At 51.5% G+C, this 275,812-nt stretch overlaps 13 protein-coding genes, 4 long non-coding RNA genes and 2 other non-coding genes across 32 annotated transcripts; 8 read left to right on the forward strand and 11 right to left on the reverse strand.

Moving 5' to 3' along the window:
* Nucleotides 1–11,487: 11,487 nt before the first annotated feature.
* On the reverse strand, nucleotides 11,488–21,438 carry Slc25a10 (solute carrier family 25 member 10). 3 transcript variants are annotated; one of them, XM_076935330.1, is made up of 12 exons: nucleotides 19,061–19,228; nucleotides 17,761–17,974; nucleotides 16,476–16,595; nucleotides 15,985–16,099; nucleotides 15,853–15,901; nucleotides 15,543–15,584; nucleotides 14,549–14,592; nucleotides 14,298–14,368; nucleotides 13,889–13,981; nucleotides 13,545–13,622; nucleotides 12,758–12,814; nucleotides 11,488–12,658 (listed from the first exon to the last, which is right to left on the reverse strand). In XM_076935330.1, exons 3-12 carry the CDS (start codon nucleotides 16,557–16,559, stop codon nucleotides 12,557–12,559), a joined length of 735 nt encoding a protein of 244 aa, XP_076791445.1. In that variant the 5' UTR covers nucleotides 16,560–16,595; nucleotides 17,761–17,974; nucleotides 19,061–19,228; the 3' UTR covers nucleotides 11,488–12,556. The 3 variants fall into 3 exon arrangements, with proteins under 3 accessions (XP_076791445.1, XP_076791446.1, XP_034363168.1); XM_076935331.1 differs by lacking the exons at nucleotides 17,761–17,974; nucleotides 19,061–19,228 and adding an exon at nucleotides 21,415–21,438; XM_034507277.2 differs by lacking the exon at nucleotides 17,761–17,974 and having other exon boundaries at nucleotides 19,061–19,279.
* A 1,056-nt stretch (nucleotides 21,439–22,494) lies between these two features.
* Mrpl12 (mitochondrial ribosomal protein L12) lies at nucleotides 22,495–26,255 on the reverse strand. The gene is made up of 5 exons (XM_034507867.2): nucleotides 26,092–26,255; nucleotides 25,420–25,606; nucleotides 25,109–25,195; nucleotides 22,967–23,104; nucleotides 22,495–22,873 (listed from the first exon to the last, which is right to left on the reverse strand). Exons 1-5 carry the CDS (start codon nucleotides 26,157–26,159, stop codon nucleotides 22,757–22,759), a joined length of 597 nt encoding a protein of 198 aa, XP_034363758.2. The 5' UTR covers nucleotides 26,160–26,255; the 3' UTR covers nucleotides 22,495–22,756.
* A 662-nt stretch (nucleotides 26,256–26,917) lies between these two features.
* On the reverse strand, nucleotides 26,918–44,270 carry Hgs (hepatocyte growth factor-regulated tyrosine kinase substrate). 3 transcript variants are annotated; one of them, XM_034505856.2, is made up of 22 exons: nucleotides 44,120–44,270; nucleotides 42,765–42,849; nucleotides 42,241–42,316; nucleotides 41,805–41,897; nucleotides 40,267–40,390; nucleotides 39,250–39,302; nucleotides 37,866–37,934; nucleotides 37,069–37,193; nucleotides 33,028–33,106; nucleotides 32,850–32,948; nucleotides 32,630–32,725; nucleotides 31,874–31,912; nucleotides 31,647–31,790; nucleotides 31,498–31,557; nucleotides 30,921–31,131; nucleotides 30,462–30,634; nucleotides 30,247–30,387; nucleotides 29,994–30,168; nucleotides 28,212–28,345; nucleotides 28,000–28,119; nucleotides 27,794–27,880; nucleotides 26,918–27,494 (listed from the first exon to the last, which is right to left on the reverse strand). In XM_034505856.2, the coding sequence occupies exons 1-22, from the start codon at nucleotides 44,154–44,156 to the stop codon at nucleotides 27,390–27,392; spliced, it is 2,325 nt and encodes a 774-aa protein (XP_034361747.1). In that variant the 5' UTR covers nucleotides 44,157–44,270; the 3' UTR covers nucleotides 26,918–27,389. The 3 variants fall into 3 exon arrangements, with proteins under 3 accessions (XP_034361747.1, XP_034361749.1, XP_034361748.1); XM_034505858.2 differs by having other exon boundaries at nucleotides 30,060–30,168; nucleotides 44,120–44,263; XM_034505857.2 differs by having other exon boundaries at nucleotides 27,247–27,494; nucleotides 30,921–31,128; nucleotides 44,120–44,263.
* A 98-nt stretch (nucleotides 44,271–44,368) lies between these two features.
* Arl16 (ARF like GTPase 16) lies at nucleotides 44,369–46,894 on the forward strand. The gene is made up of 5 exons (XM_034506414.2): nucleotides 44,369–44,522; nucleotides 44,645–44,703; nucleotides 45,123–45,236; nucleotides 45,893–46,008; nucleotides 46,173–46,894. The coding sequence occupies exons 1-5, from the start codon at nucleotides 44,462–44,464 to the stop codon at nucleotides 46,342–46,344; spliced, it is 522 nt and encodes a 173-aa protein (XP_034362305.1). The 5' UTR covers nucleotides 44,369–44,461; the 3' UTR covers nucleotides 46,345–46,894.
* Nucleotides 46,895–48,464: 1,570 nt separating this feature from the next.
* On the reverse strand, nucleotides 48,465–54,124 carry Ccdc137 (coiled-coil domain containing 137). Its single transcript, XM_034507321.2, has 6 exons — nucleotides 53,914–54,124; nucleotides 53,417–53,550; nucleotides 52,044–52,266; nucleotides 50,496–50,578; nucleotides 49,704–49,783; nucleotides 48,465–49,577 (listed from the first exon to the last, which is right to left on the reverse strand). Exons 1-6 carry the CDS (start codon nucleotides 54,108–54,110, stop codon nucleotides 49,362–49,364), a joined length of 933 nt encoding a protein of 310 aa, XP_034363212.1. The 5' UTR covers nucleotides 54,111–54,124; the 3' UTR covers nucleotides 48,465–49,361.
* A 5-nt stretch (nucleotides 54,125–54,129) lies between these two features.
* Nucleotides 54,130–55,553, forward strand: Oxld1 (oxidoreductase like domain containing 1). 4 transcript variants are annotated; one of them, XM_034507325.2, is made up of 2 exons: nucleotides 54,130–54,407; nucleotides 54,962–55,553. In XM_034507325.2, exons 1-2 carry the CDS (start codon nucleotides 54,168–54,170, stop codon nucleotides 55,382–55,384), a joined length of 663 nt encoding a protein of 220 aa, XP_034363216.1. In that variant the 5' UTR covers nucleotides 54,130–54,167; the 3' UTR covers nucleotides 55,385–55,553. The 4 variants fall into 4 exon arrangements, with proteins under 4 accessions (XP_034363216.1, XP_034363213.1, XP_034363217.1 ...); XM_034507322.2 differs by having other exon boundaries at nucleotides 54,131–54,407; nucleotides 54,848–55,553; XM_034507326.2 differs by having other exon boundaries at nucleotides 54,131–54,344.
* Nucleotides 55,554–58,106: 2,553 nt separating this feature from the next.
* Pde6g (phosphodiesterase 6G) lies at nucleotides 58,107–62,660 on the forward strand. The gene is made up of 4 exons (XM_034506842.2): nucleotides 58,107–58,259; nucleotides 60,561–60,782; nucleotides 61,794–61,834; nucleotides 62,262–62,660. The coding sequence occupies exons 2-4, from the start codon at nucleotides 60,637–60,639 to the stop codon at nucleotides 62,336–62,338; spliced, it is 264 nt and encodes an 87-aa protein (XP_034362733.1). The 5' UTR covers nucleotides 58,107–58,259; nucleotides 60,561–60,636; the 3' UTR covers nucleotides 62,339–62,660.
* A 533-nt stretch (nucleotides 62,661–63,193) lies between these two features.
* On the reverse strand, nucleotides 63,194–68,323 carry Tspan10 (tetraspanin 10). 2 transcript variants are annotated; one of them, XM_034506841.2, is made up of 3 exons: nucleotides 68,170–68,323; nucleotides 65,859–66,490; nucleotides 63,194–64,426 (listed from the first exon to the last, which is right to left on the reverse strand). In XM_034506841.2, exons 1-3 carry the CDS (start codon nucleotides 68,206–68,208, stop codon nucleotides 64,099–64,101), a joined length of 999 nt encoding a protein of 332 aa, XP_034362732.1. In that variant the 5' UTR covers nucleotides 68,209–68,323; the 3' UTR covers nucleotides 63,194–64,098. The 2 variants fall into 2 exon arrangements, with proteins under 2 accessions (XP_034362732.1, XP_076791447.1); XM_076935332.1 differs by having other exon boundaries at nucleotides 65,859–66,493.
* A 4,076-nt stretch (nucleotides 68,324–72,399) lies between these two features.
* Nucleotides 72,400–126,648, forward strand: Nploc4 (NPL4 homolog, ubiquitin recognition factor). Its single transcript, XM_034507047.2, has 17 exons — nucleotides 72,400–72,610; nucleotides 76,675–76,755; nucleotides 79,821–79,933; nucleotides 88,510–88,686; nucleotides 90,947–90,995; nucleotides 91,791–91,885; nucleotides 93,872–93,995; nucleotides 96,277–96,456; nucleotides 98,503–98,589; nucleotides 100,473–100,544; nucleotides 101,269–101,395; nucleotides 105,343–105,503; nucleotides 118,289–118,360; nucleotides 121,738–121,833; nucleotides 122,439–122,555; nucleotides 123,577–123,679; nucleotides 124,356–126,648. Exons 1-17 carry the CDS (start codon nucleotides 72,596–72,598, stop codon nucleotides 124,511–124,513), a joined length of 1,827 nt encoding a protein of 608 aa, XP_034362938.1. The 5' UTR covers nucleotides 72,400–72,595; the 3' UTR covers nucleotides 124,514–126,648.
* Nucleotides 75,381–75,508, reverse strand: LOC117712162 (small nucleolar RNA SNORA51). The gene has a single exon (XR_004607230.1). It is a non-coding gene; the product is annotated as a small nucleolar RNA SNORA51 (small nucleolar RNA).
* Nucleotides 126,649–128,150: 1,502 nt separating the features above from the next.
* On the forward strand, nucleotides 128,151–137,886 carry Faap100 (FA core complex associated protein 100). Of its 2 annotated transcripts, XM_034504777.2 has the most exons (10): nucleotides 128,151–128,370; nucleotides 128,458–128,576; nucleotides 129,277–130,235; nucleotides 131,250–131,406; nucleotides 132,150–132,919; nucleotides 133,621–133,757; nucleotides 134,694–134,810; nucleotides 136,678–136,764; nucleotides 137,044–137,178; nucleotides 137,380–137,886. In XM_034504777.2, exons 1-9 carry the CDS (start codon nucleotides 128,206–128,208, stop codon nucleotides 137,173–137,175), a joined length of 2,643 nt encoding a protein of 880 aa, XP_034360668.1. In that variant the 5' UTR covers nucleotides 128,151–128,205; the 3' UTR covers nucleotides 137,176–137,178; nucleotides 137,380–137,886. The 2 variants fall into 2 exon arrangements, with proteins under 2 accessions (XP_034360668.1, XP_076791448.1); XM_076935333.1 differs by lacking the exon at nucleotides 128,458–128,576 and having other exon boundaries at nucleotides 128,229–128,370.
* Nucleotides 137,887–139,294: 1,408 nt separating this feature from the next.
* Nucleotides 139,295–146,148, reverse strand: Fscn2 (fascin actin-bundling protein 2, retinal). Its single transcript, XM_034504780.2, has 5 exons — nucleotides 145,060–146,148; nucleotides 140,551–140,707; nucleotides 140,043–140,164; nucleotides 139,683–139,850; nucleotides 139,295–139,561 (listed from the first exon to the last, which is right to left on the reverse strand). Exons 1-5 carry the CDS (start codon nucleotides 145,883–145,885, stop codon nucleotides 139,356–139,358), a joined length of 1,479 nt encoding a protein of 492 aa, XP_034360671.1. The 5' UTR covers nucleotides 145,886–146,148; the 3' UTR covers nucleotides 139,295–139,355.
* Nucleotides 146,149–158,270: 12,122 nt separating this feature from the next.
* On the forward strand, nucleotides 158,271–161,144 carry Actg1 (actin gamma 1). The gene is made up of 6 exons (XM_034506136.3): nucleotides 158,271–158,417; nucleotides 158,737–158,865; nucleotides 158,957–159,196; nucleotides 159,483–159,921; nucleotides 160,015–160,196; nucleotides 160,300–161,144. The coding sequence occupies exons 2-6, from the start codon at nucleotides 158,743–158,745 to the stop codon at nucleotides 160,441–160,443; spliced, it is 1,128 nt and encodes a 375-aa protein (XP_034362027.1). The 5' UTR covers nucleotides 158,271–158,417; nucleotides 158,737–158,742; the 3' UTR covers nucleotides 160,444–161,144.
* A 1,928-nt stretch (nucleotides 161,145–163,072) lies between these two features.
* On the reverse strand, nucleotides 163,073–170,253 carry LOC143442579 (uncharacterized). The gene is made up of 3 exons (XR_013110836.1): nucleotides 169,126–170,253; nucleotides 165,112–165,298; nucleotides 163,073–163,911 (listed from the first exon to the last, which is right to left on the reverse strand). It is a non-coding gene; the product is annotated as an uncharacterized LOC143442579 (long non-coding RNA).
* Nucleotides 170,254–170,348: 95 nt separating this feature from the next.
* Nucleotides 170,349–172,317, reverse strand: LOC143442580 (uncharacterized). 2 transcript variants are annotated; one of them, XR_013110837.1, is made up of 3 exons: nucleotides 172,239–172,317; nucleotides 171,298–171,911; nucleotides 170,349–171,192 (listed from the first exon to the last, which is right to left on the reverse strand). It is a non-coding gene; the product is annotated as an uncharacterized LOC143442580 (long non-coding RNA). The 2 variants fall into 2 exon arrangements; XR_013110838.1 differs by lacking the exon at nucleotides 172,239–172,317 and having other exon boundaries at nucleotides 171,298–171,483; nucleotides 171,684–172,209.
* A 15,930-nt stretch (nucleotides 172,318–188,247) lies between these two features.
* LOC117712124 (U6 spliceosomal RNA) lies at nucleotides 188,248–188,350 on the reverse strand. The gene has a single exon (XR_004607199.1). It is a non-coding gene; the product is annotated as a U6 spliceosomal RNA (small nuclear RNA).
* A 9,202-nt stretch (nucleotides 188,351–197,552) lies between these two features.
* On the reverse strand, nucleotides 197,553–251,508 carry Bahcc1 (BAH domain and coiled-coil containing 1). 3 transcript variants are annotated; one of them, XM_076935335.1, is made up of 27 exons: nucleotides 251,328–251,508; nucleotides 230,080–230,259; nucleotides 220,723–220,845; nucleotides 216,292–218,037; nucleotides 215,974–216,082; nucleotides 215,486–215,676; nucleotides 215,202–215,360; nucleotides 214,667–214,926; nucleotides 214,168–214,498; nucleotides 212,370–213,185; nucleotides 210,317–210,516; nucleotides 210,059–210,195; nucleotides 209,375–209,503; nucleotides 207,338–207,452; nucleotides 206,149–206,437; nucleotides 205,302–205,484; nucleotides 204,920–205,221; nucleotides 204,650–204,757; nucleotides 204,422–204,569; nucleotides 204,215–204,329; nucleotides 204,040–204,115; nucleotides 203,803–203,911; nucleotides 203,125–203,241; nucleotides 202,783–202,959; nucleotides 201,463–202,628; nucleotides 200,252–200,488; nucleotides 197,553–200,123 (listed from the first exon to the last, which is right to left on the reverse strand). In XM_076935335.1, exons 1-27 carry the CDS (start codon nucleotides 251,506–251,508, stop codon nucleotides 199,917–199,919), a joined length of 7,911 nt encoding a protein of 2,636 aa, XP_076791450.1. In that variant the 3' UTR covers nucleotides 197,553–199,916. The 3 variants fall into 3 exon arrangements, with proteins under 3 accessions (XP_076791450.1, XP_076791451.1, XP_076791449.1); XM_076935336.1 differs by having other exon boundaries at nucleotides 210,071–210,195; nucleotides 210,317–210,519; XM_076935334.1 differs by having other exon boundaries at nucleotides 210,317–210,519.
* Nucleotides 242,719–246,627, forward strand: LOC143442497 (uncharacterized). Its single transcript, XR_013110733.1, has 4 exons — nucleotides 242,719–242,857; nucleotides 243,465–243,679; nucleotides 243,912–244,048; nucleotides 244,922–246,627. It is a non-coding gene; the product is annotated as an uncharacterized LOC143442497 (long non-coding RNA).
* A 5,474-nt stretch (nucleotides 251,509–256,982) lies between the features above and the next one.
* Nucleotides 256,983–258,853, forward strand: LOC143442581 (uncharacterized). 2 transcript variants are annotated; one of them, XR_013110840.1, is made up of 2 exons: nucleotides 256,983–257,125; nucleotides 257,496–258,853. It is a non-coding gene; the product is annotated as an uncharacterized LOC143442581 (long non-coding RNA). The 2 variants fall into 2 exon arrangements; XR_013110839.1 differs by having other exon boundaries at nucleotides 256,995–257,125; nucleotides 257,322–258,853.
* Nucleotides 258,854–275,812: the final 16,959 nt, after the last annotated feature.

Below are 275,812 nucleotides of genomic sequence, written 5' to 3' on the forward strand. Positions count from 1 at the left end.
GGAAGAAGGAAAACAGGCTGAGCAAACTGTGGAGTAATCGGATAAACGCAGAGCTCCGGGCCTCAGCTTCGGTTCCTGCCTTCACTTTCTTTCCTGACTCTCCGCACGCACCGTGGCCTGAGGGTTTTCAGCTGAAATCCCTCCCCATGTTGTTGCTTCAGGTTGTGGTGTTTATGCTCCAGATATCATCAGACTGACACGAACCGGCACCAGATGCCCCAGCAGCCCCCCTTTCCCGATCCCCAGCCCCAACCAGACTCTCATGTAGCCCAGGTTTCCAATTCATTACCGAGTATTAAATTCCTAATCCCTTTGCCTTGGCCTCCGGTTTAAGGATCACCGACAAGACGCACACCGAGCTCCAGGCCACAACAGACAGCAGGAGAAATCCCCTCTGCCCTAATCCTCTGCTAGGGTGTCAAGGAAGTGGCTGTTTTCCTGTTTCCCTCCCTGACTTCTCTACAGGGACATAACCGAAGATACAACCACTCTTTCCTTCCCGAGTTCCCCTCCCCCTGCCGCACCCCCCCCCCCTGTTCTTTTTCTGCCTACAGAGCATGATGATTAATTTGGCAAATCCTTGCCTGCAGATAGAATCTAAACGGAACCAATTAAGAGCTGCAAGTTGTCTGGATTTGACCTTTGACACCCTCAAGTGACAGAGCAAAGGGCAGTTTGGGCTGCTTCGATTCACAGCTCCTCACCTGGGAGGGGCGAAGGTAGCAGAGACGAAGAGGAGAAAAGCGAAGGACCTGAAGCTACTTGGTGCAAGTCTGAGTCAGCAGCCGCTGGAAAGCATAGGAAGGGCAGAGCCAGAGTTACCTGTCAGCTCAAGAGTGCGAGCTGAGCCGTAGAGGCATTCCTAGAGACCACAGAGGAAACAAACCGGAACGGAAGCAACCAGGGAACCAAGACCCTGTGAAGACCAAAAGCCCCAGAAAAGTCCTTTCTGCTGTGGAAGTCCTTTATGTTAGTATTCTGTCTAAACTCCACCTCCACAGTTACCTGGCAACAGCCAGGTAGGCCTGGTCCACTATAAAAGGGGCTGCTTGCCCCCTCCTCTCTCTCTTACTCTCTCTTAATCTCTTACCCTCTTGCCTCTAGCTTCTCTGTCCCCTCCCCCCTTCTCTTCCTCTCTCTCCACTCGGTCTTGGCCGGCCTCTTCTTCCTCTTCTCTCTTCTTCCATCTTCTTCCCCCCACTTTGCCCTATCTCCTGAATAAACCTCCCATCCTTGGAACAGTGTGGTCTGGAGGGGTCTGTTTGCTGGGGTTGGAGGTCTGAGCTAACAACTAACACTTTACCTCAGGCAGAAAACACATCTCCATCTGTCTAAGGACAATGAAGAGACTACCCTCATAGATCAAAGGGGAACCTGAGGACTGGAGAGATCGCTCAGTGGTTAAGGCTGCTCTTCCAAAGGGTCTGGGTTCAGTTCCCAGCATCCACACGGCAGCCCACACCAGCTATTGTAGAGTGAAAAATTATAAAGGCCATTTTATGAAATATGTGTAAATTTTTCGCCTTAGACCTTGGGTAGAAAAGCACCTGCCAGCAGGTTTGGGCCCATCTAATTAGTTGGGGGGGGGGGGAGGGGGGAGTTACAAGACAAAGGTCTGTTAAGAACATCCCAGAAACTGGCTGGCCAAGGGAGGAACTACACCCTGCCCCCATGGTACTGCCTACTAGTGTTCAAAAAAAGTAAAACAACCAATCCTGTGCGCCCGCGCGAAAGTTCGCTTTTTCCCCACCCCGCCCATATATAAGCGCTAGACCCCTGAGCCACGAGGTCAGTCCCTCTATCCCCTATGTGAGATATGGGGATATGGGCTGGCCCAGAGCTCTGATATAATAAACCACCTCATGTGCTTTACAGCAAGACGGTCTCTCGTGTGTCCTTTGGGTGCGTGCTATCCTGTGACTCTAGTGGACCTCCTTTCTGGGGAGTCCCGGACCTTTCACTATAACTCCTGTTTCAGAGGCTTTGACCCTTCTGGTCTCTACCAGCACCAAGTGTACACATAGTAGACAGATACATGCAGGTGAAACACCTGTGCATATATAAAATAAATAGATTTAAGATACAAACAAAAGGAGGAGGCCAGACAAAGAGGTACATTGTAGCTTGACTTTGGCTACTTTGTTGGTTCTTCTTTCTTCTACCTTCTCTACTCTTTCTTTTTTCTTTTCTTTTTTTGTTTGTTTGTTTCAAGACAGGGTTTCTCTGTGTAGTCCTGGCTGTCCTGGAACTCACTCTGTAGACTAGGCTGGCCTCGAACTCAGAAATCCGCCTGCCTCTGCCTCCCAAGTGCTGGGATTAAAGGCGTGCGCCACCATTGCCCAGCAGCCCTAGCATTTATATACCCTCTTAAAAGTCCCCAGAATTCAAAACATCACACAATTACAGAAACTATCTGCAGCCGACAAAATCACTCCCCTGCTACAGCATGAGGCAAATCATAATCAACTGCTGTGAAGCAGCCCTGTGTCCCACACCTAGGATTAGAACAAAAACACATGCTTCTATTTCTGTGTTTTTTAAAGAAACCAAAATACCAAAATTATCACTTACGACATTTAAGCTTCGATCTTTTCAACCTACTTTTAATAAGTATTCTTAAACGCTTTGATCCCCCTTCTATCCCACTGTCCAGAGGTAGGGGAGAAAAGGTGGTAAATAGGATAAGGCGGTGTGGACCTGTTTAGAAGTAGTTCCTTGGGGTGATTCCGATCTCTGTTTGTCAAGATATAGCAGTCCAGTTCAACAACATCAAGATAATAAACACGAATCCGCAGCGGTAGCAGGATCTACCAGAAACCGCCAGTCCTCCGCTGCTGAATCGGACAAGTTAGTGGAAGCTACAGGACCAGTCCAGATGCCAGGAGAAGTTCTCTGCTGTGCCTCTCAATGAAAGGAAGCTTAGCAAAGACAAAGATAAAAGACCTACAAAGCCTTGCAAAGCTAGCTATGCAAGCACACCATCACTGTCCACTGAGTCCTTTTTATACCCTGTCCAAATATCACATGTCTTCCCATGGGTCTTGCCTCAGCAAAACACCACATGAGTCTGTTGGTCTTAGCCAATACCACCTGAGTCTGTACCACCTGACATTTCCAGAAACTTCTACTTCATCAGCACATGGGCTTTCATCCCAGTACTTGGGAGGCAGAGGGAGGTAGATTCTGTAAGTTCAAGGCCAGCCTGGTCTATGTTGTGTGTTCCAGGTCAGTAAGGAATACATAGGAGAGACCCACAGAGGTCCAAAAGAAACTCAGGATGAATGGCTGTCTGTGGTGACTATTACCAGAGCACATGTTCGCTCTGTTACAGTGCCCATGCTCATATCCTGGCCCTTCTCAGCTCCTTTCACCCCACCCCCTACTCTAAATTTCTTCAGCTCATGGGCTTCCCTCCCCAGCTCCTCCTTCCCTTTTTATGAGGTATCATTACCCTACTATTTATTAGTCACTTTCTGGGCTCCTCTCTCTTGGTCTGCTTTGGTGTCTCTCTCTCTCTTTCTCCATCTCTCTCAGTCTCCCTCTGTCTGTCTCTCTCTCTGTCTCTCTCTCTCTCTAACTCTCTCAGTCTTCCTCTGTCTCTTTCTCAGTCTGTCTCAATCTGTCTCTGTCTCTCTCAGTCTCTGTCTCTGTCTCTCTCTCTCTCTCTCTCTCTCTCTCTCACTCTCTCTCTCTCTCTCTCTGGCTGCTGGCTAAGGTCCATCTACTCTTTCTCTCCCTTCACTAGACTCAACCAAATGCCTCTGGCTGTATTGTCCTTCAGATAAACAATAAAAGCATTCCAACCTCAGCCACGCCTTGGAATGGTCAAGCAGTTTATATTTATACAAAAAAAAAAAAAAAAAAAAAAAAAAGGAGGGGGAACTGGCTTTTTGTTTGTTGTGTTGTGAAACGGGTTCTCTTGTCAAATCATGTCTTTGAAAAGAATTACAACCCCATAGCAACACAAGTGAAAGAATTCTTCAGCACATGTCCAGCCCTCTCATGATCCTTGCTGGCAGGGACACGGGAGAGGGCTGGGGCTGGCACAGGCAGGCTCCAAAGCCACAGGCTTCAAGGAGAGAGTATCTGGAACCAAGAAAGAAATGGGCAGATGGGAGCATTCTCGGTGGAGGCTGGTGGGGTGATTTGCAAAATAGTACCCAAGTCACTTCTGTATCAGGCTCTCATGCCTTCATGGGCCCCAGACCTAAGCACAACTGACTCCATGATGGAGGTACCAATCAGGCTGTAAAACTCAGCACTTAGGCAGCACCTCCTGCTAAACCAAACCAAAAACCTAATCCATCAAAGGCCATAGCTCTGGGAAAGTCTCTCAATATTGTAACTTTGCTCTTTTTGGCTTCTGTAGTTCCAATTCTGGCTAACTGTTCTTCCTAACTGAATTACGTCGACTTAAACTCATGTTGGTTCCTCTGATAGGTATGCCACAACAATTCTTAGGAGGCCATGAAGACTGTTTTTAATCTGCAAAACCTCTTAAGGCCTTAAAGTGGCTCTACTAATGCAGAATCCAGACCAGCCTCTCCCAGGCAGAGACAGTTGGTGGCATGCCAGGATCTACTTGTGGAGAACACAGACATGCTAGCACCATGACTGTGGAAAAGAGAAAAGGACTAATGGCCCAGGAAGTATCCTAGGAGGGTGTGGTGTGAGCTAATTAGGAAGAGAAAAAAGGCAGGCCTGGATCCTCTGTGCTGTAGGAGTTGTCTCTGTGCTGTAGGGATCACATCTGAGCAGTAGGGGGTCACCTCTGTGCTGTAGGGGTCACCTCTGAGCTGTAGAGGTCACCTCTGAGCTGTAGGGATCATCTCTGTGCTGTGGGGGTCATCTCTGAGCTGTAGGGGTCACCTCTGAGCTGTAGGGGTCGCCTCTGTGCTGTAGGGGTCGGGTCACCTCTGAGCTGTAGGGGTCACCTCTGTGCTATAGGGGTCACCTCTGTGCTGTAGGGGTCACCTTCTCTAAAGATCTGGCAGAGTCCACTATGGAGTCAGTTCTGCTCCTGATCTTTCCTTTTATCCAGTTAAGAGAGGCCGAGGTATGAAGTGGGCCAGGGAGGCTGCAGGAAGAGCAAAGGAAACCCACAGGCTCACCTCTTAACTGTTCTTTATATCTTGGGATCAGTTTCTCTTGTGTAATATTCTTTTCTGAAGACCACAGCTTTCTTCTACCTCGTTTGTTTTTCATTTCTTCTGTCAAATTCCAGTGTGGTGAAGGAAATTCTTAAAAACTGACATGGTGGCGGTTGCCTTGGAGAAAGTGAACAGAGACGCCCCACTCCAAGGAAACTGTTCTGTGACTCTGCTATGGGTTGACTGCTAAGATCTGAATGTGGTCTGAGAGGAAGAAGATAGAGTGAGCTGCTGGTCTCAGTAAAAGTGTTTCTGGGCAGTGGCAAAATGTACAGAGCTGTGCGGGACGTGGTGGGGAATGCCTTTAATTCCAGAGCTGGGTGAATGTCTGTGAGCTTTACAGAAGGAGTTCCAGGACAGCCAGGGCTACACAGAGAAACCCTGTCTCAAAAAAACAAAATAAATAAATAAATAAATAAATAAATAAATAAATAAGGGGCCGGAGAGAGAGCTCAATAGTTACAATCAAGGGCTGTTCTTGGGTAGGACCTAAATTCAATTCCCAATACCCAGCATTAGGCAGCTTACGACTACCTGTAACTCCAGCTCCAGGCCATCGGCTGCCTCTGAGGGCACCTGCACTTATGTGCACACAGTCGCACACACACACCTTAAAAATAAAATAATAATAACATTAAAGCCTCGACTGTGGAGGAGATGGCTCAGCAGTTGTTAAAATTCCTTCTTGGGGAAACAACATGCATGAACAATGTCTACTCAACAACAACCAGGGCGACTCTGCCAAAGTTCGGTCTGAGGAACCGGTGAGTTTATTGGGCGGTTTGTAGTGCATAGGTGAAGGGTTACTTGTGAGGGTACGATGGGTGCTCCTCCCTCTCAACCGGCCACTCAGCAGGAAGGAAGGATTCCTCACAGCTGCACCATGAAGCCCTGCTCCCTGAGGCCTCAGGTTACAACATGAGTTGTAGTCATGGCAACAACAGATGTTGGGAGTTGGTTACCCAGATGAGGGTCTCATGACCCTCCCTGACCCTCTTTGGGTATAAACGGTCAGTAAGTCCGGCGGGATCTTTTTGTATAGTGGGGGTACAGCTGAATTCCCCAAGATTGTAGTTGTTTGGCTTGGAGGACAGTCACTCATGGGAGTTAGTCGTACACACCACTCTTGCAACAGACTCCTGTCTTGCTTCTGCAGGAACTACGCATGTGTGCACACACAAAGACATACACATAAATAAAAACAATTAAAATTTGTATTGGATTTTTGAGACAGGGTTTATCCATGTAGCCCTAGATATCCTGGAACTCAACTGTAGACAGACCAGGCTGGCCTTGAACTCTGAGATCTGCCTGCCTCTGCCTCCTGAGTGCTGGGATTAAAGGCATTGTATATCACCATACATGGTGAAAAATGAATTTAAAAATTAAAAACACTTTATGTTATATTTTTGGGTGGTTTGCTGGTATGTTTGTCTATGTACCACATTCAGTACCCAAGGGGGACAGAGAGGGTGCTGGCCCTCGAGAACAGGAGTTACAAACCATTTGGAGCTGTCATGTGGGTGCTGAGAATGGAACTTGAGTCCTCTGCAAAAGCAGCAAATGCTCTTACCCACCGAGCCATCTCTCCCATCCCAGACAAACACAGCTGGGCGGTGGTGAGCCCTTAATCCCACCACTCGGAAAGAGACATGTGAATTTCTGAGTTTGAGGCCAGTCACCACCCCCAAACAAACAACCAAACAAAACCAACCAAATATCATCAACCAAACCCCACCCCACACTGAAACCTTACTGATAACACTGTTCAGAGTGTTGGTGCATGCCTGTAATCCCAGTTCATGGGAGGCTAAGGCAGGAGGATTTAGAGTTCAAGGTTCCTATGGGCTACATAGAGATACTGTGCTGGTTAATATTATGTCAGCTCGACACAGGCTAGAGTCGTCTGAAAGGAGGAAACCCCAATTGAGAAAATGCCTCTATAAGACTGGGTTGTAGGGCATTTCTTAATTAGTTGGTTGATGTGGGAATGCCCAGCCCATTGTGGGTGGAGCCATCCCTGGGCTCATAGTCTTGGGTTCTATAAGAAAGCAGACTGGGCAAATCATATGAAGCAGGCCTGTAAGTAGCACCCTCCATGGTCTCTGCACCAGCTCATCTCCAGACTCCTGCCCCTTTTGAGTTCCTGTCCTGACTTGGGTGATGAACAGTATTGGGGAGTGTAAATCAAATACACTCTTTCTTCCCCAAGTTGCTATTGGTCGTGGCGTTTCATCAGAGCAACAGTAATCGTAACTAAGACAGATACCTTGTTTCAAATGTTTCAATTAAAACAAAACCATAGAAGAAAAGGAATAAAACTGGCGTTGGGAGCCTGAAGTCTCAGAGTTTGGGAGGTTGAAATCAAAGGATTGACAGACTTTTGGGGCTAATCTGGGCTACATAGAGAATACCAGGCCATCCTGGGCTACATAGAGAATACCAGGCCATCCTGGGCTACATACATAGCCAACCTGATTTTAATTCTAGGAAAAGGAGACCTTCAGAAGCTGAGGACCCCGATGACTCCACACTCTCCCACAACTAGCTAAGGCAGTTCCCGTGACACCCTAGGACCTTACCCCTCTGTGCCGACCATTGTTCACCTATAATCCCACATAAGCCTGGCTCAAAGGATGGGGGTGGGTTAGATGTTCTCAGAAATGGGTTCTTACTCACCAGATGCCCATTACATGAAGAGCTGTGGTTGGTGTGTTGCCTGCATGTATGTGTGAAGGTGTCATGTCCCCTAAAACTGGAGTTAAAGGCAGTTATGAGCTGCCATGTGGGTACTGGGAATTGAACTTGGGTCCACTGGAACAGCCAGTGCTCTAGACTGCTGAGCCATCTCTCCAGCCCAGAGACCAAAAAAGAGAGAGGAGAGAGGAGAGGAGGAGAGGAGGGGAGGAGGGGAGGAGGGGAGAGAGGGGAGAGAGGGGAGAGGGGAGAGGGGAGAGGGGAGAGGGGAGAGGGGAGAGGGGAGAGGGGAGAGGGGAGAGGGGAGAGGGGAGAGGGGAGAGGGGAGAGGGGAGAGGGGAGAGGGGAGAGAGGGGAGAGAGGGGAGAGGGGAGAGGGGAGAGAGGGGAGAGAGGGGAGAGGGGAGAGGGGAGAGAGGGGAGAGAGGGGAGAGGGGAGAGGGGAGAGAGGGGAGAGGGGAGGGAGAGAGAGAGAGAGAGAGAGAGAGAGAGAGAGAGAGAGAGAGAGAGAGAGACTGGATAGATGGCTCTGCAGTTAAGAATGGTTACTACTCTTGCAGAAGATCAAAGTTGGCTTTGTCCCAGCACCCAAGTCTGATGGCTCACAACTCCCTAACTCCAGCTCCAGGGGGCTCAGATGCCGCCTCCTGGACCGTAAGGGCAACTACACTCATGTATACCCACACCAACTACAACAGACACACATATACATAACATTTTTCATTTTTAAAAAATCTTTTTTTTTTTAATTTATTCATTTATTTTTACTGCACATGCGTTGGTGTTTTGCCTGCATGTATGTCTGAGTGTGAGGGTGTCGAATCTTGGAGTTACAGACAGTTGTGAGCTGCCATGTGGTTGCTGGGATTTGAACTCAGGACCTCTGGAAGAGCAGTCAGTGCTCTTAACCGCTGAGCCATCTCTCCAGCCCCCTTAAAAAATCTTAAAGCTAGGTGGTCTTGGCACACACTCGGGGCAGAGGCAGGTGGATCTCAGTGAGTTTAAAGCCAACCTGGTCTGCAGAGCAACTTCCAGGATAGCCAGGGAATGACACACAGAGAAATCCTGTCTCAAAATAAATTAATTAAAATAAATAAAACGAATAAATAATATAAATAAAATAATCTTAAAACAAAAGTGGGCTGGAGTATAGCTTAGTGGTAGACTTGGGCTTATCATGCATAAGGCTATGGGTTCTACCCTCAGCACCAGAAAAGAGAGTGAGCAAGCCAGAAACACACAAGCCAGAGCAAATAAGCGAGGGACACGGAAAGGGACAGACACTGCTCTATGACCTGACCCAAGAAGCCATGATCACAGCAGCAGCAACTACTGAAAGTGACCAGAGTCAGTCACGAATTTCAGCTTCCTTAACTGTTGTTTCCACTTCTAACTCCAGACCAATCAAGCAAGAGTGAGTGGATCACTGGCACACAGGGGGCTGCTGCTTGCTTGGTCAGAATGGGACCTTTTGTTCTTCCTATGACCATCTCTACCAAAGGCAATGCATAGCAAGGCAATTTCTCCGATGCATGTGTGCGCCACCCGTGTTCTGGTAGTGAACACTGTGTGTGTGTGTGTGTGTGTGTGTGTGTGTGTGTGTACCTAAGGAAACCACAAGGTAGGTACCAGATCTGGAACTAGAGGCACAGGCATTGTGAGTACTTGGGTACACACACTGACATGAGTCCTCTCAACCAATGAGCCGTCTCTCCAGCTCGCTCTCTGACATCTGGCCTGTGGGACTGTGATCTCGGCTAGTTGACCAGTGTGTATGGTGTGAGGTAAGCACAGAACACGTGGGCAATGCTCACAGAAGCATGCATTGAAAAGATAATTGTGTATGTGTGTACACGAGGGTACACAGGGTACACTTACCCATGGTGCATGTTTAGAGGCCAGAGGTCAATGTCAGGATCTTCCTTTCTCCAGCTTGAGACAATGTCTCTCATTAGACCTTCCTGGATTTTGCCAATTTGACTGGATTGGCTGCTGGCCAGAGAGCCTACCCTTGTCTTTCCCCCAGCATCCACCCGGGGATCCAAACTCAGTTCTTGTTCACACAGCAAGCACACACACACACACACACACACACACGATTTTTTTTTCTTTGTACACATGTCCTGGCGTCTCTGCTGGCAGTAAAACGTCACTTTTCACCTTTTGGTGAACTATAAAGTCATCCTTTAGAAAAAAAAAAGACCTAAGGTTGACAGAAAAGTGCTGACAACTCAGGCTTGGAGCTGTGCCCAGGTCCAAGTGGAAACTGGCTCTTAGCCTTGGGGCGTACACCCCAACAATTGGAGTGAAAGCTAACCCACTGCTCTCTTCTCCCTGTGAAGAGTGAGGGCCCCTCTCTGCCCACCCTCTGACCCACCCTAATTGTTCCCCCTCCCCTCAGTAGCTCTCCATGCAGGGGGCAGGAAGCTTTTCTAGCTGCCCTCCCCTGTGGTAGGGAAACCAGGATGCCTACCTTAGCTTATGCACCTTGCCCTGCAGGGCCTGTTGCCAGGCCTAACCCCACCAAACCAGACTGGGTACTTTCTCACCTCCAGTGAGACCTTGCTGGGCAAGGCTGACTGTGTAGCTGGCTGGAAGTAAGGTGTAATATCAGCTTCCCCAGTAGTTTGGTGCTCTGGGCTCCAAACCAAAACTGCTCTCTGAAGAGCTTGGCCACCCAGTGGTTTGTTTCATGGAAGTTGGCTGGGGTCTGGAGAGATAGCTCTTCTGGGGGGGCCACAGGGTGGACTTCTAACCTAGAATGGCCTGCCTACCTGTCTCCCACTGCATTACTCCAGCCAGAATGCTCACCCAAGATGCAGTAGTGTGTGCATATCTGGCTTTGTGGCCAACAGGTGGGACACCAGTCTAATTTCCTCCACTAGCTTTAGGGTTAGACCTTATGGCTCCAGCCCACAGGGCTCCTTGAGGCCCTCATTCAGTACCCAAGGCTGGCCTTGGATACATGGCGATCTGCTTCTCAAGTGCAGGGATTCAAAGATGAGCCACCACACAGAGAACAAACTTTTTTTGAGATGTTTGTGTGCAAGGCTATTCCACTGAAGTTCCACACAACATTGGTTAGCCTAGACCTTGCTATCTAGACTAGGAACTAGGCCACACTTGTCCTTAGTACACTTTCTACACGTAACAAATTACACTCTAGTTTGGGCAGACTCAGTGTCTTCAGGGATGTTCATGAAACTGCTTATGACATGAAAGGGCTGTGGCTCCTGAAATACACTGGGTTTCTTCTGACCCAAGCATCAGTTCATTCAGAGCCGCAGTCCTGGCACCCCTGGCTGACATCCTGTTTGTTCACATACTTGAATACTCCTAGGCCTCGCCTGAGCCAGTCCAACCATCACAGCCTGAGATCTCAGTCTGTCTGCATTCACCACAGACCCCCAGGACATCCTTAGTTCTTCCATGCTTGCCTGCCACCTGGCCAGTGACCGACTGCCTGGGACTGGCTCTAGAGACTTGCTACTGTTGGTATTTCCCTTCCCTCCTGCCTGTAGATGTCTAAGTCAATTCTTCTCGTAGGCTCTATCCTGTAAGGTGGTCCTGATTTACTGGATGCAAAGGTGACAGCATTGTCCTTGGTGGTGAGCAACCTCAAAAAACTGTCAGTCCCCGAGTGGGTGAGGAGTGTGCGGGGAAGACAGAAAAGTCTTCCAGGCCACTTGGTTTATTAGATCCTGAAGAGAGATGCCAGCAGTGCCCCCTGGGTCCACGGCCATCTCCTGGGTGAGGACCTGGTGTTGAGGGGCCTTCGGGAGGCAGATGGACACAGGCCTAACCTCATGCTGATACACACACAACCCCATTTGAGGAAAATCAGGCTGCTTTGAAGCCTGAGGGGTGGTGAGGGGTGAGCCCTGCCACACAAGAAGACACATTCTGGGAGGGCACAGACAATGAACCCATCCTAGCCCCAGCTCTGCCAGCACGACCCTCCCTGGCCCTGGGGAAGCCAGGCAAGGGAAGACACAGGTGTGTGAGGGGCACAGCCAGTTCCTGACGATGGCAGTAGCTGCCGAGCAGGAGGGTTCAGCAAAACTGACCATTAACGCAGCCAAGGCTGCATACAGGAGGTGCACATGGGAACACAGGCGCTTTCTCTGGACTTCACTGTCATGACATTTGCTGGTGATATGTGCTGCCCGCCTGTTCCCTCTCCTGAAGGCACTACCTTCCAGAACACAGCATGGTGGTCCCTCTTGTGACCAAAGTGCGTGCGTGTGTGCTCTAGTCATTTGGTAAGCAGAAGCTGCCATAGGCTGTACCCTGCCACACTCACTACCCAAGTTCTGGGTAAAAGCTGCCCGGTGTACAGAGGGCCAGCGGGAGCAGGAAGTGTACTCAGCTTCGCCGGGCTTTGCCAGGCAGGGCAGGGTAGCAGCCAGGGAGGTGGGGACAGTGACACCAGGCGGGCCAGACCTCTTCTGAGTGAATCATCCATTGGGTGGGAAGACAGGGCAACCCAATGGGGAGAGTCTGGGAGCAAGTAGGGCAGAGGTGCCACTTCAGTGGGGCCAAGGCAGGGTCAGAAGGCATAGCCAGCAGCCCGAGGGTGGGAAGAACAGGAACCTGCTGGGGATCAGCATGGGCCCAGGCCAAGAAGGAGGGGAGCCCACGCCCTTCCCGCTCTTCCTAGGAGCTCAGCTCGGCGGGTGACTGAGCATGGCCCACGTGTCCCTGGCGAGGTCAGGTTGGCACTTTGATGCCAAAGTGTTTCCGTAGCTGCTCCAGGAACATGAATGTGAGCACAGTGTGAGGGACGAGACGGATGCCCGCAGGGAAGAGACCCTGGGTGGAGACATCAGCAGGAGAGACGAGACGTCAGGTCCAGGGAGACCCAGCCCAGTCGCTCTCCCACTGCCCACCATCCCCACCGCCCCAGCACACCTTGAAAAAGGCCTGCGGTCCGAGTTTTGCTGTCTCCATGGCACAGTGGAAAACGCCCTGTAAGAAACAGTAGAGGGGCCGGGCTGTGGTGGCTCACGCCTTTAATCCCAGCACTTGGGAGGCAGAGGCAGGCGGATTTCTGAGTTCGAGGCCAGCCTGGTCTACAGAGTTAGTTCCAGGACAGCCAGGGCTATACAGAGAAACCCTGTCAAAAAAAAAAAAAAAAAAAAAAAAAAAAAAAAAAAAAAAAGAAAAAAAAGAAAGAAGAAAGAAAGAAAGAAAGAAAGGAAGAAAGAGTAGAGGGTGCAGCAGGCTTCTCACTCAAAGGCACAGAGGAACCCTCCAGGCACAGGAGGGCATGGCCGCTCTAAGTGTTCCCAGGAACATGGTTGGAGCCCAAACTGAATGCTGCTCAGACTGTGATATTAGGGACAGAAGAGCACAGGCCACAGCGGCCAAGGCGATGGACTGCTGAGATAGCCAACCAGACTGGCTCTCAAGACACTGGCCAGACTCTACTGCCTGTGCGAACGGCTTCCTCTGTAAAGCAAAACCAAGGCCAAGGCCTTGGAAAAGTACAGCCCCACCCCCAGGCAAGTGCTACCCAGAGTTGAGCAACTGGAAAAGGGCAGGGGACAACTGCCTCTCTGGGCTCCCATGCCCCAGTGGGAAGCTTACCTGTCTCCAGGATGAGAGCAGACAGTGAGGAGGGCCCCCCCCCCCCCCAAGCATGGCTATAGATGGCGGGAACCCCACCCAGCCCTGGAGCCCTGGGCCCCATCTTCACCTGATACTCGCCCTTGGAGTTCATCAAGCGAGTCTTCAGGACATCCAGCGGCTGGCACAGAAATGTGGCACATCCACCCTGGGGAGGTAATCTGTCAATGGGCCTCCGGGCACTCTCAGGCCCTCAGTGCGTACCCACCCACCGCTACCTTAAAAGAGCCCTTCTCTCCACTCCTGAGGGTCCCAGGGCTGTGACAGAGGTGACACAGGAATTATCTTGGCCTGGACTAACTTGTGAACTTGATTTTCAGATGTGGCAGTAGGGAGGCTGCATCAGGCTCACCCCACATGCTCCTTGAATCGTGCCCCACCCCACCCACACCCCACCCCATGCGGGGCACTTACTGCGATGAAACTGGAGACAAAGTGGGTGAAAATGTTGTCACGCAGGTACCCGGTGCTGAGGACCAGCTGTTTGGCCTGGTCATAGCAGGACAGCTGTACATAGGAGTGAGAACAGTCATGGCCAAAGAAACCCCCCAAACCAGGGAGAGTAGACAGGGGCCACATGACAATATCTGACAGTGAGTAAGCACCTGCTGTCACCTGGATCACCACACCTGGACATGCAGGTGAGGATTTGCCTCAAAGTCAGACACAGGCTGCCGCTGAACCACCTGTGCCCACCCTCTCCCAGGACAGCACGAATCTCCCCAAGGCTCCCAGTGCTCACTGCTATGCTGCAGTCCCTGGGGACAGAGGATAGAGGTCATAGACGTTTGTCCATAAGCCCCATTTTGCACAGGACCCCTACCTGGCCCACAGTGACGAGGGCCCCACGGCTGGATGCCATGGTTGCTCCAGAGAAGAGCTTCTTCAGGCCTTCTGCAGGAGAAAGTGACAGGTGACATCAGTCTAGACCTCAGGCCACCCCAACATTGCGCTTGACTGCCCACCCTGTCTGTTTCCATGGGCTGCTTTTCCACCCCAAGCCTACCCACTCATATATGTACCCAAATTCATACATTTTTACAATCAGGTAAAATCCACCCCCCACCCCCTTACCTTCACGGGCTACACGGTACAGACCATCCAGGGCATGAGAGTAGCTGTTGGTGACAAAAGACGGACCGATGAGGTTCAGCACATCCCTCGGTTCCGCAGGGTGTGTCTTAGACCCCAGGAAAAGCCACATCCCCACTGTGGGTCACACAACTCTTGCAACAGCATTGTACTCAATGGGGAACTCTTACCTCATGGTAAGAGTTCAAGGCCAGCCTGTGCTATACAGAATGAGACCCTATCCCAAAATTAGAAACTAGAAAGTGAGGAAAGAAAGAAAAAAAAGAAAGAAAGAGAGAGAGACAAACTAGAAACTGGACCAGCCTAGTTTTGTGGAGGATAAACCAGGAGGATCGTAGTTCAAAGACAGCCTAAGCAAATGGGGAGAAAACACTAGAAACAGCCTGGATCCCCACAGGTGAAGGAAAAAGTGAGATAGTTCAGACTGTGAGAAGAAGGAAGGGACATTAGACACTGCCAGGAACGGCGTGGAGCTGCTGCAGAAGGCGCTCATCTTGAAGCCCCATGTTGTGCCTGGGGCTACCCTGGAGTGGAAAAGGAGGGCCTTCCTACCTCAGGTCTCCTGGCTGTGAGCCCTTCTCCCATGGGCCCTACCTCATGGGCTTTGAGGCTTGGGTGCCCCTGCACTCATAGATACCTAACTAGGGCTATCCTCAGCTACAAAGAAGCCCATCCTTGCAGGATAGTCCTGGTGTCAGCAGGTTCCTGCAGGCAGGTATGGGGACTGCCTCTTGTTTAGTGAGACTCTTCCCACAGGAAAGAACATAGAGGCCTTAGGGGACCAGGTGACAGCCCTTAGTGACCCCAGGGTGACTGTACATGGTAAAGTCACCAGTTTCCTGTTCCATATGACCCATGAGCACCCATGAGCAATTCGGGGAGTCCTGGTTATGTGACAGCAGGACTGTGCGGGGGTCCTCCCTGTCTTGGCCCCTCACCTCTATCCCCCACCTGGCCCAAGCCCACCCCTACTCACTTGCGTCGCTGGTTCAGGGGCAGCTTCATGTCATTTTGCATCCTGAAACAGTAGGACAGGCAGGAATGGGCAGTCTGCTGGGTGTACGTTAGCTTCCAGACCCCAGGTCAACTCACTGTCTGCGGCCAACAGTGCTGGACTGTCTACCCAAGTTCAGGGAAGGATCATGGGAGTTGGCTAAACCCAGGCTTAGAGTTTGGCTTGCCCCAGGCTGAGTGTACTGCGGAGTCTGGGAGTAATTTGGGCTAAGGCTTGGCTGCCTGGGAATGGGAAAGCCCTCGACCTTGTGGGATGAGAGGCTCATACAAACCTGACATTGACCAAATCTGCAGGGGTCCCCACAAAGCCTCCGGTTAAGCCTGTAGTGATATAAATGTCAGGGCCTGGTGGTCCCGTGTCCTGGGCCTCCGCCCGGCCCTTGCCCTGACTACCCAGTGCTCACCACTGATGCCGCCCAGCAAGACCTTGTTGTAGAAGGGGAGCGGCCCCTGGTTGTCCTTGGTCATGTAGTCCCGCGTGGTCTCGTAGATAGCAAACCGAGTCAAGGAGTACGTCATCTGGGGAGGGGCCTGGCTCAGAGGACTGGTCACTACACCCAGTGTCCGTCCTAAAGCCACTGAGCTTGCAAACAGTCAAGCCAATTCACAGACCCAGAGGAGTTGTTCCCAGTTGTTCTCAGCCTCAGTTTTCCCTTCTGAGACTGGAAGGCAGGCAGGCCCCTGCCGCACACCCACCCCATGTCTCATCTGTGATAAATCTGAAGGAGGAAGAGAAAGCAGCTGAAGCTCCCTAAGGCCCCTTCACAGGACTGAGCCCCAGAACCAGCACCTGAGAGGCTGGTTCTGAGACCTAGGAAGCTGATGTCAACACGAGAGAAAGAAAGAACTTCTCATCTCAGGAATCCTGTCAGAGAATCTAGCCGTGTGCACGCACCTGCCTGCACAGTGAGGCACTCAGGCCGTTGTAGAGCGCCAGGAAGCCGTCGGTTCGCACCACCTGCAGGGCCATTCCAGTCATACGCAGCTTCACCTCCTGTTGGGTCTGTAGATGCACCTGTGCATACACAGGGAGGGTGTGTCACTTCCATGCAGAGCAGAGCTCTGACCTAGCCACAAGTCGGAAGAAACAAGGTTGCAGTTGAGTCGGCTGCCTGGGCCTCCATTCAAGCTCTGCTGAGGTAACTACCAGGATCAATTATTTCCAGGTCTGTACCCTGTGGACTCGGTGCTGTCAGCATCCCTACCTAGGGGGAGGAAACCAAGGCAGGGCAGTAGAAGGGCCTAAGGCTGGTGGGGTGTGCCTAGTCCCGGGCCTGTGACTGTTCCCTCTTATGCAGTAGTGACAATTATGGCCCTCAAGGCCTTGCTTCACTCTCTCTCCTGTCCTGGTGGCCTGAGGTCAGGCACAGGGTCTTTGGCCCTGACTATTCTTGTATCAGCCCTGGTACTGATTCCAAAGAAGCCTGTCCACAGGCAAATGTGGCCCCACAAGCATGCTCACACTCATGCGAAAAAGCGACAGAGAAAGAGCTAAGATGGTGAGGACAGAGGGGGCCTGGTGCTGAGCCATAGGGGTGTCATCTTCCCGTAGTATGCAGATCAAGAGGGACAGAGGGTCAAGGCCCATCCAAGGGACAGTGGCTGTGAGGGTTAACAGATTCTGTGGATATGAGGACCAAGCAAAGTGGACATAGCAAGCAAATTCAAAACGTGTTTTCAAAGCTGACAAAGTAGCTCAGGCACGTGATCCTAATACTCAGGTGACTGAGGCAGGAGGATCATGAATTTGAGGTCAGCCTGAGGTATAATAAGATCCCGTCTTATTAAAACAAAATCCATACAGGATTTCAAATGGTCTCTGTGAGCAGTCTTCACTGGGATACCCTGACCACTGCTCTCCTGAGGCTGAAAGCTGCCCACTGTTGGCTGGCCCGGGTTCAACAGTTGGCAGGCATCCACGGCAACCTTTCTTGTTCCTCCGGGCAGCAGAACATCCGAGTGGGGGTGGGGCGAAATCCAGAGGGAACTTGGACAATGAACAACCACCTGGGACTCTTATGTCATAGTCTGTCAACACTCAAAGGACTGTCTGGGAGTGAGGGGGGTCTCCTGGGCCCATACCTGGGTTAGCCATCTAGCCTGACCCCCATGACGGAAGGAAAACACCATCAGGAAGCCCCCCCAGAACAATCAGTACCCTCCTCTTCCTGTCATAATACCTGTCAGAGGCAGTGTCCAGGGCCTGGGCCTGTGTATGGTACTCCCAGGAAAAATGAGGTTCCAGTCCTCACGCGTACCCAATGGCAGCATTCTTAGTAACTAGAAAAGCTATCTGGGAGTGATGGTGCAAGCCTGAAACTCCTGCACGTGGAAGGTAGAGGCAGGCGTCCAAAGCCAGCCATAGATGCATAACAAGTTCAAGGTAAACCTGGGCTACAAACATAAAAAAGAAAAGCTATTGCCTTTCTTAGGAAATTCAGTCCCCAAAAGGAGACAGAGACCAGCCCAGAAGCTTCGAATAGTAGAAATTGCCTGGGACTGGATCAACAGCTCACACCTCAAGGACCAAACCAACATGGGGGACAAGGGAGGTGGCAGCCAGTGTGAACGCTCGGTCCACAGGCTGAAGTAGAAGCCAGAGTCCCTTGGGCAGAGTGGGTGAGTTCTTTGTTCTTTGTGGTAAGACAGAATCAGGAAAAAATACCCCAGGAACAGAGAGTTGTCTCAGTTTGCCCTATAAACCATTTATTTTTAAAGAAAAAAACACAACCCCCCCCCCCCCCCACAAAACCACGTGTCTCATTTGTTTCTCTCGGCGAGACGGCCATTCTTACAGGGCAGAACCCTATGAATGCAGGGTCTCCTAGCTCACTTAGGACGGTGCTGATCCCAATATAGCAATCAAACAAGCGGCAGCAGAAGACCGAGGTCACACCACCTAACCTAACCCACAGCCTTCGTTTCCATCCCCCAAGCCCTCACAGTAGGTGGTGCTAAGCACCCAGCAGTGGGAGTGCTCTGGTGTGCAGCGACCAGGCTGGTCTTTGGGTCTCAACGCCTGTACACACGAACAACTTTAACCAGAGTTGTCGAATGTCTGTGGCCAAGGAATGGCTCAGAGTGGCAGAGTTCACCTAAGTACTATAGCGCACAGCTGAAGCTGGACAGCCATCTGTTAAGACGGGAGGCAGGGGGAAGGGGGGACTAGCAGGTAAGTTGAGGAGCAGAATGTCCCCTCTGAGGCTTAGCTGTTTGTCACCTGCGGACGCCAGCTGCAAAGGGTCCCCGGGGATTTTCCACCGCTGCCTACGGGGAAGTAAGCGTAGTGGCGCCCGCAGGCCCAAGGCCAGCAGCGCGGAGCGGGGCAGCCGGGTCTCAGGCCGGCGTGGGCGTCGCCGGCAGTAATTACCGGGTGCGCAGTCAAGCGGCGGCCGCAGTAGACGCCAGGAAGGCTCCAGGCCGGGGATGGTCCCCAGCGCCCAGGGCTCACGCGCGCTCGGCCTTGAAACTCAGCCTCACCTTGAGCAGGTCTAGCGGGTGCGTGCAGCAGGCGGCTCCGCAGGAAGCCAGCCCCCCAAAGTACCAGCGAGACACCCGTGCCTCGGCCATGGCCAGAGCAGTAGCGACCTGGTCCGACCCCGGTCAGCACCACAACTCCGGTTCCAGCCGCCGGACGCCCGGTTCAAAGTGCTACCGAGCGCCCGCGCCCGGTGCAGCCAATGCGCCCGCGCGGCCCCAGGGGCGGGGCCTATAGGCTCCGCCTGCCGCCGGACTCCGGCCTTAGGAGGCTCCACCTCTGGTCTTAAAGCGGCCGCAGCGAGGAGCAGAGATGGGAGGTCCACTGGACCGGGAAACCGCTGGAGCTAGCCCATGGCTACCCCTACTCTCTAGATTATGGCTTTGGTCTCAGTTCCGCAGGCACTCTGCCATTCTCAACTCAAAAGGAGGCTGGTTTCCTACCAGCACCCTCTAGCCCTAGCCTGAACTTGCGCCCTGGTGCTGACTTCGTGTGTTACCCAGGCGAAGGACACGTGCTGTAGCAGTGGACCTCTGTCCCCATCCCCCTCGAGGGCCCATCCCCCGCCCAGATGTAGAGGGGGATGGAAACCTTCTTGAGGCCAGTCTGCAAATTAAATAGAAATGAGGGACAAAAGGCTCTCAGTAAAGGGTAGCAGCGCTCCTCCCCCATGCCTACACCCAGCGAGTCCCTGCCAAGCCTTGCCCAGCTCAAGCCTTGCTGTGGACACAGCCGTAGGCAGCCACCATGGAGAGGGTTCTGGGCTGTGAATGTTTCAGTTACTGGCTCAGGCTCCTAGAAGGCAGCTCCAACCTGCCTGGTCTCAGAAGCCTATGTCTACCTCCTGACAATGGGCAAAGAACCCATTTGTGCTCCTAGTCCGAGGGTGCACCTGCTAGGCAAGGTGAATTCAGAGTCCCAAAGCTGCATTAAGTCTGGCCACATGGATGAAAATGCACCTGGCGAACAGCTCCAGGCCCCGGCTGACCCTGCTCAACATCCAGTGCCAACTTTGTAGCAGTGAGGGAGGTACAGCATGATGCCGTTCATCTAGAGCGCTAGATGGCCTCCCATACTGAGATGCTCACTGTCATAGTTCCAGACTTGCGCGATGCAAAATCTGGCACCTCACTTGCGGCTGCTCTGTGCTGTCTTGGCGTTTCTCCCCACTCCCAAAGCGCCCTACACTGGGAGAAGCCTGTAAGAGGGGGTGAGGGACACTTCCCACACTGGATCCATTCCTTTCCTACAGCAGGTACAGGCAACCTGTGTACCTCAGCTCTAGGCAGGTCTCCAGGTGCCGTATCTGATGACTTAGCTGAGCCCCTGTGGGGCGGGAAAATGAATAGTTGACTCCTCAGCTGGTGGGAGACCAGGATCACCATTTGGCCCATATAGACCAGCCCTACCCAGAAACTGAGACCTCTGAGACATAGGCAACCAGGCACAGCAGAGGTCATAAGCTAGAGGAGGCCTGGTTGGTCTCCAACAAGAGATATTGCTTTTGTGTATAAAACACTGGAGGCACCTTCAAAGCTACATGGAAGAACCATGAGCTTCAGGACCAAGGGTGAGGGTAGAGAAATGGGCCTAACCTTCACACAGCACGGGAACAAAGCTATGCCAAGTTCTGTCTAGTCTCATTTGGTCCAAATGCAACAGCAGTCTAGTCACGTCACTAGAATGGAGGTGACCAGGCTACAGATGCAGACAGACGTAGTTTACCCTTCTGTGAGAGAGCTGGAAACCATTCCTGGCCACAGGAACTCATGGGGAAAAGCTTACAAGGTACAGAGCAAGGACAAGCCCCAACTGGGAAATGGAGGCCAGGGCGAAGGATTTGTTTTATCTTTGAGACAGGATCTAACACGCATGTCGCTCTCAGATTGGCCTCACTGTCGGGAAGGCAAACACATACACGCAGGATTCTAGGGCCCACATGTAATCTGTAACGAGCACAGAAAGGCTGGGATGGCCAATAACATCCAGGGGCTTGAGTTTTTCTTGCTTTGAAGTGCCTACTCAGACGTACACACACCAGGCAAGAGTTTTACTATCAATCAAAACAACCACATACTAGGGTCTGTAGCTGCCTTCAGATCTCTAAGTGCACGGTCCAGAATCACAGGAGTGAGGTAAGGTTAACTTAACAGCCAAAGAGGTCAGGGTCCCGTCCCCCCCACCCCCCACCCCCCCCAACCCCCCGTACATCGTCCTCAAGCTCAGAAAACATGGGCCTGGTATCACCTTAGCATTGATTAGACTCTTGTCCGGGCCGAGATGGCACTTAGAGCAGACGTGAACTTTTCAGGCCACCCACCTGCCCCAGGTGGTAGCAGGATCTGGCAAGTCATACCTAGGCCTCCTGGTAGCCACCTTTGTGGAGACAGCCCTGAAGTGCTGCTGGGCAATCATTAACCAGAACAGGGTGGCCACTAGCAATCCCCAAGGCCGAGTCCAGCAGTTCAGTCAGGGAAGCTGGAGTTTCCTAGTTATGTAGTACGGAGTGGACTGGGACATAGCTGGGCGGGGCTGCCAAGCGCAAGGCAGTCCTCACAAGGCAACACTGCCCTCTTCTGGTCTCTTACAGGAACTGCAAGTACTCAGTACCAATGCCAGAGGGTACCTTCTGTTGTTGGGCTTGGTTAAAGACCAGCTGAAGATTGTTGTTCTCCTAGGCTCTGCTCAGGGTTCTAGGAACAAAACTACCAGTCCGTACTCCACCTTGGGGTGACCCAGTGCAGGCTAGGTCAGGGTCTTTCAAGACCTGCATGCACAAGCCTCTTCTGCTTTCACCTTGCCCCAGCCCTGAGTCCGCCAGAACTCCCATCTTTAAGTGTGCTTATCCCCTTCGTGGACAACCATCCTGCCTTGGGTATCAGAGTTACTAGTTTGGTCCCTACTCACCCAGCTGGGGCTATGCTGGACCCAAGACGGTCTTGGTAGGTTGGGCCACACTTTGTTACTTTTAAAACTCCAAGTATATGTTGAGCAGTGTTGACACACAGGAGGCAGAAGCAGGCAGATCTGAGTTCAAATCAGCCTGGTCTACAAGGCAAGTTCCAGGACAGCCAGAGCTACATACAGAAACCCTGTCTTAAACAAAGGAACACAACCTCTAAGTATCTGGATGGAAATTCCCTATTCAAACCTCAAGATACAACCCCTGCCCAAACCCAGCTCCATACTGTGCTGTGTCTGGGTAGACACAACCTATTATGGGGTGACAGAGGAGAGCCCCTCCTCTGAATGGGACACTATACATGGCTGCATACCCCAAGAAAGCCCAACAGGGAGGCACAGCGGCGGCAAAGAGCCTGGGCAAGGCTCAGGACATACAGATGGCTCCAGGTGGTCCTTTACACTACCAGCCTGGGCACACACAGCACTCACCGAACACACCCAGCCCGGGCACACACAGCACTCACCGAACACACCCAGCCTGAACAGTGTATTTTCTCAGTAGCCACCAGAGGGTGTATTCACTTGGTAATTTCCCAAGGCAATCTCTTGAGAGTTCTGCAAAGGTTGTCACCGCCCCACCCCATCACAGTAGGTCCATCCTGTCCCTCTCTCAGGAGACCTGGGTCACTAGCGTCAGTAGCTGTTGCTCCTAACGCACCGCCAGGGAGTGAAGCGGGGTGAGCAGGCTTTGCCCGGATCCCAGGGACTCTAGTCCATAAGTCCTCATAACTGTTTCACTCCAGAACCACAGTGCCACCCACTGCCTCCAAGGCTGCTTTGATCTTCTCTGCCTCAGCTTTGGCGACATTAGCTTTGATTTCCTGGGGCAGGGACTCCACCAGCTTCTTGGCCTAAAAGAGACAACAGTCTGTCACAAACATATCCAAGCAAGAAAAGCCACCATTAGCAGCATGCAGGGGAAGGCTCTGAGGAAGGGGTCCCACCTGGACAAGATTTATACCCTGCACATAGTTCTTGATCTCCTTGATCAGCTTCACTTTGTCCACAGGCTTTGCTTCTGTCAGGCGGACAGTGAAGTGTGTTCGTTCTTTCTGTTTGGGGATGTCTTCTTCCTCAGCCGCCTTAGGGTACGGAGACAAAGATAAGGTGAGGAAAGAAGGGTTGAGGCTGCCCCACCAGGACCTGCAGTTGAGATCCAAACAGCCTGAGCTTTACCCTGCACAGAGCCACACCAGGAAGATCATTCTCAGGGGCACGCTCTGGAACAAAACACTCTCTGTGCCTCCTTTTACTACCTTCCTACCCCACCCCTGTGCACTTTAAGAATTTTTGAGACAGAGCTACTCTGTAGCCCTGGATATCCTCAAACTTGTCTGTACACCAGGCTGGCCTCGAACTCAGAAACCCACCTGCCTTTGCCTCCCAAGTGCTGGGACTAAAGGCGTGTGCCACCACTGCCTGGCTATATTTTACAGCTCTTAAAAACTGTAATTTACGGGGCTGGGTAGATGGATGTTCATGAAGGTCTGTCTTAGTCTGAGGACCTGAGGTAGATCCCTGAAGCCCATGAAGAAGAAATGAGGCACAGCAGCTTGTGCCTGTAACCAGCACTGACAAGCAGACAAGAGGATCCCAAGGGCCTACTGGCTACCCAGCCTAGACTGATCAACAAGTTCCAGGCCAAAGACCATGTCAAAAAATAAGGTAAGTGGTGCACACACACAAGCATCGACAGGTTAACGAGCAATAGGGACTTGTGAGGTAGCGATAACGAAGACTTTGCAGATAATAAATGATTATGGAAAAACCAGGACTATTTCAGTCTTCCACCAACCAAGCCTTGTAGCGACAACAATCATAACAACAACAATCTTTTGAGGGTAATAACAACAATAATAGGCAACCTTTTTTTGGGGGGGTGGTGTACAGGGCTGAGACAGGTTTCTTTGCATAGCAACCCTAGCCAACCTTTGACTCACTCTACAGACCAGGCTGGCCTCAAACAGATTCACCTGCCTCTGGAGTGCTGGGATTTGAAGGCATACACTACCAGGCTTGGCTATAGTGACAACTATTTTAAGCCTTATTCTTAAAAGATGACTCAGAGTGGGACAGGTATTCCTTAGTTGATAGATAGAGACCTTGTGGCCCCAGCTTTGAGCCCCGGAGACACAACTGGATTGGGCCTGCATCCTGACACTGTATGACTTTTTCAAAGGCACTCCAGCTTAGGCAACGAACCCTACCCTTGCTTCAAAAGTTCAGTATGGGCTACAAAACAGTTCTAAGAGTATACACTGTTTGCTCAGAGGAACCTGAGTTCAACTCCCAGCACTCATGTCAGGCTGGTAACAATAGCCTTCAACTGCAGGTCGAGGGACCCGATACGCTCTTCTGACCCTGGCGCACACACAAACAGCCCGTCTCTAAGCAGCACTTATTTGACATAGGGTTTCACTGCATTATCCCGGAAGGCCCAGAATCCAGAGACACACCTGCCTCCACCACCCAGTGCTGAAATTAAAAACATATGCTACCTTGCCCCGCCCCTCCCATATTTTAAATATTGCTTGGAAACCTGTCAGCTAGAGCTCTTTGAGAAATGCCTTGCTTTCTCTTCCTCAACGCCTTCAAGTTTCATTCAACACTCACCTTGTGGAGAGGCCTTCCTCGAAATTCCAAGCCTCTACCCAATTTAAACTGCTTCCCTGTTCCCTGCCAATTAACTCGGCGCCTTGCATGGGAGGCAGGCACTCTCCCACATCTCTGTGCCCTCCCTACCTTTAATAGTACTTATGACACTGTGCTGTTTCATGTAACCCTTCCTCTCTTCAGATCACTGTGTTTCGCACCAGTGTGGCTCAGAGCGTGGAAGGAGAGAACTCCTCGAAGTTGTCCTTTGACCCCCTACTCATGTACGCCCATGCACATACACACACAATAATAAACAAGGATTTTGAATGCCTTTGGCAGAAAAGTTCCCAGAGTTGTTACAGGGGAGCCCACAGCGGAGACACACTAATTACAGCTGCAGACTCAAGCAGGAAGAAGAGAAATACATAAGATGTTGAGGCCGGCAGTTAACCGGGCACAGAGAATTCGGTCTTCCTGTGGCCTAGGCTCACCTCAGGGGCTGGGGCTGCAGCAGGGACGGCACCAGGCACCATGCCACCCATTGGCATAAGGCCAACATTCTGGATCTTCAATGTTTTCTATAGGAAAGAGGAGAGACATCAGTGGCTGCTTGTGACACTAAATGTACTTACTAATGGAGGTACAAGCCTGTTTGGCTCTACCACCTAGGAAAACACATTTGATGATTTACCAAACTCCCAAAACACACCAGAAGAGACAGGGATCTCTGACCCTTGTTTGGTAAAAGTACAAATAGAAGGCAGGATCCTTGGTCCTGGTCTGTGCCAATCTCTTCCAATACCTTCAGGAGTTCGTTGAGGTCTGAGATCTCCAGGAGCGTAAGACTAGCAATGTCTTGGACCAGCTGCTGGATCTTGGGGGGATATTCCTTGGGGGCATTATCCAGGGGTGCACCGGCGAGTGCTTCACTCCTTCGGTGGCTGCTGCTTCTCAACTGCCGCGCTGCACAGACACCGGGCATCTGTAGCCTATCCCATGCAAACAACCGTTAGACCCGAGAAAAAAGGGAGACGCGGGAGACTCGAGGGCACAAGATCCATGTGCTTAGTCCGCCACCACTGGGGCCAGAATCCACAAGCTGGGGGTAAGAGATCTGAAAAAGCTTCCCTACATTTCCCAAAGGGCCTCAGGATCCCACGATTATGTCTGCAATCCTGCCCATAACGGCAGGCTTCTGGTTGAATGAAATACACCAGCCCGGCGGGTACAGACTGTTGCACCAAGCATTCTAAAGCACCGAGCTCGGGCTATGCTGCGGTCCACAGCGATGGGTCTGAGAGGCGGGAAGCTGGGGACGAAAGGTACCTGCACCCAAGGTCGCCCAGGCCGAGCCGCCCTCTCCACGCCCCGCAGGCTGGGCCGCGGAAGGTGGCGATGCGCCCGTCACTCCTTCCCTCCGAACCTGCTTCCTGCCCGCCGCCCCGGCAACGGCGCTCTACACCCACCGCTATACCTGACAAGCGCTGCTCCCCCGAGTCGAAGCCGCGGCCCCCACAGGCGGCTAGCCGCCGCCGGCAGCATAGCTCCGCAAGCGGGAAGGTCACACGCGGCTCTAAGCGGAAGCGACGCTCTATCCGGGAGGAGGCGAGCTGTCCGGGCCGCTCTAGCCACCAGACTTGGAGCCCGGGGCGGCCTGGGTTGGCGCCTGGTATGACGCACTAGGCGGTGCGACGCACAGGCGCAGTCCCGGCCCGGAGACAGTACAGGGTTGGCGCTTTCTCCACCTACCCTGAGCGGCGTGCCTTTGTCTCGCCAAGGGAAGCAGTGGGCGCCTCGTACCTACGGAACTCGCTGCGCAGCCCCTTGAATTCAGCTCAGTGGTCCAAGAAATTAGCAACCTGAGGAGTCCAGTACTCTTAAGCCTAAGAGAAGGGCCTGACCCATTGTTCTAGAAAGAACGGCCCTTTGAGTGTATACTAAGGCGGGCGCTTAGCCAGGAGGGAAAGGGCAAAATTTGAATGTCCTCACCCGAAGTCAGGTTGAACTGTATTTTCCAGGGTGACTTATTGAGAGCTAAAACTTTCAGCAATGGTTTAGACCCATTACGGCACTAATGGGTAATCCTGAGTGCAGTTGGGCTGCAAAAAAAGCCTGCGTTTGCACCCTTTCACAACTGCCTGGTGATACATCCTGCACCAGAAGAGTCAATGCAGAGGCCCCACCAGGACGGAGACTGTTAAAAATCCAAAGCTTCTCAACAAGTACCCAGTAAACTCCACAACAGATGTAGACTATTAAAGTACTGGTCCAACACAGCCTGCTGCCAGAACAAACAATCATGAGAGTTTTGAAATACATTTTATTTTCACTGTTCTGCACTGGAGAGATGACATCCAAGGAGCGGGGAGACAGAGATGCCTGAAGCTTCTACCCTTGCTGTGTAGGAGCCACATGGTTCTTCTGGGTACCAAGGCCATGCCTGGACACCAGGAAGTTAGTTCACATCGTGCTCTCTCGGCCAGTCTAAGCATCCTTGCCCCAACACAGCTGGCACTCTCCAGAGAAGGTCCTACTTGCCCTCCAGAATCCCAGTCCCCAGGGAAGTCGGACTGCATCAGGACCAAGGCAGGGAACCAGTGACAGGAGCCAGACCACTGAGGACAGGGAAGAGGGTGAAGGGTGAAGGCCCAACCCTTGCTCACAGAAGGGACACTACAGGGCAGTAATAGGGGAGGAAACGGCTAGTTAGACATCTAAGTGGTTTCTGGTGAACTGTAGTGTTACTCTGGATGGTGAGCGCCAGACTCAGGGTCAGTCGAAGGAGATGAGCTGGGCCTCACTGCCCTGGGCTGGTGGCCCCTGTGTAGGTGGTGGCTGCGCCACAGGTTGCTGGGGAGGGCCAGTGCTGGGTGGCATCTGGAGAGAAAAAGCAGATAGGCTCATCACTGCTCATCACCCCCTTCACAAACACAAACTTTTGCTTGGAACAAGCTTCCCCTTAGCACAGAGTAGAAATTAAGTTGTTACCAACAATGCAATGACACTTGTGAGCTCTTGTAAACCTGTTTCCTATGCAATGTGCATGCATGTATACACACATGCATTGAATGGCACGTCATCCTTCTGTCTGCTAAGAAAGCCCCTAGGTGTAAACTTAGTGCAGGGGATCAGAGGATGCCAACTGTCCAAGGGCAAGTGGCCAGGAGATGGCTCACCTGCTGGTACACCGGCTGCTGCCCTGTCATGTAGGGTTGCTGGGCTGGCAGAGATGCATCCTGGCCTGGAAGGGTGGTCATGAGATTCTGTGGGAAGTAAGATGGAGCCCAACACTGAGTAATCTGTGGCTGGAGAGAACCAGACCCTCCTGGTGGGACCTGTCTGTGGTAGCCCTCCATGCACAGTGAAGACTAGGTCTCTTTACCTGCATGTTGTATGGCTGATAGCCCATGGACATTGGCTGGCTCCCCATGTAGCCTATGTTGCTGGTCTGTGGAGCCTGGGAGATGGCTGGGAGGCTCTGTGGGGCCTGAGAAGCCACATTCTATGAAAGGAAGGGGGTGAGGTGAGGAAGCAGACGAGCAACAGGCAAGGGCTGGGTGCAGATGCAAGGGGACACTTTACCCACCCACGTACCTGGTAGCCTGGGGTTGGAGTGGGCTGGTAAGAGGAGTAGGCAGGGCTGGCGGTGGGCCCGGCCTGGGCCTGAGGGGCAGCCTGGGCCCCGGGGGCAGCTGTCGGGTACATGTAGGCGCTGACCATGCTGGGATCTGTAGCAACAAAATGACAAGAGTAGAAGAGAACACCCTCTCTTGGGTTTCTCCTTTTGATGTAACTTTCGAAACCAAGTATATGTTTCACATCTTCATAAAAGAAAAGTAAAGCCATGTGTGTGGGGAGTTGGGTCCTATGGGAGAAAAAAAGCAGAAAAAAGGAACCACATTCTTTTTTGTTTTCATAGTGCTGGGGGTTGAGCCAGGGTCTTGGACATGCTGGGAAAGTACGCTACCTGAGCTACAACCGCATTCTTCAAACTGTTTTAAAACAAGTGGTAGTCAGACTAAAGGGAAGGCGTTAGGGAGATTTGATACTAGTAATTTCTCAAGCCCGTAGTTCACACCTGAGAAAACAGAAGGAAGGCAAACATTCCTGTCCTACAGTAGCCCAGGCTAACACGTCAGAATAGACAATGTGTAACAGAAATGAAGCAATGCACCTGGGATAATGAAGGCCACCAAGCTGTCACAACAAGAAACACTGGAGGGAACCTCGTTTGCAAATCACACATACACACACCACAAGGTCCTCAGTAACCTACAAACTGTAAACACACCCTAAGAACCCAAGCCTTAACTGTCTGTTCGGTCTTAAATTGGAGTCCTCCTGCCTTTAATTCCAGCATACAAGGCAGAAGCGGGTGGATCTCTATGAGTTTCTGGTTAGCCAGGGCTACATAGTGAGACTGTCTCAGGAAATGAACAAAACGATCTTTAAACAACAAACTCAGGCACTGGAGAAACAGCTCAGTAGTCAACAGCACTTCTTGCTTGTTGTTGTAGCGGACGCAGATTTGATTCTCAGAACTCATATGGTGGTAAACAATCATCTGAAACTCCAGTTTCCAGGTATCCAAAGCCTCTTCTGGCCTCTGTGGGCGAGGCCCAGCACACCCGTGGTGCACAGATACACACAGGCAAAACATAAAATAAGACTGCTGGGACACTGTGGCACAGGTCTTTAGTCCCAGCCCCGAGGAGACAGAGGCAGCCGAATCTCTGAGTTTGAGGACAGGCTAGACTACAGAGCGAGTTCCAGAACAGCTAGAGCTACACAGAGAAACTCTGTCTCAAAAAACTAAAATCAATTAACAGTAAAAAGACTGTTTCTCTCTGAACAAAATGTTTCCCAGCCCACCGCTCTGATGACAGTACAGAGGGGTGGGCCGCGCCAAGACGCACACTCTCAAGGTGCTTTGTGCCTTCCCGACTAAAGATGCAGTGTGTGGCCTAAGTAAGTAGAACCACCAGACAAATCAAACTGAAGACAATCTGCCAACTTTAGGGCAATGGTCATGAGGTGTTCAGGCCTGTCCTATGGGCCAGGCCGGCTGACAGTCTTAAGGGAATTTTCTCAAGCACAGACGTCTTTACTGGGGCTGTGTATGGTAATGACCTGCTGTGATGCAGTGGCTCCTGTCTGTGACCACATCCTGACTTTTGGAAATGCATTATGGGTAAAGGGAGTTTACCTGCCCCTCACCCTAGAAGAGAGTAAGAAATGTGTGTGTATATACATGAGTTTCCATATGGATAGGAAAAAAAATTCTAGAAAAAAACAATTCTAGAAAAATAGTCACTTAGAAAATGTGTTAAGTTCTTTATGTTATTCTCACTATCTTCTGTAAACTGGCAAGGTTACCTGCCGTGGTGCCAGGAATGCTGGGGTAGGGGCCAGTGGCTGGGGCTGGCTGACTCATGTACACACCATGCATTGGAGAACCCTCGACTGAGCCTGCTGGGCTGAAGGTGCCAGGAAAGCTGGTTGGGCCGGAGGGCTGGTAGAGCACACCCCCAGCTGTGGGCATAGCCTGGAGCTGGAGACAAAAAAGAGCCAACAGTCAGAGGGGGTGTCTTTGGCCTATGACGGGCAAGGTCGGGTGGGCAGCACCTGCCTGGGCATAAGGCAAGGGAAAGGCAGGCATCTGGGCACGCATCTGGACCGTCTGCTTCTGTTGCTCCAGGCGCATCTGCCGTTCCTTCTCCTGTTCCTGCAGGCGCTGGATAGCTAGCTGTCTCTGCACCTCCAGGTACTCCTGAAGTGAATGAGAGGCAGTGGTCAGGCCAGCCTGGGCCGCCCCCTACCCACATGCTGGATCAGGTGCCATACCTGCTTCTTCTGTCTCATGATCTCCAGTTTCTGTGCCAGCTGGATCTGACGCTGGCGCTCAGCCTCCTCAGCTGCCCGGCGCAGCTTCTCCCTGTGCTCTTCACGCAGGGCACTCAGAGCCCCTCGGGCATCACGTATCTGTGCCAGCTTGTCCTGAAGCCCCTCGTAGTACACTGTGTGGAGAATAGGACAGCTCAGACCCCTCGCAGGCTGAGGGCCTAGGTGATGTGGGCCTCTGTTCTCTTTGGGCAGAGCTGCTGGCCCTGGGACTGGGGACAGAAAGGAGCAGAGCAGGCCCCACCAATGGGACCACCTCCCATGGGCACTCTGTGGAGAAATTAAGAGGCTCAATGGAGTATGGGCAAGGAGCCCTGGGTGTCCCAGGGCCCTGGGGATCATTAGCTGAACCATTACATGGAGCTCAGAGTGACCCTCGGAGGGAGGGCACAGGGCACCTACACCTGCGCTCGTCCAGCTGGTTGAGCAGCTCGAGCAGCTGAGGGTGCATGCTGTTGATGGACTGGAAGAGTGACAGCACAGCTGAGTCGTTGGTGATGCTGCGGCCCCGCATGTGGTTGCTCTTCATGCGGTTGACAAAAGTGCTGACGGCATTCTGCAGAGCCTTGAGGAACTGCTCGTGGCTCTCCTCCGACTCCCCATTCTGGTACTGCTGTGGACACAGAGTGGGTAGCTGAGCACCACGGCAGGGCGAATGCTACGCCTGTCAAGCTTAGGAAGCATTCTCGCAAAGGTTCCGGGCTGGTAGACGGGCGCTGCCCCGTGTCCAGAGCCTGACATGGACACAGGACCCAGTCATTCATGTGTGACACATGACATGCCTGATCTGCACACAAAGCACAGAGCAAGGCTCTCATCCACCCACGACTGGGTATGACTGGCAGACACGTCAGCAGCTGAGGGACAAGGAGGGTCTCCTCTGAGCCGCTGTACAACACTGGGGTCCACAGAGCAGTTGGAGCCTGGAGACTCCTTTCTCTGACACAGCCTCACAACCAGGATAGAAGGCACAGCTTACCTCACTAAAGGGGCCACTGCAGGGAGTTATGGGCTGAGAGTCTGTCTCAGGAAGAGGAGCCTGGAAGAGATTGGAGGATCAGAGGGTCTCTAATTAATTAATACTTTGCCCAAGGGACTGACAGTCAAGAGTGCAGAGGAACCTCTTACCTCTGCCATGCTGTTGGGGGCTGTATGTCCTTCGCCAGGCTGGGCAGCTGGCTCTGTTAGGGGCACAGGTGCAGATGGTGTGGGGCTCTTCCGAGCTTCTTCCTGTTTCTTCTCCCAGTAGTTCCGGTTGAGGTATCTTGCAAGCTGAGAAGCAGTAAAGGAGGGGATGAGGCAGCCCTGGTGTGAGCCAGGGAGCAGAGAGAATAGTCGCTGAGACTGCTGCTTACCTCAGGGTCCATGTCCTCAGCCAGAGGTGCTGATGAGTTCTGGGGAGACAAGCATGGAGTCTGAGCAGCCACACGGTGAAGTGATGTGATCCCGAGCAATCTTTCAGATAGGGACCCAGTGGCACCAAGTGTCAGCAGATCTCAGGGCTGGCCCATGTTCTAACCACCTGTCTTGGCACCTGCCAGTCCTTTCCGTCACAAGCCCTTTGTGGCAGGCATCCACTTTCTTTTGGCAATAAAATCTTAAGAACCTCGGTTATGAGACTATCATGTACTACCAAAATCTAACTTTGTTAAGGCACAGGGCAGCACTGGCCAGGTTAACCTGGCTCCTTAGGATGGTGCCAATACTGCACCAACTCTGTGCTGAGCTCTAATGAAGCCCTAGTGTGAGCCCTGCGCAAGATCTAGAAAGGAGGGAAGTTTCCTCCACCAGCAGGCCCAGGGCTGTTTCTAGCTCCAGGTCCCCTCTGTGGCTGGCTACTCTAGCGAGCTCTGAAGAGCCTCCAGATGAAATTCTAACTCCGCTACATCTTTACTTCCTAGCTACAGAAATAAGAATGAAGCAGACACCCAGACAGAACAACAGGTCTGTCTTGTACTTAAAATGTACAAGGAAGTGTGGAAGGGACTCATCTCCCTGGCAGGGGGATGCCATGTTAGGCATCCTCAGTACACCACCACAAAGTCCTGAACCAACAGGACACTTTTGGTGATCCCTGGAAATGAGAAGCCAGCTTGGCTGAAAGGGCTCACCACAGGCGAGGAATACAGGCTACCAGCTGGGGGTGCAGATGAAGCCAAGGGCGTGGGTTCTGCCTTTGGATGCGCTGTGTATGTTGACTTCTGTCTCTGAGGCAGAACAAGGAACAGAGTTACAGGTGCATGTGGCACAGGCTAAGGAGCTGAGCCTCCACAAACCTCTGCAGCCTAGAGTCCTCCATCAGTAGGAAAGTCACATGGCCTCATGGCTTACCATCCTCTCTTTCTCCTCAGCCTCTGACTGTGACAGAGCCAGCGCCAGCTGCAGCTCCTCTTCTTCCTGCAGGGCTGTCTCATCCCGCTTCGGGGGCAGCTGAGGACAGACAGGGGAGAGTGAGAAGGGCCCCAGGGAAGAGGTGAAAAGGTTCTAGGGACAAGAAGGGAACTTGTACCTGAGACTGCTGTGACAGGGGGCTGGTCAGGTACTCTGGGGGCAGCTCAGTGGTAGAGGCAGCCTTCCCTTCTGCCTTCCTGCAGACAGAATGAGACACTGTAAGCAGCTATGCACTGACACCACCCTCCAGGGGTTTGCTCACACCATCTCCACAGACTGACAATGAAGGACCAACGACATGTGGCTCCACACCCACCCTCCAGAGAATAGCAGAAGGGACCCTGGCGCCTCAGCCAGCTGCAGAACGTGAGTGGGTCACTTGGTCTAACTGAGTCCCTCTCCTGGCTGGGCTGAGCAAGGGGCTTTCTATAGCACCTATGAATTGCCTACTGCGCCTACCATGACCAGCATGACCCTCAGAAGGTGCCAGAAAGGGCAGCGTCTTAGGGTTTTCCTGCTGTGAATAGACACCATGACTGAGCCAACTTTTATAAGGACAACATTTTTTTTTTGAATTTATTTATTTATTTTGTGTAAGTACACTGTAGCTGTCTTCAGACACCCATATGAAGGCATCAGATCTCATTATGGATGGTTGTGAGCCACCATGTGGTTGCTGGGATTTGAACTCATGACCTCTGGAAGAGCAGTCAGTGCTCTTAACCACTGAGCCATCTCGCCAGCCCCATAAGGACAACATTTAATTGGGGCTGGCTTACAGGTTCAGAGGTTCAGTCCATTATCATCAAGTATGGCAGTATCCAGGCAGGCATGGCAGGCAGAGCTGAGAGTTCTACACCGTCATCTGAAGGCTGCTAGCAGAATACTGACTTCCAGGCAGCTAGGATGAGGGTCAGAAAGCCCACACCCACAGTGACACACCTACTCCAACCAGGCTATACTTCCTAAGAGTGCCACTCCCTGGGCCAAGCACAGTCAATCCATCACATTCCACTCCCTGGCCCCACGGGTATGTTCAAACACTGAGTCTACAGGGACCATACCTAGCCACAGCATAATAAAAAGTGCATTTAGTCCAACTTCCAAAGCCCCCATAGTCTATAGCAGTATCAACAATGTTAAAAGTCCAAAGTTCAAAGTCTCTTCTGAGATTCATCCAATCTCCAAACTCTGCATCTCCATGTCTGATGTCAAAGCTGTCTGTCTTCAGAGCTCCAGCTCCTTTTTCATCTTTGTTGACTCCCAACTAACTTCTTTCTCCTGGGCTGGTTCCACTCCCTGTTAGCAGCTTTCCTCAGCAGACAGCCCACAGCTTTGGCATCTCTTACATCTTGGGGTCTCCAAGGCAGCTTCAATGTTACAGTTCCTTATTCCAATGTCTGGGATCCACACATGAGCTTCTGGGCTCCTCCAAAGGGCTGGCATCACTTCTCCAGTCTGCCCTGTGTAGCACTCTAAGCTCAGGTTGATTCACTCCACCACTGCTGCTGTTCTCGGGGGTCACCCCCATGGTACTGACATCTCTAATACACTGGGGTCTTCCACTGCAACTAGGCTTTACCAATAGCCTCTCATAGGCTCTCTTCATGGTGCCAAGCCTCAACTCCTTTGCATGACCCCTTCAGTCCTGGCTGTCAACTACAACTGAGGCTGCACCTTCACCAACGGCCTTCCATGGCCTCTCACAGTGCCAAGCCTCGGCTGTTCTTCATGACCCTTTCATGCCTTCAAAACCAGTACCACCTAGGTGACTCTTACACATTACCAAGTACGGCTCCAGCACGAGGTACAACTTTGGCTATCTCTGGAATATAGCTTCTTTGTGTTCTTAGAAAACACTTCCCAGAAAATTTTACCTCAGAGATGCCAGTCTCTGGTCTCCTCTTAATCATCTCTAATTTCTTAGCTCCAACAAACCAGCATCAATTGCCCCAGTAGTCTCCTTCTCCTCTTGAGGAGAAACCCAGAGCCACATGGCTGAAGCTCCCAACTTCTGCTGCTTGCTGGGACTGGAACGTGGCCCCTGTTCTATTGCATCATCACCAGCTGCCTCTTTTCCAACTCCTTCACTGCCTAAGCTTGGCTGTCCAGGATCCTGCTCTGGAGATTGACTTTAAACTCAGAGATCTGTCTGTCTCCTGTATTACAGGAAATAAAGGCATGTACCACCACGCCTGAATTTAAGCTTTTCTTCACCTAGAACCTGCTCTGTCTCAGGCTGGCCTTGAACTCAGAGATCTGTTTGGCTTTGCCTCCTGGGATTAAAGGTGCGCACCACCATGCCCGGATCTAACCTTAGCTGGGAAGGATCTTGCCCCAAAGTCACTTCCCCCTTGATTCAGTTTAATATTCCTGAACACAGGATTCAGCTCCATTTCACTTCCTGGTGCCCCTTTAATACTTGAACCATATATTTTATATTTTTCCTTTCTCATCTTGCTACACTTGTTTAAAATGTTCTTCATGAGACTTAACCAGAGAACAAAATCTATGATAGGCATTTCTAAGACTTCCTTTGTCAATGCAATTAATCTGAGTCTTTTCACCTTAGCCTCAGGCAGACTCTTCAGACAAGGGCAAAAGCAGCCACATTCTTCACCAAAATCCACAAAACCAGGCCCTAGGCCACACATTGAAATTCTCCACTGAGACGCTTGATCTAGGTCCTCTCATTCAAATCACTCTCAGTAACCAAGTCTTCCATATCCCTACCAGGATGGCTCATTAAGCCCCATCTGAAGCATTCCACTGCTTTCCAAATCCAAAGTCCCCAAATCCACATTCTTCCAAACAAAAGCATGGTCAGGTCTGTCAGCAATACCCCAGGCCTTGGTACCAACTTCTGTCTTAGTTAGGGTTTTACTGCTGTGAACAGACACCATGACCAAGGCAACTCTTATAAAGGACAACATTTAGTTGGGGCTGGCTCACAGGATCAGAGGTTCAGTCCATTATCATCAAGATGGGAGCGTGGCAGCATCCAGGCAGGCAGGATGCAGGAGGAGCTGAGAGTTCTACATCTTCATCTGAAGGCTGCTAGCAGAATACTGGCTTCCAGGCAGCTAGGATGAGGGTCTCAAAGCCCACACCCACAGTGACACACCTACTCCAACAAGGCCACACCTCCTAATGATGTCACTTCATGGGCCAAGCATATACAAACCATCACATGCAATAAGGCCCAGTTTGATATATATAGATCAGAGATTTCTCCACAAAGTAGGGCTAAGGGCCATATATATAAAGCATAATCCGGATTTCAATGTACACATGCTCTTTTTTAAAGGAAAAATCCATGCTTTAACCACAGCACTGATGGTCATACCCAACTGTCCTCCCCACCTCAAATTCAGACTAGAGCACAAACTCGTATGGACACATGTGGACACAGGAACACAAACCAAAGTTGAAAACTCCAAGAGAACAGCTTGCAGACATGCTCTCATGCACATGAGTAAACACACATCTTGGCACTACACTTGCTTTTTGGAGATAAGGTTTCTCTGTGTAGCCCTGACTGTCCTGGACTCGCTCTGTAGACCAGGCTGGCCTTGAACTCAGAGATCCACCTGCCTCTGCCTCGGCCTCTGCAGTGCTGGGATTAAAGGTGTGTGCCCCTATACTAAGCTTGTAATTTCATTCCCAATCCAAACTACAGAATGTGTGGGCCAGGTCTAAAGTTCCAGAATTTGAAAGGCTAAGTCAGGAGATTCAAGTCCAAGCAAGAGCCTATTTAAACAAAACAATTCAAAGCCGGTGACTGGCCCAGGGAGTCTGAGCTACTGTGCAACCACATCACCCTGCCCTCCCTGTCCTAGAGTGTGAGGCTACATCACCCTGCCCGCCCTGTCCTAAAGTGTGGAGCCATGTAACCCTGCCCACCCTGTCTACCCTTTCCTAGAGCATGGGGCCACAGCACCCTGCCCACCTTGTCCTAGAGTGTGAGGCCACATCACCCTGCACTCCCTGTCCTAGAGTATGGGGCCACAGCACCCTGGCCACCCGGTCCCAGTGTTTGGGGTGCTGGAGTCGCCTGTATGGCTGCATTGGTTTGCCCCCCAGCCCTCCTGACAGTGCTTTGGAAGCCTCTGAGGCCTGTAGCTGTGAAGCATCAGAGTGCCATGGAGTGCACACTCACTTGTTCAGCTGCTCGTAGCAGGGCTCACACACACGCACTTCCTTCTCAATGCCGAACTTGGGGATGGTGGAGTACTTAGAGGAACACTTGCCACAGAAGATCTGCCCACATGCTCGGCAGTGATGCTGTGAGACAGAGCAGGACAGGTCCAGTGACATCGGTTATGACTACCCTGCCCGCCCACCAGCCAGAGCAGCCATGGCTAGTGCTAAGAACAAGAGCAGGGATGGGGACAAGGACAAATAGAACAGAGAGATGGGGGACTTGCAGGAAACTCAGTTTCAGCCACCATTTGGAGGAAAGGAATTAAAAATAAACAACAGAAAACAGGTGCTGATTCTGAAAAAGCAAGGGCTCCTGGATATGCAGAGGACCCTAGTGTTGTTGCTTAGACCCTGCAGGCCCCACATTCACAAATGTCAGGCGGGAAATGAGATGGGGCTATAGGGGCCGGTGGCCAAACAAGCTGAGCACCTTAGAAATAAGTTTTTACCCAATCCTAAAGAAAGCCTATCCTAAAGAAAGCCTAGAGTGACCCTGACTCAGCCTAAGCTTAGGATGTTCAGATCCCCAAGGTGAAGCTGGGCCCTGCTCATCAGGTAAACTTCAGATGAGGACACTGACCATCATAGAGGCCAAACACCCAGCTCCCGCCCCAAGCACTACATAGTTCTGAGCTGGATTTGCTTCCCAAACTATTAGGTTAGAGCAGTGACAGGATCACACAAAAAAAGCACTGCTTTTTGTGAAGATGGTAGGGGCATGGAACCGAAACCCAAGTCTCTGAGGATACTCACCTTGCGGGTCACCACCCCAAACTGTACTCTGCACCGATGGCATTCCTCAGCATCCACCCAGTCAGGGGCCTGGGGACAACAGTCATGATCACGTTTCCTTCCCAAGTACTCATAAACAGAACTTACCCCATGTCCCAAATAGGAAAGGTTCCCAGAGATGGTCCCAATGTGACTAGAGTACCTGGACCAAGACCATCAAATTATGTGGCCTAAACCACATGGCCCAGGGTTAAACTGCTCCAAAGAGAAACTTCCTCCAGACAGACTTCTGGTCAAAGGTAGAACCCTGATTCTCACCAATTTTGTGGATGCAGAATTTTGAGACAGGGTTTAGCACCTCACGGTGTAGACTAGGCTGGCTTCAAGGCCACAGAGATCCACCTGCCTCTGCCTCTGCCTCTGAGATCCCGGGACTAAAGGTGTATGCCATTGCAACTAGCCTAGTTTTAGGGCTTTGTGAAGAACTTCACTCTAGGTGTGGTGGTGCATGCCTTTAATCCCAGTACTCAGAGGCAGAGGCAGGGGGATCTCTGTGAGCATGGTCTATAGAGCAAGTTCCAGGATAGCCAGGGCTACACAGAGAAATCTTGTATCAAGGAAACAAATAAAAAAATCGACCAACCAACCAACAAACCGAACCCCAAAACAAATAAACAAACTGCTCCCTCCTTTCTTTTTGGGGGGAGGAGGGGTGGGTTTTTTCTTTTCTTTCTTTTTTTTTTTTTTTCAAGACAAGGTTTTTCTGTGTAGTCCTGGCTGTCTAGGACAAAACTTATAGATCAGGCTAGTCTAGAACACACGAGAGATCTGCCTGTCTCTGATTGTGGAGGGCTAGAATTAAAGGCAAAGGCCACCACACGGCTTTTAACAAACAAAAACAAACAGAACAGTGCTAGAGATAAAACTCAGAGCCGTGTACATGCCAGCAGGGGTTCTACCCCCAATCATACTTGTTTTAGTCATGTGAACCAAGTGGCACAGGCACCCACAGGCACCCACAGGCACCATAAGCACTTTTTCATCTTGACCTCAGGTTATCCGCAGCTTTTTTTTTAACTGCTTTTTTTTCGGTTTTTGTTTGTTTGTTTGTTTTACTGTGTGCTTGACAGGCAAGAGCTTTACAATGAGCTAAATCCCCAGGCTTGACTTTCTTTTGAGTCAGGGTCTCAATACGAACTTAGCACAGGAGTTCGTGGCACTCCTCTTCTGGAATGCTGAGATTAAAGGCATGAACCACCCTTCCAAACCCCAAACAAGAAAGAGTCCCAGACCCTCCCTCCCCCTCCCTAAAGCTCCTAAGCCAGTCAGCACCGGCTGACCCAGGTCCTCCCTCCCCCTCCCTAAAGCTCCTAAGCCAGTCAGCACTGGCTGACCCAGGACTCACTCTTTCAGCAGCGAACATGGCATCACTTTCCTTAAATTCAGGAAAGACATGTCCTGGGAAGAGAAGGGAGTTGTGACTACTGGGTGCCTTGCTAGTCACCACTTCTGACCCCTGACCTCTGCCTCATCAGACAGAACTGGCAGGATTCGGAAAGGATACCCAGAGTTCTGAGACCCAAGCCCAACCAGGTGTCACCGGAGCATCCTAATCCATGACCCCTCTCTTTAAACCCACCAGCTCTCTGGGCTGCTACATGTCAAGAAATATAGACAGTGGCAATAAAAGACCGTCTGCCTCCCTGGCCCGGCCTAAAACCTGCCAGTGACGCCGGAGGAACACCGCCAGTGCGTCGTCGCACACAACACCAGCACTCTGGCCTTGCTCTCCTCTGGTGTGAGGCACTCTTCTAGACTTACAGCAGGTCCAGCGTACTCAGACCCCAGGGTCTGAACTGAAGTAAATGTGCCAAGGCAGAGCTGGAAAGACAGCTCAGTGGGTAAGCATTGGCTGTTCCTTCCAACCAACCCATTGGATTCCCAGCACACAAACGGTGGTTCATAACTGTCTGTAATTCTAGTCCCAGAGATCCAACACTCTCCTGACCTTCCAGGGCACCAGGCATGCACATGGTCCAGGAACATGCACCACTGGCAAAGCGTCCACACACATTAAAACAAATGAAATCAAAAAGGTGTCAAGGCCCTGGGGCTGTTCCTTGTGTTCAGAACTCCTAGAATCCACCGTACTGACTTGCGAGGTCTTCCCTGACAGCTCGTCCTGCACTGGCCCCAGGAAGCATAACACTCTGAATGCAAGACCTTGGCAGAGCCTGACCTCCCTCCACGGAGCCCTCCGAGGTTTAGGGAAGACCACCACCTCACTCCCACTGTCAATCACTCAGGGAGGAGCGGTCTGCCCTCCCTGCCTGTATAACTGAGATTATCTAGTGTAGCTGTGGGAAGACAAACCTGTGGCTCCCAGTGACCATGTTCTCAGCCTGGGGCTGTTCTAACTTACCTTCTACCTTCATGATCTGGTATGTGTCCTGGACCACCTTGTACTTGGGTTCATTCCGGAAGGCATGTGCCCAGGCCTGGATCAGGTATAAGATCTTGTTCCGAACATTAACTTCCACTTGCCTCTGTGGAGCAGGAAGAAAAGTGGGGAGGGCTGAGGAGGTGTCTGAGATCGCAGAGGGAAGAGCAGTCTAGCAGACCAATTGCCCCGAGCAGAGACAACTAGTGCAAAGGCAGGGGGGAGTTCCTAGGGTTGTCAGGCACCAATTAATCCCCGGAGTGACCCTCCTGGGTGTCTGTGCTTGCTCAGGCTCACAATTTTTAATCCTGGAAAAAAAAACAAAAAAACAGGGGACTCCCAGAGGCAACATTGCTTCATGTTCCTGATCTACAACCATGCCTCCTTCCATCTGTCCAGGCCAGGGATCCTGGCCAGTAACACAGTTCTCTGGGGTCCACAACTAAACTCTACAAAAGGCACTAGGAAGACAAGACTAGCATTGCCTTGGGTCTGAAGATACAGATACTACAGATCTCCCTCTACCATCATCTGAGGGGGCAGGGAGATATCCTCTTCAGATGTTTCTCCACAGTGGGCTCAGGCCCTGTGAGCTACAGTCCAGCTTCATGCTTGGCACTCTCTGAGGGAGGCTGTGGCACATTACGTTGGGATGATATAGGATGAAGTAGCTTCAAGGAGGGATACAGGGGCCTTTACACTGGGATTTGTGTTTCCCTCTAAGAATTCCCTCCAGTAGAGGAGCAAACCAGCCTGGTGCACTTGTAGCACAGTGAAACACAGTGTGCCAAAACAAGAACAGGGAGGGCTCCTAACACTTTGCTTTTTCCAGCTAGGATCTTGCAACAAACTGGCCCTGATCTAAATCCGAGCTCACAGCTCAGTGCTTGAGACAGGTTCTGGGCAGCATGAGTTGGGGCTTCCTGTGAGACCAAACCCTGATGCTGGGTTCCATGAATGGGGAACGGCATGGCTTTGTCCAATCCAGCTGTATCACCATCCATATCACAATCCTTTAAGTGGTCCTGGGGACAATCCCACATGGGTCCAGAGAGCATTCCCTCTTCTGCTGAAGGGTGTGAATTCCACTCTCCCTTGGGCAACTCCTTGCTCAATCATTTTGCCCTCTTGACTCTGTCACAGATAGACCTCAACTTGGACCTCCTCTGCTCAGGTCTCTCCCATCCCTGAATGTGCTGCTCTGAACGTCTTCCCCAAGCTCGTGGTCACACATTCGCTCCACGGTCATCTATGCCCACAGGCATGTAACCTACTGCCCTTAAAAGCTCAGCTGCATGCCCCAGTCCCAGAAGAAGTGTCTTTCTCATCCTGCAGAAATAGCATGTGAGCCTGGAGGCGTCTCTGCCTGGGTCTACGCTAGACTCACAGTAAATGACCATCACTCCTACCCTCACCTCCTCTAACTCCACTGCGCCACCTGCTGGAGTTGGCCACAAACACTTAGAAGAGTCGGCACTATACCCGAATCTACCTTCGCTCATGACTCCCGGGACACCTACCTTCAGCAGCTCCTTCAGCTCTTCCATGGTCTGTTTGTTGGCCACTTCATCATGGACTGTCTGGCCACAGTTCTTTACCACAGACTCCATCACCTGAAAACACCATGGAAAAGAAAGGCCTAGCTCCTGATCAGGGCAGGGCCCCTCCTGCTGGAAGACAGACCTCTGAGTCCACCCAACTTGTTAGAAACCCCAAGCAGCAGCTCAAAGAGAGGTTACAGGCCCTGATAACACCCCATCCCTCAGGGGTGTGTGGACTGTAGCTAGAAGGGCATCGTTTGTGCTTCCCCCTGTTCCCATGAGTGGTCAGGCTCAGTGGCTGCGCTCACAACTGTACTTAGTGCTAGAGGATCCGCTGGTTGCTATGTGGAGGCCTGACACTGGAAGGGTAAGGATCCTTGAGTCTGAAGAGAGAACAGCAGCACAGGGCCGTTACCTCCAGAGCGTACAAAGCCACGTGTGGGTTCTTATCATTGACCTTCTTCTTGATGGAGTTCACAGCATATTTTGCTCTGAAAGGGGGGGGAAAAGGGAGAGGGTACTAGTAACAGCAGAAAGAGACTGGAAACGTCTCAGTTAGGTGAGGAAAGCCCTCCACCATAATTCTTTATGTATAAGATAGGGGTTTTCATAGCCCAGGCTGGACTCAAATGAAAGACCTTGAACTTCCTATCCCTCTGACTTCACTTCCCAAGGACTGGCATTACAAGCAGTCATCAGACCTGGGTTATACTGTGTAGGGCATGAAACCCAAGGCTTAATACATGCTAGGCAAATAATCTACCAACTGAAGTATATGCCAGCCACCATTTTGGCCCTTCAGACCTTCAAGGAAATATCAGTAAGACTAACTATCTCCAAACTGTACAGCTTTAATTGTCCCAAGATATCAAAACAGCCAGGATAAACAACTCATGTTACCAATTCAATCTTAAAAGAGAGGTGGCCCTCCTCACTTACTGTGTGTCCCCCTGACGGATCAGGTCGCAGATCTGTAGAATGGACTCCCAGTCTGTCTCCAATAGAAGCTGGCTGGTGGCTTTGTCTAAAGGAAAGAGATGCCATTCAAAGGGTCCATTGTGCTATGTTTCCGAGGTGGCTCCAAAAAGTCAACAATTCCCCTCATTTTAAACCGTCAATCCTCTTGAAGTACACTGACAACCACGGAAATGGCATCCTCCCATGCACAAAGCAAACAATGTAGAAATTATGTTTGTTCCTTTTCAGCTGTCACGTCAAGCTCTGAATTCACTCAATCCCCACAGAATTTCATGAGATGGGCACTAATTGCATCTCCTTTAAAGATAAATTAGAGGGTAATGAATGACCTATGTCACAGTTTGCTGGGCACTTTGAAAGGACACACACTGCTGTGTCTCAACAGGGTCACCTGACCCTTCAGAGTCCCATCATTTACAAGTTTTGTCCTTCACATTATCTCTTAGCTGGGGTAATGTACTGGGTCCCTTAGCAAGCTCTAGGGAGACGAGTGACAGCTTCTCCATGTCAAGCAGAGGGAGCAAAACTAAACCCCAGCCAACACCTCTTCACACTCCGATCACCTCCCTCTTTAAAAAGTGAGCTAAACCAAGACACACCACCTTCACTACTGATTCAACAAGTTACTGGATTCATACCTGGAATGCCAAACCTCCCAGAATATGAGCGTAAAGAAAATGTCTCACCATCTAAGATCCCCTTTGAAAACCTCAGTTCAGAAAGAAGCAGATGAGCAACCTATGATGGAGCCTGCTCCTGGACACAACACTTCTATTCAGAGAATGGTACGTGCAAGCCCAGCTCATTTTTCCCTCCTAAAATTTACACTGTCCAGGAAGCTCAGACAGGATCAACAAGCACCCTCAACAATCAGGGAAAAAAAAATGTCTTCCCAAACCGCCAGGCACTACCAGAGTTCAAGAAGCTGACTGGGGTTCTAGGAAGCGTTCCCCAAGGAGCTCAAAAGGTTTAAAGAAGGCTCCACCCTTCCAACAGGTATTGGGGTCTGAGACCCGCATGAAGCTAAGATCTGAGTCATGCACTTCATGACTCAGGACTTCGGCCCAATCGGTTCAGGACCGTCGGACCCAGAGGAAGAGAGGTCCGTCGCGGACTCCCAAAGAGCATTCCTCACTGGAACCCCAGGACTCAGTGCACAGCCTGGGCGGCCACACCCGAGGCCCGGGAACCGTGCAGTGCTCCCCGGAGGCCGATGGCCGGACTAGGTGGCCGGCCCGCTCTCCTGAGACCTACGGAGGCAGCATCTGGCAGATGCGCGAGAGAGCTGACTTAGAGCTGGCGGGCGGACGCGTTACCTAGGAGACGCTCGAAGGTGCCGCTGCCTCGCCCCATGGCGACCCCACTCCGGACCAACGCCGCAGGCGCTCCCTCTTTCGGAGCTGACGCGCCCCCCAACTTCCGCTTCCGCCTTTCTTTTTTCTGCTCGCGCACGCGCAACGTCTCCGCACCGCCCAGAGTCCTGCTCCAAGGGGGAGCCTTGCGCTTGCACACTGACTCTGAGCGCCTATTGGACCGCTCAGCCCATTGAGACTAACCAATAAACAGCCAGGACGGGAGATCTATCCAATGAAAACTAAGCGGAGGCGGGCCTCGCGGAGTGTTAGCTCGGAGGATAAAGCGTGTGGACCAGCGAAGGGATGTGTCTCCTGCTAGGGGCTGCTGGAGTCGGAAAGACCCTGCTGGTGAAACGCCTGCAGAATATCCTTCCGCGCCGAGTGGGCAGGAGGGGGCTCCCAGGCTGGGCGGGGAGGGGACACACCGGGGTTGCTCATCACGGGAGCTCCGCCCTCTGCCACGCTCAGTCCCTTGACTGCCCATACAGCTGAGCTCCGGAGATGGCAAAGGCGACCTGGGAGACCCTCCACCGACGCGGCCCACGGTAGGTGTCCGCTTCTCTTAGGTCTGACCAACATGGGTTACCTTTGAGGCTTGCAAAGCGCCTCAGGCCTCTCCTAATGAAAGCCGCGGTGCCTGTGGTCAGTGGGCTGGGTACTGCCTTCGGCAGAGGAACTCCCGCCACTGGACTTCTGAGTGCAGGGTACCCGAAGCCCACCTTCCCGAGGGCACCTTTCTCTCCCATCCGAAGAGACTCATTCCGTTGTCACTCTCAGGGCCCATCTCTACGGTTGACGTTGGCCTGAAGTCCCAGAAAGCTGCTTTTCTGGGTAGCGAGAGCTCTGCTTGAGCAGTTGTCACTGGCTGTGTGGGGTCCCTCACATCGCGGAGCCGCCATCCAGAAGGTCACGACGGCACACCGCTTGCGCTGGTCTCTGAGCATTGTGGTTTTTCCCCCCATAGGTGGGCACCAACCTCACAGACATCGTGGCCCACAGGAAGATCACCATCCGAGAGCTCGGGGGATGCATGAGCCCCATCTGGTCCAGTTACTATGGAAACTGCCATTCGCTCTTGGTGGGTTAATACTTCAGGCTTCTTTTGGGGGCAGTTTTGTCTGTCTCCCTGAACCATCAAGTATCGGCCATGCTTTGTATGGGATAGAGTTTGGGGGGTCTTAAACTCCACGAGGCTTGTTGAAGGCACTGCTTGTTCTATCCCTTGATGCCTGAATATGGCCAACATTTTAACATCCCTCTGGTCGGTCCTACCCATAGAAGAGGCACCAAATTATGGGATGTAGAACTGACGGCCACAAGTAGACTTCATTGTACTTAAAGATACCAGTAACACCCAGTCGTCCTCGTACAACTCCTCCTTGGCTGTTTCCAAAACCTGTTGTTTAAAAACCACTCTGGGGCTGGACATGAAGCTTAGGAGAGTGCTTGCCCTAGCTGCTACACTTGAAGCCCTAGGTTCAAACTCCTGCATCCTAAATTTAAATCAATTTAAAAAGTTGTCCCTGAGGCCGGGCAGTGGTGGCACATGCCTTTAATCCCAGCACTTGGGAGGCAGAGGCCAGCCTGGTCTACAGAGTGAGTTGCAGGACAGCCAGGGCTACACAGAGAAACCCTGTCTTGAAAAAAAAAAGTTGTCCCCGTGCTCTTGTGGAAGGCCAAGGTGGAGCCCTGGTCGGAACCATCTTCTGTAGCACTTTTTCCATTCTTCCCTAGTTCATGATGGATGCCTCGAACCCCACCCAGCTCTCTGCGTCCTGCATGCAGCTCTTGGGTCTCCTTTCTGCAGAAGAACTTGCAAAAGCCTCGGTCCTCATTCTCTTCAATAAAATGTATGGGTCTAGGGGCTGGGGACGATAAAGGGCAAGGTATCCCAAGGGGTTGCTCTACCTGAGTATAGCCAAGACCATGGGGTCTGCAGCTGGGAGGTGCAGCAGGGGGGGTAGGGCAACTTTGTGGCGGGCACCAGTTTGACCAAGTGCTTCTTCACCTACAGTGACCTACCCTGTTACATGACCATGGAGGAAATAAAGTCATTGATCAGGCTTCCGGACATTGTTGCTTGTGCCAAGCAGAACATCACCACAGTGGAAATAAGTGCCAGGACCGGCACCGGCTTGGCAGCAGTGTTGCTCTGGCTCCAGAATCAACACAGGCACAGCAGTTGACTGTGAGACAGAGAAGGATGGCTGACCCAGCCAGGGCCAGGAGACAAATGCATGAGAGCCTGAGGTGTTTGGTAGGAACAGGCTACCCAGTGTATCCATGATAAGGGTCTGAGCAGCGACCGGTGAATAAGCACACACCAGTCTTCCCACTTCTGAACAGTGGACCCAAGACAGAGAGGCAGACTCCAGGTGTCCTCATGTCTGCCAAGGCTCCCACCAAGTAACTGCTGGACCTGCTGAAGGTTCTGGACTGCACGGAGCCCAGGTCATTTTTGCTGTAGTTTAGCCCTTCTGAGTTCCTGATAGCCTGACCATGTTGCCCAGAACAAAAATATAAAGTTAATGAAGTTAATAAGAATCGTGTCTTGGAGGGCTGGAGAGATGGCTCAGTGGTTAAGAGCACTGGCTGCTCTTCCAGAGGTCCTGAGTTCAATTCCCAGCAACCACATGGGGGCTCACAACCATCTGTAATGGGATCTGATGCCCTTTTCTGGTATGAGGGCTGAGGACAACTACAGTGTACTCACATACATAAAATAAATCTTTGGGGGAAAAAAAAATTGTCTTGAGTTGAAAAGATGGCTCAGCATTTGAAAGCAGTCCGCTCTTCCGGAGGCCCTGAGTTGAACTCCCAACAACCACATGGTGGCTCACTATACTGAGATCTGATGTGCTCTCCTGGCATGCAGGTGTATATGCAGAGAACTCATATACATAAAATAGATCTTTTAAAAAAAATTATTTCAAATGAGAAAAATTAGGCGGGATGTGGTGGCACACGCCTGTGGCTTGAGCTACTCAAGAGACAAGAGTAGAAGGACCATTTTTCACCTCAGGAGTTAAACTCTCAAAAAGATGGGGGCAGTGGTGTAACAACAGGCAGGTGTGGTAGAGCATTCCTCTAATTCCAGCACTTGGAAGGCAGAGGCAGGAGGATCTCTGAGATCTGGCTGACACAGTGAGACAGTCTCAAAACAAAATTCTGGGGGCAGGGGAATGTGTCTGTAACCTCATCAGAAACAAGAATGTTCTCACTGATGCATCTGTCCATATGAGCTTTTAATGTCCCACTAGTGGACAGGAAGGCACACAGGAGGTGCTAACTTTCTACTGGGTTAGCTTGACAAATGCATGAGTGTGGTAATCTTTACCCCAACTGGGCTCAAATCTGCTGAGAAAAACTTACTACCTGCACCCAGGTAGTAAGATCAAGGTGCCTGATTTTCAACCAGGAGAAAGCGGGGAGGGCCAGGGAAACCCTTTGTATCCTGCCCTTTACACCATGAAGACCTTTACACACATGAAGACATGCGTATGAACCCACGCGTGTATTCCTATCAGTGCCTATTCCATAATGAGGTAATGGTGGAGCTGCTCTGAGGGTTAGGAGTCCAAGATGGCAGCAGAGACCAGACCTGACCTTGCAGTGGGTGGGAACAAGAGCTGCCACATCTTCCATACCAGAAGTGAGGAGTGGGGAAGCCTAGACAGGTTCCACCTGGTCCAGGGTCAATCTGAGATGGCTTAAGCACAGCAGGAAAACATTCTTTTAGTTGGGGTTAGTTAATAAAGGTATTTTGAGAAAGAGAAGCACTCAGAAGACAATTCCCGAAAGCGTGGGTGTGGGCTTCTTTAGTAAACAGAAAGTGAGACGAGTCAAGCACATATGGGCTCTTAAAGGGGTAATTACCCAGAATCCTTCAATGCAGCTCGCAGTTGGCCAGTTGTGCTTTAGATGGATGGTTACATTGCTTCTCAAGAACTCAAAAGTGGGCCGGGCGGTGGTGGCGCACGCCTTTAATCCCAGCACTTGGGAGGCAGAGACAGGCGAATTTCTGAGTTCGAGGCCAGCCTGGTCTACAGAGTGAGTTCCAGGACAGCCAGGGCTATACAGAGAAACCCTGTCTTGAAAAACCAAAAAAAAAAAAACTCAAAAGTGACACCCTCTGGTAACAGTGGCTCCCAGGCCCCGACCCCAGTCCTGATGCACAGTGGGAAATAAGTGGCCACTCTACTCTCTTTTTGCTACTGTTAGGTGTGTATCTGCATATTCATCCTGTCACACAGACACGCACTGACTGGGGCTGTAAATAAGTGTGTCAGAGAGCAATGGCCCAGACTTAAAGAGCAAAACAAAAGCTTTAATAAACTTCACTCTGGAAAACGCACATTTGGAAGAGGGACTAAAAGCACTCCACTTGGGCTCCAGGACCAGCTTTGATGGAGGGAGGCTCCTAGGTATCCTGGAGGACTGTGGGCTTCCCCAGCAGCGTCCAAGCTGAGCTCTTTTGATGTCTAGGGAAGGTTTTGAGACACTCTCCTAACCTGTTCAGGCAGGCATCACATTTGCTTAAAGTCAAGACCAGCTTTGAACTCCCAATTCTTTTGCCACTACCCTTTTGGTATAAAAACTCTGCTGCGTCAACCACTGAAACCTGGTTTCCATGTGCATACCTCAAGGCACTCAGCCAATACCAACACCCCGCCTCTACCCAAACCAAACGTGGGCTGAGAGTTCTGGTCTCATGTACAGACCCCTGCAGGCAAATAAAGAAAAAAAAAGGTGCTGACTGCCAGGACCCCCTTCCCTTGGTATATCTGCTCTTTCACTGTCCCGCTAACCTGCTTTGCTGTCCCTACCTTCCAATGGTTGCAGTGAGGCCATGGAAGCTGTCTTAAAACAATAGGCTGACCTACACCAGCAGCTTCTTCAGTAATTAGCTGGATTAAGGGATTGAGTCCTTTCTACAGTGGTCCTGGCTTGTCCCAGCCGAGACTTGTTTCAGAATGAACTTAGGCCCAGGAAAGTACCAGCCTTTCCAGCTGTGTCTCAGGCAAGTGTTGGGGGAACTTGCCCTATAAGAGATGGGATACAGTGATGGTCACTCTTAAAAGGACAGTCTTCAGGGGAAGGAAAAGCACCCTTCCAAACTGAAAGCTTACTCTCAGGACCCTATCCAGGATCAGACATCTGCTGTCTCTCCCTTTCCAGGGGATTAGACCCCTGTGTCTCTGCATCATAGACAAGTCTGGAGCTGCCTCTGGGAAGAGCTGCCTGATGGCTGTGCAGGTGTCACTTCCTGTCGATGGAGCTTCTTCAGGGCTCTGTAAGCCTGCACAGCCCGTTCCCGCTCTTCCCCCAGGATCCGCTGGCGGGCCAGTGAGGTGGCTGGAGCCGGGGACCCACCACCAGGGCCCAACAGCATCCTCAGCATTAGTGATTTCTTGCCAGGCTGAGGAAGAGAGGGAAGGCTGTAGCACAAGCTCAGCTAGGAAAGAAGGGGTAAAGGGTTCTGGCTGCCCCAGCAAGGGAAGACCTTGCAGACCACCCCTCCCTGCATTCCCTGGTCCCCACATACCGCATCTTTGATTGTGCTCCTTCTAGGCTGTACTGTCAGCTCTGGGGGCTGCAGCACAACTTCTCCAAACGTCACAGTATCTGGAGAGACAGTGAAGAGAAGACCATGTCATTTCTGACTTGCCCACCTGTCAGGGGCAGCCCTGCTTATACACTGAAGGCCTAAAATAAGCCATAGGCAAAAATCAGGGATAGGCCTGACATACATGCCTGCTAACACAAAGTCTTGGGTCTCTGTGAAAAACACTGAAACAGATGGCTAGAAGCTATTGTAAACAGGCAGCTTTGATGGAAAGTTGCCAGCCTGAATAGTCATAGACCTTGTGGATAAGAAGCCTTGGTGGATAGTATCAACTTAGATAAGGACAAGTGAATCATAGGCGGAGTCATAGTAACCTGTCCCCTGAACCTCCATCCAGCCGATACCCTGTTCTGGAAGATATCTGTGCTCCCCCTGAACACCCATGCTCCTGCATCATCCCCTTCCCCACATCCTGCCTTTATGTGTGTGAAAAAGTTAAAAATTGCGATTTGATCAGACTACAGACAGATCACAATTCTTTGCGTTTGCCCGTTTCCCCCATCTTCTCTTTCAGGTGACCTCCCTGGACCCCTGTTTAATGTCCTGCTGGACGGGGTACCCACCCACCCTCCCTTTTGAAGGCTTCAGAACTCACTGGCCTATTAGTGGTGGTGAGCCTGAGAGTCCACAGGGGCCACCCAGAGGTGTAGTGGAAGCCCCGGCCCCGGCTGTGGGGACTACAGTTTCTGTGGTTGCTATGGGAAGAGCTACCTCTTAGCAGCTCCTGCTCCAATCTGTCCACTGCCCTTGCTTCCCTTTTCTTCTGGGCCTTTTCAAGTCGTCGTTTCTGGAACCTGGGGAAAAAGCACATGTTTTCCAGATTCCTAAGCTCGTGGTCCATTTTAGGGACAGCAGAGGTCAGCCTGTCTTCAAGGGTTCCAAAATGTGGGGCTGGGATACAAACTCATGTTCGGCATCCAACAGGCTCCCCAAGGGTCCCGAGTGAGTATTTCTCAGCCCCAAAGAATGAAAAGCCTAGATATTTTGGGTTATCAAAAGGAAGGCAAGGATGTAGCTAAGTGGCTTGTAGCAAGCCATGTGCCACGCACTACGCTGCTGGGACCCAGGGGCTATCTACCTGGGAAAATACACCTCATACCACGGATTACGTGTGAGACTGGGTCAGAGTGCACCACATGGGCGGCACACCACACCTCTTTTTGAGCTCTTGGAGAACACTGTAACTGGGCTGGGCTGCTCGTGTGAATATGGCATTAGAATGAACTAGAAGGCCATCTCATCACAGCTGAAAGAATAGGAAAGAGGCGTGTTTCCTGCACCGGTGAAGAGGAACAATAAATAGGTAACTATTTGTGGTCATCTTGTTTGTTTGTTTGTTTGTTTGAGACCTGTCTGGCCTGAACTCACAGCAGGACTCCATCCTCAGCCTTTCAATGAAATCCTGGACTGACTCTTCCTGTGAGTTGTGTATCCCCCTTCTCTTTCTCTCTCTATACATATAAATGTCTCTGTGTGTGTGTGTATACATATATGTATACATGTATACATGTACATATTTATGTACACACACATATACGTACATATACATATATACACATGTAGAATGCATGCATACACACACACATACACACACTTTTTTTCTTTTTGACAAAACTACCTCTCTCTATATGTGCACAAGCCAGGGGCAGCCTGAGCAGGAGGTGACTCAGCAGATAGGGGGAATCCAAATTCATGGTCCCCTATGGTGGGATTCGACTGGCTGGACACCATCCCCATGGACGATACACGAGAATATCTGAGCATCGTGAAAGTGACATTATCTCCTCTTTACAGTCAAAGACACCAGGCCAAGAAGGTACAGAACTTGGACAAACTCAAATCTCTATCAGACCAAGAGGAACACTAGCCACAAGCCCACTACAGTGCAGGTAGCAGGCTGCGTGACAGCCCCACATGGGTCATTCCCCGGAGGACATTATGCCCTGGCACCCAGCAAGTCCTACTGTAGCACACACACCAAGCTTATCCTTCTCCACTTTCCTACAGCAGTGCCTCCAAGGCAGACAACTGCCCCTTCCAGTCCAGTTCTTAGACCCTCCAGTGTTGTCTCCAGAGGAACAAACCTAACAAAACAGAAGCACGGTCTTTGTGGACTACCGACCGGGCTCCAGCTTCCCATGCTGAAAGGCTGTTCTGACCAGGGCCTCAGCTCCCGAGTCTCCCGAGTCATCAGACGGACGGACAAGGCTGACTGACAAAGAGAAGACAATCACCAGGGCCCACGGCCTTGCAACTCACGTTTTCTTCCGCTCAGACTTCTCCTTCTTGGGAGCTGCCTGCACCTCTGGCTGCCGAGTGGCCTGGTTCTTGCTAAGAAACAGTACATGCTGGGCCTCCTGTTCCATGCGCTGGACGTAGGCCACATCAGACTCTCCCTTCCGTTGCTTGAACTTGGGGACAGTGATGTCTGGCTCCTCTCCCTTTGCTTCCTTTTCCAATGTCTTCTTGAAAGCCACCTGGGCTGAGGAGAAAGGACACCCAGAGTAGGTGTAGAGGAAGCTAAGGATGAAGTAATAGGTGACGGGTAAGCAGCCCGTGATAGTTACTCTCCTACAGCCTCAAGAGGGGAGGACCAGGCTTATGACAAGCAGAGAGAGAGAGAGAGAGCTAAAATACTCAGTTGAGAGGAGCCCCAGATGTGATCTCATGACGTACTGTCAAAGATGTCCACTGCCACACAGGTGAACAAAGAACTCAGAGCAGTGCCAAGCACCGAGCCACACACCTGTAATTCCAGCACTCTGGAAATGGAGATAAACTGATTTTGGTGAGGCCAGCCAGGGCTACCTGGAAACACCCGATCAAAGGTAAAAAAAAAAAAAAAAAAAAAAAAAAAAAAAGCAAGCCCCAAAACACACCAGTGTGGCTAGAGAGAACATGTACCCCAAGGGCTGGAGAGATGGCTCCCCACGTGAGAACACTGACTGCTCTTCCAAAGGACCTGGGTTCAAATCCCAGTATCCACATGGCAACTCACAACTATCTGTAACTTCAAGATCTGACACCTTCACACAGACATGCATACAGGCAAAACACCAATGTACATAAAAATGGGGGTGGGGTGGGGGAGGGGAAATGTACTCCTGCCTGGGCAGTGGTGCCACACGCCTTTAATCCCAACACTTGGGAGGCAGAGGCAGGTGGATTTCTGAGTTCGAGGCCAGCCTGGTCTACAGAGTGAGTTCCAGGACAGCCAGGGCTACACAGAGAAACCCTGTCTCAGAAAAAAAAACAAAAAAACAAAAAAAAAAGTATTCCTTCAAGGACCTGAGTTTGGCTCCCCAGAAACCACACAGAGCAGAAAGGCCTGTAACTCCAGCTCCAATGCCCTCTCATGGCCTCCAGAAGCAATTGCATGTACCTCCCTCTACACCGGTCAGACTTGCAAATACATAATTGAAAACAAAACCTAGAAAGTCCAAGCACTTTTATATGAAGTACAAAAGCAGTGCTGTAAAATCAGCCCTGTGCTGTCCTTCTCATACCCTGCACTCCCAGTGCCTGGTCTTGGTGTATTCCCACTGCCTCAAACACCTTTAAGTATTTGGGCAACTGGATGGGTTCAGACAAAGCTATGATGGCACGCAGCACACAGCAAGGGCTGTACATACCCTCTTTTTTTCTCTTCTTGTTACTTAGCGTCTTTTTCATCTCCTGTCGGCTCCTCATAATCTCCCGGAGCCGGAAAGGGATTTCTTGCTCATCCTGGTTCTTAGGCTTGCAATTCACTTTCTTCTTTTCTTTGCTGGAGGAAAAAAAAAAAAAAAAAAAAAAAAACCCAGGAGGAGTGTCATCCTTTCCACGTATAACATAACCAGAAATCGAGTAGGCATTAAGCCTGTAAAGAAACGGTTCAGGGGCAGTGAACACGCGGTCCTCTCCTCACCCTCGACCCAGGCTGCCCTGAACTGGTTTTTCTCAGCATGCTGAGGCAAAAGGCGCTCTAGAGCCCAGGGAGGCTGGCAGCCCTGACCTCATACCCTGAACGTGGCTCTTGGGAAACTTGAAACACTCACCTCCGTTCATTCAACACACGGCTGCGCGTGGGCCTGCGCTGAGGTACGTAGAAAAGCTCCCAACTGGGTCCTCTCCCGGGGATGGCACCCACCTGCGCTGTCCCGGCCGTGAGGCCGAGCGCTGCTGTCCCTGCGACTGCTGCTGCTGCCGCCGCGCTTGCGGCTGTCTCGAGCCTCCAAGACCGGCCGATCGCGCGGTGGCCCGCGCTACCCCGGGCCTCGCCATTACTACCCCAGGAGCGTCCTGCACGGAACTATTTCCGCCCTCTTGCTGGCCGCCTGAGAGCATCACTTCCGCTTCCTGCGCTGCGTCCCAAGCTCATTGGCTCCGTCATCCGCACCAGCTATGGGCTCGCTGCTGCACTACCTGTCCCGGGGAGGCCGGCTGGGAGCTGCGCTCTGGTGCTGGACAAATGCCCGCGGCTTGAGCGGACCCCAGTGCCCCAGCTGGGTTGCACGAAGCCTTTCGTGCAGCCGAGGTATCCCCGGTCTGGGAGGCAGGCCAGCGCTTGGAGGAATCATGGTCAGCGTGCTCACTGAGAGTTTTCTTCTGGTCTGGGCCCCAGACGAGTTAGTTAGTGGGCAAGTAAACTGCAAGAGTAACAGTGACCAGGGTCATGAGTGAATAGCAGGGAAAGGGACCCGAGGGCCTTTGAGATGTGAGAGACGGAAAATGGGGTGACCCAATGTCCCTTAAGTGTCTCTTGTGAAGTGCTGGAAGAGGACACCGGGCTGAGGATGACATATGTAGTCAGCATGGTCAGAGAAGCGCTCAGCTATAGCTGGCTGGTGAGGATCAACCGGCTCGATAGACTTCCCCTTATCCTGTCCAGGATTTGTCGTCTGTCTGGTTGTCTGATGTGCAGTTGTTCCTTATGCAGATTTTGATAGCATAAGCCCAGTGCCTGGCACTGACCCGAGCGAGCCCTTCACAAGTTTCTTCTCATACCAACCAGTATGTCCACTTCACAGATAGCGAAACAGTATACAGAAATCAAATATAATAACCTGTCTATGGTTCTGCAGGAAGTGAGGCTGAGAAGGACGCTAAGCCGCCATCCCAGCGCTAGGAAGGCTGAACACTTCCCAGAGCTGGGAACAGCTTCCTGGAGAGCCATACGGATTATCCCATGTTCACAGGGAACGCACCACTTCTCCAGCTGGGGCTGCTGCCAGAGTCTTCCCCGAGGAAGACACAGTGTTCTTCACAGACATCACACTCCAGTGCAAGTCACTGGTAGCTGCAGAAAGTTGGGGACGGACCACAGGGAAGAAGGTTTCCACGTAGGTACAGAGGCTGACAGGGAGCCAAAGGCCGCCCTGCCCAGGGGGAGCCCCAGAGGGCCCCCATACACTCTGCCACCTGAGCTTGAGCCTCCTACAAACTGCTGTATGAGTGGCTGTCCTAACTGTGTATGGGTGGACTATGCAGAAGCTCTGCTGAGGCTCTACCAGGATGGTGGGGAGAAGGCCCTGGCCGTTCTGGAGGAGCATGTGACAGATGAGAACCTCAAGGCCTTCCTCAGGATGGAGATCCGGCTCCGAATGCAGAGTGGAGCCTGATCCAGTTTACCTGAGACTCCTTATCATGGGCAGATGGCTACCCTTAAGAAGCAGCAGGATCACCTTTGTTCCTGAGTCTGGAAGACTCCACAAGTCTGCCAGGAACAAGGATTATTGTGTAACAACTTCACCTCAGAATAAATGAACCCTCTGTGACAACCATGGAGAAGCTTTTGTGTTGTCTCTCTGCCTTTATTGTCTTGTCAGAGAAAGCATGCCTAAGCTGACTGTATCCCTGCTGAACAGCTGCAGCTTCCCTTATGGGTAAAGCCGAACCCATGTTCCTGAACATCCTGAGACAGGAGCCGTTCCAGCCCCCAGTGTACCTGGGTGTCCTGCTGACAGTAAACTCTGGTTCCAATCTGTGGTAAACGAGAACCAGCAAGGGCCTAGCCGCTCCCTGTCTCCTGCTGGGTCCTGGAGGGAGATGTTCTTTCTATCACATGGTGGTGAAGGCCATCCCTTAGAGTTCTGAGCACTGTTAGAATAACCAGGTGGCTGGAGCATCGAGCTCCAGGATGAGCGCTCAGGTACCGACAAGGACTTAAATGCGTTTGTACCCACCTATCCCATGTAAAGCGACTTCCTCCTAAGGTTGAGCTGATAAATAAGACCTTTTCTATGTTTGGTGTTTCACACGGATCTGTGAAACAAAATAGAGATCAGAAGGTAGAGGCACTTGTCTAGTGGCTGACCGAACACAGTTCAGGCTGGTATCTCCAGCAGATGTTACATGCCATCCAAAGTACTCAGCCAGGGCTGGCCCAGATAAACGATAGCGGTGACCACACCTATTAGGTCCAAGACCCTTGTGAAGCTACTTACTATAGATTAAACATTTCCTCCAAAAAGAGATTCAAAAGACTCAGTAAGTAAATAAAACTTGGGCTCAGGAAGCTCCTAAAACTTGCAAGATACACAGAGCCTTCCCTAAGGCAAGACAATCAATAAGCCATTGCTGGAAAGTGGATACTAAATTAGCTGAGCTGCCTGCAAGCTGTGTGGGAAACTCCAGACAGACGACCTTTGTGACCCATCCCCCCATGCCCCCGCCTACCTTCCCATAGTTTCTTTCTTTTTTGTTTGTTTGTTTTTTGAGACAGGGTTTCTCTGTGTAACCCTGGCTGTCCTGGAACTCACTCTGTAGACCAGGCTGGCCTCGAACTCAGAAATCCACCTGCCTCTGCCTCCCAAGTGCTGGGATTAAAGGCGTGCGCCACCACTGCCCGGCCATAGTTTCTGAGTAACAGCCTTAGCTTTGTAGACCAATCTGACCTTGAACTCAGAGATCAGCCTGCCTCTGTTCTGGGATTAAAGTACACCACCACCCTCCCTCACCCCCTCACAGGATTTCTCTGTGTAGCCTTGGCTGTCCGCTGTCCTGGAACTTGCTTTGTAGAGCAGGCTGGCCTCGAACTCAGAGATCCACCTGCCTCCCAAGTTCTGGGATCTAAAGGAGTGCACCACCGCACCCAGCTGAATCACCGCTCTTGATGGGGTTGACTTTCTGGTAAGACAGCTGCCTTTAACCATCCACGCTCCTATAATTCACTTCAGTAAGCTCATCAGGTTGCCAGGCATTACTTGGGCGGAACCATTTCTCTGGCATTCCTGCCCCAGAGTAGGTAGATGTTTGTTCACCTCTCTAGAAAATGTCAACACCAATGGATCCTACAAAAGCCAACATTTCCAACTTTGGATAATTTGTGGCAAAGGCCTGTAAGGTCATGCCATATGAGATGCGCCCAATGGAAAGGCACTGGCTAGCCCTTTGCAGTGAGCCTCCACCAATTTAACCCCCAGGTACTTAGCACCAAGCATCTGTGAAGTGCCCCACGGTGGGCGAGACACTCGCAGTATAACATGCCTCCTACACCACTTCAGTGTAGAAGACAAAGGTTAAGACAAGAATGGTGCCAAGCTGGCTGTGTTGGCACATGCCTGTAATTCCAGGACTTGGGAGGGAGAGGTGGACGAGGAGTTCAAGACCGTCCTTAGCTACTCGACGGTTTGAGGCCAGCCTGGGACTAAATAAGACCATGTCTTTAAAAGCCCAATTCTATCTAAGCTTTATACAAATGAGTTAGAAGAAAAGAAACTGATCTGAAATAGATGCCCTGTGCAGGGCAGTGGTGGCGCACGCCTTTAATCCCAGCACTTGGGAGGCAGAGGCAGGCGGATTTCTGAGTTCGAGGCCAGCCTGGTCTACAGGGTGAGTTCCAGGGCAGCCAGCGCTACACAGAGAAACCCTGTCTTGAAAAAACAAACAAACAAACAAAATGCCCTTGCCTAGTTTGAGGGGTGACCCTAAGATACTAGAGCAGAACTCTAGAGGACCCAGAGGAGGAAGCTAGAAGAACAGGCACAAGAAATGGACAACACAGAGAATCAAATGCTCAGGCCTTGGGGTTGAAATGCAAGAGGCAGGGCTGAAGGGTAAGGGAAAAATGGAAAGAGGCTGCTACACAGAACATGGAGGTCCACCGACAGGGATTCCTCAATGGATGGGACAAAGCGAGGGGTAAGAACAAGCCAGGGCCGTCTGGAAGATGGCCCAGTAGTTTCTGGAGGCCATGTACATGTGAAGCATAGCCCCACAACCAGTGAAAGTCGTATTTCACCTCCTTTTCTTGGCCACCTACTGGACCTGGGTGTCCTTCCTTCAGACCCTTGACTGCCTGACCCCCTTCGGCCTACCCCCAGCATCCCAGGCAGTGGCGGCTCCCTCAAGGCCCAGAAATCTGATTAGTGTATCGTTAAAAAAGAGAATCATAATCCGCTCAAAAGGAGAAGGATAAATTCCTAGGCCAGTGCTCTGCTGATCCAGCTCCAGACAACCGGCACCCGTGACTCCCTGAGATCTGTCCAGTGCTTGGTGAGTATGACCCATCCTGTTGCCCCTTCTGACAGCTAGGCATCAACCTAGTCCTGGTTCCTAGGCTGGTGCTGGCTTCGAGCACAGAGGCTGAACCTAGGAATGACAGAGGGGAGCCACTAGACTGCGGGGAGAGTGTGTCGCCTACAATAGACTTCTGCTTCCCTGTTGATTAGTCTCAGCCTTGATGGTCCAGCAAACCAGACTGCTCATTCACCCTGGGTTGGGGGAAGCTAACAGGCTTTTACCACCTCCGCTGAGCTCTTGAGTCTTTAAAAGCCTGATCTGTTCCCCTGTCCTTTAGCATAGACATCCTACCGATCACCTGCTCTGCTTTCCCACAATGCCAAATGGTAGTGCCTCTGTTACCAAGACCAGCAACCTGATCATATAATTAAATGGCACCAGCTTTAGGTTAGTCCTGGCTAGGCATCTCAGACATGGTTTCCACAGAAACAGCACTGATCATTGGAGCTCTGTCAGGGAACAGCTTTGGAGAAGTATTTTTCCACTAGGAAGTAAGGATAGGTGCTCCAGGGACTGAGCAGCCTGGTCTCCTATGCTCCGGAGTCCTGGTTTCTAGGCTGATGTTGGCTTCGGGCACAAAGGCTGAACCTAGGAATGACAGAAGGGAGCCACTAGACTGAGGAGGGTGTCGCCTACAACAGACTTCTGCTTCCCTGTTGATTAGTCTCAGCCTTGATGTTCCAGCAAACCACTGACAGTAGCTTAAGACTGAGGACAAAAAAGAGTAGTCCCTTGGGAAACCTAAGAGTCGGGGCAACATCTCCTGTCTGGGTCACCTGTATGGCCTCAGAACCTTCAGTAGCATGTGAGGTTTATGAAGCTTTCTAGAAACCCTGGGGGATTAGGAGTCTCCTTCAGGTACTAATAGGATTACAGAAAGCTATACTGTCCATGACCAAGGTCACTGGGGCTTAGAGCTCTTGGGGAAAGGTTCTGTGGAGGGGCTATCCTGTACAGTGTCTTCTAGGTTATGGCCTGATATGGGGCAGCAGAGGCCAGCTCAACCACACCAGCATCTGAGGTGATGCCCAACCCAGAATAAGCCCCCAATCCAGTGACCTAGTGAGCACTCTTGGCATCCTGTGCCCGGGAGAGTCCCAGTGTGACCACTCTCCTTGAGGCCCACTTTGGCTCAGCCATCTAAAATAGTGTCATGTAGATGAGAGGTCCCCAGCTCAGCTGTTCACAGACAAGGCCCTGCCCTAGAGCAGCTGTATGTTCCATTTTGTGCAGGTTATTTATCAGCACCAATCCAATCAAAAGAAACAGATAACAAGCCCCAAACAACAAGTTCATAAATATGAACAAATACACTTACAGGGGCATGTTAATAATGCCTTTAAAGATTTACTTTTATTTCATGTAAATGAGCACAGTGTTGCTCTCTTCAGACACACCAGAAGAGGGTGTCAGATCCTATTACAGATGGTTGTGAGCCACCGTATAGATGCTGGGAATTGAACTCAGGACTTTTGGAAGAGCAGTCAGTGCTCTTAACCACTGAGCTATCTCTCCAGCCCATAAATAACACCTTTAATCCAAGAACACCAGAGGCAGAGGCAGGCAGGTCTCTGAGTCTGAGACCAGCTGGTCTACAAAGAGAGTTCCAGGACAGCCAGGGCTACACAGAGAGACCCTGCCTCAAAATAGATAGGTGGATAGATAGATAGATAGATAGATAGATAATTTTCCAGTATATAACATGAAGAAATAAATCAGGACCTGGGAATACAGAACAACATGATGTAGAGGAGGCCTTCCTTTCCTGAGAAGGGACCAGGAACGAGTGAAAGCAGCCTGTGGCCAACCACCTGGAAGGGAAGGCAAGTGACTGTGAGGCTTGCCTGCAGGATCAGGAGGGAGTGTCCTTTGTACCAGTCCCAGGCATCCTCGGAAGGCTTCCCACAGAGTGACAAGGCTGGATCAGATTCCAGTGTGTGGTGGGTTGGGAAGCAGACAAGGGTGTTCAATGGCTACTTGCAAGGAGAGGTAGTAAAACGTCCAGGTATGGGACATGCGAAGGGGCCAAAAAGTGGGTTTGGTGTGGATTCAGAGTATGGGATGGGTACAAGGGTTGTGTGTGACTCCTAGCAACAGGAGGTGTCTGATGGTACCAGGCAGAAGGACAATGTTGGGAGCCCAAGTGGAGCGGGAATGTGGTTCTCTGGAGTGCAGTCAGCCATCTCGGGCGGCTCCTGGGTGTCAGCCCTCTCTGCTCCCAGGGTTGTTGGGTCAAGCAAGGGGGCTAACAGGGACTTATCTGGTCTACTCTAGCCTGCATGAGGAGTCCAACCCATCCTGACAGAGTCCAGAAGCTGAGGGTCACTGCAGTGTCTCTGTCAGCCTCACCATGAACCTGGAGCTACCTAAGAGTGAGATTCGGCCAGCCACACGGGTGATAGGAGGACCAGTCACCCCCAGGAAAGGACCACCTAAATTTAAGCAACGGCAGACAAGGCAGTTCAAGAGCAAGCCCCCCAAGAAAGGCGTGCAAGGGTAAGCAAACAACAGAAGGGAGTCTCTCACTGACGAAGCACTCTTCTTGGGCCTTAGCCTCTCACAGAAGGAACACTCCTCCTGGGCTGCACAGGAGGACAAGGTGGAGGCTGGGGCAGGGTTCTTAGCAGTGTGTCCTCATCCTTGAGACTGGGGCCTCAGGAGTCCTAGGGGAATGAAGGGCTATCATTGACTCCAGGTGCTGCAGCCAGGCAGGTCTGGGAAACAGACTGCCTGATCCTCTTCAGGGATATGTGTGCACACCCAGAACTCTCTCCTATGGACACAGACACCTACATATGAACACCCAGAAACTCTGTCTTAGCCAGCTGTCTGTTGCTATGACAAAATACTTTTGCAGAAAAGATTTCTTGTGCCCACTGTTTTGGAGATCAAAGGTTCCAGGAGGGGTGGTCTCAACTGTTTGGCATCTGGAAAAGACTGTATAGGTATATGGCAACCTGGAGGATGGCATCTTGGCAGGAGTGCTGGAAAAAGAGACAGATCATATGTAGAGGAGACTAGAAAGCAGAGAGGAACCGGTGTCTCCCTTACAACCACCATGTCTGTAGTTGTAACCTTGTTCTACAAGATTGGCATTGACCCACTGTAATGTTCCTCAGGACTCAGTCACTTTCTACTTGTTCCCCTCCTGAAGCTCCACCGCCTCCCAAGACTGTTGCCCTGGGGACTAATTTCCAGTGTGTGTGTCTTTCAGAAACAAACCATGGCCTGCACACTGAGACACACACAGCACCCTCACACCCACTAGCTTGTTTCAGGTCACACTCATTCCACTGCAGAGACACACAGCCCATACTCACCCAGGCAACTTCCTTCTCTGGTCCTCTGCTTGTAAATCTCAGGAAAGCACACTAGGCACATGGTGGTGGAGGAGAGTCCTCAGATCGTACCCAGTAGCAGATGTAGGGGAGGAGACCTTCAGCCTGGTTTCTAGGGTGGCTAGATCTAGACCTGGAGATAACATCCTTAACCACTCTGTCATTGCAGGTTTGGGGATGACATCCCTGGAATGGAGGGCCTGGGAACAGGTATGCTGTGTAGGATGCTGCTTCTGGACAGCCCTGTTAAGTGCCCTACATCCCTCAGAAATATTCCCGTTGGTCCCAGATTATTGCTTAGCCTGCCTCCCTTCTGGTCCCTTATTTCTCTCCCAACATCAGAGAAGGGTTTCCCCATGGGGCAGGTTCACAGGGCACAGGAGAAACATTTGCTTCTCCTTCCAACTTTGGCAAAGGGTCCCTTGAGCTCCCCATTTGGGCCTACAACATCCCTCTCTACTGGAGGCAAGACCCAGAACACAACGCTGGTGCTTCCTGCCTGGGAGGAAATTTGTAACCATAGTCTAGACCCTCAATCCCAGGCAGACATGCTTCTGTTTGGGGAATGAAATACAAGGCAGCAGGAAATGGGTGGCCCCAGGGTCACAGCGTCTCCCTAACCACACCTTTCCTGCAGATATCACGGTCATCTGCCCTTGGGAGGCCTTCAACCACCTAGAGCTGCACGAACTGGCCCAGTATGGCATCATTTAGTCAGAGCCCTGCTCTGAGAGCCCTGTGGAAGACACCTGCTGCTGAAGACCCATCCCACCTCACCACCCTGTATAAACCCTGTCCAGGACCCCTGCCCAAGCCTGAGCTGGAGTTAGCCAGGTTACCCTGGCCTCCTGGGACAACCTCTGGTCCTGACACCAGCTACTGAGAGCCTCCAGCCTCCCACAGGACACCCTGTTGACCTGAAGTCACTGGTCAGCAGAAAGAAGGGAGTGGGAACCAGCCCCACCTCCTGCCCTTCTTGTGTCTGTAATGTTCCTTGAACTGACTTCTGAGGGTAATAAAGTTCCTCTCTCTTGCAGCCCTTCCAGATGGGTGTCGTGGGGTGGGACACTGTCCCACATAAGCTACTAAGCTACTCCTCCCATTATACCAACCTTCCCAACATACTCTTGTCTCTTGCCCCTACTTCAAAATAAAATTAGCATGTCCTTGCTTATCTGAGGTGTGCTGACAGAGAGCTGTACCTTCAGGAGGGCTGGTTGCTCTATCAGCACTGTGAAGGAAGGACCAGGGCCGGTAGAGGTAAGAGAGACTGGCCAGGAAGAGAAATAGAAAAATCCCACTGATCCCATTCTCCCCAAAGGCCTGAGGTCCTGGACATATGAGCCTGGCCATGACCCTCACCTCTGGCCATAGTCAGTGAAGCACATTCTTCAAGAAGGGTGGGGAAAGACAAAAACTAGAAACTTAAACACGGACATCCAGTGAGTAGCCCTTGGTCTAGCCAGTCCATCCTGAGACTGACAGCTGTCTGCTGCTGTGCACCCCCATTAACCTGAGGACTCCACACACGGGGATGGTATACGGACAAACTCACCCCAAAGCACCCACAACATTTAGGGTAAATGTTTATTTTTTGGGCATGACCAGAACATGGCTTTTAGGAGGGCCCTCTGGGCCTGGTGGTACACACTTGTAATCTGAGCACTGGAGAGCTGGAGGAAGGAGACTGCTGAAGACAGATCATCCTGAGCTATGTAGGGGGTTGGAGGCTAGCCTGCAATACGTGAGGCTCTATCAAAAAAAAAAAAAAAAAGAATAGAAAAGAAAAAGACTCCACTTATGAGACAGCTGTAAACTGACCATGTTAACTACAGATAAAATCAAAGCTGGCCTGTCTGCTGCTGGCAGTCAGCCCTAGCTGGGAAATGAGGAATTGTCTCCCTTTTGATTTTGGAAAGAGAAAAGTCCCAGTCATTGTGAGATCTGTAGTTTACTATACGAATACAAATGGACACACCAATAAGCAAAGCCTTCCTCCTACCAAAACAGTTTTCTACAGGGTGTGCCCTGGGCATTACCCCACATCTTACCAAAGACCAGAAAGCAAGAGGAGACCCATGAGAAGCCAGTAGTGATGAAATGGAGACCCAGAGCCAGTCAGCGTGAGACAGATCAGGGAAGGTGGCTGAGATTGGAAGAGAGAGCCCCCAGCACTGGCTCCTCTACCATCTAGGGGGCACAGGGCAGGTAGGAGCAGACACAGACCACCAGGGTGGCCTTTGCAAAGACAGCCATGGGCTTAGCTGGGTCCTGAGAAATCAGAAGTGAGATTGTGAAATTGGAGCAGCACAGAGGCCACCTAAGTGAGTCTTGGGGACCGATAGAACAGGTGTAGCAAAGAAGCCAGGGCCAGGAGTGGAAGCCCTGTCACCTTTCCTGGAAGGTGGAGAGAACCTTGTAAATGCATTGCAGTCTTCTCAGCTCTGCTTGGTGGAGAGCGTAGCGCTAGCAGCTCACAAAGGGCCTGGTTCTATGTCTTCTGCTACCTTGTGGACAGCTAGGGCCCTTAGCAGGCAGGCAGCCAAGAGGAGTTCAGACCCTTGGATCATGACAACAGCAATAGCACAGCCACCTATGGGACCAATGTTCCCCCGAAGCCATTCTTGCAGCGCAGGCCAGCAGCCCTGCAGGTAAACTACTTGTCCAGCTGCATCCTGGTCCAGGTGCAATGCCCCCAATCCACACTGAGTGTTCACTACAGCTCCGTCTTCCTGGGGGTTGATGCAGCAGGAGGCAGGAAGGCTGCAGGCTTGCACCCCTGGAGAACTGCAGTTGAAGTAGCTGCAGGCACACAAGGTTTAGTCTTGGAGAGAAGGCCTGCCTTCAGGCTCCCTCCCTCACCCTCTTCCTCTCCCTCTCTCTCTCTCTTTCTCTCTCTCACGCACACACAGACACAGAGGCACATTCACACACAGACACACACACATGCACACACAGACATGTGCATATGAAGAAGCATATGTATACATGTACAAGCACACACTCGTGTGCATATGAGGCATGTGTATACACACACAAACACACAAACACACACACAAGAGCACCAGATTCTCATATCTTAGTGTTTACACTCCTCTATGCTTGCAGACCAGGGGTAAAGGTGGAATAGAGTGTCTGGCTTAGCAGGCAGTGACATGTTTAATGAGGTGACTGGAGGAGAGGAGGTGACAAGACCTCGTCCCATCCACACTGTGAGTTTGTTTGAGCAATGTCAGAGAGGAAGTAAACTAAGCTTCCACAGAAGTTTCCAGAAGGAGCTGCAGTTAAGAAGAGGTGTTCCTGGGCAACAGCCAAAGGCCCAGAGATCTGAGGAGCCCCTTAGTGGCTAAGGAGCCTCAGCTGCAGTTTCCACAGGTCTAGACCTCACTGGCCCTGACAACCATGAACAGAGCACACTCTGGGACCAGGCAGGTTCTCCCATTGACCTGAGGGTGCTCTGCAGGGTGCCAGGAGCATGGCCACACAATATGTTGTAGCTATGCAAGGAACAAAAAACCAGTCTTTAGAACCTCATCTTTCTCCATCCCTCGATATCAACTGGCTTCATAGAAGGACCATAATGTTTATCCTGGATGTCACAAGGAGGACAGGAGCTGCTCAGGGTGTCTGTGTATTGGAGGAATCAGACAAAACAGGGACCCTCAAGCAGAACATAAAGCATTGTGCCATGCCTAAATTGGAAGTTTAATTACACTCACATGAACACATACATATAGATTGATGACCTGAGCTACCCCTAAGGTATTTTTCTTGACACCGAAATGTTCTAAGATTGAAAAACAAATTTCTGGTGTCTACTGGCTTGGCTTCTTTATTAAGACACCTACCTGGAGGGACAGCACGGACAAGCTAAGTCTGGGTTCTAGAATTGGCCAAAATTTGGGCTTGTTTAGGCTCAAGACTCATGGCCTAGGCAAAGGCCAGTGTCCACACCTCATGAGTAAACACACACATTTGCATGTCTGTCTGTGTATATGTTAGTCTATGTGTGCCTCAGTGTGAGACTTCATTTTGTGTTTATATAAGAGGGATATATGAAAGTAGGTGAGGCTATTTGTATTACATGAGTACCCTTGTGTCCAGGCATGTGGAAGCGGGAGTGCCTGCATGTGGTTGTGTGTGCACACAAGAACACGCACATGCATATGCACGCATGCTCAAACGGTTGAGTGAGGCATCTAGACCACCCACATGGAGTCTGGGGGACACTCACAGGTTCTGTTGCCAGTCCTGGTAGGATACTGCCCCACAGCATTGCAGCCCCTGCTGGACTTGGTCGAGGAGGAAGTGCAGGTCTGGGTCATCCCAGTAGTGGGTGATGGCCTCATGAAGTATATACTTCAGGCTGTCCTGCAGTGGGTTCCAGAGGGTCACCACTAGAGTACCTGCCAGGGCTTCCAGTGCCAGACAAAAGAGGACAGCCCCACTGTAGCAGTGCAGTAGGCAGCTGTTCTCACAGAGAGCCCCCAGACATCCAGACAGGCTCACCACACTGACTACCAGGCCTCCTAGCACCAGCACCAGCATGGGGTCTGTGGGCAGAGGTCCACCCCAGCTGCTCCCCTGAGACCTTTTAACAGCCAGGCCCCAGAGCCCTGCCGCCAGGGCCAGTAGAGCTGGCAGGGAGAAGATGAAGTTAGACAGGAAAACCAGATACTTGACACAGTTGCTCCCTGTGGGAAGGGGGAGGGAGGAGGCCTGGTCTTCCCTCCAGGCCTTGTGCTTTGACACAGGACAGCATCTCCAGCCCCAGGCCCCCTTTTGATTCTCCCAGAGTGATGTACGTGGAACATTTGCAGTAGGTAGACAGTTCCTGGTGGGTGGCTGCTCTGGGCCAGCGGTGTCCTGCTGAAGGAAAGGAAACTTAGAGGCTGTATCGGTGAAACCTCAGTCTCTCACACTCTGTGACATTGAGAAAGGGGTGAGGCCTCATCAGAGAAGGGGCTCAGAGGATGGGGTGGGAGGAAGTAAAGACTTGGAGAATTGAATAGCTTGGGGCCTGGGGACTTGTGGCCTAAAAGAGTGATGAGGGTCCTAGTTCACTGCCTTCCAGGGTTGATGTGTGAGGCCACCCTCCATTAGGACAGTGTAATGACAGCTCCCCGCAAGGTCCCTGGTAAAGAAAGACTGGACAGGGCAGCAGTTAAAAGCTGTGCCCACTCCTGTTCTTCTATACCCTTGTGAAAGAGGGACCAGCATAGTCTAACCCAGACTTGATAGTCACGGGTCAGGATTGCTTGCTTGCTTTCTTTCTTTCTTTTTCTTTTTTTTTTTTTTCTTTTTTTTTTTTTTCTTTTTTTTTTTTTTTTTTTTTTTTTTTTTGGTTTTTCGAGACAGGATTTCTCTGTGTAGCCCTGGCTGTCCTGGAACTCACTCTGTAGACCAGGCTGGCCTCGAACTCAGAAATCCACCTGCCTCTGCCTCCCAAGTGCTGGGATTAAAGGCGTGCGCCACCACTGCCTGGCATGGGTCAGGATTTGTGTTCCTTCCACATGGCAGAATCATGGCAGGTGGGTCTGCTTCCCCTAGCTTGGAATGGTCTCTGTGTTGGAATCAGTCTGTAGTCCCCCCACCCCCCACACACACTCCAGCAGTGACTTTGTGCAGTCACAGGAGGGACTTTCCCACCCGAGCCATCAGTGCAGGCTGCCTGGGATAGAGAAGTGAATCCTGTGACTACCCTCTTGCATGAAACAAACCTTGATTTCTTTGCATCATCTCAAACCTACCAACTGAGCCTAGGCCAAGTGTGGACACTACGCTGGACCTAGTGCAGAGGATACAGGGAGACACTGTCTGGGTACTGCCTGCCTGGCTTCCTGGGCAGGGAGAGAGGCAGCCAATAGACTGGGGCAGGAATGTAGAGAAGGATTGTCCTCCAGCAGGCAGCTCAGCAGAGCAGGCAGACATGAGAGACCCTCTACAGGGAGATGGGGTAGCCCCACTCTCGACCTGGTTTTTTGAATGACAGTTTTGACTTGGGCGTGACTACAACCGGGTGTCTAGGCAAGGGTCCCATTTCATCCCAGTCCCCGCCAGGAAGAAGTTATCCCTTCCATCCGTGCTTGTCCAGCTGCGTGGATGGCTCTTTTACCCTGAATTTGGAGCAGAATGTGTGAAGGTTATTTGTCAGCCAGAGTCTGTCAGAGCAAAAGGACAGCCTGCCAGAGCCCACTAGCAGCATTAAGACTACCTAAGGTCACAGAGTCCACATTCACCCTCAAAGGACATTTGCCCTTATCTGTTCCTGAATCAATACTTCTTTCAGACTTACTGGGGGCACCTTAAAGGTTACCACCCAAGTGTACCCATGGGTAAAGAGAACTGTCTGATTAATGAAGCTTCCACCCTTATCTGAGAACATCACCCATTGGCACCTGCTTAATGACAAATCCTAGCACACAGCTAGACTGGGGGCAGGGCCAGGAGTCAGGTAGACTATAACCAGGTCCAGGAGCTTCCCAGAGGGCCTTAGAGCCAAGAGACATCTTCAACCTGAGCTAGGCCACAAAGTACTGGCTCACCTGAGACAGCAAGGGGCTGCTTTCTTCCCACCCCATCATCCACACAAATGGGGAAAGCCTCGGAGACCGGTAGCCAGTGTCTCTCTTGAACAGGTTACAGTCCTAGAGTAACGGCGTCCCTTGGCTTCTCTGTGAACTGTACAACCCAGGGCTGGAGAGCTGCAAGCTCCACCCACAGGACGATCACAGTGGGATCATGTGAGGAGTCACATTTTAGGGCTTATAGCAGGGGCCTGCTTCTACAGATGCATCTGGTCTTTCTAGCCTGTAATTCTCAGCCTTGGCTCTGGGAATATCCCTAATATCTACACAACCATGACTTTGGTGTGGTGGCCCCAATGCTGGACTCATGGCCATCACTGTTGACTCCCATTTTGGTCTTGGCCTGTAGGCTCAGCTGGTATTCTATCAGTACCCTCAAAGGATCAGTTCTGTGCAAACTGGTTCACAATAGCAGACCCAGGAGCCCCACAGGCAGCACAAAATCCAGTTTATCTTTGTAGTTCATCCAGAGCAAGAACAAATCAGTATTCACATTCCAGATGTCCCTTCTCTCCAAGCTTCTCAGAAGCAGGATTTTTTTTAATTTTAATTTTTATTTATTTTATGTATGTGAGCACACTGTCACTCTCTTCATGTATACCAGAAGAGGGCATCAAATCCCATTACAGATGGGATTGCTGGGATTACATGTGATTGTTGGGAATTGAACTCAGGACCTCTGGAAGATCAGTCAGTGCTCTTAACCACTGAGCCATCTCTCATCTGGTCACCATCCAGTCCTTGTATCTAAAAGACTTGAGCTATGCAACTTGTTATGGAGACAGAAAGCATGTCCCCAGAAAGCATGTCCCAAGGCTGTCAACCCTGGGCTCTACCACCCAACTCTGTCTCTCTGCTTCTGACTGGTTTGTATGTGTAAAGTAGATGTGTTTGTTAGTGTCATTGTAGGACAACATGACCTTGAGACAACAGGAAGCCCTTCTGTAGACATGTTTAAGGCAAGGTCCTGCTGTACATATCAAATGTCTCCCCACCCCAGTGTTGAGGATGAAATCTAGGACCTCACAGAGTTATAGCCCTCCTGTGCCTGTTATTTTTGCATAAAGGCTCTAGATTCTTTGTTTTGTTCTTTCTTTCTTTCTTTCTTTCTTTCTTTCTTTCTTTCTTCTTTCCTTCCTTCCTTCCTTTCTTTCTTCTTCTTCTTTTTTTTTTTTTTTTTGGTTTTTCGAGACAGGGTTTCTCTGTGTAGCCCTGGCTGTCCTGGAACTCACTCTGTAGATCAGGCTGGCCTCAAACTCAGTTCCTCCTGTCTCTGTCTCCCAAATGCTAAGATTAAAGGCATGCACCAATACCACTACCTGGCTAAAGTCACATTTTATTCAGTTCCTCTTGTATGAAATATTCAGACTGGGCATGTTAGCATATACCTGGGCCAGAGTGGAAAAAGCACCAAGGTCCTGATGGACTTGGCAGCTAGTGAAAGGGCAGCTCAGGTAAGATTTTGGAGGTCTCTTCACAGATGACTATGCTCTGTGGACAGGAAGTCAGCTAGGAACTCAAGGAAGAACCTGGAGGAAGGTCCTCGGCCTACTTTCTGCTTCATGCTCAGCTAGCTTTGTTACAGAGCTTGGGCCTACCTGCCTAGGACATGGTGCTACCAATAGTGGAGCCAGCCTTTCCATGTCAACCATCTGTCAGGACAGTCTGTCACAGTAAGACCACAGAAATCAATGTGATCAAGGCAGGTTCTTCACCGGAAGTTCCTTCTTCCCCGGCGTGTCTAGGTTGTATCAAACTGACAATAAAAACTGCATCACGTCAACCCTAACCATCTTTATTTTATTTTGAGACAGGGTTTCATTGTGTAGCTCTCGATGTCCTGGAACTTGATATGTAGACCAGGCTAGCCTTGAGCTCAGATCACCACCTATCTCTGCTTCCCAACTGCTGGGATTAAAAGTATATGCTATCATGCCCAGCCTAATCTTAAAGAAGATTCTCTCTCTCTCTCTGTCTTTCTCTCTCTCTCTCTCTCTCTCTCTCTCTCTCTCTCTCTCTCTCTCTCTGTGTGTGTGTGTGTGAGTGTGTGTGTGTGTGTGTGTGATGGTCAGAGGACAATGTCCAAGAATTTGTTTTTACTTCCACTTTGTGAGTGTAGGGGATTAACCTCAAGTCATCTGGTTTGGCATGCACTTTGATTCACTTGGTCCCTTGATCATCTTATTTATGTGTATGGGTCTTTAGTCTTCATGCTAGAAGGGGCTATTGGATCCCCTAAAACTGGAGTTACAGCAGGTTGTGAGCCACCATGGTGTCTTAGTTAGGGTTTTACTGCTGTGAACAGACACCATGACCAAGAACAACACTTAATTGAGGTTGGATTCAGAGGTTCAGTCCATTATCATCAAGGTGGGAACATGGCAGCATCCAGGCAGTCACGGTGCAGGAGGAGCTGAGAGTTCTACATCTTCACCTGAAGGCTACTAGCAGAATACATGCTTCCAGGCAGCTAGGATGAGGGTCTTAAAGCCCACACCCACAGTGACACACCCACTCCAACAGGGCCACACCTTCTAATAGTGCCACTCCCTGGGCCAAGCATATACAAACCATCACACGTCGTGGCGATGCTGGGAATGGAACCCAGGTCCTCTGGAAGAGCAGTTAATGCTCTCAAGTGTTGAGCCATCTCTCCAGCTCCTCATCGTCTTATTTTAAACATTCTCTATCACATGTGTCCTTGCTCTGGTTGTGTATTCATCATTAACATCCGCTGGATTTTACGTACTTGCAAGTTGGTCTCCCTATGGGGCAACTGGTCCCAGGCAGGAGCCCATGTCCTCCTCTACACCCACTGTAAGGGCCATGCCACACACTAAGTTAGCATGCAGTAAAATTTGTTGATGAAATGGATTCACCAAAATTAAATACCAGAGGCTACAGAACGTGATTATGTCAGTGTTATGAGCACTGACATTGACAGTTTAATGGAATTAAGAGAGGGCGCCAGGTGTGGTGGTGTTACACCTATAACCCCAATTACTCAGGAAGACTTCTGACTGGAAACCAGCTCGGGCTACCTGACACCAGGATGGAAATGGGCCTTGGATGTGCATGAGTCTGTAGAGAGCTGTCCTACCATGAAAGAAGCCTGGGTTTTACACCAGGAGCCACAAAACTGGGTGTGATGGCAGACTCCTGAAACCCCAGCATGTGAGACAGGAGGATCCAAGGCTCAAGGTCAGGGCTGGACCTGTATTTGGTGCTGTCCCAGAGGACTTGGTTTTGGTTCCCAGCACCCACATGGTGGGTCTCAATCATCTGAAATTCCAGTTCCAAAGGATCCACTTCCTCTTCTGATGTTCTCAGATACCAGGCATACAAAACACACACAGTCAAAACACTCATACATATATAAGATACATTAAAAACTTTAAGAAAAATTTATTTAGGTGGTGGCGGCACATAACTTTAATCCCATCACTTGGATGGCAGAGGTAGGCGCATCTCTGTAAGTTTGAGGCCAGCCTGGTTTACAGAGCTAGCTCCAGGACTGCCAGGACTATGTCCTTTTAACATATCATATTATATTTAATATTATGTAATATATTATATACAATATATAATGTATACAATAATATATATAAAACAATAAATGAATAAACAGTCTAAAATATAAACAGAGTTTAGTACACTCATAAATTGAACCAGGAGAGGGTGCCTGCCTTTCAATTCCAGCACTGAGACTGGTCCATCACTGTGAATTCCAAGCCAGCCTGGTCTACAGCCAAGGCTATATTTAGTGAGACCCTGTCTCAAAAAAAAAAAAAAAAAGCCAAAACAAAACAAAACAAAAAAATTCAGTAGCCACTTAAGAGATTTCCATAACGTCGTCTTCTGTTTCAAATCATATGCGCGAAGTTACAAAATTCAATGCAAAAGAAGTTCCAGCTCATTGCTGGAAAATTGTGAAGACGGTAAAGAACTTCCTTAACGGTTATATTTGAGCGAGATCTTGATGCTTGTCTCTTCTTGCAGCTTTTTCGTATTGTTCCAACTTTCTGGACCAAGCCTCTCCTGCGAGTCTTCTGAATTCAGGATCCTGGGTCCAGCCTAGGAATCCTGGCGAGACGCGCGCCTAGGAGGGGCGGGGCTGAGGTACGCGCGGCGCCACTTGCGCATGCGCGCGGCCGTTGGCGGGGCCGGAACCTTGTTTTTTAGCTTCTCTCTTCGCCTGGCGGAGTGCGTTGAGCGAAGCACCGGACGTCGGCGCTGGCGGAGCCGGGCGGCGAAGCTGGAGCGGCGGTGGCGGCGGCGGCGGGAGGCCGGGGCTGAGGCCGAGGCCGAGGCCGGGGCTGCGAGGCCCTTGGGGAGACAGGCGGCGGGAGCCCGGGGCCCGAGCCCGGAGACAGGAGCGGCCGCCATGGCCGAGAGCATCGTGAGTGCGGCGGCCGGGAGGGAGCGGGGCGCCGGGATGAGGCAGCAGATTTGCGGGCGTCCTGGGCGGGCCAGCGCTGGACGGCGCTCGGAGCCGGCGGTTTCTCCTCACTCGCCCTGGTTTTGAGGAGGTACCTGCCCTAGCCGAGCCCGGAGAGGCTGGCGGGAAGGAGGCCGAGCGTTCCGAGTGGAGCGGCCTTCTTCTTCCCTGCTGCCGCAGGTTGCTCTGAGGGACCTCGGCCTCCTCCCAGGCCCCGAAGCCGGTTACGTCCTTCTCTCCTCCCCCATCCCAGCAGTGCCTCGTCATGATTTCACTCCGGAAGAGTCGACCGGAGAAGGGCATCATTAGGGGAACCCCTCTCCCACGGAGGACGCGGCCGTGGGGGCAAACCGAAAACAGGCGGGACTGGCTCCTCTTTGACACAGTTACAACTTGACGACCACCTGTTTAAAAGGAGTGTAATAAAGAAGACTGATTTCACTTTAGCCTGACAGTAGAGATTGTCACCCCCGACCCCATGAAATATGTCAGTAAAACAAGAGGATAACCAGCCGTTTGTTAACCTGTGGGAGTTTCTCTCCAGAGGATACGTGGCGGGGGTTGGGAAATGATAGATATGAGTAGAAGACTGGTCTGACAGAATAATTATGACCGGCATTGAGGAATATTTGGGATTTCCGTGGAATCGGAATCATGTTGGTTGCCATATGCCTGGGACAGCCCTTCAATGGCTTCCTGCATTGGAGAACATCACTTGTCTCTGGATTCCATGAACTTCCAGGGAAGTATAGCTCTTGAGTTTTGTTTTGTTTTGTTTTGAGACAGTCTTACTATTTTATCCCAGCCCATCCTTGACCTTGACATCCTCCCACCTCACCTACCTCATTGCAGACAAGGGCTGCCATTACTGTCAAGTTAAGAGTTAAGGCTTTCCTTTGAGGGCAGCTTCTCTTTCCTTACAGCTCCATTTAGGGGTCTTCTGTTCTCTTTGTATTTCCTATCCTGGATGCAGACGATGGAGAGAAATCTCAGAAAGGCTGACTTTGTTTTAAAACTTGAATTTACCATCACAGATGACTTGCTTAGAAATAGGTGAGGTATCAGCAGGACGCTTTTTCAACTCTCTCCTTACTTTAATGATCTTTACTGAGCAGTTTGTTCAGGTATTCCAAACGCTGACTTGGGCATCAGTGGGTCTTAAATTGACTTTCTCAGGTTGAAAGTATGTTAACATACTTTCAGAAGTTGATTTTAGAAGTCTTACTTTTAAGGGTTATGTGTTTATTTTATGTGTATGGGTGTTTTACCTTCATATATGTGTACCACGCCTGGTTGTAAAGGAGGCCAGAGTAGGGTTTGGATCCTCAGGAACTGGTTGTGAGAGGCCGTGTGGGTGCTGGGAATTGAACCCAGTTGCCCTGGAAGAGCAACTTTACGGATAAGCCATCTCACTAGCCGCATTTTGAAAAAATTAAGTGTCTGTGGGTATGGGCATGAGTGCAGTTGTTGCTGGAAGCTAAAGGTGTTGGATACCCTGGGGCTGAAGTTACAGGCAGTGGTGAGTGGCCCAGCTGTGGATGCTCTGCCAGGAGCCATGAGTGAGTGCTCTTATCTGCTGAGACATCTCCCAAGTCCTTCCTATTTTGAATTCAAAGGGAGGTCTTCAAAGAACTTCATTATAACTTTTATAATGTTAAAGGCTCAACCATTCTTCCAAGACAATTTCTACTCTTTTAATTTTGATCTTGTTGTTGTTGTTTTGACTTTGTGACCAGACTCAGCCATGCTATCTGGGCTGTCTTTAAGCTCCAGTGTTCAAACTGTCCTCAGCTTCCCAGAAAAGAAAGAGGAGCGATGCTGCTGCTGCTGGTTTCCTTACATTTCCTTTTTTTTTTTCTTTTTCTTTTTTTTTTTTTTTTGTTTTTTTTTTGTTTTTTTTTTTTTGTTTTGTTTTTTTGAGACAGGGTTTCTCTGTGTAGCCCTGGCTGTCCTGGAACTCACTCTGTAGACCAGGCTGGCCTCGATCTCAGAAATCCACCTGTCTCTGCCTCCCAAGTGCTGGGATTAAAGGCGTGTGCCACCACTGCCCAGCTCCCACATTTCCTTTTTAATTTATTTATGTGTCTTGTTCTGTCTGCATGTACACTTGCATGGCAGAAGAGGGCATCAGATCCCATTACAGATGATTGTGAGCTACCGTGTGGTTGTTAGGAATTGAATTCAGGACCTCTGGAAGAGCCAACCACCTGAGAACCGAGAGGGAAGACACAAAATATCTCAAGAAACACTTCTATTGCAGTGCTTTCTTCAACAGTCACTAATAGGGCACTACACAGAAAATACTTCTACTGACACACTGAGGAATTGCATAATGGCTTACAGTCAACTAAATTTTGTCTACTTTCATTAAACTGTTTAAGAATAATGCAAGTTCTTGTAAAATACCATGACCGTGCCCCTCAGTTTTTAGTGACTTTCACTTGGCTTTGTCCAGTATGTTCAGCTCTAAAAACTCTGTTCTAGATAAAGGGCATAAGGTTGTGTACACATTTGCTTCTGAACCCCATCTCTCATTTTCTCACTGGTAAGTGAGCACTGATTTCTGGTTTACAGGGCATGCCCTTTCATGCTTCGTTACTAAAGCAGGGGCTGCCAACAGTGGCCAGCGTAATGAATGATATGTTCTCAGAAGGCCTGGATCAGTATAAACGTCAAGTCCTAGAAAGTGGGCTCATGTCTAGCATTCTTGGAGGCCAGCCAACATTTTTTTCCATGTCTCCCCATTCACAATACAGACCAGGCACAGTGGCCTAGGCTGAAGTGTACATAGGGCAGGTTTATTCTGCTCCTCTTTCTATACAGTCAGTGTAGGAACACAGCCTGTAAACACAGGAGGCCGCCAGCCAACATTTTTATCTTTGCTTGTCATAGAAGTACATTTTGTTAAAACCCAGCCCCCAAGAAAACCTCTTGTTAGATTTTACTATGTATCAAGGGCCTTTATTTTGTTTTATTTTAAAATTAATTTATCTTTTTTATGTGTCTATATGTGTACTTGTATGAATTTATATGCCCCACAAGCATGCAGGGTTCTGTGGAGCAGAAGTGGGCAGTGCATTCCTTGGAACTAGAATTACAGACAGTTGAGGGCTTCCCTGCACATGGTGGGAATTAAACCTGGTCTATTGCAAGAGCAGCAGTTGCTCTTAAGGACTGAGCCATCTCTCTGGCCCTTTTAAGACGATTTCATGTGATGTCTTCTTGTGATCTTGAAGGGCAGTACATGCATATGGTGCTCAGACATGCATGCAGGCAAACATACTTGTAAAATAGAGACCTTGTTGTTGGGTGGTGGTGGCACATGTTTTTAAAATCCCAACAGTTGGGAGGCAGAAGGAGGTGTATCTCTCTTTGAGCCTGGTCTACACAGTTCTAGGACAGTCTGTAACCTACAGAGAAACCCTGTTTCGAAAAACAAACAAACAAAAAAATCCAAAAACCTTATCTTGAGATTGTCTCATGTAGCCTGGGCTGTTTTCTTCTGATGTTCTCACTTCCTCCTCTAGAGTGCTTGGGATTACTTGTTCCCACCATATTTAGCCTTGAAGTTGTGTGTTGTACATGAAATTATAACGTGTTTGAATCAGAGTGGTGCTCTAGACCATCTTTCTTGTGTTGATGCACCTCACATCTTGTTTCCCTTTCAAGGAAAAGGGGAATTGGAGATTGAAGGGGGGAAATTGGGAGTGGGGAGGTGGCTTAGTGGGAAAGGGGGTTGTTGTGTAAGCACTGGGACCTGAGTTTGGATCTCAGCAACTGGAGAAAAGCTGGACACAGAGGTGCATGTCTGTGACCCTGGCACTGCAGAAGGTGCAGAGCAGTAGAGGAAGACACCCTACGTTGACTGACAGCATGTGGGCGTGTACAAGTGAGTGCACCTGTGCATGCACTACACACAACATACCACAGAAAGATGTGGAAGGGTGATGTCTAGCTTTAGTTGTGTAAGTTATAAAACCAATACTTTACTAAGTACAGTAACTGTCTTTCTTGATTTACCGTAGATAATCCGTGTCCAATCCCCTGATGGAGTGAAGAGGATCACAGCAACAAAGAGAGAAACAGCTGCAACATTTCTGAAAAAGGTACCTGTGACATTGATCTTCTGGGCCTTGTTCTCTCCAGGGTTCCTGTCTCTGCCTTTTCCTGTTTGCTTTTTGACTCTCGCCACCAGACTGTCACTTGTACAGCTTTTTTACTGTGGACTGGACAGCTGCTGGATCATTGTCGAGGGGCAGGGAGGTAGAGAAGGAAAGGAGACAGACAGGCAGAGTCTCACTGTGTAAGCTGGCCTTCTGCTCTAAGTAATTCTCCTGCTTCAGCTTCCTGAGTGTTACTGGGGTTACAAGTATGAACCGCCATGCTGAACTCTTGATCAGGTATTAATCACAATTAATATCTGCCAGACCACAGGTAGATGTTAAAGCACTTTGCAAGAGTTATTTTTGAGAAGGAAAATTTGTAGTCCAGTGTGGTGTTAACACCTGTGGTCTTGTCTTAGGAGGCTGAGGTGAGAAAGGTTTAAGGCCTGTATAGGCAGTGTAGTGATTGCAGACCAGCTGGGTCCATGGAATAAGACCCTTTCTCACCTCCCCAACACAGAGCAGGGATCATGTTTCAAACAACATTTAGAAAAAAAACTTCAGTTTATTTAAGGGGAATTGTTATAAAATTTTTTTTAAATGATCCATCCTATTTATTTGGTTTTGTTTGGTTTTGTTTTGAGATAGGGTGTCTGTATAGCCCTAGCTATCCTGGAACTCACTCTGTAGACCAGGCTTGCCTTAAACTCACAGAGATTTGCCTGCCTCTGCCTCTGAAGTGCTAAGATTAAAGGTGTGGGACACTACACTCAGCTCATTCTTTTTATTAACTTTGAGATAGTGTCTCACTACTTAGTACTGACGGGCCTAGAAACTTGCTTTGTAGGCCAGGCTGGCCTCACATGCTGGTCTTGAATTCAGAAAGGTCTGCCCACTGAAACCTAATTGGTTTATTTTTATTTTATGTATATGAGTATTTTGTTTGCATGTTTCTCTGTACATTACATACATGCAATGTCCATGATACCCAAAAGAGAGTGTTGGATTCTTCTGAGCTGGAGTTTCATGTGGTGTTGGTAACTGATTCCAGGTCTTCTGCAACAGGATGGGATGTTTTTAACGCTGACCTGTCTCTCCAGCCCTGCCCGCCCCCCATCTTTTGTTTTTAAATGATTTATTTTCAATGCACATGGACGTTTTGTTTGCACGTGTTGCCAGGTCTGTAGACATTCGCCTGCGTGGCTGTTTATTAACTAAAACAATGGGCAGTTCTGGCAATTTTGTCCTTCTTTAGGTTTGCAAATTAGGATGTGTGTACCACATACCTATGTCTGGTGCCTGTGGAGGCCAGAAGAGGGAGTCAGAAGAGGGGGTCAGAGCCCCTTGGAGCTGAGTCACAGGTGGCTGTGAACTGTCACATGAGTTTGCAGTTGAACCTTGGTCCTTTAGAAGGATCTTAGGCCTGTAGATGTTGTTTGAGCAGGATGGCCGCTGCTGAGTAGCCTTTTTTAATATATGGGTTTATACTCTGTAAGTAAATTAATATTGGCATGTGTTGTGAGATTGTTTATATTGAAAATAACTCGCCGGGCAGTGGTGGTGCAAGCCTTTAGTCCCAGCACTTGGGAGGCAGAGGCAGGCGGATTTCTGAGTTCCAGGCCAGCCTGGTCTACAGAGTGAGTTCCAGGACAGTCAGGGCTACACAGAGAAACCCTGTCTCGAAAAACCAAAAAAAAAAAAAAAAAAAGAAAAGAACTCACAGACCAGCAGGTAGGAGGATCAGGAGTTTAATTTAAGGCCAGCTTTAGCTGCATTCTGAGTTTGAAGCTAGCCAGAGCTATTTGAGACCTGTGTCAATATAGCCTCTACCCCTGCCACAAAAGAAGACAATGTTGACTTATGGAATCTTAGCGGTTGGTTCATTTTAAGGTCTCCCTGTTGGGTTTTTAGAGCCATGTAGAATGCTTAGTATCTGTTGAGTTCAGTGATTAATAGGTCTCATAGCACAGGTGATTGGATATTCTACCTTCCCTCCCTGCTTATCTGTTTTTTCTTCCTTTCTTCTCTTTTCTTTCTCCTTTTGATTGTTTTGTGTCAGGTCATCAGGGTTTCATGCATATAGTCCAGAACTTGCTGTGTAGCTGAGGCTAGCCTTGAACTCTATACTCCATTTTCATCTTCCCAGCGCTATAATCACAGGCATGAGCCACTGTGCCCAGCTGACATTTTCATTTTAGAAACATTTAAGGGGCTGGAGAGATGGTTCAGAGGTTAAGAACACTGGCTGGTTTTCCTTCCAGAGGTCCTGAGTTCAATCCCCAGCAACCACATGGTGGTTCACAACCATCTGTGATGGGATCTGATGCCCTTTTCTGGTGTGTGTGAAGACAGCAGTACACACACACACACACACACACACACACACACACACACACGAGAGTAAATAAATATTAAAAAAAAAAATAAAGCATTTAAAAGTTTCTTACACTTATTTATGTATTGGTGTGGATGGTGGCGACATTCCCGCCATGGTGCACATGTGGAAGTCAGAGGACAGCTTGCAAGAGTCAGTTCTCTTGTCTTACTATGGGTCCAGGATCAAATTTTTGTTTTTGTTTTTGTTTTTCGAGACAGGGTTTCTCTGTGTAGCCCTGGCTGTCCTGGAACTCACTCTGTAGCCCAGGCTGGCCTCGGATTCGGGTCTGCAGCAGGCACTAGGTGCTGAGGCAGGCACTAGGTGCTGAGGCTCTCTTCACGCTGCAGCTGACCTCTCCACTGGCAGCATCACTCTGCACTCCGTTTTCTTTCTGTGTGGGCAGGTTTAGGATTAGAATTGGGTTTTCGCTATTGTTTCAAAAGTAGCAATTAACTTACACAATGGCCTTGACTCTGGCTAGTTTCAGCTTTTTTTTACTGCGTATACAGGACCTTTGGCTTCCTGTGGACCACTTATTGAATTGGCATTGGTATGATCAATAGTTTTTCTCGAATGAAATGACAAGGGATGCATACTTTCTAATGTTCAAGTGTTCTTGCTGTGGTCTTGGCGGCGTGTGGCATGTGATGCTTGGATGTTTCATTACACTTCTGTTGTTTGGGGCTTATAGGTTGCAAAGGAGTTTGGCTTCCAAAACAACGGCTTCTCAGTTTACATCAATAGAAACAAGACTGGAGAGATAACAGCGTCGTCCAGCAAATCCCTCCATTTGCTAAAGATCAAGTAAGTGTCCAGCTGCCAGAAGACACGCAGCAGGAGGAGGAACTGCATGTAGTGCCCTGCCTGACGCTGCCTGATTTCCTCCTACCTCTGGATGCTCCTCTAGTTATGGACCTGACACTGCTCACATAGCGGACGGTGTTACCTGGCCACAGATGCCTGTTCACTGCTCACATAGGGGACTGTGTTGCCTGGCCACAGATGCTGTTCACTGCTCACATAGGGGACGGTGTTGCCTGGCCACAGATGTTGTTGAGCAGGTTTGACTGTGGGATTCTGGAATGGTGTAAAGAGAAGGCTGTGGTCTCGGGTCCATATCTGAAGTAGGGTCAATGTCTTGTCTGAAGGGGAGGACTGAGAGCACAGCTGTTTGCTAAAGAGATGCCATCTTGTCAGCCCTGCTTATTAAGAAGATAGGTGAGCTATGGTGGTCCATTCACTTGTGTGTGTCAGTGGGGCTTCAGCAAAGGCCTGTAACTTACTGCCTGTGGTTATGGTGTTCCTGTGACTCAGTCATGCAGCAGTTTGTGAGTGCAGGGGAGTTTATGCTGCCTTTCCTTCCCTGCCCATGAGCCTTGGGAAGTTTCTTTACCTCACTGGGCCTTGTCATCCTTGTAACAGTACCTTTCCACATGGATTTTGGGAGCCTGTCTATGCTAAGATACAGCGAGCATTAAAACAGTGGCTGTGGCTTTTTCGATACAATTTTTTTAAAATTTGTGTGTGTGTGCCCGAGTGCGTGTCATAGGTGGTGGTGGGCTGTCTGATGTAAGGTGCTGGCAATTAAATTCAGGTCCTCTAGACGAGTAGTAGGAGCTTCAACTTCTGAGCCATCTTTCCAGCCTGGTCTGTGGCTTTTGTAATGGGTGTTGGTGCAGGGGATTGCATTTAAGTCTCCACATAAGCTGGGCAGGTGTTCAGCTGCCAAGCTAAAGTCTAGTTTGCTTGTTTTTGAGACAGTGTTTTCCTGCCACTCAAATTAACCCTGAACTCACTGTTCTGCTCCCTTTCTCCTAAGTGTTGGGGTCACGGTGTGTTTAAAAACTGTTCTCATAAGTAGATAACGGAAAGAAATTAAATTTAACTGGGTATACTCAGAACTTACTGTTGAAGGCAGGATGATTGCAAATTTGAGGCCATCCTGGGCTACAGATCACGGCCTTGTCTTAGAGAAGAAAAGAGAAAGCAGGTACTAAGAGAACAGTTTTCAGATAAGCCATATGGACGGCTTTGCTGCTGTTGTAGTAATAGAGAACAGAAGGTATTTGGAACATCTCAAGGCCGCACTAGATGGCGTTTCTGTTGTTACTTTGAGACAGGGTCTCACTATGTGGTGATATCCTACTTGCCCTGGAACTCTCTGTATCGTCTAGGCTGGCCTGAAACTTTCACCCTGCCTCCCCCGTGCTGGGATTAGAAACCTGTGCTACTCTGATTGGGTTTAGATTGTTTTTTGTTGTTGTTGTTCAGAAAAATTTAACAGGTTTATTTATAATTGTTATAAAGTTGAACTGTTGAAATGTAGTCACTGAAACATTTTGCTTGCATTAATGTTTTACATCTTGCATTTATATTAAAAATTCACATACAAGTGAACATGGAGAAACTGCCAGTACCTGATTCTGTCCCTAGGTTTCCACTCGAAGTCATATACTTAGGTACCTTAGACCCCATGGAAAAAATATCTGACATTCAGAACTACTGATAACAGGAAGAAGAGGGAAAAAAATTTGTTTTTTGAGAATGAAATGTTTTCCCTCATAGTGGACTCTTCAGCACATTGTCCACGTATGTGGCAAGCTAGCTGGATATCTTTTGGCATACTTGTTACACTTTAGACATGGACAGCACACAGGTTAGTATCTTCAAAAAAGCCAACCAGATAGGCCTCACTTGCCTCCTGCAAAGCACCAATAGCTGCACTCTGGAAGCGCAGATCTGTCCAGAGCAATTTCTCGCATCAGAAGTTCAGTGGACTTCTGATAGCGCTTGATTTCGCCTGATTTCACGGAGTGCCACAGGACCAGTCCTGTAACTTGAGGTTTCTTCGCTCCTCCAGTAGAGGGCACACTCTTGCGAGCGGCTTTTGTAGCCAGTTGTTTCCTGGGTGCTTTATCACTGGTGGGTTTGCAGGGCAGCCTGCTTTGTACGAGCCATGGTATGGGCACCTCCTTACTTACCCGCCTTCTCCTTTGGCTGGAGCTCGGCAATCGAGAGTCGGCGCCGGTGTTAAAGAGCAGCGGCGGTGCGGTGAAGGCTGCGAACACCTAGATTGCATGTCTTAGTGATAGATGTACCTAGACATTAGTAATTTATTTCCTTACTTACTGTCTTCGAGGTTCAAGATACAAGTGCCATCAAGGTATGAAGTATTTCTCGTTGGTGTATAGAAAGCTGCTTTCTTCCTGTCCTCATATGGGCTCTGTGTGTAGAGAATACACCGTAATACCGTTGAAATTGAAAATAACTAAAACTTTGTATTTTTAAGAATGGTATTTCTTTTTTTGTTGAAACTCTGTAGATCTTACTCTTATGTCTTGTAGTTTCATTATTGTTGCTCAGTAATGAAATCTGTTTCTGTTACTCCTTTTTAGGGTGTGTGTGTTGTGCTTTTCCTGTTTCTTTTAGCTGCTTTTAAGATACGTTTGACTGACAGTGTGACTCGGTGGTAGAGTGCTTGTCTAGCATGTCTGATTCTGGTTTATTCTCAGCACCCCTTTATTCCAAGAATACATTGTCCCAGGGCTCTGTAGTTTTCTGTTGAATTTGCCTGGGTGTTTTGCTTGGTTAGTTTGTACTTGATGTATGCTCTATTAGTAGATTTTATTTATTTTTTTGTTATTGTTTTCTTTCTTTCTTTCTTTTTCTTTTTTTTTTTCTTTTCTTTTTTTTTTTTTTTTTTGGTTTTTTGAGACAGGGTTTCTCTGTGTAGCCCTGGCTGTCCTGGAACTCACTCTGTAGACCAGGCTGGCCTCGAACTCAGAAATCCGCCTGCCTCTGCCTCCCAAATGCTGGGACTAAAGGCGTGTGTCACCACCGCCCGGCTGTTGTTTTCTTTCTTTATTGGATATTTTATTTACATTTCAGATGCCATCCTCTTTCCCCATTTTCCCTCCCTAGAAAACCCCTATCCCATCCCCCTTCTCCATTTTAGTACATTTTATTTCAACAAACATTTTCACTTCTTTGTTTTTGAGACAGAATCTTCCTTTATAGCCTTTGCTAGCCTTGGACATAACACTAATCCTCCTGCCTCAGCCTTTCGAGATCTGGAACTAGAGATGTGAGGCACTAGACCCAGCTCATATTTTCACTTTAAAATATTTTTAGTTGAGCCAGTTATGGAGACATACTTCTTTTTTCCAGCCCTTGTGAGACAGGGGCAAGTGGATCTCTTGCGTTCAAGGCCAGCCTTGTCTACAAAGCATGTTCCAGGACAGCCAGGGCTGTACAGAGAGACCCTGTTTTGAACCTACACAAATATATATTTTTATGCATTTAGCTCTGTGGTAGAACATGTGCCTGGTATGTGTAAAGCCCTGGGTTTCATCCCCAGCAATATCACCACTAAGGAGAAATGTACATGCATATGATTCCTTTTCAAATTTGACCGGAAATTAGTAAAAAAAAAACCCTTAACATAGAACTAAAAGGAGACAGGAGAAATATTTTAGTTTGGATTTTCAGAACCCATGTATAAGCCAGGAACAGGTGCAAATAATAACAGCAACAACAACACTAGTAGCAGTAACAAATACTTCAAAAAAAATTAAAGTGGGCCCGGTTTAATGGTGTGTGCCTTTAGTCTTAGCACTCAGGATGCAGAGGCAGATAGATCAAGGCTAGTTTGGTCCCTATTGCAAGTGCCAGGCTAGCCTGATTACATAGTAAACCCTATCTTTAAAAAATAAAGAAATAGGGCTTGTATAATGGATGGCTCAGCAAGTAAAAGTGATGCCAGCAAGCCTGACAAACTGAGTTTAATCTCTGGGACACACATGTAGGAGAGAACTGACGCCCACAGACTAGCTTCTGACTCCAATCCTGTATTGTGCCATGCAGGTATGTGCACACACACAATAAAACAAGTAAATATGAACATTAAAATAATAAATGTGGTACATAAAATTTGTATACAGTTACTGGGGTTGGGGGTTCAGTTCAGTGGTAGATGGACATATCCCTAGCATGTGTGAGACCCTGAAAAAGTCGATTTATGTGGGTTGTGGGGTTTTGGTATGAGCATTCTGTGATGGTCACCCTTCTATTACTGTGACAAAATAAATACCTGAGAAAACAGGGAGGAAAGATTATTTTGGTTTAGTTTCAGTCCAAGTGACTTGGCTCCAGTGCCTCTGGAGTGGTAAAGCAAACACTACGGGAGCATGTCGTGGAGCAGAACTGCTGATCTTAGCAGATAAGGTTCAGATAGAGCCTAAGACTGAGTGTGGTCTCCTTACCATGCGGCAGTGCAGACTTTTACTCATATTGTTTGTTTCTGGTCTTTACTAATTGTAAGCTAGTTCTCATTGACCAGCCTCCACTCTTCCCAGAGTCTGGGAATACCCTGCAATTCTCAACTTCTATGCCATAAGCTTTGTTGTATGTATGTATGTATGTATGTATGTATGTATGTATGTATGTGGAGATGGTATCTCTACATAGTCCTGGCTGTCCTTCCTGTATACACCAGGCTGGTCTCAGATTCACAGAGATCCACCACCTGCCTTTGCCTCCCAAGTGCTGGAATTAAAGCTGTGCACCAACATACCTCGCCTATGAGGTAAACTTTTCAATTTTTGGAATATTTTAAACATAAATGAAAGTAAGCAGAGTGAGTCAAAGGATTCATAGTCTCTTCCTTCAGTCTGAGGGTGGATTGAATGATAGCCAGCCACCCTTATCTCACCTGAGCTAGCACCCTTCACTTCGGTTTTTATTAAATGAAACTTGTAGTGAATCCCATGATGACACTGTATGTCTTGAGGCATTGTTCTCTTGTGTGTTTTGACACACGATCTTGAGAGACTGAGGCAGGAGGATTGTGAGTTTGAGGCTCTCCCTTCCTCCTACCTTGTAGGTTGCATTCACAACTGCTTGTTTTGCTCTGGATTCCATGCTTTCCATGTTGACTATGGAGGCCTGATTGGTCAGCATAACTGCTGGCTGTTACACTCTTGCTTGGGTATAGGGTATCTGTTGTTGTTCTCACTTTTCTTTTTGATTGCTGTTTTTTTATTTGTTTGTTTTGGTTTTGGTTTTGGTTTTGGTTTTTTGGTTTTTTGAGACAAGGTTTCTCTGTGTAGCCCTGGCTGTCCTGGACTCACTCTGTAGACCAGGCTGGCCTCAAATTCAGAAATCCACCTGCCTCTGCCTCCCAAGTGCTGGGATTAAAGATTTTTTTTTGTTTTTGTTTGTTTGTTTGGTGGGTGTTTTTTTTTTTTGTTTTTTTTTGTTTTTTTTTTGTTGGGGTTTTTTTGTTTTTTGTTTTCTTTTGTTTGTTTGTTTGTTTTTTGTTTGTTTTTTGTTTGTTTTTTGTTTGTTTTTCGAGACAGGGTTTCTCTGTGTAGCCCTGGCTGTCCTGGAACTCACTCCGCAGATCAGGCTGACCTCGAACTCAGAAATCTACCTGCCTCTGCCTATATTGTCTTATTTGTTGAGTTGGAATTCAGTTGGTTCAGACTGTATGTTTCTGGATCACTTTGACTTTTAAATATCCTGTTTTTGTCCAGTACTGGTATCAGCTTGCAGTATTGTTATAAATGATGGGCAAGCGCTCTGCCACTGAGCTGTAGCCTCAGGTTTCTCCTCCTCGTTTTTAACTTTTATTTTGAGACAGTCTTTCTGTGTTGCCCAGGCTAGCTTTGGACTTGCCTTCTGTCTACTGAGTAGCTGTTTTCCAGACCTGAACCACTAGGCCTAACCAAAGCATTATTTGGTTCCCTTTCATAGGGGCTGTTGATGTCCAGCACTTCACAGTGCCAACTTGCTCTAGCTTTTTCCTGGAAGGTTTCTGTTCCATTCTCTGGAGTTTGTGTTTGTGTCTTGTAATTCCAGCATTTGAGTCGTAGGCTTCTCTCTCTCTCTCTCTCTCTCTCTCTCTCTCTCTCTCTCTCTCTCAGCAATTACTCTATCAACTCTTGTTTGTATAAATTTATTTCCCTTGTAATTTTTGGTTTTTACTGGGGCAAGTGTGGCTTCCAAGAGGATCTATTTGATCTTAGTGGTTTTAGTGGCATTTGCTTGTGTAAGCACAAGGGGGTGCTGTGGAGCTGCGTTCCTTTCAGGTTTTGGTCTCCAAGTTTCACTCCATATTCGTGTGCCTGAGTAGAGTCTTGGGAGGTGACTTTTCTCTGCAGGGTATCTGGTGGAAGCAGATTCAGTTTCTTCTTGGTTCCCATTCTGAGTTTCTGGATTCCCTCAGTTGTTCTGACTTCCTTGAGTCATCTAGGTTTTTTTGTTTTTCTAAAGACAGTCTCACATAAGCTGGTCGTGTATGTGATGTCTAGCTAAAGTTGACCTTGAATTTGTAATGGCTTGCTTTTACCTTCCCAAGTGCTGAGATAACTGGTGTGTTCCGTCAAGTCTGGCTAATCTTTTGGTTTATGTTGGAGTTTCAGTCTAATGTGGGCAGGGAACTCAAGGACTTGTCTGTTGCCTAGTGAACACTGTCGTCTCAGAGCCTCAAATTCCCGATCCTGACCTTGGTCAAGGGTCAGTGGCCGAGTCCTCTGCCATTCTTACTGATGTCACTGTGAGCTTTGGGAGGTCTGGGTGGATGCTTTTTGCCTTTAAAGCTCAGCAGTGTTTTACAGTGTATTTAAGATTGATCCAGTGTCTGAGCCAAGTATTTTATAGTTAGAGGGTGTTTAGGAACATTTAATCCAGTGCTAGAAGCAGAAGTTCTGGTTACAGTTTGGCAGCTTTATTACCTATGAATTATGGGTGATACGGAGGTGAGAGCAGCTCTTGAGAACTGCAGCCCTGCTCCTGGGAGGCTGCATGTCTGTCAGTACTTGTGTCAGTGCAGACGTTGTTCGTCTTTGGTTTGCTGTTCAGCGCTGGACCAGTTGTTCTCTCAGCTTCTTTCTTGTGTGTCCTGTTGACAGCAGCTGAACGTTTGCCAAATGATCTGTCACCTCTTGTCTTCAAAGGCTGGAGATGATTTAGTGCCATTAGACACCTCTGGTCAGGCATGACCCATAATGGTTCTGTGAATAGCTTCAGAGAAGAAATGTTCTTTAGCCACAAGTCCTGTCAAGTCGGAGCAGAGCAGAGCAAGTAGAATTGTGGCAGCTCTTTTGGAAAGCAGGCCTTCTGCAGTTTTGGGGCAGGAAGGCTTGCCTGGGAATTTGCCCTTTCAGTGTGAAAGAAAGTGTTGGCATCTGCTTGAGGTTATGTTCTGCACAGGGGCAGAAACCAGCAGAGTTGCCCCCATAGTGTGGTGACCCTTCATCCCTGGGGACCGTTGAGCCAGATGTGGTAGCACACATGTGTAGTCCTAATTCTCAGTGAGTAGAGGCAGAAGGGTTTTGAGTTTGAAGCAGCCCAGGCTGCATAGTGAGATGTGCAGCTTTGGGGTACTTTGTTGTTGTTGTTTTTGTTTGTTTATTTTAAATAAATCGGTGTTTTAGTTAGGGGTTTTATTGTTGGGATAAAACACCACTACCAAAAGCAGCGTGGGGAGGAGGAAAGGGCTGATTTGGCTTGTACATACTGGGTCACAGTGATGGAGGGAGAGTAGCACAGGAAGTGAAGTAGAAGCCATGGAGGAACAGCTCATTCTTCAGGGCTTGCTCAGCCTGCTTTCTTAAACACCCAGGACCACCTGACCACATCACTACCTACCGTGGGCTGGGCCCTTCCGTATCGATTGCTAATCAAGAGGCTGCCCATGGTTTGCCTGCAGGCATTGTACCCGGCACACTTTAGTTGTGCTTCTCTGCTGTGTTACTTTAGTGTGCCAAGCTGACAAGATACAAACCAAATCAAACCAAAAACCACCAACCAGGCCAGTCAGGATTATGCCTGGGAACTTGTTGATAGTGGCAGTTCTTTGAGATGAGAAGACCAAGATGGGAAATACCTTGTAAATCAGTGGTTTCATCATCTGTGTCTGGATGCTTGTGACTCAGGGTCACCTCATCCAGTCTAGGACTTGTGTATGAGCCACATGGATGGATGGAGAACTGAACATGGCCTGAGCATGTGTGGGTTAGACAGATTGCTATGGATGGAGAGGGGCCAAAGGCAGGGAAGGAGCCATATAGAGAAGGAACAGGCTGGCTGTCCTCAAGGCCCAGGTGAGCACAGGCTGTGTTAACACGCAGTCAGATGACTCTGTGTGTCTCATAGCTTTTAAACAGTGGTAAAACAAGTTGAATCTCAGAGGATGTGCGCTGATGTGTACAGCGCCAGGAAAGAAGCAATTCTGTGGTCTTAAAACCAGGAACTTCCCCATGTAGGCCTTTAAATGGTAGGTAGCATTTGTCCTTTGAAGCTGTCAGGGTCCACACCAAACTTTGTGGTTTGGATTTGGGGGCACACTATGGCATTGTGACACTTTGTCCTTTGAACAGGCATGGCGATTTGTTGTTCCTGTTTCCCTCAAGCCTTGCTGGACCCTCCTCTGAAATGGAAACATCGGCCTCAGTAGGGTTAAAGGCCTTTGGTGCTCCTCATGTGGTTGAAGACGAGATCGACCAGTACCTCAGCAAGCAGGACGGGAAGATTTACAGGAGCCGAGACCCACAGCTGTAAGTGCTCCTTAGACTCTGCCAGCAAAGCTTCTAATGGATCATTAAAGCAAATATTTAAAATAAAAGCTGGGTGTGGTATCGTTAGTAACTTTAGCCCTTTGGGGCAAAAGCAGGACTGTTGCAAGTTCAAGGTCAGCCTGGCTCATAAGACCCTGTTTCAAAAAAAAATTTAAACATGTTCCATGTTAGTAAGTGTTTGATAAAGATGAAAAATCTGAGTTTGGCCACCTATCATCTCACTATTTTACTGCATGTTATACAACTTTTTAGCAGATGAAACTTTAAAATAGATTCCACATAAAATGATTAGGAATATGAGACTATTGAGAAATTCAAAAGGTGTCTAGGGACAGGTGGGGGATATTTTGATGCCTCTTGAGATGCATGTCTCCTTGCATCAGCAGGGGTAGGAGTAAAAGAGACTGATAGTTGATTATTTACCAGAATAAGGGCTGGCTCTGACCTCTTAGGAGCAATAGAATATCCTGGACACTGGGTACCAGTGTGTACCCTCCCGTGAATCTGATTCCCAGATCTGCTCCTTGGATACTCACTTTGTACCAGGTTATGTAAAATGCTAGTGCTTGTGCATTCCTTTATTTTAGAATTTTTTGCAATGTTTTTTTAAAAAGAAACCAGTTAGGGAGTAGAGAGATGGCTCAGCAGTTGAGAGTGCTTGCTGTTCTTGCAGAGGATCCAGGTTTGATTCTCAGTATCTACATGGTGGTTTACACTTCTGCACCTCTGTACCAAGCACATAGGATGAAGGCATGCATAAAGGCAAACACCCATACACATAAAATAAAATTGAAAAGTAAAACAGAGAAACCAGTTAGAAACATCATGATTTACACTCAGATGTGAAATTATGTAGTGGAGGCTGTTTGTCTCTGCAGTAGGTCTTTTTTTTAAAAGTGTATCATTGTGTAAATGCAATAAGGTGCTGACACCAGGATACTGGTTCTAAATGCTGCATCAGCAACTTTTATGTCAGATGGAATAGCCAGCAATGCCGCTCAGCTGCAGGACTGGAACCTCTGAGACTCTTGGTGTTTCTTCCAAGGGACTGACTCACTATAATCTGGGCTTTCTTGGTCCCTTAGAGCCTGCTCGAATATATGTTAATTTTGCGATTCAGAGATAAGCCTGCCTCCAAGTGATGGAGGAAGCACAGTCTACCTCTTTTCTTTCTTTTCCTTTCTATTTTGTTTTGTTTTGTTTGAGACAGGGTTTCCTCTGTGTAGCCTGGCTACCCTATAACTTGCTCTGAAGACCAGGCTGGCCTCAAACTCAGAGATCTGAATGCCTTTGCCTCCCCAAGTGCTGGGATTAAAGGCCTGAGCCATCACTGCCCAGCTTTGCCTTGCCTTGCCTTTGCTTTCTTTTCTTTCTTCCTTTCTTCCCTTCCTCTCTCCCTCATTGTTTGCTTCTTCCTTCCTTCCTTCCTTCCTTCCTTCCTTCCTTTCTTTCTTTCTTTTTTTTCTCTCTCTTTCTTTCTTTCTTTCTTTCTTTCTTTCTTTCTTTCTTTCTTTCTTTCTTTCTACTTTGTGTATGTGATTACACTTGCTCCCTTCAGACACATCAGAAGAGGGCATCAGATCTCAATACAGATGGTTGTGGGCTACCCTTTGGTTGCTAGGAATTAAACTCAGGATGCTGGAAGATTAGTCAGTGTTCTTAACCTCTGAGCCATCTCTTCAGCCCCCCCGGCCCTTTCTTAACATTTTCATTTAGTGCAACTTTTTAATCATGTTATTTTTCATACTGGAGATTGAACACAACCTCATGTGTTGTTTATTTTTCAGCTGATGTCCTGTGAGGCAGTTAACATTGATGAAGCCATGGGCTTGATGTGTTGGTCAGGGTTTTCACTTTTCTTTTTCTTCATTATCCCTTACATCCACCCCGTTCCTCCTTTCCCCTCTACTCCTTTCTCTACCTCTTTTGACACAGGCTCTTCCTGTGGAGCCCTGTCAGCCAGTCTGAACTTGCTTGAGACTTTCTGCCTCTGCCTCCTGAGTGCTGGGATTACAGGGTTAGGTGATCCATTGTGTAGGTTTTTTCTGATACATACCAGAATAAATAACTGTTATAGTGGGAATATTTGTTTGTGTGCCATCAACAGCAATTCTTCATTTGTAGGGAAGCACTTAGCTGAAGTGTGATGTATATTTGAAATATCAAAAATATTGGGAAGTAGCAACAGAAAGTAACCCTTGTGTCCCTGTGCTTTTTTTCTACCCTGTGTATTCTCTAGATGCCGCCATGGTCCCTTGGGCAAGTGTGTGCACTGTGTCCCACTGGAGGTGAGTCTGTGCAGAGGAGGTTTTGGCTGGACAGTGTGGTTGGCTGCTGCTGAAAGAGCTGTCTAAGCATTTTCTTGTCCTAAACTTGGGTGTTTTGGCATTTTAAAGATTTTCTCTATTGTCTTGGGCCTTTTTATTCCCAGTAGTATAAATGGCACAAAGAATCTGAAACTTATTTATGGGAATGACCTTTTAGGGGGATTGGGAATGACTGAGGCATTTGTGTTGCTGTGATGAAGGAGTAGTGCATACAGCTGCCTTCCTAGATAATTTTTTTCTGACACATAGCTGGGCCTCTCGGTTCCTGCTTGTGATGTTTTTGATTTACTATGTCTGAATCTTAGGTCTCCTGTCGATCTTTCTCTCTCTCTGTCTCTGTATGTCTCTGTATCTGTCTCTGTGTCTCTCTGTCTATGTATCTATCTCTGTGCGTGCTTTCTGTGTGTGTGTGTGTGTGTGTGAAAGAAAGAGGATTGCCTCTGAGGTGCAAGCACTCTGTCACTAAGCTATATCATATCCTCTGGTGTGACTTTGCAAGGTCTTCTTAGAGCTTTTGTGTTTAACAGGAGTTCATTTTATCTCAAAAATGTGACTAGTACCAAAAAAAAAAAAAAAAAAAAAAAAAAAAAACCCAACCAAAAAAAAAAAAAACATAAAACATAACTGGTGAAGACCCAGCTTAGCCTCCCTGGTTGTCTCTGTGCCTCTGGTTGGATCTCCTGCACAGTGAGATTCAGAAGTCTCTGGTATCCTGGAAGACCTGTGACCATTCGTTTTCTGTGTATGGTTTGGCAGCCATTTGATGAGGACTATCTGAACCACTTGGAGCCTCCTGTGAAGCACATGTCCTTCCATGCCTACATCCGGAAGCTGACTGGAGGGGCTGACAAGTAAGTATCATCTGTGGTCTCAGCACACAAACTCTTTATGCATTTCTGCCGATTACAGTTTATAGTCACAGGGCATGGGAGTGGAAGAGTGAGGCAGTGCAGTGCAGAAAGCAGTAGAGAGGCAGGGAGAACCTGGCACTTGTCCTGCTGTCACCACAGTGCTCAGGGAGGGAGACAGAATATCCAGCTGTTGCAAAGACAGCTGCTCCATACGAATCTCAGCTCACCTGCTCCCCAGGGCCTCCCTGTTTGTCAGTTTTACTTTTACAACTGTAATGGGGCTGAAGCCACAACACTATGGGGGGTGCATTCTGGTACCACAGGGGCTCTAGTTAACAGACTTGGTCAGGCAAGGCAGTATAAACAGCCTCCTCTTTCCCTGAATACTGGTGGCAGCAGTGGCCAGAAAGGTGAACTAAGGCAGGTATTGTTTGATTTTCTTAAGACAACCCTCACTGATAAGAGGACCTGGCTCTGAGTTCAAGTCAGCAGTTTGTTTTGTTCTGTTTTTTTTTTTTTTTTTTGTTGTTGTTGTTGCTGTTGTTGTTGTTAAAATGATTGCATGGCCAGGCGGTGGTGCCTTTAATCCCAGCACTTGGGAGGTAGAGGCAGGTGGATTTCTGAGTTCAAGGCCAGCCTGGTCTACAGAGTGAGTTTCAGGACAGCCAGGACTATTCAGAGAAACCCTGTCTCGAAAAACCAAAACAAAGCAAAAAACAAGCAAACAAACAAAAAATGATTGCCTGGTTGTAGCTTTTCTCAGACAACCCTGCCTGCATTATTCATTTATTTGAGCTAGAATTGCTCTGCGTAGTCCAGGCTGTCTTAGAACTCAGTTAGTACACCAGACCTGGCTGAAACTCAGAGGTCTGCCTACCTCTGTTTCCTGATTCTGTCTCCTGAGAAGGAGTGGGCTACCACCACTGGCTAAGGCAAGGTGATTTTTTTTTTTTTTAAAGTCTTATTTATTTATTATGTATATAAGTACACTGTTCTGTCTTCAGACACACCAGAAGGGGGCATCAGATTCCATTACACATGGTTGTGAGCCACCATGTGGTTGCTGGGAATTGAACTCAGGACTTCTGGAAGAGCAGTCAGTGCTCTTAACCACTGAGCCATCTCTCCAGCCCAGCAAGGTGATCTTAACTCATCTCAAACTAGCCAGTCACAGTATGTATAAGTATTTTGAATCATTATTAACACCAAAACCATAACATTTTTATCTACAAAAAAAGTCACATGGTACAACTTAAATAACTACTTTTTTTTGGTCAATTATTTCTTAATAAAGCTCGGGGAAGGGCAAGAAAGAAAATGGAGGTTGGTGGAATGATTGCCTTAGATAAAGGTACTTACTGCTAAGCCTGATGAAGTAAATTCAATCCCTGGCCAAAAGCCACATGGTGGAAGGAAAGGAACAATTGTTGCAAGTTGACCTCTGACCTCTGCATGTGAACACACACACATATACACATGCACACTAAATTAATGAAACAACTATTATCAAGTAAGAAAGCAGAGTGGGCCATTCTGTGATTGAGAAAACTGATAGCACTTAACCAGAATTACTATAGGTCAGTGGTGTGCCTGGTACTCACTCATTGATAATCTGGGGTGCTGCTTTTACTTCAGTAGATAGAGTGACTATGTAACTGTTCTGTATCCTAATCAGACTTTTCCTAAGAATAAGCATGTTATACAAATGAGTAGATACTGGTTTAATAATGTCACTAGTCACTCACAAGCTGCACTTTCTCTTGGTGACACAAGTTAGATAATAGGTTTCCAGCAGTGTTCTTGAAATCCTTTTGGGTGTGGGGAGCTTTGAACTTCTACTAGAATGGCTATGGTGCATTGCCTTGTGCCCCCCTCCCCGAAACCCCCAAGCACTGTCCAGTGGATGTAAGCTGGCTCACATGCCCTCTAGTCTCCTGCCTGACTCCCTATTATTGTTATGTTTAACTTACTCTTGTTTTCCCTCAGGGGGAAGTTTGTTGCCCTGGAGAACATCAGCTGTAAGATTAAGTCAGGGTGTGAGGGACACCTCCCATGGCCAAATGGTATCTGCACCAAATGCCAGCCTAGTGCCATTACTCTGAACAGACAGGTAAGCAGCCTGTGTCCCTGAGATTTGTCTTCATGACTAACAACAAGTGGACATTTCCTTTGTGGCAGATTCTCTGGTCTGTCTGTCTGTCTTTCACTAGTTCAATTTTTATTTTTAGTTACTTTCTGGTTTTGTTTTTTGAGATAAGGTTTGTCTGTGTAACTTTGGGCTATCCTGAACATTGTTCTGGAGACTAGGCTGGCCTGGACCTCAAAGATCGGACTGTTTCTGCTTCCCACGTGTTGGGATCAAAGGCCAGCACACCCTGCTTTAGTTACATGTATACATGCTGTATGTCTGTGTGGGATGTGTGCCTGAATAGGGCAGGTGAGGGAGTCAGATTTCCTGCAGTTAGAGCTCCAAGGAGTTGGAGCCTCCTGATGTGGGTGCTGGGAACAGAACTTGGACCCTCTGGAAGGGCAGCAAGTGCTCCAACTGCCGAGCCATCTCTCTAGTTCCTCTGGTGGTTTTAGATCTTACCATCTGCCTTTCTGTGGCATTCCTAAGTGAAGAACAAGTTTCCAGTGCTTGCAGGTATGGGGCCTCGAGTTCAGGTTCCATTTGGTTGGCTTGTACAGAGGATTGATTTTCTTTAAAAAAATAATTGTAAATATTTATTTTTATTTTACATGTATAGGTATTTCACCTGCACATATGTATGTGTTATGTTATATGCAATTACAGGCGGTTACAGGCCAATGAGTGCTGTGAACCGAACCTCTGGTGCTCTAATAGAGAAACCACTGAGGCATCTCTTCAGACTCTTTCTTCTAAATGTATTTTAGTTATTTTGTTGTTTATTTTGAAACATGGGTTTTTCTAGGAGATTTTTAAATGCTCAGTGCTTGTGACTTTACCTTTAAAAACATATTACTTGGGAGGCAGAGGCAGGCAGATTTCTGAGTTCAAGGCCAATCTGGTCTACAGAGTGAGTTCCAGGACAGCCAGGGCTACACAGAAAAACCCTGTCTCAAAAAAACAAAAACAAACAAACAAACAAACAAAAAAGAACATATTACATGGAAGGTGGTAACAGAGGTTCCCAGCGTGTCAGAGATGTCTCAGATTCTGAAGAGCCTGGCTGAGGTGCACTGGCTCCTGCTTGTCACTGTGGCTAATGAACTGTGTTCTTCTCCTGGCTCTGTCAGGCATAGAGTCTTAGAATCTTTTTTTAAAATAATTTATTAATTTTTATTTTATGTGCACTGGTGTTTTACCTGCATTTGTGTCTATATGAGGGGTACAGATCTTGGAGTTACAGTCATGAGCTGCCATGTGGGTGCTGGGAATTGAACCCTCGGCCCTCCACAAGAACAGTCAGTGTTCTTGAGAGCTTGTTTGGAGGTTCTAGCAGGGGAGCACAACTTCTCGTATACCCTTGACCGAAGACCGGTCCTTCTCTATTCAGGGAAGGTCGTCCTCTTCGACCGAGTGTGCAGCTTTGGGAGGGACACACATGGAGCGGTGAGGGAGGAAGGGGACACCCGCCTAGCCTGCCAGATCAGCCGAATCAACCCTGGCAATCAATGGGGTGACAGATGTCACAGCCAGATCGCCCTCACATCCAACAGTCAGTGTTCTTATCTGCTGAGCCATCTTTCCAGCTCCAAGTCTTTGGAATTGTAATCTTTTTTAATTACTTCATTCTTACTGGATAGCTACTTTCCAGTTTGTAAACCTCCATTTTAGGTAAAACCAGTGAGATTAATTCCAGTTTATTGATTGGTGAAATTCTCCTTTTTCTGTCCCCCTGATCACTAAAGAACAGAGCAGTTTGCCTGCTCTCCCTCCCTCCCTCCCTCCCTCCCTCCCCTGTTTAGAGGCAGTCTCTAACAGTTTCAAACTCAAGGCAATCTCCTTTCTGCATCAGCCTCCTGAGTGCTGGGATTGGAGATGTATGGTCGCCATGTCTGGCCAGAGTAGGTTCTTAAGTTTGAGCTATTGTTTGCTTCAGGGGCTTAAACTCCAGTGCACATGCTAGGCGAGTCAGTGCTCTGCCGCTGGCAACATGTGGGAATTAAACCTAAGCTTGTGTGCCTGAGAACTAGGGCTGGGTCCAAGCTGAAATAAAAACAAGCGAGGCTGGGGGTATGGCTCAGTGGTCTTAGCCGTGACTGCAAGAGGAGTACACACACAAGCAAAACACTCCTACATATAAAAACAAAGCTAAATAAATTAAACAACTGGATAATGTTTTCACTAGATTGGTTCTTGAAAAACAACATTGTTTCTGATGGGATGTTTTCATTTAAGCTTTTGTTAACCTTTGTTAACTCTACAGAAATACAGACATGTGGACAATATCATGTTTGAGAATCACACTGTTGCCGACCGCTTCCTTGACTTCTGGAGAAAGACAGGAAACCAACATTTCGGGTACTTATATGGACGGTACACAGAGCACAAAGACATTCCCCTTGGCATCAGGGCTGAAGTGGCTGCAATTTACGAGCCTCCTCAGGTACAGAAGTGCAGGGCCTGGGTGGAAGAAGGTCTGGGTTGTTTGTATGGTGCTGTGAAACACCCTTTTCGATGGCCTCTTTCTCCCTTTGGTTTTTTCCACAGCTTTTCTATCTCTTGCTGTACACTCTTGGGCATACACACATTATACACGTGTATGTGATAATTATTTCCAAAATTATCACATCCCCTTGGGCTGGCCTATAACTCTTAAGTAGAATACTTGCCTAGCACTCACAAAGCTTAGGATCCAGTCTCTTCCACTTTATATCTGTATGTGGTGGCACATGCCCGTAATCCCAGCATCAGAGAGGTGAAGGCAGGAAGATCAGAAGTTTTAAGATGTTTGGGCAGTGGCAGTGCACACCTTTAATCCCAGCACTCAGGAGGCAGAATCAGGGATCTCTGTGAGTTTGAGGCCAACCTGGTCTACAGAGCTAGTCCCAGGACAGCCAGGGACATAAAAACCCGATCTCAAAAAACCCCAAAGAACAAAAAGTTTAAAAAAAAAAAAAAAAAAAAAAAAAGAACTTTAAGATTATTCTTCGCTACCTAGCAATTTGAAGAGCAACCTAGCATATATGAGGCCTTGAATGAAAAAAAAACAAAACAGAAAAGTTTGACTTCTAAAAGGAAACAGATATATAGATATATAGGGACAGAAACAAGCCTTTTTTTTTTTTTTTTAAAATGTATTGTGTCTCTAGGTCTGTGTGTGCGTGTGCATGTGCGTGTGCTCATCCCGCAGTGCATGAGTGGAGGTCAGAGGAAACTCGCTGGGGTCAGCTCTCTTTCCATCAGGTGGGTTGCAGGGACCAGGCTCGTGTCACCAGACTTGTGGGCAGATCTCACTTCAGCATTCTGGAGGTCACTGTGCACCCCTCACTCTGCTGGCTTCTTAGATCGTCTGACCCTGGGCCCCATGTGACCTGGGGCACATTTCAGGGTCTGCGGGCATGTTGGCATTTGTATCGAGATGTGTGAGATTGTAGAAGTCTTTTCTATTGCTTTGTTTATAAGAAATGGTTGATGATAACTCAGACCCTACAGAGAAACCCGCTCATGCTGCAGGCCTTGGATGGTGGATGGTGGAGTGCTCTCTGACTGAAGCGCTGCTTTGTAAACACAGAGCCTTGGCACAGAGGTCCGTTTGAAGATCTCTGTCATGGGGTGTAGCACTTACATTAGAAGTGTATTGAAGTATAGAGTGTGGAGGCTCACTCCTTAGATCCAAGCACCTAGGAGGCCAAGACAGGAGATGGAAGTTTAAGGTCAGGGACGGAGAGGGGAGAGAAGCACGAAGCCAAGACCAAGTTTTCTAATCAAGGCTCAAAGTTTAATATTCAGCTCTTCTATTTTATAAGGGAAAGCTCACCGGAACCCATCCTTTGTTTCTGCCAGAGATGGGTTGGGGAAACCTGTCCTTTGTTTCAGCAGGATTTTGTGGCAGGCAAGCTCAGCGGGCAGTCTATTCTTCTAAGTTCTTCCTGTAAGGAAGTTGTACCTGCAGCAAGGAAGTTGTACCTGCAGCCATGGTAGATGACTCCACTTAGGTCCTATTACTAGTTCTATTGTGGTAAACAAGGTCTTTCCAGACTGCTCAAGGCTGGGGAGAGGGCACAAGCTGTCTAGAGCAGAATTACCTATTTATGGAAGTTCTGGTTTTTGTTGTTTTGTAATTTATTTTTTTTATGTATTCATCATTGCTCTCTTCAGACACACTAGAAGAGGGCATCAGACCCCATTACAGATGGTTGTGAGCCACCATGTAGTTGCTGGGAATTGAACTCAGGACCTCTGGAAGAGCAGTCAGTGCTCTTAACCTCTGAGCCATCTCTCCAGCCCCCATTCATGGGGGTTTTGAAAGCAGCTCCATTGCCCAGGTGAAGGCACCTTTCAGGCAAACAGCAGAGGCAGCCTTCCTTTGGGCCCATTTGTGTTTGTAGCTGTAGATACATTGAGCAGTATCGAAGCTGGTGGAAGTGGAGGGTGAAGAGGTCTTCCCAGGTCTCTCTTCTGACTGTTTTCTATGTGTGGTTCCACGCAGATTGGTACACAGAACAGCCTGGAGCTTCTCGACGATCCGAAAGCTGAGGTGGTTGACGAAATTGCTGCCAAACTTGGCCTGAGGAAGGTATGAGGCTCGCTCAGCCAGGTGGCCTTTAGGGAACTCCTGGGCTTCATGCTGGGGAAATCCAAACAGATGGAGTGGCTAAGTCTGCTCTGGGACCAAGTCCGTAGCTGACAAGATGAAGTGTGGGCTCAGCCCCTTTGCAGCCTCAGTTGTGGTCATTGCTGTAGTAGCCCTACTTGGAGTGAGGTGAGAACATCTTCTCAAGTAACAAAGCTAAAAGTTAGGAGGCACATATGTGTTGACCCTGTCATCGCCCCTCCCCAACTACACTCTGCTGGCTGAGGCAGGATGATCAAGAGTTCAAGGCTAGCCTGGTACATAGAGTAAGACTTACTTATAAAGACCCACTATAAGGTATGAAGAGACAGCTTTTAATCTTGATAGCCATAGTTCCTAAAGACAGCTGCCACATTGCACTCTGTAGGAGAGTTTGCTTTTCATGTGGCTTGCTTTACTTGGTTCTGGTATCCTTCCTGCATCAGCACTGGGTTTCTTCTGTATAATGTAGGTCTCTGACCCTGCAGTTGTCTAGGTCTCTGGGACAGTCAGCAGGTAGGAAAGCCGTTCATTGCTGTGATTTGTTCCTCACCCGTGACAAGTGTCCTAGGAATGATAGGTTGTGGTTTTTGTTTTTAAGACATGTCTTTTTGTAGCTCACACTGGTCTAAATTTAAATCCTCCTGTCTCAGCCTCCCACTGTGAGGACTGCAGACGCCTGCTGCTGCCCCTGCCTTGTTAGGGTTCACAGGCTCATTGAACCATGAGTTGAAGCCCACTGTGGAAGCTCAGTCCTGTAGCCATGTGAGTTTTGTCCTTATTTAGACAGAGAGGAGTGCTCTGTGTGGGTCACTCTGTCCTGCCTCTCTGTGGGTGGGCAGGAAGACCTAGAAACATGACTGGGAGACACAGCATGGTTTTACTTCGTTGAGGCAGAAATCCCCTACACGTTCTGGAGCCAGCATCTCAGTGTTGATCATACTCTAGTACAGATTCTGGGAGTTTTGTTCAGAGGAAAAGTGGCCCGGAGTTTAGACCGGTGTGTTTCAGATTTATGATTTGTAACATCATGACCATGTAAAGTCTGAAGTTATGTAAGTTACTTTCTCCAAACCCTCGTTCCTTCCTTGTTCCTCCCTCGGCCTGGTTTGGACTGTGCCTGCTGAGTGCATCCTCTGCTTGCTTTCTGTGCTGCCATCCTTTTTGGTTTGTGCTCATCTGAGCATTGTTATAGTAGTCGGAACCCATATACACCAGGTTTACGTGTAGATGGTGGTTTGATGAGTGATGGCCACCTGTCAGTTTTCCCAAGGATGGAGGTGGTGGCTGCTTTGCTTGTCCTGGAGCGCCAGTCTGACAGCCTCTCACTGTCTCCTGATGCTGGAGGCCAACGTGAGCATAGAGGGCTGTCACTGTCACATACAGGGGCTGCACAGCACCTGAATTGGGAGCACCAGTGGTACAGCTTTAGAGCTTGGACCCTCAGCTCTAGCAAGCTGTAACCTCTGTTGTAACACTCTTTTCATCTCAGGTGCCTCTCTCCAGGGACACTGTTTCTTCCTTGTGGAAGACCTACCCCAGGAAACCATACTGCTTGTTTCTTGTCTGTCTTCTTTTTGGAGTATAAACTCCTCCCCTCATCCTGTTGGTCTCATTCACAAGATGTTCTGACTTCTAATGAAGTATGGGCTTGAGTGGTCCTAAGCAGAGTCTGTGTGATGGATGAATGTTCATCATCGCAGCACCAGAGAAAGGTGCTGGTTTCTCCCTGGCAGCAGAGCTGAGGAACTGGAAGGGTTGTCTGAAGGGCACTGCTTTTATGCTCCCAGGGTGCAAGCTGCCTGTTGTGTGGAGATACTCAAAAGACGCTTTCCTTTTCCATTAAGGTTGGATGGATATTCACGGACCTTGTCTCAGAAGATACCCGAAAGGGTACAGTCCGATACAGTCGGAACAAGGTGAGACGGAGACAGGAATGGGACTTGGCCTGAAAGCTCACTCAGTAGTGCTGACTATGACCTCTCAGTCTCTGCGCAGCTTGCAGATAACTCGGAAGACAGTCTTGTTTGTCAAGGCTCACCCTGCTGAATCGTCCAGCAGAGCAGATCCACTCACCTCCACTTGAGGCCTATGGGAGTAGGTGCCAAGGCCCTCTGCCCTCCAACTTTGGGCGGGTTTTTACATGAGTCCCCGATAGCTAGGAATTGCAGGTATTTGTCTCAGTGTAGTTTTTGAGGCATTGTAGCTTATTTACTTGTTTATTTGTTTGTTTGTGATAAGGATTTCAGCTTTGGCTGTCCTGAAACTCACTATATAGACCAAGTTGGCCTCAAACTCACAGAGATCCACATCTATTTGCATTAAATAGAAGTTGTTGGCATTAGCTCTTTCTTCTTCTTCTTTTATTTTTTTAAATAATTTTATTTATTTGTTGTGCATTTGTGCACACATGTGCCACAGCACACATGTGTGGAGGTCAGAGAACAGCTTGTAGTTATTTCTCTTCTTCCATCATGGGGACATAGGGATTGAACTCAGGTCCGCTAGTCTCAGTGGCAAGCATCTTTACCTGGTGAGTGAGTAGTCATCCTGCTAGCTCAACTCTTGATATTTTCTTAGAAGAAATAGAAGCTTGTTTTGACACATGCTGCAACATTTGATATGCCGCCTCTCTTGGCTTAGGACACCTATTTCCTGAGTTCAGAAGAATGCATCACTGCAGGAGACTTTCAAAACAAGCACCCCAACATTTGCCGGCTCTCTCCCGATGGTCATTTTGGATCCAAGTTTGTTACTGCAGTGGCCACAGGTATAAATGGGGCAGAGTAATGCCACAGATACTACTGCCCGTTAATGTGTTTGTTCTTCTTTGCAGCGGCTTTTCATCCTTCACTTTGTTATGATAAGCTTCTTCTCTTGTGTGTGTGTGCTTGTTTTTCAAGACAGGGTTTCTCTGTGTAGCCCTGGCTGTCCTGGAACTTGCCCTGTAGACCAGGCTGGATTTGAACTCAGAAATTTGCCTGCCTCCACCTCCAAGTTCTGGGGTTAAATATGTGTGCCACTATTGCCTGGCATAATAAGCTTCTTAAAAAAGTTTTGAGAACATAGATTCTTCCTTTTGTTTTATGATAAAAATTTCTGAGTTTAGCATAACCTGGAGGACTGGGGCCAAGTCAGGGCTTTTCCATGGCTATCCTCAGGTCTAGTGTTCTCATCTCAAGCCTAGGGTAACTCTTTTCAGCAACTAGAAATAACGATGCAAAAAGAGAGATTTTCTGTTTTTATGATTCATGTACATTTGACATGATGATGTGACTGTCATTCTCAAAATTTTTTCTATAAATCTTTTGGGACCGTATCTGTTAGAAAGTACATGTTACATACACTATAAATATAATAGGTTGTAGTCTATATGAACATGCACCAGATCTTTTGTTACATTCCTAAGGTGCAATCCTAAAGAAAAGTCAGGCATAGGACCATGGAATTGAAAGGCATAGGGCTAGAGAGTGGAGAGACAGACTGTAAGCATGTGACTCATTTAGCTAGATTTTAAAGTAAGCACTGGTCCTGACTCTGAAGGTTTTTTCTCTCCAAGGTGACAACAGAGCTCACGTCCAGGTGACCTACCTTGTGGGGTTTGTTGTTGTTATTGTTTTTTGTTTTGTTTTTTAAGAAAAACAGAGTAAAAAAAAAAAAAAACAAAAAAACAGTGTTTCTCTGTATAGACCTGGAACTTGCTCTGTAGACCAAGCTGGCCTTGAACTCAGAGCTCCACCTGCCTCTGTCTCCCAGGGAGTGCCAGGGTTAAAGGTGTGCACCTCCACTGCCCAGCTCACTTCCAGTTCATACACAGCCTGCAGTCAGGCTCCTGCTCCACACTTGCTTCTGGCTTTTTGAGAACCCGCACTAATTCATACTGCCTTTTGCTTGAGCACTGAATCCTCCCTTTCGTGCTTGGTCTCATCATCTTACTCTCCAGATGGGGACTGGCTGAAGACTGTCCAGTGCTGCCGATCTTAATTCATGGTCTTAGCTTCTATAGCTAGGACACCTGTTTTCTAACTCCAAGTGCAATATTTCTCCTTTGTGTAGGGTCTTTTGGCCAACGGCAAGTGGGAATCCTGTAAAGGTTCTGGGAAATGGACCTCCCACAGTCCCATCTCCCTTATTGGAGAGGAAGCTGTGAGCCTGCTTGTTTACGGGTAACATCCTAGGAGCTGGTGCTTCTTGTGCTGAGCTTAGGGACCTTCTTGGCACCAAGGCCTTTGCCTCCAGGCTCTCCCTACCTCCTGTGATTTTTCATAGCTTTTCTGGCTCAGATATGTATAGTGGTTTGCTCAAGTGAATGCCATACTACATGTGAAGTCTTCTCATTGGTTACCTGCTTGGCTCCTGGGTTGTAAAAGTGACTTTCTAGAGCCCCTGGGTTGAGGGAGCTTGGCTCCTTATGTCACTGCTGCTTTCGAGCATGTGCTCCGTTTTGTGTGTGGGATTCTAGTAGGCACTTTGCACAGGAAATGAAAGTTAACTTGGCCAGACTCCTCAGCGTCTTATTTAGCCTTTATGAGCTTTCCTGAAAGTTAAGTAAGCCATGTGGGTGTGTGCGTGTTTCTTTTCCACTTGACAAAGGGATGTGTGTAGCTCAAGTTACCTTCAGAGACTATCTGTGTGGACCAATATTACTCCCCTGTCCCTTCTTTGTGATGTTGGGGATTGAATTCAGGGCCTCATACTTGCTGGATATACTGAGCCCTTTGCTGGGGCATGGAGTGGAGAGGTAAAGATCTCATGTTATCCAGGCTAGCCTTAAACTCCCGATCCTCTTTTTTTTCCACCTTACAAGTACTAGAATTAGAAAAATGGATCACCAATCCTGGTTTTTGATGCTTTAAAAACAACAACAACAACAAAAAACCAATGTTGTATTTATAGATACTACTTACCATTCTCTTCTCATAAGGTTTCTTTTCCTAATAACCTGTCTGTCACTCTTAAATGACTGATGTGAAACCCATTCCTGGTCTGTAGTGCCCTGAGGAAGTAGTGAGCAGTTGTGCAACTGTGCTTTTCCTGCCTCCCAGCTTTGCTCCAGCTTTGTTCTGTGTATTATCAGAAAAACTGCACAGCTAAACCTGGTGTGCTGGTGACTAGAAATTGTGGTCTGCTGTGAGGACCGCAGAGGATGGGCAGCGGGCTCCGAACAGTATAGTGGAGGCTGGTTTCTCTCGGCACGTGGCACCAGCTGCAGCTGGCCTTCTTTTCTGTGTATACGGCTGAATGGCTTAGGAGCCAACTTTTACCTTTGTTTTCTCTTTTTTCTTTTTTTTTCTTTTTCTTCTTTTTTTTTTAAATCATGTTTCTCAGGTCTGGATCAGATGATGTATTTGAAAACCAGATTGAATCTCTTTCCTCATTGTAACTTTTCTAAACTGAAATAGAGGCAGGGTTTTTAAAGTCTCTAGAGCTATAAAGAATAATGAACATTGGAACTATCCTTTTGTAGCCCTGATTCTGGGATTACCCCACTTATACTTGTTGCATCCTCACTCCCTTAATTTCAGAGGTCCAGTGTAACCCGCCGGGTGACTCTCTCTGAAATAGTCATTTATACTGTCTTCGTCCTCAGTGTTTTCTTTTTTTAAAAATTACATTTGATTATAAATTACAATAACACAAATATGTGATTTTGTTGTACCTGTATTTATTTTGTGTGTGTGTGTGGGCACACATGACGTGTCCTGTAGAGTGCATGCAGAGGTCCAAGGACAACCTGCAGGAGTCGATTGTTTTCTGTCATGTGGATTCTAGGGATCAAATTCAGACAGGTGATAGATGGGTGCCTTACTGACCTGTCTCTCCAGCTCCCTTAATGTTAGGTCTTTATGGATGGTGCACATAAAGAGGGATTCATTACAGGGTGGCATATCATTAGTGTGGAGAGCTATGAGCACTCTTGGGGTGCCCATTACTATTGGTCTGGGCAGTGTCCTGGCGTTCACAGTATGAGTTGCCTGAAGCACTGACTTGATCCAACCACATAGGTTTCTGTAATCTGGAGATGCTGCATGTTTGATCTGCGTGTTAGCATCAGTTTTCTTTTTAATGTTATTTGGAGAGAGAGAGAGTGGAGAGGCCACATAGGCAGACACATAGTCACACAGGAGCACCATGGTTACATATGGAAGTCAGTTCCCTCTTGGGTCTCAAATTCAGGCCAGTCTCTAGATTTGTGTGGCTGAGCCTTTTTTTCCTTTTCTTTCCTTCTTTTTTTTTTTTTTTTTCTTTTTGAGACATTGTCACGAAGCCTAAGCTGGTCTGGAACTTGCTGTGTAGTAGATGATGACCTTGAATTTCTGATCCTCTTGCCTCCATCTCCCAAGGGCTAATTACAGCATTTACCACTATGCATTTTTTATGCTGGAAATTGAATCTAAGGCTCCACTATGCTAGACAAGAACTCTGCATCCCAGCCCCATACAGCATCTGTGTTGTTACCCTACACCTGTACTTGCCAGCCTCCTGCCTGCAAAGAATCTGCTGCTGCTCTTGACCCTCTTCACTACGGTGTTTGAGCTGCTAGGATTCGGAATAGTGTCTGTCCTTCACACACACACACAGCGCTCTGTGGATAGGGCTAGAGCCACCCTCCAGGTTACCCAGCATATTCTTGACTCTTTGCTTAGTGGTTGGAGGATAATGTGGAATGCTTCTGATTGTTTTTTGATAGCTTCTCTAAAAGGTTTTCTCTTACAGGTGGTCCTGACAACCAGGTACACTTTGAAGGGTACCAGGTATCCAATCAGTGCATGGCACTGGTCCGAGATGAGTGTCTTCTACCTTGTAAGGATGCCCCTGAGCTCGGCTATGCCAAGGAGTCCAGCAGTGAGCAATATGTTCCTGATGTGTTTTATAAGGTAAAAATAAAGCAGAACAAAAACATACATATATGTAGGATGATAAGCCTGTCTTTGGCTCTTGTGATCCTGTGTCATCCATTGTATTTTAAAGCCCAACTGTGGATAAAGGCATCTGATACTTTCTGAAGCTTATTAGTTACTCGTGGTGGTCGTAGGATTATGGCATTGTGGGGGATAGCCAGAAAAGGAACCACACATGTTGGGTTTGGGCGTGTTACAACAGATCTCCCCATGCAGCCTCCGTTTCCTTTGTAAAGGTGAGCTGTCTGGACCTTGTTAGAATTCTGTTTGCTACCTCTACCCAACTGTTTGTTGTGAGGATTCCAAGAAAAAGAACAAATAATGGCAGGAAGGAAATATCAAATCAGATGGAGCCTTATAAGCCTCCAACAGAAACTGAATGAGAAGCCGCTTGATGCGGCCAGCTGAACCCCAGACCAGAATTCCTAGGCAGAGCAATGTTTCCTTGTGAGGCTTCCAAGTGATAGCAACAGACAGAGATAACATCAACTCAGGTGCTTATAGCATCAGTCGAAGCCAGTGGAGTTTTCCCTCCAAAGCTGGACTTTGATCCCTTCCCACCCCAGGCACTTTTATATCGTGAGTGAAGCCAGTAATGGAAGTAGTTGACATCCTGCCCTCAGGGCTTTGCTCTGGAGCTGTTTTGTTGGTTTCTTCTCCCTGTCACAGAATTGGAAGCAACACATCCCTAAACAAAAGAACCTTAGAAAATGAGCTTGGATCTGAAATGGGGTGGGACAACCCCACCTCCAAAGCTAGCTCGCGGTGAGCTCAAATTTCACAGGACAGTTTACAGATAAAACGTGCATTATAGCTTGGCAGGATAGGGGTGTTATTGCTCTGTTACCTACCTGCTACCCTGTCTCATGTCCGGTTTTTTTGTTTGTTTGTTTGGTTGATTGGTTTTTTTTGGAGCGATTTGGCTGACCATTGTCTTAGGACTGGTTTTACCACTGGTTACTTTTGGTTCCTTGTGTCAGGTCTTAATGTTGCCCAGGTACTCTCTCGGGCCACTCACCATGCCTTTTTGTGTTTGCTTGTTATATATTTCTATATATCTATTTAATTTAATTTAATTGGAGGGGGGGGCGCGGGCAAAGTCTCACAATACAGTATGTAGACGAGGCTGGCCTCAAACTTAGAGCGGAGTTACGTCTTCTGAGTACAGGGGTTAAAGATCAGCAGCACGCCTAGCAGGATTTATATGTTTGTGTGTGAATGTTTTGCCTTCAATTAAGCCTGTACCACATGTGTACAGTGCCCTTGGAGGCCAGAATAGGATATCAGATTCCTAGGAACTGGAGTTACAGATGTGTGTGATCCACCATGTGTGTTCTTGACCCTGAACTCAGGTCCTCTGGAAAGAGGAAGAAGTATTCTTAGTCACTGAAACATACTAGATTTGTTTTTATTTTTACTTATTTATTCTATAGAATACGGCTTATTTGCTTTTATTTTATGGTATGGTGTTGCTGCCTGTATGTATGACTGTACCACATTCATGTCTGGTTTTCATGGGGACAATAAGAGAGTGTTGGGTCCCCGGAGTAGATTAACATGGTCAAGGAGAAGTGAGCCTGGGTTCTCAGGAGAGTCAGCCATTACACTTAACTGATGAGTAGTCTCTCCAGTCTTTATTTATATTTACACACACACCCACCCACACACATATATAAAAGATTTAATTATTTTACATGTATGATTCTGTTGCCTTCATGTATGTATATATGTCTTCTACCTTGTTAAGGATGCCCCTAAGCTAGGCTGTGCCAAAGAATCCAACAGTGAGGCTAGTCTCCAGTGCCTTCCAGAGTCAAGGGGGCAAGACCTACAGGGGCTTTGTAAGGTGGGCCTTCACCTTATATACAGAGTCTTTTGTTGAGGCCTGCTTCTTTGAACATAACTGTAGCCATTTTGTATTCAGTCTCCCATTTTGCTCATAAGGTGAAATTAAGTTAGGGTTCTCAGACTCCACTTCCCAGAAGTAATTATCCAGAGCGGATACAAAAGAATGTTACTAAAAAGCCAAAAAGTAATGGTACTTGTCAGTTGTTCCCTGTTATCTCAGTGTTCTGAAATTCCCTGTTCACCACCTGACCACCACCGTCCTTACCTCTGACAGTGCTTTGTCTAGTTAGTCAGAAATGTTGTACCACTCACTGCTTGCCTTTGAACTTTAGAACTTGGTTTTACATATAAAAAGCCTGCCTTGAGAACTGACTGGTGCCACAATTAGGTTTTTCCTTCTTGTGGTCCCATGCTTCCAGTATTATGGTGTGCATTCCGTAAACTATTCTTACTTACCTGAGATTGGCATACGTATGGTTTGAGTGAAAATTCCCAGACCCTGATACTTTGTAGGCTCTCAGGTGAAAACTGGAGGACTGACTCCAGAGGCAGGGAAGACACACTCACTGGTGGACTGGCTAAGGCTTACTAAAAGCAAGTTAGATCTGAGACTGCTTGCTGTCCTACAGGGAATGGTGGCCATCCCTGCTGTCCTGTCTCTGCTTCCCTGCCAGCAGAGGCAGATGCTCTGCAGTCTCTGAGTCGTAGATGAGGACAGCAGGCTAGCTCGGTGTAACTCAGTAGGAGTGTGCTTGTTTGTTTCACCCCAAGCATCACATAAATCTGGTGTGCTTTTTTTCTTTCTGTTTTTTTTCTTGGGGGTGGGGTGGGGGCGGAATTGGTTTTGTTTTATGTTTATGTTTTTGTTTTTGAGACAGGGTTTCTCTGAGTAGCCCTGGCTGTCCTGGTACTCGATCTGTAGACCAGGCTGACCTTGAACTCTGCTTTCCCCAGTGTGGAATTAAAGGTGAGCACCACCACCACCCAAATAAACCTGGTGTGTTTTACTCCTATAATTCCCAAACTTGGGACGTAGGGGAAGAAAGGTCAGAAGTTCAAGGGCTACATAGAGAGGTCAAGATTAGCCTGAGAACACGGAACACACACACACGGGCACACATGGGCACACATGAGGTGGGGGAGGAAGAGGAGGAGGAGAAGCAGGAGCTCAGCCATTAAAAGTAGTTTCTGTTCTTGCAGAGAGTAGGATTAGATTCCTAGAACCCACATGATGGCTTATTGGGCAAGAGAGCGTGATGCTGTCTATACCTGCCTGATACCTGAGTTAGACCCAGTGTTCCTGATGACGGAAGACAAACCGACTCCTGCATGCGCCTTCACATACATACACAAACATACACATCCTCACACCCCCCTGTCTCTAACTTTGTTGCTCCAGCCTGGGTGGATGCCAGAGTCTGCAGGACACTGGCTTTCTGCTCTGGCCTCTTCTGAGAACAGAAGGGAGAGGGCTTTTATCTTAGTGTCATTGACCCCTCTGCCTAGGGCTTCCTTTGCTCCACACGGGTCTTTATTGTCTTAGTTCATAAGATAGTAGGAGTTGGCACCCTGTCCTTCTTTAATTTCTAGCAATGAAAATGACAAAGAAAACCTATTGAAGTTAACTCTTTTCGCCATGTAAGTTACGATGGGCCTCTGTTTTTGGGATCTCCATGGTGTGATCCTGGGCCAGATCTGTCTTGTGTAGGCTAGTTCCGTGCCACCTTGCTTTACCACTGTCACCTTGACTGCTCTGCACTGCTACTCCCTTGCTTTTTCCTAGGAGCAGGACTGTCTTAGCCAGTGTGGTCCATGGTCACCTTTCAGGCTACCATCTCCTCCTTGGACTTGTGCTCTGTTGTCTTCCAGAGGCTTCTAAGATGTCTCCTAGGTCCTCTCACCGTGTTGTGAGGTTCTAAGATGTCTCCTAGGTCCTCTCACCGTGTTGTGAGGTTCTAAGATGTCTCCTAGGTCCTCTCACCGTGTTGTGAGGTTCTAAGATGTCTCCTAGAGGTCCTCTCACCGTGTTGTGAGGTTCTAAGATGTCTCCTAGAGGTCCTCTCACCGTGTTGTGAGGTTCTAAGATGTCTTCTAGGTCCTCTCACTGTGTTGTGAGGCTGCTCCCAAGTGCTACTTCATGTTCTTCAACATATTTATAATAGTGGTGTGTCTTAGTTTGGGTCTCATTGGTATAGAGTGACTCCACGACCAAGGCAGCTCTCATAAAGAACATTTACCCGGTCTCACAGTCTTAGATGTTCAGTCCATTATCATCATGGCAGTGCTCACAAAGAGGTGGTGCTGGAGGATCCAAGAGTTTGACATCTTGATTTGAAGGCAGCAGCAGGAGTCTTTGTTCCACATTGGGCAAAGCTTGAACATTAGAGACCTTAGAAACCACCCCCCCACCCCCACCCCACGGTCACATTCTTTTTCCAACAAGGTCATACCTCCTAATCGTGCACTCCTCATGGCCCAGGTATTTAAACACACGATCTACACAGGGCTATTCCTATCTAACCCACACAGTACTTTTAAAAAGGCCATCCTTGTTCATTTGTGTGTGTATGTGCGCATGCATATGTGTGGAAGTCAGAGGACAGCGTGTGGGAGTCAGTGCTCCCACCATGAGAGACCCAGGAATGAACTCATGTCTCAGGCGTGGTTGCCAGAGTCCTTACCCCTGAATTGTCTTGCTGGCCTGAACAGCAGCACTTTCTGCCTTTGTCTTTAAAATGTTGTACTGAAAATAGGTCAGCAGCGTCCGTGCTGTTGCTCTGTGTGGTGCAGCTCTTCATTTGGTCGTGCGTTCCTGTGCTGACTGAGACCCCTGAACAGTGTCAGTGACTGTCCACCTTCACCTTCCTTTTTCCCTCTTCTCCTGTTGAGGGATGTGTTTGGAGCCAGGCCTCACTGTTGCTGGTCCCTAATCCATATCCCCCGTCTCAGACTTCTGTGTGTTGACTTTATGAACATGAAGCAACGATTCCCAGTCTTTGTCTTTTGTTTGTTTGAGACAGTCTTTCTGTGGAGCCCTGGCTGTCCTGAAACACTGGGTGACCAGGCTGTTCTCAACTCACAAAAGATCTACCTGCCTCTGCTTCCTGAGTATTGGGGTCAAAGGTGTGCACACCACACCCAGGCTTTGCCTTTTTTAAAAATCATTTCTTTACATTCCAGATGTTGCCCCCTTCCCTGTACCCCTACAAGAGTTTTCCACCCTATTTCTCCTCCCCGTTTGCCTTGTTTTTAATCTTAAAGAACATGCTGGTGGGATTTTATCACTATAAGTTTTTATCAAAGATAATAAAAAAAAACCTTGTTTTTCTTTAAACAAGGTCTCTTGTATAATTTTTACACTGGTATTTCCTTAATCCTGTTACTCTCGAGTCTGGCTGGTCTGTGAGGGCTTGCAGAAGAGCTTCTCCATTGTTCATAGCTCCGTGGGTTGAGATGCCTGTTCATCTTGTTTCAGAGAGATATCAGTTGGTGAAGCAATCCTGTTAGTCCTCCTGTGGACTTTGTAGCTGATTTTAAAATATGCTGAATAAATGAAACCATTATTTACCTAAGTCTATTGTTCATCCCGTTGTCATCTGTGGTTATAAACACTGAAAATGGTAACAAAGGGACATTGAATAATCACAGATTCATGTAGAGTGCTGTGTGACCTCACCTGTGAGTCAGATTTTATCTACTCAGTTAGTTACAGGTGCAGATAGACCTCTGTGTAAAAGTTAAAGCAGATACATGGAGTGTTATCCTGGTATCTTGTGTTTTATAAACATCTTGGTGTTTATATCTGTGTGTGTATTTTTCTTGGACTCACAGGGTGAGCAGGGAGCCCGGGTGTGTAGTGGAAGAGGTGCTGTTGCTTGTATCCTGTGCCCCAGGGAGACAGGAAAGAGCACTGGGCAGAGACTCCTCATCCTGGCTAAGAGGCCGGGACACCTAGATATGTACTGACCCATGTGCTACAAGGAAAACAGCAAAGACACGGAGGCTGTGTGGACAGAAGGGGCTCCCTGAGGAGTCCAGCTGTTATTGCTTATTCCCAGGACAGTCAGATGTGAGGGTCCGGGAGTTGTTTTCTTTCCCTCAGGTGCTTGCACTCCACACAAGGACCGTTGGAAACTGACTGAACATATTCATTGTAGACATGTCGTTTCTGTAGAAAATTAGGAATTAAAACAGTTAAAGATAACAACTTAAAAAAAATAGGTTTACTTTAATTTGAGTGTGACCAAATCAGAATATATTTCATTAGTTGAGTTCTGATTGCTACTTCAGTTATTTCTGGTTGTTGTTACAACTGGCCACATCTTGCAGCTTCATACATATAAATAACTTCAATTACAATTGTCATGCATGATCTTTTTCAGTTTTGACAAATGTCAGCTTGCTCTCTAAAATTTTGTTCACAAAATTATCTGTCTTTAAAAGTGGGGAGGGGTCTGTGTAGAATACACAGTAAGATGCTGTCTCCAAAATAGGTGGGGAGCTTTCATAGATTTTAGAATTTGTGTGTTTGTGTAATGTGTGTGTGTGGAAGGGTGTGTGTACAGCTATATGCCACCTGTGTTTGGGGGCGTGAGGTCAACATTATCTCCTTCGCATTCTTCATTTAACCTTTGAGACAGGGTCTCTCACTGACCCTAGAGCTCACCAATTTAGTCAGAGTAGCCAGCCTTAATCCCCAACAGTGCTCCCCTGTCTGTCTCATCAGTGTTAGGGTTACAGGCTTGGGCCGCCACACCTGGCTTTTGAATAGGTTCTTGGATCTGAATTCATCATGGTAAGCTAACTTCCCAGATCCTGCCATTTCTTCTATGTCTGTCTGTCTGTCTGTCTGTCTATCTGTCTATCATCTGTCCATCCATCCATCTTGTTTTCCATGGCAAGGTTTCTTTGTGTATTTCTTTTTATAATTAGAAAGAATGTCAGTACATTAGATTTTTTTCTGGTGTGCTGGTGACCTACATGGGCAAGGTAGACAAGTCTTAAACACTTGAAGATCTTTCCATCAGTTGTGAGAGTGACACCTCTCCTTTCCTACCCCATAGGACCTGGGGCAGAAAGCCCTCTAGGTTTGTACCTATAGAGTCTATAGCATAAGGCTTTCTGGGTTTCTGGGCATAGTTCACAGCTTGGTGGATTTGAGGCAACTATTTATGCTAATATATCAGTGAGCTGTCTTTAGCAGGAGCCTGGTATTGTGTTGTTGTGATGTGGTGGTTTTGTTTAGTACTTAAAAATATCAAGCTACATATAGTGATAAAAGCTTTTTAATCTCAGCACTCTGCAGGTTGAGACACACTGTTGTGAGTTCCTAGCCAGCTAGGACTACAGAATAAGACACTGTCTCAAAACAACAAGAAAAATGTCATTTTTCTTTTCTGTAGCAATCTCTTCCGGGGAGCTAAGCCAGTAAGTCCGAGAGCTCAGCCCAGGGATCAGCTTAGAATGCTGTAGGCTTGTACTGTGGCTTTCCATAGTCTCCCATAGTTCCCACTTTGCATCCTAGCTTCAGAAGAGTGAGAGGATTCAGGAGGTGTGTGCCCTTCCTGGGTGCCACCTGAGATCTGACCATGAATGACTGGACTGGCCTTACACTCGTCCATCACCTTGGAGCTGAGGTAGTGATCTGTTGCTGTTATAACAGTACCTTAGACAGTGAATGCTGGCTTTACTCTCGTTACTCTTTGGCCTCAGGCCATGACGCTGACCAGCCCAGTGATCTATTTTACTCTGCTGATGCCCTCCTCCTCTTTGTTTTGTGTAGCTTTTGCTACCCCTGCCTTGGTGCTCCAGGAATGGGTGGTAACTGCCACCCCCACCCAGAAGATACTGGATTCACAGATGAAGACAGGCACACATGTTGCTCAGTTTCAACCTGCCTTCTTGGCTCAACTGCTGGATGCCTCTAACCTCTGTGGCTATGGCTTAAGAATAAGGTTTAATTAACACATGCCTGTCATTGAAATGGTATAAAAGCAAAAGGGAGGAGGGGCGATGTGATGGGGGCTCCAGGGAGGGGAAATGGGGAAAGAGGATGACATCTGAAATGTAAATAAATAAAATATCCAATTAAAGAAGAGGGTTTAAGACCAAGCATTGGAGAAACAGTGTTAAGTTGCTCAAGGCAAGAGAGAAGAGACCAAGATTAGGCCTCTGTCAAGGACAGAAAAAGTGAGAGAGAGAAAAGGTGGCAAAAATTCCGAGTACCAGGGCCCTGGGAGCAGAGAGAGATAACTCAGATGTCTGGGAAGCTTGAGGGGAGGCTGAAGAATCTAAATAGATGTGCAGCCCCACCAGCCACAGGAGGCTATGGCTCATGACGTCAGCAGGCTGGCTGGTCAGAGGAGCCAGCTGAAGCTAAGTTTGTACTCTTTTTTTTTTTTTTTTTTAAAGATTGATTTATTTGTTCATTCATTTATTTAATGTGCATCAATGTTTTGCCTGCACGCATGTCTATATGAGGACGTCAGATCCCCTGGAACTAGAGTTATAGACAGTGAATTGTTATATAGGTGCTGGGAATTGAACCCAGATCCCCTAGAAAAATAGTCAGTACTCTTAATCAATGAGCCTTCTCTCCAGCCCCGAGGTTGGGTCTTTCAAGCAGTTGGGATCCAAAGTAAAAGCAGCAGAGAGTGGCCATGTGCAGAATGGCCCTCACAATCTCCTTAGAGGGTTTTATTTATACACTGTTGGAAGTGGGGTGAGAAGCGAGTGCACACTGCCGGGATGACGGCAGAGGGCTGTGTGTGAGGAGCACCACTCACAGGGGTGCTGGACACCAGAGGCGGTCAGAGGTGGATCTACAATCTGTGCAGAATGTAGTACCAAGGCTGATAGAGGAGCAGGCCACAGGATCCTCTTGGTCACAACCTTTAAGGCTCATGTTCATCAGTCCGCACCAGACTTTCCTAAGTTAACATATGGAACATTTTCACTAAAATAAAACCATCTATCTGCTTACTAGAAAACCAGAAATCTTAAATATCCAAGAAGTCTTCATACGGCTCCATCACGTTCCTTAGGTCCCTTTGCCCCCTGTATTCATATCAACAACTGTAACCACAGCCAGGCTGCCTTTCTTCTTAAAGAGATTGTTGAGAACTCGGGCCTGAAACCATCAGCAAGTCATAACTTGACTCTTTTACTTTCAGAGTTGGGTGGTGGTTCTTGTAGGGCAGGCAGGTGGCAGGCAGAACTGAGACAAGAAAGATCATGAGATGAGCTGAGGTCAGGCAGGTTCCCTTTTCAGAGGACAGCATTTGCATCCAGAGAGGCAGTCTTTTCAGTATGGCTGTTGGTGAACATGCTAGGCCACAGAAAGAGATGTGGAAGGTGGTTTGGGAATGTTCTCATCAGATACCATTTAGAAGAGAAGGCTTAGTAGGCAAGTATCAGATTCTAGAGGTCTTAATGAGGAGGGCCAGAGCAGAGGAGCGGGGCAGGACCACGCACATTTACAAGCTGCACTGGATATCGACTGTGACAGTATGGTTGAGGAAGAGGTCTCTGTGGTAGAAAGTCTTGGGAGCTTAGTAGATGCTGCAGATAGCACCAAACTTTCCAAAGTAACTTAGAGGCATTTAAGAGACCCAGTGAGGAGCAGGAACAAGCCAGCCTTTTGGTGAGCGTGGGTTTTCTAGAACAGTGTACTAGGTCTGTGTGGAAGGACAGTGAGACCAGGCACCAACATTTACATCTCTGTTTTTGAAGAGGTATTTCTGTATAACCGGAAGCTTAGGATCCTCCTACCTCAGCATCCTGCATGATAGATGTGCACCGCTGTGCCCAGCTGACAGTGATTTTTGAAGCTGCTCTGGACTGGCATAGGAGCCAGTTGTCAGCTGTCAGCGAGGCTGAGAAAAGCTCAGGCAAGAAAGGAGAACGAATAATGCCAAGCTCAAAGCTCAAATGTGTCTACATAGAAAGTACAGATTATAGTTCTCAGACATATGTGAGAGAAGCCGAGATAGTCAGAGGAAACCAAAGAGCATATTGGGCAAATCTGAGGACACTGCCCTGCCAGTGCCGGTTGTGAAGGGACCCAGAGGTGGTGTTCTCTGGAAGGAGTGATGCTGTGAGCTGTGCTGACAAGTGGCCCGGCTACACCATTCTGTCCGAGGGGTAGAAGAAAACCCTGCTGCCGTCCATGAGCTCCATCGAGGCTGGGCGCTCTGTACGAGCACCATCGAGGCACGGTGGAAGGGGCAGTAGAGCCCACAGGAACAGTCCTCTTAACTAGTTCCTCATGCACACTGCTACTTCATTTTTGAGATGAATATTAAATAAGTCCTGTGTTCTCCCAGGTTTTCCTCACTGTTCTACACACTGGCTCTACTGTCTGCTACTTACTAGGCTAGCCAATCACAGCAGCCTATCATTTCCATGCACTAGGAACCAGGACAGTGCCTGTGACGTGTGCAGTTGGGAGGGGCAGACAGACCAGGACATGCAGACTCCAACCTGGCAGGCGCCTGAAGAGTCGTCTGTTTGTTCTGTTGTCCCTGCAGGCGTCCTGCAGGTGGGCTGCTGTGAGCAGGGCTCAGGTCAGTGCTGCCAGTTAGCTGTCCTACCAGTTGTCAGTGGAGCAGCAACATGCTGGGGGTTCATCTATCCATTCATCTAACACAGGTGATACCAACTGCTCAGTGAGTCACTCAACAAGCCTCAAAGCCTGTGTTGGCCAGGATAACAAAGGCATCGGTATCTGTACTCCTTTTTCGTGTAAGACCATGGCACCAGTGCTTGCAGACATGGACTGCAGTAGGCAGTGAGGCGTGAGGACCATGATCTCTCACTCTCCTGTGTCTTGCTCCAGGTGTACATAAAACTGCTGACTTTGGCAGCTGTCAAATTCAGAATTAAGATGTCTTCCTTCTAGTGTATTCTATCTGACATTTGCTAAGGCCCATAAAAAGTAATTGCTTTTAAAATTGTGTGTAGAACTAGGGATTGGCTGGCAGAAGCGTTTGAGTGAAGGCATGGGGGTGCGGAGGTACAAGTTACCCTGTTTCCCCTAGGGAAAATGGGAGCTACAACACCTTTATTTTTGTGGTGAGCAGAAAGGTACAGTTGGGTAGTTAATTTTGAACGAGAATAGCACAGCACAAAGAAAGGGTGGGGGTTTTTAACAAGAGAATTCCCTGGAGGGGAAGATTAAAGTGAACAGGTGCTGGAAAAATGTTTCTGCATATTAGAGCTTAATTAGATTTGAAGATGAATTCCAGATGGGCTAATTATGTGTGAGTTGTTGCAGGTTATTTCTTGTAGGGGCAAGCATGTATTTTTGGAAATGGTGATTTAGTTTGATTGGGTTTGATTCCTGCCTCATACCCTGTCTCTGTCAAGAAACTGTCTCTTCAGAGGCCCAAGACCCCCCCCCTCAGTAAGCCCACATCTTTGGGACCACGGTCAGACATAGCAGAAGCACAGAACATGGAGGCCATTCTGACCTTGTGATCACGTGTGTAGGGAAAAACATGTGACCCATAGGTCAGTAGAAGGTCATGACCCTCACAGGAAGCAGGCAGAACCTAGTAGGTATTGCAGGAACATGATGTCTCCTTGTTTGACATGAAGATGAAACTAAACTCACACTTGTCACATAAGTGCTGCATGGCTGATATAGGGGTGTGTGTGTTTGTACACTTGGGCCAGCTCTCTTGATAGGGCAGAGGACAAGTCTTTGTTGAAGCCTCTGTAGGAAATGGGACTAGTTTGGGACTAGCTTAACTTGGGAACAGCTTGCAATGATTGTCTTAAAAGATTGCACGGCTCCCTGAGGTCCCTGAAAGGTGTGGGTATGCTGGGAGTGGCCTTATGGCCACCTTGGGAACATATGGTTGGCAAAACAGTTTGGGTCTGAGGGCTTCAATAAACAAACTTTTATGTAAGGACCTATAATTAGAAATTATCGACACATTCATGCACAGCACAATGAATGATGCTGAGTGATGGCTTAGATAGAAAATACGCGTCCTGGTAGAATCTCTTAATAAAGAGCATCAGTTCTTAGGAATTTATTCCTGGAGCTCTGTCTGAACTCAGCATGTTTGACATGAATCACATCTAATTGTCATTTTATGATTAATGAACATATGTTGACCATTTTTCCCCATAATTAAACTTTATGTTTTATGCATCTGACAAAGCAAAGCAAGTTTAGAATTTGACATATTGGTGGTCTGTCACGTGCATGTGTGTTCTGTGTGTGTGTGTGTGTGTGTGTGTGTGTGTGTGTGTGTGTGTGTACACTTTTTTGTGCATGTCTTTAGTTTGTGTATGTACTAAGGTTTGTTTTTTTTTTTTTTTTTGGTTTTTTTGTTTTGTTTTGTTTTTTTGTTTTTGTTTTTTTTTTTCCGAGACAGGGTTTCTCTGTATAGCCCTGGCTGTCCTGGAGCTCACTCTGTAGACCAGGCTGGCCTCAAACTCAGAAATCCGCCTGCCTCTGCCTCCCAAGTGCTGGGATTAAAGGCGTGCGCCACCACCACCCTGCATGTACTAAGTTTTTTATGACCTCTAGTTGTCAGAGGTATAAGAGGTTTTAAGAAAGAGACTTCGAGTGACTGTGGAAGAACCTGCAAGCTGTTTTCAGCCATCTGTGGTACCAGGCTATGGTGGGGTGGGGTGCTTCCTGTATTCTCCATTAAGAAGTACCCCCCCCCCCCCAAGGAACAGACAGGACAGGTTGTTCTCTAAGGGAACTGGGCATAGAGAGGTGCACCTGTAATTCCAGTCCTGGCAAGACAATGCCAACATGGTCCACATAGTAAGTTCCTGAGATGCTGTTATGAAAAATAATTTAAACAATAATAATAATAATTTAAAAGTAGAAACTAGTGTGGAAAGCACTGTCACTTCGCCTTCTCTTACATGTTGACTTTTGCTTGTTTCAGGACATAGACAAGTTTGGCAACGAGATCACCCAGCTGGCCCGTCCCCTGCCTGTGGAGTATCTCATCATAGATGTAAGTGCTCCTTTGTGTTCAAACTTACAGGCTGGTACCTTGTCCCCATGAAGGTCAGGGCTCTTAGATGATAGATAGCCACTTGAGGAAGGAAGCTAAGGAGGTTTGAGTCACACACTGCTGCAAGGATTGTTCCTCCATTATCAAGTCTCATCTCCAGAAACTTCACAGTTTAAACTACCTAGAGATTAACTTCTTTCATGCTAATGTACAAGCAAAAGACACCTACCTCCAGTTCTACCTTATGATCCCTGGAAGGCAGTTATTCATGGGTCCCAAGGGTATCTGAAAAGTCCTGTATATCTAGGCTTGGCTGGTAGCTGCCCACTGCCCAGGAGGTACAGATGTTACCCTTGCCTGGCACAGCAGTAACACTCTTGGAGTCCACTTCATCAAGAGTTTCCTGGGACACCTCTGTAACTTAGTGTCTGTGAGTAGGGAGGGCCAGGGTTGTTTCTGGACAAAGCCCTAGGAGGTAAGAAGAGCTGACTCTGCTGTCTCTTCTCAGAATGTCTAGAGGAATTTGATGGTCATGGAGCCACATTCATGCCATTGACCACGGGGCAGTGAGTTACTCCAGGATAAAGCCTGGTGACTTCCTAGCAGCTGGAGTATCACTGCCTGCCAGGGTTCTGTCCAGAGGGTTGGAGGTGGCTCGTTTTCTACATTACTGCTGTGCCAGAATATCACTTAGGCCGCATTTGGACTTAGGATGGGTATATGATTCAGGTAATAAAATATTATTGCATTTGGAGCAGTGTGTCCCCCTGAGCCTAGCAGGCTGAAGCTCCATTTCAGTTGACAGTTCCTGAGAGCATATTTATTACCTGGGCCATAAAGGCATCTGTTACTATACTACCTGGGGTGTAATTAAGATGAGAGCAGGTTGATGGAGGAGTCGCCATGATTTAGAATGAGCTTCCTAAGCGTCCCTTCACCCCTAGCAGCTCTCCACCCCTTTCAGCAGCACTGGGCTGCTGGAGAACGGTCTAACCTACAGTACCCACATTCTCTGCCTCTGTGAAGATGAGGACTAGGAGAGCCTTACATCAGGTGTCCAAAGAGTGCTGTGTAGCTTTTCGTCTGGTGCCAGAGATAGTATAGATCTGGGCTGTCTGCCTCTCCCTCTTCCAAACTCCCTTTTTAAGACAGGGTCATGCTGTAAAGCCCTTATTGGCCTCAAACTTGTAATCTAGCCTCTACCTCTTCAGGGCTTCAATTAGAGGTGTGCACAATGTCCAGTGTATCTGCTCGGGTTTGTTGGTAGTGTTTTTTGGGGTTTTGTTTGTTTGTTTTTGGTTTTTGTTTTGCTTATCTGTTGTTTGGGGGAGGGGCTATTGGTGTTCTGTTTTTGAAACAGGATCTCAGTTATGTAGCCCTGGCTGGCCTCAGATTTATAGATATCTGCCTGTTTCTGCCTCCTTAATTCTGAGATTAAAGGCATAAGTCACTTCACCCTGAATACCTGCTGCTTTTAAATTTGAGAGTAGGATAGCTTTATCACAGCAGGTTTTGCTGAGGCTTCCCCAAGCCCCAGGGTGGCTGTTCCCCATGGTGAAAGTATAAACCCAGAACAGTCTGAGCAGGGTTAGCTAGCAGTAAGCACTTATAGAGGAACTGGATCCGTTTAGTGATCCCCTGGAGCCACCACTGGCTTTGCTTGTGCTGCTTTTGAGCCTCTTTCAAGGTTAAAGACTACCCTCCGCACCCCTCCACCCTACCCTTTAGAGGCTGAATGCAGAGCCTGCACTTACGAGGCAGGCACAGTGTTGCTGAGTGACACCCATTCATTTCTGTTTGAGTTTTCATGGTTTTGAGGTAGGCTCTCCCTTAGCTGTCCAGCAGTCCTCAGACTAAGGACCCCCTACTTTGGCCTCTTGAGTTTACATTACAGGTGTGTACCACAATAACTCTGGATTAATGGTAAATACTAATAAATAGTCTATAGTTACCCTTCTACTCCTGTTTGTGACTTCCCAAAAGAAGAGACCAGAGTATCTCCAGGCTCTTGTTCACAACGTGGTTTTACTCCATTTAGTGTTCAAACATGGTACCATACTCAGTGCCTCATGTGGGAGACACTCCAGTCATGTTTCTCACGTGGCACAAGGCACGTACTTGGCCTCACTGCTACAGATACTTTTCTGTGAGGGCCATGCATCTCTGATGTATCTGATGGTTCAGCTTGTCCTTATAGAGTGCTGACATTGGCAGAGCTAAATCCAGAAATAGCCTGCTGCCTTAGCTGATGTGGAAAACAGATCACAGCGACCAGAGCAACATTCTCATTCTTTTAGAAATAGTCCCACAAGAGTCAGAATAGCTACTCTATATCTGGAAGGGGTATGACCTGATGATGCTAATGTCACATGCAGGGAGAAGTATGTCAGACGGAAGTTTTGGTAACATGTATTTGGGAGCTTTTGTGGGGAAGAGGCCTTTGCCAACAGGAATGCAGCCTGTGTTTGTATTGATCCCTACACATTCACCTGAGTGACCCTGAGGCTTCTATTGATTATGTGTTAGATTTAAAATGCCCTCTGCCATTAACTAAAACATGCTGGAGTCAAAGGAAAGATTTGCTTACCTTTGGTAGAGGCTGGACTTCGGTTCACTCACCTTGAAGGAGAGCAACTGCCATGACTGTTAGCCTGGCCTGCAAAACTGCATGGAGTGGTCTCCTGGAGATTCTTGGAGGTCAAGGGTATTTCTCAGGTCCATACTGAGTCCACGCTTGCCTCCAAGCATAGTATTGAGAGTTTTATGCCTTTGTGCCTCTTGCCTTTTGGTGTTGCGTTCCTTTCTGTAGTTCTCTGATTTGACCAGGTTGAACTGGCCATATGGTGCTGCAATTAGGTGTCATGAAGCCACTGAACAACCAGGAGCTGCTCCCATGTGAGCCCAGTAAAATACACACGTTCTTACTGGGCAGTGGGCAGTATTTGCACATGCCTTTAGTCCCAGCACTTGGGAGTCAGAGACAGGCAGATCTGTGCGTTCAAGGCCAGCCAGATCTATAGAGTTAGTTCCAGAACAGCATGACTACACAGAGAGACCCTGCCTCAAAAACAGTCAGATACACACACACACACACACACACACCTGTTTATGTTGTTCCCAGGGTCTGAGAGTCATTATTTGAGGATAACACAGTCTCCTCCAGCACAGCTCATAGGCTCTCTCTGGGCACCTAGACTCTGCACAGGCAGGGTGTACATGCTGTCCTGGCACAGTGTTACAGTCTGGTTTGTTGTTGTTAGGCAGGGTGTACATGCTGTCCTGGCACAGTGTTACAGTCTGGTTTGTTGTTGTTAGGCAGGGTGTACATGCTGTCCTGGCACAGTGTTACAGTCTGGTTTGTTGTTGTTGTTCTCTAGATCACAACCACCTTCCCCAAGGATCCAGTTTACACTTTTTCTATTTCTCAAAATCCGTTTCCTATTGAGAACCGGGATGTACTGGGTGAAACACAGGTAAGCTCTTTGTCTTAGACACAGAATTTAAAGAACTTTTAATTTTTATCTAACATTGGTCTGTTTCCCCAAAAAGTGCCATTTTCATATTCCCTTGATTCCTTGTCTGACAAGTCCCATTAGGCCCTGTTCTGGGTATTGTCGATCACTTAGATGCCTGTTTTTACCAGGCAGTAAATAACTATACTTAAATCCTCTGGAGCCCATGGGCCAGGCTTGTTAGAAATCCATTCTCACTTGGCTTCTTGGTGTTTCCAATATTATTTATCACTTCTTGTTGTCTACAAAGCTTTCTCTGATTTATATGTTAATGTCTCGTACAATAGCGATGTGATTTCTGTTGCTCTGTTCCATGAGCAGTGTCTTGGCTCTGAGCCCGCTTACATACCTGGGTTAGTTGTGCTTATGTCTCCCCTGGGCAGGGAAGTCACATTCGCCCTGTGGCTCTCTGTACCTCTCCTGAAGTTCCTTGGTGGTTATTGAAACAGGACAGTGTATCTGTTTATTGTGTACTTGTTAGCAGGAGGCAGCAAGCACTCTTTCTTGGTTTAATGTTAGGGTTTTGTGATAAACTTTATTTTCCTTCTTTTTGACTCATTCCTTAGGACTTCCATAGTTTGGCCACCTACTTGTCCCAGAATACCTCTTCCGTGTTCTTGGATACCATCTCCGACTTCCATCTCCTGCTGTTTCTGGTCACCAATGAAGTCATGCCTCTGCAGGTATCAGCTCTGCTGCCCTTTTGCTCTCTTTCCTCAGATCCCAAGGACTAGTATGAAGCTTGGTGTCAAGAGAAAGCCACCTCGTACCCAGCCTGTGAGCATGTGCATGCCCCAGCACTTCACTAGGGCCCTCTATTTCCTGTTGATAGAGATAGTTGACCTTTAGCCTTCGTGGTGAAGGACAGTTTGGTTATTGAGGCTCCCCTGGAAAGCAGAGGGGAATGAGTTGTGTCCTCTATCTTGCCTGGAGCCCTGGGGACCATCCCTGTTGCACAGCCTCAGAACCAGTGTCTCTGCAGTTTTCTGATACCCCCTCACCCTATGAACCAATACTGTTAATGGCCTGATCCCAGGAGGTTTTGCCAGCTTCTAGGTCTTACACACATCATTGCACACTTGGCATTTTAAAGATACACCATAAGGGAGAGTGACTGTGAGTGTTTTGCAGATGGTAGGTGCTCTCTGGACAGAGCAGGGCAGCAGGTCCCACCAGGAAGCCTGTGTGCATGCCGTGGGCATTCATAGCTTGAGAGTCCTGTTTCTGCTGTCCTCCTTTGACTGAAATCCACAGAAATGCAAAGGAGATAAGAACAAGTCATTTGAAGTTGATGACACTGACTCTACCTCTCTCCTTAAGGGTGATTAAGTTAAGTAGAGCTGTCCTTGCCAGGATATTTCCGTCTAGCAGCTTGGAGTTGCCCTTTTATTTTGCTGGCAGTACACACAAGGTAGTGCATACACCCCCAGCTAGGATGGATGGCGTGTTTACCACCCAGTACGATGTTCTGCATAAGGAACACTGGGTTTTCTGGCTGTGCTCAGCCTTCTGGATTCAGGGTCAGCCCTGCCATCTGAATACAAGGTGACAGGTCTAATGCATCTTGTATTTTGCAGTGACAGCTTCTGAGATTCTTTTTCAATTTTCTTTGAAAGATGTTATTGGTGTTAAGAGAAAAAAAATAGTAAGAGTGTTTTCTCCTCAATCAGAGCAGAATGCAACCCTCCTTGTGGCTTCTTGCAGGACAGTATCAGCCTGCTGCTAGAAGCCGTGAGGACCAGAAATGAGGAGCTAGCACAGACATGGAAAAAGTCTGAACAATGGGCCACCATTGAGCAGCTATGCAGTAAGTGTCTCTTTCCTACTACCAAGGGTCATAGTCAGAATATAGACTATGAGCTCTGTCGTTTATACACCGGACCTCTGACCCAGCTGCCTCTTTGGAGTGCTTGGGCAAAGGGACAGACATAGGTGGCAGCCTTGTTAACAGTTTGCAAAAGACAATGTAGGAATGTACTTTCATTCTTCAAGGAAATGGCAATTGAAACATAAAATACCATTGAATTGCTCATCAGAGTGCTAAAATGGAAAAAAAACAAAAAACCACAAACCTGACAGTATCAGGCACTGCAGAGAACATGGGGCAGGTTGGACTTGAACGCTACTTGGGAGTGGGTGCGAGTTTCTGAGGAAACTACACTACAGATACTGGGACTGGGATGAAACAGTCTCACTGTTGAACCTTTACCGGGGCAGAGGAAGATAGAAAGAAAGCCCACAAAGAGTTTATGTGAGTGTAAATCTGCACAGATGCTCACTGCAGGGGTGTGATGGTTCTCGCAAAAATACCTAGCAACAGGGGAGCAGACTTTAAGTGCAAGTAGGAAGGTGTTTGCTGACTGGAGCCAGAACAGTTGACGTGCTGACAGTTTGGGCTTCTGAGCTGCCCTGCCCCTACCATGCGGCTCTTAGGAGATGTCTTTTTCTGTGCAGACATGACGTATTCTCACTCTACCCTACAGGCACTGTTGGTGTGCAGCTCCCGGGCCTCCATGAGTTTGGTGCAGCTGGGGGCTCTACGCGTGCTGCTACCTCTGCCATGTGGGCCTGTCAGCACTGCACCTTCATGAACCAACCTGGCACAGGCCACTGCGAGATGTGCAGCCTCCCCCGGACCTAGGGCTCTGGGCCTCTGCTGTGTGGGACTGGGCCAGCCCAGCCCTCTCTGAAGTCTGGAGCGCCACATGTTCCCTAGGCCTGAAGCCCACAGCCCTGAAACAGTGGGGCCAGCTACCCTGGTGTTCCAGATATACTGAAGCGTCTCAGTGCAGATCTTGAAGAGAAAGAACCCCAGCTGCTGTGCTGGGGTGGAACAGAACCTCCCAACTGGAAAGGCAGAGCAGACCTGCCCAAGAGCACCCCACATGCCTCATTTAGTTAATAACGCCCCACTGTATTGGAGGGACTGAACACCTCTGACCAACCACCTGAAATTGGGGTGCAGAGGGTGCTGCTGTCACCCTGCTATCTTTCTTTCCTCTTGAGTTTTGTTTTCTGCCTTCCCACCTTCTCCCCAGTGTTTGGATGGATGTTCCTGGCTGTCTCTGTTCCCTTGATGTGGGGCTTTGTGCCTCCTCTGGGAGCATGTGTGGCTAGGGTGTGGTAGCCTTGGTCTGACATGCAGTGTAGTTGGTCCCTGCCCTTTACTTGCCTGAAATCAACAGTTATCAGTAATTCCCACCCAGGAAACTTTTATTTATTGTTTTTTTAAAGATAAAACTGCACAGATGGGAGTGAGAGATTTAACTCTGCTCTTTCCTCCTTCAGTGCAGCCCCTCTTGGGTGGTTAATTGGGCAGGAGGCCACAATCGTTTCTCCTCTGAAGCAAACCTCAGTGCCTGAGACTTTCCTGCCACGCTGTAGACAGTGGCAGTGGGTAGCATGGGTGGGTCATCAGAGCAGTAGAGGCTCTTGCCTGACAGTCAGCCCCTTCAAGTCTATGGGCAGCCCTGGAGTTCTGGTCCCGTCTCCTAGCACTGTTTCTTTACCCAGTGAGTCCCTGCACTATGGCCTTCTTGCGCAGTGCTGTGGCAGTTGAGAAAGCCTAGAAAGGGTGCCCATGTGACCACTGTGAGGCAGATAGAAACAGTCTCTGAGGGTCCTGTGTGGCTGTGTTGTGACAGCCCTTACCCAGGTAAGATACGGATATCTTGATGCCTCGTTGCCTTAATGAGAGCTAAGTCAACTGTCCTTCATCCTGGGAAAGGCATGCCAACTGTGGACTGCTGGGAGTCATGTGTGTCACTTTAGTAGAATGCACCCATGCTTCCTTCCGCATCTTTGGCCCTGTGGACAGAACGCTTGTTGATAGGTTATCGTGTGGCAGGGCTGGCCAGCACCCTTTGGTCTCACCTGGCATGAGATCTGAAGCTAAAGCCCTGGGACTGTGGAGCCATTGGGCTTGGTTTGGTATTGACAGGGTCATCCTGGAAGGTCAGGAGTGGTAGCAAGGCAAGCAAATCTCTCCAGCTATCTGCCAGCAGTATGTAGAGAAAGTACTGAGGGCTGTCTGATCTCCCTCCTGGTAGTGTCCCTGGCTAGGACTTCACATTTCTGGTTTTTTTTTTTTTTTTTTTTTTGGTCCCTAAGTCGGGTAGACTGGATGTTCTGGCATTTCTGTGTCTGCGATTTAGCTGTGTTTCTGATGCCAATCGTAGCACCGTTACTCATGCTGGGCAGGTGCTGGACAGCACAGACTCTGGAGACCTGTTTGCCACTGCTTATTCCCCCAGTCATCTTTGTCTACAAAGTTAATTACGTTCTCATGTTCTGGCATCCACGTAATTCCTGTTTTCTCTGACTTTTAGCTAAAGAAATTTTTGTGATTTCTCTGCTTATGGTTTTGAGTTACTCTTTGTTCAGTAATGCACTTTATTTTATTGTCCAAAGAGAAGCTAAAGCTACCAGCTTGGGGTGAGCCCTACAGAAGGTTCAGACCTGGGCAGCTCACCTACCTCCTCTTACATGGAGGTGGCCCTGGTCCCACCTCTAATCCCTACTGTCCTCAGGCACTACAACTCCAAAAGAGGTGCCTGTGAGCACACCCACCCAAGTGAACCCAGTGGCTGCCATGGTCCTCTTTAGGCTCAGAGATGGGGTCTAGCCCTGGCCTTGCTCTGACCAGCCTGCTCCTGGGACATGGGTGCTCCCGCTTCGGCTCTGCTTTGGGCTCATGGGTGTGCATTGGCTGGGTGTGGACTCTACTTCTTTGGCCCCAGCCCTGCAGTGGAACCTAATAAAAGCACCTGAAGCGATTGTCCTGCCCCCGGTGCATCGTTCCTGTGCCCAGACCACTGTCCGCCGGTGTGGCGTGTGTGTGTGTGTGTGTGTGTGTGTGTGTGTGTGTTGCCTTGTAAGGCACAGGGACAGTCTGAGTGTCAGAACCTGGTGTGCAGAAGATAGACTGAGGACGCTGCAGAGGAAGAACTCATCTCCCACTTGTTTCCATCCAAGGGGTCTTCAGAGCAGCCTGGGACCTGGGCTCAGATCTGTCCAGAGGCCACTCAGAAATGATAAAATAGGTTTTTGTTTTTATTTTCTTGCTTTTTTTTTTTTTTTTTTTTTTTTTTAATTTAGAGCTGGGTATGGTGGTCTGTGCCTTTATTCCCAGTACTCTGGAGGCACAAACAGGCTACGACTGTAAAATTACTTGTGGGCTGGGGGTGCAATTCTAGACAGGGCTTTTTGTTTTGTTTTAGTAAGCTTTGCTGTTCTGGAACTAGCGTTGTAGACCAGGCTGACCTTGAACTCACAGAGATCCACCTGCCTCTGCTTCCTGAGTGCTGGGATTAAAGGCATATACCACCTCACATCTTTTATTAGTGGCTTTTTTTTTCTATGTGCTTTTGTAGACATAAATAGCTCAATAAAAGATGTAGGAGCCCCTGGAGCTATTGGGGATTGTGAGCTCCCTATGTGGATGCTGGGAATTAAACTTGGGTCTTCCGTAAGAATAGTATGTGCTCTTAAGTGCTGAGCCATCTCTCTAGCCCCAGGATGGTTTGTCCACTGCAATTTTCAGATGAGCATTCTTTTAAGAGTCAAGGTTACCTAGGCTGGCCCCAAACTCAATTCAAGTATTCCTGCCTCAGCCTCCGGCGTAGCTGCCACTCCAGAAGCATAGGCAGTGGCATCTAGTTTCTGATGAGTGCTCTAGAAGAGTGGTGGTTACGTCATCTCGTACATGAGCCTTATTCAGAGTAGGATTCTCAGCCTGCTCCCTGTAGGACCTGCAAGTAGAGATATCGTTGAAGAAAATGTTAAAGTTTCGCTTAGACCCGGCTCATCAGGGTTCTCGGCATCCTCTGCTCTAGTTCAGAATCGCATCCTGCCGGAGTTCATGAGTGGAGGAAAGGCTCTTCTGGCTGGCTGGTCTGAAGCACATTTTTCCCTGATCAAGGGACTGAACAGTGTGCTAAGCCACCCTACTACAGCGAGCCCCTGCCATATGGGTGCTGCCCTCTCAGGTGCTGCATACAACCTTGCCCCAGAGCCACCTCTGCTCAACAGGTAGGTGAGCTGAGGCAAGGACCCTGACGTGAACCCGAGTAACTTGCAGGACTGCATTACACTGGGCCATCCTCCAGCTTTCCACCTCCCACTGTAAACTTGGCTCTTCGCTAAGCCAGTCCTTGCAGGGCGTTCCCGCCATCTAGCGGACCGCAGAGCAGCCGTCCCCGCCCCTGCAGCAGGCCCCGGCCACGCCCCCGCAGCGGCCGCTTTACGGCGGAGGCCGCGCCGCGCCGTGGGCGGCCGTAAAGCCTGGAGGCGGCACCGCCCCTCAAGGCTGAGCTCTGGCCCGGCGCCCGCAGGATGGCGGGCGCTTCCTCGCGCGTGCACTACCTGTCGGACTTCGGCTGCCCGCTCGGAGGCCGAGCGGCGGGGCAGCCGCATGTGCTGCGACATGAGGCGGAGGTCTTTTTGTCCACCGGGCGCGAACTCGTCTACGTGTATGACCATGAGGGCGGGCTGCTGACGGTGAGCGGCGGGCGGGCGGGCGGCGCCGTTCCGAGGTGAGCCGGGGCCGCGTGTGCCCTCGCCTGACCTCGCTCTCCTGGCGCCCAGGCGGTGTACCAGTTTCCCGACCAGGTATGGCACCTGCAGCTCCTGGCCGTCCGCAGGGCGCTCTACGTCCTGTGTGCCCGGACTGGCATCTACTGCCTGTCGTTGGACTCACTGGACAGGTGAGGGGCGTGGCCCCACGCGGCCCGGCAAGTGCACAAGTCGCGTCCCCAGGGAGGCCTGCTTTCATTCCCTCCTCCGAGCCTTGCGCGGTTTGCCCCGTAGTAGTCCTTTTGACGGCCACTGGCGACACGCTGGGGTTGGAGGCAGGGGACTGCGGTCTAGGCCATCCATTCCTGCACTTGGAACCCTCCGATACCTGTGCATCTGCAGGCGTGGCAGCAGAGTGTCTACTTCTATGAAGTACTTAGCTGTTGAGGCTCGGGTAGTGCAGCCAGAAGCACCACTGTCATTGCCCTCGGGTGCCTGGCAAGACCTCTTAGAAGTGGGTCTCAGAAAGAGGTGTCTCTGGCAAGTAGTGACAGCAAAAGCTTGTTGGCCATTGGCTTGTACTGGAAGAACTCAGCGTGCACAGCCCAGATACAGCCTCGATAGTAGTTCCCACACTGATAAGCTTTGTCTGCAGAGCTGTTTCCGGCTGATCCATGTGTCAAGTGGAGAGAGAGAGAGAGAGAGAGAGAGAGAGAGAGAGAGAGAGAGAGAGAGAGAGAGAGAGAGAGAGTGAGTGTGTGTGTGTGTCCCCTGCTGAATGGCCTGTGATGTCTCCTGCCTAGCCTACTCAGAGCAAGTCAGGTTATTGTTGTTGAACATGATGTGGGTCTGCCCCACCCAATACTGACTATGGTTCCATTGTTCCTGAAGGTCTGGGAGCCAGGCCTGTGAGGACAAAGAGGATGAGGCTCCCCCTTACCCTGTGATCCATGTGGACCCAGATGCCTGTGTCCTCCCTGACTCTACCCTCTGTGCCTTCACTGTGCTGGATGATATGCTGGTCACCCTGGCACAGGGCCCCACCCAGTGGAAGATGAAGCTGTTTGAGCATCCCTGTGAAGGGGAGGAGCCTCAGCCTGGAGTCCAGGTTGGGGAGGTGGAGCTGTCTACCTGCACCCCTCCAGGTGGGGTGCCAGGGAAGCCTACAGCCCCGTGCTTCCTGCCAGTGCTGTGTTGCGTGTTCCCACCAGACTTCAGGGCACCTCACAGTCACCCCCCCCAGGGCTGCGGGTGCCTCATGCTGGAGGAGGCCCTCTTTGGTCTACTCTTTGGAGTCGATGCCACCCTCCTGCAGTCCCCTGTGATCCTCTGTGGTCTCCCTGATGGCCAGCTTTGTTGTGTGGTCCTGAAGGCCTTGGTCACCTCTGGGTTAGCCCCTGGTGACCCAAAGGTTCTGGTCAAGATCCTCCACCACCTAGAGGAGCCTGTGATCTTCATTGGGGCTTTGAGGGCAGAGCCACACGAGGAGGAAGCAGCAAGAGAGTTGCTGCCTGGCGAGGATGTGCACGCTGACTGCCTAGTGGCCCTTGGTCACCAGGGCCGGACACTGGCCATCAAGGCCAGCTGGAGCGAGTCAGGGGATCTGGTGCCAGAGCTCCGTGAGTATTGCCTTCCCGGGCCTGTGCTCTGTGCCGCCTGTGGCAGGGATGGCCACTTGTACCACAGCACCCCCTCAGACCTCTGCATGGTAGACCTGACTCGGAGAGACAGTCCTTGGAATGCTGAAAAGCCAGACGGGGCCATAGGAGGTCTGCCCTCGGTGCTGTGCCCAGTCACCTTGAACATCTGCAGTGCCCTCGCTCTGTGTGTGACAGCAAGGGTGCCTACAGGTATGATCTGCCATTCGGCATCACAGGCTCCTCCTTGCCTTTCTGTTTGGCGAGACTTTTGCTAAGCCATCAGGTGTGGGGTTTCCTCATCAGGCTCACAGACCAGAAGTTCACTCACCCCGTCTTGGGGTCAAAGGACCTTGTATGTGTGTCCTCCCTGGGATTGGGCTGGGGCCCCTCAGTTGAGCAGCACAAGCATGTGGCTTGTGGGGTTGGTTTAAGAGCATCCCCCATAGCAGCACTCAAATTGGGTCAGGCCAAACCCCCACGTGTCCTCTGAGAGCTCGAGGAACCTGCTGCTGCTGTGTGGCCCGCTTATGAGCCAGTCAGAGGGTGTCTCAGAGCTCTCTATGGGGACTTCAGCTAAGTTTGCCTGACTCCGGCACAAGAGGAAGGCATCGCTCCCCTCCCCCAGTGTCTTCCCACTAAGATCAGCCAAGCATATATTAAAGCCTGTTCCAGAAAACATTTAACAGGAGGAAAAAAAAAATGCTTGGACAGAAAGACCCAGACCTCTTCAGGTGAGGGAGCGTGGCCTGAGACTAGGGTCCCTATGAACTGACTTCCAGCTACTAAACTGCCCACTTTGGAGTTCGTGTTAAGAGCTATGTTGGGTATAGGGAAGCAAGCAGACCCTTGGCGGGGCGGGGCAGCCGTACAGGGTGGACAGGCTAGAGATTGGGGGTGAGCAGAGCGCTCAGCCTCTGGGGCGCTTTGCTTTGGAAGGCTCAGCAGCCTTGCTCTGTGTGGCCTGTTGAAGGCTGTGACACATTACCCTTGTGTGGCCCCTCTTTGTCCTATCTGTGTGGACCAGTTGCCACCATGGCACCACCTCTGTGGTGCATCACCTTATGTAGGCACAGAGATCAGTATTCCCATCTCTGTCCAGACCCGTGGTATGTGTGGGCTTCACAGGCCTCCCCTCATCTCCTTTCTGGGGCTCAGAGCAAACAGCTCTGAGTATCTGGCAGCTGCTGCATACTTATGACCGGCCCTGCATGTGTCCATCATCAGGTAGCACGGAGCTCCTGGCCCTGTCTTCTAAAGGACGGCTGATTACCTGCAGTCTGGACTTGAACTCTAAGGCACCTGTGCCTGACAAGATGAGCGTGGCAAATGCAGGCCAGAAAATTAAGGAGCTGCTCGTGGACATCGGTGATGTCTCTGAGAGGTGAGCTGCAGGCTCTGGCTCAAGTAGAGCTTGTGCCCTGTCCTTAGGGGTCAGCATGCTGTGTGGAACTGACCCGGGCTAGGGAGGTTTTGGGTAACAACCATCTGTGTGGCTGTCTCTGCCTCTGTCTCCATCAGGAGCCAACATATTTGCACACAAATCCTCAGACGACAGGAGACCCCTTTCTTCCCTATGACAGAACCTAGAAATATTCTAATACCAATCCCTCGCCTGCTTCCGTGGACCCTCCTTAGAGGCCAGAGGGACCTGCTCTCAGCAAAGCTTCCAACACCAGACCCAAGGAGGACATCTTTCCCTGACCTGTCCCCCGGCCACCTTCAGTGCTCGTCCCTCTTGTCCCTCATGACTGTGAGCTTTATGGCCTTGTGACTTGAGGATATTCCCATAAGGCCTAGCACCCACTGTCACTGTGGAGTGTTGCAAAAGGAAAAAGGGGCCGATTGGGACATCTGAAGTGATCTCTGGGGTAGCGCAGCCCTAGTAGTCAAAGACCAGTTCAGTATCTCCAGCCCTACCTGCGATAGCCAAGAATAAAGATCAGGTCAAGCAACACCAAGTATCCTCCAGAGTATGCTGCAGATGTACTCCTTGGGCCTGGGAGCTGCTTGCATCCTCAGAGCTGGTGCTTGAACCATGGTCTGGTCCCTTTCCCCCAGGGAGTCTGCAGACACGGCTCCCTCTGCTGTGATCTTTCTCCTGGGTGTCATGACTGTCCTTTGCAGGGTGTCCTTCCTGAAAAAAGCTGTTGACCAGCGCAACAAGGCCATAACCAGTCTCAATGAGGCCATGAATGTGAGCTGCGCCCTGCTGTCCAGTCAGGAGGGTGATCGGCCCATCTCATGTTCCATCGCCACCTCCTGGAGCCGCCTGGAGATGCGAGACATGCTGATGGCCACCTGCACACTGGAGAATAACAGCAGCTTCAGCCTGGACCAGGGCTGGACCTTGTGTATTCAGGTGCTGACTAGTTCCTCTGCCTTAGACCTGGATGGGACCGGCTCAGCTTTCACGTACACCATCCCAGTGGACAGACTGGGCCCAGGCAGCCGGCGGGAAGTGACGCTGCCCCTGGGCCCTAGTGAGAGTGGTGTGCTCGACCTGCCTGTGACCATGTCCTGCTGGCTCTTCTACAGCCTCAGGGAGGTGGTGGGTGGGGCCCTGGCCCCCTCAGATCCTCTAGACGTCCCCTACCTGGAGAAGCTCCCTCTCAACCTTCCTAAGCAAGAAGGCGTCTGCCTGCCCCTGTGCAAGCGCACAGTGGACATGCTGCAGGGCCTGCGCTTTCCCGGGGTGACCTCGCACCCTGCACAGGCCCCCTGCGTGCCTGGCCCTGCCTGTGACGCTGTGGAAACTTTCCTGAGGACCTGCCAAGCCCCTGGCAGTGAGCCCGCCGGTGCCGCCTCCCTGCGGGCCAAGTACCTGCCTCCATCCACAGCCTCCATCAGGGTGTCTGCAGGCCTTCTCAGAGCAGCCCTGGAGGGCAGTCACGCAGGTTGGTGGAATGGCCGGCTTATCTTTGGCTTCAGGGCCCTACAGCCGGTGGAAGTAGGGTATCCCTTTCTCTCCCCGTGGCTCCTACAAGCCCCACTGCATCCAGACTACTGTTGGATCTTGTGTCATGTTGTCGTGTCATGGTCCTTTGTGAGTTCTCTTAAACTATGAGTAGGCACAACCTAAGCAGAGGCAGATGTCACTAGAGAGCAGCTTGGTAAGCTCTCACACACGGTGCGCCTTGGGGTCTCCAGGCCAAAAGCTGGTCTGTCAGAGTTCTGTCACAGCACTGGGCCTGGCTTTTGTTCCTGTGTGTGAAGAGTCATTTTTATTGTTTGGGGCTGCATCTATGGCAGAAGTGTCCTGGTCGTCAGTACCCCTGTCCTGCTCTCAATGGATGTTGGGTTGCGTATCTGGTTTCTGTCTGTCCTGGAGAGAGCTGCCACAGTCTGTCTGTCACAGCACTTCTGCCTGTGCACACAGAGCAGCTAGGACCTTGCCATGTGCCTCCCAGGATGACCTGAGTCCTGGGTCCATGACTTCCTGACAGTCTGTATTCCTCCCTGTCTGTTGTGTAACTAGCCTAGCTTCTGACTTGTTGAAGGGCTGTGAGCGTTTGGGACACTTAGGTAGCATTGGGAAAGGAGCATCTGCGGAAGCCGCACAGGTGCCTAAGCTCCAGCAGACGCCTCTCTCTTGCAGGTTTCCACCTGTGCAATGCTACCCTGCAGTGGCTCCTCGCTGAGAACGCTGCTGTGGATGTTGTGAGAGCTCAGGCCCTGTCTTCCATCCAGGGAATAGCCCCAGATGGAACTGATGTCAACCTCATCGTCCATGAGGCAAGCAGGGGCCACTCTGTTCTTGGGGAGACGGACCTCAGGGCTCACGGTCCTCAGTGGGTCCCTGGGACATTGCTTATGAAGGGTTACTTTAGCTGGCCTATCAGTGTCGAGAACCAGTCCTGTCTAACTGTATCCGGCATGGGTTCCCATTCTTGTGCACTGCTAGGTCACTGTGGACAGTGAATGCAGTAGCCATCCCAGGCTAGTACCAGCTAACTGTTGGACCACTAGAGGGCGATGCACTCCCTTCAAGTGAGCATCCATCCATCCCCCTACACACACACACACACACACGCCCCAACCGGACCTTTAAATCTTCCTAGCAGAGACTTTTGGAGACTAGCCCTGTCTGCCAAGAGCTGTGGGCCTCTACCCCCAGAGCTCAGGTCATGTCCTCTGAGCTCCTTAGCCCCATTGTCCACTGTACTTCCCCTTAAAGCCAGGCTGTGGCCAGCTTCTAAACCAGACAGTTCCTACGAACTGGCAGAGTAGGAACTGGCAGTAGTTACAGTTGGTGGACAGCGTCTGTGCTTATGGCCACATGGAGAAACCATTAGTTCCCTGGCCTTTCTGCAATCCCCAAGTTCTGGGTCTTATGCCACTGTGTGAAGAGAAAGCCATCCATGGTTAACACAGGACGACCCATCCATGGTTAACACAGTAAGAACCTCCTGGGAGGGGCTGAGATGCCCACAGACAGACTCCTCGGCTCCCTGTGTCAGGACCTCACTTCTTGGCATAGAGCCAAGTATAGCTTGGGTCTTGATGTGTCTCAGAATGAGGTGGGGCCTACAGGATTGGACTGTCATCCTGATACGGTTGTCCCCTGCAGGCAGGTTTCTCTAGTCAGCTCACCTTTAAAGTATAAAGAACAGTCCAGGCCGTGTACAGTCCAGACCGTGTTGCAGCTCCTCAAGGTCTCATATGTTGCAGGTAGCTGTGACTGATTTGAGCCCTGCAGGCCCCATCCAGGCTGTGGAGATCCAAGTGGAGAGCTCCTCTCTGGCCAACATGTGCAGGGTGCACCATGCCATCATCAGACGAATACAGGTACCATAGCCAGCAGGGGTGGGTTAGGGCTTCTGGAAGGAGGCTCTGAAGGCAGTAAGCCACTGCTGTCTGGGTTTCCTCTGTGGACCCACCCAACTGAGCAACACGGTACATAGCCATGTGAGCCCTCCCAGCAAACAGGACCCTCCCTTCCAGATGTCCCGTCAGCCCGTGTCACCCACGTTCAAAAAGGTCTGAGTCATGTCTGAAGTTTCTAGTCGTTTCTTGTCATGTCTGGGTCTGAGCCCCAGTAATGGATTTCAGGCCAATGTACCTAAGTGGGGAACAGCCAGGGAGGCCACATCATGGAGAAGCTACTTGAGCACTGTGCCTCTGGCCCACTCAGTTGAAGAGCTCCCCTGGTGCCTCAGGTGGCTGTCCAGATCAGCCGTCACCTGCTTGTGACTGGTGTGGCCCAGCCCCAAGGCAAGGTTTGCAGTTGGTTCTTGGCTGTAACCCTCTGCCCACCTTACCTGGGAACTTGACCCTGTGCAGTCTGTGCTGTTTCCCCTAAGAACCAGGACCTGACAGCTGACTACTCTGAATGGGGGGCCAGGTTGGAGGTGGTAGTGGTTTCAGTGCTGGAAGGCCAGCCCATGTGTCTCTGGCACAGGACTCCCAGGTGTGATCACCTGATGAAGTGAGTGACAGGCCATAAAACAGCTGCGGGCTTCATGCTACTGGGAGTTCAGTCTCCGAGGTATGGACTAGCAGGGGAGTCTCCAGGGACTTGTGGCCTTCTGCTCAAATATCCTATTATAAGGACACAGCCTCGTAGGATTAGGGCCAACCTGGTGACTATTCTGGTCGTCCTCAAAGACCCCATTTCAAAAAAGCTGCGTTCAGGGGACCTGGGGTTAGGAGTTGATGTGTGATCTCAAGTGGACACAGTTGATCCTTGATGAAGAATCACATGGTACAGCTGTCCTTGGGTAGCATTCAGAGCAGCTGCAGCCACACACCTCCATGGTTTAAGGACAGGACTCTGCCCACAGCCACTAGGGTCCTGTGGGATGTTAGCTTCCCCATAGGCAACACTCTCCAGGACACTGAGTGGATATTTGGGTTAGACAGGTCTCCCCCAGGGGGCTTTGCTCAGATCTGAAAAGGCCACCGGGTCCTTACCTTTCAGATCTCATAACATTTAACAAGTTAGCTGCCTTCAGAAGCAGGAGTGACTACCCAGCACCAAGTGAGCCTGCGCAGGCAATGAGAAAAACAGATCGGATTGGGGTGCTGCCTAAGTCCCAGCCCAACGCTTGTCTGAGCCACAGAAGGGAGATTTGGGTTTAGGCTAAAAAGGCTTTTTAAACCAGGTGTGGTGGTGCACACTTTTAATCCCAGCACTTGGGAGGTAGAGGCACACAGATCTCTGAGTTCGAGGACAGCCTAGTCTACAAAGCGAGTTCCAGGACAGCCAGGGCTACACAGAGAAACCCTGCCTCAAACAGACAAACAAAAGGGCTCTTTGATCAGTCCTAGTGGTATATCCCCAAATCCCAGAATTTGTTAGGTTGTGGCAGGAGAATCAGGAATTGAAGGGCACCCTAAATGACATGGCAAGCTTGAGGCCACCCTGGGCTACTTAAGGCCCTGACTTAAACTCCAGAAATGTCTTAATGACAGTTAGGTGGGAATTCCTGCTGCTCTGAAGAAAGTCCTGGTGAACAGGGTGGGAAACACTAGTGGATGAATGAGTGGGCTCTCCACAGGAGTCAGGCCCAGGTGAGCAGAAAAGCCAGGAGACAGAGAAGGAGTCACTACACTCCAAGGAGCATGAGGACCCTACCGTCTAGATTCGGGCACCTACTCTGGACACTGGGAAGCACTCTCCAGTAACACACACCCTTACCCTCATGTCCTCCAGACCATGGTCACAGAGCAAGCAGCCCGAGGCGCCAGCCCACCGGACCTCCGCATGCAGTATCTACAACAGATCCACGCCAATCACCAGGTAAGCCTCAGTGCCTGGGGCTGAGGAGTGTCCCCAGATGGCATGTAGCGGAAGACCGTACTCAGGCACCAGCCATGGGGGCTGCATTCTCTGAATGGGACCAGAATGTATAGGGTCATGTCTGTTTCCTGTTAGCCTGGCCACGCCCTTGTGGCTGTGTGTTACATATTTGAGGCTGTGTGGTCCCTTGCTCCTTTTTGGACTGCCCACTCCCTCCCCAGTATAAGATGCTCCTAGGTAGCGGCCTGGCCCGGGGCTGAGCTTGCTGCCTGCCCACAGGAACTGCTCCGTGAAGTGCAAGCCCTGCGTGAGCAGCTGTGCACGGAGGATGAGGTGGCCTCCTGCACCACAGCCCAGAAGCTCCTGAAGATTTACAAGCAGCTGCGTAACCCCAGCCTCGTCCTGTTGTGACCGGTAGGTCCTGGTCCTCCATCCACACCTGATCCAGTATGCTGACCTGGTGGTTTACCCAGAATGGAAAAGGATCCCTCGCTCAGGCAGCTATGCCTCCTGGGTAGTCAGGGAGGCAGGAAAAAGGGGATGTGGGGGACATAGGTTCAGGAATGTCTGAACCCACCAGGCTTTAATGCTTCATGCCTTCCTCCTTCCTGACAGCTGCTGGCCAGCTCCACATCACTGCGGGACACACTTGGGGCTTGCCTGGCAGCATCCCTCCACTGGAACCTCTGCACCCTGATGGGAAGTATCGTCACCCAAGTACTCAGGCCACGGAGACACAGGGTTTCTGGGGTTCAGACTTCCAAGTTTGGGACTGTTCTGCTGCTGACCCCAGCACACCCCAGGAGCGCTGACTGCCTGTCTGGGGCCACCAGGTGGCAGAGTGCTCACTGCAACCAAAGCACAAAGACCATGGGAGGACTCCCATTGATGCCAGCGGCACGGGCTGCCTCCAGCACTGTGCTGCTTTCAGCCCCATGTCCTTCCCAGCCTCCTCCTTCAGCTGGGCCCTGCCCGGCTGCTGGTGCTGTCGTTACCATGGGAGGGGAGGGGAGTGTGTCTGCAGAGCTCTGCCTGCTCCTGTTGTCTGTCTGTGAGGTGCTGTGCTGACAAGCTACCTTTCTGTGACGTTCCAGGTGTCCACTGAAGTTGACTTCACTTCTGCCCTCCGCCTCTGTTGTGCTCTATGCAGCTGGGTGGGCAACCCTTCCCAGCTTCCCTTTGCCCTTTGACCAAAGGACACTCCTCAGTGTCCAGGTACCCTCCACCAAGGCTTCTGTGGCTATTTGAGGCCAAAGATCTGCCCTTCAAGGTCTGGCCAGACTGAGGCTACTGGCTCCTGCCACACTCACCTCCCGGGCATTTACTTGGGAGTCTGTCCATCCTACAGGACAAAGTTCTCCATAGAGGCAGTTAGGATGTTGAATAGGCCCACTCTAGACACCACCTTGAGTCTATACAAGGCTGGCTTTTGTAATAAGGTGCTCATTCCCAGGATTGTCAGCTTACCTTGGCCCCTAGCAGGCCCTGTCCACAGCTTGTCCCCAAGGCTACTCTTGCCATCTCCCAAGTAAGAGCCTCGGGCTCCTTTATGTAGTGTGCTCTCAACAAGTTAGAGAGGCTGGGTCAACCCACAGGACGTAAAGGGCCCGCCTTGGAAAAGGGACATGTCTGCTAGGCTGCACTGGCTTCAGTTTCTGTCAGAGTTGACATTTTCTAGTGTCCCCTACTTGCTGTTCTACCCCCCAGAGATTGAGAGGCTCCTCTCAGTGACTGGTGCTGATGCTGTCCTACCTCAGCCTTACCAGGACACAGACCTGCATCTGGGCTTTGGCCTGTTGCCCTGAGCACTGGCTGAGTTAGTAGAGCTCACTACTTAGGTGGCTGCCAGAATAGAAGAAATGCTGGTCTTAGCTGGAGAGTCACACTTGACATGTCATCATGGAAAAATAGTGACCGTTATTCCAGCTGGGACACAGGTGTTCGGCACCTGTGTGATGTCCCTGTACACACCAGGTATGCCTGACATCAGGAACCCTGCAGACCATGGACCACCTGGGCTCACAGACAAGATTCTGAGACCTGGCCCACTCTGGGAGTTGATAGGGATATTCCCTGACATGTGTCCCTGGTCACTTGGGGTAAGCCAAGGGCAGTCCTAACAGTGAGGGTGTGCGTCTGGCCATCACTTCCTTTCCAGCTTCCTGCCTTCCCTGCCAGCTCTGCATTGCTCTTGAGGCCAGCACATGCTCCCTGGCTTAGGCTTGCAACTTCATGGGTCTCCTTTGCCCTCAGTTGTGGACTTTGAGCCCCAAGTCAGCCAAGGTTAGAGGGGCCTTTCTCAGTCTCTGACCCAAAGCCTAGCAACAGCTGGGGCAAGATGGGTGAGGGGGCAGAAGACAGCCCTCACCTCTAACCATGGCCCTTGCCCTAGATTATAGGCGAAGGGGAGAGACTTGGACAGACTGCGGGCTTTCCCAGGGGCAGAGCTCGAGTGCCAAGCAGAGGGGACTTCGTGACTCCAGGGTGCATACTCTTCCCACTACTAGGCTGGGCAGCTTGAGCCCACAGCAACTCTGCAACAAAGGTTTAATGCTGGGTCACGGGCTCTGGGGTCAGCCCCCTGTGAGTCCTCAATATTCCCAGAGAGCTTCCCCCATAGGCAGGTCTGCGTCAGCACGCAGCAGCCCTGAGGCACCTCCACGCAGGTACTTGCCACTGAGGGCACGGATGGCCAAACGGCCACGCTCTCTGAACTCGAAGAGGAAATCCTCCGCCAAGTCACCATCGCTGCACACGCTTCCATGGCTGCCAGTGTACCAGAACCCACCGCCGCGGCCTGGGGGCAAGGCTGAAGGTTAGCAGGCCCCCACACCGAGCCTCCCAGAGCCAAGGCTGAAGGTTAGCAGGCCCCACACACCGAGCCTCCCAGAGCCTCCCTGCACTTTTCTTTCCCGCACCTCGGATCTGATAGGCGCCATCCCTGAAGCTCAGGTGGAAGACATCGTAGGTGGACCGGTTGGTGTCCAGCTGGTTGGAGCCTCGGCGGTGACATACAAAGCCATCCAGGCCACGCAGCACCAGGATGGGTCGGTTGATGAGTTTAAGGATGAACAGCTCGTCCTCACCTGCAGAAGAGGGCGCTGTGGACCGACTACTCCCCACACCTGTCCTTTCCAGGCCACGGATCTGGGGGTCCAGGTGTGCCACTGCCTAGTGTGCTACTGTGGCAAGGGACCTAGCACCACCACAGAAACAGTGTCCTAATGTAGAAAGTGTTAAGGAGGTGCCCCAACTTACGGAAGGCAGGGAATGCTCACCCACAAAGTCACTGATGGCGGCCAGCTGCCCGTTTTTCTTCATGCACACATAACGCCCATTGCTGGCTTTAAGTGCCACCCGCCGGCCATGCCATTCCATTTCAAACATGGTGTTGGCAGAACTGTGGGGGGGGGGGGAAGATCTCAGAGAGAGAGGTGCAGAGTTTGCCTCTCTAATCCTTCTTGGGTTCCAGGTGGAACCGAAGCCTGTCCTCCACAGAAGTACCCATCAGCAGTAGGAGCGACTCCCCACTCCAGTGAGCGTTGTCTGCTGATGGGGCTGCTATTCTCAAGGCTGAGGCTGTGATCAGGCTGCTGGTGGAGGTGACGACCGAAGTGACCGTGGTCACCAGGTGTGGTGGCACAAAACAATCCCAGCAGAGGCGGATCTCTGGGTTGGAATCTATGTTCCAAGCCATCCAACAAGGCTACATAGCCTTCTCTCAAAACAAAACCAAAAAGGTTACAGTGGTGGGGATGATGGGGTGAAGGTGACAGAGACACTCACACTTGTGTGGCCGTGGCCTGAATGCCCCCATGAGTGACCAAGGTCCAGTAGCCCCCAGTGCTGGTGTAGAAAGTACACTTCTTTGTTTCCTGGTCAATTTGCATCAGGAATGTCTCGTGATCCAGTTCTTCATCCTGATTGGCTGAGACATTGATTCCTGGAGGGAGAAGACAGTGAAGCTCCTTACACCTCTCCTGGGAGACAAGAGATGGGGAAGCATGCTTTGGGTACCATGAAGGCCGAAAGAGTCTCGGCTAGCGCACTCTCCTCTTTAGATTTTGAAGCCATCTGTCAGAGGCTGCCCCAGGACGGTCAGGTACCAGCGCCCTCACACATGGCCTCCAAGGACGGATTCTTAACCCAGCTCTTCCCACACTCCCTGAGACAGAACCTTTCGTGCTGGCAAATCCCCATTCTGCTAATCAGCAAGTAATCTGCTTGTTCCTGCTCTCTGGACAAAGGATTTACAGTGGTTTCTATTTATAACTCACCCATAGGCTGTCAGGTGGGGTCTCTGACCTTCCCTGAGGTGACTTAGATCATAAGCAGTGACTGGTAACCAGCCCATTCCCCACACATACACTTGAGTCTCTGGGGAGAGCAGGGTGCCCAGGGCCTGCATAGTGTTCCTGTAATGCAGACAGCCAGGACAACTGTGCCGTGGCCTGGCTCAGCATGCAAGCCCTGAAACAAGCTCAGGATTGTCCCATAAGCGCCGGCTCCCTCCTACGAACTGCATCAGTTTCTATGGCAACTGGTAATTCTTGAATAGTGTGGCAGATAGAGCCCTCAAGATCCTTGGGGCTCAGGGTGTAACAATAGGAGGTGGGGGACAGAGCCTGAAGGTCAGGCCACATCTGAGCCAAACTTGCAGAAGTGGGGAACAACCAAACAGTGCCCCTAGTGGAGAGGCTGAAGTGTGCTGCCCTTTTCTAGCTCCCAAAGGCCATGGCCAGGTCCCCTCACACCGAAGATCACTGCTCCCTGGAGGAAGAGCAGCTGGCACAGCCCCAGGAAGGGGCCCACTCAGGCCAGAGAGGAAGTCCGATCCCCTAGCACTGGAGTTACAGGCAGTTGTGAGCTGCCATGTGAGTGCTGGGAATTGAACGTCGGTCTTCTGGAGGAGCAGCCAGTGCTCTTAACCACTGAGCCATCGCTTAAGACCCAGGCCCAGCCGGGCGGTGGTGGCGCATGCCTTTAATCCCAGCACTTGGGAGGCAGAGGCAGGCGGATTTCTGAGTTCGAGGCCAGCCTGGTCTACAGAGTGAGTTCCAGGACAGCCAGGACTACACAGAGAAACCCTGTCTCAAAAAAAAAAAAAAGACCCGGGCCCAACAGTCTTTTACTGTTCCTACCTCTGCCAACTCCATCATTGCAGCAACAAATAATAAATTGAGTGGTGGAACCAAGGACAGCCCTCAGCTTTGTGTACTGTACTGGGCCTCATGTGAGAAGACAGTGGGATTCTGGGTAGTGTCTCATATGGAGGTATGCTATAGACTACAAGAAAAGTTCCATCCTAACAAAGATTCCTGCAGGGACAGAAGGCAGAGCCAGGACAGGGGACCTTAGCTGGGCATGCCAACTAGCACCATCCATCGACTTCACCCACTTCACTCCATCACACAGGCCAAGATGCTGTGTCCCACATCAAGGCTCCTGCATCTGCGACAGCGTCTACATGCACTTTCTCCTTCACAATCACCTGCTTGTAGGGAACTCACCTGGCAGTGGGAGGGGCATAGAATCCAGAATGATCTGGAGGAGTGTGAGGTGTGTCCCCTAGGATTCAGGAAAGGGGTCGAGTCGGTCTGTTCCTGGCAGAAACAAATGCTCACAGCTGAGCTGTGTGTCAGCCCTACAGCGCCAGTGGATGCAGACAGGCAGATGCTAGCAAAGAAACCCAGTACCGAAACTACAAAGTGGTTGCTCCTAGGCGGCTCCTGACTAGAGGACAAGTCTGGGACCATCCCTTCAGGTGACCAGACCAAGATGAGCTGCTACTCAGCAGGTGCTGTGTTGGCCAGGACAAACACCCAAATGACCTCTCCAGCTTCCTTGAGCCGAGTGTCACTTCCACCCCAACACAAAGCCCTACCGGACACCAATCCCAAGGTGGGAACCACTGGCAGGCATCTCAGCCCCAGTAACGGAAGACTCAAGCCCAGTGTGCTTTTACTTTCAGCGTTCCTAGCAGGAGATTCTCCCAGCAAAGGAATAGAATCACATACAGTGTGGTCAAGAGCTTGGCAGAGGCGGCATACACCTCTGATCCTAGTAGGCAGAAGCAGGCACATCTCTAGAATGGAGTTCAGCCTGGTCTACTCAGCAAGTTCCAGGACAGCCAGAGCCACACAGAGAAACCCTGTCTCAAATTAAAAAAAAAAAAAAAACAGGCTGAAAGAGGCCAGTTGGGTGGCTCAGCAAGATAAGGTGCTTGCCTGAACACCTATGGTCAGAGATTGATCCCTGGATATAAACGTGGAAGGAAAAACGGACACCACAGAGTTGTCCTTTGACCTCTACAAGTGTGCTGAGGTATGTGTGTGCCCACATGTCACACACACACTAATAAGTTTTATTTTTTTTTTTTTCAAGACGGGGCCTTACTAGGCAGCTCTGGCTTTCCTGGAATTCACTATGGCTGGCTCAGAGATCCGCCTGTCCCTGCCTTGCAAGTGCTGGGACTAAAGGTATGCATCACTGTCTCCAGCTAGTTCTTGTTTATTACTATTATTTAAGAGACTGAAAAGTGGGCTGCAGAGATGGCTCAGGCTTTAAGAGCACTTACTATCCTTGCAGAGGACCTGAGTTTTGTTCCCAGCACCCTTACCGGGCGGGCTCCAGAGGAGCCAACACCCTCTTCTGGCTTCTGTGGGCACCTGTATTCACATGTGAGTACCCTACAGTACCCTGCACGCACACATGCACATCATGTTTTTAAAGGCTGAAGAGAGCAATCCACGCAGCCACTATCCTACCCAGCTCCATGACTGTCAGATCCACCATCTTTTTTTTTCTTCCGTGTTGAGAATGGAACTCAGTGTTGTATACACTAGACAAGTGCTAGCCACTGAGTTATCTCCTCAGCCCACATCCCACCACCACCACCACCACCGTCAGCGTCACAGCTTCTCACTACCACCGTCACCATCACAGCTTTACCCCCTCTCCATCACCATCTTCACCACCTCAACCACTTTCCCCCAACATCACTAACACCCCCACCAAGCCCCAGTATGGCCGGCCAGCTGGCAGCACAGACACTGTTAACACCTTGCTTGAGTCTGTTATAGGCTGTTTGTTACAATCAGTGTCTAGCACCCCGCCTCCTCCAGGAAGCACTCCATCATGCTGTCCCGGCTAGCTTGCTTGACTAAGGCCTGCACACATTTTGGCCTTCCCCAGGCCAGGCAGTATGGCTGGACCACAGGGCTGGTAACTCCAATGCCTGTTACTACCTCAGACTGACCTAAAGGCTGTGGCTGCAGATGCAGGTTCTTCTGAGCAGTCTGGCCTCCCATGTGGGTGTTACTGACCATCTGGATAGGACGTAAGATGCCCAGGGAGACTGGACATGTATGTGCTGCTATAGCAGTGGGCAGGGTCACAACAGGCACACGGGGGCTGCTGTTTCTCAGGCAAGTGCTGGTGTAAAAGGGTCTGAGTGAGGAAGGAGGAACGTTTTTGTCTCACCTCTCCATTCAACCGAGCTCAGAGCACTCAGGACAAGGTCTATCTGGGAAGCCTGGGGTACATGAGAGCACTCAGGGCAAGGTCTATCTGGACAGCCTGGGGTACATGAGAGCACTCAAGGCAAGGTCTATCTGGGCAGCCTGGGGTACATGAGAGCACTCAAGGCAAGGTCTATCTGGGCACCCTGGGGTACATGAGCCCAGAGCCCAAAATGGAAGCAACTGTTCCTTCTGGCCTGAGCAAGACTCTTGGCTTCTTCACAGGGCAGTAGGAACACTGTGTTTACCTCAGACCGCTCAGGTGTCACACAAGTGACCAGTGGCCAGTAAATAACAAAAACCAAGCCACACCCCATGGGTTGAAATGGCACCTTCCCCTTAGAAGCACAGGTCCTAGGCAAGGCTGCCTTAGCCGTGTCTTACACTGAGGATAACAGTGAAGCCTCATTCTTGGGGTCCCACAAGTATGTCCAAGTGGTTTCTGTTTGCCCTGCCCTCGTCCCTCATCTCCCCCAAAGATGAGAAAGTGGGGGTGGCCCAAGAGCAAATGTGTCAGCCCCCCAGCCTGCTTCCCACCACCCCCATATTCTGCCTTTGCCTCGCTGCATCTCTCCAGTCTTAGAGGCAGACACTCTAGCAGACAACACATCCAGCTGATCCTCTCCAGACGTCTAGAGAGTGACAAGGACTCCTGAAGCCATCAGCCCCACATACACTGTGTACAAAAACACCCATCTCCAATGTACAGCGCCCCCAAACCCAGCATGTGTCAGGTGTATGCACACACCACACAATGACCGCTGCCCTGCCCTACCTTGCCTCACAGAGACGTAGCGGCGGTTGGCAGCTACCAGCACCACCTGTGGGTGACTCTGCTCCAGGTCGAAGAGTTCATCCTTGCCGGGCCTCGTGTTGCGGCCAGCCCTGAGCGTGCCGGCAGGCCCCACGGGTGCCAGGTATCGGCCGTCACAGTCCTTGAAGGCCAGCTTGCCTGCCTTGAACTCCAGTGTGTAGCAGGCATGGGCTTCAGGCTCCCAGACAAGGCGGCCATCACTGCGAAGGTAGCGGCTGTCATAAGACTTGAGGCAGTACCGCCTGCTCTGGAAAATGAGGGTGACTAGTGCATCCACACCCCACGGCATGTCGCCATCTGTTGCCATCTCATCCTCCTGAAGGCACAGGTGCACGTAGCGCCGACGGCTCACGCTCAGCAGATGAGCCTGTGGGTGGATGGCCAGGTGCACAGTCCACAGCTCTGCCGGGGAGACGGCTGTGGCAAAGCAGGACAGTCGGTCCTCAGTGCCACCAAAGAAGCGGCCGTGTGGCTCTGACTGTAACACCCAGCGCCCATCGGACTGTGGCAAGACCAGGAAGCGGCAGTCGCGGCCTGGCTGATCCATTTCACAGGCCACACGGCCGTCTTCTTCTGCTGACAGGTAGCGGCCCAGGTGGCTGCTGCGGAACAGCACAGCGGTGCCCTGCCCCGGGTCAGGCTCCAGGACCCACATCTGCTTCCTCTTGAGGCTGGCAGCCGAAGCGTTGACCTTGAAGCCGAAGCTCTCTGCTGTCAGGTAGCGGTCGGCATCATTAACAAGGCCAAACTGGATTTTCAGTACCTGGTGCAAGCCGTTGGTTGGCATCTTTGAGGCTAGCCACGTTGCTTCAGGGGCCCAGGAAGCTCTGAGTGTTGAGGGGGCCTGTAGCCCCCCCCAAGGCCCAGATCTGTTTATTTGGCCCTTGGCTCCCAAGCCTAGCCAGCAACATGGACACTACCTGCTCCAGTGCTGCCTTCCCTCTGTCTTGTGGCCTCGGCCACCCAGGCAGATCTTACATGGCCAGCGGGCAGCCGAGGGCGGGTGAGGGGGGCGGATCAGAAATGCACTGGCTTAGGAGCAGAAGCCACCTTGCCTTACCCCCAGCTTGGATTTCAGTGGCTCCTGGATAGCACCAAGTCCAGAGTCAATGCCCAGCAGGACAAGAGCAAGGCTGACCACTTCCTTGTCCCCTCACCCACAGCTACCTGGGTCCCGTGCCCTATAAACTGTAGATTCCACAGTTCTCAGTCTCTCTTCTTACTGCCTATTGCTTCAGGCTTCCCAGTCCACAGCTCAGACCCCGAGTCCAGCCCAGCTCTTTCCCAAGGTAGAAAAAGCAGCCCAGTGGAAAACTCACAGCAGGGTGGCAACCTGATCGCAGCCCTCCACCCTCAGTGGCCCGCCAGATCCTCTACCGGATCCAGTTACTGCATCTCTGATTCCTGCCACCAGGAGCAATATGGCCCCCTGTAGCATGCAGCAGCATCCTGGCCTATCCCCCTGGCCGCATAGTTCCTACCCTTGTGTGTGGCCCTGAGCTTGACATTGTCCTACATCTGCCCCTAGGCTGTGGACCTGGGAAGGCAGCATTAAGGGCATAAGGGCCGGTGGTAAAGTTGGGACACCTTAACCCTGAGCAGGGATGGCAGTGTGGAGACAGATGCCCTGGTGTTCCCGGTCCACTTGGTTTGGAAAGAGCAGCCTCGTATGGCATGCTAGGGCAACCACATAATGCTTACATCCGAGACTGCTTGTACAGGAACAAACCATGTAGCAGGCAAAAAAATCAGGCTATGCCAGGGACCCTATGTTCCCTGGCAACTATTGGGGCATGATGCTCTTCCTTCTGTGCAGGGAGCTCAGGATGATCTAGCTTCAACCACCTTTGACAGACTTGGAGACCCAATTACTGTGGCTCAGATCACAGGGTTATGGGTTTGACCCATGGCTTTTACAGACTTGAGTATAGGGGACTGTGCAGGGTACAATCTACCCCATGCTTCTAAAAGTACTCCAAAAGAATCCAAAGGCTGGGTGGTACAGCTTAGCGATGCTGGAAGCCAACCACACCTGCCCTCTTACCCTTGGGATCACCTGGCTGTACCCTCTCCATCCTGAGTCTGACAGGCATCTTAGGGGGCTTCAGTGGGCCTGCTCAGTTTTACCCTGAACCTGCCTCAGGGAACCAGAGCCAAGCAGGAGACTGGAGCTGTCCATCCTGGGCCTGAGCCAGAACTGGAGTCTTCTTTCTCATAGCAGTGTGCGACTGACAGCGTGGGAAGGCCTTCCTGAGGGGCAGCAACAGGAGGATGTGGAATACAATACGCCTCCAGCCATGGCCCCAGTCCTCCTTCCCTCGCCCCGCACCCATCATCCCTCAAGTAGCCATAGTAGGGGACTTGTACATGACCAAATGTACAATGCAGAATGCAGAGGGTGAGGTGGGTCTATCCAAGCATCTGAAGACCCTGAGGAAGTAGAGGAACTGACCCCAATAGAAGGCTCAGGGTAGGATCCATGACAGATTGTCACGTGCTAACCCTATTGCTGTCAGCTTTCCCTGCAGGTCGGCTTTATTTACCCCTGTGACCCATGCACATGTATGAGGCACTGTCAGAAAGTGTAGCCAGGCCGTGTGTCAAGTGCTGCCTTAGAGTTACAGTAGGCAGGGCATGATGTCCGTGCAAAAGCCCCAGTTGCCATACTGAGAAGTGTTTCAAGCTTGCGACCATTAGGTCGCAAGGGTCTGAGTAAGTTAGCCTGTGAGGAGAGGTCTGAGGGTCAGCTATGCCCACAGTGCCCTAAATCCACCTAGGCAGACTGCTTAAGAGCCTTGGGAGTCTAGTCCTTCTGATTGGCATAATGGCTTCATTAGCCTGACTGGTGCTGGCAGGGTTTACCGGCATCAGGTGCCTAGTGGGAGGAGGCCTGGCCGCCAGGCGCTAAGTGTCCTGGCTCTGGACAGACTGTTGGAAATAGAGCCAGAAGTGTCAATGGCTACTCGGTTTTGGGACACTTCCCCACAACAGCCGCAGGTGGAGCAGGGCTATTGGCCTTGACAGTGTGACAAGAGGGCCTGCTGGGCTCCAGGGTATGCCTTGGCAGGAGGCAGCTTTCCTGGGTCTCTCCATACAGTCCTCCACTGCAGTCTCCAAGCTGTGGTGCGCTGCCCACTAAGGGTCTTTCCCTCCCAGATCCCGTCAGGGGTTCTATCACAGAATAGATGCCTCCCCTGTGTCTGAACTGGTGTTGGGTCTGGTTCCTGTATAACGAGCTGCAGCTCTGTGCAAAGCTGTAATACTGTTGACAGACCTGCATATGGATCGTCTGTGTGTTGGTGTGTGTGAAGGTTCACAGCAAGAGGGGCTAGGATGAGCTGTTGTGGTCACCTGGTGACCCAGCCCAGACTCTGAACATGCTGCTCTAGACACAAGCCTCAGTGCCCACTTCTGGATGCTGCCATAACAGTCAGGTGTGTACTACCTAAAGGATCCCCTATCCGGGTGCAGGTCATATCCCAGCTACACACAAGTCTATGGCAGGCTGGGCCCTCAGTCCAGCCACAGGGTACTTAGATGACAGAAAGCACCTCTCTTATTTTGGGTGCACAAACGTGCACCACTGTGGCCTGTCCAGGCTGTCCACCCTGGGACATCTAAAGTCATTTTCACTTTCGGGCCCTTTATCCTCATGGACCAGAGGGGAAGATGGTCTGCCCGAAGCACGGCGGCTGTCTGATGGCACTGCAGCGTCTGAGTACAGACGTCAGGGTGCTGATGCACCAGTTTCAACACATGTATGTCTTGGGAGAGGAGCACCTCTGATGGCTCTGAGAGGACATTTGGGTGAGCAATGCCCCACCCCCTACTTCAGAGAACAGCCCACTCTGAGTAGACACAGCAGTGGGCCGTTCTAACCACTCAGGGTTAAACTGGCTGTGGCAAGGCTTGGGTCTGAGTTGATGGTCTTCTCGGTGAGTCCAGCTGGGAGGAGGAGCAAGAGAGCCTAAAGGCCCCAGACCCAAGGTGTTCACTACACGCCTGTCTCTTGGAAAACTCTCAGATCGCTGAGGATGGCTCTCCTTCACCACGAAAAGGTCCCTTCACCCTATTCCCCAAGCTGGCCCCCAACAGTGCTAATAGTTCCACAGAACACAGACGGTTTCCCCCACCTCCATCTAGATCAGCCCAACCTGGGGCTTCTGCCAGCATGTAGCCTACTACCATGACAACCAACACGTGGGCCGAATTCAGTGCCCGGCAACACTGATGCTGGTGGTGTGAGCTGGCACAGGTTTGTGAGTGCAGGGATGGGCATGCCCTCCTTGCTAGCCCAGAGCCTTGGAAACTGGGAAGCAGCTGGGCAGGCCTGTGGCCAAAGGCTGGCCTTTCAGAGCCCTTCAGGGAAACCGGGAAACCCCACTCCTCGCCTCCCCACCCCTCAGCTGCTGCTAAGATTCAGATCTCTGTAGCCAGACCCTTCCTGGCCTCCCAGGCTCCTTGGCCCTGCAAAGAGGGGAGGCTACCCAGCACAGACCACAACTTCGATTTCCTCATCCTGTGCAGGGCTCCTGCTCCGGCCCAGAGTCCAGTTTGGCAGAGACCCAAGGCCCCGCCTCCTGCTGTACTCTCCCTCCCTGGGCCCTTGAATCAATTTTTCATGTTAGGCTGTTTGCAGTTCCACTTACACACAGCAGAAGGGGAGGGGCCTCGCTTCACTTACTCTGCCTGGGTTCACTTACTGAGGCCTGCAGACCTGGTTTAGGGTAACAGGCTCCACTCAACGGGTTATGTTAGAAAGAAGAACTTGGGGAGGGAGTTTCTTCGCTTCACAGTGACCACTCATTTCACCCATCCCTCTCTCCCCTCCCCCACAACCTACCTGACCCCAGCCTAGGTGTGGAATCAATGAAGCACCTGCTGCCTAGGCGCCGGGTTCACCTAAGACCCTCACTCACCCTAGGCTCGGAGCTCACCGAAGACCCACAGCCTAGGCGCGGGGCTTACCAAAGCACTTGCAATCTCTTTGTTGCTGTTTCCTTTATTTTCAGATTGTAATATAATGACATCATCTCTTCCACCCCTTTCCTCCCTCCAAACCCTCCCATATGGCCCCTCCCCAACACCTTGCTCTCTCTCAAGTTCATGACCTTTCTTTTTTGTTGCTGTTGTTTGAAGAGATGATTTCTCTGTGTTTTATTGGCTAGCCTCCAACTCAGGATCCTCCTGCCTCTGCCTCCCAGGGTTGCAATGACAGGCATGTCAAGACACACCTGGCTAAAATACCTGTTTCTGTTGTTGCTGTCTGTCTGGGACAGAGCCTTTCTCTCTCAGGCATGAGGCACTCGGATTGATCCCCAGGGCCTGAAGTACAGAAAGTGATGGAAGCATCCCCTTGGCCACCCCAGTCCGCTTCACAAACAGAAGCCATGCTATCTCCTGGCTCTCAATGCTTGTAAGACCACAAGGCATCGTGGTAATGCCCCACAAGTTAAGACAAGGAAGAGCAGAGGGCTCTGTCACGTCAGAAAACCCAAGGCTCCTGTAAGGCCAAGAGTCTCCAAGAGGAACAGAGGGTGTCACAGGAAGTCTGTGACCACTAGGCCATCTCTCCAATCTCTCAACACTCAAACCTCAGTGAAGGAGGGAACCCCAGACATCTGAGCCTGAATCCCAGAATGTGTAGGACTCACTAAGGACAAGACCGCTACACACATCCCTGTGTGGACAACCATGAGCCTTCAACACTGGGGGGGCCAAAGCAGCTTCCGCCTGGGCTTTCATCTCTGAGAGCTACCATTTCTATTCACACACAGGCCCAGGCGTGCCCAGACACAGGGACGGCGGCCGCAGAGCTCAGCCCCACCCTCCTCACGTTGGTCACAGGCACTTTTAATGTGTGTACTCGTGTCTTTTGTGCTGGGTGACTTTCGATCGCTCTTTATTTTCCCTCTGAATTATTTATTTACTTATTAACTTATCATGCCTATGTGCATGCAGATCAGAAGACAACTTAGTGGGTTCGGTTCTCTCCTTCCACTTCTGCGTGGGTTCTGCGACTCTCACATTTTCACAGAAGACACCTTCTCTGCTGAGCCATCTCATTAGCCCCCATATTGTTTTATGAGACTGGGCCTTTCACCTGGAGCTCACTGATTCAGTCAGACGGGTTGGTCAGCGGCCCCAGGGATCTCTCCCTATTCCCACTTGTCTATGCTGCAGTCCATTGGTCTTAGTTGGGTTTTTACTGCTGTGATAAACAACATGACTGTTGTAGTCGGAGTTTCTATTACTGCACAAACAAGAAGCAAGTTGGGGAGGAAAGGTTTTATTCAGCTTACACTTCCACATTGCTGTTCAACACCAAGGAAGTCAGGACCGGAACTCAAGCAGGTCAGGAAGCAGTCAGGAAGCAGGAGCTGATGCAGAGGCCGTGGAAGGATGGTACTTACTGGCTTGCTTCCCCTGGCTTGCTCAGCTTGCTTTCTTTGTTTTGTTTTTTGAGACAAGGTTTCTCTGTGTAGCCCTGGCTGTCCTGGAACTCACTATGTAGACCAGGCTGGCCCTGAACTCAGAAATCCACCTGCCTCTGCCTCCCAAGTGCTGGGATTAAAGGCGTGTGCCACCACTGCCAGGCCTCAGCTTGCTTTCTTATAGAACCCAGGACCACCAGCCCAGGGATGACACCACCCACAATGGGTGGGGCCCTCCCACCCTTGATCACTAATTGAGAAAATGCCTTACAGCTGGATCTCATGAAGGCATTTCCTCAAGGGAGGCTCCTTTCTCTGTGATAACTCCAGCTTGTATCAAGTTGACACACAAAACCAGTTAGTACGCTGGGCAGTGGTGGCCCACGCCTTTAATTCCAGCATTTGGGAGGCAGAGACAGGCGGATTTCTGAGTTCGAGGCCAGCCTGGTCTACCGAGTGAGTTCCAGGACAGCCAGGACTACACAGAGAAACCCTGTCTCAAAAAACCAAAAAAAAAAAAAAAAAAAAAAAAAAAAAAAAATTTAGTACAATGACCAAAAGCAACTTGGGGAGGGAGGGAGGGAGGGATTTTTTTTTTTTTCATCTCACAGCTTGGAGGCCATCATCCAGAGAAGTCAGGACAGGAATCAAGGAGGGAACCTGAAGGAGGCAGAAAATAAAGCAGAAGTCATGGAGTGTTGCTTACTGGCTTGTGTGTGTGTGTGTGTGTGTGTGTGTGTGTGTGTGTGTGTGTGTGTGTGTGTAGGTACCTGAGTCAGAATTGGGCATCAGAGCTCCTAGAGCTGTTGTAACAGGGAGTTAGTTGTGAGTCTCTCAGGATGAGTGATGCCAGTTAAAGTCAGGTTTTCCGGAAGAGCAGGGAGAACTCCCAACTGCTGAGTCATCTCTCTGTCCTGGCACTGGCTGGCTACCTGCTGCAGTCTCATCACCTGTAGCTAATTTTATGAATAGTCACAGAATGAGAGGTCTCGTGGGAATTAAAACTATGAGTGCTTATGGCAATAAAATGCAACAATCCTGGGTTACATCTATAAAAAATGCTCAAGAATATTACTGGACAAAAGTCATCCCTGATGTACGTACAGCCTGTAGGCTACTGTCATGGACAGTTTCTTGACCACTGTGCTGCTGTAAGGCAGGGTGCTGGACCACCTTGTTTAAGGTTCAGAAATGACAAGGAACAGAGAACCTAAGCTGTCAGTTACAATGTGTTTAAAAAGTTATATTTGACATTACTTCAAAATAAAGTTTAAAAATGAAAAATTTCAGGCCAGGTGTGGTGGAGTACACCTGTGATCACAGCACTGAGGAGGCAGAGGCAGGCGGATCTCTGAGTTTGATGCCAGCCTGGTCTACTAAGCAAGTTCTAGGACAGCCGGGGCTACTGAGCAACTGCAGGGCAAAACCTTGTCTCAAAACAAAACAAAACAAACAAACAAAAAACAAAGATAAAGAGGTGAAATTAAAAAATAAAGCCTTTGACTGGGGAGGGGGGAGGCTCAGAGTTCTAACCCGGAATCCCAGCCACTTCCTGTTCTGTGACCTGCACCTATCGTCTCTACTCAGATCCACCCTTTTCCATTTCTTAGAAATGACAGTCGTTAGGTAGTCAGTGATGGTATGACCCAGTGACACCCAGGAAGTACAAGGCAGGAAAGCTGGAAGCGAACCTCTCACAGTAGTAAACAGACACACCGGGTCACGGCGTCTGTACGTTGGGGTCTCTCTGCTTATCTGCTCCTGGACATCCGATGGGCTGGTCCTATCTGGCAGTGAATCTGTTCTTTCCTCATCTGTGGTTCTGGGTGCCGGCTGCCCCAGCCCCACCTCCGGCCCGTGCGTCAGCACCAGCTGAGGTCACCCGCTGCCTGGCCGCAGCCCTGCCTGGGTTCCCCTATCGGAGATGACTCAGCGGGGGTCCGCCCTAGCCCTGCCTGCTTAGTAGTTTCCTGGTCCCTTTTGGCCTTTGAGGTGAGGAGGACGTGGAACCTCAGGTGCGCTGCACTCCTCCTCACTGAGTGGCAGTAGCAGGACCCACCTGGCGGTCCACGCGGGAATGACACTGGGCGCCACTGACCTGCCTTCCGCAGGGCCCATGCCAGGGGCGCCATCTGCTGGGCCCTGTACCCAGGCTCGAACCCCAGGTCACCGCCCCAGCACCCGACTACCCGGGACAGCTGCGCTCAAAATACCCGCCCCGCGTTCTCCTGCTCCGCCCGAGGCTTAGATCTCAGGAAGGGGAGGGAAGGCCGGAGCAGGTGGCTCTTTCCTCCTGGCCCAAAGTCTGAGGTGGCCTTTCCGTACTCCCCACTGCACCCTCTGAAAACAGGCTTCTCAGCCCCATGTGCTGCTGATCCAAGGAGCGAAGGGGAGTGTGGACTCTGAGGAGCGGGTAGCAAGGGGTTTGCAGGGGAATGAAGGGGCTGCTCACTAATAGTGGGCCCCACACGGAATTTAGCCTGAGAGGGCAAGTTGGGACAACCCAGAGAACACTTCCATTGGGCTTGCCCGGGCCACACTTTCTTCCCCTCACCCCCTACTCCCTACCCCCTGGAGAGGGTCAGAGGAACCGGCAGAACCTCAGCCTGGCCCCTTACCTCCGTTAGTGCACACCGGCTGTAGCAGGTAGGGTAGTGGCAGGGCGCAGGACGCCCATAGCACCAGCATCCTGCCCGTGTCCGGCCCTGACCTGGCGCCCAGTCAGACGCTGCGTCCACCTCCTGAGAGTGGCACACTGGCCCTGACCCACACTAGCTCTGTGGGCTGCTGTCTGCAGCCAGCCACTAAAGCAGGAGGTAAGGCTAACCCGTGTTTCCCTGTCCGGCCCCTGGAGCCCTCAGCTGGGTACTTGCCTATCCTGGATCCCTAGAGCCGATGGGCTTGGACTAGGGAAGGGAGGATCCGAGAATGGGATTCTCTCTCCATAGCTCCACACCCTGCGTTTTGGGGTCAGGATGGAAGTGGGAACTGAATCTGCCCCACTTTCTTGGTTGCCCAGGCCTTGCTCACTTCTGCTTCCTTCTCCAGAGCTGGGAAACCTTCCCTCTCCCTCCATTTCGCTTCCTGACGCGTGCACTGGTGTCCAGCTTCATCAAGGACAGAGTTTCTGTGGCTACTCAGTGGATATAACCAGAAGCCTCAAGTCGATGGGCCTGGGGGTGGGCGCAGTCAGGTAACTTGGTAACTTAGGGGCACAGGTCATCGAAGCCAGGGTGCAGTAAGCAGGGATGAGGTGGCCCAGAGCCTGGTCGGCAGCAACAGAGAATAGGATATACAGATCTGACTGTGGGGACCAGCCTGCTGAGATGAAAGGAGAGGTCATGAGGCTGTTCAGAGGACTAGGGGCGGCTGCAGGGTCTGTCTTCTGTTGTGCAGAAAGGGGACCAAGAGCTGCAAGGGGGCTATCAGCTTTAGGAGGAGGCAGCCAGTCCTCAACACACTTCCCAGGACAACTTACCACACATTTCACAACAGCAGTGATAAACAGACGATCCCTGGGCTACGGAGGTGCTTTGTGGGGATAATGGGGAACAAGGCCCTGGGAGGACAGCCATCTCTCTTTTGAGAGTTTTCTCTATGTAACCAGGGCTGTTTTGGAAGTCACTGTGTAGGCTGGCTTTGAACTCAGAGCCCTGCCTGCCTCTGCTGCTATAGTAATGGAATCAAAGGTGTGGGCCATCACACCCAGCTGAGGTTAAGTTATTCTTTTTGGGGCCTCAGCTGGCTGGGGTTGAGCGTATCCTGGAGAGCAGGCCAAGGTCCAGGCAGGCAGTCCTGCTTGGAAGAGCCTCCAGTATGACACAGGTGTACTAAGTCGTGGGAACACCTTGGAGCAGCTGGGAACCTCCTCCGGGCTGGCAGATGTCCTATCCAAGGGCGGGGAGGCTCTCTGTTGGCCAATATACTGTGTTTCATGTGGTGTGCCCAGCAGAACCTTGACCTTCAAGGTTGCAATATGCCCTGGGTTCTGGCACCGGAGGCTGGCTAAGTCTCACCCTCAGTTTACTGCCTCCCTTCCAGTGGAAAGGCCAGTCCTGTGCCTCTTGGCACTGGACAGACAAGACATTCCCATTGCCATGTGATGTGTCCACAAAGGCCTAGACAGGAACATGGAATTTAGATTCTGGTTTCCACAGACTTCTACATTTTCCTTTTTATTATGGGCTTTTAGGTTTACAGGAAAGTTTCAAAAACTTCAGGAGTTCACCCATGACACTGTAACGTTAGGTCGCCCTTACTGAGGTTAACCTTGGTATACATTCCAAACCTGACCTGAGTCTCACAGCTCTGTCAGTCTGTTCCAAGGTTAGGTTGACACCCTTGATGGCAGAAACACAGAGACCAAGTGTGGAGGCCCAGGACCAAACTTCTCCTCCCACTTGCCTAACAAGGAGAAAGTGAATATGAAGTGCCTAAGTGGGTGGAGCGTGTGCTGGAGGATCCAGGTACCAGGCACAGAGGTGACCAGTGGCCGCAGGGAGAAGGAACTAACAGGTTCCAGTGAACACCTGGGAGGGTGTCAGGGGTGGAGCCAGCCTGCACTAAATCTCTCAACTCTTCACTACTGTTTTCTTATCGTTAAACGACCGGAATATGAAATACGATGCACCAGCGTCACAATAAAAACTGACCGAAGGCAGCACAGTAAAAAAAAAAATTTTTATCATTTCTCTAGACTGAGTCTTTCTTTACAACGGGAGACACGCCCACTTCTGGCAGCCCTGCAATCGCTGCCCCTGGCCTGCAGGCTCGCGGAGGCCGGGCATTCTCAATTCCTGCAGCAGGAGGGGTGGGGCCGCCAACTTCCACGGCGGCCGAGGACGGCCCCGACCTGACCTTGGGCGAGGCCTCACACTGCCCAGTTGCGAAACAGACAAATCACGGCGCCTCCCTCCCGTGCACCGCGTTAGGAGGTCGGGCCGCGGCTCCGCTCCGGCGGGGCTGCCCCTCCCCCGCCGTCCCCAGGGAGGCTGCGTCTCCGAGCCCAGGCGCACGGCCGGGGGTCTCCGCGCGCACGGGCCGGGCCCGCCTTTGTCCCGCGGGCCAATGGGTAGCCTGCTTGACTAAATAAGGCGAGGAGCGCGGCCGGGCGCCCCGTCCGTTACGTCCGCCCCCGTGACTCAGGGCGGCCACTGGCCTCCCGGCGGCGGGCGGAGCGCGGGTCGAAATCGCCAAATATGGCCGCACGCCGCCGCACGCCGCCGCCCGCACACCTGAGCCGCACCTTGGTCCCGCGGCGGGACAAGGCGGCCCCGGGAACCCGGCCTTACATGGCCGTTCCCTGCTCGCAGCGCCTTCCGCACACTCGCAGACAAAGGCGTCTTAGAGAAAGCCGGGGTTTGCGGCCCCCACCCCGGCAGCGCCCCTTTGGTAGCCATGGGCGTGTGAGATGGTCACTAGGTGAGCGTGCTTTACCGAAACCGTCCACTTTCCCCGCGACTCTCACTTCCCGGGACCCACCCGCCCCCACCCACAGGTGGAGGCCCCGCTGTTAGCTGCTGAGGTCCAGCCTGCGCCCCCCGCGTGGGTGGTACACACGTTGACAACCACCGCTGTACAACCGGGGCACGCGCAGGCCCGGCGCCCTTCCTTCCAGGCCCGATGTCGTCCAAGGTGACCGAGTGTCGGCACGGGTTTGTGGCCGGGCTGCCTGGTCCTCCGGGGTCTCGCGTGCACGCCGGGGATGGGGAGCTGACCTTGCAGGACTGGGCGCGCACGGGAGTGGCACACACCCCCACCTGCGAGAAGCAAGCTCTGTGCCCTGTGACCTTGGAGTCCCTCACCTCGCTGCCACCCCTCCGCTGAATTCCACAAGTCCAGAAGCTTACAAACCCACCCGGGTAGCTACCGTGCCCGCTTTCCCTCCGGGCATCCATCAAGGCGAGCACCGGAAGGGAGGGCCACGACCCTGCTAAGGGTGACAGTTTCCCAGAGCTGGCCCACGCCCCCCACGCCTGTCCGGAGGGGACGAAGGCCTAGGCATTCTGTACCCAAAACCCGTGTGACCCGGACTTCATAATCAATGGAGAGTCTCGCCCGTGACCCATACGGGGGACGGGGCTAGACCATCCTCTAAGTCAGGAGACTCTCCCTGCCTCAGTTTCCCTACAATGTCCCCCCGCCCCGGAGACCAGCATAACACAATGCCCACTCGCACCACCACCTCCAATGATGATACCCAACCCCGTGACGACCCCTCGTCCAGTCGCCTACGCGGACTTGGCTGTAGTGGGAGAACTGGTGACCCCCGACCACGTGACTGGGATGCGATGGCCGCTCCCCGGACCCCCGGGGACCCTGCCAGCCCGGCCCGAGCCTGGCACGGGCTGCGACGCCCCCGTTTCACACGGAGCCTGTAGGGGAAGCTCCTGAGGGCGTGCGGGGCGCAGAATTCACAGAGGGGCGGGGGCCACGGGACTCACCCCAGGTCGGGGCGCCGCCCGCCCCGGGCTTGGCAGTTTCGGGGCGCAGCGCGGGCCCTCCCTGCTGCGCGACAGTCCCGGGGCAGGACAGGGCAGGGCCGATCGCACCCACGCCACTCGCCGAGACCCCCGCGGGCGAGAGCCAGGCCTCCCGTGGTCGCGAGCGCGCGCGGGGGCGGCGCGGGCGGGGCCGTTGGCGGCGGCGCGGGCTAGGGGCGGGCGGGGCCGGGCCCCACGTGTCCCTGGCGGGCGGGCCAATGGGCGCCCGGCTTTTGGAAAGATCGCCATATATGGACATGTTCTGGGGCCGCGCGCGCCTCCGCCCGCGCGCGCGGCCCGCTCCCGCTTAAATAGCGGCGGGGGAGGCCGCGGTCGGTCTCACTCTCCGCCGCCGGCTTCCACTGCGCGTCTTTCCGCTGCTCCGTCGCCCCGTCCTCCGCCGGTAAGCGGCCCGCTGGCCTCGCTCCCCGGGCCCGGCCTAGTGACCCACTGTGGCTGCTGCTTCTCCTCGCTCGCCCCGCGGCGGAGCCCAGGGCGCCTGGCGGGGGCGGGTGCGCCCGGGTCTGCAGCCGCCGCTCGGGACCGGCTGGGGGCAGGGCGGGGCCCGGCGCAGTGCGCAGCCCCTCCGCGCCGCGGCGGAACGGGGGCTGCCGGTTGCCGACGGTTACGCGGCCTCTGGAGCCACCCTGGGGACGGGGGGTGGGGAGCCGCGCTTGCCCGGGGTGGCTCGGCTGCGCTGATTCCGTGGCTTCCTTGCTCAGATCGCAATGGAAGAAGAAATTGCCGCACTCGTCATTGACAATGGCTCCGGCATGTGCAAAGCTGGCTTTGCTGGCGACGATGCACCCAGGGCCGTGTTCCCTTCCATCGTCGGGCGTCCCCGACACCAGGTTAGTGGAGAGGGACGGACTTCCTTGTGTTCTCTCTGGGTCCCGGGTGCGGGGTGGGTGGGGCGAGTCTGACCGGCCTTGTCTCTCGCAGGGTGTCATGGTGGGCATGGGCCAGAAAGACTCCTACGTGGGTGACGAGGCCCAGAGCAAGAGAGGTATCCTCACCCTGAAGTACCCCATCGAGCACGGCATCGTCACCAACTGGGACGACATGGAGAAGATCTGGCACCACACCTTCTACAATGAGCTGCGTGTGGCCCCTGAGGAGCACCCGGTGCTTCTGACGGAGGCCCCCCTGAACCCCAAAGCTAACAGAGAGAAGATGACGCAGGTATGTTTGAGCCCGGGCCTCGCCTACCCGAGTGTGACGAGTCATTTTCTGTTCTGCCTCATTTCTTGACATTCAAGCGTTTCTTTGGTGTTTCCAGGGTTCTGTTCCTCCTCTCCTGGCATTTCCTCCCTGAAGCCTCCAGGTTTCTGTTTGCGTTTCTGCTTGCGTTCTGTTCTTTTTTTTTTTTTTTCTTCACACATCACATTTGTGGCATGCAGCATGTAGGGTGTGGGTGGCTCTGGGTCCTTGCTACTCACTCACTGAGGTGTTCTTTGTCTTTCTGCAGATAATGTTTGAAACCTTCAATACCCCAGCCATGTACGTGGCCATTCAGGCGGTGCTGTCCTTGTATGCATCTGGGCGCACCACTGGCATTGTCATGGACTCTGGTGACGGGGTCACACACACCGTGCCCATCTACGAGGGCTACGCCCTTCCCCACGCCATCTTGCGTCTGGACCTGGCTGGCCGGGACCTGACAGACTACCTCATGAAGATCCTGACTGAACGGGGCTACAGCTTTACCACCACTGCTGAGAGGGAAATTGTTCGTGACATAAAGGAGAAGCTGTGCTATGTTGCCCTGGATTTTGAGCAAGAAATGGCTACTGCTGCATCATCTTCCTCCTTGGAGAAGAGTTATGAGCTGCCTGATGGGCAGGTGATCACCATTGGCAATGAGCGGTTCCGGTGCCCAGAGGCTCTCTTCCAGCCTTCCTTCCTGGGTAGGTGTCCAGATAGATTAAGGAACCCTGGGGCTCTTAACTCAGAAGGGATGGGACACAGAACATAGTGTCTAAATGAGATCTGTCCCCTAGGCATGGAGTCCTGTGGCATCCACGAGACCACCTTCAACTCCATCATGAAGTGTGATGTGGACATCCGTAAAGATCTGTATGCCAATACAGTGCTGTCTGGTGGTACCACCATGTATCCAGGCATTGCTGACAGGATGCAGAAGGAGATCACAGCCCTAGCACCCAGCACAATGAAGATTAAGGTGAGTGGCTGCCACCCAGCCTGCAGCAGGCTTCGGACCTGTGGTTGGGACGTGGGACCCACAGGAAGGACATGAGTGCTCACTCAGTGTTTTCCCTCTGCAGATCATTGCTCCCCCTGAGCGCAAGTACTCTGTCTGGATCGGCGGCTCCATCCTGGCCTCACTGTCCACCTTCCAGCAGATGTGGATCAGCAAGCAGGAGTATGACGAGTCGGGCCCCTCCATCGTCCACCGCAAATGCTTCTAGATGGACTGAGCAGGTGCCAGGCATCTGCTGCATGAGCTGATTCTGAAGTATCGATTTGCCCAGGCAAATGTACACACCTCATGCCAGCCTCACGAAACTGGAATAAGCCTTTGAAAAGAAATCTGTCCTTGAAGCTTGTATCTGATATCAGCACTGGATCGTAGGACTTGTTGCTGATTTTTGACCTTGTATTCAAGTTAACTGTTCCCTTGGTATATGTTTAATACCCTGTGCATATCTTGATTTAGTCCTTAGTTCATGTGGCTCGGTCACTTGGTGGCTGAGGAGAGCGCGCTGTGGATAGAAATCCCCAGCCTGGTGGATCTTGTGAGCACCACGTAGTGATCTGTGCAGGGCATTAACCGACAGCAGACTTCCAGGGTTTCCCGAGGCTGGCAAGGGTTCCTGAACCAGTTACCACCCCTTTTTGCCAGTCTAACAGGGTGGGAAAGTCCGAGCCTTAGGACCCAGTTTCTGTTCTGGTTTTTTCCCTCCTGACCACCATGGGTTGTTACTTGCCTTGAGTTGGGAACGTTTGCATCGACACCTGTAAATGTATTCATCCTTTTAATTTATGTAAGGTTTTTTGTACTCAATTCTTTAAGAAATGACAAATTTTGGTTTTCTACTGTTCAGTGAGAACATTAGGCCCCAGCAACACGTCATTGTGTAAAGAAAAATAAAAGTGCTGCAGTAACTGACCCACTGTCTTCCTGTTTGGGCAGGGCTGCATAGGGTGGTGTTTGGAAAAAGTTGTCTGGTTGCCTGGCAGTGGAAGGCCTTCCATTGGTAAGGAAGCCTGGGGACTGTAGGTGTCAACTTAGCAGACTGTACCCCCAACTTAGAGCCAGCCATGCTTGGAGCAGGTTGTTTGAATCCATCACTGCTGCCTGTCATTACTGAAAGTTTCTCATGGTGAGGAATTAGGTCACATGTCAACATGCAAACCCTCAATGAAAGGCCTTTTGTGTGGGAGAAGGTGAGGAAGACCAGCAGAACCAGCTGGTGCACAAGGTTGGCAGTTCCTCAGTTACCAAGTCAAGGAATCAACTCTTCCTCTCCAGATGAGGAAAATTGCTCAAGAATGTAGCAATGGTATCCCCGATACCAAGGTAACCTAGAAAAGGAGGGGAGCCTTTAAATGGCAATGAAACATTCAGGCAAAAAGGAATGAGACTCCCATCTGGAAAGACTGGTTATCCGAAGATGACGCCGTTAGCACACGGTACAGGGTGAGGGCAATGGTATTGACTGCTTCCTGTGAACAGTGGAGTCTCCAGACTCAGGGCTAGAGATACATTTTAATACTGATGGGTGGGAGTGCTTGCCAGGCCCTAGTCTGGTTCCCCAGAACCATTCCCCTTAGCAACTCAAGTGGAAGTGACAGGATCAGGAGTTCAACGGTCTTTTTTATATATACAGTAAATTCAGGCCTTCCTGAGACCCTGTATTAAAAATCAATAAGGTGGGGGGTGTTGGGACTGGAGAGTGGCTAAGAGCAGGTAGTGCTCGTGCAGAGGACCTAGTTCCCAGTACCTGTAACTCTAGTTCCAGAGGACCCCATGCCCTTTTCTGGCCTCTGGGCTCCTGCAAGAAATTCACCTAGGTGCATGCATATAAATTCACCTAGGCAAACACATCAACAAAAAAACATTCAAAGAACTGGGTGTGGTTGTACTTGGGAGGCAGGGGCAGGTGGGTCTCTGAATTTGAGGCCAGAGTAAATTCCGGGCCAGCTAGGGCTACATAGACTGAAAAAACAAAATGCCAGGCAGTGGCCACACACCTTTGATCCCAGCCCTCTGGAGACAGAGGGAGGTGGATCTGAGTTGGAGGTCAGCCCCTGGTCAACAGACTGAGTTCTGGACAGCCAGGGCTACATGGAGAAGCAATTCCTAGAAATAAATACATTTTAAAACATTTAAAAATCTACCGTTGCAGACTAAAGGGTCTAGACACAGCTAAGCAGCAACATGAAGAGGTACTGAGGCCCCAGACCCTAAGACTTTCACCTTCAACACCAACCCTGGCTCACACTCTTGCTTCTGGGACTCCAGTTTGGCTAAATGTCCCTGGCCTGCACCTTGGACCATCTGCCTGATAGTGGTGTGCTGAGTGGCTAGGTCAGCTCCGGCTGCCGGAATGTCTGGGACATTCCTCAGGGCACCTGAGGAGGAAGGCAGGGCAAAGTATAGTATAGACAGACAGACAGACAGATAAGACTGGATGAACTGGAACCTCTGAAGTGGACTCTATATCCAAAATCCAGAAAATGAAATTCATCTGATCCTTTTCAGGCCTGGAGCGCTGGCTTTGGTGCCAGCTCATCCACAGCCAGCCCTCACTGCCTGCTGGTTTCAATGTAGATCTTTCCTGCCAGCTCCAGACTAGCTCAAAGTCTGTGTTGATCATCCAATCTGTGTCCTGAGATTCACAGAGACCCAGGTCTGGTGTCACCATAACACCTGGCACAAAGCCAGCCTTGAATGTGTATTTGTAAGATGGAAGACAGGACATGGTCACATCAAGGCATTTTATTTATTTATTTATTTATTTATTTATTTATTTATTTATTTATTATTTTGGTTTTTTGAGACAGGGTTTCTCTGTATAGCCCTGGCTGTCCTGGAACTCACTCTGTAGACCAGGCTGGCCTCGAACTCAGAAATCCACCTGCCTCTGCTTCCCAAGTGCTGGGATTAAAGGCGTGCGCCACCACCGCCCGGCACATCAAGGCATTTTAAATTTTATTTAGTTTTATTTTGCAAAAGCAGACTACTAGCTCAGCAGGGATTGTTGAGTGCTCCTTAAAGAGGTGATCAATAGACTTGGGATACGGTGACCCTGAAAGATCCACGCTCTAACCCTTCACCAATATCGTGCTCAATACACCCTGTGCTCAAGCCTGTTATGTTCTCCTCCTCCCTCCTCTTCCTCTTCCTTCTCCTCCTCTTCCTCTTCCTCCTTCTCTTTCTCTCTATGTATGTATGTATGTATGTATGTATGTATGTATGTATGTATGTATTTACATTTTGCTATTTGTTTTTGAGTCAGGGTTTCTCTGTGTAGCCCTGGCTGTCCTGGAACTAACTTTGTAAAGGTTGGCCTCAAACTCAGAGATCTGCCTGCCTGTGCCTCCCTAGTGCTGGGGGTAAAGACGTGTGCCATTACTGCCCAGCATAAAAACTAGGTTCATATTGGTTGGAACAAAGTGAAAGGGGAGAAATTTGAGCTGTGGGTGATTGTTTTGCTGTTTGTTTCTTGGGACAGGATCTCACTGCAGCCCAGCTGACCTCAAACTTAACTGTCCTCGGTGTGTAGCCCAAAGTGGGCTTGAACTGGGTTCTCTCGCTTTGGCTCCTCTGGGACTACAGGCTGCAGCACCAGGCCAGGCTGTTTCATGGTGTGCGGGGGATGCATTCAGAACATTCAGAAGTCAGAGGCTGACGATTCTTCATCCCTCTATACCTTAAAAAAAAAAAAAGTTATTTATTTTATGTGTGTGAATACACTGTCACTGTCTTCAGACACACCAGAAGAAGGCATCAGATCCCATTACAGATGGTTGTGAGCCACCATGTAGTTACTGGGAATTGAACTCAGGACCTCTGGATGAGCAGTCAGAGGCTTTAACCACTGAGCCACTCCTCCAGCTATCTACTCCTTATTTTTATTCATTAACTCTGAGACAGGATTCTTACTGAGCTTGCAGCCCCTCAATTCCAATTCAACTGAACTGATTGGCCAGGCAAGCCCTGGGAATTCTAGTCTCTCCAGCACCTTCCCATGTGGGTTCTGGGTTCAATTCTTGCTCTGTGAGCACCTTCCTCATTGTGCCACCTCCTCAGTTTCCAGCTGCTTATTTCTGAGGTAGGTCTGTCTACCTGTCTGTCCTTCCTTCCTTCCTTGAGCCAGATTTGAAACAAGGTTCAGTACATACGGGCCAGGTCAATACTCAGGATTCCCAGAGTGTAACAGAGATAAGATCTTTCCATGTAGCCCAGACTGGCCGTCTTTCACTTGTGTATCATCTCCTGGATGCGTAGAGTAATCTCACTGACATTCCAGGGTGCTGTGCTGCACCAGGGTGGGTCGGCCCAATCCCAGCTTTCCTGTACACACGTGCGCATGCGCACGTGTGCTTGAGTCCTGTATGTGTGCTTATGTATCTAACTTTTCTCCAATCGTCCTTCATCACCTCAGTTAATCCCAAAGTCACGTGGGTGGTGTCCAGAGTGTTTTTGTTCCCGAACTGTGGTGTTTGCTTCTGAAAACACTCTGGGGTCTACAGGGTTTCAAATAACCAGACTCAGGTCAAATAACCGGACTCGGGCTGGCTTCTGACTTGAACTTGCTGCGGAAGTAAGAATGACCTTGAGCTTCCCGCCTCAGCTTTCCAAGTGCAGGTTCATAAGCGTGCACTACAATACTCAGCTAAGATATTTATGTGAATAGGAGGGGGGAGGGGAGAGAAAGAGTGGGGGAGGGGGAGGAGAGGGAGATAGACAGTGAGAGAGGAGAGAGAGTGCATGAGAGAGAGAGAGAGAGAGAGAGAGAGAGAGAGAGAGAGAGAGAGAGAGAGAGAGAGACAGAGACAGAGAGAGAGAGAGAGAGAGAGAGAGAGAGAGAGAGAGAGAGCATACAAACGTGTGTTACGTGTCTTCTTACTTGTTTGACAGGATCCCTTTGTTGCTGGTCTTTGCATATGCTTCTGGGGATTCTCCTGTCCCACCTTCGGAGCCCGTATAGACTCATAGGGCTGCATATGGCTGTAGAGGGTTCTGGAAATCCAAACTCAGGCCTTCAAGTTTGTGCAGTGAGCACTTGATCCACTGAGCCATGTCCTCAGCCAAAACTGTAAAACCATTTATTGTTATGAGTATGTGTGTATGCTTGTCCGTGTGTCCGTGTGCCTGCCGGAGCCTGTATAAGACAGAAGAGGGCAGCGGGTTCCCCAGAATTGGAGTTCAAGACAGTTGTGAGCCTCTACGTGGGTGCTTTTAAAATTCTGGTAAATGACCATAACAAAATTGGATTTTTTTTTTTGAGATTTATTTATTTATTTTAGATATGTGAGTACACTGTAGCTGTCTTCAGATATACCAGAAGAGGGCATCAGACCCTATTACAGATGGCTGTGAGCCACCATGAGGTTGCTGGGAATTAGAACTCAAGACCTGGGTTTATCAACAGAGGGCACATGCAGTGTATACACATACATGCAGGCAAACACTCGTACATATAAAATGAAAATAAGTTTAATGTTTTGTTTTAGACATGGTCTCTCCCTATAGCCCTGGATACCCTGGCTTGAACATTTTTTTTTCGTTATTAAATGTATGGAACATTTATGTAGGCTAGAGAGATGGCTCAGAATTTAAGGGGGTTTGATCTTGCAGAGGGCTTAAGTTCATTTCCCAGCACCCACATGGCAGCTCACAACTTGACACCCTCTTCTGACTTTCTGAGGCTCTTGCACCTGTATGGTGCACACACATTCAAGTACATACACATAAAATAATTAAGTAAATATTATGTTTAAATTATGTGTGTGTTTTCTTTTATGAATGCACATGTGTACTGGTATCTACAGAGGCCAGAAGAGAACATCAGATTCCCTGGACTTATGGGAGTTTTAAATCACCATGCAGGTGCCGGAAATAATCAAACCCTGATACTCGTTTTGTTTATGTGTATATGTACATATATGTGTGTGTGTGTGTCTATACATACGTATATACATACATATACACAGACACATCAGAAAAAGGCATCAGATCCCATTACAGATGGTTGTGAGCCTCCATGTGGTTGCTGGGAATTGAACTCAGGACCTCTGGAAGAGCAGTCAATGCTCTTAACCTCTGAGCCATCTCTCTAGCCCCAGATATTCGGGTTTTATTTAAATCATCATTTTAGATTTATTTATTTTAGTATTTTGCTTGTTTGTATTTCTGTGCATGTTGTGTGCCTGGTGCCTACAGAGGTCAGAAGAGAACATTAGAGCTCACGGAACTGGGATTATAAATGGTTGTGAACTACCACGTGGGTGCGCGGAATCCAACCCAAGTTCTTCGTAAGATCAACGAGCGTTCTTAACTGAGCCAAATTTCCAGCCCTAGAGCTGCTATTTATTCGTACGAAAGCATAAAGATCTTCCAATGTGTTTAGGGCCCATTGCTCAGTAGATGGGTACTGGTGCTCCCTCCTGGGTGCTCCCTCCTGGGTGCTCCCTCCTGGGTGCTCCCTCCTAGCTTCCATGCTGATGCTAATGGCTGAGACCTCATGCTCACATCTCCTGTGTACTGTGACTCCAGAAATGGCTGCCCTGGAAGGTCTGCAGCAAACCCTGACTTATGGATTCTACCCAGGCCTCCCAGGAAATACCTGACATTACTCTATAGAAACTAGAAACCCAGCCCAGGGAGCACCTCAGAACTCAGGCAGCAGAACCAACCCAAACAGAGGTCAAGGCCATCTATGTCCCATGGGGTTTGGATGAACGGTGTGGAGGGTTCTAGGGCTCCCAGGGTGTGGAAGGGCAGTTCAGGAATCCCTGGTGCTTGGATGCCATGGTTCAGACAAGTCTCCCCCCAAGGCCTTGAGTATCCTGGATGGATGCTGGGTCCTCCCAGCTGACAGAAACAGGAGATCTAGCTTAGAGTATCTCTGTGTGTATTTACCCTGTGTATCTGCACATATACCAGTGTTCCCCTGTGTGCAGTTCTGTTATGTAAGCCCTCCCTCCCTGCCCTCTTTTTACTTTACCCCCTCCCCCCAACAGGAAGTTCCAAATGCAGGTATAGTGGACGCAGTATGGGCCAAACTTGTGAATAATTTTACTGCCAGAGTCAACGTCTCTGCAGCTTCCTTTGCTGTTACACATTCCAGTAATTTTCAGCTTCTGAGGTTACTTCCCCTTAAGTGAGGTCAGTCCTCCCTTTCAGCAAGGAGGTGAGTGCATTTCCTGGTGCAGCCAGATTCTCCTGTTACTGTCTGAATTCCATCCTGGGATCCTGTCTCTTCTAAAAATGTATGCTTTCTGTCTGTTCTCTCTCTCTCTCTCTCTCTCTCTCTCTCTCTCTCTCTCTCTCTCTCTCTCTCTCTGTGTGTGTGTGTGTGTGTGTATGTGTGTGTTTGAAATATGGTTTTACTACATAGCCCAGGCTGGTCTTAACCATGTGATCGTCTGTTTCTGCCCAAGTGCTGGGATTATAGGTGTGTCCCACCATACCCAAGTTGTGGCATTATGACTCTCTTTTCTTGCATGTGTTTCTTTGTTTTAGTTTTTGTTTGGTACAGTGATGGCACCACACCAACCCAAAGCCTAGCCACTTGCTTCACAAGTGTTTTGCCATTAGGCCACATGTCCAGGCCCCTTGGCTGAGCTAGCTATAGTGTGAGACATTCATCATTACATCAGAACCCAGAGCACCTTCACACCCTACGCTGCTCACCTTTCGATCCATCCCTGTCTCCAGTCTTTCCTGCTGGTGGCTGTACAGTTTTGCCTTTTCTAGAATGCCCTATAAATGGAATTACATGGTGGGTGGCCTTTGCAACTGGCTTATTGCCCTGGAAAGTATACATCTAAGATTCCTCAGGCTCCAGGCCAACTTTAGTTCCTGGTTATCACAGTCCCTAGACCGGAAAAACCTGGGTGTGTTCCCCTACTGACTGAGGAGAACACCCCTCCAGCTTCTGATCATTACGAATAAACATCACTGAGGTTTTGTGTGGACATGTTTTCCAATAATTTGGGTAAAGCACCCAAGAGGGTTTTCTGAGTTGTGTGGCCAGACGTTTTTTGTCTTTGTCACAAATTGCCAAGTTGTTTCCCAAAACAGCTGAATGGACTGGTTCAGAGCCTTGCCACCGATGAATGAGAACCCTCGCTGTCCCGTGTTCTTGGGAGCACTCGCTATTGCTAAGTTTTGAACATTTTTATAGTAAAACACACATAGCTTAAGACTTGCTGTGCTGACCTCTCAGATAACGAATCATGCTGAGTTCAATTGCAAACCTGGACGCTGTTCTCTTTAACAGATGCCGTAGGCTCGGCTCTGTCAGCTTGAGGGTAGACGTGAGCCATGGACCTGCAGCTGGGAGCAGGGCCTGTAGCAGACCCTCTAAACTCTGCTCATGTCTGTAAACCCTGATAAACCAGTATAAATCCCTGGTCCCTACTTCCAGATAGTGCTTCAGTTTTAAAAATGACAGCAGGGCCCCACCCCAGGGCCACAGAATGTCTCAACCCAACCTAGCCATGAGACCAATCCTAGACTTTGAGCACAGGCAGAAGGAAATTAGATATGAGGTATGGAGTAACTAAGAAAGCCATATCCTACGAGTCAGAACGTCTCACCTCTTTGTGCTTCTCCGTCTTTGAGACTACGGATCCTTGGTTCCTGATGTACTGAATGCACTACCCAATCAATCCCCTATATCGTAAATGCAGGTAAATGATCTAAATGAACCCTGTCACCAAAGACGATACAGGAAGTCAGAAATAGAGGTACAAACCCATGATCCCAGTACCCAGGATGTCGAGGCAGGAGGATCAGAAGCTCAAGGTCATCTTTGGCTACATAGTGAGTTTGAGGCTAGTGAAGATGACCGGAGACTCTCAGATATCCCCTCAGCCCCTGCAAAATAATATTAGCAGGGTGTGATGACACATACCTTTAAGCCCACATGACACGCGGCAGGCAGATGCAGGTCCTGGTGCAGGTGGGTCTGTGAGTTTTCCAGGCCAGCCTGGTCTACACGGAGAGTTTCAGGACAATCATGGTTGCAAAGCAAGTTGGTTTTAACTGTGTACATAACAGGTGATTTCCGGCTCAGTCACTGTTCGCTGATGGACTGTTGGCCATTTTCTGGTTTGGCTTTACAAATAAAGCTGCTGACTGTCCCCAGGGTGGGGATGGCAAGTTGTGACCCCTACACCCAGTGCCTTTCTTTCTTAGGTAAACTGGGTGGAATTGCTGGATCACATGTACGTGGATATTTACTTTTCACTAACTGCACAGATGATCTCTCATTGTGAATGACACACCAGCAATGTCTGAGAGTTCATGTAGCCACACCCCTTACCATGAATCATATCACCAGTCACAGATATGGATGACATTTCAATGAGTCTGTCATCAACACTTTCCTTGTGATTAGTAATACAGGATATCTTTTTATTGTTAAAATGTATTAGCTTATTCTAAACATATTGTTATTAGGTTTTTTTTTTTTTTTTTGGTTTTTCAAGACAGGGTTTCTCTGTGTAGCCTTGGCTGTCCTGAAACTCACTCTGTAGACCAGGCTGGCCTCGAACTCAGAAAGCCGCCTGCCTCTGCCTCCCAAGTGCTGGGATTAAAGGCGTGCGCCACCACGCCCGGCCCTGTTATTAGGTTTTTTGAGACAGGGTTTCTCTATGTAGTCCTGGCTGTCCTGGAACTCACTCTGTAGACCAGGCTAGCCTTGAACTCAGAGGTCCACTTGTCTCTGTCTCCTGAGTGCTGGGATTAAAGGTGTGCACCATTATGCCCGGCCCAATTTACTTTATTTTTAATATGTGCATGTGTGTCTTTGGGTGGGCATGTGCACATGAGTGCAGATGCCTTCTGAGACAAGAGGAAACATTGACATTCTGAGCTAGAATTACAGGAGCATGTACCCTCCCTGACATACATCCTGGGAACTAAAGTCAGGTCTCCTGCATGTGCAGTGTGCATTGAGCCATCTCCCTGCTCCCTAAGCCTTTTCTTCTTTTCTTCTTCTCCTTCTCCTCCTCCTCCTCCTCTTCTCCTCCTCCTCTCCTTCTCCTCCTCCTCCTCCTCCTCCTCCTCCTCCTCCTCCTCCTCCTCCTCCTCCTCCTCCTCCTCCTCCTCCTCCTCCTCCTCCTCCTCCTCCTCCTTCGTTTATCGAGACAGGGTTTCTCTGTGTAGCCCTGGCTGTCCTGGAACTCACTCTGTAGACCAGGCTGGCCTCGAACTCAGAAATCCGCCTGCCTCTGCCTCCCAAGTGCTGGGATTAAAGGCGTTCGCCAACACTGCCTGGCAGGCTTGAGTTCTTAATTCTTCTGTTTCTACCAGAAGGTTCTAGAATTCTTTCTTGCAGGGGACGAAGGCAAGCAGATTTGGGAGGTGTGACCACCTACTGCTAGAGCAGGCTTGACCTGTTTTCCCTTCACTGTTGACTTGTGTGAGCTCTGGTTAGACCCGGAAGTCTCCTTCCGGGAAGCTCCCCAGCACAGCACTTGGCTTCCTTTCTGCGCATTTTCCTCTGGGAATGTTAACTTAATGCAAATCTTGCCTTTTGCCTTTGGTGAACGGGACAGACACCTTTGTCTGGTTTGTCTTATTTTGTCTTCTATTCATTGCTCTTACAAGAGCAGCTTACATGCTGGTCAGAATCCCCCACCTCGTTCTGACAGTCCTGAGGTTCCCGATGAATCAATGTGTACCCGTATTTTTGACCCTTTAACAGGTACACGCGATGTGTTCTGGTTACATTTATTCACCTCCGACTGATTATCTTCTCTTCCTGTCCTCCTCTGTAAGGGACGGACTTGACTTCCATGTCTCTCCTTTTCTTTCCTTCTTTTTTAAGTTATAAAGAAAACATCGATTTTGATTCATGATTCTGGGTCAAGGTTGGGAGCAGTGTGCAGGGGAGCCTCAGGCAGCACAGGGCGACGCACGCTGACAGACAGGAAGTCCTCCGTGCTGTGACTTTGGAGAGGCATGTTGCAGCCACCTTGCGACCAGGGAAGGAGAAAAATCACCCACAGGTTGTTGCAGGGGACCCTGACAAGACAAAATCACACCCCACTCCTAACTACCCCAACTCCCAACTCCTCACCTCGTCGATAATATATGAGAAAAAGAATTCTTGCAAACTGCTAATTGGCTCTCTGTAACCAAACTGACGAGCAATGCATCTTCCCCGAGGTGCCTCTGTGTGGACAACAGCCCCTATTGAGAGCCTGGGGTTCGCAGAAGCCCCGGTTCTGGGGTGCTATGCTGCAACGGCCTGCAGAATTCTTGCCTGTAGGTAACAGAGGTAGCAGGGTGAGAAGATAATCTGGGGACGAGATGAGGATGCCCAATGAAACCCCGTGGAGCCATTTTCAGAAAGTTGAGTATGCACTTGGGCAACGTCCATGGTGGCCCGGCCTCTGCCATCATGTAATCTCGGCACTTTTCCTCTTCTGTGAGGATTAAGGCTCGCAGACAACGGCTGCTTACCCCAAGCCACTGGGCCCTCACCAATTGGGAGTGACCTTTTCCTGTTTAAAAGCAAGTCCTGAAAGTCGATCAGGAGCCCACTTTTTTGTTTTGTTTGGTGTGCAGCTCCAACCCAGGGCCTCGATCTTAAGTGTTAAACATCGGCATACACCTCCAGGTATGGCTTCTCTTCAGTTTCCTCAGCTCTGCCCTCACACTCCCTTGTCCTCGCTCCAAACACTGCTGGCTCTGCAAACAGCAAATGTGGACCTCAGAGATTAGAAGAAACAAAAGCCTGGGGCTCCCAGCAGCCCTGCGGGCAAAGAGAACTTCACTATGATTGGGTGAGGATCGAACTGCCTGAACCAATCACAATGCAGGGTAGGCAGGTCTGCTCTGGTTGGTTTGTGTTGGTGCTGGGCAGGATGGACGCCAGCAAAGCCCAGCAGCTACTGTCTGGTCCGCAGGACTAGGAGACCGAAGACTGCAGCAAAGCAAGTGAGCTTGCCCCAGGCAAGCCTGAGAATGGACCCAGGCCAGTGGCTAACGTCAGTTCATTTGGTCCGGCTCACTTACCAGTTTTACAATTAAGTCCTGCAGCCTCGATGTCTCGGTGTCCTTGCCTGTGTGGTGGTGTTCACAATGCTGGGAGCTGTGTGTTGTGTAAATGAGTTAGTGTTATACGCGCGCGCGCGCGTGTACACACACACACAGACACACACACACACGCACGCACGCACGCACGCACGCACACAGAACTACACACGGCCATTATCATGCCCTCCTGTCTCCAAACTGTGAACAATAATGCCTTTTTTCTCTATAAAGTAAGCCCATCTCCCATATTTCATTATAGTAAAAAAATACTCCAATGCAGATGGTGTGTCAGCTCTTTATTGCCAGGCAACAAATGACCTTATAACCCGGGAGCTTGAACAGACATCTGTTACCTCACACAGTGTTTGAGAGTGGGCAATCGGCAGACTGGGGTGCGTTTGGCTCTGGGTCTCCCGAGGGTGTGGCGGGGGATGGGGCGCTACAGTAGCTCACCCGCTGCCAGGTGCAATCCATGTGGAAGAGTGGAACCAGAAACCATGGCAACCTTCGCAGCCTGATTCCATGCGTATTATCACTTGACCACAGACTCGGTGGGAGGGTAGATGTGGGCCGGGCAGGAGCACCAAGATGCTGCAGTTCTGTTTCTGTGTTTGTGTGTCCACCTATGTTGGTCTTAATCTCTTGTTATCCAGTTTTGTAAGGGAGCTCCAGGTTTTGCAGCAGTTTGAGAGTCACACCGAAGAAGGCGAATATGGCTCATCCCAAACCCTCTGGGAGGTCCTGCAGTTCAGTCCACTCTGGCCCACCCAATGTATTCCAAGACTTGATTTTTTTTTCTCAGTTTCTTTTTGTTGAAAATGCTCAAATTGGATGCAAATAAAATCCTTGCCTGGACATGCTGATTTTGTCTATCTTGATGATAGATTTTAAGGACTGGGTCGGATTCAAACACTCTCTGTGAGTCACAATCACAACCTTGTCAGCCTCAAGGAGGGGTCAGGGCTGTACCCTTACGCAGATTGCACAGTTTCACGAAAGTGAGATTACAGCCACAGGCTGCACATAAATGAACTCACTGGCAAAGGTTGTACAAGAGGAGGTATCTCAGGGGGTGGGACCAAACGAACGAGAGGGGGCTACCGCAGGGGGCGGGGCCAAACCAATGAGAGGGGGCTACCGCAGGGGGCGGGGCCAAACGAGCATCAGAACCTGGGAACGCCTACAACTCCAGGGGCCTATGGCTCCAGACACTTGAGGATCAGGAGTTAGGTTTTAGCTATCCGCTCTATGAAGCCTCTGAGGAAATAAAACATTCAATCTGCACCACTTAAAAAGAAACTAAATGCTGGGCAGTGGTGGCGCATGCCTTTAATCCCAGCACTTGGGAGGCAGAGGCAGGCGGATTTCTGAGTTCGAGGCCAGCCTAGTCTACAGAGTGAGTTCCAGGACAGCCAGGGCTATATAGAGAAACCCTGTCTCGAAAAACAAAACAAAAAAACCCCCACAAAAAACACACACAAAAAAACAAAAAAACCAACAAAACAAAAACAAAAAACAAAACCAAACAACAACAAAAAAACACCCAAACAACAAAAAACAAAACAAAAAAGAAACTAAATTAAATATATTCACGCACTACAAACTTCAGGCAGCAGTGAGGAGGAGGAGGGGTGAAGAGGCAGAAAAAGTTGTCAGTGTTCTCAGAGACGCTCTGGCTTACTTCCGCTGACTACCAGGTCCTGCAGGTCCTTCCTTAGAACGTGAGTTCAACTGCCTACACCAGCTTAGTGTCCCTGGCCAGCCATAGACCAGGCTCTTCCATCCACAGTTTCCCAGAAACATCAAACAATAGCTGAACTGGGAGGGTGAGGCAGGAAGGGCTGCAGGCAGCAGGAGGTCTGTCTGTCCAGAAAGCATCTGTGGGCCCACTCTTGGCCGAGCTGTAATGTCATTGTCCTGCAGGGTCTGCTTAGTTTTTCTGCACACAGCAATACTCAGTGGAGGTTGGTCTGGGCCTCCTGCTCTTCTTACTTTGTGGGAAACATCAGGGGCTGGGATAGCAGATCCCCTGCCCATGTCTGTCCTTTCCCCAAGCCGCCCTGCCATCTTCCCCACGGGACACCTGGCTGTGTTTGCCAATTTGGTGAATGATAAGTGACCACTTGTGACTATTTGAATTTCTTTCTTTTAGGGCCGCTATGAAAAATCTTTGCTGACCTTTGCTTATTTCCTGCTAAGTGTTCCTGTCTTCCTTGCTGAAGAAGGACCCTCCAGAATATTTTGTTTCTATTTAGTTAATTTTGAGACAGAGTCGGACTGTGGAGCCCTGGCTGGCCACAAACTCACAAATAGATCTGGCTGTCTCTGCCTCCTGTGTGCTAGAATTAAAGGCATGTGCCCCCACCCAAATATTTGTTTTTCAGTTTGCTTTGGTGTGCAGTTGGGAAGAAGCTAGCTCGCTGTGGCTTGAAAAAACGTCTTCACGTTCAGGCCGACTTTTGTGTGTAATATGCATGTGTGTGAGTGTGAGCCTGACATTTGTGCACATGTGCAAATGCAGAGCTCAGAGGTCAATGTGGGCTGTGCCACCAACGTGCTTTGCCACTTTGTTTTTTCATTCATTTGGTGTGTGCATGCATGTGTGTGTACATGTGTGTGCGCTCACATGTGTGTTTAGGTTAGAGGATAATTTGCAGCAACATGTTAGTTCCAGGGACTGAAACTCAGGTCATCATGCCTGGCAGCCTTTTTTCACCAGGATTTTGTCTGTTTTGTTTTTCTTTAAACATTTATTTGTTTTTATTTATATGAGTGCACTGTCTCTGTCTCCAGACACACACCAGAAGAGGGCATCAGATCCCACTACAGAGGGTTGTGAGCCACCATGTGGTTGCTGGGAATTGAACTCAGGACCTCTGGAAGAGCAGTCAGTGCTCTTAACCACTGAGCTATCTCTCCAGCCCCGTTTTTTCTTTTCTTTCTTCCTTTTTTAATTTTAATTTTAATTTTTTATTTTGAAATGGGGTTTCTCCGTGTAACAGCCCTGGGTGTTCTGGAGCTCTCTTTGTAGACCACACTGGTCTTGAACTCACACCTGGCTCTCTATCTTTTTTATTGGGGGGGCGGTGTTCAAGACAGGGTTTCTCTGTGTAGTCCTAGCTGTCCTGGAACTCACTCTGTAGACCAGGCTGGCCTCGAATTCAGAAATCCACCTGCCTCTGCCTCCCAAGTGCTGGAATCAAAGGTGTGTGCCACCACTGCCCGGCTCTATCTTATTTTTAAAAAACAGTCTCTCCTGACAGTTTCCATACTTACTGTTTATGTGGGTGTAGGGGATCCGAACTCAGATCTGTGTCTGCCGCCGGCACAGCATGCCTTTCCCCTGAGCCATTCCCAGATGCTCCATTTTAGTTGTTTGGTTTTTTTTTTTTAAGTTTAATTTTTCATTTTTAAAAATTTATTTTATGTATATGAGTACACCATTGCTTTCTACAGACACATCAGAAGAGGGTATCAGATCCCATTACAGATGGCTGTGAGCCTCCATGTGGTTGCTGGGAAGTGAACTCAGGACCTCTGGAAGAGCAGTCGGTGCTCTTAACCACTGAGCCATCTCTCCAACCCCTTTAGTTGTTTTAATTTCGCACTGTAGACTGGTTTTGAACAATTCAGAGATGTCGTTTATTGCCGGGTGTGATGGTGATTGCCCTTAATCCCAGCACTCAGGAGGCAGAGGCAGGCCGATTTCTGGGAATTCGAAGACAGCCTGGTCTACAAAGCAAAGTCCAGGATAACCAGGGGTAGACAGAGAAACCCTGTCTTGAAAAACCAAAACAAATATAAAACTAACCAACCAAACAAAAAAAGATATAGTTTATTAAGATGAGATTAAAAAAAAAAAAGTTAGGGCTGGAGAGATGACTCAGCAGTTAAGAGCACTGACTGCTCTTCCAGAGGTCCTGAGTTCAATTCCCAGCAACCACATGGTGGCTCACAACCATCTGTAATGGGATCCGGTGCCCTCTTCTGGTGTGTCTGAAGACAGCTACAGTGTACTCATATTAAAAAAAAAATCTTAAAAAAAAATTAGGCATTAACATGTAGATCAGGCTGACCTCAAACTTGGGACGATTTTCCTGCTTCAGCCTTTCAGCTTTTAGGTGCTTGGGATTATTGGCATGTGCCCCCACAATGAGCTCAGAACTAAATCCATAGTGAATGTATGTCCATGGCTTCATAGTCTGCTTGAAGTAGGCCAGGAAGACAGAAGACATACAGGACGTGCAGAGGAACAGAGCCCCCTTTCACTAGCCCGTTGAAGTCTTTTGCTGAGAGTCAAGAATTCCAGCATGATTCATAAAATTCGTTTCGAAGATTGTCTTTGTAGAGACAATATCTCTTTTATACAGAGATATCTCAAATAAGAATAAACCAGCAATGAACCAGGCTTGAGACCCAAAGTACATGACCTCTGAGTTTGGCCTCATTCCTTTCCCAGATAAAAACCTGGACTTTTCTAGGAATCTCACAGGCAAGATTATAAACCCCATTACGGTAGGTAACAGACATGGCTTAACCTGTGTGCAACCCTCTCAACACACGGTTTCACATTAAATTGTCGTCCTACCCAAACCACTTCAGGAATTGCCGGCTCTGTTTTGCTAAAGGCGGGAGGGGGTCACTTCCAAACGCCTTCAGCAATATAAGCCTCGCGACTCACCAAAAATGTACATATATGGTTACTGCTAGTCGCTCAAAGCAGGAAGCTGGAGAAAGGCCACACTCACACCTGGAAGCGCAGGAGCCTTCCCCTGGTCACCTTTAATACTTAAAGCTGTTAACAGCACCCTCATCTTAATAAACTCTGCCTCTGAGTCCTGGCTTCGTGAGAACTGCTCTGAAGGAATGACTCAGAGGGCTCCAGGCACCGAGGCGGACCTGTCTTTTGCTCCAATGTACTCCAGACTCCCCATACCCCCAGCCGGGTAAGTCAGACCCAGGTCCTAGCTGAGGGGCCGGATTATAAAGAAGTCGGTTGTGTACGGAGCTCACAAAGTAGGGAGGAGTCACCACTGCAGTAGAGGTTTCCTCGTGGAGGGAGAGCAAGTGTCCCCGAAGTCTTGGTCTTGGAACCACCTAGAGGCCAGGGGAGCCAGGCAGGTGCACAGCACATGGAGACAGGTGGGGCTGCGAGTTCCCACGTGTCCTCTTAGGGCCCGTCTGGTTCTGAATAAGGGCTCCTGTGCAACGCAATGCAGCCAGGTGACATACCACAGGTCTGCAGAGAGCAGAAATTCCAAGCTCAGGGGCCTACAAAGCTTTATCGGGAACCTGCCAGGCAAGGGTCCGCCAGCCTTTGTTCCCTCCCTCTATGGTTTGGGGCTCCGGATCCAACAAGCTGGCCCTTGGGGAGCAAGGTCCAGGTCGGGGTGGGCGTAACATGGCCGCTTGAAGCACCACACCACGTAAGGCAGGAAGTATGGCCAGGAGGTAAGGTTCTCTGGATTTGGGAGGATCCGGGCTTCCTGTTGTTCTTTGGTGCAGCCTGCTTCCTTGTGGCCTATATCGTCCCCTTCATCTGGGCCGCAGGAGTCCAGGGCGACGCGGGTGGTTGGCCCAGTCCCCAGGCACTCCCGGGGCGGGGGCGCTCGCCCTGGCTTCCCCGCACCCGAGAGCGCGGCCCCGGCGCTTTGTCCTAAGGAGAAACCCGCTCCCCGAGCCCAGAGTGGGGCGCGCCGGATCACGTGGGGACCGCGGGACCCAACAGTCTGCTAAGCTTAAGTCTCGAACCCCACCCCCCAACCCCGCACTCCCATCCCCCACGCCGGCGGCAGAGCCCAGTGCGCACGCGCGCGGCTCCCCGCCCACCGCATGCCTTGTAGGCTCTGGGATGCTGTGCGTTGATTGGCTCGGGCTGCCGTTGTCTCAACCAATAGGCGCGCGGCTGCTGGCTAGTGTTTAGCGGTGTGTGCGAGCTTCTCTGTGTCTCCCCGCGAGGTGCAGCCTTTGCTTAGACTGCGAACAAGGGAATGGAGGCTCTGAGCGGCGAGCCCGTCTGGACGCACCCGCATTCTGGAGCGCAGTCTGCAGGCGCAGACGCCCTGACCTTGGTAGGACTCGGACTCCTAGCCTTGGGTATTCGTCGGCGTTGCCCCTGATCCCTTTTGCCCCCCAACCCCAACACCTCCAGGAGCCTCACCAGTCCCAAAGGCAAGAAAGCCTATGCTTGTCAAAAGTGTCGCAGTAGGGCTTGATGACACACACCTATAATTCCAGCACTAAGGGAGGCAGAGACTATTCTGGGTTACATGTCAGGGTTGGCAGAGGTTGTAGCCAAGAGTGTTTGCCTAAATGTACAAAGCCTCATAAAACTGGGTGTGGTGGCTCACATCTGCAAGCCCGACCCTTGCTAGGTGGAGGCAGGAAAATTAGAAATTCAAGCCTATTTTGGGCTACATATGGAGTTCAAGGTCAGCCTAAGCTACATGAGACCCTGTCTCAAAAAACAAATAAATTCACTACATCTCAATAAAAATTAGTAGTAATCAGCCTGGTGGTGGTGGCACACACCTTTAATACTAGCACTCAGAAGACAGAGGCAGGCAGATATCTGAGTTTGAGGCCAGCCTGGTCTACAGGGTGAGTTCCAGGATAGCCAGGGCTACACAGGGAAACCCGTCTTGAGAAAAAAATAGTAGTTATTGTTAGAGGTCCCCACGTCGGTGGTACAGTGGTGAGCATAGCTGCCTTCCAAGCAGTTGACCTGAGTTCGATTCCCGGCCAACGCACCAGTCAATGTTAAACGTCCGTGGGCACCTTACAACAGATCTCTCCAGACCGAACAGTTGGGGGGGGGGGGTTGTTATTCAGGAGATAGGGCAAAGGTGGGGGGAAGAAGATGGAAGAAGAGAGAGGGAGAAGAGAAGTAGAGGCCGGCCATGACCATGTGGAGAGAGGGGGAAGAGAAGGGGGGAGGGGCGAGGGTACAGAGAAGCTAGAGGAAAGAGAGCAAGAGATTAAGAGATTAAGAGATAGCCGGGTGTGGTGGCGCACGCCTTTAATCCCAGCACTTGGGAGGCAGAGGCAGGTGGATTTCTGAGTTCAAGGCAAGCCTGGTCTACAGAGTGAGTTCCAGCACAGCCAAGGCTACACAGAGAAACCCTGTCTCAAAAAAAAAAAAAAAAAAAAAAAAAAAAGGAGAGAGAGAGAGAGAGCGATTAAGAGAGAGAGGAGGGGGCAAACAGCCCCTTACAGAATACTAACAGTGATTATAGCTGAGGTTTTTTTTTTCTAATATACAGTAATGAGATATATGGTTCACAATAAAAATTATTGCTTTAAATTGAAGGTGCCCCCTGGATATTAGTCTTCTAAGAGTTGTCACTGCTATTTGTAATGAACAAAAGATGGTTTCCACCCAGGACAGATGGATAAGCAAGGACAGACTATACATACCTTAACATAGGGACCTTAGTAAGGAGAAAACTATAATATTCTGGCTTTTTGAAAATGTGTTAATGGGCTGGAGAGATGGCTCAGAGGTTAAGAGCACTGACTGCTCTTCCAGAGGACCTGAGTTCAATTCCCAACTACCACATGGTGGCTCACAACCATCTGTAATGGGATCTGATGCCCTCTTCTGGTGTGTCTGAAGACACCTACAGTGCACTCATCTAAAATAAATAAATACATCTTTTAAAAAGTTAATACTGTAATATACGTAGGCCCCAGCAACCTGTGGATTTTATGTTATATGTAGATTGTGTTTCAATAAAATTATTACAAAATTCACTGCTTATCCCGGAAGCAGTGGGTCCTAGCCCTGCTCTCCATACAGGTGCAGCAGAATTTGGTTCCAGGAAGCAGTGATTGTCTGTGGGTGAGCCAGAGTGTGCTTCCCTCCAAGAGAAAAGACACGGATGCACACTGGGCATTTGCTCCACGGCTGGGGCAAGCATGGGGCAGACAGCTCCCTTGGAAATGGTCTATCTGAGGTTTTGGGGGGAAGTCAGAGGTTGGTGAAGGCTGGTCTCAGGTCACAGCCTCAGGAAATGATGATAAATCAGGCTGGGCTCTGACTCCCCGGCTCCCTGAGGAGATCTCCCAGGCTGTCTCCAATTTCTATCCATGTGTTCCTGCCGTCTCCTAAAGTGACAATGCTAGCTCCTTACTGGGCTAGTTCCATTCTGGTTAGGTGATCTCTGGTCCCACTCCTTCAAGACCCTAGTGGGGTCATCTAGGAAAGTCATTGTGTGTTTGTGTGAGGTATATGCATATGAAGGTGTGTTTGCTTGTGTCTGTGCATGCATGGGGGCCAGAGCAGATGCCAGGCGTCTTCCCTACCTTGCCCTTGTTCTGACTCTGCCTTGAGATAGACCCTTTTGTGGAATCAGAAGCTTGGGATAGTATTAGGCTGGTTGAACTGTGGCCTCTCAGGAGTCACCTGTCTTCTGCCCCAGTGCTGTGGCTATTACAGGCAAGAGCAGCCAAGCGCAGCTTTTCGAATGGGTGCTGGAGATTCAGACTCAGCTTTTCTGTTTGTAGGCCACTGCACTTGGCCACGGAGCCATCTGCTTAGCCTTTTGGAGTGTGTGTGTGTGTGTGTGTGTGTGTGTGTGTGTGTGTGCGCGCGCGCGCGCATGTGTGTCTGGAGTTGCCAGAAGAGGGGGCATCAGATTCCTTGGAGTTTGATTTACATAGAGTTGTGAGCTACCTGACATGGGTGCTCAGAAACCAACTCAGGTTCTCTGGACGAGCAGCAAGTGCTCTTAACTGCCGAGCCACCCCTCCAACCTCCCCCAACCCCCCCCCTTTACTGCTCATTATGTAGCTGAGGCTGCTCTCAAATTCAAGATCCTACTGCCTTAACCATCTGACTCAGGACCGCAAGTGTGCACCAATACACCCAGCCTAAGAGGCATCTTACTATTCCCTCTCTGCTAAACAGTTCATTTTTTTGTAGTTCCCAAGTTGCCCACGGTCCAAATCATGAGCATTTGGATCCTGGAAGCGTGTCTATCCCCGCCCCTCCCCTGTTGCTGCCTTGTCTCCCGCCAGCTGCCATACTGAATATGACCGCTGGAGGGCGCTCCCGCACCGCTCCTACTGGCCAACCGGTTCCTACGGGAGGTCCCCTGTTGTGCGAATGCCAGATTGATTTCCAGATTCATACTCGAATTGTAAACTGAAAGCCAGAGCTAGAGAGAGAGAGAGAGAGAGAGAGAGAGAGAGAGAGAGAGAGAGAGAGAGAGAGAGAGAGAGAGAGAGAGAGAGAGAGAGAGAGAGAGGCTAGAAGTGAGTTTAGACTAAAATTCCACAACCCATTTGCTGGCAACCTTACCAGGCTGTAGGTCAATTAATTCACTAGGTCAGGGAGGCAAAACTTCGAGAAGAGCTTCTTTGCGGACTAAAGCACTGTTCTCCTGTTCCAGTGCCCTCTGCCTAAGCCGTGGGCTGCTTAGGCACCCAGCTCCTTTGTAAATGGGGCCATGCTTAACACAGGCAAAATAATGCTGCCAGATGCTCACACGAGGAACACGTGCAGACCAGCCAGTGCTGTCACCAAGCCTCCAACACTGAGCACAAAGGCAGAGACGGTTCCCCAGTGATGGCGACTTCCATTGGTACCCTCTCTCCTGCCCTTCCAGCCTCTGCATTTTCCTCCCTTTGATGTGTCCTTCCTGGCTGTCACTTGGTCCGGTGGCCAGGAGTCCGCCACACATGGGGTTCATGACTGTGGGCCCGACACCTATAGAGACCTATTCCCAGTGGCAGGCTAACGCCATCTCCATTTATTTCCCGCACCCTTGGCCAACTCCTCAAGTTGGCCAATGCTCTCCCAACGCCTTCTGGCCTGGGTCCCCTGCTTACTCCATATCCCTACTAAGTATTCTGCCCTCCCTGGGAGCCTTAAGGAGCCCAGTCTCTGTTGCCTGACTTCAGATTAATAGTGAAAACACCTCCATGCAACGGAGGACAGGCAGTTTGGTAGATGCTAAGAGTGTTTGGGTGGCCAGCTGTGACTGCAGGTGACCGTGGCTGGCTCTGCCTGACTCAAACCGCACCCCTCCCCCATCTTTGAGGATGGCATTTGAGCATGTCAGAGAGCAGCCTGGACAGGAGGACTATGGCAGCAGCAGTCAGGCTCCCAGGCAAGATCTGTCCTGGGCAGCTGGGTCTGCTTCTGGTGGGCGACCCACACCTTTCCTAATACTTTACAGTGGGCTCCCCCCATACACCTGGGGAGTCTCATCTCCTGATGAAGACTTAAACTTTTGGAGGCTGGAATGGCTTGGGAACCGGAGAGCTTCAAAGGCCTAAGTGCTGGAGGCTGAGATGCCTGGGATCGTGAGAGCACAGGACCCCACTCGATTTCTTCCCACACCAAACAATCCAGTACCACTCACTCTCTTACCAGCACTCTTACAGAGACTCTCTGGCCTCAACACAGAAGGAAAGAGGAGTGTGTTTAAAATGTCATGAGGTGGGGATTGACCCCGGACATTCACCTGTTCTCAGCCACCCAGGAGAAGAACAGCTCCAGCACCCAGTCCTTAAGACAGACACCTGCCAGAGGCCACCAGTGTCAGGCTGTCAGGAGGTGCAGGTCTCTGTACCGGGTGCTAGGAATGCACTCTAAATTGTCATAGGGTCTTTTAGACTCCGAATCTAGGAGGGGACCTTGGAAATGGCCCCCACCACAACTACTCTCTCTCCTCCACCAACCTGGGCCTGAGCAGGGGATTTTCCACGTCTACTCATGTTATGGGGATACGGAGGGTTCCCCAGGGCCTGATCCCTCTCCTATCGGCTGTGTGGAGACTGGGTGCCTGTGTCCACAGGCCGCAGCACTGTGGCCTCTCTGCAGTGGGTGCCTGCAGCCAGAGCTTCGCCGTGGAAAGTGCGGAAGCAGTTTCTAGATGGAAGGTTTGGGACCAGAGGTCAGAAGACCCAGACCTGACCCCCTGACTCCCCAGTTCAGCTAGAGAGCTCTCTCTCCTTTTGCTGGCTCTGGGCTTCTGGGGCACCATTTTCCACTCTAGACGGAGTCCACTACCACTGACTGACTGAAGAAAGATTTAGGAAGGGTTAGCACAGATAGGCAGTCAGGGCAGAAGTTCTGTCCCGTTCCCACCGAGCCCGTGTTCGTCTTGGATAGGAAAAGAGCTCATTCTGCAAACAGGCTCAGGTTGGTAAAGATTCTCGCTAGGCAGTTTCCCACGTGGCCTCACTCTTAAGAAAGATCCAGAGTCCTTCTTCTATCACTGAATGTTAGCTTTTTAGAAACATTCCAAGCTTGCTGCCAGGTTGGTTCTGTTCTTCGCCACAATTCCTAGGAGACAAGGAGAAAACGAGGGTAAGAAACCCGGGAGCGGAGAATGAAAGAGCTCGTCCAAGGTCAGACCCTAAGAGGGCTGCGTTGCAGGCGGCTGCTCCTAGTTCGCGTGTGCGAACAAGCGGGGGGTTCCGGGAGGCGCGCAGGGCCGGAGTGGGCGCGCAGGTGGCGGGGCCGGAGCGGGCGCGCGGCGCGGGCGCAAAGAACAAAAGGGCGCCCCACTCCCGTCCCACCCGCCCTCTCTTGGCCAATCGGCGTGGCCTGAGCATCAGAGGCTCTCTAATTGGCTGCACTGTGACCAATCACACGCCAAGGCTGAGAGCCTCCGCGGCCCCACGTGGGGTGATGTTCCTAGCTAGAGAAGGGCGGGGCGCGGAGCTTGGGCCTCGCTTCGCGCGCCTCGGGGACCTGACGGCGACCCATGCAGCCCTGGGGGATCCCCTGCGGTCGCCAGTGGACCTCGTAGCCTCCGGTCCCCATGGGGGCGTCGTCAGGCTCCTTCAGCGCCTTGGGAGTGCAGAGCCTCCCGGATGGGAGGTGGTAGGGCAAACATGGGGCTGTCCCCCTCTCCCATGGGAAGTGATGGGGGAGGCAGAAGAGCGCCACCTGGGTTTGGCTCGGAGGCTGAAGCTGGTGGGGTGAAGGAAAGGAAGACATGGTCCTGCTGTTTAGTGGCAGAGGCATCAATTTATTCTTGGACGGAGTCCGGTTTTGACACCTCCTTTCATACCCTGGGGACACAAAGAGAGGTGGCCTCTGTGCAGGCTTGGGGGCTAGTTCCCCCCCAACCCCGGCTGTTTCCATTAGTCTCCCCTCCAAACTACTCCAAGTGGAACATACTAGAATGTTTTTTGATACGGGCAATTGACACGGTCTTACATTTTTATGGCACCCTCAGACGGGACATTTGAGGAGAGTTGAATAAATGGAAAATACATGACTTAAAGGAGGGATGCCTAGTACCCAAGCCAGCAACGAAGGGGAGCTGCCACCACCCCAGACCTGGAGGGCAGTTGCAGTGGAGAAAGAGGCCCCGTTCAGGAGCTGTGACCTTGGAAAGGTGACCTGGCAGGGAGGTGCTGGGTGGTGTATACTTTCTCAGGTTTGCCAGTGCTTCAAGGCCCAAATTGGAGCAAAGGAAGCCAGGCCAACACTGCCTACAGTCAGTTTCTGCTGTGCGTAGGAAGGTGCAGTAATGGCGGTCATAGCTGTGGTGGTGTGTCAGGGTGCTGGGGTCCAGGAATGGGAGTGTGTCCTGCACCTGCACTCAAGTGTGGATAGAGGTGTCTTATGAAACACTGGGTTTTGTTTGTGAGCAGAAGGTGGATGTAACATAGGTGATGCCCTGTGGCCGTCCACCTGTGCAGCCTTGGGGTGGATGGGGGGACTGGGCTGAGCCTTTGTCCCTACAGAAGACAGCCTGCAAGTCCCAGAGTGGAAGATGCTGTTTTGAGACCTCAGCTGCCCTCCTGCATGTGCTCTGTCTATTAGGTGCTTTTGCGTCTCCGCTGTGGTCTCAGGTCAATCGTAGGGACCTAAGCTCTGTCTCGGGACTTGGGTCCTGTTTACTGGTGTCCTTTCAAGGGCCTGCTTCGTCATTCAGCACACACTGGAGTTTGCCTGGATGACTCCGAGGCAGGAAGCATTTATTCATTCAACAAGTCTTTCAGGAGACTTCTCTAAGGATGGGCTCAGCCCTGCCTGGGGGTGCCTGAGGGCAGCTTTTAAAGGCAGGTAGGGGTTGGGTGGTGGACAGGGCGGAGAAAGGCAAGCAGCAAGGAGGAGATACCAGGTGTTCCCAGAATGTGGCCTCTGGCAGGTGTGGTGTGTGCAGCGGGCCTCTGACATGTGGAAGGCAGGGGACACTGGCAACACCCCTGTACATCATATGGCGATAGTAACAGAATTATTTGGGAGACTGCAAGGAGAATGTCCTGCGTGCAGTCCAGTGTCTTGCAGTTGGCAATTACAGGATCACTGCACACACAGACGCTGTCAGTACAGGCTCTGGTTGCAGTCAGGGAGAAGAGGGCTGCGGGCACGTGAGGCAAGTTGCCTTTGAGGGGACCGTGGATGACTTCAGGTAAGGGTAGCTCTCTTGTTCTTCCAGCATGCACTTGGCCTCACCTGTCTCAAGTTGCTGTCCCATAGTTCACAGGTCTGGCTCCAGAGTCCTCGCCTCCTGCCTGTTCTACGCAGCCTTCTTGTGAGCAGGGGCAGCAGATGAAGCCGGGCTCTGTTTGCCAAGCCCAATTCTGCTGTTAAAAACTGGTGTTTATGGGCCTGGAAACAGTAATGCTGGGTCCAGATCCAGCTGCTTTGAGCCCCAGGGCAGCCAGAGAATGGCACTTTGGAGATGAGTTGGGCAGGGTCCTCAGAGGAGCAACTCTGGCTGTGGGTACAGGTGCCCTGGGGAGCTGGAACAGCCTCAACACACCAGGAAGAACAGACATCATCTCCTGATGAGACAGACCATAGAGAAGATGGTCTGGGAGTGGCCAGAGATCAATAGCTCAATCTGAGGATGGTGGATAGAGCCCGAGTCTCCAGGGGAAGCCACATGCTCTGATCAGGGAAGGAAACCGAAAACAAAGGCTGGTCTCATGGTTATAGTGACAATTCCTTCAGACACACATGTGGCAATGTGACATGTATATGTGTGTATATATGTATGTGTGTATCTGTATGCATGCATGCATATATCTATGTATGTGTGTGTATATATGTATGCATGCATGTATATGTGTGTATATATGTATGTATGTTTGTATGCATGTGTATCTGTATGCATGCATGCATGCATGTATATGTGTGTATATATGTATGTATGTTTGTATGCATGTGTATCTGTATGCATGCATGCATGTATATGTGTGTATATATGTATGTATGTTTGTATGTATGTGTATCTGTATGCATGCATGCATATATTTTGTAGTGCTGGGAGCCCCCCCAACCCCCCATGGCCTTATATCTTCTAGGAAGTGGATCTACTCCTGAGCTACATGGTAGATCTGCCTCTTCTTTTTAACTTAAACATCTGGAATAAATGCAGTATTCCTAAATGTAGGAGGTAGAACTTCTGCTCCGCAGAGGTTCCTGGTGCCCTTCCCCCTCCTGTCCCTGAGGCAGAAGTTTCTTTTCTTCCTCCCCGCTGACTGGCTCTGCCAGGGATGGTTGTGTGGTTGTTACTGTAGCTCCCGAGGGCTTTCTCTGCAGTGCTGAGCGTATGCTCTCCACATTGTGGGGCCACAGGGTGTTCACTAGCTTCTCTGCACATCCACTGTCACTCAGAGCAGGGCAGGTGCTCTTTAGGGGAGGTTCTAGTGGCCCCATATCCTTTCAAGCATTTTGTATTTCCATCCCTTCCTGTCAGTCATGAGGGAAATCTAAGGGAACACATGCCACTCCTTAATCTCCCAAAGCTCAAAGGACCCTCTTACCCTGCCATACAGTCTCCCTTTCCTCATGTCTGAAACCAGAGTTCAGAAGACCAGACTGTCTGGGCCTGAGTCCGCTGCAGGAAGGCTTTGGTATCAGCAAGAACAGCCAGAGAAGAGGGGCTGGGGTTATGGTGGAGTGGGGTGTGTGGGACTCTGGGTCAGAACAGACACAGAAGCAGGTGTGGCCTGGGAGCTGAGGACAAGGTGGGGATGCCTTCTTGTCCCCAGACCCCTGGGTGCTGAGGACACTGTGGTGAACACGGAGGCAGGAGCCCTGCCATCATGTTAATGACAGGCCAGGGGAGGCAGCAGTCAAATAAACCCACAATAAATACATAATTGCAGACTGTGGTGAGTGTTCCGTGCTGTTAGAAGGCCTGACCTGGCAGTGACATCAAACTGTAGGAGACTTTGCCCTCAGGGATGAGAGAGAGTCCTGCAGGGACTCTTAAAGGGGGTCCTAGCAGAATGTGCAAGGGGGCTTGTTCTGGAAAAGTGCAGAGTGTAGACTACGGATGAGGAAATGGGGTTGGGTGTCTAGTAACTGAAAGTCATGAGATAGTGGTGTGTGTGTGTTCACCATCAGAAGCCCAAGTTCCTGTCTTGTCCTTCAACTGTTTCCAAGTGTGGCTTCCTTCTCATAATAAAGAAGATAGTTTTTGCTCCAACTATCTAGTCTACATCCCAACCAGTAGGAAGAGGAAAGAAGATGTAGCGCTGCATTGAAGGATGCGTCCCACTACACGTTCACTGGCACTGCTGCATATAGCTGCAAGGGAAGCTGGGAGATGCAATTTTCACCCTGAAGGAAAAGGGAAGGGTTGGTGTTGGGGGATTTTCCTGGTAGCTTTAAAGAAAAATAACAGCTGAGAACAGGAGACTCTCTATAGCCATATGCAGGACTCAGCCATGTCTTTATCACATGTTCACACATGAGGGAACCAGCTCCCAGGGAGCTGATTACTCTGCCCAATCCAGTTGGGGACAGCCTAAGGAGAGGCTGGCTAGGAAAGCTCCAGAACTTTGACTCATGAAGTGCTTCCTCCTCTCCTCTCCTCTCCTCTCCTCTCCTCTCCTCTCCTCTCCTCTCCTCTCCTCTCCTCTCCTCTCCTCTCCTCTCCTCTCCTCTCCTCTCCTCTCCTCTCCTCTCCTCTCCTCTCCCCTCTTCTTTCTGTCTCTCCTTCCTTTCCTTTCTCTGTCTGACTGCCTGCCTGCCTGTCTGTCTGTCTGTCTGTCACTCTCTCTCACTCTAAATATTGCAAGCCTCATGAATTTGTGCCTCATCCCTGTACAGGGGCCATGCTAATCTCTGTAAGGATCCCAGCATTAACATATGTGCACAAGGTTTTCTCTTTTCTCACAGTCTCCTTGAGAACTAGTTAGTCACTGTGGCCTTTGCTTGTTTGGAGACAAGGTTCTTCTATGTAATGCTGGTTGGCCTGGAACTCACTGTGTAGACCAGGCTGGCCTTGAACTCACAGAGGTCTTCCTGCCTCTCTCTGTTCTAAATGCTGGGACTAAAGGCACGTGCCACCACTACCCAGGTAAAGTAGACATTTTGACAGCTGTTTTTGTTTCAGTGGTACTGGGGATTGAACCCAGGGCCTTGGATCTGGAAGGCAGCACTCTGTCCCTGAGCTATTCTCAGACCTGCGTCATGTGTTGTCATCTTTTAAAGTGAGCTGTGAAGGACTTGCGTACTGGCATTTTTTTGTTTGTTTGTTTTAGTTTGTTTCTTTTCCTCTTTCTGTTTTCTTTCCCCTCTCCCTCCTCTTTTATTTTCCATAGACAGGGACTTACAGTAGTAGTCTTGGCCTGGAGCTTGCTTTGTAAATCAGGTTGGCATAACTTAATGGAGATCCTCCGTCCTTTGCTTCTCCAGGGCTGGGGTTGAAGGTGTGCACCACCATGCCCGGCCTGAGCCTTAGTCTTCACCACAGTTACAACAGCTGACACTGTCAGCCCCTGGTCCAAGGCATGGAGGGCTCTGCTCCCTCCTGGTACTGAGATCTCACAGGGAAGGGAGGAATCCAGGCATTCTGAATAAAATGCTGGATGTTCTGTTTAACTGGAAGCTGGTTCAAGCTATGAGAGAAAATACGTGTGGCTCCAAACAAGGTGCCCTCCTTTCTGTGTTGGTCCTGGGCAGAGGTGCAGATGGGAAGTCAGACCAATCATCCCTGGGGTCAGCCCGTGTGTCCTTGCCCAGCCAGAGTTGCAAATGTCCTTAGTTACCACATCAGCACATCACAGAGGATGTGTCTGAGGTCCCCGGTCCACACGCAGGCCAGTCTGCCAGCCCACATCCAATCTCCCATCTCCCTGGGGCTGTGTTTGAGGATCCTTGTCCGTGAGCCACCAGGTGTCTTACTGTAGGCCCCATGCCACAGATGGCAAGCCTCTGATACAAGACAGGAGGCTAAACCCTGGACACGGGTGTGACCAACTCCTCTCTGGGACTGTGAAAGGTAGCTTGGTTCCCGGTTGAACTAAGGCTTGAAACCCCAGAAATGAAGGGATGGTATGTATTTCACCTGTTCCCAGGCACCAGGCCCCTGGCACTAACTGCAGCCCCCTCCCCCCATAGATTTGCGGCTATCATTCATGTAAGGGCAACGCCCCAAGCCCCTCTACACGTAGAGGATGTGACCTGTGGTCTTGTAGGCTCAAGACAGATCTCCATTTTAATGAGGTACCTAAAGGCCAGAGGACTCAGCCAATAAGCTTTCCTTCCCAGACCCTCCTCCCTGCCCTGAGAACTGGGGTATGGTTTTACCCATCTTTCCACCATGACAATAAATGCCTTAAAACCACGGACTGTCTCTTTCTATCGTGATCTGCCACCGGGAGCCATGGAGAGGCCTTCACCTATAGAACCCCCTTCTAATCTCCCATAGAAGGCCTCTCTGGGCTCCCAGCCACGACCACCAAGCCAAGCCAAGACCAAGCTCAAACCTGCTGCCACAAAGCCAAGGGCTCTCCCTTCAGACCCAGCCCCTGCCTGGCCCTAGGCCAGATGCAACCCCCGGGTCCCTACTCCATTCTCAGCTCTTCTGCAGCTCCCAGTGGCGCTTGGGTGTCCGAGAGCCTGAGAACCAGACTGCCCTGGCCTTGTCACAGGCTCGGGGATGCCTGAACCACCTCTGGCTGTCCTGAGACTCAGATTGCATTTCCCCACCCCTGGAGCGGTGTCCCAGGGCTGCCCTATGGCTCGACAACCACCTGGTGACAGTGTCAGGTAAGCGTGGTCTACTTCCCTCGTCCTGCCTTCCCGAGCAGCCGTGCCCTGTGGTGGAGTGGACGTGGAACCCTATATTCCTCTACTCCTGTCTCTGGCCAGGACCTGCCCCAGTCCGGTAGGGTCCTGGGTACCCTGGTAGAGTGAGGCTCAGCTTCTTGCAACACTATTCTCAATCACATTCTGTTGCTGTGGGGCTAGATGGGTACTCTACAGAGAGACCATGGTCTGTCCAGTCCAGAGTAGTGTTCACTAAGGCAAGAACAAGTTTGCCCACACCATGATGGAAGGGCCCACAGAAGCCAGGTCACTGGTAAGCTGCATGACACCACAGTTGATGTTGGAAGTGTGAAGATTTTGTTGTTTGATTTTTTTTTTTTTTGAGACAGGGTCTCTCATAGCCCAGACTAGCCTCAAACTCTCTAAGAGCCAAGCGAGTCTTGAATTCTGACCCTTCTTGTCTCTACTTCTCAAATCCTGGGATTACAGGCGTGGACTACCAAGGTGCGGTCATGAACTGTGAGAATCCAGGTCAGCTGTGGATACTACAGAATCCCACGATGTGTCCTTTCTGTCCACAAGCCCATCAAGGAAGCCTTGGGCTAGTGTGGGCAGGTCATGTGCCCTCTGCATTTCCAGGGTGTGTGTGCCTTTGGTGATGAGCACACAGGGTGTGAATAGCCAGGCACAGGTCAATATGTCTTCTACCTTCTGTGCCACAAGCTTTTAGTCTCAGACACTGAAACGATTGCTCCATGCTTTTTAAGAAAGCATTATTTATTTATTTATGAGTCCACTGTAGTTCTCTTCAGACACACCAGAAGAGGGTGTCAGATCCCATTACAGATGGTTGTGAGCCACACCATGTGGTTGCTGGGAAGTGAACTCAGGACCTCTTGGAGAGCAGTCAGTGCTCTTAACCGCTGAGCCATCTCTCCAGCACCCACTCCATGCTTTTTTAAAAAAATCAACCCTTGAAATATTTTTTCTCTTTTGTTTTTTTGTTTGTTTGTTTTTGCTGTAAAGGCCCAGTTGTTTACTTGAGGCTGGGTGGGCACCCTCAAGAGGTGGGCATCCTCAAGGAGCTGTTTGCAAAGCTGGGCAGCCACACTTTTGGCTAGCCAGCACTTCTCAGGGGCCATGAGCTTGAGGGAGGAGGACCAGAATGACCTCTTTTGTGTACGTCTTTCTAAGCCATGTAGGACAGCTGGGTGCACCTGTTTATGCCCAGGGGGAATGGGGCATACCCAGTTTGAATCGGACAGCTGGACTTCACAGTTGCTAGACTTAGCCAATAAAATATAAAATGTTAGGTTAAGTTCAAACTTCAGATAAAGAATGAGTCCTTTTTGTTTAAGTATGTCCCAAATATTTCATACAACATTTATTTGACAAATATTTGTTCCTTTTATGAATTCAAATTAAATCCTAAATTCTGAAATTTATCAGAGAGACTGGTTCCTGTCAGCGTCCTGGTACCAAGAGCGTTGGCGGCAACCACAGAGAGGCCAGTCAGTGTAGGGTATCCCTGTGTGATCACGCCCAAGAAGGACTTCTATGTCTGTCTCTTTTTCTCCCAGGAGAAAGCTCTGACTGATTGGCTCATCCCGGGTCAGTTGCCCATCTCAAAGCCAATCACCATGACTAGGGGCGGTGTAAGTGCTGTGATTGGCCTACGCTGAGTCATGTGACTAGAGAGGCGCATGGCAGTCTATAGACCCAAATGAGAATAGGAAGGACTTTATAGGAGTCTGTAGACACGAAGCAGGAGTAGGCTCTTCACTGTAGTAGCCTGGACACTGAGGTTGTGGTCTTTTGATGGCTTCTTGGTACTTAACGTCTTTAAAAGTCTGTGCCCTAGAGGCTTGAAGCATCCTTGCAGACACCTCAAATTGCCCTAGCCCTAACCCCTAGGCTGCCTGGTGCCTTTGTTTTCTGCCTGTCAGGATCTTGTCCAATCGTCCACGTTGTTCCTCTTGCTTGGAGGCACCCAAAATGGGCGACATGTAGGGGCCTCGGGGTGCCCTAGACCTAATTGCTTCACGTAGGGTCGGAGAGGGCAGCTGAGGGCCGGGAGGGCGAAATGTAATTACCCAGCAGTGTGCATCTCCTCACTTGCCTGCTCACCGCAGCCCCAAGCCTGTTTCTCCTAAGTGGAAACAGATTTCCCGAAAAGCAGCAAGATCATAAACTTCTTTGGAGGCTTGCAAATAAAAATGGCTGTTTTAACTTTCCCTCCTTAGTAAACCCAATTGTGAGGAGGCCTCCAGACCATTCGACAGCTGTGGGTACGGCTGCTTGGAAACTCGGGCAAGGTGAGACCTCAGGTGAGTTCCAAATTAGCCTAGGGAGGACAGAAAGACAGACAGCTCAGAATGAAACAGGCTGTGTTATGCAGGTCTAGATCACAGTCGACAGGCAGAAGGGCCGTGTGCTTAGAGCCCTGATGGCCCAGGAGATCACCACAGGCCTCTTCTGGAAGTATGGCTAGTCCTGAAATCTTGGACCAGGCTGGAGGCACAAGCCACTTCTGACCTCCGTTGGGGGATGTGAGTCTGCTGCCAAGGGAGACAGGACTGAGGAGGAGGTGATAGCCTGGTGGTCTTTCACATTCTGAGGATGTGGGCCGCCAGCCTTGGATGCCCCAGTGAACAGACAGGAACACGCTCCAGAGGGGGTCTACAGGCTCTCTAGCTGGAATGGCACATGTGCAGTATCCTCCCACCCATAGGAGGTCAGAGACACGGTGAAGGCACATGGAACCCAGAGAGCTGCTTGCCCTACAGCCCTCCCCGGGGCTGGGCAGCTGCTTTCCGTGCTGCTGGGGTCTGCGGCTCCTCCTGCTTCAGGAAGGCCCTCCCCCTGGCACTCAGGAATCCAGTGGGTGTACGTCAGATGTGTCTAGACTGCAGAAGTTACACAAGCACCCAAAAAACCCTCCTTTAATATTGCCCCAAACTGGTAGTAATGGGACCCATTTCTCTGTCTGCATGGACTGGGTGTTCTCAGGAGTCCTTTGGGTGGGGGTGGGGACCAGAGCCTCTGCAGAGGGAGTGAGTGGAGTCTGCAGAAAGCATTCTTCTGGGCAGCTACGGGGCAGAGTCCCTCCTCTACAGCCCTGTCTGTAGCAGGGATGGTTTGTAGCGCCTGCATCACCACCTTCCTAGGGCCAGGCTCTATCTGGGTCCCAATCTGTCATTTGTTACCACCAGAGTTGGTTCAGGTTCCTAGTGAGGAGGGTGTCTGTGGGCTCCTCAGAGCTGCTCATGGGGCTGCAGCATCGCTCTGTTCCTTCAGAGGTGTGATACTCAGGTAAGTCTGACAGCTTGCAGGCCAAAGGAGTCTTGTAGGTTGAATGACCCAGCTGGTCTCTCCTCACTCCTGGGAGTCTCTCCCTGGCAACAGCCCTCCTGCTCTGCATGACTCTGTATCTCTGCCTCAGCCTTCCCAGCTCTCCATGCCCCTGACAAGTTTTTCTATGGGGGTCCCCCACAAATGTGGAGAGAGGGGCCCATCTCTGATCTATCAGATGGGTATGGCAGGTAGACAGTTAGTGCAGATCTCTGCACAGGGGTTGAGCGAATACAGCCTTCGCCTGCCCCTCCGTGTCCCCACAGAAGCAGGTGCCTCGGGAAGAACCCAGTCAATACAGGGGCACATCCCAAGGGAACCCATTGCCACCGGGTCCCCAAGGAGCTGCTGGGGAGAGAGAAGGTGGGACCCACCTCTCCTGACAGTGGTTGGAAACCTACATTCCCTGTGTCCAGTTGTCTAACTGAGGTCTTGTTCTACCCCCACGTCTGAGTCCCACCACGGAGTGTTGAGACAGTGAACCTGGGGAGCTTAGTCCTTAAAATGGGGGCCCCCTGGTAGGTACTGGGTTAGCTCTGCCCACATGCTGGTCCCCAGGCTGGTTCCCACAGCCCTCACCCTAGTCTGACTGCAGGTTGGGGGCAAAGCCTGTGATGTAAGAGTGAAATCAGAGAGGAGACACCTCAGGGCCTGGGTTCCCCATGTCACTTGCCAGCCCTTTGTCCTGTCTACCTCTCCTTGAGTAGGTTGGAGGGCTGGGTTATAGCTTCATGGTTCTTTGTCAGCTACAGTCTGGTGCCTGGGGGACAGAGAGAGGGCTGGGTGTGTCACCGAGGGAGAGGCTCCTCAGGGCTTTGTGCAGCTTTGAGCAGGTGGCCCGTGGAGATGCAAGAAGTGTGCAGTGCCCAGGAGTGGCTCAAAAAACGGGAGGCTGGGTCTCTGGTTGTCAGGGTAGAAAAGTGGAGGCTCGACAGGGCCGGTGGGAATAGCGGGTGGTGGTGGGGCTGAGAGGTACAGGATTGGCTGCAGGACGGCAGAGGTGAGGGTAGGGAACCACATATTTATTCTGCTGGCCGCCTACTCCAGGTCCTTAGCTTACCTGTGAGCCAAGGCAGCCTGTCTCTACTCCTGGATACTTCAGACAGGATGCTCAGGCAGGGCTGTGACCCCAGAGGCTCTGAACACCTCTCAAAGTTGGTCGCTTGTGAGGGCTCCCCTACGCCTGGCCTAAGTAGTTTCAATGCTCCACCAGCCCCTGGCAACTTTGCCAGGGCTGGGGACCAGCAATTAAAGCCCCTCGTCTCCAATTCGTTTGTAGTATTAAAAACGAATTGCGATCAGCCGGGTTGTCATTTCTACCTGATAAAACATCACTTTTATTGATCTCGGCTCACCCAGTGCTGTCATTTATCTTGCCCCAGCGTTTCACATAATGGCTCGTTTGTCTTGATCAAAGTGGAGTCTTGCATGTTTAACCCTTGGGGCACCACAGCCCGTGTCCTCTCCATGTCCCCCCTGCCCTTGGACCAGTCCCTGTTCTGAGGGCAGAGGGTCCTGGAAGGCCAGGACCACGAGCCAAGGGATTGTGGAGACGTGGAGCCAAACTGGGAGCCTGCTCAGGCTGAACTATGTCCCGCCGTATGTCCCTTGGAGCTGCTATGGGGAGATCCTGAACTTGGGGGCTGACGAGTACCATGTGCTCAGCAGTGGCCTGCCTGGGGCTTGCCCCACTTGCCGTGTTCCTAGGCCTGCAAGCAGCACCCTCCTGGTCCTGCCTAGTACTCTCCATACCAATGCCTTTGTCTTGGTACAGAATCTCTCCTGGGGTCTGGACCAGCCTGGCCCCTTTAACTGTGACCCAAGGCCACCAAGGGAGCCATCTGTCTGTGGAGTCTTAGTGCTCTTTGGAGATCTGCTTGCCAGCAAGTAGCCATAAGCCCCATCCTGCTAAGGGCCTTGTTCTTGAGCCTCTGCCACCCTCGGCTCCAGTCCCCCTCCCCGCTTCTAGCCACTGTCTTCCTCTTCTCTCTGCTCGCTCTGCCCTACCTGGGACTCCCTTCTCCAGGAAGCTGCCTGGAGCAACTCAGGGACAATCAGAGCCACTTGCTTCACCTACCGTGATTGTCCCCATTAGTTTGACAACCCAGTGGCTGGCAAGTCATAGAAGTGTTCTGGGCTGGAAACAGCATGACCCACCTAGTGGTCCTGTGTAGTGGCCCCAGTGTAGTTGCTGCCCCGCTGTCCCCAGCCTCTCCTGGCTGCCTGTCTGGGGTCTTGAAGCCCCAGTGTCTTGGAGGCTGGCTGTTCAGCTGCTCCCTGTCATGCTTACTGCACAGTTCTGCTGGCTGCGGAGGACTTGGTTGGATAGAGAGAAGCCCAAGACCTGCTGGAGGGGGTTCTTGCCAGGCTTAATGGCAGATGCCACGGACACTCTCCAGGCTGCCCACTTTGTTTCACCAGAGCCTCCTTGTATGACCCTCGAGCAATAGCAATCTTTTGTGTTCTCTGTCTCTCTCTCTCTGTGTCTGTGTGGTGTATGTATGAGTCTGCATGGTATGAATGTGTGGTGTTTGTGTATGTGTGTGATGTATATGTATGGGTGTGTAGCATATATATATGTATGGGTGTGTGGCATATGTATGTGTGTGGTCCCTGTGTGTGTTACTGAGATTAAACTGGGAACCTTGCATACCCTAGGTATGAACTCTACTACCGAGTTACAGTCCCAGCAAAATAGGCTTGAGTGGCAGAGGACACTCAAAACTTCTCAGAGCCTCCAGGAGCCATGCAGAAGAGACCCAGCCTCCCTGTGCCCAGCTGTGTCCCAGCAAAGAACTCAAGTCTCTGCAGCTGGATGTGTCAAGTGTACAGAGGGACCCTGAGCTAGAATCCCTATGCAGGGTACTACAGACTCCAACTATCTCAGGACCCAGGTGGGCATGAGGCAGTGACCACTGGGCAGCTAGGAATGGCAGGACACCTTTCCCAAAGGTCATGATTTCAGATAATGCCAGGACTGAGTGTACAGCCCCCCATAGCTGACCACTTTGCCAGCACCCTGCACACCTGGCTTTATGGCCCTTACCTATCAGCTTTTGGTGGGATCTGAAATGGGGTGGAGGAAGAATCTGGTGGCAGTTTACGTAGCAGATACCTGCTGGACCACATAGGTACTTAAGAGTTTATCCTGCTTCCGTGAGAGGGGCATCTCTTACCAAAGTAGTTCAGCGAAGGCAGGAAGGTAACACTGGAAAGACATACCAGCCGGGCAGGGCTGGGGTAGGTGTATATGCATCACGATCCTTACACGTGGAGGTTGAAAGTAAGGACCCCACCCCTGCTCCCAGAGCCAACCTTCCTGTTGCATTTGCCCTGCTGGGGGTCCATGTCAGGGTATCAGTAGTGAATTACAAATCACAGCTGTCTTGCCTGGTGAGTGCTGGGCTTTCTTTGGATCGCAGCCTCTTGATGAGGTCACACATGGCCCTGTCCTCCTCCCTTGAGCCTTGGTTACTTGACTTGCAGTAAATTCTCTGTTTCCCAATGAGAACTTGCTGCGAGGAGGAAGCTGCTTCAAACTCAAGGGGGCTCCTCTGCCTCTGTGTCCTGAGCGCCGAGGTCACAGGCGTGTGCCACCGCGTCTATCAGGACTGTTTCTTATTATTCTTGGCATAGCTGTCTGGCAGGAAAATGTTTTGTTGAACAAATCCATTCAGGCCTTGCCAAGGCTGCGTTCACCGTATGGAACAGTAGTGTTTGGGGCTCTTCTCCCCCTGCCCTGTGTTTTGTGGACTCCACCATGGCTATATGAACTGGTTCAGGCTGGACAGGTGACTAACATTCACACCGGACTAACAAGTCCAACCCTGGGATCAAGAAAGGCTTATGACTGGGGGTAGGGTCTTTAAGCCTAAGGCCACCCATTCTAGCCAGTCTCTCCTCCACTCACACAGGAATGATCACGTGACACACATACAGGAGGCAGGTACAGTCACAATCTGGACTGCTGAGCACCTGTACAATAGTCATATATTTATTCTTAAGCAAGTTATCAATAAAAAATTTAATAGTAAAATGCCTTTACATAGAGTCTGCTGTTCATAAAACCTTTGTTTTTTTTTTTGTTTTGTTTTGTATTTAATGTTTACATTGAAAAAAAAAATCCAACCAGCCTCTTAGTTTACACATTTACAAGAACCGTGCTTTACCACGTTAGCCACAGTGGGGGAAGAGGGGTCACGCCATTTGCGTGTACACACAGAAAGAAAGGTACGGGGGAACTAAAGATAAAATGACAGATAAAGAGGATAGAAGAAACGCGGAGACGGTGGCACACAGGACAGACAGCCTTTCTACTTGCTCCGGGGCTCCTGGGTACTGGGGTTCCGGACAGCCTTTCTAGTACCAGCCTTGGTTCTTGATTCTTAAGTCACCGTCTTTCTGATTCCCTGGCTGTGAGCAGGACCTTGGTGGTCGTCTCTTTAGACGACCACCAGGAATGAAATATTGCACTCATGTGGAGAACAGAAACCCTCAGGGTGGTGGGACAGCCAGGAACGGGCACCCTTGGTTATCCGGTGGGCCACCAAGAGTGACCCTTTGAGCAACTAGTGAGAAAAATAGAGTCCCTGGGATCGGGACAGACTCCTGGTGGGCCTGAGCAGAGGAAGAGAGGCTGAGGGTTCCCAGTTAGGGTTGGGTGCCCATCAATACTTCCTGCTTCCTGGGAAGCCTTGGCCCAGTGGGACACTGGGGAGCATGTGTGCCACAAGGCATTTTTGAGGACAGAGGCTTTTGGTCCATGGGTCTAGCCTGCTCTTTCCATCATGGGAGAAGTGAGGACTGCTGGGCTTTCCTGGTACTTGGGGTCAGGATGTGTGTACAAGAGGCCAGAAGGGACCCTTGTATACTCGGTGCATGAGCCTGCCATGCCATCTGCCCTGCTGAGTGGCTATAAAAAAGGTCCAGAAACTGGGAGTGGGGTGGGCAGAGGGGCTTCAGGATCAGGGTCTGGGTTGACAGAAGAGGAACCAGATGGGCCCTCCCGCCTTGGGTGAACAGCACCTGCCTTTCCACTGTTCTGATTCCAGAACCTCTGGCTCGGCCTCATCACCATCCACACTTGAGGTTATCCAGAGGTGGTGGGGCCCTAGGGAAAGTGTCAGGTGGGAAAGGGGGGGTGCATCTTAGTGGTGAGAAGGTACTCATGCAGAGCTGTGGACCAGCCCCAGGTGGGCCCCAAATTCTGGCCCAGACAGGGACCTGGACCAGCTGCACCATGTGGAAGCCCTGCAGCTCTCAGGGGGAGGCAGCTGTCGCCCTAGAGAATAAGGAAGGGACTGAGAGCTGGTGGGGACAAAGGGGCTGGGGCCGGCTCCACCCTGCTTGAGTGAGGCCAGGCTTCTCTCCCTGCATCAAACTGGTCACAGAAATGGAAACCAGAAATAACTTGGAATATTCAGGAAAGAAAGTCTAAACATCCATTTTTCTTATTGATATTTCAAAATATTTGTTCATTTGTTTTGTTTTAAACAGAGGTAAGAGATACGTGGCTGCTGCCATACTCCCGGGATGGAGGATGAACAGGCCGGGACTGGCCTGATCCTGGTTTTCATCTTGTGATTGGAACCCCTGTCCTTCCAGGGGACCACCATCACCACCCCCACCCCAATACTTTCATGGACGGGATGTATTGAAAGGAAATGAACCTGAGTGTCATTTCCTTCACACAGTTGGCCCCCAAGAGACTGGAGGGTATGACTGGGTCTCATGTGACCATCCCACGGCCTTGACCTCGCCCCCAATCCAGCAGCCTCTGCAGTCACAGATGCCCCTGTTGGAATTCAACTAGGCTGAGAACAGTGCATTTCCAAAGAAAACCCCAGGACAAAACCCCTACACACACACACACACACACACACACACACACACACACACACACACACCCTCATCACACATCCACCCTTGTCGCAAAGGTGGGGAAAATCCTTTTCCACTTTCCCCCCATAAAACTTCCCCACAGAAATACAATATTTACATAGAGAAATAAATAGACAACACACCTGATTTCTGCTTTCCCTGGTGGGAGACAGTCGGAGGTACTAGGGAAATATGGCTTGGATTCTAATCTCTCCAGAACTGCGGTGCAGTGGCAGAGCAGCCAGTCCCCACGGGACTGGCCTGGCTCTCCCCCTGGAGCAGTTAGGATGGGACTGGGGGGTCCATCCTAGGAGCTCTCTCCAGAGAACTTCGAGGAGAAGCCTGATCCCGCCTTGGGGTGGGGGGTTGCATATTTGCTCAGACCAGCTCCTGGCTGGCTGACCTCTTGGCTGCAGCCATGGGCGAGAGTGGGCAGAGGCAGAGGCGGCTCAGCACAGGACGGGCACACCGTCGGCTGTCACCAGGCGCCCAGTAGTAGGATCGTAGGTGCCTGCCAAGTAGTAGAGGTCCTGCTGGTCCTGGTACTTGCGGCCCCGCATCATCTGTTCATACTGCTCCCGGCCCACCACCTGGCATTTGTGGGAGATGGTCTGCACATCATTCTCATCCTCGTGACAGGACTGGTACAGTGCATTCTGCCGGGTGAGGGAATACAGCGTTGGGGCCGGCCTCAGCCGAAGCACCCCACATCCGGAGAAGGTGCCCATCCCCCCAAAGACCCAGTGCAGGGGCTGGGCCCCCACCACACCCACCCACGCCTCACCTTCCCGTCACTCTGCCGTTTCCCCAGCTTGGTCTCCTCGGGGTGGTAGAACCATTTGACTTTCACCACCATGTTGCTGCCCCATGACTCCCACAGGCTCTCAATGCGGCCGATGTAGGGCAGGTTGGGCCGTCCGGCCGAAAGGAAGACTGCACAGTCTCCAATGCGCAGCGTCTCCTTGCCTCGGACAATGGCCTTGTAGAATAGTTTCCTGGCTTTCCCCTTCATGCCTCGCCTCTGCAGGGCAGAGCAGCAGATACCGCAGGGTGAGGAGGGACCCAGCACGCTTGAGAAGGGTGGTGGCCAGGGAAACTGAGCATGCAGAGGGGACAGGTGGTGCGTCTCTGCATGTGTTTAGGAGAGCAGAAAATGGGCACAGGATGGATGGAGACGTGTCAACGCCGCCACAGACTCCCTATGAGGTGGGCTACACTTGGGTTCTCTCTGCACACTGGTCATGACAGAAACGCTGTATCAGAATCAAAGGCTCACTGCAGTTTGGTTTACAGGGGTATAAAAAACCCACAGAGAGCTGAACAAGGTGGTTCGTTGCACCTTTAATCCCAGCATTCAGAAGGTAGGAAGACAGATCTCTGTGAGTTCCGGGCCAGCCTGGGGTACAGACCAGGTTTCAGGCTAGCCAGGTGAGACCCTGTCACAACCAAACAATAAAAAGCCAACACAAACGAACAGCAAGGCCACAAACAAGCATGGGTCCCCTGAAGATCGGTTAGCATTAAAGCGTCCTCTGCCCGTAGCCAAGCGGCAGAGCAGCGCGGAAAGCAAGCAGAACACACACTCCCAGTGTGCAGGTCACTCGTGTGACCACACTTGCAAGATGGCGCTCTAATGCGTCAAATCACAGTGCTGGCTAGTTCTCTCACTAAGTACTGGTGGGTTTCTGTTGTTGATTGGGGGTTTCCAAATCGTTTAAGAAAATAAAAATTAAATATTAAAACAAAGCAAAACAGCACTCAGGAGTCAGAGCAAGATGGCTCTGAGTTTCAGCCAGCCTGGTCTACTGAGCAAGTTCCAGGGCAGCCAGGGCTACACAGAGAAACTACAGGGGGGAAAAGAACTTAAGCAACAAAACCCAAACCAACAACAAACCTAAAACAACAAAAACTACGCGTATGTGCAGATCCCCCTGTAGCTAGAGTCACGGACAGTTGTGAGCTGCCCTATGTGGGTTTGGGAGACAGGCCACCTACCTGTGTGGGGTTTCCTGACCACTTCCAGAGCTGGCGGGCAGGCAGGAAGGCTGAGATCTTTGGCCGGTTCTCTACGGAGGGCAGCCGCTGCCTCCGAGAAAGCTCTTTGGCTTTGGAGAAGCCCAGGGCCTCCTTGCGCTTGAACTTGGATTTGCTACCACTGGGGCCGGCACCTGCACCTGCCACTCCAGCCCTGGACAGGAAGCAGCGCTGGGCGTGGGCGTGGGCGCTGCTACCCTTAGAGCGCAGGGCTTCTGGTGGGGCCAGGAGGGCGGGAACAGGGCGGGTGAGACAGGTCTGCAGCAGCAGGGTGGGGTCCTCGTCATCCGAGCTGTAAGATGAGTCCTCATTGTCTGAGGAACAGAGGCTGGAAGTGGACACGGAGCCTGAGGAAGAGGACGTGGACGAGCCGGAGGACGACGACGACATGGATAGGCGGGTGAGGAATCGGGAGGGAACGCCGGTGGCTAGCCCCGGCCCGTCCTCATCCTCGTCGGAGTAGGAGCTGGGGCAGTCACTATCACAGGGCAGCGGGTACTTGCGCAGAGCCAGTCCCATGGGTAACGGATGCACGGGTGCCCGCCCCTTCTTGTCCTTGCCAATGAGGGCTGGGTGTGTGTAACTGGGGCTGGCCAGAGGCCGCCCCAGCTTGGGTCCAAAGTCCTTGTCGCTCATGAGTAGAGCCTTGCAGTTTTTGTTCTTGGGAGAGGTCACACCCTCATGGTCCAGCTTAACCAGAAACTCGCTGCCGGCTCGCCGCCTCCCGGCCTTTTCTACCTCAGTCCGCTCAGCCTTCTTGGCCCGAAGCAGCTTGTGGGCTCCTCCGGGAAGGCCTGCCCCAGCCCCTCCAAGGAAGGGTGGGTAGGAACTGGCCAGGCTGCTGAAGGAGTCAGCTCGGAAGCTGTTACCAAACACAGGGGCAGCCATGCTATGCATGGGAAACAGGGTGTCCCGGGCCCGCAGCTTCTTGGTGCTTCCGTTGAGCTGGAAGAGGTTCTGCAGGACCCCTGGCCCTTTGCCACCTGCCGCCGCCGCCACAGCCACCGCTTTCCGCTTGGTCTGAGCCACTGCTGACCAGCTCAGCAGGGGGCTGCCTCTGCGGCCTAGGAAGTGGTCTGAGGCCCCCGTGGGGGACTTGGCACCTGAGGTTAGGAGGTCGACTTTGCCTGGGGGGGAAGCCAGGTAGGGTCAGCTGTACCTGCTGGGCCCATCCAGCTGTCTCCACTCATCCCTCCCTGACCCCAGCAGGCCTCATGCGCCTCCCAGTGACCACACCCCCGGGGGCCCTCCCTTCCCAGTTCTCAACAGTTGTGCAAATACCAGCTTTGTCTTTGCTGCCAGATTTCTTCCCAGGGGTCTTAGAAGTTTCAGGGCCATCCTGCACTTTAGGGGACAGGCTGGGAGTGGGGGCTTCGCTGGGTGGGTGGCCCTCATTGGCTGCTTTTTTGGTCCTCCGGCAGCTGCTGGATACCAACAGGGCTGGAGAGGGCTCTGTACCTGTGGAGTGGACAGAGGGGCTCATTACGTCGGTAGGTGGCTACCACCCTTTGTGGCACACTGGGAAATCTCCATTTTGGGGAGGCCCAAGTAGGAGGGGTTTCTGGGAACTGTTACAGGCAGGGGGAGCCCCACCCTTAGGTTAGATATTCCTGGGGTGCTCACACTGGATCTTGAAGTCCGGAGGCAGCAGCCTGATGTTAGAGACGGCTATGTGGCCTGTGTCTCCGTCATCAAACTCTACCACCACAGAGTCCAGGTCTTCTTCATCGCTAGAAGCACCTGCAATGGGGCGTGTCCCGCGTATGTGGTCAGCCCAGCTCACCAGAAGGCAGGGAGGGTAGGAGGACCACAGGAGTGCTGAGCAGGGTGCTTCTGCAACCTTACTACCCGGCAGCCTGATAAACCAACACTGCTCTCCTTGGCTCTCTGGTCCCACATACAAGCAGACACACGCCCTACACACATACACTGGGCAAAGACATCTCTCTAAATTTATTCCCACAAGTGTCCAATAGACTTGCCTATCTGCCTGTTCATCTGCAGACCTTTACTTAGTCTTCCTGAGGACCCTACATGCTGTTTTGTCCAGGTATACAGGGATGGACACTTCACACGACCCAGGCCTGTGATTCTGGGTCCTTTTCTTGCTGGGCCTGCTCTGATTAGCTGGACATGGGGGCTCCCTCCCACCTCACCCTCTGACTTCCTGATCTTACTGGTCTCACTTAGAGCAGACCCAAGTCTGTCTCCCTCCAACCTCCAGGATAGCTGGGCTGTGGTAAGCGCTCTGAAGGGTCACAGAGAGGTCTCGGCCCTAGTCCTGGCCTTGGGCCTGCTTACCTCGAACCACGTTGCCTGGATACAGGCATCGGGACTTCTGACTCCAGTAGGCACAGACCCGGGTACCAGGTGGGAGGTACCGACTGGACTGTGGCCGGACATCAAGAACCTGCAGGGAGCAGCAGAACAGTAGTCTATGAACAGCTGGGTCTGGCCACAGGGTTCAGGGTGGAGGCAGACCAAGGTCCTCCTGGTGGTGGGGAGAGCCACCAGGCCTGTTCACGCAGGCATGCTCACCGCCTCCTGCAGCAGCTGTTCCAGTGAGTAGATACGCTGCCGGTTGCCTCTCTCCCCCTCAATGACGATGCTGTAGCTGAGGGCATGGGAAGAGGTGTGTGAGACTTCCCTCAGGAGTCTCACTGCCCGATGTGTCACAAGCAGCATGCACCCTCCCACCCAGGCCGGGCCTCACATATCGGGGGGTTGCAGAGTCCTGACACTGCCTGCATACAGCAGACTGTCCTCCTTTGGAATCAGCACTGGCAGTCCATCCTGCAGATCCTCCTTGTGGATGGTGCAGGACCGTGCTGCAGGGGAAGACATCAGCACTGGGCCCTGGACCCACCCAGCCACCATCTCCCCCCACCCCCGGGGCAGCTGCCATCTGTCTCTTGCTTACCCAGGGCGGCACTCTGCTCTGCGCTGAGCTGGACGCTGGCTTCCTCCTCTTCCTCTTCCTCATCTGAGAAGCTGCTGTCACCGTCAAACTCGAAGTCATCCTCCACAGCAAAGCTCTCCAGCAGGCGGCTCACGGCTCGGCCCTGGCCCTGGGTGGACCACAGGGGTCAGGGGAGGAAGCTGAGGGGGGCTGGGCGCCCACTAGGCCCCGGCCTGGGAGGGCTGCTACCTGCTTGCTGACAGCCTCTCTCTTCACCTTCGTCAGTTTCCTGCTCTTTCCCAGGATGGCCTTGGCATTGCGGGCTGACAGGGCAATGGACAAGGCCCCGTTCTTCCGCTGGTGGGGGGGGGGTCAGAGAACAGCAATGAGGATTGGGATGGCTTTCCCGGTCAGCACAGGCTATGACTTGGGTTTTGGAGTCGACTGGGGAAGGAGGAGGCTGTGTCATCCTCCTTGGGATGCCCACTGACCATGAGGTCTACTCAACCACTAACCTACCCTCAGGACTGGCTGCAGCATGGCACCCTTGCGCGTGGCTCTCTTGAGGCGTTCACTGGCAAGTTTGCTGCCCTCCTCTCGGCAGGCAAAGGTCCGGGTGGGGCTGAAAAGGGCGTCCCTGCTGGTGGCGGTCCCAGGCTCTGTACGAAGGCCAGTGTTTGCCTTTCCCTTGGCTTTCTTCTTGCCTGGTGCACCCGGGGGCCGCCGCCCTGGCGCCCGCTCCAGCTTGGGGCCCACCTTGGACTTTACTGTTCGCCTTTTGATCTTAACCTCGCCTTCTGGGCTGGACAGGCGGCAGGCCCCTGTGGAAGGGAGGGAAGCGGTCACCGGGACCCTGGTTATAGAGGCCCCTGTTCCCACCCTGCTCTGGGTTCTCAGTTACCTAGCAAGCCCTGCCTCTCCTTTTTTTTCTTGGCCTTCTGGTTGGCTTCCATCTTGACCACGGAGGAAGGTGAGGGTCCTAGCACTGCCATACCAGATCCTGGGTGCAACACCAGCCCAGGCTCCCTGGGTGCTGCCTCTGTCGTCAGGAGTGCCTGGCAGTCCTCACTGTCATAGCCGCTACCTGGGGGACACCAGAGAAGACTCGGTGACTGCTGTTGGACCTGACTATTTGGGGTAGACATAGGGAGTGTGGCCAATGAAGATGCTGTCATCTTCTGGGCTGCACAGGGGTGGGGTCCTAAGCCATGCCCCAAGAGTTTGGCAGGGGGTGGGGACCACGGTGTTCTCTCTTGCAGTCCCACCTTGAAGAACTGGGCTTCTCCCTGGGGAGTCCCTCCCTCTTTCTGTATCCTCTGGCCCAGCTGGCCCCTTGCTTCCTGCCCTGAAAGCAGTATTTCCTCTCATCCTCTCTCAGACTCAGACCCTGGAGGAGGGGCTGGGAGGGAGGAAGCATCTATTTTTCCAGGCTCTTTCTTGACTTGTCTGCTGGGGAAGGAAGAGATACCCCACCAACCTGCCGGATGCTGCAGGGCAGAGGTGGGGAGGCTCTATTTTTAACGTGATTTCCAGGGTGTGTCTAGGGCTTCTTTCTGCCCTGAGAAGCGAGTGACTGAGCTCCGGCCTAGGGACAAAGGCTCCTTCCTGACCTTTCACAAAAAGTTGTCCCTGGGTCTGTCTATTTCACAGACTTCACTTGGATCTGGCGGTTATGACCCCTGTGCACCCGTCCTCCAGCCCCCAGGTGACCAAGGCCTAGGTTCCGGTCACTCCCACCACCAACTTGCCTGCCTCGTGTGCCACAGATACTGCTGGCTGGGCTTGGAATTTGGCCATCTCCCTGCCACCGTCCCCATCGGGGTGTGGATGCCGCGCCGCCCCTGACGCTTTGACGTTCTTGGCTCTAGAGAGCTTCTTCCGGATGCGCCCACCTGGGGCAGCCTCTCTGCGTTGGAAGGCACTGAGGCCGGCGGGCAGCCCCTTGTTCTTGACCTTTGGCTTCAGCTGGGCCACCTTATGGGCCACTGAGGATGACAACTCAGCCTGGCCACAGGTCTTCTTGCATCGCACCTTTTCCTGTGAATGGGAGACAAAATCGTCACCTACAGGCTGACTCCTGCCTCAGCGCTGGGCCCCTGCCTCAGCCCTGGGCCTGTGGGCTTCCTCTATCATGGTGGGACCCAGAAAACAGCACCTCTGGGGACTTGTCTTGAAAAGGACTCTGAGGACATCTGGCCTTGTCTGCTGGAGCAAACACCATGCCTACCTACTTAGCGCCCCCTCCACCCACATCTAACTTCACCCAGTGGAACGCGTGGGGCCCAGGAGTGTATCATGGGTATGCGCTGTTTGCTTTTGTGAAATGGAAAGATTAGAAAAGAAGAGTTTCTGAGGCAGAATAACCCACCCATGCCTACAGTGCGTAGAGATGGGAGGAGGGCTGCAGGTTCGAGGACACCTTCATCTACAGAGCAAGTTCTAGATAGTCAGGGAACACGGAGGCTGAAACCACCACCACCAAACCATGCCAAAATCAAGCAAGCAAAAATAAAAACAGCCTTCTGACGTGGAAGGGCACAGACAAGGTAACAATAGGTCTGGGACCTTGGAGAGAGACAACAGTGTAAAGGTCCAGGATTCCACGGGGCACTGTAGACACGGTGTTCAGAGCCAGGCATCCCCATCTTCAGTATACTACTGTATGCTTTCTACTGGAGTGTGTGTGTGTGTGTGTGTGTGTGTGTACACACACACATGCAAGTATCAGAGAACTAGCCACATTTGGAAATCTATGTCCAGTGTGCCGGAGGCACAGCTCCTGGTTACTACACCTGCAAATCTGTGGCATCATTTCCTTTAACCAAGGTATCCGAAGCTCACCAAACCTTAGCTGGCTCACCCGGGCTAACACCAGGTACCCATTCCGACATCTTATGTACAGTGAGGGTGAGTGAGGGTGGAGGCCTGGAGACTCACCGAGGAGACGGTCTGCAGGCCAGTGTAAGGACTCTTTTCCAGTTTGCTTCGCTTCCTTGGGGGCTCGTCACCTCGTAGCTCAGCACACAGCAGACTCAAGCTGGCACGAACAGCCCTGGGGGAAGGCAGTGGGTGGTATAGCAGCAGGGCCTGGGTATCAGGAATCCCTCATATAGTCACTATGGTGTGCCCTGAGAGGAAGACCATGTACGTGCAGGAAACAGCCTCCTGTCTCGCCTGCTAAGAGCAGGCCCTGGAATCCTGACTTATCAGCTCCAATATTCCCATGTTCCAGGGTGAGCTATCTCATCTAGGCTGGTAGTTGGGTCAGGGGTCAATACGGTCAAGCAGCTACTGAGAAAACAGCAAGAGGGATCCTGCCTGATCCCTACTCCCCACCCCTCCACTCTCATGCCATGTGGGCAGAAATGTCTCTTGGGTACCCTAGTGTGTTCGATGTATGATTTCATTTCCTTCCTAGTATTCCCTCCCTGTGAGGAAACCATCACTGCCTGTTTGCCCACAGCTAGCTGGGCTGGGGTTTGGCCTTCCACCCGGCAACCCTTTAGCTCTCACAGAGACAGAAGGAAACTGGCTGCTCGTGAAAATGAATGGCAGACAGGGACGAAGGGCCTAGCCTGGCCCTGACCTCATATGGCCAGACACTGCTCTCGACTTTCCTGTCCAACAAGGAGCTGGACCTCTGACGGAAGGCAGAGAAGGCCAGGCAGGAAGCCCCTGCAGCTCTGGGGCCCCCTTGACCCCAGCTTCCTGCCACCTTTCCTGGCCTCCCACTTCCTGCACGGAGGAGGCCCAGCCCTCAGGCCCAAGGCCTCCTGATATCACTGGGTTCTGGAACATAGCCTGAGAGCCTGGACAGGAGCTGGAGCTGGGGAGAAGGTCAGAAGACCCACTCTTTGGAAAGAGAGGGCTGTGGCCGAGGATCCTTCCCTACCCTAAGGCTTCTGGGTTCTCTGGGTCGGAGGTGACTTGGCTACAGGGTTAAGCTTACTCGCTGGGATCTAGGATAGAGTCCAGCACGGGCAATAGGGCAATATTGCCAGAGCTAGGGAGTGAGGTTTGGGGAGCCCACCACTGCCATCTAGCAGGTTGTCCAGTGCCCTCCACTGGACCCCAACTTCCAATGGCCCTATCCTCAGCACCCACAAGGCTTCAGACGGGTTCTCAAAGGGACCCCCATGCTCCCTGCTGGGTGACACCTGGGTAGGGGCAACAGGCCATCTTGGCGAGGCCCCCAGCCATATGGTGAACCCTCTCTGTTGCCTGTAGCCCTCACAAACTCCCCCACCCCATAACCTTCTCTGCGTTTGCTAATGTTTTGTGACATAAAGCCCTGAGATTAATTTTTTGCCTCTGTCTTAATTGAAGGAACCGTTTAGTGCCGATTTAACTATTATTACCAAATCATCAGGATTGATGCGGTGCACACGCGTGCTCGCCAATCGTGTTTGGAGGAGCTCGGAGGATTTATGCAAATGGGCCTGCCGGGAGAGGCAATTTGTAGCCGAGAAGGACAATTATACCCGGCCCGGGAGTGCGCCAACGACTGCGCCGGGCGGGTAATGGATAATAACATCGCACGGCAGCCGTGAGCAGCAGCGCAGCGTGACCAACGACTTTATACAGTGCAGATAAAGAGCCTTTTACGCAACGCCGCCCCGCCTGCAAGGGGCCAGGGCCGGCCAGTGGCTCCGGTGGGGTGATGCCACAACCTTAACCACGGCCAGGTTCCCAGAGTCGGTGCAGCCAAGCCTAGGCTGTGGCTTTCCAGGAGGGGGCGCTGATACTGATGGCCAGGCATGGAGAGAGGATGTCTGTACTGGGTCGTGCCAGTCCCCAACAGGGAGGGGCTCGCTATCTGCTGGACATTTGTCATGGCCTCAGGTTTTGGTAGGGCACACACGGCCTTCACACATTGTGTGCAGGAGCCAGCAGTTCCTAAGACCAGAGAGGAACTGTGACCCTCCACGGTGTCCAGGCCTGTCCCACAGATCCCTCTCCAGACTCCAGACTCACTTGGCTTTCTTGCCATCGCTTCTAGCAAGCTGGCCCCCAGGACGCAGAGCGGGCAGCGAACTTGAGTACTTGCGTTTTCGTGGCCGGCCAGGCCCCCGCCGCGCGGGGCTCCGTGAGCTCTCCTCTCTCCTGGGGGCCACAGAAAGAATGTTAAACCTCAAAGCACCCCCAGCCCATTGGAGGGCATCACCCTGCAGAGCAATGGTCAGTAGTGCTTTGAGGGTAATGGCCGTCAGGTGGAAGCCAAGATCTGGAGCTCTAAGTGGGTGGCACTGTTTCCTGCTTTACCCTGGGACCTAACTGCCGTATCCACATTGGTAGGGAAGCCCACGTTTTCCCTCATGCAACTAAGCAGGTTTCTTCTGCTCCTGCAGCAGGCCCCAGCTACCCCATGGGCTCCTAGTCCTCCTCGGCCGCACTCATAGCTGCTTCAGTCACCACTGCCCTTAGCCCTTTACCCTACACCACCTTGTGCCGCCCTGAATGACCGCATCTCCCACCCACACAGGCTCCACCCCTCTGCTTGGCTGCCTATTCTCATGAGTACCATGTAGACCCCAGTTTCCAGGCTGCTCCAGCACAAGTCCCGCTTACAAGGTATGCATGCCCCCCCCCCCGGCCCCCAATGCCCCATATGCTGAGCTGGTAGGGACCAAGGATGCTACCCCTGCCTGAGCATCATACTCATGGTCATGCCTGCGCTGCAGGCGAGCCAGCTCCCGCTGTTTCTCCTTGTAGCGTCTCTGTAGCTCTGCCAGCTGCATACGCATCTCCACTTCCTGTGTGTCCAGCCGATCGATTGCAGCCTTCAGGGGACAAACCTGTGTGCAAGAAGAGTTCAGGAACCTGAGTACTGTAAGCCTCAGTGTGGTGTGGTGGGACACACCCCAGGCATGCAGAGGTCTTCTCATCTGTAAGCGGCTGGGCAATGTTCTCACTTACAGGCTTGGTTTTAGGGGCCCAGGTGTCCTTGCGCTGCAGGATCTGCATTCTAGGGGTGAGCCTGGGGCCTCTGTCTGGGTCAGCAGCTGGGGCCTGCAGTGAGGTGACTGAGCTGTCCAGGCTAGCAGCCTCCACTAGAGACCAGGCTGTGGCCAATGTGGCCAGGTGTTGCAGGTTGAAGGCCAGCACATCCTCATCCTCTGCTGGAGGGAGAGGTCCAGGTCATTCGCTGCCCCTCCCAGCACAGACCCCAGGTCATTCGCTGCCCCTCCCAGCACAGCCTTAGGCTGTGAGAACCAAGGGAGGAGTCAAGTCATAAGGAATGGCCTGCCAGCCAGGATAGAGCTGGGGAGACCCACCCTAGGCCACAGCGCAGCCAGAAGACTAAGCAACTGTCTCCCTCAAAGGTCGCTCCTGTGATGCCAGGAGGTACCTGGAGGGGCAGCTGGCAAATGCTCAAACTTTTGGGCATAATTTTTTTTTCTTGCCAAGATCTCTACCTGGGAGACCTTCCAGCTTAGAGACAGATTTGGGCCCCAAGCAATGAGAGGGCAGAAGTCTGGTTTTCTCCTTAGAAGAAGGCAGACTTTTTATCACCAGGAAAGGCTGTAAACCTCGGTCAAATGTGAGCCCTTCCTTTGCTGCTGGTGCTCTCGAGGCCTGCACTTGGCACCGATGGCTCTGCTAGGCTGCTCAAGGGCCTCCCTTGTATTCTGGTGCCGGCAGCTGGCTTCGTACCTACGTTTCCCATTTGTCTCTTCTCAGATGGTTTAGTGGAAGCTGATCTGGCTGATTCCAGCCACAGCAGCTATGCCCGGTAAGCCTACTTTTCTGGCAGCAGCTTAGGATCAGCCACTGTGTGGCTGGGAAGAAGGTAGGATACGGTGGGCAAGGCATGGACTGTCAGCTACAACACACACACTCTAAAGGTAGTCACTCAACGAATGTTATGGTCTTGCCAACACTCCCAGGCAATGTGGCATGTGCGCACAGAGTGCCCAGCGTCTGACTGGTGACCCATGAGCCCCCCGCCTCTTGCTATTGCATGACCTTCCTATGGGCGGCCCTGGATGCTTGGCTTTGATCCTGGGACTCCCACATTACTCAAGTGAGGCCTCAGCAGGGTTCCCGGGTCTCTTCCCCTCTACAGAGCCCAGCAAGTGTTCCTCCATAGTCTGTACTTCCTGGAACTGCCCACCCCCTTTCCTCATGACTCTTGTCCAGGTAGGTCAGAGGCTAGGCTACACTGCGGCCCCCCAGCTGAGGACAAGGGTCGTGGGAGCTTTATGCATCAGAAAAACAGGCTCAGCCCGAAGACTTGGTTAGTTCTTTCTATAAACCCTCTGCTACACAACGGCTGGCTGGGGTACTCCTCAGTGAGGGGCTTCCTCTGCAGCCACAAGGGAAGATGCCATTTCTCTGGGCACTGAGGATGGGGTTTCGAGCGACAGGGCAGCTGGGGAGCTGTGTGGGGTCTTCCTGATGAGTAGAGACTGCTTAGGTTTCAGACCTCATCCTATTACACTATCTTAGGGCCTTTAGGTGGCTGGCTGGGTGAACTTAGGAACTCTTGTTCATCTGAAGCAGAAGACCTGCAGCCGCAGCTACAGCCTGGTGGGGTGTGTGAGAAGCCTCCTGATGTCTGGGGGTTCAGGGATCCCAGTCTGGTGTCTCTTCTCAGACAAAGCAGTAGACTGGAGATCCCTGGCCCCTTCCGTGCTACCAGGCCCTCATCTAAACCTCTGCCTCAGGTCTCAACTTGTCCTCCTCAAAGTGGAGTCAGTACAGAAGGCTGCCCTAGTGCCTCTATGGCTCAAACCTGCCACAGAGGAGTGATCCTGGCCCCAAAGACCCTGACCCAGGTCAGGTGGTTCCTCCAGGTGAGAGTGAATCCTGTGGCAGGCAGTACACCTGCATCTGATTTCTATGAAGGGAAGCCCTGTTAGGGCTTCCCTGGGGATTTCCTTTCTTTAGAGACAGCTGCTCCAGGCCAAAGGACCCTGAGGATCCAGCTCTCAGGGTACCAGGGAAGGATGCTGAGGCTGGGGCTCACCTTGGATGGCCATCTCACTCTTCTGCCGCTGGATCTCCAGGTCAGCCAACTCACTGAGCAGGGCAATCCCATGAATCCCTGAGCTATGGAGCAGAGGAGCCGTGCTGAGAGGCACGGAGGCTGCTGGGGTCTGAGGGTCTGGCAGGCTGATGTCAGGCAAGTCCCCTAGGTCCACAGTAGCAGCCACCAAGGCATCCAAGCCTGGCAGGGCTTTGGGTGGGTGGCTATGGTTGGGAGTCCCCCAGTCCACTTCCGAGTCCCCAACACTCTCCTCCAGCTGGGTTTCCTCCTCCTGTAGCTGGGCCACATTGGGGACCTTTGGTGGATCTTCATCCTTGTCCAGGGCAGCTGGGCTCTCTGGTACTTGTTCCAGTGCTTGAGGGGTAGCCCCCAAAGGGGGCTGTGGTACCCCCTGATCCACAATCCTATCATTCTGCATCCCTCCCTGAGTAGAATTAGTCTGGCCAGTAGCCTCAGTTCCCCCTCCCTCGAGGAGGTCTCCAAATTTCAGTGCTTGTAACCCCTCGAGTGGGTTGGGGTCTTCTGCCTTCCCTGGTGGGAGTCCCCCCTCAACAGGAGGGGGTAGGATGGCAAGGTCCTGGGTAGCATCCCTGGCCCTTGAGAGCAGCCCAGGCTCTTCTAAGTTCCTGGGGCTGCAGGGGGGTGGCTCCCCAGGTAGGAACGTCCTTGTGGGCTCCGGCCGAGTCCCTGGGGTAGTGGTTTGCATAGTTTTGGGGTCTGGGAGGTCAGAGGAGTGCACGTCTGAAGGAAGGGAGAAGTCCATGCCAGCTGTAGGGGTCAATCCTGGAGGCAGGTCTGTAAAAGAAGGCACAGGTGAGGAGCCAGCTGCAAACAGTTGAGGAGGTGTGGCCCTTGACAGGATGGAGGACGGAGGCGTCCTGGACTGAAGGACAGGAGACATAGGGATGCAGAGTCAACAAGAAGACAGGCTTCAGAACCAGCACCACCCCCAACCAGGAACCCGCAGAGACCCTCGGGGGCACCCCTGGAGTGGCTGTCTGGAAAAGAGGGATTTTTAAACCACGGTGCTCGAACTAGGGTTTTTCCCTGAACGAGAACAAGTTGGTAGCATGTCAGAGGTATTATGCTCCCCCTTCCCCCAAAAAAGGTCAAAAACACAAAACCTCTGCTGGCTCTGTCTCCTTAGCAGAATTGTGACAGGCTTTATGTCCACCCAATGGGTTTCTACAGCCTGATTCAGAGAAAACCATAGGGCAGCAGACACAAGACCCCAGTACATCCACCTCTCCTCCCCTCAGGCAGGGCAGACTATTTTCTGGCCTCTCCTGGTGACTTTGTCCTTTCTCTCAGCTTTGTTTAACATGGGCTCACTGGCTGGGGACAGGTCCCGAGTCTGTGCCACCATCTGCGGCAGTTCAAGCATGTCACCTCTCCCATTGGGTCGTGGAGGTTTGAGTCTCGTTCTTTTTTTTTTTTTTTTTTTTGGTTTTTCGAGACAGGGTTTCTCTGTGTAGCCCTGGATGTCCTGGAACTCACTCTGTAGACCAGGATGGCCTCGAACTCAGAAATCCGCCTGCCTCTGCCTCCCAAGTGCTGGGATTAAAGGCGTGCGCCACCACCGCCCGGCTTGAGTCTCATTCTTATTTTGCTCCATCTACCCAGGGTAAAGAGGGGCCTATGGCAGGGTCATCATGCTAACTTGTGGATCATAAGGACTACCAGGAGGGAAGAGAAAGAAGAGGTCATGCCTAAGCACAGCCCTGCCCACCCAGTGGGGGTAGGACACTTGCCAGGCCAAAGAGACTCACTCCCTCACCTGGTTCCAGCGTGGTAAGGTCGGTTCCAGCCCGCTGGCCCTCCTCACTCTTCTCCTTGGTACTAGGCACCTTGGAGCCAGGCCCTGGGCTGCCAACAGGGCAGATGGATAAAGTGCAGGGGGCGCTGGGCCGAGGTGGCGGTGTGGGGCAGCTCACGGGGGTCTTCAGAGTGGGTGACTGGCAGCAGGGAGAGAGCTTGACCAGGCCTGCGGTGGTGGATGAGGGGGTGCCCTTGGCCATGGGGGTTAAGGCAACTGGCTTGTGGGTGGACTTTGGGGCCTTCTCCTGGGCAGCTTCCTCCAGCTCCATGTGGCGATCCTCTGGCTTGCACTGTTGTGGGCGTGGGGGAAGATGCTCAGATGGCCACACCCTTGGTACCCCTGTGGCCCACTGCTTGGTGAGAGATGTGCAGGGGTGTCCTGGGGCCATCTGCATGGGATCTGGAGGGGTAGAATTGTCTTGGAACTCAGGTTGGGGTGGCTGCTGGGGACAGGGTACCTGGAACTGAGCAACTCGCTGTAGTTCCATGGCCTGCGTGGCTCGATGCTGTTGCTGCTGCTGTTGTTGTTGCTGCTGCTGCTGCTGCTGCTGCTGCTGCTGTTGTTGTTGCTGCTGCTGCTGCAATGCATACAGCTCTTGCTGCCTGAGCAGCTGGGACCGAGAGTACACAGGGAGCTGGCCAGGGTGCTGCATGTGTGAGGCAGGGCCCCGGGCCCCATACATGGGGGGCCACAGTGAGGCCTGGTCCATCACTTCAGCTGCAGGCAGGGCCAGAGGACTATCAGTTCCAGTCAGAGATGACGGGCCCAGCTGGGCCAGTTTCCCTCTTATCCACCAGCTCCATTCCCCTACAGCCCTTCTCAGCCCATCCCTACCCGACCCTGAGGAGATAAGCTACATTCTCCCCTGGGTCCTGGTCAGCCATATTCCTTCCCTTCCCCCACCCAACCCCCATACCAAGACTGTTGGTGCCCTCCTTAAAGCCACTGCTAATGTCCCCTGTGCGCACGGCCAGACTGGAGAGGGTCCTTACCGAGTGTGTGAGGGGTGGTGTGGGGAGTGGGTTCCGAGGGCAAGATGACCAACTGCGTGGCTGCATCTTGGGGGAGGGGGAACACTGAAGGCATGGAGCCGGGCACAGAAGCTGGGAAGCCAGGGGGTAGATTCTGGTGTAGAGCGGGGTGTCCGAGGCCTGAGGAGCAGAAGTGTAGTTTAGGCCGGAGCCCCCCAGGCTTTCCCACTTCCTGGTGGCTCAGCCAGGACAGGATAACCTCCAACCCCAATCCAGCCTCCCAGTCTGCTCTTGGGAGCACTGACCATAGGAATGTCCCCCCATCCACAAGGAGGGACTTCGGGTGCGGGGCAGCCAGTGGGGGTGGGCAGGATGGGGGTGGGGGGCTGGGTCCCCGCCCAGCTGGCCCCCTTGCATCATGAGGTGGGGGGGCAGGTCTCCAGGGCAGCTGCTTGAAGGGTGAATCCGGGCAAACTCCACGAGGTCTTTGTTGTCTCTGTAAGATTAAGAGCCAGCTTGGCCCCCTCCCTTGGCCCGACCAACTCCAGCCCCTCAACAAGACTGACAATCTGCAAGGGGAAATGGAGGCGGAAGGCTCCTGGGAGACCCCAGGCTCTGAGCCTCAGTTTCCAGCAGTGTCACTGCTGTTCATAGGGTAACTGATCAGGACCCTTTGGGAATGTTAGAATGCACATGACAGGCCAGTGCCTGATGTCACAGCTGTGACACCTCCCTTCCTCCCACGAGGGCTCTGAGAGGGCAGAGCCACTAAGGGCCTCCACTCAGCTCTTACTGTAACAGAAGTTCACGGCCAGGCAGCCCCAGGCGCTCCTCGCACGCCCGTGACCTCTCTTCCTCAGTCTCCAGGTCCAGCGTGTGGGTGGCACGAGCTCCTCCAGCAGCTGACCAAGCAAAGATGGCAGAGAAACCAGGCTGTGGTATAGCCAGAGAACCACTAACTAAACCAAGCCTTGAGTCGGGGTTGAGGGATTAAGGCAGGCTCCCCTGGCCCTGCGGCTTTGGTGGGACAGAAGTGGGGAGTCCTTGGGGTTCACAGGAAGCGTCATTTTGGATACCTTCTATCTCACTTCCCCGACCAGGAACATCATACCTTTGAAGGTGGGGGCGGCCCTGCCCTGCCGCCCACTGTTGGTGTTGTAGGCTGTATCAGGCCGGCTGACGGTGTCCTTCTGCCGGGCCAAGGCCACCGCGATGCCCACAGGTGGCTGCCGCACCTCCCCGTCTCCATGTGGGGCCTCGTGCTCTCTGCTGCGGGCACAGTCGGGTCTCTCCACTGGGCCTGGGCCCTTAGTGGCTGGAAACTTGGCTTCCTGCTGGACACAGCTGGCTTTGAGGCCACCCAGGCCCACAAATGGAGCCTTCTGGCCCACAACCAGGGCTTGGTTGCTGTACTTGAGCAGGTTCTTCATGGCTGAGACCTCATCTGGTGGAGTGGGCAGCTCCTGGGACAGGAGGGCTGCCTGCTGTAGACCACTTCCAAAAGGATCAAGGTAAGCACTGCCCTTTCGTTCCTCGATGATGGCCATGGAGGTGTCGTGGCCTGTCTGAACACCCCACGGAGCCATATGGTGCCCACTATACCCCAGAGAAGCCAGCTCCACGGACCTGCGTTTCGTCTCAGTCCCGCTGCCTCCCGATTCCACTTCAGGAGCCACCAAGTGCTGCTGATACCGGATCCTGGCTACCTTCTGGCCGCCTGGAGGGCCAGCAGGGGCCTCTTTGTTGGCTACTTTGTCTAAAGTGCAGCAGGCCTGGGTGGTCTTCCCTCCCAGTGGATCTTGGTGATTGGACCGGGCACAGTCCTGTGAAGTGGGCAACTCAAAGTAGCCACTTTTGTCCAGACTGCCTTTGGGAAGTCCAGGGAAGGGGGCCTCAGGGCCTGAACTAAGATACTCCAGGCCTTTCAGCCGGGGGTGAAGGGCTGCCTCAAAGCTCCCAGGTCGCCGTTCCCCCTTGCCCTCGGCCTTGAGGTGGGCATAGGAGACTCCATAGGGCGCACCATGGTCAGGGGCCATGGCCCCATCCAGGTGCCTGTCCTTGTTATCACTTGCCACGGCACAGGCCTCTGCTACTTGGAAAGAGCGGCTCTTGTCAGCCAGGTGTCCCACAGAAGGCACGAAGGTGGGCCCGCTGGCCTTTAGGTCCCGGGAGACTTTGTCCTGCAGGGGGCAGAGCCCATCTGGACCTGCATGGAGCTGCAGGCAGGGGAAAGAGCCTGCTGGGCCTGTGCTGAGGGGCGGGGGTGGCCCAGTAGGCAGGCCAGAGGGCACCGTGTAGGACACAGCGTGATGTAGCATCTGCCGCCGCTCCAGGCACTCGCTGAAGGCTGGCCCAGGCTCCACAGGGCCTGCCACCTCCTTGGCACAGCGCCCCGGTGCTGCCACGCCCGTTCCAGGCCTGCCCAGCATGCCCCCTGCACAACTGGCCAGCGAGGCCTTGCCCATGTCTCCATTGAGTCCCTTGGTGTTGAGCAGGCAGGAGGTGAGGTGTTTGGGGCGTCCCTCACAGGCCCCCCGGGGTGCAGGACCCGTCTCCTTACAGGGCCCCTCGGCGGGCATTGGTGGCACCAGCTTCTGTCGATCTTTACCGCTGTCTTCCTCCACTGCTGGCCGGTCCCTGCCCTCTGCTACCTTGCCAGCTTTCTCCTTACCCAGCTCTTTGCCCATGAGGAAGCGGTCAAACTCCTTAGGCCCCTTCTGCAGTGAGGCAGCCTCGATGCGGTCCCGGCTGCAGGATCCGATGGGATGGGCAGGGGTGGCTCGGGGCACTCCGGGGAAGTTGTGGTTGGCAGGTAGGATCGTAGGCTGTGGGGGCAGGTTGCGCAGGTAGAAGTTATCTGTGAACCAGAAGTGCAAGGTCAACAGGAAGTGTAGGGGCAGCGATGAGCCTCAAATAGTGTCCCCAACCCGGGATTTTTGTTTTGTTTTTCAAATAAAAGAGGGGGCTGGAGAGGCGGCTCAGTGGCTAAGAGCACTGACCCAGGTTTGGCTCCCAGCACCCACACGCTGACTCACAAACCATCCATAATGCCAGCTTCGGGAGAGCTAACACCTTCTTCTGACCTTTGTGGGCACCAGGAACACATCTGGCGCATGTGCACACATGCAGGCGAAACACACATGCACAGAACATGGAATTTTAGAAATCTAAAAGGAATTTTTAAAATCATAGACAAATAACTACAACATGAGTCAGCCACCTTCAAGTGTTCGGTCAGGGGCACTGAACTCATGAACTGTGGGGTCCCGGCATCACCACCATCCACAGCCAGAACCTCACCGTCTTTCCAAACTGAAGTTTCCTTTTCTAAACGCTGGCCATCCCCTTCTCCTCTCCTCTGTTTTAGCCCTAGGATCCTGGAGCTGCAGAGCCTTGGCCTGGTGTTTCCCTAGCCAGCTCAGTATCTCCGAGATTTTCAGAGTGGAGTTCTAGCGGTGTGCAGCCCGGAATAAGGGCTGCGGTTAGCCAGGGGCATAGCGGCAGAGTGGGCGGTGATGCCTGTAGTTCCTGCCCGTACCTTTCACACCAAATGCTCTGACTGCAGGGTAAGGTATCTGAAGATGGGTGGTGTGGAAGACTCGTCACTGGGACCATCTGAGGAGTTGCTGGGATGCAGCGTCTTATCTGACTTATTTCAGGTTAGGATTGGGGGATGGGGGAGACAATGCTCTTTGCTGAGGAACAACTGTACCTACTTGCACCCTAACCCTGGCAGCTGTGGGACACCCAGCTTGGGGAGGTAGCTCCTGAGGATAGGCTGTCCAGCAGGGTGGGACCCTGGATGGGGGGGGGCGCAAATCCTTCCTACCCAGCTAGGGACATCCACTCTTTGCCAGCCAAGCTGGAGCCACATCAAACCTCCGACAGACTCTGGGGGCAGCCCTGCCTCCCCCTAGTTGGGTGGGTGGGCAGCAGGGTGAGGCCCTAGCTAAGGCAGGGCAGTAGGCAGGGAAACAAAAGAAAACATTTGCAACTTGTAAAACTGTCCTCAGTCATGTAAATTCCTTGTCAATTTCTTCTAATTAGAAACAAGGGGGACGGGGAGCAGGAAAGGGGTAGCCCAGGAGAAACCCAATTAGCTTAATTTCCCAAACCAAATAATGTTCTTGGACGAAGCTCCACCACAGTATTGTGAAAGCTGAGAGTGCGGCCAGCAGCCGCCAAGACACCAGTCAGCCCCGCCGCCCAGAGGGAGTCCTGGGCCCTGGTTCACTAGTCTGGCTTCTGGGGCTCAGACTAGCCACCTGCCCACCCTTGACAGATGCTGTCAAAACAGCTGCAAGCACGGGGGACGGGAGGCCATGTGAGTAACGGAGTAACGGCTTGGTGGACCTGGCCCACAAGTGTTTAAGTCTGGTTCCTGGGAGGATGTGGCAGGGCCATCTAGGGTGACATCAGGTCCCTGGGTGGGGCTGGAGTAGACTTCCTGGCCACACCCCAAGCAGGCCAGCCTACATCAACCATAGCTAGCTAGTCCAGGCTACTCAGAACTTCAGGGCTCCAAGACTCTTCTGCGTCCAAATGTGCAGAACCGTTTCAAGGACCCAGACGTGACAGACACCCTCAGGTCCTCAGTTCACCTTTCTGGTCCAGGAGAGCCACCCAAAAGGACCCTGTACTCTGCCCATACCTCAGTTCCTAATGGCTACCGGCAAGGAGAGAGCAATGCCGTCTACCCCACCTGGGGCTCCCTAGGGATTTATTGAAACCGGCCTCACCTGCTCTCCACCTGCTGCACACCTGTTGCGTGGAGATTACCTCTGTCCAGCACCCCAAGAAGGCCCCCAGGCCTCCATTCCTAAGCTGGGCTTACCTCCTCAAACTGGTGGTCCCTCCCATACCCTGGGCTGGAAAGCAGCGTCATTAGGAATACATCCCTCTGCCCTGGTGTATACCCCCTGACATCGCTGATTCTGGCCTTCTGGGACTGTCTGGGTTCCTGTCTTATATCGCCATGGGGTCATCTGAAACTGAAACAAGGTCCTGGCCTCTAGCCACACCACAGGAGAACATCCTCAAATGCAAACAGACCCTCAAAAATAGAACACCTCCACCTAGTGACAAAGCCTGAGATCTTTGCTCTTCCTCCCCAACCGCCCTTTCCCCCCCCCCCCCCCCAAGTCAGATCTCCTGCAGATTCCCAGCTGGGAGCTGAATCACTTGCTCATCCAAGACCTACATGAGAAACTGTCTCAAGGGGTAGGGCTGGGGCAGGGGCAGGGGCAGGGGCAGGTGCTCCTGGCAGTCTAGAACCAGCTCAGTGGCCCCCAACACGTCCTGCCCAGAGTCCATGAGCAGGGGTTCAGTGTGGCTGTTTCAGTGTCCTCAATGGGCAGTGCACCTACACAATGCACCTGCACCCGGCACCTGCATCCTGCACCTGGCAGTGGTGCCAGGACAACCTCCTCTGGGCCCCACCTAGCCTGGGGAGGAGGGCTCACCTAACCTGCTGCCTTTACTGATACCCCTTAAACTCACCCTCAGGATGCCTGCACCCCACACCAAGCCCCACAGCACTTGCCTTTTTGGGTTCCATAGAAACGATGTTGCCCATAGAGAACATTGCTGTTTCCATGGTGATCCAAGTGGCTCACGGGTAGGAAGGTAGATGCCAGACTCCCCGAAAATCTGGGGTACGCAGGAGCTAGGGAAGCAAAGAACTGGTTGTAGAGACAATTCATAGCTCCCCGGCCCTTACCATCCTGACCCCAAGGAGGCAAGAAGCTTGCAGGCAGCCTGGGAGCAACACCCCGCAGAGTCGCTCACAGCCCACCAGTGGGAAATCAACCCATCAATACATCATATTAACTCTGACTCGACTAATACCATCCCTCCGGTGCAGCACAAATTGAATTGCTGACGGGCTAGAGGCTAGAGAAAGGGGGAGGCTGCCTTTGATTCCCTCCCAGGAGCACTTGGTGTGGCAGAAGCTTCCAGGTCAGGCAACAAAGGGGCTCAGAGAGGTGGCCTGAAGGGAGGGTGCAGTATGGACTCTCCGTGAGTTCTCAGCTCAGAGAGAGCAAACCAGACAGGGCCTCCTGCCTGCAGCCTCCACAGGCACCCAGAAAAGCAGGTGGTATGGTAGAGTCGGGCTGTGCCACAGCTGGTCTGGATGACTCACACTCTAGCTAGGTGAAGCTAGGATGTGGCCAGTTCCCACTCACTGGAAGCCACAAGTCTCTCCCCTCAACTGAGCTCTCTGTGGAAGGGCAGCATCTGCTCGTGAAACAAGGTCCTAGGCATGTCACGTTATGAACAAGGCCTTAGCGCCAACTGCCACCTGGCCACTTTAAATAGTACAAACAGGCCCCTCTCGGGCTCTGTTCTGCCCCTCAGAGGCAGCCAAAGTTCTGAAGGGCTGTGCCTACAGCCTAGAGTCAACCCTACCTTGTTAACCTTGGGCCTATAGTGGCCCCTGGAACAATGTCCCTTTTCCCTGCCCCAGGAGATCCCGACTTGCTAGAAAGATAACTGGGGTCTGGCAGCAAGCCCTGGGGGAGGGGTGCAAAAGCTGCAGCCCAGGAAGATGACACAGTGGTTAAGAACGTTGGCTGTAGCTGAGCAGTGGTGGTGCACACTTTTGATTCTAGCGCTCCGAAGACAGAGACAGGTTGATCTCTGAGTTCAAGGTCAGCCTGGTCTAAGTTCCAAGGGCAGCCAGGGCTACACAGAGATACCCTGTCTTGGAAAAAAAGAAAAACAAAAAAGAGAACACTGGTTGTTCTCGAGGAAGACCTGGGTTCAATTCCAGCACCTACAGAGTGGCTCACAACCACCCATAACTCCATTTCCAGGGGACCCAACATCCTCTGATCTTTGTGGGTACCAGGCACACATGTGGTGCAGACATACACACAAGCAAAATACTCACACACATAAAATAAAACCAGTTCCTCTAAGATACTTTTAAACAGGAAAAAAAAAAAAAAGCTGCAGCTCTGTACAGGCTTCACTTGGGAGGCTCTGAACTGGAGGACCAGAGGGCCACTGCCTCTAGGATTATGGCTTCCTGACTGGTCCCTTCCATCAGGCCTGACAAGCATAAAGACCTTCACCTCCATCAAACCCATCCAGGAGTCTTGGCTGCTGGTAGCTTCTGACCCTACCCACTGCTGTCACCAAGACAGCTGCTAAGACATGGTGAGAGGAACTTAAGTCTCCTTCAGCTTAGCTCACTGGCTTTCTCTGCTAAGTGGGGTGAGGGATCTTTAAGGAGACTGGGTCACACTGAAGGTATACTTATGAGGGACTGCATGTCCTCAACACCAAGGTCTTCAGTCAATTCAGCCTGAATGTAAAGGCTAAGCAGGGTGTAGGTGGGGTTGCAGCACTCTGAGGCTTTCTGTGAGCATCAGGCAGAGACCGAGGGTGAGCTGGGAAACCTGGAGGATCAACTCAGAGATGTTCTGCCAGGACATCCGGCATTCCCCATACTACAAACTAGAAGCAGCCGGACTGGGCTGGAGCTGGGCTACACATGTATGCTGTTCTGCCTGTCCCCATGGAGATCAGACCAGAGAAGAGCTTCTCTCTGGGGACATCACTGCCGTCCCAAGAGTTTCCCAACAGTCTCACTTCTCAGGCAGTGCTGGACCAGGACAAGGAAATCCTTTAGTCTCCTCCACTACGGATAAGCAGAGGGGAGGAGGCAGCCATAGTCCCTAGGGAGGAACACAGGACAAGAAGTGCTGTTATTTGATAAAGGGCTGTTGAGCCACAGGCACCAGGACTCACTCAGTGTCACAGTGGAGTCTTGGACGTACAGTCTCGCAGCCCAGCCTCACTCGGGCTGGCTTTACTTTATTTCCCTAACTCTTTTACCGCAGAACGCCTGTCTGTCCCCTTTTTCCAAAAGCTGATCTGCCTGGATGCTGAAGCAGAGGAGCCTCTGGCACAGGGCCAGGCAGCTCTGGAGCATCCTTGGCACCCAGCTCAGGGAAAGCACTCAGAGCCGGTAAACAGTTCACAGCAAACACACACAAGCCGGGAGCAGACAGCACCCTAGAACTCCCACTGCCATGGGTCAGACCCCTGACTAATGACACTGTGAGACAGACAGTCCCTACTTCAGTGGCTCTTTGGCACCGCACTAGGAAGAGATCTTTCCATCTGCGTCACAAGGCAGGGGCCACGTGAAGACTCAGAGATTTCTGTGACACAGAAACCTGCCTGCATGGTGGGGCACTGTTGCCCAGATGGGAGACCACACTGGAGGACTTGGGGACAGTGCTCACTGCCAGGCCTGTTCCCCTCTTGCTGAAGAGCAAGCCAGAGGCTCAAAGAGCTACCCCGTTGGCCTGGTGTGTGTGGACACATCTGCAGCAGATGTTAGCCAGATTAAACTCAGCTCCTGGAAGACTTGACAAAAGCCAAGAGGCCTGGGTGGGAGCAGCTGGGCAGGGGGTTGGGGCCTGGGGGTGGGGTAGGTAAAGGACTGCAGCTGTCCCCAGTAATTGGCTGCTGTTAAATGTTTTACGGGCCTCGTTTTTTGGTAAACAGAAGTCTGTAAATTCCTCCTTCCCAGACAAGGTTTCCAGGCACAGACACAACCCCCCTTACACCCCTTGATGAGGCCCGGGCCTCTCCCTGATCTCTGGGGGCAGTGGACACTTGGCTAACTGAATGAAGGTGCTTTGGGTGCCGTGGAAAAGTTGGTGGCTACCACTCCAGGGAGTGGGGCTGAAATCTACCGGCCATTTCAGTGCATGGAGGTTCTTCATGTCCCAGGCTTCGGATGGGGAACTGCCTGGAGACACAAGAGAGGAGTGAAGAGCCTGGGAACACAGTGAGGAGAGGGGGTCCTCTTAGCCCAGCAACAGAAAGGCCCCTTTCTTTTCCCCAATACTACTCCCCGAACTGAAGAGGAAAATAGAAACTGACTTTCAAATCAGAGCAGCTGCTCTGAGACCGGAAGCCAAGGCAGGGAGATTCAAGCATCCTGAAAGGACCAAGAAGACCAAACCTGCGCTGAGAGGATCCAGGGAGGATCCTGGTAGGGGTAGCCTGGGCGTCAGGGAGAGGACCCTGGGGCAGAGAGAGCCTCGCAACTCACACTTCTGACTAGCAGGTCTGCTTAGCTCATTCCCCTGCTAGAAAGTCCAGACCCCAGGATTTCCCTTTCCCTACAGCCTCTGCGGTTTCTCCAGTGATCACGTGACGAATCTGAGGCCACCTGCTGCCTTGGAACTCCTGGCAGACTTGGGGAAGCAGCCCTGGGTAGGTGTGGAAGTTGGGTTTAGGACTCACGCTCCATCCTGCCCTACCTAGGCTGCCACAACTACCGAAGCCCCTAGTGATGACAAACCTGAGGATTCTTGATCAACAGAAACAGAAAAAGTGGCTGGTACTAAGACCACCTAGAAACAGCATTTAAGACAAGGCAGCAGGGCAAGCAGGTAAACGGGCACCTGGGTAGGGAAGCCAAACGATGGGGGCTCTCTTTGCCCACCCAGAAGGAACGGGTACCTAGGAGGTCCTCAGATGGGCTACAAACCTCCACTTTCCTGGGGCCTGAGGGGTGGCTCCTGCTCCTCAAGTGCCCTGTCTCATGTTTCCTGTTACTTAGGATGTTACCACAAGAGGATGGTAAAGTGACTTGGTGCTAGCCCTCTCCCAGATGCCCGCCTTTCACTTACAGCCAGTGCTTTCCACCACAGTTCATTTGCCGGCAGAAAGAATCCCAAAGCTAGATTTTCTTGCCGCTTAATTGACTAGTAATGTCTGCCCTGGGAACAGGCAGGATGTGGCCGCCAGTTCACAGGACATCTCTGCTTTAGGGACTGAAGGGAGTAACCTAGCAACAACCCAAGATCTCCGGGCCAAGCGCCCCCTCCTTCGGGGTCTCTTCACCCTATTTAGTTTGATTCCTAGTCATCCAGGCCAGGATTTCAAAGTGCAGCTCCCAGGACTGGCCACCCAAGTGGCTGGAGATTAGAAAGGCACCCTTCAGGGTATGTCCCCTCCCTGAGGCTTGCAGAGTGCTGACCCACAACTGCTTGGGGAACAGGGCCCTGCAGTCTCCATATCCCCAGGCTGAGAGGAATAACTAAGTGCCCAAGGAGCCAGTCTCCCATGGGCAAGCTGCCCTGGATCCAGAGGGACAGCCCTCCACATCACAGAGGCGCCTGGCCAGAGGCAGGACAAGAGGAATGGGGAACTCAACTGATGATGGGCAAACCATAGCACAGGAGTATCCTGGATGTGGCACCAACACCTGCTGGCATCTAGGACAACAGTCCTGCCACCCACAGCCTCAGCTGCAATCCTGGGTGGTCCACAATGCCGGGCGGGACTCCACTCACGGATAGTGAGCAGGTGCATCTGGCTGGCAACTGTTTTGCGCAGGTTGGACTTCAGGGTTCAGGAAGAACTTTGCCTAGTGACCATGGCCACTGCCCACCCCTCTACCCCCAATGTATATCCAAGGAAGGGTGCAGAGAGAAGGGGCTATCTATACAGCACTAGTCATGTGTAGTTCTGTATCCAGGCAGCTCTGATAACCAGTGTGCTTTACAAGTGAGGAAACAGGTTCAGAGCCTCTGAGCACGGGAACCTAAGGCTAATGCAGCCCTTGAGGCTGTGACACAGTGTGAAGCTCTGAGACCCTGTAGCTGCTTCCTGCTGGCTGTAATGAGGCTGGCTAGAGGTATTCTAACCATTGGAACTCCCTGATCCCCAGGGCAGGGTCTAAGAGTTCACTCCATGATGTCCTCCAAATCTTAGGGTGGTCTAACTCGTCCAGCAGCTCCTTGTGGGCAAGGGTGGGGGCAGTGTGAGGTTTGGAGAGCCCAGGGTGAGGCAGAGGACCATAGAGACCGCAGGTGCAGAGACGGCTCAGCAGCTGTGTGTGCCGCTCTTGCAGAGGACTCAAGTTCTGTTCCCAGCACCCGCATCTGATTGCTTACAACTACCTGTAACCTAGCTCCAGGAGACCCAGTGCCCTCTCCTGGGCTCCATGGACACCTGCACTCACATGGGTACTTACCTGTACACACCCACACAGAGAAACCCATTCATACACACCATTAAAACTAGATCTAAAAAAAAAAAAAAAAAAAAGGAGAGATTGCAGGGTGCAAGGGCTCATTCCTACACAGGCAGCAAGGAGGGAGAGACCAAGAGATTACTGCAATTTAGAGACCAGATTGGTCTTCATAGCAAGTTCGAGGCCAGCCAGAGTTACATGACCAGTCTGTTTCAAGAAAACTAAACGAAACAAAAAAAGAAAGGGAGAGACCATCTAGGGTCTGAAGAAATAGTGTTAGGGCAGGCACAGCCACTAGGGGGCAGTCCCAAGGGATGGAGTCTGATGGGCTACAGAAGCCTTTGGCCCACCCATGAGGGTGGATGTTGGACAGGACCTGTCTCCTGGATGGACATATTCCAGCCCCTGCTTGCCCCTGAGGTAAGTCTTGGGGCCTCCTAAGGTATTGAGGGAGACAGAGGGAGCTGGAGAAACAGAGTGTGTGGGGTCTGGAGGAGCAGGGTACACTTGGTGGTGGATCCTGTGTGTGGCTCCTGTGTCCCTGGAATCCAGCCAGACATGGATGGAGAAGTGGCCACCAGGGTGGGTGTGGCTTTCACAGAAGCTGGCTAGGCAGGCAGCCAGTGCTGGCACGTGTACCCATGGCTCCCCCTCCAGGTGGCATAAGAGACCACGACTAGCAGGGCTGAGTCAGCTCCAAGCTCCTGTATCCATCCCCAACCCCCTAGCAACAGCATCCTCTTTCATTGCCCTGTGGGTGGTCCCCAGCAGGCGGGGGTGGGGTGGGGGTGGGGCTCACTGACAATAGGGCCAGCTGTGCTGCACCACACCCCAGCCCCGTTTGTTCACTCAGGCCAGGTTGGCATCTAGCCACTCACCTCTGCCCCAGGCTAGTTCTGCTGTCCACCCTACCCCAAAGCCCTGCCGTCCATTTCTGGCAAGACCCATCATCTTGGGTGAGCCAAGGGGCCAGAAGGCCTGGGGCTCGACAAGCAGGTCCTGCTCTGGGCCAGATGTTTCAGGGCGGCTCCTCCAACACTAGGGTGCATCCCTTGAACCCCCAGCTGTTCCAGGGACACAGGAAGCCTGAACCCCCGCTCTACAGCTGCCTTACAGATGGTGAGGAGAGGGTGTTCTGACTGAGAATCCCTGTCATGAGTAGGAAGGCACCTATGGCTAACTCCCACATGAAGCTAGCCACTCGAAGTCAGCCCTATCTGCCTGGCCTACCTACCCTAGACACAGAAGGCTCGGGGCAGGAAGGAAGCAATGAGTGTGCGAGGCTGAGTTCCTGCGTCTCGCCATTCTAGGGGTAGTTTAAGGGAAAAGGACAAGGGTAAGGCTGGGCCTCCTGGCCTATTGCCCAGGAAGCCCCCATGCTGGTGGCCCCCATTCTTTGGCCCTGTCGCGTGCCCCCTGCCTGCCTTGCCCCCCGCCCTCCTGTACACACATGGCCGAGAAACAGGCCCCAGCACGTGGAGCCAGCTGGCACCCCATCAGACTAGCAGCCAGGCACGCTGCCAGGGCAGCCAGCCAGACTGCCACTCGCTCCTACCCCGCCCGCCCTGGCCTCTACCGCACAGAGCAGGCTGCACCATGTGGCCTGTCAGGGAGTAAGGCTGCAGACGTAGAAGACAGGGGAACCCCTGCAGGGAGGGGGGGACACCCTAGGGTGGGGAGGAGCCAATGGTGAAGGGGTAACCTGAGGCTCAGGCCTGAAAGCTTTGCCTTGTCATAGGACTCCAGACAGATGTGGACTTGCCGCCACTCTTCCCACTCCAGGACTGCTGCTTCTCCACACACCTGTCTCCAGCCCGCAGTGGGCCCTGTGCTCTGCTGTGCGAAGCCCTGAACAACCTGCCTCTTGTACTGCGTGCACCTGTGCTGGCCCTCCTCTATCTGACTCTGGGAACTTTGTCTTGCACCTGTCACAGTGGGTGCCCAGCAGTGGGTAAAGAGACTCCTGCTGTCCTTGGAGCTGGTCTTAGAGACAAAAGCTCTCTCCTTGTGACACAGCCAGGCCTCTATTCCTGACTCAATGCAGGATGGGGGACAGACCATGAGCAAGAGGTAGGACAGAGCAGAGGACACTCCATGGCGCACTGCCTGGGTACTGGCTTTCACCAGCCGAGTGGGCAACCTTGGGGCTCGGCCTTGAAAACAGGACCTGCAGAGGCTGGGCCTCATCTAAGGTTTGAGGTTTGAGGGTGCTTAGGATGGGTCATAAGCAATTCTACCAGACAACTGTTGATACAAGGGGAAGTAAATGGTTGTGGGCATCGCTAGCAAGCCTCCACTGACACTCTGGAGTAAGTGGCCCAATAGGGAACAGGACTGGGCTCTAGGGCAGGTGGTACCACCCACGAACTGCCCTCTTGCTGGTGGTGTCTCTGGGGTAGGATGGCGAGGAAGCGGGCATGTGTCTCTACTGAGTAGGAGGTGGACCAACATTCCTGGGCACTGATAGGCCACTGTTGGTTACAGAAATCAGGTCAGGTGGCCCAGGTATTCCAGTGCACCTATGGTCGGTCAGTCCAAGGGATGCAGTTCTTCTTGAGTAACCTCCATTGCCTGTTCCTCCTGCTTGGCCACCCTCATCCCTTCCTGCAAACATCCCGGGAGCCAGATGCTGTGGCCAGCTGGGAGATGCCCAGCAGACACAAAAGGCTGGTGGGAGAATAGGGAGTGAGTGTTTCCTGCAGGGCCTGGGGCCACCCACAGCTGGTCAGGGAATATCTTACTAGGGCCCAGCTCTGCCAACCCTGTCTCCACCCAGGACTCTACTGGGAGGGCAGGAGAAGAAAGTATCACAGGTGGGTGTGGGATGAAGACCCCACTCTGCCGTTCTCAAGACCTGGCTGGCCTACTCTCCACCCAGGAGAGAGTTGTTATCACTTGTCCAACATGTGTGCTCTGAGCGGAGCCCAAAGACCAGATTACTCTAACAACTGTCCCTCACTTGTCACCTGTCCTGTTTGGAAAACAGCCCCTTCTTGTTGCACAAAGAGAGGTTTCTCGGGCTTCCTGCAGTGTCAGGCGCTAATCTCTCAGCCCAGAACACGGGCGGGCTGTGCGCTGTGTGTGGGTCCACTGCGCTCTGTAAACACGACGCCTGAACGCAACACTCATTGAGTTACGGCAGTGCCTTGTGCCAGGAGCGAGAACTCTGTGTGCCCGCTGCCAACTGCAATTACCTCCCGCGTGCCAGCCAGGGAGCGGGGGTTAACCCTTCCTGCACCAAGGGGGATGCACAGTCGGGGGAACACAGGCAATGGCCAGGTCAGGGGTGTCAGGGACCCAGGGCCACCTTCCACCAAAGTGCAAAGCAGATCTCAGACATCTGGACAAGGTGCGTTATATTCTGGGAAAAACCCGGGAGAGGCCTGGAGGGCCCAACCAGGCTCTAGAGACCTTCTGTTTCACGGTGTCTGAGGGCAACAGGTACCTCTGAGGCACCAGAGTGCACAGGCTGGTGGCAGAGGAGGAGCTTTAACACAGGCCGGACTGGAGTGGGGGTGAGAGCAACAGCACTCTGTGCCTGCTGACAGCTCTCCTCTCCCTGTCTCTCCTTCCCAGCTGACACATCTGGAACCCATGCCTGCTTGAGTCTGGGGAGGTGGGGGCAGCCCATGGTGGAGGGCACAGCCCAGTCCGGCTGGCCCAGCTGCGTCCCACATTTCTTTAGTTCCCTGGAGCCCTCCCTGCCCAACATCTGGAGCACACACCTGGTCAGGACCAGTGCCTACTGGGGCCATCCCATTTCCAACCAATTACCACCTCCCCAGAGAGCCTTCCTTAGCGGGGAGGCAGGCCCCGCCCCCCAGCACACGTGACAGGGCCTGACAGCAGGGCTTCTCCAGTTGGTCTCCTACGACCCCTAGGGGACAGACTTACCTTCGTGGGAGTGGGAGAACCAGATCTGAGAGGTGGCAGGGTGGGATCCTCGGTAGGCTGGCTCAGAGGGAGAGGATGTGGGGCCACTGGGGTGTGCAGATGGTGCTGAGCCCAGGCTGCTGGTGAGGAAGCTGCCCATGAAAGAGGAGGCTGGGGGGTTTGCCATCAGGCGGCTGCTGGCTGTGGACACAGGAGCAGAGTGAGTGAGTGGACGCTTCACGGCCCAGCATCAGAAGCACGAGACCCTCAGGTACCCTCGCTCCCCCATGGCAGGAAAAGCTGCCCACACAAGTGTGTGACAATCACACCCACTGTCCTGAGCCTCTGGAGCCTCCAGTGTCTTAGGAATAGAACCCTGTTCTTTAAAACCACCATCTGAGCCGGGCGGTGGTGGCGCATGCCTTTAATCCCAGCACTTGGGAGGCAGAGGCAGGCGGATTTCTGAGTTCGAGGCCAGCCTGGTCTACCGAGTGAGTTCCAGGACAGCCAAAGGCTATATAGAGAAACCCTGTCTGGAAAAACAAAAACAAAAAAACAAACAAACAAACAAACAAAAAAAACCCACCATCTGCACCACTACCACCTACACCACCACCACCAACATACCATCACCACCCACAACCATACCACTCCACTCCACATTACAGCCACCACTGTGCATATGTATCATCCCTCATCAACACCATCAAAACCCACGCCACCGCCACCAACCACATTACCTCTACCACCACCTACATCACCCCCCATACAGTGCTACCATAGCCAGCCATATCACCACTGTCACATAATTTGGCCACCATTATGTCCTTACCACCATTACCAACAGATCACCACCACCACCCAGATCACCAACAACAACCAGATCACCACCACCCAGATCACCAACAACAACCAGATCACCACCACCCAGATCACCAACAACAACCAGATCACCACCACCCAGATCACTACTATCATCACTATCTACTCCCATGACGCCATTCCTATCACCACTAACAACTACACCACACCACCAATAACAGATGTACCACCGCCACTGCCACGCCTATCACCACCACCATGACCAACAACTCGATCAGTATCACCATCAGTAACCGCATCACCCAGCCGTCAACATTTCCTTTACCACCGTAAGCACACACATCACCTCCACCATAATAACCGTATCACCACGAGTTAATTACATCACCATCGCCATCACCACCAAGTAAGTGCTTAGTGCAGCATCAAAACCACATTTAGGACACATGGTGGATGAATTCCCTGTGGGCCCTCTCATTAGCATGGCTCTCTGGCTGTGGCATTGGCATCAAAGGCTTCTCTTGATGCCAGTGGGCTTGTCAGCAAGCTTTGCCTCACTGAGAGGGCCCAGGTAAGGTACCTAGAACCAGCAAGGCCCCAACTGGACTCTGTGGGCCAGTGCTGTAGGGATGGAGGTCCCTGCCCTGTGCTGGACAGCATAGGAGAAATGCATCTTTACTCAGTGCCACTCGGCTAGTCAGACAAGGGACCCCAGTCCCAGGTGAGTAAGGGGAGACTGGATTAGAGGAAGGTGGACTAGTCTGGGGAAGAGTCCAGATCCACACAGAGTATCTCTTTGAGTCCTCTGTAGGTCACTCGGGACCAGGCTCTGGTGGAGTTGACATTGAGCAGAAGACAGTCACTTATCTGCCCATAAGAATCCCGGGTTTCTTGGGCTGGGCTACCATTTTTCTCAGTGGCCTGGGAATACAGCAGATGGTGAGCTGCCCCTGACCCTAGGCTAGCCTCCACAGCCTGCTCATCCTCTTCTCCTGCCCACCAGCCAGCTGCATCCTTCACTGGTGGCTGTCATGGTCTATGCCCCGTCTCTACCAGAGTCCAGCAGTCAGGGCCAGGCCAAGTAAGTCTCCCTGGTTGTCATGGCTACAGGATCTGGTCCACACATCACATACGTGCACAGAAAGCCTCCCGCACACAAGGCTGTTCAGTGGGTGGTCCGGGCTGCAGTGCTGGTCTTTTAGCACAGCATGTTACCCTGGTGCCTTGCCACTTCTGTCCCTGGGCAGGGAGCCTAGTGCATGGCCATCCCGGGTGGAGGGCAGAGCAGTGTAGGGTGGAGCCTGTCCAGCCCAAGGTGAGTCACAGTAGTAGCTTCCCGCCCAGGAGGCAGGGGAATTGGTATACTGGTGATGCCTCATCTCGCCTGGCTTGGCCCTGGGAACTTCCCAAACACTGAGTGACTCAGTAGGGAAGCAGTCAGTAGGGGAGGGGACTGCCCCTGTGGAACCCTGGCATCTCTACTGAGTTCCACTAGCTTCCAGTCTAGTGGTTGAAAAGTGGTTTCTTCCGCTCCTGGTCTAAGGGGCTGGGGTGCACAGTGGAGTAGACCTTAGACATGGCCGGAAGAAGGGTATGAGTACTGCCCGGGGCAGGCTAACAGGGGTCCTCTGCTTTGTGCAGGCCCATGAAGAACACGCTAAGATACCCCAAGAGCCAGGGACTTCCCGGACAAGACCACATGGCTGGGATTGCCAAGGGACCCAGTCCAGACCACAGGCGTGTCCACGCCAGGGGAGGAGACTCCAGGCTGGGAAGGGAAATGTTGGTCTCCCTGCCCTGCTCCAGGGACTGTGGGGGGCCATGCTTGTGGGCTGAGTGTGGCTACTCCAGCTGTGGCGTTTCTGCCCGCCCCGCCTGGCTGGCCCGAGTCTCCCAGGCTTTTCTACTCCTCCTACCCCACCCCACCCCCGCACCCTTTTAGGGAAGCACCACCCATGGGAAGCAATGGAGTCTAAAAGTTGTCTGCAAAACCAATTTCTCCAGGATCTCGGCCTGGGAATGGAGCACCTGAAGTTCCCTCACAGCACCATGGACGAGGTGGCCGCAGGGCTGTGGGTCCATGAAACTGAGGCAGGGCAACAGCTCCCCCACTGTCCCCTGGCAAGGAAGGGGACTGGCAGGAAAATTCACTGGCCAGAATCCTACAGCTCCCCACAAGAGCCAGCCACTGGGTCAGGGCAGCTAGCAGGGTGTCCGAGCAACTAGGCCCCCAAGTAAGAGCCCAGCATGTCTTAGGCTATCATGTTCTAACCTAGGAGGTTGGTCCTGAGCCCGAAAGGGGCTACAGTTGATGCTTTGCTCCAATACTGTCTCAGAAGAGGGTCCTTCTGATTGGAGGCCTGACAGACAATACAACAGCCTGGTCAGCCCCGTACCCCAGCTGAATAAAAGCAGGGGCTGCTTTGGTGAGAGGCTGGCCGACCTGTGTCTTCCAGCCCGGGGACCTCGTCACCCCATATTGGCCTGGATTCTGATGTGGGGGTCTCTTAGGGAGTTCTCCTTAACGGACACTTCCACCAAGCCCATTAAAGCAGGGACTGCTGCCAGTGGAGTCTGTGAAATTAAAGGGGTGGGGGCAGGGTCGCAGCTCCCCCCCCCCCCCGTTTCCACTCTTCCCCCCCTCCCCGCCCACTCTGTCATGTTGAAAAGTGATGAGGGGAACACAGTGTGCTCACGCAGATGCCACACATTTGTCTAAGCAGTAAAAGCAGCGGAAATCCTCAGCCCAGAGGTCACTGCCATGAGTGTTTCAAGGGACCCCCTTCTGGGCACTGGTGACCTTGGCACAGAGTTCTCTTATGGCATAGCCAACTTCCTGGTACACTGCTCCAGGAGACTTCATTCCCTGCAGCAGTTTGGGGTGACCCAGGCAGGCCCAGCATAGACCACATATGATCCTGACTCTGCCATCCTTGTTCTGGTGGGAAAAAAAAAAAAAAAAAGAGAGAGATCCAACAGGCCTTGCCAGGTGGACCACCTCACGGTAGGTAGCAACTGTTGTGGGGTAAGAGACACTGCTGACTCCTTGAGGTTTTCCTCAGCCTACCCAGTCTCTACACAACCCGAAAAAACCCAGGACCAGGGATCTGTGCTCTATTGTCACCTACACCTTTGAGGACTGTGGTGATGGCCATGTGCCAGGCAAACAGAGCCCTGGGCAGACCTGGCAGCCACCTTCTAAACTCTGCCTGCTGACCAGGAGCCAAGCCCAGACAGGGCTAGTGCAGTGGCTGCCTGGGATCCCAGTTCAGCTTGGGCCTTCAGCCAGGGCCACTGCCTCAGGCCAAGTCCAGCCAGGAACTAGGCTGAAGGCTCTTTCCTCTTGGCAAAGTCCCCTGTCTATGAGTGTTGGTTACCAGACTAGGAAGGACACTGGGGAGCCTGGTATAGTGGAGAGACCCCAGAAGGGTTCCTGATAGTGAGTCAGGGAGGGCTTCTTATAGAAAGATCTCAGATGTTTACACCAACCAAACTGGTCCCAGGTCTTAAAGAATAGAACACATTCCAACCAGCACGGCGGAGTCCCAGCCCACAGCCCCAAAGACCAAACCGAACAGGTCTGCAGAATGATGCATTGACCATCCAGTCACCCCTCTGAGGGAAGACCGCCCACTGCCTAACATCTTCCCAGGAAAAATCTGGGAAGTAGGAGGTGACAGTGGCCTCCAGGACAGGCCATTCTGTGCTGTGTGCATGTCAGACCCCACCAGCTGTCTACTGGACTGCAGCTCTGGTCTCAGCTCCTGACCTACCTCAGCTCTGCCCAGGACACCATGAAGGCCTGGCTTGAATGTCTGGCTGGCTGAGAAAACCATTCTGGAAGCCAGCATGCCAGAGGGCCTACTTGACACACCTCAGGCAATGACTGCAGAAATCACAGCCCCATTCGTGGGAGGCTGCTCTGTCCCCATGCCAAGGCCGGTGACCTGCATGGGGCCACGGGCCACACCTGGATCATGGATGCTTCCGGGCTGCCAGCAGCAGGAAGGCTCGGGAAACAGAGCAGAAAATGGCCTGCTCCGAGGCCCACAGGCACCACACAGCCCTCAGTTCCCTTTCTGGGAAGACGCGGTACCATTGTGGAAGAGACTGCGTCACTGGGTTTGGCGGGCTCCTTGGAGGGAGGACTGACCAGCAGCAGCACGTGGGGCAAACAGACCCCTCAGCTTCACTTGGGGTTGCAGAGGCTGCAGTCCTGGGACACCCTGGTCAGCCTTACCTGTCAACCTGACACAGACTAGAGTCAACTGAGAGAAGCCTCTGCTGAGGAACTGCCTAGATCGGCTGTAGGTGTGTCTGTGAAGATCTACCTTGGTTATTGATTGGTTTAGGAGGGTCCAGGCTGGCCGCCTCATTCCTTGGGCACATGGTCCTGGTGTGTGTATGCGCGTGTGTGGTGTGTGTGGTGTGTGTGTGTGTAAAGCCTAGCTAAACATGAGCCAGCAAGCAGCAACCATCCATGGATTCTTTGTCAACGTTCCTGCTTGAGTTCCTAGTCTGACTTTCCTCGAAGACAGAATATGGCCTGGGAGTGTAGGCTGAACAAGCCAAGTAGTAAGGTTGTTTTGGGCCAGATTGTTTAATCACAGCAAGAGAATGAATGAAACCAGAAAACCTGGAGGTCTCAGTGACCACTGAGGCCATTATGTGGCCTGTAGGGGTAGCAACAATCTGCAGTGTCTCTGAGACAAATGTGGCCTACATAGCTAGACACAACCAATACATGAGCACAGGAGGAAAGAGAGACAGCCCTCTTCCTCTCACTCATGTGTGTGCAGGGCTCACTTGGCCACTGTAGCCAATACAGTCCATAGATGTGATGTCATCACATCAGACAACCTTAGGGTGCCTCGAGCCTGGATGTTTATAACCCTGGACAACAAAGCCTTGAGGGTCTGACAGCCTAACACCGTGCCAAGGCTCTCCCCCCCTGAGGATCTGGCACACCAGAATCCAGTCCTGGGTGGCTGGATGGCCAGGTGTTAGCTAGCCATGTCTGTGTACCAGCTCTCTGGCCAGGCTGTCTTGGCATTATGACACTATCCTGAGCCAGTGGGATAGGCAGAAGCAGAGTTACAGGGAGCGAGCATTTGTTTTGAGTTAAGCTAGCCTCTGAGACAGCGTCTCCTCTTCTGGAAACTGTGAAATGGGTTGTAAAAAAAAAAAAAATAAAATAAAATAAAGCCACAACTCCCTGAGATGGCGGCAGCTCCAGAGAAACAAGTCTCTTCCCAGGCTCTCTGGGCTCCTGTTGCTTCCGGAAGCCCAGCTGACTGGCTGCTGGCATGGGCCTTCTTGATTCTGTGTCTGGCGGCTGCACCCACTGCCTGTGCCAGCTCACACCCATTCAGACTCCCCTCTTCCTTAGGCATCGGCTTCCTGCTCTGCCTCCCTAGGTCCCCTGTAGTAACAAGGCAGTGATGGCACCTCACTGGCCAACTACCCAGGAGACACCAGCCTGGAGAGAGGAGCATCCTCAGGCAGTTAAAGGGGAAGAAAAATGGCAAAGCTCTCCTCGACCAAGCCTATCCCACAGGGAGCAGAGGAGGAAGGAGAGACAACCCTCTGGCCCCACCCCACATTCCTCTCATTCCAGGAACCCTGGGGAGAACAGAACTTCAACATGGGCTCTCTGCAAGTACAGAATGAAAAGAAAAGGCTTCAGTCTAGCCTGCTTGGAAGCTGGATGACGCCTATCTAACCCTCCTGCCCAGTGGTAGTGGTGGTGGTGGTAGAGGTGGAAGAGGAGGAGGAGGAGAAGGGGTCAAGAGTGGGGATGCCAGGTCCCGTTAGAGAAGCAATTCTGAGACTCTTCCCCAAGCCAGGCGACTGGAAGCTTCAGGTCAAGGTTTAGAGGCTACCCCCTGGTGTGCACTGGTCTGTGGGCAGGCAGAGACCTCAGGCATTCCCATCTGCTGGAGTCAACCAGCTGCCCCAGCATGGCGTGGGGAGCGTGGGCTACACACAAGGTAGAGGTGGGAATGGATTTTATGCAAGCACTTGAAGGGTGTGTCTCCTAGTATGTGCTCATTTCTCTCTTAATGTATGTCTCTGACAATATGTGTGTGCACGGCTTGGGGGGTGTGTGTCATATATTGGGTTGCAACAAGCCCTGGGTGTGCATACATGTCTAGATCATGTGACTGTGAGTATATGGGTGCATACAAGCCTTTATGAACTCCATTCCTGAGCACGAGGGCACACAGGTTGGGCACGTTCTCCAGAAAGCTATTTCCCAAGTGTCCTGTCTTTAGCGGACTCACACTGACTGACCTGGGTGGACACTGGTAAGTCTGGCCACCGCCTCCCCTGGTGTAGAGAAAACATCCAGGCTGGCGTTGGGAGGAAGTGAACTAACGTAGGCTCAAGTCAGCCCCAGACAGCAGCTTTAAGACCTGTCTGGAGTCAGACACAGTCTCCCAGCTGACTCTCTTGTGGCAGGAAAGACCAAGACCTGAGAGTGGCCGAGGAACATTCTAGAAGGCAGGCCACATGGATGGTCAAGGCTGTCTCCCCTCAGCACCTGGAGAAGCAAGGTCCAGTTTTCCTCAGACCCCTCTTCAACAACAGGCTTGCTAGCAGGGGCCATCTTTAACTGGGGCAAAAATCCCCCAAAGCTTCAAGCCCACTGCCAGCAGGTGTCAGCCTGCAGCTCAGCGTCAGGCTTCCCTGAACTTCCCCTTCACCCCTCAGAGCTCTGGTAGGACGCCCAGCCTTCATGGGGCCCAGCTCACACCACAAAAGCCATGGGCCAGCTCTATGAAGGTGGCTGGAGAAGAAGAAGCTAAGACAGGCCCAGAGAGAGGAACAGAAGAGAAGGGAGGAGGGAGCCAAGATGGAAGGCCCTGCAACCACAGCCTGGGGCGGGGGCTGAAGGAGAGGCCAAGAATGCTGAGCAGTGGGCGTTGGGCTTGGCCCATCCTTGGGACATGGGGGTGGCCTGGGAATGATCACCTCACCCGGGAAGCCCCTTGGCTGGTCCAAGAGAACCTTCCGGAAGTCCCAAAGGAAGTCACTCTCGGGCCATAATAGGAAAGCTCTGTGGTTGCTGAACCACTCAACTGGGCAACCATGGAAAAGGCCGGGAGGCAGTGATGACAAGGGACAGGCTCGACCGACAGCCCAGAACTAATAAAAGAAAAGGAGAATCGGATATAAGTCTGGTTCTTATTAAAAGAGTAAATTTAGCCCCTTGGCTAGGACAGAAGGCGGGGTGGCCAAGGCTCCCCACTGGGGGGGCAGGGGGGCTGGACTTCTTCCCAGAGTGATTCAGTGTCCCAGGACAGGCAGACAGAGGCTGGGGTTACAGGAGGGGCGAGGGCACACACCCTCTCTTGTCCTTCACACCTGCCATTGTGTGCCTCCCCTGGGGGCAGCTGGCAACCCAGGACCTCCCCCAGCTGCCCGGCATGCTCCTCAGGGTGGGGGGCAGCAAGGGTGTGAGAAGGTGAGTCTGCTCAGCACCACTCTGGGGAGCCACACCCCCTAGCTTGGAGAGCTTCCACTACTAAACCAGTCACTTCCCTTCCCACTGCCTTGAAATAAGCCAGCCACATAATGGAAGGCCACCCCGGTGTAGTTTACCAGGGCCTCCCACCCACGCGCACTCGCATGTAAGGCTCCATACATCCATGTTCACATACACACACAAACACGTTTATACGTTTACATTCAGGAGCCTACACATGCACGCTCACATGCTTGGGTCTCTCCTCAGAGAAGCAGCGGCCCACAATCAGGACTGGAAACTCTGATCCAGTTGTGGACATCCGCCCTGCTCTCTTGTAGCTAGCTTCTCACCCATGCCCTTAAGGATAACCCTGAATACGGTCCGGTCCGTCTCAACCATTCAGGGAGAGAACAAAGGATACCTGAACAGGGAGGACACAGACCCTCACCTGGTCATGCTACCTGCAGGGTGAATTTCCATGAAACTGTGCCCATAGAAAACTTTCACTCTTCCTAGCTGAGTGTCTGTGGTTAATGACATCACCAGGCTGGCTGGATTTCCCCTTCTGCCAAGTGGACGAGTGTCTATGATGGTGCATGTAACCCCTTGTCCAATCCAGGACCCACAGTGGTGACAGGAGCTGCATAGATATTCCAGAGACGGTACCCTGAGAGATTGAGGATATGGGGGAGGGTGGTTAAGGATATGGGGGATGGGGGGGGGGAACGACAGACCTGCTAGCTAGTTTCCTGGCTCTGTTCATGCTCACACATTTCCTGGCCTGGTTGCCAGGAGGTGTGAGCCCTCAGTCCTTGTGGCCAGGGCCTCTCTGGCCCACAGCCAGAGTGTGCTGGTTCTATAGAAAGCCACGGCCCCAGACCCACACCACTACAGGAACAAAGGGCCACTGCAAGTCCCTGGTGCTGGTGCCAGCATTTTGCCTGTGGTTCCCAGCACCTCTCCTGCTACCCTTGTCCCTCCGGCACCCAGAGGCTAGCTACCTCCATTAGATGTCCACCCAGGCCTGGCTCCAGAGTAGCAGGTATTCATGCCGTGGCTTGCCTAATCTGGTCCTCCTTATTGCACAGGGCACTTAAGAACTGGACAGATTGACTTCTTGCTGGAGATCCTAAGCCCCCTTGATACATAAAATATAGGATTCCTTGCCTGGCTGACACTGACTGTCTGAGAAGTGGGAAGTATCCCATTTGCTAGAGGTGAGGGAGGGCCAATCATGTCCGCCAAACACCTTCCCATGGTTCCCTGGAGCAAGCCGTAAGCCTGAAAGCTTGAGCTGGCTTGTACTTCCTGGAGGACCGAGGACCCATCCTATAACACCTAGCCCATGAAGTGCCTCTGGTACCTCACACCCAGGCAGGGCAGACACAGGCTCATTCGTGTCAAAGAGCTTAAGTAAGCAGTATAGCAGCAGGGACAGACATGTACATGGTGGCCTCTGGCCCTGGTCAACTGCCACACTGGGCTGAGAGAATTCCAGCTGACCACAGGAACCATCTGTCCTGAAAACTGGGAAGGAAGGTACCCTGGGCCTGGATCCCAGCATGACTTGGCATAGCTGTAGTCCTCTGGAGGCCCAAGCGACACTATATTCTTCAGGGATGCTGCAGGGCTATGGGCGTTCTGGGTCTGTGCTTTCAGTGGCAGATTGTGTCATTTCTGCCTTGGGTATGGTTGTCTCTAGGCACTGAGACTCATACTGTGTTCTCATTCAGAGGGAGCTGATGGTGGCTCTCCCAAACTCCTCAAGGCTTTCACTGAAGAGCCCTGGCTGATCCCTTCCCAGTGAAGGCTCCATCTCGGCTCCTCACCACCACAGGACCCTCCACTCAGCCTTCTGCTGCATGTCTAAGAGGTCGAGCGGGCATTTGTGTCTTGTGGTGCTTGGCCTGGTACCAGACATCACATCTAGGCTAATCCAGGGCACAAGGATCTTGTAATAAGAAAGAAAAAAGTTTGGGAAGGAAGCGTGCAACACAGCTGCCTTCTGCTCCAGAAAGCAGGACACTTTGGGCCAAGAGAAGCAGGAAGCGACTGCCTGATTCTGGTGTGCTCTCCTAGGGACAGGTCCTGGTTCTCAGGAAGACCTCTCAAGCTTGGGTGTGAAAAGGAAAGGACTGAGAACCCAAGGGCATGGAGGCACCTGCAGGAGAGAGGCTGGTGTGTACAGCAAGTGCTGGAAAGCTTTGTGAGACTCCACAGGCCCAGACAGAGTGGGACAGAGGTCCGAGGATCCGATTAGTGTGAAATCATGGTCACTTCTCAGCATGATTGCATCACTTGGCCAGGCTGCTGAGAGGTGGGGGCTGCTCAGCCCATGAGGACACCGGCTTGCCTGCAAGTCCACACCCCCTTTCAGAGGCACAGGGCACCAGCAAATAGCTTCCAGTGGAGACAGAGATCAGACAGTTTAAGGCCGCACAGTGAAGCTAAGGAACACAGAACTCAGGCTGTGCCTGAACATCTTTCCTATCTCAGGAGAAGGCCGTACCACTGGGTGTCTTGCTCTCTGGTGAGAGCAGTGCCGCTGTGGCAGACTGTCTCTGCTCCCCTCAGCATGGAGAGGAAACAAGGCCTTAGGCTCTAAGGCCGATATGGGTGAAAAGCGAACTTCAACTCCAAGGTTGATTGGTGATTTTTTTAGGATTCTGGTGACTGAGTGAGGGAATTTCTAAGGCGAGAAAGCTCACACCCATGGCATCAAGTGCCTCAGCATGGACAGCTGGAGCTGGCATTTGAGGAAGCCAGCTGAGGGGGCCTCCATGGACCCAGCAAGAGACCTGACAGATAGAAGCTGGTAGTACATACACACACACACACACACACACACACACACACACACACACACACACACACACACACACAGGACCTGAAGCCCAGTATCACCCTTAACTCACCACAGCAGGCTGGGCCATAGGTTACAGGGGTCACAACAGGAAGAATTCCCTCCTTGGTGCATAAGTGATGAGAAAGCAAGAAAATGACGTCCCTGAGCCCCTGCTATGCTGGGCAGGTCCTGCTCTCTCGGGCAAGGTTGGTAAGGCACCAACTGATTCTTACCCTGCCTATTTACGAGTCTGAAGACACAGGTGAGCCTTCACTGGGGCTGGGGGCTCAGTGCTGCGGCTGAAAGGGTAGAATACAGTCCTTGGAAGCATCCCCCAGCAGCTCTGTAGGAGGAGCTTAGCCATGACTGACACCTAGACATACAGTGGTGCTCAGATTAGCTTTTTCTAGCACCAGGCTCAGGAGGTAGGGGCCAAGGGTAGGGCGGGGTGGGGGTGGGGGTCTACTTAGGGCCTTTCCTCGAGCCTGGATGAGTTAGCAGCAAGGTGGCTCAGGGCACACTCCGACCCCACTTGGGCAGACAGCTGGCAAAGGGAAGATTGGAAGAAACTGCCCAGATCAGAGGACACGAACTGTTGCTGTCCAGGCCACAGAATGAGAGACCCGTGCACCATCCAGAGGAGGTTCTACCCCAGCTCAATTGTTAAAGAGTTTCTGAGTGCCTGTGTGGCTCCAGGCTCATCCCCCTTCACCCTGACCCGGCCTGAAATCTGGGGAAGCCACAAGCTACACTGCACTTGATCTGTGTAGCCTGGCTCTCTGTCTCTCACAAACCACCCAAACCCCTAGGTAGTGTCGTACAGCTGGGGAACAGGCTTCTGTTGGGGCTCACGCTGGTGGGTCTGCAGCTGACAGTGTTCTGACTGGGAGAAGGGGCGGTTTACACATTTCAGGTGTCCCCAGGGTCCTGTGGTGTGGCGACAGCTCACGGTGGGGTCTACAACAATGCTGGAGGGATCTGGAAGAAAAGCTGGGGCCGAGAAGTGCAGCGAGGGGTGTGTGTGGTCAGCTTTGAGAGGCCTAGAGGCTAGAACAAGGCTGAGAGGCAGGAAGGCCTCAGTGAGAAGAGAGGCTTCGATCTGAAGGGATAAAGCCTAAGAAGGGGGGGGGGGGTCTCTGCGAACCAGTATCCAGCACGCGAATGCTCCGATAGTCTCCAGTGTTCCTGGCATGTACCCTATTGTACCCCAATATACACACACAAGTATGGGTGGGACCTCAGGTTGACTGCATGATAGGGGCCACTGCCTCCAGGGGAGCTTGTAGAAACTGTGGGTTCTGTCCAACTTGCTCTCTCCTTTGCTCTGAGTAAAAACGCTGCCCCGCTAAAGGATGTCTGACAGCCTCAGGGGCAAAAGCTGGTAAGATACTTGCAGTTCAATCCACCCTGTGCCCCAGATTCCTGACCCACAGAATCTGGAATAATAAACATTTGCTGCTTTAAACTACTGACGTCGAGGGTAATTTGATGCTATTTGTTAACCGTCCTGCAAGAGCTAATGAATACACACCGAGAGGAGACAGAACCATCGGGTGGTTAAGCTTTCAGAGAGAGCCTAGAGCACACAGGGAGCCACCAAGAAGACAAACGGAGGTCCTGGAGGGTGGCCAGCAACACAGGGGACAGAAGTGCAGATTCAGGTACAAAGCATCCAGTGTCCGAGGCTGGCTCCTGTGGCCCCTACCATCTTTGTGGTGGTCCCTGCCTTCCTAGTCTACATTTAAAGGAGTGTTCTCTGCTTACCTCTTATTGAAGGTCCTTCTGGACTTGATCCTTCTGTTTTTTTATTATTTACCACAAATCTGCAGTGTTGTAAAAGACAAACAGGATGCTGTGACAGTTTTTTGCTGTCAGTTGCTATTTTCTTAACTTATCTACATTCAGAAATGATGAGGGCTTCTTCAGGGTTAGCCTAAGATGTGCTGTAATTTAATTTAGTTTCAATTTTAGTATTGCTTTAAAGAAAATTAAAAGTTTATTTTTAGGATACCCAAAGGGTTGTGAAAAGTCTCAAAAAGAGGGGTTGGTTTCCAGGCAAGTTCCCACAAGGTGACCCGATGGCCTGGGGTAATACAGTGCATAGAAATGCTGGCGGATCAGAGCAGCTACTCTGGTACACAGAATTGGCAGGGTCTGAGGGGCCACGGCACAGGGCAAGAAGGGGCCAGTACTCTAGATCACTAGCTAGGGACAGAGGGGTCTGCATAGGGAGGGGGACAGGCTGAGTGTGAGTTCTTCCTGTAACAGGCACAGGGACCATGAACGGAGACAGCAAGAGCTAGCATGGACGAGCAGAGGAACCGGAGCGTGGAGGGACAAGAAAAGAGAGAGGCGTTGACAAGCTTGTTGGGAAAGACCTCGATGAGTTGGGTACGTTTGCGATGAAGCAGACACAGCATCTGAGTGGGAGACAGCAGAGCTAAGCCCGGGCGGCATCTCTATGTCCAATGGCCAAGCACGAGGTAGGCAGAGGGTTAAGGTGGGGACTGACTAACACTCCGACACAGGGGAGGGAATAGGCTCACTCAACCTGTTTATGGTCAGCTTAACATGGGAACATCTTTGTGAAAAGGGCAAAGCCAACTTCCTGGGGAGCCCGAGAGGCAGAGGGGGCTCACGGCACTTGTGCACATTTAGGGGAGGCCTCGGGTGGTACCACAGAGGGTCATGGGGCCTTCTGCTCTGCTCTATCAGTAGGTGGCAGAGATCAAAGGCTGGAGCAGGTGATACAGGAAGCACTAGAGGAAAGGGACTCACTGTCACTAGCTGACCAGCTCTGCCACAGTCACTGGAATGCGATTCCCTGAAGGCCACTTGGAGCCAGCACAAATGTAAATATCAGTACCAGTGAAAAGACCTACCCCAAAGTGTTGAGAACAGTGAGCAGGTGTGAACTGTCACAGGTATGCTTGGCATGTGTGAGTGTGTGTGTGTGTGTGTGTGTGTGTGTGCGCACACACACACGTGCGCATTCTTCACCCGCCAGCTGCTGGCTGGGAAGCTATATCCAGGTGTGTAGTTTGGGCCTCTGCTTCAAAAGGAGGGCAAACCTGCCAGACCTAAAGGGGAAACTACCCTAAAGGGAAGCTCCTTCTCCATGGTGTCCTGGGTGCTCACCTTAGGCTCCCACTTCCTCCTTAATGCAGTCCTCACCCTGCCCTGTTCCACCCCCAGGCCGCTGGCCCTGAGGAGCCCAGCCCCATGAGTGTCCATGGACCCTCCTCTGGAGCTTTTGCAGAAGACAGGGAAAGCAAGTCCTCGTTCTACCACAAAAGGTTGGACATGGACAGGCAGGAAAAGAGAGCCCGGTTCTGGCACAAGGGCTGTAGTGCTTTTCTTAGTAACGGTGATCCTGCTTTTTGGGCAGGGCACCCTGGAATCATATCCCCCCACCATGGTCTTCTTTGCCTTGCATACCCCTGTGTGCTGTTCAGAAGCCTTCCCTCAGAAGCATACCCCGCTGTCCACTCCACTGTCCCCTCATTTCTAAAACCTTCCCCTGACAAAACCTTACTCCGAGGTAGGAGTGGGTTGCTTGTCTTTCCTTCCCAGTTCCAGGCACACAGTGGATACTCCACCAATAACTCAGAGTGAGCAATGCCTCCAGCCAGCCGAAAAGCCTTCCCATACAGACACTGGACTCTTTGTTGGGGCTGGGGGTGGGGGAAAGGGACAGGAGCCAACCCACCTGTTCGCTCCCCCAGGTCAGAATGAAAGAGATGTTTCCTGGCTCACAGAATCTGGAATCTAATCATGCAGACAGCTGCAGCTGCAGCCTACAAGCAACAGCTTGATGGCCCTGGACACTGGACACCTCCCCACCGGGCGTGAGGGCCACTGTGAACCCAGAGCTGGTCCAGAACCAGGGCAAGGGTATCCCCTTATTCAGCACCCACCAAACACCTCCCCTGAGCCCACAGCCCATGCCCCACGCCTGCGGTGGCAGCTGCTCGCAGGGCCACAGGAGGCAGTGGTATTATATATTACGACAAACAGGGGCAGCCCACTGACAAATAGGCCTGCGTGATCTAAACGGTATATTATCCCATAAAAACGTCAGCGGGTAGAGCGTTGGAGCCAACGCGGAGCGCCGTCCCATGCCGGAGGCCCTCCGAGGCCCTGCTCCTTCCCGGCAGGGCAGGGCTGCGAGGTGGTTTTCTAGGCCTCGCACAGTGCTTGTGATTCTGTTTTTTTGCTTGTTACACCATGTCTATTGGGGAGGAGAATGAGGTCCCAGAGGTTAATGGGGACCAGGAACCCCAGGGGAGACGTTCCCTGGCAGGCAAAGGGGTTGGACATGGGACAGAGTAAGTCACCTAATTTGCCAAAGAGACAAGGCACGTGCTTTGAATTCTGAAGCTAGTTCACTGCTTGTCTGAAACTCAGGAGATACACACATCCAACCTGGAGGCCTCCTGGGTAGGCCACCTCCCCTGCAGGATCAGCAACTTCAGAACCTCTGGACAAAGGAGCTCCAGGGACCTGCCTGCCAAAGGGCCTGAGGCAGCAGCTGTGTCCTGGGATTCTTTTGGGAAATCTCCAGAGTCATATTGGTCAATAACACGGGAAGGCATTTCCTCAAGGACTCCCTAGGAAGAGACCTCCCCTGCTGTGCCAGGTGGAGGACAGGGCCACTAGGCCTCTCCAATGTGATTCTGAAGGGAGACATTGGTACAGGCTGAGCTGGGGCAGGGGTGAGGTGGGAGGGAAGAACTCTCTTGGGACTTTGGCCTCCACATTCATGGCATCTGCACAGGATCTAGGGGATAGGGCTGCATATACCATTGTGGGGACTTAAGAGTCAGATGTTTGTGGTAAAGAGGAAGACAGACAAGACTTCTGGGGCCTCAGAGGAAGAAGGGCAAAGAGGCACTGGGGTGACCACCATGGCTCCCTTCCGCTGCCCGGAAAGCCCTGATTCCCAGTGGCAGTGCTTGAACTTTATCATCTGTGCTTGGGAATTCCCAGTTCAGGGACCCAGAGGGTCCCAGGCTCAGAGTCTGGAGCTAGACCAAGGCATTCTGGGAAATGTAGTCCTTGGGGAGTTACAGGGGTCAGTAGAATGGGGAGTTGGGGGTGTTTAGTTAGGGAAGACTGAGAGCCAAGGATGCCACCCTGACACTCACATCAGAGTGGAGGTTTAAGATGCCAGGGAACTGGATTCACTTAAAAATTCGCTGCCTAACTCCACATGGTTTTTCTGAACAAGAAGTCCTGGCCCCTTTTATTTTGGCGGGAGAGACCTCCTCAGAGAGGATGGATGGTCCCAACCCAATCTCACAAATAGAAAGAAGCATTCATTCCCACATCCCTTCACTCCTCTTGGCTAGGTCCTCCAGACACAGACAGAGAGAATGCGTGTGGGGTGGGGGTGAGGGGCTGGGGTACGACCTGCTGCCTCCCCTCCGAGAGCCTGTGAGCATCCTGAAGCTCCCGAGTTATTTATGTTCACAGCCTGCTCTGATGACATATGTAAGTTGACAGCGAACAGCCTATCAACTTGCTGGAGTGTATCTTGATTGTTAAAACACACTCTTAAAGGTGTACAATCATTTATCAAATTAAAATAGCCAAGCTTTGCTGGTTCCTTCTCTGTCTTCCTGGAAGAACCCCAAGCAGCCTCCTGCCTCCTCTGGCCTCCTGTATTAGCAGTGAGCTCTGCTCCCCCGAGACCCTTCTCTGATGCCTGGGACCCTGGCCTCAGCATCTCCCACCCCCACCACACCCCCGCCCCAGCCCAGGGCAGGCCCACTAATCGCCAAGAAGTGACAAACACCAGAAGCCCCACCAATTAAATTTAAACTCATGCAAAGCTCAGTGGCTAGTAAATTATTATTTTTATTAGCTTGAACCAAGTTCCCGTAAGAGAGAGAGTCAACTTGCTCCCATGAATGGCTCTCGTCTAATTTATTTAGCTCCGCGCTCTTTGCCAAAGCCTGGAATATTTTTAGCTCTTTCTGTTGTTGGATTTGGCTTTTTTATGTGTGTTTCTGAGGGGTATTTTTAACCACATCCATGTTATCCTAACTGCCTCCTGTGCGTTTTTTGTCCTGTCTGTGCGGGCTGTTGAACCCTGTCTCACAGGGAACCGAGGGAGATTTCTAAGAATAACTGAGTAGTGTTTGGGGGTGCGGTGTTTTCCGGGGAGATGTGCCATTTGCACTGTGTCACCCTTGCCCTGGCCACGAAGTCGCCTTATTGCTCACGTGCCTTGGATATTCCACCGGAGGACTGGATGTTTCCCTATAGGAATAATCAGACATGGTGGCTGCCTAGGCCCCACTGAGAAAAAACCCACATTCCAAAAACAGCTTTGGTGGAGCGGGTGCGGCGGCCGCAGCCGGCCCAGTCTATGCAGCCGCCAGATTCCCGGATCCCCGCGGCTCCGTTGGGTACAGCGGCAGCTTTGATGTCTAGCTCTGTCACTGACGGAGCAGGATGGGTAGAATCTAGGAAAGTAACTCTTTTCACACCTACTTAATGTTGGTAACTGCTGCAGAGACACTCTATCGTGCAGTGGAGTTAATGAGGTATTTACGAAAATGTATTTTTTTTCCTTTACAAAAAAACCCCACATGATGAGCAGGACACCTCCGACGGGGTCTTTTTTTTTTTTTCCCCCACAGGAAATTGTCTTTTTATTTATTTATTTTTTAAAATCTATGAGGCTAGGCGGAGTTTGGGTGGTTGGCTATTTTATTTTACTTTAGAGACTGGTCCTCCAAAGCGCTTTTAACAGGAAATAGGTTGGCAGTCTCCCTCCAGAAAGGGCCTGACTGAATCCCCCCAAAGCTGTAGCCAAGACACATGGCTACACAGGCCAATGGCTGCACAGGCCAAGCTAAATCACATCCCAAAGCCAAAGGGGGTGGAGAAGAGTCCAAAAAGAGGATTCACACCAAGAAGTGAACCAGCCCCTTGGTGGAGCCCCAGCCCTAGGGGGGGACTCAAGGATAGGACGGGAGCTGACCCAGCCGGAAGGGGGGAGGGGCGTGCAAGCACACAGCTCCCGAGTTTCTCCCCGAGCCAGCTGCCTCCTGATTAAACCCGTTCCCGGGGAGAGAAGAGATCCCCCAAGTAACTCCAGGCAGTAGCACGGGGGAGAAAACCTAGATTAGTTCATGTTGATTTTTTTTCCTTTTTTTGTGTGTTTCCCTCATCCCTAGATTTCACAGCTTTGCCTCCGGACCATCTGTATTAAAGACAAAAAATCTAACACTGAACTAAAAATAATGGTTCCAAACATTTTAATTGCACCTCTCAGTGACAAGGTTAAGGGAGCAGCTCTTTACCATAAACCTACAGCTCGGATAGAAAGCTACCGGCACTTTCAGTTCGGGGAAAACAATGGAAGACGCCCGGTAGCCCATCATCATTCCCCCTCCCCCGCCCCCGCCCCTTAGGGTCCCGCAAGCTGACACCATCAACGTACCAGGTGGGAAAGAAGGCAGGAAGTGGAGAGACCCTTAGCCCAGGCTGACCAGGCAGGTGGGGAGAGCATACCATACAAGAGAGCTGTTCCCGGGAACGGGGCCGCAGCCTGGATGTCTGCATCCTACGCAGACTCAGGGAAGACTCTTCCCCAGCAATTTTGCTCTCAGCCCAGCAGTTGGGGCAGGGAGGGGCAGACCGGACTACTGCAGCCTTGGCCCAAGGCTATCCACAGAGAGAGGGAGAATCGGAGAAGGTGGCCATTTGGAAATCCTCACACAAAATCCACATGCGAGATCTAAAGACAAATTCCGTAACTTCATCCCATCTTTCTCTTTTCTAAATGTGGACCTACACAGACACAGACTATAAAGTACAGGGATCTTGAGTATAACTCCTGTTTTTAAAAATACATGCAGCAAGAGTCTAAAAATGAATGCAAAATCCTGGCTATCCTGGCTCTTAGAAATTGCAAAAGGCTTCCAGCCCCACACAGCTTGGCCAGGCTTCGAATGGCAACCCAGTCTCCCGTCTTCAAACACAATAGGTTCCTCTGGTGCCCAAGGGGATGGAAACTGGGCCTTGGGAAGCAGGGGACACATGGCCCTCCAACACTGAAAGAGGGAGCCCTCGAGGGCCCCCAGTGTATAAGAAAGCAGGAAGGGTGTGGGGTCACAGACTAGGACCCTGGTACAGTTTCTCACAGCTCTCTGTGGCTTGTAGTCCAAGAACCACGTGGTCCAAGTTAGCATGAGCAAGACAAAGGTCCAGGCCACTTCACCACATTCCCACCTGACTGCGTATTACCTAGATCTGGGAAGACGGAGAAAAAGGCAGAAATAGCTGCTGACCAAGAGCTGGCTGGTCTAAGGGCCGGTGAGTGGGGGCCAGGAGGCAGCGGTGACCTGAACCGATGGGAAGCTGGGCTTGGCCTGGCTGGGCCCCCCAGGGGGCAGAGCCCCAGCCAGCCTGGATACTACTGTGGAAACTTGCAGCACTGTGACCCACCAGGCTGGAGGGTACTGCACACTGGAGGACGAGGGCAGAGGTGTCCTCTCTATTCCTCAACCCTGCAGACTCAACCTCCAAAGCCTGCCACCAGAAGCTGAGGCTGGTGGGGAAGCTGGGCACTGACCCTGCTGCTGCCACGATCATGTCAAGCCCTCCCTCCGCTCCCCAGTGGGCCAGAGATGAGTGGGTAGCATCTCAGTGCAGCGGCAAGAATAGACAATAACCACAAGGATATTGGGAAAATATATTTTAAATTCATCAATTGCTCAAGTCAAGTACTTTTCTTTTTCTTTCCAGTTATAAATCTAGAAGGGGGAAAAACGGAGAGAAAGAACAAAAAGAAAAAAGAAAAGCGATCCACAGAGAGAAAGGCAGAGCCTCGCTGAAGCTCCAGCTGGAAAGGCAAGCCAGCAGGCTGACCCTGCAGGAGGCTGGCCACTCTAGCCCAGGGCTGCTCACTCAGACTTAACCTCATGGGGCAAAAACTGGAGGTCCTTTAGTAATTAAGTAATTTCAAGGATTTTTTTTTTAAAAAGAAAATGCATTTTTTTCTTTTTGACGGCCTTCCCTTTCAACATTTTCCCTTCTAGCCCTGTCGTTGCCATCCGTTTTAATCCACAAACTAATTGTAATCCCATTAAGGCAGATATAATTTTATTACTATTCACGGTTCATCAAGCTAATAATAATAACTGTTACTGCCAAACTGAAAAATAAAAGCAGCAAATAATATTTCTGATGTTTAGAATAAACTGTAAACAAAAGCAAGCCGACCTGCGAGGGTGACCCAGCAGGTCCACGCGCAGTCCCTCAGGCTCCCCCAGCTCCGCCCACGCTGGTCAGTGATTTCCCCGCCAGCTGCGGCTTCGCTCCAGAGACTGGGTCAGCACTACCAAGGACAGACCCTCCGGGAAGGGGACATGAGTCGGCCGCAACACGGGGGCGTACCCGGAATGATCAGAATAACTCAGGGTCTCTGGTCTTGAAGCTAAAGCGTACGGACTCGCCTGCACCGAAATCCCGAGCGGGGCGCCGCTCTGAGTTCCCGCGGTGCGGGATGCGCGGTCCGCACTCGGGCCACGCTTAGCCCGGCGTTAGCAGGATACCAGAGGCACTTGTTAAAGCGCATGCATCCCCTGCAAACCCATTCTCGCCCTGACACTTCAAGGCTTTATATAGAAACAGGATTTTCTCGTCTTACACTAGCAGTTCCCATTAGCGCTCCCCGGGCGCACACTGCTCTCTAATCCGCGGGCCGGGCGCGCCCTGGCCCCCTCCCCCAGCCACACAGTCGTTCTGTCCCTGCAGAAAGCGCCACGGTGTCTCAGACGCTGAACGTCTTAACGAGGTGAATGCAAAACGCAGAAAAGAGGCTTCGGCAGAATTTACTTCTGCAGAAGGGTGGGGGAGGGTGGCCAGGAGTTGAAGGCTTGGTTTGATGCCTGCTCTCGGGCTTCCCTGCGTGACCCGGGGTAGTCCCGGAAAGGCTGCTGGAAACGGCGCGACCAAGCCCGTAAAGCGCGGCCCGCTCGCCGTTGCGCAGGGAAATGAAACCGAAGCTCCGAGAACTGCTCGGAGGAGCGAAGGGGCCGGCGCTCTTTGCACTGGGCACTGTTGCCGGCTGCGGCAGGGCCTCCCGCACCGCACCCGCCCGGGCCGGACACTGACCTGTGTGCGAAGCCATCGGCAGCGGCGACGGGAAGTACTTTCCGGGCTGGAAATGAGCGGCCGGTTGCGCGGTAGGGCCGGCGGGGGCGAGGCGGGCGGCGGCGGCGGCGCTGCGGTGGCCCAGGCTCCCGCGCTCCGATAGCAAATGCGGCGGCGGCGGCGCAAAGTCTCGGCCATCCATGCCGGGCCCCGGCCCCGGCCCGCCGCCGCCGCCTCCAGCAAGCAGCGTGGCCGGGGCCTGGGAACGGCTCGGAGTGCAGGCGGCGCGCGGGTGGCGCGCAGGAGGCGGCGTCCGGGGTTACCGGAGGCACAAGACAGCCGAGCCGGTCAGCACACCGGCGGACTGGGCTTCTCCGCGGGCGGCCGCGCTCTGAGCCGGCGACCGCCGTGCAGGTCCATGGTCTGCAGAGGCAAGCAGAAGAGACTCGGTGACTAGGGGGTTCTTGTCGCCCGGGGTACCCGCCCCTCCCGCTACCGGCCCCCTCCTCGCGCGCCAACCGGAGCGGGCATCCAGACCGGACAGCGAGGCTAGGAGCACTCGGAGGTCTCCCTACTGCACACGCTTACGCGCCGGGTCAATGGAGCCGTCCTGCGCGCGGGTCTGCGAGCACACACGCACCGTCCGAGCCACGCTTGGCCTGCAAGAGCCAGAGGCAACCCAACTGCGCTACGCGCAGCTTCCCTTTCTGGTCCCTGAGAGTCCCTGCGGCGAAGGCGCCGTTGCGAAGAAGCTGCTGGCTCCGCTGGGTGATAAAAACCCAAATCTGCGAAGCCATCACGCACACTCGCACGCGCGCGCACACACACTCACACACACGCACACCCTCTCCCCTCCCCCGCTGCCCAAAGGTGTCTCGGAGGAAAAAGCCCGGGGTCCACGCTTTGCCCCCCCCACCCCCGCCAGTCTTTCTGAGGTCCAGCTTTTACTACATTCCGCTTAACCGAATAACCACGCTAATTAAGCGAGTAATTTTATTGATTGTAACTCAAGAGTTCTTTTTAAAATAACCTTCCTTTTCTCCTCTCTCCCATCCCCCCCCATGCGTCTTTCAGTCCATTCTTTTGAATGTCGTCCCCTACTCAGCCCCAGTGGGACCGCCCCCCCCCCCCCCCAGCATTGTACCACAACCCCAGACTAGCGTCCGGGAGCTCCGAGCGCCCCTCGCCCGCCACCGGCATCACCTGGGCCGCTACGCCGCAGTGCCTGGCCTGCTGTCCCCAAGCCCGGAGCTTCCCAGTGAGGCTGGAACAATCACCCCGCCCCCCAATCAAATTCGCCCAGGATCTTCCTCTGCGGATTGGGGGTTTAGGGGGGAGGGGGCTCCGAGAGTCAGAAATTGTTTTCTCTCGGCCTCCCAAATCGGCCACAATGTTTCTCCATTCAGCGCCTGCCCGGGATCACCTAACCAAGGCTGGTCTCCGCGTGGCACCTGGGTCGACCCTGCAGGGAAGGAGCACCGACCAAGCACAGCTCAGCCTTCTCCTGCGTCTGGTCCCGGCAGACCCGGGTCCTCGGGTCTTCCATCCCCATCTCCGGCAGGGCTGGCTTAAAATGACCCTCCTCTCCCTTTTCTTCTACCCCTCCCATCGCGGAAGTCTGCTCCCGGGCGAAATCGGAGACAATTTCAAACTCTGAGAGGAGCAACCGAGCAAGCGAAACAAACTGTACACCATCATGCACGTGCGACCAAAGTCTCTCGGCCCTCCTCCATTTCGAATACTTCTCTCCTTATTTTCGAAATACCCATTGTTTTAATACTTCGTCTCAGTTCCAATACAACGGAGATATTCTCGACTGTGAACTTTGCAGACAGTCAAAACCTTTTTTTTTAAAAGCCATCCACCGTGACAACAAAGCGATTAAGATGTTTTCTATTTCGTAAATACCATTTAAAATTGCTATATTTTATGCTCTGGGTTCTACACTGTCTTATTTGCACACTATTTTGTGTCTGATTTAATCTATAACCGAAAACATAATGTATTAAGTGAATACATATTTGCTCAGCTGATAAGCTTTTTTAATATTTATTCGGAGAATTTTGCATTGTAAATAAACGAGACTACACAAAGACTTCTCTTTGTGCTCAAACTGCATACAAAGGGGTTTGGGGCTCTCTTCCCTCTGGGGAACTTCACTCTCCCCGGGTCCAACAAATAACTCGCTTCTCCTCCGCGCGGGCCTACTCGGCGATAGCCAAGGCGCTCGGAAGGCTCAAGCAAGGCCGAGGCGCTGTTGGCGCCGGGGTCAGCGGAGGGGCTGCCCGGGGAAAGAGAGGGACTTGCGCGCCCCTACCCTGGCCGGCGCCTCTCGAACCCCGGAGGGCGCCGAGCAGGACAAAGGGAAAGGAGGAAGGGGAGGGAGGTCAGGAACCTGCCGCTTCAAAGGCGCCGAGGGCCGGAGTGGGGTCGGAGGCTGCGCGCGTGGTACAAGGCTCCGCGACGGCCTCCGGGGAGTCGTGTGCGCTGGGCTTTTGTTCTGGGCCCCCACCCCCAGTAAGACATTTCAAAGTAGGAGCGAAAGTGGGGGCTGCCCGCGATTCTCGGGACCCGGGCTCTGAGCTCACGCAGCAGCTTTACTCTCCACCCCCTGCGGGCCGATCGCCGGCTCGTTCGTGCCTTTCTCACAAGCCTGCTAGACTTTCTACGCAAACAAGGGGTGGCTTATGTCCCCGGTACCCGCCGCTGCGCTTCCGACCGCACTAGAAGGGACTTTTCTTTGTGTTCTGTCCTGCCCGAGAGCTGCCGCGCCGCCATGGTCTGCTCGCGCCCTGGGCCTGGGAAAGCCGGCTCCTTACGGAGCGAGGAAGGGCAGAGCCACAGTCCGAGAGCCGCGGCCGGAAGCTGAGGTGCAGCAGTTCGCCGAGTCCCGAGGCTCCGAGGCCTCCCCGAGCCCAACCCCGGGACAGGACACCGCAATGGATCCCGGGCAGGGTTGGACCAGAGGAAACAGTGGCAGCGTGCAGACAGCCGCGCGCGGCCGCAGAGTCGCCGACAAGAACACATCTAAAGAACTCGAAACCCAGAAATCCTCCCCGGGTGGCTGGGCGTGACCCCCAGAACTGAGAACTGCGGTCCCTCCCGAGGCTTGGCCAGCACTCGTACCCGCAGCGCCTCAAGGTTTGCTTTGTTTTCAAATTTCGCATCTAAACGCAGGGTCTGAGACGCCTTTGTCCTCCGGTGGAGGCCAAGCTCTAGGGTCCGTGGGCTCCCTCCTGCCGAATTTCCCGCGCGGGTGGGCGCAATGGGGCCTGCAAGGCCAGGCCGCAGCCAGGAGCGCGCCGGGAGCGAATGGCTCCAGCGTCGCTGCACAACCCGCTCCCTGCGAAACCGCCCCCCCATCGGCCCAGACAAGAACGGGGAGTGGTGCAAGACCCCCCGCTCTAAGGGATGGACTGGTCCCCGGACCACGCCACGCGGGTCGTGGCCTGAGCCCGCGTGCTGCCCAGAACGCACCGCTGAAGACGCCCCACTGTTCAGCCCCCCTCCTCCACCCCAACTCCTCCAGAGGGAGAAAAAAAAAGGAAATGTTCTGAAAAGAATTAAGACTGTGGGGAGCGGAACCTGAAAACCTGCCAATACCCCTCTAATCTCCTGTCCCCTCGCGGAGGCCCGGAAAGCAGCGGCCGTGGCCACGGAGAGCCGACCCTTCCCTGCGCCACCGAACGACCGGGCGGAGCCCATTCAAGATTGCTGGGGGAGGGGAGTAAGATGGGGGAGCAAATAATTGGGGTTCACTCCTGGTTTCTCCAGGGCTGAGCTCTCACTGACTGCCCACTCGGGGCTACCCGCGAGGCTCTTGCTGAACGAAGCTTGGCGGTCTCTGTCCTGTCTCGATAATTTATTTTTAATGCAGGGTGTCGATCGAGACAACAAGCGCTCAGAGCAAAGCAAGGACGCATTACGGGGGGAATTTTAAACCGATCGATAAAATTTTTCAGAGGAAAAAAAATATCGTACTCATATATATATATATATAGTCCATCTTTTAAAAAAAGCCTTTCAACATCATAACGGATTTTAAAAGGGAAGCTCTATTATTTAACATCACAATCCTGAATTTCTTTTGCTTAAAAATGTACACCCCCAAAAACCAAAATAAAATAATAAAATAATAAAAAATACAAAAAAAAATTAAAAATGAAAGCAATTTGAGTTACTTACTGGAGGCTGTTTCCTGGATACAATTGAATGCAATACAATTAAATCAGTAAATGTGACTTTGGTTTGTATTCCTATTGGTATTTTCAATGTGCTGACTGTTGCACTGTGAATGCACGGCTTCCACAACAACGACTCTAGCGAGCCCATCCAGAGCGGCTCTCAAACCTGCAGCCCGGCGCGGCGAGCCACGGGCCCTGCATACTAATAAGCTCGTGCCACTCAGCCCGGAGCAGCCCGCACGCTGATTGGCCGCTCGGCCCTCCACGGCCCTGAGCTCGTGCCACTCATTCGGCGTAAACAGGCCTCCCAATAGGCTGGCGCCGGGCCAGGGAGCTGCCAATCAGGGAGCAGCAGGGCTACTACCAAGCCTGATGGCGCCTAATTCAAGCCCAGCGACTGCGCAGTTCCTTTGCGCAGATCATTGCTGCTGAATGGGAATGTGGTGGCGCAGGGCGGGAGAGGAGCGCCGGGGAGTGAGAGCGCGTGTCCGTGTCCAGTGGAGATTTGAGGTTTTATTTTTCCATAATTTGTCAGGTGTAACGTTTGGGTTTTTTTTGTTGGGTTGGGTTTTTCATTTTTTTTTTTTTTGCACAGAATAAAAAGGAAGAAAGAATAGCCTCACGCTGTAAACCAGATGCCCTGTCCATACCAAGGGTCTGTCTGGCAGGTGGCGGAACCTGCTGCACGTAGGCCTAACTTCCAAGCGCAGATTCCGAATTGCCCTGCTGTACCTCCATTCCCAGGCGCCCCCCACCCAAACTAGGAATACACTTCGGCCTGAGGCATGTATTCTATAGATACCCTTCCTCCCCTGCCCGAGAGGCAGATGCACCTTTCTTCGCCAGCCATCTATCTGTCCGATCTCAATTATTATCTCCCTCCGCCATGCTTTGCAGCGCAGCAACAATCGAAATGAAAATCGAGGCTCTGTTGCCAAGATAAGGATTTACTTTTTCTATCAGCCCCTAGGTTTTAAAAATATCTTCACTTGATAATTTTAGGGGTGGTTGTCATGGTGTGAAAACCATGCTTAGCATTTCTCAGCGCCTGTCCCTGCATATTCGCAAAAATTCTCTCTACAATGGAAAACAGCCGCTAAACAATTCTCTTTATCATAATCAGAATCAAACCTCTTTTTAAAATATTCTGCAAGCAAATATTTCGGTTAGAATTTGGTTGCCTACCCAAATGTTATTTATTCTCAAGAAGTAGAGGTGATGTCTAAGTGGCGATGAATACATAATTTCTGCTTCTCTTTTTCTGTGTGTTGGAGGGGGGGGGGATATTTAAGTAGATGCCAAACGACACGGCTATAGTCCTTTGGATTTTTCCAGTCTCTTTCCTGCGTGGACACAAAGGAGTTAAACCTGAGATCTGTGGTCTCCTCTCTTTCCCCGCCTCCTTCGCTTCTGCGAAACGGTCGTGATTGGTTGGCATTCTGCCAGCGGGCTGTCCATCACTAAGTGTAAACAAGGCGCTGATTGGCTGTTATCCAGTCCGCACCGGGCCTCCTGAAAAAAGCAATTACTGGCTCCGCGGTTTCAAGGCTGCCCAAGGCCGCTTGATGAAAGGAGATAAACCGGGAACGGTTTCCAGGATCCCCGCGGGCCGACCCAGGCGGCTCCGGAGCCGAGGTGCGGCGGAGAGCCCGGGGATCAAAGGCATCTGAAGAGAAAGGGGAAGCGGGCGCACTGCCGGGCCGGCCTTGCCCCCTGCGGGCCGCGCTGACCTGGGAGGATGGGGGCGGCGGGCGGGGACTCCGGGATTTCCCCCTCGCTAGGGACCCGGCTTCGGCCGGCGCCTGCTCCAGGTAAGGCCTGGTCTCCGCAGGCCGCTGGACCGGGCACACGAGCCTGACTGCGGGGTGGAGACCCCCGCGGCCAGCCCGCGATTGCGCCCTCGCCAGCGCGGTGGCCGCTGCGCGCCGGGGCGCACGAGCTGCAGGGAGGCGCATCTCCTGGAGATCCGATCAGTGCGTCATTATCCAATACACGATTGAATCAGGCCGTCCTGTGCGAGATGGGTGCGGACTCCGGCTCCGGATGACGCGGCGGTGACCCGACGGCGCTTGGCCTGAGGTGAGCTCCGTTGTTCCGGTCCCTCCGGCGGCGGGCAGCCGTTTCCCGCTTCGCACGCACGGAGTGGAGAGCTTCCCGGCTCGAGAGAATCCGCTGCTGACAACGGGAGGTCCCCGGACGCGAGCGCCTCTGTTCTCGGTTGGTGTAAGCATCCCTTGCAAGCCGCAGATTTTCTGAGTGCTTGGAATTCGAGTTCCTGATTGTTTTCTTTCACCGATTTTGTTTATCGATTCAGGAATCTTTATATCTAACTCCCCATATAAAGTATTCTCCCCCTCTCCACTTCTCCCCTCAAAACGAAAAAAAGAAAAAGAAAAGTAAGAGAGGAAAAGAATTGGAGCCTACGGGGACAACAGCGTGGCGATCCTCCCTCCGAGCTGCTGCAACCTCGAGGGGACCGGGAAGGCCGGTGTGGGGGAGGGGCGCGCCTAGACAGCTCCGCACCCACCCTTCCATTTTGTGTGACCCGGGTGCCCTAGGCCGGGCGTAAAGATCCCAGAGCTGGGATCTAGCCCTTCTGGGTGGGTGGAGGCAGTCAGAAGGGCACACCAGTAATCCATCCGCACTGAGGCCTGCTGCTAGACCTGAAAACGCGAGCTTTCTTTTCCTCCTCAATCCGGTTTAGAACCTTGGGGATCGGCACCCTTAAGGGATCCGGATCCCTAAGAGTTGGACATGAGGATTTGTCTCCAACCCCCGCCGTGTGCTGTGTTCACACACACCCCCAACCCCGTTCTGCGTCGTCTCACATCCCCGAGAGCCCCCACCCCCACCCCGGGTGTGAAAGGCCTCGGCTCCTTGCGGTCTCACTTCTACCTCTGCGTCCTCTGTAACCTCAGCATTCACTTAAGTCTAGTGGCCTTTTTCCTCCTTTGCTCAATACTGTTTCAAAATAGTTGTTACAGCAAATAGCTGCCGACGCGCCTCTGGATGCCGCCAGAGGCTGGCAGCTGCCCAGAGCGGGCGCACAGCCCCCGGCAGTTCCACAAGACCAAAATAAGCTCCCGTGTTCCTCTCACAGGGCTCGGCCTCCCGGGCGGGCCCGAGCATGTCTGGCTGGGCTCGCTATCTGCTCGGAGCAAATCATCCTGGTTTCCTCCTTGACTTCCTGCTATCCAAAACTAACAAATGTTTTTCATTTTAGAAGAACATGGCGTGAGGATCGGGGGCCTTCTAGAGCAGTGGTTCTCACCCTTCGGAGTGCTGCGACCCTTTAATACAGTTCCTCATGTTGTAGTGACCCTCAACCATAAAATTATTTTCGTTGCTACTTCATAACTACAATTTTGCTACTGTTATGAATCGTAATGTAAATATTTTTGGAGATACAGGTTTGCCAAGGGAGTCATGACCCTTGGGTGGGGAACTGCTGGATCTAGAGGGAAAGGAACAGGGCGACAGAACTATAAGCCATAGGTCAGCTTTTGCACTGTCTGCTGTCACCTGAAGTTTTAAAAAATTGTACGTTATTAATGCTGCAGCCATAGACGCCCAATCGCTAGCCCAGGGCACAATGCCTCTGGATGCACCGGCCACCTCCACAGCCTGGCGGATACCCTTTGTAGCTTCCTCTAGGCTGGGGGTGCCCTACATCGACAGCTGTACTGGTCATATATCAGGCTTCATCAAGCAATAGCGTGTGTGTCCCTGAGCACTTGTGCAGTTTCGAACATGTGCTCTGTTTACATGGGCATTCTGTGGGCTCACACATCATCCGTGTGCACGTATACCACAAAATGTGAGCCTCACATCGTGCCAAACACCTGAGTTAGATCTCCTGGTACTCCCGAGGTAGGAGGAGAGAACTGACTCTTGCAACAGGCAGGCCAGGTAGTGCAGCATGCAGGCACACATAAAAATAAATAAATGTAATTTAAAAAGACAGTTTGAATCTCACAACACACTGACACACATCACACATGCACAAGCACTCTCAATCACAACTGACTAACCAGTAGCGGAGCAGCCCATTACCCACAAACCCTGGTACCTCCTCCAGCCTTCCCCCACTGCCCTTACAAGGCTGGAGACTGGAAGCAGGCTTAGGCCTTCCAACTCCCAAATGACAGAGAGCCTACTGTGTGAACTCATTGAATAAATAATCACTTTTTAATACAAGGGGGTGGGGGTGTATCTCGAGTTACATAAAATTGTAAATGTCTGCTTGGGCCAGAGAACAGCAGCAACTGCTCTGCGGGGTAATTGTGTGTTGGGTGTCTCTCCATTGTTCCCTGGGCCATTAGTCAGAGGGCAAATTAGAAACAATTTCTTGACGACAAAAAAATTGACTCTTAATTCTTCCCACCAGAAGTGAAAGGGACAAGTCCAGAGGCCAGGCCCAAGGCTGGAGCCTGAGAGCTGCAGCTCTGGGTCTGGTGGGGCAAGGGACCCGGAGAGAGAGGGTTTGTACGTGGACAGTACAATAGCTGGGGATGGATGGGACAGGAGGGCCTGGTTAGGGGCTGGTAAACCTCCCTCAGAGAGATGATGCAGCTGAATTGCAACCTCAGTCTAGGATCAGGATTTGAAAGGATAGTTGGGTTATATATACCCATCTATCTATCTATATCTATATTTTTTTCTCCTCAAAGGGGTACAATTCAAAAGCTGCCTCATAGTACTGGTTGGAAGAGCAGGTCTGAGATCCCCGTTCAGTCCCCGAGGCTTCTCAGCTGTGCCAGGGTCTCCCTAGTAGCACTACTGAGGCCTGGGAAGGAATTCTGTGAAGAAGGGTCTGAGTTTGGCCAAGCCCTCTCTCAGTTCTGTCCCTGTCCGTGTGGTCCACAAAGGTATAGGCTTGGTGCTCTGTGCCTGGGAATGATAGGAGAGAGAGTAGGGGTGTCCATCTCAAAGTAAATGGGCTTCTTCCCCAAAGAACAGAACTTTCAGACAGAGCCCATCTATTTAGCTAGACATAGACATAGAGGCAGGGGAGGGAACATGAGGTGTTGCGCCGATCTGTGGGCTCCTGTCCTCTCCTAACTGGAGTCTGGGCTGAGGCCCAGGTAAGGGGCAGAACACAGAAGCAGAAAAGAAAGAACTGCAGGGTCCTGGCTTGCTAGGAGCCCTCTCTTCTCCATACACCTCTGGAGGCCTGGCTGTGCCCTAGCCAGCATCCTCCCTAAGGCATTCTTCCTGACACAGCTCCAAACCAAGCCTGGAGCTTTGCTAAATTGAAGCTGGCTCAAGCCGGAGGGACCCCTGTGGGAGGCACAGGTTTTCCCTTCAAGGCCGTAGACAGATCTTCAGACCTGCTTCTAAGTTTTAAAAAGCAAGGAGAGAAGCCCCAGACCACTTTGAAGTCGGATAAACAGCTTCCCCAGCCACAGAGCTGCTTCCTCCCAGGGAGGTTTAAATTCTGTTGTTGCAGATTTCCTCCAACCAGGTCAGGAGGCTGCCCAGCCCCCTCCCGGCGCAGGAAAGGTGCTTGTTAAACACAGTCGTAATTTGTGGCTAAATATAACCCAGTGTGTTCACACGGAAAGCATAATTCAGAGGGCTCGTTGCATGAGGTTATCAGTGAGGAGACCCATCTGGGGTAAATTAAAGTAATTTTCATAAAGGGCAGAGCATCTATTGCCAGGCTTCTCCTGGCTCTTTTACTAGTGATGGTGTGGTATTAGCACTACAGGGGGTCAGGGAAGGTGGAAGATACCCCGTACCCCAGAGCTGAAGAAGCAGCTTCCTGGGCCTGAACTTCATCCAGCAACCCAGGTCTCTCTCTTCATCTAAGGCTAGTTGTGGCGTCTGTTAAGCCTGGGAAGGTTCTGGAGGAAGGGTTTGCTTTGGAGGCATGGGAGTGTAGCTTTGGGGGTCTGCTTAAATAAGGATCGATTCATTTTCCTGTTAGGCTAATCCAGATAGCCCTCAGTCTTGGCAGGGAGGAAGTAACCTCTGTTTGCCCACCCCTACTACCCATGACTGTAGGAGCCCAGGAGGGAAAGCCTGGTCCACAGAGAGATTCAAGGATAGGTCAGGGCGGCTGAGTGAGAAGTAACTCTGCTTAGGAACAAGTACCTGGTCGGTCTCTGTGTGTGTGTTCCTTCCAGGTGTATCCCCAAAGTAGAGATGGCTTCACACCCACAGGAGCACCTGCTTCCACTGCTGGCTGTGGAAGGAAGGACAGCGGCTGTAGGATTACAGGTCTCTCAGCTGTGCAGATGTGTTCACACAGGTCAAACGCCAGGGCAGGGGATGTCTGGATTGAGTCTCTGGAGCCAGATTTCTGATGCATGGTCTCACAGTGGTGGGTAAACCTGAGGATGCCCCAGCCTCTTCTAGTCCTTAGGAAAGATGCAGGCTAGCTTTGCTGGCCTCCAGGTCCAGGGTTTGCAGGATCCACCGCCACTGTTTCTTCCAAGCCCCCATACTGAGAAAAGCCAGACTTACCCACCACCATTTCTGCCCCACAACCACAGGACACACCTGTCTTGTTCTGGAGCTCTGACTTCCACCCCCAGCAGAAAGACCCCTTCCTGGGAAGGGACCAGTAAGGCGAGACAAACACTTTACACATCCTCCCTAATTTCTGGGGAGAATTGAGCCCTTGGCCTGGTTACCTGTAATGTTTATAAACCAAATAAAATGCCTCTCAAAGTTCCCACTGAACAGTGCGGCCTATGGCAAAGTCCTGTCTCCTCAAGCCTGGAGGCAGCTGGGCCTCCCGAGTGCTGGCTGGAGTGTGTCATATCCACTCCTCTTCTGTTAGCAGGACAGTTGATCCATTAAATTAAAAATCAGTCGATAGATCCATTTTTTTTTCCTGACCTCTACGAATGAATACATATTCTACCCTAGTTCTCTCGGGCATCAATTCCAGCTGAGGTGCTAACTCCCCAACCAAGGGAGGGAGGTTTCCACAAGTGGGTCCAAAAGGAAACTCCCAGGGGATGATCTCTTTAGCAGCAGCCAGGATGACTAGAGAAACCTGCCCTGCGGCCAGCACTGAACCCCGGTTCCCCCACTCACTTCCTGGCGTACTCCACTTGAGCAGGCACTGAAATGCGGTTGCCCTACCCTGCATATCCCTGAGTCAGACCCCGAGTGCATTGGGAATCCAGCATAAAGCCACTGGCTGCTTCCCTTCCTGCTAGAAGTGCAGACACAATTGAGGGACAGGGTAGTTGTCTTCCCAACAGGTTTTTAAGTAGCAGGATTTTCAGATGCAAACAAGAAAAGCCTCCTGAGGTGGGCGGTTAAAAAACAAAATCAAAGCCTCTACGTCGGAGCCAGAAACAAAAGCTCTTTGGAAGAGCCACGACCAGGAGCGCATCGCGGATTTTGTGGAGCTAGCCACCCGGGACCCGCATCCGGAGAAGGAGCAAGCGGGCGCGGGTATCCCCACTTACTCGCCGACATCCCTGTCCCGAAGAGGAGGAAAGCGGCCGGAGGCACCATAACCACAAATTTATGGCCTGGGTGACGTGCTTCCCTCTCCCACAATGAGGCCTGGTGACATAAAACAGAAAATTGATGAGAGGGGAGCGAAATCTAATCTCTTTCTCTTCCATGCCGGCTCTTCGCGCTTTCGTGGAGGGGGTTGGGGCAGGAGGAAGACCGTGGTTCCCTGGGGTTTAAAGCTCTGGGCCAGAGGCTTCTTTCCACCTGGTTTCTCAATACGGGTAGGCTCCGGATCCCAAGAACACCCCATCCAAAGGGAAACACCCCGTCTCCACCGTGGCCACGAGCGCCCACACCCCGCCACTGACCGCTGCATGGCTCCCGAGGCGCAAGGATCGCCTCCTGGCACAAAACTGTCCTTAAAGGAGCCGCCTTTGTCAGTGTCTGGAAGGAGGTCACACCAAGAGGTTACTAGGACAATGCCCTAGGGACCCGGAGGGGAAACCTAGGCCCAGCTGCTTTGGGCCACACATTACTTAGACGCTTCAGGCTAGGTGTTACCACCTCGGTTGTGTTGGCACAGCTGGCCAAGATCTGAGCTTTTAGTGAGAGTGCCCCTGGACTCTAGGGGATGAAGCTTGAGCCAACTCATGCCTTCCTCGCCTCCCTGACCTATGAGAATCAGGAGTGTCAGGTTCAGACTCCATATACAACCTCTAGACTTGTCAGGACCCACCCAGCAAGAGGATGATACCCATTTTACAGTCACCAAATAAGTTGGCCTCACCCAGGACCTGGATATATAGGCCCTGGGTTCTTTCACAAAACAGAACAAAGATTAGCTGGTCTTCAGGTCCTGACATTCATGGAGTTCCACCGTTTATCTTTAGAGCCAGGGCCAGAAATGTGGGGGCCTTGAAACCAGCATTGGGTGTCTTGGACCACCACACCCAAGGAAGAATGTGGCAAAAGGCCATTCTCCTGGGTTAGCTCCTCTGAAGGGTGCATTCAGTCACTGGGATGAAGCCCAGCAGGGCAGGTCTCCCTGTCTGCATCTGGAGGCGTGGCTAATGTACAGCGGGAATCTGGAAGCCAGATTCCAAAGGGTCAGGTTGGCCTGAAACCAACAAGGTTACATTTAACAGGGCTGGAAAGGAACCTCGACTCTTAGGTTCAAAAATCGGTTGTAAAAATGCAGGCAGCTTCCCGCTGTGGACAGGAGGAGCCTACCGCAGCTGCTGTGCTGCGCCATTCATGTAGGACACATGCACACACACAGACACGCACACCTATTCACAGACACACACACACATACACGCCTATTCCCAGCCAGCTCCCTTGTGAATTTCCCCAAGTGCCTGCAGCTGAGCCTGGCTCCAAGGGTGGGGGCTCCCAGGATGTCTGGCCCAGAACTTCTGATGTCAGGCCCACTGGGGGAGGGGACACAGCTGGGGACAGTAGAGAATGGGGTCCTTGTGCCACTGTCATCAGGCCCAGGGCTTCAATGAACACAGCTTTGTCCAAACCCACACCCCGTGGTGACCACGGGACTAGAGGATCAGTGGGCCTAAGAAGAAGAACTGCTGGCTTTTTGGCTTTTTGGCTTCGGTTTACTCTTAAACAGATATTGGTTGTCCAGTCTCCCCAGCCGTGTGCCTGGGGCAGGCAGGAGAGATGAAAATCCAGCTTGAAGTCCAAGGTCTGAAACAATGTTGCTAAAGTCAGGTTTTCTATTAAAGTGACTGCAGCCAGCAGTGAAGGTAAAAAATACCGAATGAAGGATCTGCCTAGGCCAAGCCGGAGCTATTCCGGAACAGAAACCTTGTCTGGTCTGGGTAGAGTGTGGAGAGGCATCCTCCTGAGAATTCTTGGAGATCCAGAGAAAGGAGCCCCATTCCTGGAATTGAGCAGGCCGGCAAAGCCCCAGTCTTGATAAAGGAAGGACCCACAAACAGAGGGCATGGTGGGTTGTGGATCAGTTCTAGAGGACTTCCTGGAGGAAGGGTGTGGGGGAGGCTTACAGGGGGCCCTGATGATAAACAGCAGTTGTGGGCCTGGTTTAGGAAGAGGGGTTTTCCCTGCATTGTTAGTGAATGATTAGAGTCCTATTGACACGGGGACCCTGGGAACTCAGACTGTAATGAATGGCCCACTCCTGAATCAACAGTCCGAAGACCCTAGGAACCATACCATCTAACCATCCTATACGGAAGTGTGGGTGAATTTTATTTATAATCTTTTGTTTAATATATTTCTCAAGTTTCTCTTGAAATGTATTTATTTTATAATCAAAAGCAACTAGCCCACACTACTCCAGAAAATGTGCAGGCTTGGGAGTCAATGGCTTGCTAAGGATGGGTCCAGTGCCGTAGCCTTACTGGGGAGCCCTATGTGGTCCCCGTTCATTGTCCAGCCTCATTTTTGTCCCAAGGGCGGCTCAAGTCCCAAAATTTGCTACCAGCACAGAGAAGGCTTACAGGGAGTTGCAAAGCAACCCTCTTCTTACTCCCCCATCATGTGGCCACAGTTGTTTTCTGAGCACACATAGAGAGGTACCTCAGCAAGGTTCCTGACAATGAGAATGACCCCCGGGGAGGACAAACCACTAACATACAGATATGCATGTTGAAACCAAAAAGGTACCCTGAACCTGCTATATTGGGGACTTTTGGTTCCTGGTCTTTCAGGTTAAGGCACTCCAGCAGAAATTCCAAGGTGAGGGACAATGATTCTTTGAAGATCGGACTGGTCAACCAGGCCGGGGGAGCCATGCAGGAAAGCAGATGCCAGATGCTGTGGGCCTTGGCAAGGCTGGGGTCTTTCCACAAGTCCCTACGCTCTTGTGGTTGTACACAAGTTCCGCCCCTACCTCCTCAAGCCTGCCCTGTGAGGGGGGATAGTTTGGCCCCAACCATCCCTCAGGGTGGGGGCCCTGTAGAATTCTGACAGGAGGTAGGTGGGAGGTGAGCTCCAGGGGCCACTGACCTAGACCCAGAGGGCCTGGATGTGGCTTTAAGTGGAAGTGGAATAGGCCTAGGACTCTTTAAAACTCCAGAGAGAATGGGAAGTTTGGAATCTAAGGATCTAAGGAGACAGTAAGCCCCCAACCCTCTTGGTTACAGCTTGGAGGCCTAGCACACAAACAAGAGCAAGTGAAGGCTCACTCCCACAAAGACACTTAGGGAGGACGCAGGAGACCTGGACACACATGAACCAAGGTCATACGGTCCCAGCCCTGTGAGCACTGAGCGGTGAGATTCGGGCTGTACCTGTGCATCCCCAGCTCCTAGTGACCTAGGCTCAAGGGCCTAGTGACCACTGGCTTGAGGATCTAACAAGAATTCAGGGAGCCCTAAGTATCCCAGAAGAGATCACTGGGGAGTGTTTTGAGCAGAGCCCAACCCTATTTTGCTTCTTTATGCCACAAAGCAGATCCCAGAATGCAAGAAGGGACCTGCACAGCCACCTGCTGTTCGACACCTTCCTCATGTGTGACAGGGTAGGGTACGGAGGAGGAGCCAAGCTCTAGGGGAACATGACTGAGAGTGGGGTGGGGTGTCCCACTGGAGAGGGGAGAAGATAAGTTCTGCCCTGATGATTCAGGCATTTCCCTCCTATCAGGTAAGTCACATTATCAGTTAACCTCAGGTTCAAGGTTCAAAGGTTGGGGTGGGAAACTGGAAGAGCGTTTCTTGTAGTGAAACAGGTGGCCTGTCCCCAAACGGGTGGGGTGTCAGCAAGACCCATGACCTTGACCCTCCTCAGACATCCCCCCACAAGGTCAGAACAGACATTCACAGACTTACTGGGCCACCTGGGCTCCAGAGGCAGGAGTCCTACAGAGGACACTCCCCTTTTTCTCCCACAGGACACTCTCCCATCTCACAAGCTCCTCCTAGATCTGACTGACTGTCCAGGATGAGATCCTCTACTGTCACATGGAGTGACTATGCTGTGACTTGTGTGAGCACACAGTAGGCTCAGGTCTGCAAGGAGTTGTCTGGGAGAATAGTTCCTCCCCTCATCCCCTCTGTCCAGGTCACCCACTGGGGTTAACGGAACATGGCAGATGGGCAGCCTTCACTAACACTGGGAAGCTTTACTGCCTGACCAGATGCTCTTTCTTTATGCCTTTGTTCTCTCGGTAAGTACAACCATCCTGCCTGGCATAGAGGCACATGCCGTGCCTTTAATCTCAGTACTCAGGTGGCAGGGGCAGGCAGATCTCTGTGAGTTCAAAGCTAGGCTGGTCTATATATAGCAAGTACCAGGACAGCCAGGGCTACACAGAGATACCCTGTCTCAAAATGAAAAAAAAAATCCTATTTCCTTCTGGGGCATGCCCCCCTCTATGGTCAGGCCCTTGCCTTCTGTCTTGCTTCCCAACTTCTGTCCAGACTTGTCCCTCTGACTGCCAGTGACTTGGTTACAGCTCTTAGACTCACCTCTTAGTTATGACCCTGTAGCCACAGGCAGCACTAGAAACACTGCTAATGTCTGCACTTTTAGCAGGGATCAGGGATTCGCATATCAGGGACTCCTGCCCGGCAACAAGACAAAGGTGGTGATTATTATTATCGGTGTCGAGACAGAGTCTCACACTACAACTCAGACCAGCCTTGACTCTAAGCCATTCTGTCTGTCCCTGTTAAATGAATGCCTAGGAAGCTCACCCGGTGCTAGGTATGTATATTTACAGCCATTGGTTAGGATGGGCTGGCCTTCTCAAGTTGGAAGGGTTTCAGGGGAGCCCCTGGGGGTTGGGGCAAGAACTGATGTACAAATTGTAAGTGGGACATGGGGGGTGTCCATGTGCTGAAATCACAGGCATGTGCTTTGGAGGGCCCACTGTAGTGAGTTAAATGGTGCCCCTCCCCCACTAAAAAAAAAAGAGAGAGAAGATAAAGGCCACTGGAGCTGCCCCTGACTCTAACTGCGAAAGGGTCTCTCCATATAGCGAGAGAAATAAGGATCCGGAGATGAACTCTGTGTGTTTGGGAAGATGTAAGGGGGAAACGGGGATATTAGAAGCCTTGAAGATCCTCTGTGGGGGTTGGGAGAGATCTAGAGGCAGAGAGTACAGTGAAGCAGTTACAGGCTAAGGACTCTGGGCACTGGAAACAGCAGGAAGGACTCTCTGCAGAAGGGTCGTCCTGAGGGAGGGAAGGTTGTTCATGAAACTCATCCACTTAGGACTATGGCCTCCACCCAGGACCAGGGGAGCAGCGGAAACCTTGGGTTAAGTTGCCTGGGTTCTAGCTCTTTGTTTTACGCCAGGACACTGGCCCATGAGGCAATTTGCCTATCCTCCCAGAAAAGGTGTGGATGTGTTTCCCTGAAGAGAACCAGAGGGACAGGACTGTAATCAGGACGTGGGGTTCACGCTGCGCAGGGCATGTCCGCTAGCTAGGTGGGGAACCAGGGAGGTCTCGAGACCTGCTCTAACAGGTCGGGAGGGTGGGATTGGGTCTGGGCAAGGCTGGAAAGTGTGTAGGTTTCTAAATTAGAATGTGAGCAATTCAAACTGAAGCAGAAAGGGTGGCAGAAGCTAGATGCCTGGGCACCTGGGTACAGGGCACTGCCTCCTTCCACACATTTCTACAAATCAGTCTTTGTCTCCTTGGGAGAACTCTTCCTTTTCTGTGGAAACCTGTCTTGAGGACAACTGGTGGCTCAGTGGTGTGCCCTGGACATTGTTTTCTGAGCTAAGGAGATGGCAGCTAAGGGTCAGCTTTAGAACGCAGAGGGGACTGGCCAGATTCCACTTTGCCTGTGCCAGTGTGGCCCCTGCTCTTGAATGACCACCTCTCAGGCTGTCATGGCAGACATCTTGTAATCTCAGCACCTGGGAGGCTGACACAAGAGAGCCTACTAGACTCAAGGTCAATCTGACCTCTGTAACAAGTTCCAGGCCAGCCTGGGCTGTGGTGTGAGACTCTACCTCCAACAAAAAAAAAGTCCCCACTGTTCCCTTGCCTGGCTGCATCCTGGGTGAAAGGAGACACTGGCTGTGGCTTTCCTTTTCTTTCTGGATGCAGTCTAGAGGCCTGGAGCGATTCCAGAAGCTGGAGATCAGAGCAACCTTCTGAGGTCCTCATTGGGCTCAGAAGATCAGGGCCTTCTTCACCAGGAGAAAGTTCCAGCCAGTGATCTGATTGTGCCTGCAGGGTGTAGAGAAACAATATCCTCTGTGAACATTTGGGGGACAATGGGGTCCAAAGAGGAAAAGTCACTTGTTCCCAGCCGCACAGCCTGTGAGGGACAGCCAGGCTTTGGTTTTGTCTTTTTCATCTAGCTGTAGCTGTCCCTTGGGCTGAAGTCCCAGCCACTGGTGCATCGCCTGGCCTCAAGCCGCAGCCTTGCAAACTTGGATGACTCTGAGATAAGGCTACTGCTGCATTTATTTAATTAATTGATATCTACTCATTTGAACTTGTATTGATTAATTTTGTTCTTTGACAGTTTGATATGCACATACACAGGCATGTACGTACACGTACGTGCACACGCACACACATTCTGATCACGCTCTCCTTTTCCTGTGCTATCTTCTATACGCCCAATAGTCCTTCCTCCCCATCCCCACCTGTCTAGAGTCGTAACTTTTGGTTTTGTTTTATGTTTTATTAATTTTTTTTTTTTTGAGATAGGGTTTCATGATGTAGACCAGGCTGGCCCTAAGCTCACAGAGATCCTCCTGCCTTTGCCTTTAGAGTGCTGAGGTTAAAGGCATGCACCACCACACCTGCCCTGTTTAATTTTTGAAGACAGTTTTCATGTACTCCAGACTGGATGTGAACTGGCTGTTAATTGAGGATGGCATTGAACTTCTGAACCTCCTGCTTCCCCCTCCCAAGTGCCAAGATTCCAGGGCTGTGCCACACTGTTTATGTGGTGCTTGGGGCAGAACCATGGATTCGAGTACACGCCGTCAACCTCTCTGCCATTTCATCAACTCCTATAAATAATTTAAATTAATCTTTTTTTTTTTTTTTTTTTTTTTTTCGAGACAGGGTTTCTCTGTGTAGCCCTGGCTGTCCTGGAACTCACTCTGTAGACTAGGCTGGCCTCGAACTCAGAAATCCGCCTGCCTCTGCCTCCTAAGTGCTGGGATTAAAGGCGTGGGCCACCACCGCCCAGCTTAAATCAATCTTTTTACTTTTTATATTTTGGGCCTACCTGAATAGTTTGGGCTGACCTGGAACTCACTATCTAGCCCAGGCTGGTCTAGAACTTGCTGCAATCCTCCTGCCCCAGTCTCCCACATGTTGAGATTGCAGATGTGAGCCACCCTGCCCAGCTACCAGAACTGTACACTGTGATCGATGCTGTTGTCTTTGTGGCCAACATCTGGTCACAGGAGGCACGGCTCCCCACACACCTTTCTAGTCTCTGGGGGGCGGGGGTTAGGGGTTCTCAGCCTCTGAAAGAGGAAGGAAAAATGCTGTGGATGGAGAAAGCGGGCCCAGAGGCCTGGCAAAGCAAACATGTGACAAGAGATAGGCCTGATCTGTGGAGAGGAGATGGAAGGGAGGAAGAAAAGCCCCTGGGTATGAGGCAGGGGTGGGAGTGGCCAGCTTCAAGCCAAGGTAAGCAAAGATCCTACAGCCCACAGAAACTTGGAGACCGTGGAAGAATGTCCCTGGGTCTTTCAGAAGGACCTGACTCTCCCCACAAATGGACTTCAGACTTCAGCGTCCAGAACACCAAGGCACTAACTGTGTCCTGCGGGGCTGAAGTTGGTTCGGACACTCTTATTTCGTCATAAGCTCTTGTTTGACTTATGGATTACCTTGGGGTTTTCTGGATCGACACGGCTAACGTGCACTACACTGACACCTATGTTGATGTCCACACAAAGAAGCTTGTTAACAGGACTTGTCTCATGTGATTACAGAGTTGGTGAGTTCCGCAGGACGGGGCAGCAGATGGTGCCGCTTGTTCTGGCTCAGTCAGACTGGAAGAAAGTCCCTCTTACTCTAGGGAGGATCAGAACTCTTGTTCCATTTGGTCCTTTCTTTAACTGATGGGATGAGACCCACCCCCATCAGGAAGGGCAGGCTTCTGCGCTCAGTCTACATGCACCCTGTCAAAGGATAACCTCATCTAGACAATACCCTCACAGATGCACCCAGAGTCTATGTCTGGACATCTCCCAGCCTAGTCAAGTTGACATAGAAAATGAGCCATGGCCTGTTAACTACAGCTAGGAGTGGGGCAGCTGGGTCATCACCAGGCATCAGAGTGTGCTGTAGTGGCCAATGAGTCTTGGCTGTGCTCATCCTGCCTTGAACTCTTGCTCTCTCCCTGCCTCGCCGACTCAGAATTGTCTTTCTTAGCTTAAGCTGTTCTAGGGAGTATGAAGTAATATCCTCCGGGAAAGACTCCTTACCCTGATGACTGAAGGGTTCACCTGCGTTTGAGCCGGTATGATGCCTTTCGGCTCCACAAAATGACTGCTTTGCTGTTTCTTACTGATTTGTAGGAGGTCTTGTTGTGGTATTGATGCAAAATCTTGACAAAACATCTCGCTGTCCTCCTATCACAGCACGCAGAGGTGGGAAGGGGGCGTGTGACTCCTGAGGGCACCTCCAAGTTCTTAATGTCTTCCCTCCCCTGTGGTGCCAGGGTTCAAGCCCAGGGCTTTGTGTATCTTTAGGTGAACATTCTACTACGCAACTACCCTGCTAGCAGTTAAAGAAAATTGTCACAGAGCCTGGAGATGAAGCTCAGTGCGCTTCTAGAGGACCTGGGTTCAATTCCCAGCACCCACATGGCAGCTCACAACTGTCTATAACTTCAGTTCCAAGGAATCAGACACCCTCACAAAGGCATAAACTAATGCACATAAAATAAAAATCAATTATTAAAAATTCATTACATCTATTCATTTGTGTGTCAGTATGCATATGTGTGCCAAATGCATGCATGGAGGTCAGAGGAGAACTTGCAGGAACTGTACTTATCCACCGTGTCCATCCGTCCGGGATCCAGTTCAGGTCATTTGGTTTGGTGGCTGGCACTTTTACCCGCAGACCCATGGTTTTCAGATTCCATGAGGTTCAGTCTGGTTTTCATAGTTACTGCCATTGGTCTCCCGAAGCAGAAATCTCTGCTAAACAACACCTGGAAAAGCTCCTACATTTTATTCTAGGCCAGGGGTTTTACTTTTCGCCTCTGGTACATGATCCACTTCCAATTATTTTTAAATATTTATATAATGTGATGCTGGACTTGGGGCAGCGTCTCCCTGTCACTGCCCAGCTGAAGGGGCAGCTTGGAATGCTGGTCTGTACTGCCTGCTGCACTGCAGTGGTCTTTGTTATAAATCAGCAGGTGGGGGAGGGGTGGCTTCCTGGATCCGCCCTCCTGTCCACTGGTCTATTTGACTGCTCTTGTGCCAATCATCTAGGCCTTTACTGGCTACTCAAAGCCCACCCACAGGCTTAAGCAGAGGGGCCTCAGGACAAGGCTGCAGGCAGGCTACAAAGCTTATCAGTGTCCTGCCCCCTGTGACTACTCAGCTCCCTCCCTGCAGAGTGGCTGCATTCTGTCCTCATTCTGTGATCCTCAGGCAGTGAACTGAGCTGCCTGCCTGGGCAGCTGAAGGCCTGACCAAGACCCTGTCACAGTTCCCAGGGAGAGCCTCTTCCACTTACCTGACCTAGGCAGGACCCCTAGCCCACCCTATTCCAGAAATCTCCCAAGCAGGGTCTCCTGAGGTCTATCCTGAGGAGACAGCTGTTGGCAAGGGGCATGTCTTCCTGTTGTCCGGCTGCACAGTCAGCTAGCTCAACGGTTCAGTCACCATTCATCCACCCAGGGCCTGCGGGCCTGACATGTGGACAGGGGAAGAGAAATCCCACATGGAGCCAGACTCCGGGGCTTATGAGGAAGCGAGGACCAGATCATGAACAAAGCACACACGTGGGGCTGCCATTTTATGTCAGGTCACGCTGACATCCGAGGACAGCTGCAGGAGGTAAGGAGCAGGTCCACAGGAGTAAGGACTGCTTCTGGGAGTAGCAAAAGCCCTAAGGCTTCCAGAAGGGAAAGGAAGCCAGGGCTCTTCCTATGGGTTAGGAAGGGGAGACGAAGGTATGACCACCTAGAGGATCTGGGCGGAGAGTGGCTGGATTCCAGAGGTGCTTGAAGACCACCAAAGCTTCTAGCTCTAGGACTGAAGATGGGAAGCCAGGGCAGGAACTTGCGTACAAAAGGGCAGTAATGGCTGCCTGTGGAGCTAGGTGGGAGGAGTCATGCTGAGCAATTTGGCAACAGAGAGGACTTCTGATAGTCAGGGAGAGAAAAGCGGGTGGGGCTGGGAACGACCAGGGCCAGGACTGACTTTAGCACATGGAGAGTAAAGGGGTTGGAGGATGAAGTCACTCATGCCTGTAGCCCTGGGCCTGATCGTCTGAGGGGTACTTCAAACTGTGGGTCCAGGGTTGGAGAGCCTCTAAGAGACCTGGGCCCTGTGTGGCTGTCCACCAGACTGACATCAGGAGCTGGTGTGTGAAGTGTGCCCTCCCCGCCGGGGACATGAACTTAGGCCGTAGCAGGGACTGGAAAGCAGCAATTCAGATCGGGTCATGGCAAGGGCGGGAAGGGACAGGATGGAGCCTCAGGGAGGAGGTCAGCGAGGGGACACCATGCGGCAGGTCAGGGTGGCGTCAGAAAGCCTGCAGTGGAAGGCTTCTCTGGGAGGGAGTCACCCCCAGATCCTCAAAGGAGGCCTGAGCAGTGGCCTTTGGGTCTGCTGTGGTGGCAGTTGGTGACCTGTACAGGGTCTCATATCTCTTTCTTGTATCCATGCATCAAGCTAAGTCCCAGCACGTGGGGCTGACAGCTGTGTGGTCACCGAGCACCAGGCTAATTGAAGCCCTGGAGTCCCCTCCCTGCCTCAATTTTCTGCCATGTGAATATGTATAGGCGAGACACTCATACACGTTAAACAAACAATAAGTAAGTAAAAACTATTTGATGACCACAGCCTGTGCGTATTAGTCAACAAGAAATCATCCATTTCCCCACAGTTGCAGAAGCTGCAAACCCTCTGCAAACCCGGAACCCGGAACTGAGGTGTGGGCAGGTGGTGGCTCTGGTGCTAAGGGGTGGGTCCATGTGTCAGGCTGACTGACACTCTTCAGCTCCTCCAGTGAGCTTGTCAGGTGTAAGCCTTGTTCTATCTCCTCTCCATATTCGTACAGTTCCTTGGTCTCAGATGCCCCTCTGCCTCACTTGGGTTTTCCCGTAAACATTTTAAAATTTTTTATTGTTTTAGGTGCATGGGTGTCTTGTCTGTATGTATGTCTGTGCACCACATGTGTTCATGCAGAAGCCAGAAGAGGGTGTCAGATCGCCTGAACCTGGAGTTGTAGAAGAGCCACCATGTGGGTTCTGGGAAGCAAACCTGGGTCCTCTAGAAAAGCAGCCAGAGCTCTTACCTGCTGAGCCATCTCTCCAGCCCGTTTCCCCATATTCTTCCTGAAAATTTATGCTGCCAGATGAGGAAACAAAATCGAGTAATGAAACAACTTTCCTGGTTGCAAAGGTCCATATTGGAATTCCAATCAATTTGACTTTATCTACGTGAACACTGTGCTATCAAACTGTATTTACCTCTAAACCAGCATGAAATATTTCTTCAACAGTGCGTGTAAGTACATTGATAACTGTTAGGGTATCATACAACCCAAGGGAAGGTTTTTTTTTTTTTTTTTTTTCTGTGTATATATTCTTAGAACAATGTTGTGCCGGCTAGGTTTATGTCAGCTTGATACAAGCTAGAATCATTTGAAAGAAGAAAACCTCAGTTGAGAAAATGCCTCCATAAGATCTAGCTATAGGCTGTAGCGATGGCTCAGTGGTTAAGAGCACTGATTGACTGCTCTCCCACAGTTACTGTGTTCAATTCCCAGCAACCACACAGTGGCTCACAACCATCTGTAATGGGATTGGATGCCCTCTTCTGGCATGTCTGAAGACAGTGACAGTGCATTCATATACATAAAATAAATAAATAAATCTTTAAAAAAAATAAGACAAAACGAGATCCAGCTGTAGGACAATGTTTCTTAATGAGAGACTGATGGGAAAGGACCTAGCCCAGTCTGGAAGTTGCCAACCCTGGGCTGGCTGTCCTGGATTTTATAGGAAAGCAGGCTGATGCAAGCCATGAGGAATAAGCCGGTAAGCACCATCCCTTACTGCATCAGCTTCTGCCTCCAGGCTCCTTCTCTGACTTCCCTCAGCAATGAACCGTTACCTGGAAATATAGATGAAATGAAACCCTTTCTTCCTAAAGTTGTTTTTGGCTATGACATTTCATTGCAGCAATAACAACCCTAAGACAGAAACTGGTACCAGGAGTGGGGATTGCTGTGACAGACCATGTTGCTTTGAGAGGACCGTGAAGGATTTGGAAACTTTTCATGAGAAAAGCCATTGCGTGTTCAAAGTTATGTGAGCTGCTCTGTAGGATCTTGGCAGAAAAAGCTGTTTGGAGAAATGCAGACGATTGAGGCCTGGCTTGTGAAGTTTCAGAGAGAAGCAAAGACTCTACTGAGCCGTTTTTATGAAGAATCTGTGGTGTCTGGTTGGCTGGAGCTGAAGAATTGGGTGTGATTGACAAAAGCCACTAAATTAAAACCTTTTAGTTGCTCGGACAATGGATGTTGGTCAGCTTGGACTGAAGAATCAGCTGTGATTGACAAGAGACCAGCGGCAGGGAAGAGATGGCACATGCCTTTGATCTCTGCACTTAGGAAGCAGGGGCAAGGGGATCTCTGAGTTTGAGGCCAACCTGGTCTACAGAGTGAGTCCTAGGCAGCCAGAGCTACACAGAGAAATCCTGTCTCAAAACAAACAAACAAACAAACAAACAAACAAAACCAAAGAAGA

This window comes from Arvicanthis niloticus, chromosome 6, assembly GCF_011762505.2.
Source record: "Arvicanthis niloticus isolate mArvNil1 chromosome 6, mArvNil1.pat.X, whole genome shotgun sequence".
Lineage (NCBI taxonomy): Eukaryota > Metazoa > Chordata > Mammalia > Rodentia > Muridae > Arvicanthis > Arvicanthis niloticus.

Coding starts and splice junctions, on each gene's coding strand:
- Nploc4 (XM_034507047.2), top strand. Junction 96,457..98,502: donor CAATTTACGAGCCTCCTCAG/GTACAGAAGTGC, acceptor GGTTCCACGCAG/ATTGGTACACAGAACAGCCT. Junction 101,396..105,342: donor TGTTACTGCAGTGGCCACAG/GTATAAATGGGG, acceptor TTTCTCTTACAG/GTGGTCCTGACAACCAGGTA.
- Actg1 (XM_034506136.3), top strand. CDS start 158,743: ATGGAAGAAGAAATTGCCGCACTCGTCATTGACAATGGCTCCGGCATG. Junction 159,922..160,014: donor CTTCCAGCCTTCCTTCCTGG/GTAGGTGTCCAG, acceptor TCTGTCCCCTAG/GCATGGAGTCCTGTGGCATC. Junction 160,197..160,299: donor CCAGCACAATGAAGATTAAG/GTGAGTGGCTGC, acceptor TTCCCTCTGCAG/ATCATTGCTCCCCCTGAGCG.
- Pde6g (XM_034506842.2), top strand. CDS start 60,637: ATGAACCTGGAGCTACCTAAGAGTGAGATTCGGCCAGCCACACGGGTG. Junction 60,783..61,793: donor CCCAAGAAAGGCGTGCAAGG/GTAAGCAAACAA, acceptor CTGTCATTGCAG/GTTTGGGGATGACATCCCTG. Junction 61,835..62,261: donor AATGGAGGGCCTGGGAACAG/GTATGCTGTGTA, acceptor CCTTTCCTGCAG/ATATCACGGTCATCTGCCCT.
- Oxld1 (XM_034507322.2), top strand. CDS start 54,168: ATGGGCTCGCTGCTGCACTACCTGTCCCGGGGAGGCCGGCTGGGAGCT. Junction 54,408..54,847: donor ACGAGTTAGTTAGTGGGCAA/GTAAACTGCAAG, acceptor ATGGTTCTGCAG/GAAGTGAGGCTGAGAAGGAC.
- Fscn2 (XM_034504780.2), bottom strand. CDS start 145,885: ATGCCAACCAACGGCTTGCACCAGGTACTGAAAATCCAGTTTGGCCTT. Junction 140,708..145,059: donor CTACGTCTCTGTGAGGCAAG/GTAGGGCAGGGC, acceptor TTCTCCCTCCAG/GAATCAATGTCTCAGCCAAT. Junction 139,562..139,682: donor TGGCGCCTATCAGATCCGAG/GTGCGGGAAAGA, acceptor CCTTGCCCCCAG/GCCGCGGCGGTGGGTTCTGG.
- Arl16 (XM_034506414.2), top strand. CDS start 44,462: ATGTGTCTCCTGCTAGGGGCTGCTGGAGTCGGAAAGACCCTGCTGGTG. Junction 44,523..44,644: donor GCTGGTGAAACGCCTGCAGA/ATATCCTTCCGC, acceptor GACTGCCCATAC/AGCTGAGCTCCGGAGATGGC. Junction 44,704..45,122: donor CTCCACCGACGCGGCCCACG/GTAGGTGTCCGC, acceptor TTCCCCCCATAG/GTGGGCACCAACCTCACAGA.
- Hgs (XM_034505856.2), bottom strand. CDS start 44,156: ATGGGGCGAGGCAGCGGCACCTTCGAGCGTCTCCTAG. Junction 42,317..42,764: donor ATCCGTCAGGGGGACACACA/GTAAGTGAGGAG, acceptor CCCCCCTTTCAG/AGCAAAATATGCTGTGAACT. Junction 30,388..30,461: donor TCATGAGACAGAAGAAGCAG/GTATGGCACCTG, acceptor CATTCACTTCAG/GAGTACCTGGAGGTGCAGAG.
- Slc25a10 (XM_034507277.2), bottom strand. CDS start 19,150: ATGGCCGAGGCACGGGTGTCTCGCTGGTACTTTGGGGGGCTGGCTTCC. Junction 16,596..19,060: donor ACCCGCTAGACCTGCTCAAG/GTGAGGCTGAGT, acceptor GTGTATGCACAG/GTGCATCTACAGACCCAACA. Junction 12,659..12,757: donor GACCGCAGGCCTTTTTCAAG/GTGTGCTGGGGC, acceptor GTCTCCACCCAG/GGTCTCTTCCCTGCGGGCAT.
- Ccdc137 (XM_034507321.2), bottom strand. CDS start 54,110: ATGCTCTCAGGCGGCCAGCAAGAGGGCGGAAATAGTTCCGTGCAGGAC. Junction 52,267..53,416: donor CAAGAAGAGAAAAAAAGAGG/GTATGTACAGCC, acceptor CTTTCTCCTCAG/CCCAGGTGGCTTTCAAGAAG. Junction 49,578..49,703: donor GGAGCACAATCAAAGATGCG/GTATGTGGGGAC, acceptor TCTCTTCCTCAG/CCTGGCAAGAAATCACTAAT.
- Faap100 (XM_034504777.2), top strand. CDS start 128,206: ATGGCGGGCGCTTCCTCGCGCGTGCACTACCTGTCGGACTTCGGCTGC. Junction 130,236..131,249: donor GACAGCAAGGGTGCCTACAG/GTATGATCTGCC, acceptor GTCCATCATCAG/GTAGCACGGAGCTCCTGGCC. Junction 136,765..137,043: donor AGATCCACGCCAATCACCAG/GTAAGCCTCAGT, acceptor GCCTGCCCACAG/GAACTGCTCCGTGAAGTGCA.
- Bahcc1 (XM_076935334.1), bottom strand. CDS start 251,508: ATGGATGGCCGAGACTTTGCGCCGCCGCCGCCGCATTTGCTATCGGAG. Junction 204,116..204,214: donor ACTCTGCAACCCCCCGATAT/GTGAGGCCCGGC, acceptor CCATGCCCTCAG/CTACAGCATCGTCATTGAGG. Junction 203,242..203,802: donor TCCAGGCAACGTGGTTCGAG/GTAAGCAGGCCC, acceptor GCCCCATTGCAG/GTGCTTCTAGCGATGAAGAA.
- Mrpl12 (XM_034507867.2), bottom strand. CDS start 26,159: ATGCTGCCGGCGGCGGCTAGCCGCCTGTGGGGGCCGCGGCTTCGACTC. Junction 25,196..25,419: donor ACCTCAACGAACTCCTGAAG/GTATTGGAAGAG, acceptor TCTTTCCTATAG/AAAACATTGAAGATCCAGAA. Junction 22,874..22,966: donor AGGGTATAAATCTTGTCCAG/GTGGGACCCCTT, acceptor TGTCTCTTTTAG/GCCAAGAAGCTGGTGGAGTC.
- Tspan10 (XM_076935332.1), bottom strand. CDS start 68,208: ATGATGGGGTGGGAAGAAAGCAGCCCCTTGCTGTCTCAG. Junction 66,494..68,169: donor GCAGCCCCTTGCTGTCTCAG/GTGAGCCAGTAC, acceptor CCTTTCCTTCAG/CAGGACACCGCTGGCCCAGA. Junction 64,427..65,858: donor CAGGACTGGCAACAGAACCT/GTGAGTGTCCCC, acceptor GTGTGCCTGCAG/CTACTTCAACTGCAGTTCTC.